General features: G+C 39.7%; 2 protein-coding genes across 2 annotated transcripts; both read left to right on the forward strand.

Moving 5' to 3' along the window:
• Window positions 1–62,153: 62,153 nt before the first annotated feature.
• HEPHL1 (hephaestin like 1) lies at window positions 62,154–141,171 on the forward strand (the record flags this gene model as incomplete). The annotated part of the gene is made up of 20 exons (XM_079101918.1): window positions 62,154–62,323; window positions 84,684–84,928; window positions 96,876–97,088; window positions 97,776–97,955; window positions 99,858–100,112; window positions 102,492–102,660; window positions 105,456–105,595; window positions 105,740–105,871; window positions 107,415–107,626; window positions 109,562–109,712; window positions 112,501–112,713; window positions 115,428–115,641; window positions 120,082–120,221; window positions 122,633–122,773; window positions 126,849–126,955; window positions 129,873–130,095; window positions 132,108–132,247; window positions 138,377–138,539; window positions 139,000–139,071; window positions 139,169–141,171. 20 exons carry the CDS (start codon window positions 62,154–62,156, stop codon window positions 139,369–139,371), a joined length of 3,483 nt encoding a protein of 1,160 aa, XP_078958044.1. The 3' UTR covers window positions 139,372–141,171.
• An 8,325-nt stretch (window positions 141,172–149,496) lies between these two features.
• On the forward strand, window positions 149,497–189,239 carry PANX1 (pannexin 1). Its single transcript, XM_079105202.1, has 5 exons — window positions 149,497–150,155; window positions 170,124–170,263; window positions 181,795–182,018; window positions 183,108–183,757; window positions 184,528–189,239. Exons 1-5 carry the CDS (start codon window positions 149,975–149,977, stop codon window positions 184,605–184,607), a joined length of 1,275 nt encoding a protein of 424 aa, XP_078961328.1. The 5' UTR covers window positions 149,497–149,974; the 3' UTR covers window positions 184,608–189,239.
• Window positions 189,240–288,358: the final 99,119 nt, after the last annotated feature.

Raw genomic sequence — 288,358 nt, forward strand, 5'->3', positions numbered from 1 at the left:
TTTCACAGATTTATAAAACTCTAAAGCCTTCTGCTCTTTTCCTATTATTTCTGTAAAGGGTCATAAATAATAGGTTTATTATTTCCACAAATAATAAAGTGAGTGTGTGAATGGATAATACTATCTATCATATACTGAGCAAAGAAAATGTGTCAGGTTCTTTACATAATCTATCTGCTCTCTTGTGATGAGTGCATTTGTTAATTCCCACCTAAGTGGTGGGTCAGCTCATGTTCAAGTGGCTTGCTGAGGTTAATGAACTTGACACATAGTAAAGCTTGGGTGGAGGCTTTCTTTCTTTCTTTCTTTCTTTCTTTCTTTCTTTCTTTCTTTCTTTCTTTCTTTCTTTCTTTCTTTCTTTCTTTCTTTCTTTCTTTCTTTCTTTCTTTCTTTCTTTCTTTCTTTCTTTCTTTCTTTCCCAGGGATTAAGCCCAGAGTTGCTTAAACACTAAGCTACATTCCCCAACCTTTTTTTAAATTTTATTTTGCGAGAGGGTCTCACTAAGTTGCTTAGGGTCTTACTAAGTTGCTGAGGCTGGCCATGAACTTGTGACTCTTCTGCTTCAGCCTCTAGAGCCACTGGGATTACAGGCTGCGCCACTGTGCCCAGTGGTGGAAGCTTTCTTTGCACTGTCATGTCCAGTTGTCCTTCTTGCCTGCAATTTAACAAGATCCGCAGGTGATTTGTATGCATATTAAAGTTTGGATGCAATAGTGTAGTCCATAGAGTTAAGAGTTTGCTTAGCTGGAATCACAGGTTTTCTAGGTGGAACTTCTGCATGTGGGACATACTGCATTGCTTCCCGGCTTAGGGAAATCTTGCTGAGCTCCCAGTGGGTGAATACATCTTGCTTTACCTCTTAAACTAAGGAGCTGGATTACTAGAACATGCTCTTGGTATTTCTAAAAGCAGAAAGAAGGAGGACGAGGGAGGAGGAGGAAATGAAAGAGAAGAAGAGAAGGAGGAGAAAAAGGAAGAAGGGGAAGAGGAGGAAGAGAAGGAAACAGAAAGACACACACACACACACACACACACACACACACACACACACACACACACACAGAAGGAGGCAGACAAGCAAGACACATTCGTCTAAATAAAGTGGACTCCAGGCCTGATATTTCCACACTGTCCAGGGGTGGAACTTCCTGGGTAGCTCCTCAATTTTGAGAGAAACCCTTCCTGTGAAACCAGGGTGGGTTCTAGGCTCTATGTATAAGGTAGTATGAGTAACTACCTAACTCTTGCTGTCAGATTTGGGTTGTGGGCAACAGGCTCGTTATTAGCAATCTCTGAAACACCCAAACTCTGATTTTTTATTTATTTCTGCCTTCTCTGCTTACATGCAAATTCCTATTTATTCTCAAGCTCAGCTCAAATGCAAACACTCTTGTGATTCCCTGAATCCAAAGCTTACCCCAGGCCTTCAGTACACTCCAAGGTCTGAAGCTCTGTAGCTCTTCCAATGTCTGCCTCCTCTGCACCCATCACAACCCACACTGGCCTCCTGTGTTCTTCCCTCTTTGCAGAGAGGAAAGTGCCATGTAGATCAGATTGACCTTACATGATACGGTTTGTGTGCATCAAGGGTAAAGAAGATCCCTAAAACTGTATCTCTCAACTTAGAGGATAGGGGTGATTGAAGCAGGTATGTCTTCCTAGTCTTATGGGCTCAAGCAAAAGGACTAGTGGGTTTATGTTTCTGAGAAAAATTCCTAGGTATTTCTAATCCATTTACCTGTTGAGAACTGCCTTAACATATCACAGAATCAGTTTCTCTCACATTCATTCATTCATTCATTCATTCATTCATTCATTCATTATCAAATAGAGTACAAAGTGCTGCAAATACAGAGATCATAAAACAGTTCTGACCCTGTAAATGCTTACAGTCCTGCTTGCTTCAGCCTCAACCATTTATGAATTGTCCAACTCTTGCCTGTCCTGCCTCTACCCTACTCCTACCCTGGAAGGATTCTGCAGTCTCCTCTTCTTTTTTTAAATTAATAGACTATTTATTTTAAAACAGTTTTAGAGTCACAGAAAAATTTAGCAGAAAGTACAAAGTTCCCACATATTCCCTCACTCCCCACCTGTTTTCCCCTATTTTTAACATCTTGCATTAGTGTGGAACATTTGTTATAAGTGATGAATCAACATTGATATATTATAATTAACTAAAGTCTGCAATTTTACATTAGGTTTCTCTGTGTTGTGTATTCTTTGGGTTTTGGTAAATATATAATGTAGCCACCATTAGGGTAGCATACAGAATGTTTCACTGCCCTAAAAATCTTCTGCTCATGCATCTTGCTCTTCTAGGACTCTGCCCTCATGTCTCCTATGTCCATGCAATAATAAACATCACACTCACTTGGATTGAAATCAAGGTGGGGCATATATTTAGGTTACCTTGCCGCACCCCAGTATCGTGGCCAATTTAGATACAACTAAATCATCACCAAACTTGACAAGAAATCCAAAACTGCTTACCCCCTGAAAAGATCCAAAAGATGACAGACTGTGTCTGTAGGTTCAGAAAGTTAGAAAGAATCCAGCCCACCAACAGATCAAGTTACTTTGATGCACAGCTGCCTCAGGGAATTTCCCAAGAAATGCCTGGGTTTTAGAAATAGCTTTTCTTTAATCTTCATGACTCATTTCTCCTGAACGAGCCAGAGCCCTTTAATGGAGCATTTTGGGGATATAATTTTAGTGGTGCTACAATGTGTCTAATGAAGTGATAATTTATGGATGCATAGGGTATATGAAGCAACAGTGGGGGCCAGTTTGGTGAGCTCCAAGGCAAAGCCAAAACGTCAACCTGATTTAGAAGTTGCCCATTTCTCAGACCCCACTTGCTGCTGTTTGATGATGCTAGGGACTCTATGGCTGGCAAGGATTTTAACAATATATTATATTTTACTTTTTTGTCTTTAAAATCATTGTTTTAAAATCAAGAAGACAGCAGGACAGACATCAGTTGAAATTTGCAAGATTGTATCTGAATTTGCTGACAAGTTCTACCCATGTCCAAGCTGGGAAATCCCTCCTTAGATGGGCCATGATTTTTGGAAGGCAGCGACAAAGTCCCCTGAATGTGTCTCCTTCATATCTGCCCTGGCAGCAGGTACCCCCGCACTGCCATTGTAGAGTTCATGCACTTGTCTTCTCATTTGTCCAAGGGCTCCACTGGACTTTAAGCTCCTTACATATTCACTGAGGACTCTCCAGCTCCTATAGCGCTAGGTACAGGGTACTAGTTAGGTGAATGGATGAATGAACGGAAGGATGGGGGTGACTCTTGGTCGCCACTAGTGGCGCCTCTATTTTAAAACAGAAACCTCAATAATAGTCTCTCTTCGGCATGTGCTCGCTCCATTTGGTTACTAAGTCCTATTAATTTTAATTCTAAAGTATGTCTGGAATCTCTTCATTTCTATGTCTGTACCTAGGTTGAGACTCTGAGTATCTCCTGTCAGAATTGCCAGATAAAATATAAGATGCACAGTTATACTGAATTTGAGGAAAGCAACAAATGTCTTTTTAAATTTAAGTCTGTCCAAATACTGAGTGGAATATACTTAAACTAAAATTATTATTTGTTGTTTTCCTGAAGTTCAGATGTACTTGCATGGTTCTGCATTTCCTCCCTCCCTCCCTTCCTTCCTTCCTTCCTTCCTTCCTTCCTTCCTTCTTCCCTCCCTTCCTTCCTTCCTTTTTTTCTTTTTCTAGTGCTAGAGATGTAACTCAGACCTTTGCATATGCTAAGTAGGTGCTGCACCCCTGAGCCACATACATCCCCAGCCAAAAATATTTTACTGTGATAGATTACATAAAACATAACATTTGTTGTTTTCAACCACTTTAAAGTGTACAACTCGATGACATTAAATTTGTTGTGCAACCATCACCACTATCCACTTCCAGAACTTTTCAATCCTCCCCAAAAGAAATTCTGTACCCATTAAAAAATAGTATGTCTCCTCCCTCCCTGCATTTCTCAGTAATAGTAGAATATCCTCTCTAGCAGTGGTCCTTAAAGTGTGGTCACTGGCTGAACATCACTAGCAATTTAGATTGTAGATAATCTGGCCTCACCTAGATATACTGAATCAGAAGCTCTGGGATGGAGCTCAGCAGTCTGTTTGAATGAACTCTCAGGTGTTCCTGATGCAGCAGAAATTTGGGAACTACTGCTCTATAGCAATCCTGATGATATATTTGCTTTCTTAGACATGCCAGGCATGACAGTTCATCATATTATTAGATTCTTCATTCCATTTTCATAAAATTTTAATTGTTGAAGAGTTACTGCTTATAATAACTAACCTCTTATCCATGGGGGATAACTTCCAAGACCCTTAGTGAATGGTTAGAGCAGAGAATAGTACTGAAATATATATATATATATATATATATATATATATATATATATATATATTTCCCCTATATACTCATGATAAAGTGTAATACATAAATCAGACATAGTAAAGAAATAACAATAATTAAAAAGAACAATTATAACAAATTATAACAGCTACTGTCATAAAAGTCATGTGAAAATGGTCTCTCTCCAAATATTGTACTGTAGTTACTTTTCTTGGAATGATGTGAGATGATACAATGTCCATGTGATGAAGTTCAATGAATGACAGGCATCATGTGAGGCTACTGTTGACCTGCTTACTTGAGTATAAGCACTGCGATATTGCAACGGTCCACTTGAGAGCCAAGTGGGCTCTTCATTGACCAGCAGGCAGGTAGGTTTTGTAGTGTTAGTACACTGGATAAAGGGATGACTCATGTTCTGGGCTCTATGGAGTGGGATGGTATGAGATTTTATTGTGCTACTTGGAATGACACACAATTTACAACCTAATGAATTTGTTTATTTCTGAAGAATTTCACTTAATATTTTCAAATCATGGTTGACCACCAGAAACTGAAATTGTACATAAGGAGAATGTGTCTTAGGCCAAAATCTGTAGCCATTCCTAGTCATTGGCCTATGTCTGAATTCTGGAGCTAGACAGAATAGAATTCTACTCTAGAATTCTCTATGTATAGATAAGAGAAGCTTTCTTTATGAATACACATGTCTGTGTATGTTTGCACATATATGTATACATTTGAGTATTTATGTATTTATACTTGAGTATTTAAAAAATGCATAAATGGCATAATCTTGCAATATTCTTTTATCTCTCTTTTGTTTTACTCAACATTGTGTTTTCAGACTTTTCCTTATTGATATACATAGTCCATTAATTTTAACTGCTATGTATGACTAAATTGGGCTTTAAATGTTCTGGAATTCTCTTTTAACTGACAAGTTTAACTTTTACCTTTATTTATTTTTATTATCGATTATATATGAATTTCTACTATCTTGTTTTGCAACTTCTATTTTCTGTGGGAGTTTCTTTTTTTGCTCCTTTCCTTCCTCTTAGATTAATCAAACTTTATTTCTGTTACCTTCCCCATGGTTCCTTCTAATTTTACTTGAATTATTTTGCAATTACCATTAAAATTGCCTATGCATTCAATGTCTCTTCACTTTAACAATATAAGGATATTAAGACACTTTACCTGACACTTCCTTTCCGTTTATACTAATATTTGCTGGAATTTTAGTTCTATATTAAAAATATACCCCCAAATTAGTCCCAGTATTATTATTTCATACTATTAATGCTTGTTCAGATTTGTCCTTGTTTTCATTTAAATTTTGATCATTAGGGGGTTTCAAGATGGTGGACTAGAGGGTGGCTGCATTTCATGTTGCTCCAGGACTCAGAATTCAAGAAGAGGAGATATTGAGAGACTTGGGACCAACTCAAAGCCACTGGGTGAGTCTCTCCCATTGGGGAGGCGTTCCGGATGGGGCAGTAGTCCTGGAACACAGGGAACTTTGTGAAGTAGAGCTGCCTGGCGAGACACCCCTTTCCCCGCTGGAGCAGTGAACTCGGACAACTGGGAGCATTGTAGAGGAGACCGCCCAGCACAAAGCTTGTACTCGGAGCAACCACTGGGGCTCCAGGCGGCTGCCCAGAGGAGGAGCGGCGAGGAGAGCTGTTTGGACTCAGAGTGACTACTCCTGAACACCGGGGGGCTGCCTGGAGGAGGAGGAGGAGTGCGGCGGGTTGTGTGGACTCAGAGTGATGCACTATGGGTGGCGACCCAGAGGAGAAGGCACATGGTGAGTTGTTTGGACTCAGAGCAACCGCTCCTGAACACCAGGGAGGGGCTGCCCAGAGGAGGGGGATGAGCACAGAGGGTCACTTGGACTCAGAGTGACTGTACCAGGGCTACGGGCGGTTGTCAGGAGGAGGAGGTGCGCAGTGAGTTGTTTGGACTCCTAGCGACTGCACTAGAACACTGGGTGGCTGCCCGGAGGGAGAGGAGTGCGGCGGGTCGCTGGGACGTGGAGTGACTGTACAGGGTTCCAGGTGGCTGCTCAGAGGAGGGGCCGCATAGCCAGGCGATTAGATGCAGAGCAGGGTCCCAGGACTTAGGCGGCTTTTTGATGGAAGAGCCACACAGAGACAAGCTGAGGGGTGAAGTGAAGTTTCCATGACTGCGGTCAGATTCTCTGAGGAGAGGCAGCCTAAGGAGACTCGTCTGTGAAGGGTGAGGCTCCCAGACCCAGGAGGTAGGTCGGGGCCCCTGGAAACGTTGCAGAGGAAGGCAGCCCAGCCCAGGCGGTAGTTGTAGATTGAGGGGAACCTCTAGGATGGAAACTGCCCAGCGAGACCTCTCCACCAGGTGAGTCTTTCTTGTTGGGTGAGGTTTTCCCACAAAGATGGTAAAACCAGAGACACAGGCCCAAACAGGCCTTGCCTCAGCCCGCAGCCTAGGTCCCCTTTGGAGGACCATTGGTCAACAAGTGGAGGCACCTCTGCCCACTAGCAGGGAATATACCCCACCTGAAGGCCACCACCCCTAGAGAGGCAGCTTCCTCTCTAGGAATAATAGCAGCACTGCATTATCAACTTCCTCCAAGACTTCAGGCTACTGAAGGCTAAGAGGGGATATATTAGAAATATTCAGGGACATTGTAAGTCAATAGAGGAAATCTGCAATATCTCAGTGGTCCACTGATACCTGAACAATATGAGAAAATAAGGGAAGAAAATACCCCAAACAAATCTAGATGATACATCAATAAAATCCAATGACAGCATGGCAGAGGAAATGACAGAAAAGGAGTTCAGAATGTACATAATTAAAATGATTAGGGAAGCAAATGATGAGACGAAAGAGCAAATGCAGGCATTGAATGATGAGATGAAAGAGCAAATGCAGGCATTGAATGATCACACCAATGCACAGTTAAAAGAGCAAATGCAGGAAGGAAAAGATCATTTCAATAAAGAGTTAGAGATATTAAAAAAAACAAAACAGAAATCCTTGAAATGAAGGATACAATAAACCAAATTAAGAACTCCATAGAAAGCATAACCAATAGGATAGAACACCTGGAAGACAGAACCTCAGATATTGAAGACAAAATATTTAACCTTGAAAACAAAGTTGAACAAACAGAGAAGATGGTAAGAAATCATGAACAGAATCTACAAGAACTATGGGATATCATGAAAAGGCCAAATTTAAGAATTATTGGGATTGAGGAAGGCTTAGAGAAACAAACCAAAGGAATGAACAATCTATTCAATGAAATAATATCAGAAAATTTCCCAAATCTGAAGAATGAGACAAAAAATCAAGTTCAAACGGTTTATAGGACTCCAAATACACAAAATTACAACAGACCCACACCAAGGCACATTATAATGAAAATACCTAACATACAAAATAAAGACAGAATTTTAAAGGCTGTGAGATAAAAGAACCAAATTACATTCAGGGGGAAACCAATACGGATATCAGCAGATTTTTCAATCCGGATCCTAAAAGCAAGAAGGGACTGGAACAACATTTTTCAAGCCCTGAAAGAAAATGGATGCCAACCAAGAATCTTATACCCAGCAAAACTTACCTTCAAATTTGATGATGAAATAAAATCCTTCCATGATAAACAAAAGCTAAAAGAATTTACAAAAAGAAAGCCAGCGTTACAGAACACTCCCAGCACAATATTCCATGAGGAAGAGATGAAAAACAAAGAAGTAAATCAGCAAAGGAAGGAATTACCCTAAAGGAATTGTCAAATAAAGGAGGAAACAAGTCATGTCAAATAAATAAATAAATAAATAAAATTTAAAAAATGAAAAAGGCACACTCATACAATGCTGGTGGGGCTGCAAATTAGTGTAGCCACTCTGGATAGCAGTGTGGAGATTCCTCAGAAATCTTGGAATGGAACTATCATTTGACCCAGCTATCCCACTCCTTGGCCTATACCCAAAGGACTTAAAATCAGCATACTACAGAGATACAGCCACATCAATGTTCATAGCTGTTCAATTCACAATAGCCAGACTGTGGAACCAACCTAGATGTCCTTCAGTTGATGAATGGATGAAGAAACTGTGATATATATATATATATATATATATATATATATACACACACACACACACACACACACACACACACACACACACACACACAATGGAATATTACTCAGCCATAAAGAATGATAAAATTATGCCATTTGCAGGTAAATGGATGAAATTGGAGAATATCATGCTAAGTGAGATAAGCCAATCTCAAAAAAACCAAAGGACGAATGATATCGCTGATAAGTGGATGATGACACATAATGGGGGGTGGGAGGGGTTGGTGTTAGGGTTAGAGTTAGGGTTAGGGAGGGTGGCAAGAATGGAGAAAGGAAGGACTGTATAGAGGGAAAAGAGGAGTGGGAGTGGTGGGGGGAAGGGAAAAATAACAGAATGAATCAAAGAACATTACCCTATGTAAATTTATGATTACACAAATGGTATGCCTTTACTTCATGTACAAACAGAAACAACATGTATCCCATTTGTTTACAATAAAAAATAAAATAAAAAAACAAAACAAACAAGAAAAATAATAAATTTTGATCATTATAAATTCCTTCCACTTGGATTCACTTTCTCTACTTCTTAAGTACATACAATAGAAGTTCTTTAAATTTTGCTCCCCATTCATCTGAAAATGTCTAAACTTTAATCTTCACGTGGTAATTCAGCTGGGACTAATATTCTATTTTAGCAGTTATTTTTTCTATATATTTTGTTTGTTTTGAGATGGGGTCTTGTTATGTTGCTCCGGCTGGCCTTGGACTAATTTTTCTGCCCCAGTCTCAAAAATAGCTGGGACTACAGGACTGCACCATTGTGCCTGGGTTCCCTGTGTATTTTGAAGATTATTTTTAGCTTCCGTTGTTGCTATTTGGAAGTGTACTGTCAGACTAATACCATTCCTTTTTAGTGATTTATTATTTCTGGTTTCTTTACTGTCAGACTAATACCATTCCTTTTTAGTGATTTATTATTTCTGGTTTCTTTAAGTATTTTCTTTACATCTTTGATGTTTCATAGTCTCAATACAATATTTTAAGGTATGAATTTTTAAAAATCTATTTGGAGATGTCATACTCTTTATGGATTTATGTCCATTTTTAGTTCTGGAAAATTTCAACCTTTATAATGCAAACATTTTTATTTCCTTCCTGCTGAAACTTCTATTAGATATATGTTAGACTTTGTGTTTCTGTCTCAACCACTCTTTCAGATTGCTAATTTTTAAAATCTCTTTTTGCTGCATTTTGTTAACTATTTTTTTCCAACTCTTTTATTACTCTGACATCTTTTAAAAAAGATTCTCAAGAACTTAAGGACCATTGATAAACATACAGTTTCTCATTATGCATGTATCACATGAGTACATGTAGCAATAATATTATAAACATTGCTATTTAAGAAACAAGATCAAGGTATGATGTCAATCACTGCCTCTTAAAAGTCAAAGGGTAATGGAGAGACTATAATATTCCAGTTCCCTGTGTTACTTGTTATGCTAAAATATAAACAATATAGGCACCTGAGAGGTTGGAAGACTTAATCATGAATTCAAAAACCTTGTTTTATGTTTGATCATATTTATTGTTTTCACATTTTTCTGCATTTAAACTTTCTTTGTAATTTTATTCATAGCTAAACATCATTTATTCTGTTGTTATTATAAGCAATCAAATATTAACCATGTGAATTGCTAATGTCCACAGTCTGGAAGTCAAACATAAAACTGTTAATTCAGACGGGGAGGCTTTCGACCGAGGGCGAGCGAGGGGAAGAGGGCTGCAGCAGGGCCGCGGACCCCTCATGCTCCTGCGGGTCCCAGAGGGCCATTGCGGCCAAGGTCCTTCAATAGCTTGGCCTGAAGGGTTAGTGCTCCAGAGGAACCATCGGACCAACTTGGTCAAGACGGTTGAGAAGGCTGTTGGAGCAGTGTTGGAATTTCCCACCAGGATGAGTATGACTGGCTGTGATTTTAGATCATAAAGCAAAAAATTGAAAACATGAAAGTAGACAGGACTAAACTGAAAAAGACACCTACTGAGGCTCCTGCAGACTGCAGAGCCTTAATAGACAAACTCGAAGTTTGTAATGATGAGCAACTCCTCTTGGAACTACAACAAATGAAAACATGGAACATTGGAAAGTGCGAGTTATATGACTGGGTGGACCTGTTGGACTGCTTTGATGGAATTCTGGCAGATGCTGGACAAACAGTGGAAAACATGTCATGGAAGCTTGTATGTGATAGGCAAGAAAGAGAGCAGCTAAGAAAGTTCACAAGGCTGTTGAACTTCACAGCCTTATTCATGTAGTACAGCTTTTCCCGGCATCTGTACAGGTCCGTAGAGCATTCGCCAACTTTATTGGCTTCCTCTGTTATGCAAGTGGTGCTGGAAGTCCTTAACCTTCTATATGTATTTAGCAAAAGATCAAACTACATTACATGTCTTGGATCTTGACCCCACTGCTGACAGGGTTGCAACATTGGCAGAATCAGCCTCCTGGATCCTAATACCTTGGTCATAGTGCTTTGTGCAGTACACATGCATTCACTTACACGTTGAGCAATCAAGACTTAATTCTGTCAGTAAATCAAATTACAATTGGTTTCTCTAGCTGTAAAGCGGAAATTATAATATCTATAATATTATCATGGAAAGCTGTAATATCTCGTGTTACTATGAATAGTACCCTAGAATAATCAACATTACGTAGATTCATCTTGCTGGCAAAACAAATTTTTCTTCTAATAAAAAAGTATCAATATTTTAAAAACGTAGAAATACACAGAAGACTATTTATAATCATGCTTTTATTATTTTGGTACTTTTTCACAGTCTTTATTATGTATATTTCATTAAATGAATCAGCGCATGTACATGTAGTTTTATATCTAGGTTCATTTACTAAATTTGTTAGCATCGGTGTTATCCCATATTAACTTTGTAAAAGTTTTTAAGAATTTGTTTTTTGTATTTAATACAATGGTACTATCTCATAAATGTAGCAATCACCTTTCATGAATCAAGTTTGGGTTGGCCTGTTTTTTTAGGGATATAAGCTTAAAACATTCAAATTAGAGTGGCTTAGTTTTTATTAGATCACAAAAGTTAGACATGTGGAAACAAATAGAAATATTCTAAAGTTGGGACAATGGAAGCAATAAAAGGAAAGTAATTGTGCAGATGAAGTCTTTTAAGCTTATTCTGCCTTGTAAGTTTACATCTTTAGTTTGACTTCCCTGTCTCTTCTATATTGTCTGAATCCTTTATACACCCTTATCCTGTGGTTTGCAGTGAATTACATGTCTTCGCTGGAAGTCTGGGAATAATCAAGAAAATACTGGGAATGTAATGAAGTACTTATTTATGGTAAAGATGACATTTCATATTATCAGAAGGAAAATATATTATTTGATGAATGTTATTTATTTATTTAGGTACCACCGATTGAACCCGGGAATGCTTAACCACTGAGCCACATCCATAGCCCTTTTTAAAATATTTTATATTTTAAAAATATTTAATATTTAATATTTAGGGACTTGGTTCACTAAGTTGCTTTGGGCCTTGCTAAATTGCTGAGGCTGACTTTGAACTCACAATCCTCCTACCTCAGCCTCCTGAGGCACTGGGATTACATTGTGTGCACCACTGCACCCAGCTGATGAATGGTATTTTAACAGCTTCCTCACTGTCCAGGGGCAATAAAGAGAAATCCTACCTCATCAGTGTAAAATTAGGGTATATTAAGGAGTTCAGTGTTTAAAATATGAATCTATAAAAGCATTGACAGATAGAAAGTATAACTGCACGCTTTTATGTTGTTCAGAATGGGGAAGATCTTTTTAGGAACGAGATTCATACCATGACAGAAGAAAATTTTTTTTCTATTACAGTATGACCCTCTTCTGTGTGTGAATATTTTAAATACTGTCAAATGATGTCAACAGTGGTTATCTCAGGTTTCTTCGTATTTCTCATTATTTGGGTAATTTCTAATACTTTTCTATTATGAATAATGCGATAGTGAATACCTTTAATGCATGAATAGTTGACCATATTTTATAATAGGTGTTTTTCATTAAGTTCTTAATAAATATTTGACCTGTTTAAAATAAAAAAAACTGTTAAACCAAAAGGTACAGGATATATATTTAAATCCACAAAATTTCTTAATGGTTTGTAATCTAAGTTTTATTTAAAGAATGGTGTCAATTCTTTACTTTTCATCCTCTGAACACTTGCTTTTTGGAACAGTATATGAAAAAATGACTGACAAAAATTGGAGTAATTGATATTTTGTAAATTAATTAAGAATCGACAAAAAATTTAAATTATAATTTTATTTGTGTTTAAAATACTTTGGAAATTCTACATATGCTCATGATCAAATTCATTTTTTCAACAGACATTACTTCCATTTTGATTATGTGGTTTGATCTAACACATACATTTTCAAGTTGGTCACCAAAATAGGAAATGCCCATAGATTTCCAAATAGCGTTTATACCAGTGATGCATTATTACTTCCTTGATAATAATGAGCGGTAGCTTTCCTCAACCTCTTTTCTCCCGCCCAGCGTTCTGAGCACAGTAGTACTTATATACTGATGCAGTATAAACACCTTGGTATCTGAAGATAAACACAGCCCACATAATTGAAAATCAGAGCTGCCAAAGAAATTGCCACCAAGATCAACTGACTTATGTTTACCTTGCTGACGAATGTTGGCTTTAATTTACTGGTGATAGAACGAGAATCAAAATACTTAGCACGTGTTCTTGGTGTTGGAAGAGTTCAGCTTTACATCTTTTGAAATTATCATATAAATAAGAAAATGTGGAATAAGATCTGTGTAAGTCAAGGTGATATATATGGTACTGATAGGTATTTTATTATCAAGTGGGTAAAGAACATTTCTCAAAGCTTATTTTTGATTGGCCTGATTCTGAGCAATAAAGCCATTCAATGAATCAGCTTACTCAGCTAAAGGAAAACTCACAGTGCAATAGTAAGATCTCTAATAATTAAATACCCCAAACTGGGGCCAAGACAATCCTACTCAAAGACAAGGTATTTGGGACTGTCCATGGGTTTTCATGCAGACTTGGTGGTACTCCCTGGTCCTCAGTAGGGGTGTGGGGACTACCTTCCCTGTGACTGGGTTGTGGTCCCTCCCAATTAAAATTTTAACTTTTTTTTTTTTTTTAAACCAGGGATTGAACCCAGGGGCACTTAATCACTGAGCCATATCCCCAGTCCTTTTTTATATTTATTAACTTTTGAGACAGGATCTCACTAAGTTGCTTAGGGCCTCACTAAGTTGCTGAGGCTAGCTTTGAAATTTGCAATCTTCCTGACTCAGCCTCCTGATATGCTGGGATTACAGGTGTGTGCCACAGCTAAAATTTTATGTTTTATCACACAGCTGATTTATTCTCTCTTCAGGTGTCTAATAAGCTATTTGACTCATCCACTGTTTGTAATTACAATGACTGTATTTATTTGTAGTAATCCTATTTAAAAAAAAAACTAACCATTGCTTTTTATAGTTACATTTTTCCCCTAATAAATTATCCATTAATTAATTTAAATATGCTCACCTCAAATGTTTTATATCATCATTCTGTTGTCTCAAGTTTTTCACATGCTAACCCTGTTGTTTGCTATGTTACTAACTAGTTCATCTGGTGAATTTTTTCCATGTGTGTTTTTAACATTTTGATTGACTCATTTATTCTTTTCTATAAGAAATCTTTGTGGCCCAAGTCGTGAGATTCTCCTGCCAGAAAGATTTTTTTTGGGGGGGGAGGCTTTTAATTCTAACTAAATCAAATCAATTTGTCATAGTTTGAGTTTAGCTTGAGTGTGTCCCCCCAGCATTTGTGAGATGGAAATTTGGTTCCCACCTTGGCAATACTGAAGTGGTGGGACCTTTAAGAGGTGGGGCCTAGTGGGAGGTCACTAGGTCATGTGAGCCTCATCCTTGGAAAAAATAAATAGAGTTCTCAGGGACCCCAGTCTATTCCTGCAAGAATGGTTTGATATGAAATGATCAGGGCTGGTCTCTGAATTTCTCTTTGGCCACTGTTTTACCATGTGATTGCTCTCACTCACACACCCACTGTTGTGATACCATCCACTATGAGACATTTGCCAGAGCTGAGCAGATGCTGGCACCATGTTCTCAATTTTCCAGAACTGTGAGCTAAATAAACTTCATTTCTTTATAAAGTACTGAGCCTCAGATATTTTGTTATAGCAACAGAAAATGGACTAATAAAGAATATCCCTGGCTTGGGATCAATTATTATGAGAATTGCTTGGTCTAGGAGTTCTGGAGCAATGAGAATAATAAAACAGAAATAACTAAGAAAAATATGAAACCCAAAGCCCCATAAAACAGCCTCAGAGCTCCAAATTCTTAACTAAGAGTATTTATTGTAATTTTTTCATCACTTGGTGTCCAGACAAACACAGTGAATTTTTTTGTGGTCACTCAGTGCTGGTGAATGGATTTTTTTTCTTTCATGTACACCTTTTTCATAAGTATTTGCTTATAGATGGTCCTGACTGCATGTGTGAGTTTATGTTCAATTTCTCGTCCTTGAAGTATACAAAATTTATCTCCAGTCCTCACAAGATGGTAAAACCCAAATCCCTCAGTTATGAGCTCCATCATCTTCCTGAGGGAAGCCCCAGGTTAGTTCTTGCTCCTCAATATCATAAGTCTTCTATGCTGCTCTCTTATCCCTGAAATCTGTGTATTTCTTATTTTTTCTTCTGAGTTTGACTAATCATTTAAAATAATATTTTTCCAGTTATCATTTCCAACATTTCCAGAGTATGAGTGGAGGACTTTCAGTACTTCCTCCATATTGCCAAAATTGAAAGCACTAGCAAATTCCTAATGCTCTGAACTTTAAGTCTCATCTTTAAAATAAGAATTATGATACCTATCTCACAGCCTTGCTCTGAGAGTTAAGCTGAAATTCTCACAGAAGTGCCTAGTCCAGAACTTGAGTTGTGGTAAGTAGTAAGTGGTCAAATAATATTCATTTTTTTATTTGCACTATAATGAGCTATGGCTACTTTATACCCTTATTAACTGAAGGAAGAATCCAGGGTAGTAAATATCATGATCCATGGAGGCATCCACTGGGCAACATATTAATTGATATTGCTGCTAAGGGAAGTGATTTGGAAAGGTGCATTTTTAGTTCACTCTGAAAAGTAAAAAGTAAACACTTAATGAAGAATTACAGAAAGTCATTCTAGTTGGCAGAGGTTAGCAGTTAAGAATAAACCGGGGGCTATTTAAAAGTAACTTTTTTTTTTTCTTTTTCTTTCTAAGAATTTCCTGGTTGATTTGATCCTTGAGCTGTCCCAGAAGGAGGTATTGCTGCATATTCTTTTTTAGCTTATCTCTTATGCCTTCCTTTATTCAAATTCTGCATTCGAGTGTGTGTGTGTGTGGGAGGGATGCACTTTCTAACTCTTTATTTTAAATGACATTGCAAAAATTATACCAACATTATTAGAATTCTAAATAAAATCAAGACTATATTCAAGCACAATCCCACAGTTCTAAAACATAATTTTAATTGTCCATGATCTTTGTTAATTCTTTTTCATTTCCATAAATTTTCCATCATTTAAAAATATAGTCTATATATAATACTCAACTATGCTTCTTTTTTATTTTTATTTTTACAGACTGCATCTTGATTCACTGTACACAAATGGGGTACAACTTCTCGTTTCTGTGGTTGTGCACAATGTAGATTCACACCATTCATGTAATCATACAGGTACATAGGGTAATGATGTCTGTCTCATTCCACCATCTTTCATACCCCCACCCCTTCCCCCTCTCATTTCCCTCTACATAATCTAAAGTTCCTCCATTCTTCTCTTACCGCCCACCTCCAACCCCCATTATGTATCATCATCCACTTAGAGAAAACATTCGGCTTTTGGGTTTTGGAGATTGGTTTATTTCACTTAGCATGATATTCTCTAATTCCATCCATTTACCCGCAAATGCCATAATTTTATTCTTCTTTATAACTGAATAATATTCTATTGTGTACATATACCACAGTTTCTTTTTCCATTCATCTATTAAAGGGCAACTAGGCTGGTTCCACAATCTAGCTATTGTGAATTGAGCTACTATAAACATTGATGAGGCTGCGTCACTATAGTATGCTGATTTTAAGTCTTTTGGGTATAAACCGAGGAGTGGGATAACTGGGTCAAAATGTGAGTCCATTCCAAGTTTTCTGAGGAATGTCCACATTTCTTTCCAGAGTGGCTGCACCTTTGCAACTCCACCAGCAATATACAAGTGTGCCTTTTCCCCCACATCCATGCAAACACCTATTATTGCTTGTGTTCTTAATAATAGCCATTCTAATTGGAGTAAGATGAAATCTTAGAGTTGTTTTAATTTGCATTTCTCTAATTACTAGAAATGTTGAACACTTTTCATATCTCCCATGTTCTTGGATAGGCAGAATTAACATTGTCAAAATAACCATACTACCAAAGGTGCTATACAGATTCAATGCAATTCCAATTAAAATTCCAATAACATTCCTCATAGAAATAGAGAAAGCAATCATGAAATTCATCTGGAAGAATAAGAGACCTTGAATAGCCAAAACAATCCTGAGTAGAAAAAGTGAAGCAGGAGGTATCACAATACCAGACCTTAAACTATACTACAGAGCAATAGTTCACATAAACAGCATGGTATTGGCACCAAATAGACAGAGAGACCAATGGTACAGAATAGAAGACACAGAGACAAACTCACATAGATACAGTCATCTCATACTAGACAAAGGAGCCAAAAACATACAATGGAGAAAAGATAACCTGTTCATCAAATGGTGCTGCAAAACTGGAAATCCATATGTAGTAAAATGAAATTAAACCTGTCTCTCATCCTGCTCAAAATTCAACTCAAAATGGATCAAGGACTTAGGAATTAGACCAGAGAGCCTGCACCAAATAGAGGAAAGAGTAGGCCTGAATCTTCATCATGTAAGTTTAGGACCAGACTTCCTTAACAAGACTCCCAAAGTGCAAGAAATCAAAGTAAAGATCAATAAATGGGATAGATTCAACTAAAGGCTTTTTCTCAGCAAAGAATACAATTAATAATGTGAAAAGAGAGTCTACAGAGTGGGAGAAAATCTTTTCCACACACACTTCAGGTAGAGCCCCTTATCTCCAAAATTTATAAAGAACTTATAAAACTTTACCCTATGCTTCTTTATATCAGGAATAGTTTTCATATTATATAAAAAAGAATATATGAGTGCTGGGGTTGTGGTTCAGTGGTACAGTGTTTGCCTAGAATATGTGAGGCACTGGGTTCAATTCTGCAGCACTGCATATAAATAAATAGGCTCTCTTTTCACATTATTAATTGTATCCTACTTTGGTGCCAATACCATGCCATTTTTGTTACTATTGCTCTGTAGTATAGTTTAAGGTCTGGCTGGCATTGTGATATCTCCTGCTTCACTTTTTCTACTCAGGATTATTTTGGCTATCAAGGTCTCTTGTTTTTTCAGAGGAATTTCATGATTGCTTTCTCTATTTCTATGAGGAATGTCATTGGGATTTTAATTGGAATTGCATTGAATTATATAGCATTTTTGATAGAATGGTCATTTTGACAATGTTAATTCTGCCTATCCAAGAACATGGGAGATCTTTCTATCTTCCAAGGTTTTCTTCAATATCTTTCTTTAGTGTTCTGTAGTTTTCATTGTAGAGGTCTTTCATCTCTTTTGTTAGATTAATTCCCAAGTATTTTATTTTTTGAGGCTATTGCGAATGGAGTGGTTTTTCCTAATTTCTCTTTCAGAGGATTTGTCACTTATGAATAGAAATGCATTAGATTTACATGTATTGATTTTTATCCTGCTACTTTGCTGAATTCATTTATTAGTTCTAGAAGTTTTCTAGTGGAGTTTTTTGGATCTTCTAAATATAGGATAATGTCATCAGCAAATAGTGACAGCTTACGTTCTTTTTTTCCTATTTGTATCCATTTAATTTCTTTGATCTATCTAATTGCTCTGGCAAGTGTTTCAAGGACTGATGTTGAATAGAAGTGGTGAAAGAGGGTATCCCTGTCTTGTTCCAGTTTTTAGAGGGAATGCTTTCAATTTTTTCTCCATTAAGAATGATATTGGTGTGGGCTTAGCGTAGATAGCTTTTATAATGTTGAGGTATGTTCCTACTATTCCTATTTTTCTAGTGTTTTAAGCATGAAGGGGTGCTGTATTTTATCAAATGCTTTCTCAGCATCTATTGAAAAAATCATATGATTCTGACTTTAAGTCTATTAATGTGATGAATTACATTTATTGATTTCCAGATGTTGAACCAATCTTGCATCCCTGGGATAAGCCCCACTTGATCATGGTGCACTATCTTTTTAATATATTTTTGTATGTGATTTGTCAGTATTTGTTAAAATTTTTGCATCTATGTTCATCAGGGATATGGTCTGAAGTTTTCTTTCCTTGATGTGTCTTTGTCTGGTTTTGGTGTCAGAGTGATACTAGCCTCATAGAATGAATTTGGAAGGGTTCCCTCCTTTTCTATTTTGTGGAATACTTGAGGAGTATTGGTATCAGTTCTTCTTTAAAGGTCTTGTAGAATTCGGCTGAGAATCCATCTGGTCCTGAACTTTTCTTGGTTGGTAGGCTTTTGATGGCTTCTTCTATATTGGTATTTGAAATTGATCTGTTTAAATCGTGTACGTCTTCCTGATTCAGTTTAGGAGGATCATATGTCTCTTTGAATTTTTTTTCAATGTCCACACATCCATGTAATCAGCTCTATAATGAAGAAACATAATTAGCCACAGCCCTGAAGAGTCCCTTGTGCTCATTTTTGATCGTTTCCCACCCCTGCCCACCCAGGGTAACCACCACCCTGTTCTCTAAAACTACAGATTTACTTTGCCTGTTCTTGAGAGATACCCAGTGGAAACTCACATTCTGTTTCATTTCTGCCTGTTCCCGCTCAACTTTAGGCTTGCTGTTTTATGTGTTCTCAGTTCTGTATCATATGCCACCGTAGGACTACCACAATCTTTTTATTCTTTGTATGGTCGAAGAGTATTTAAATTGTCTTTGGTCCTACTGTGAACATTCTTGCATAAGACTCTGGGGGCACATGGGTGTGCATTTCTGTAGGGTACATTTTGATTTTCTTCCCGATGCAAGAAATGGAGATTTGCTACCATTTAGTCCTCTCTCTTTGCTCTTGGATTTGGCACTTGAGAGTTTGTTTTAGTAAACTAATGGCAGCAACATTCTTCATTATTTGTAGAAAGTGATTCTTTCATGATTTGTGTCTTTTTTATTTTTGTTTAATGTTACTGACAGTTGTTTTTATGATACTTCATTAATAGGACAGGCAATAATGAGTTAGTCCAATTAGTATATTATAATGTAAATTTTAAATTCTTTTTCCTTTAAATAATATAAAGACTATTCTACATAGGTATTATTTGTTTGGCCTGAAACATTTCAGCAGCATTGCCTCAGGCTGTGAGGTAAATCCCAACATCTCAGCCTTCTCGAAATGAATATAGATGAGTAGAGTTTAACAGCTCTTGGTAATTCTAGTGACCTGGGTTTACCTGTAATTTAGAGAGCAAAGCCTTTTTATAAGTTAGATCCTTATCTGATGAAGAGTTCTATTTCAATGGGAAAGGCTGGCATTGGAGCTAGGAGTACTAAATACAGGAGTCTTTGTGAATTAAATCCTATTTAAGCAGAAACCAATTAACTGAGCTCATTTGCATGGTTAGCAATTCAACAGACTCAAAACAAACCCTTGATCAACGATAAGAAACCTGCCAGGACCGGGTCCAGCATTTGGGGGGTATGGTAAGCTGGAGTGTGGGCCCTATTAAAGTGGGGCCTAAGGGTCTCATGGGTATAACTGGACCTGGGCACTTGACATGCATGCCACCAGACTCCCAGCATTCTATTTTCTCTAACAATGTTTTTAAGACCATAAATTTGTAATGGTAATAGAAAATTACAGTACATTTCAGTCAATAATTAGAAACCTCTGCCTTGTACCAGGCCCTGTGCAGTGGGGTGGGAACAAAAAGATCAAAATAAGTGCCCATACCCTCAGAAAGCCTGAAGTGTCAAAGGCTTCTCTTGGGGACAATGGTTCCAGGTCACCTCATGTAGTCCTTCCAACAGTGTAATGAGATACTGTAGGACAAGCTGAGCATCTCTTATCCAGAGTGCTGGGGCAGAATTGTTTCAGATTTTAGAACACTTGCATATATGTAGTGAGATACCATAGGGATGAGCAACAAATCTAAACATGAAATTTATTTATGGTTCTTGTACTCCTAATACATGCAGTCTGAAGGTAATTTTATACAATATTTTTAGGTACTTACATTTTGACTATGACCGTTCTGTGGAATTTTGGGTATTTCATTCAGCATTCATGAGAGTTCCAGATTTTAGAGCATATCAGATTTCAGATTTCAGATTGGGGATGAACGACCTGTTTCCCAGTTTACAACTAAAGAACACCATGTTACACTCTGTGCCATGGGCTGCAAGTTCACATAGCTCCTGGTATCAAGCTGGTCATAAAACTGCGATAAGTAGGCCAGGCGTAAGACCACAGGAATTGATGAGCTTGTGGAAGGTGTGAGCATGCATGCTTTACCTGAAGATCACTACAGATCAAAGTAAAAGCAGGCCTTGTAGTACCAACAAAGTAAGACTGTAAATCGGATCAGGTGGCCAATTTCTAATGTTGCATCCAAATACTGAGATGGGAAAGAACATTAAGATTCCCTGGCCAGCGTAGCTCTCACTGTTCTCATGAGAAATGGGAACAAAAATATCAAAAATCATTTTAGATCTGTAATAATATTCTTACTCTAATAAGATGGTAACACATGTTATAAGTAAAAAAGATAAAAAACATATATCTTGTAAATTAAAATTCACTGATGCAATAGAACAGAACTTACAGAAATTCAAAATTGTATTAGAACTTTGTAGCATGCTAGAAACAACATTGCAATAGGAAAAGACATTATTCGATCAGCATTTTGAAGAAACTAGATATCAGTGAGATAGTAGGAAGAGAACTAGATTCTTGAATAGATTCTTGATGAGTTGAAGAATGAGCTGTTTAAAACAATCTGTCAAAAGGAAGTTTGAAGAAAATAGATTAACATAGTCAAATACTGCTTAAGACTGTCATAAGGCTGTTTAAACATCAGGATCTCTGTGTTGAGTGACTCCAGGGGTATCATTCATGTAGAGTAATCTGTGGTAGCAGAGAATGCTGTAAAATATGTATTAAAAAAAGGAATAGATTGTGAAATGTGGGAATTTTTTTTTGTTTGTTTGTTTGCGTATGTTACTGGAGCTCTAACCCAGGGCTTCACACATGATAGACAAGCACTCTACCACTGAACTATATCCCTAACCCTAATTGTGGAAATTTATATCTGAAAAAATGTTAAGACTGGGTAGAAATATATAACATTACTACTTGCTTTCTTCTTTGTAGTAAAAATGAATAGATGTTTTGTTCTCTGTGGAAAAATCATAGTATCTCATCATATGTTCATCTTTGCTAAAAATTAAAGACAGGTGAATGAATAAAAACAATTCAGAGGTAACATTATATATCCATTAAACAACAAAACCGATGACAAAATCCAATGATGACCAATCTTGTAGGACATGGATTCATGAGAAATTGTGTATTGACCCTGTTTTTTTGGAGAACAGTGGAACAGTCTCTCTCAAGGGTTGTAAAATTTATGTTTTGACCAAATAATTTCTGCATAAGGAGACACTTCTTTTTCAATTCAAAATGTTGTAATTTTTTAAGAAAATCAATTATAAAAGTATAAAGAAAATTCTAAACCTGCATATGTTTGTTAAAAATGACATAAACTGTGGATGATGTAAAGTGAAGATCAGAATGTACAAAAATGTTCCTGCTGACTTCTATGGCAGAAACTCATGTATGCACATTGATAGATAATAGAATTTTGAGCAATATAAAGAGTTAATTCAGTTTATAGAGACTTGCTAGTGACCAGAAAGTCTACTGGGTTCTTGGAAACAGAGAAAAAGTTGTAATCAAACTTACACAGGTCGGTGCCCAAGAATTTTTCAGTGGTAAGTGCTAACAAAATAAATTAATGGCTATAATGTAGGACATGATAATAGGCACTATTTAAGTAATATATCTATATACAGATATGGATCTATCTACATATCTTGAGAAGTTACCCTGGTATTCTGTGTGTATGAAACTGTCATCATTCTGCTTTAGAGAACACTAAGGTAAGAGAGGTCAGGTCCTGTGCTCAGGGTCATGTGACTGTGATAGACGTAGGTCTAGGTTCTGTGGGAGCTCCAAGGTGCAGCAACTAACCAAAGCTGGAAGGAATAGAGGTGTTTCCAGAGGAGGTCACACCTCATCTGAGTCTGGCAGAACAAGAAACAGGTAGAGGGGCCAGGGACTTCCCAGTGAACATATGGGATGATTAAAAGCAAAGACATATGAAGCAGCATATTACTGTGAATGCAGGGAACCAGACTGTACTGCTGGAATATATAAAGTCTCAAAGAGAGAGTGGCAAATTTCAGACCAGAGCAGAAACACTTAATAGGGACTTACGTACTAAGCTAAAAACACTGGACTTGTTAAAATTGACTTTCAAGGTAGAAGGCAGAAGAATTGGCATTTATTGTTCAAGCCCACATGATAGATCCTGTTGGAGGTACGCCACATGGATTATTTCAATAGATTTTCTTTTTCCTGTGAATTTTTCTCTATAATTAAGAATGTAGGGATCACAGGATATTTACTCAGGCAAGACTCTATGGACAACCTATCCTATTTCATGGTGACACTATTCAAGAGATGCTACCAAAAATATTCCTGTTTCCAATGCTAAAGTGATGAGAATAACATCCTTGCATTATTTATATAAGATAAAAACTTTAGTAGTATATTGTTAACCTCAAAGTGACAGAGTCAAATTCTACTCTTATCCCATTTTAAAGGAAAAATAAACAAAAGACCAAAAGCAGTGATTTTAAAACTCTTCTAAAAGAAAAACAACTTCTAGGTCAGCTCCTCAGATTAAGGAGCATTCATCCCAGGTCAGTGGCTCTGCCGAGCACGACAGCAATCCTCAGTGGTGTTCATTATGCTATACAAATAAAGCAGGGATATTTAATAGGCACCATAGAATTTTTTAAAATAAGGGATCCATTCATTTATTTAACAAACACTTATTGTATGCCGAACTCTGTTCCAGGTCTTTCCAGGAGCTGAGGTTTCCTCCTGAAGAAGGAAGCTCTTCACCGAGACAGTGTGTAGAGTTGTTAGGTAGGCAAGGGGAAGGGAATGCATTCCAGGCTGGGAGAACTTCAAACCTCTGCTGCAGGTCCTCTGAGCCCCACTGTGCAGACTGACTTTGGAGACACACCAGGAGCTCTCTGCATTGGAGGAGAAAATTGGAAAGAGGTGTGTGAGTCAGGGAGGTTGGATAGGTGTTCAGGGGATGGAGCACGAAGGGCCTTTTGTGCCACATCGTTGGGTGGGTCGAGTGGATCATGATGAGATTGCACAATAGAAAGATTACTCAGGGGACAGAGCGGAGCCACGAGAGAGGGCACAGGAGGGGCTGTGAGACCCCTGAAGACACGAGGATCCACTCCAAGTGTGAGATGACTGTCTCCATGAGGGCCTGTTTCAGGGAAGAGTGATGAGGAAAAGTGCCGGAGCTGCACCTCCAGTGCCACAGTGAACATGGCAGGAAGCAAATGGAGAGGGCATAAGAGGAACTGGGATTCTGGCCTGAGCTCCCGTGGTGATACCTATCACTGGACGGATGCAGGAGGAGCAGGTTTGGGAGTTGAAATGTAAACACAGATGACATCAGCCACAAGTCACTTTTGGATCACCACAGAGGATGAGTTCCTGCTCCCAGTCCTTTCTGGTGGACCACTCAAGTCCACCTCAGCATAATGTGAAGTTGTCACAGGGCCCTCCACACTTCCGGGACCACTTTCTCTTTCTTTCTAAGGAGCAAAAGTGGAGTCCATTTTCTTTTTTTAGTTATACAACTTATAGAAGACTATACAACTCATTGTTCAAGTAATATAATCTATCTTTTCTAGGTTTACTAGATCAGTAGTTCTCAAACCTTGCATTCAAGACCTCTCTATACTCTGAAAAGAGCTTTAGTTTATGTAAATCATGTCTAGATATTGTTTACGGAGTGTGTGAGAATTACAAACCACCATGCGTGACCAAATTGAAAGGGAAAACAAGGTCCCTTATGAGCATGCCAGGCAGCTGCTGGGAGCAACCTAACGCCTCAAACAGCTCCCAGCACCTGAATTTTTGGAAGTACAGAGTTTATAAAGGCAAAACCCACAAAAACCACAAGAACAATTGAGGTGCAGTAGGTCAGAAAGACCCTGCTGAGACAGCTAGTTTGATTGCATGTGAGAATTGTTTTGATTGTATATTTCAGAGTCATTTTTTATATATCAGGGCGATAGGAACGCAGGAAGGTCCTTACTGTACTGTCAACATAGATACAGCTGCCAGGAGACTGAAAAGAAAACATTTTAAGCAACCATTCATGGGGTCGGTTAGAGCAAATGAGTTACGTTGATTCTTTTCCATTTCATTATTTACCACAATTAGAAATTAAAGCTGAGAAATTTAAAAAACAATTCACTTAAAATAATGCAAAACATTAAACCATTAACATTGACCTCAATAGCACATACTTTTTAAATAAAAACATTCCCCACCCAAATATTTAAGTGTATAGTTATACAGTTACATTGATATGTTCATGAGAGGATTAGTTGTAACTGCTCTGCCTTTAATCTCTGGTGACATCCAATCACTTACTTCTGGAGAACTTCAGGTGATCTCTGGTGAGAGAATGAGAGTGAAAAGAAATAATAACTTTGTATCAGTATGAACATAATTTTAATCTCATAGATCCCTGGAGTGATCTTGGGGATCCCCGAGGTCCTCAGCCGAAGTTGGAGAGCCATTGAACTAGTTCTGTTAGAACAGTGACACAGTCACAGTGTAACAGAATTTGGATGAGGTGCTGGGCAGGCTCAAGTGAGTCCTTCACACCCGGCCACCTGGCTTCTCATTGACTGCAGTGGGCCTTGGAGCAGCTCTGTGGTGTCACACAAGTCATGCAGCTCTCTGAGCCTCAGTCACGCCACTGTGAAAAAGAGTGGCAGACTAGAACATGGCCAAGCGCTCTTGCTCCTCTCACATCTGGTTTATGTGTCTGTTCTGTTCGTTCTCATATGTACTTTAAAATAATTATGAATAAACAAATGAGTAAATATTTGCATTGATGGAAAACTCTTCTGGAATTCAGGGGGTCACTAATAAAATACCTGTAGGCCAAGTGTACAAAACAGGTGAAGCAAAACTGTGAGGAGAGATATTGGCCTAGGACTGGAGGAATCATGTCCTTCTTGAAGAAATCAAATTCAATTTTTATTAGACAGTATTTTAGACCAACGGAGAAGGCTGGAGTTGGCCGTGGGCTGTGGATTAGGACTTCTGAATTAGATGGTTATCTGGGTCCCTTTTGACTCGAAGCAGAGTCTTACTTGTACTGCTTCCTGGAATGCCAGGTGCCTCAAGCTTCCTCTGTCCTCCCTCTCAGTCTAAACCTAGTTAGGGAAAAGACCTAATAAACTCATCCATTGAAGACAACCGCAACCAGTGAGAATACTTATATTTTTACAGGGTAAGACTTAAGTCAAGAGTGAGGATGCTCTGATTGTGGAATTCAGGCATCAGTGATCAGGCCAGACAGGCAGCTCTGGCTGTGATCCAGAATCCATACCACATGTGTCTACCTGCCCAAACCTGGGAGACAGGAGCTGAAGCCATACCTACAAAGCCCTCTTTACAGAACTGCTGGGTGCTTTGATCATCTGGAGATGCTTCTCTTGGGAATCCATGTGCCTGGGAGGTCTCTGCTAAAACAGCTCCCACCTGGAACTAGGGACCTCCCTTTCTAACAGAAATTCACATCCTATAGCCACCCACACCTAGAAGTTGGCTCCAGGTAACCAGCATCTCTGATGCCACCCAACAGGTTCCCAAAGAATTCCTCTACTCAGTTGCCATTTTTTAGAAGTGCTGAGAAAAGTAGCCTGTTATGTTCCCAGAAAACAGGTGGAGGAGGAGTCTATAAGCCCCTTCCTGAATGTCCTGGCCAGCCCCTCTGCTTCACAGGCCTAGCTCAGGAGGTGTACTGAGAGCAACACTGTGAAGCCGTCACTGGAAGAACATGGCAAGGTGGGAGAAGGGAGAGCTCTTTCATTTCCTAAGAAGAGGAATCTAAATCTAGGTAGTGTTGACACCTTCATAGAGACATTTCTCTGAATTCTGGGACCTAAGACAACAGAGAACTCGCTCTAACTTTCTAATACTTCTTCTCTGTTCACTAATGATAAAGGGATTGAGATTTCTCCACTAGTATGAATTAGTGAGATTACAAGCAAGATCATTATACAACAAGCTCTGAGGATCCAGGAGGATCCATCTATTTTAAAAGGGTATTACATTCACACACAGACACCACACACACACACACACACACACACACACACACACACACAAATTTTAAGTCCAACAAAAAATTCCAAGCGTTCTTTCATAATGAAATCCAGGTAGTTGCCAGACTATTGCCTTTTTTTGTTTCTGAACTGTGAAAACATAGGAAACTTCAAGAGCTCTTGGTGACAGGGTTTAGGAGAAGGTATGACCACATGCCATGCACATGTGTTACAACAGCTGGTTGTGAGATTTGAGCTGAGAGGCTAGCAGGCATGTTAGGATATGCAGGAGATTGTGAAGAATAACCCTTCAGTCTTGGAAAGAGACTCTGGATCTTTCTAGTTCTTTATTGTGTTCTTTTTTATAAGAAGCATACAGTATAGTCCAAATGGGTCCAGAAGTGTCACCCATGAAATGCCATGGAAAACCTAGGTCTAGACCATAGGGACCAGGTTGGGCCTGCCGCCCCTGCCCTTTCATCTTCTCCAACAACAACTCCAAGACCTGGACTTGTGAGGACAGCTGGATGGCTAAATGCCTCAACCAGTCTTGCCACCAGGTCCGACAATGAAGTCTCTGTGCTGAGCTGTAGCCATTGGTAGATCTCTTCCTATGACTGCCTTTCTCAAAGGTTCTCTTCTGGTGTCTGGAGTTGTCTGAACCTGGAAAGGGTTACTCTCGCCCAGACAGGTCGTGGCATTGGCTTTGGTCTCCTCATTTTTTCCTTAGCAGCACTCTAATCCTTTAGCTTGTGCAGGGGCTCTGCAGCTGTATTATGGGTTTGTCTCAGGGTCTTCTAGCCAGCTGCAGTTTCCATAGGGTGGTTTTACAAGTGGATTGTTCTGATTAGTAGGAATGATGTTCCTTTATGGGGTTGTGCATGATTGGATTACCAGAGTGGTACCGATACTCAGATTATTTGTGTAAGGCTCCCTCTGGTTTAAGTAGATCAGAGGGGCCTTAAACCTACCAGGATCCACTTATCAGAGATCACTGGGGGCTGGGTACAGTCTCAGCCACTTGGAGACTGAAGCAGGAGGATTGCAAGTTTGAGGCCAGCCTGGGCAATTTGGGAGAGACCCCGCCTCAAAATAAAAACTAAAAAGGGCTGGGGGTGTAGCTCAGTAGTAGAGCATCCCTGGGTTCAATCTCTAGCACCACAAGACAAAAAAAAACAAGAACAAAACAACAGCAGCACCCTTCCTATGCATGCTGTGTTCGTTCATGTGGAAGGAGGGAAGATGAGGAGTTTGAGGTGGGAGTGAAAGGGGGCCAGTGCGTTCTGCTTTTCTCTTCACTGTACACGTAATTGAATATATTTGCTCTAAGTCTGTCCCTAGCACTTTCTTTCTCCTCCCCTCCTCCCTCTCCTGCTCCCTTCCTCTACTTCAAGGATCTTTCTGCGATTTACTAATAGTTTTTTTTCTTAATACAGAGTTTTGTGCATATACTTGATGTTGAAATCACTGTGTATATTCTTTTATGTATGTAGTGTTATGGGATCTGGTTCTCAACACATAGTGAGACCACCAGAGACTAAAGTAGGAAAAAAAAGAAAACAGATTGACATCTCAGGACCCCTACTCCAAGTAAGGGAAGCAATAGTGGGAGTGACTTCAGCAAGCTAGTTTTTAAAATGAAAGCAAAACAGGCAAATGGATGAAATTGGAGGATCACGCTAAGTGAGATAAGCCAATCTCAAAAAACTAAAGGACGAATGATCTCGCTGATAAGCGGATGAGGACATATAATGGGGGGTAGGAGGGGTTAGCATTAGGGTTAGAGTTAGGTTTAGGATTAGGGATAAGGAGGGTGGTAAGAATCGAGGAAGGAAGGACTGTATAGAGGGAAAAGAGGGGTGGGAGGTGGGGGGGAAGGGAAAAACAACAGAATGAATCAAACAACATTGCCCTATGTAAATTTATGATTTTTAATAAAAAAAATTTAAAAAAGTTATATCAGTTCAAGTTGTTAAACACCAACAATTGGACTCTTATCTTCCTGTTATTCAGGGATCAAAGAAAATGAGATTCACTTTCAAATAAATTCATAAGCATTAAAAAAAATGAAAGCAAAACAAAACAAAAAATCCTGACATGCTTACATGGGCCTTTGGGGCCTTTTTTCTTTCTTTCTTTCTTTCCTTTTTTTTTTTTTTTCCCAAAGGAATGTAAGCAGCCAACTTCAAGTTATCTCTTTCGGGCTGCACCCTGTGGGTTAGCAGGGCGAACTACATGGGGGGAGCCAGACTACCCATATCTGAAGCTGGCAGCTTCTGGGGCCTCCGAAGGGATGGGCTGCTTCACAGAAATGGTCACAATGTCCTTAACTCATGGTCACATTATTTTATCTCGGATATTGTTCTTGTATTTACCACAGTCAGCAAAGATTTTATTCACACTCATTTTAGTTTGGTCAATTAACTAGATATATTGTTTTATATCAGAGAGTCTCTACCTTTTTCTTTTATAAGGGAGTCTACTCTCGCAAATAGAAAAGTTTGGTTTATTCATCCCACTGTTCTTCCCTTATCCCATCCCTCTACCCAGAGGAGAAGGCACATGGTGAGTTGTTTGGACTCAGAGCAACCGCTCCTGAACACCAGGGAGGGGCTGCCCAGAGGAGGGGGATGAGCACAGAGGGTCACTTGGACTCAGAGTGACTGTACCAGGGCTACGGGCGGTTGTCAGGAGGAGGAGGTGCGCAGTGAGTTGTTTGGACTCCTAGCGACTGCACTAGAACACTGGGTGGCTGCCCGGAGGGAGAGGAGTGCGGCGGGTCGCTGGGACGTGGAGTGACTGTACAGGGTTCCAGGTGGCTGCTCAGAGGAGGGGCCGCATAGCCAGGCGATTAGATGCAGAGCAGGGTCCCAGGACTTAGGCGGCTTTTTGATGGAAGAGCCACACAGAGACAAGCTGAGGGGTGAAGCGAAGTTTCCATGACTGCGGTCAGATTCTCTGAGGAGAGGCAGCCTAAGGAGACTCGTCTGTGAAGGGTGAGGCTCCCAGACCCAGGAGGTAGGTCGGGGCCCCTGGAAACGTTGCAGAGGAAGGCAGCCCAGCCCAGGCAGTAGTTGTAGATTGAGGGGAACCTCTAGGATGGAAACTGCCCAGCGAGACCTCTCCACCAGGTGAGTCTTTCTTGTTGGGTGAGGTTTTCCCACAAAGATGGTAAAACCAGAGACACAGGCCCAAACAGGCCTTGCCTCAGCCCGCCTAGGTCCCCTTTGGAGGACCATTGGTCAACAAGTGGAGGCACCTCTGCCCACTAGCAGGGAATATACCCCACCTGAAGGCCACCACCCCTAGAGAGGCAGCTTCCTCTCTAGGAATAATAGCAGCACTGCATTATCAACTTCCTCCAAGACTTCAGGCTACTGAAGGCTAAGAGGGGATATATTAGAAATATTCAGGGACATTGTAAGTCAATAGAGGAAATCTGCAATATCTCAGTGGTCCACTGATACCTGAACAATATGAGAAAATAAGGGAAGAAAATACCCCAAACAAATCTAGATGATACATCAATAAAATCCAATGACAGCATGGCAGAGGAATGACAGAAAAGGAGTTCAGAATGTACATAATTAAAATGATTAGGGAAGCAAATGATGAGACGAAAGAGCAAATGCAGGCATTGAATGATGAGATGAAAGAGCAAATGCAGGCATTGAATGATCACACCAATGCACAGTTAAAAGAGCAAATGCAGGAAGGAAAAGATCATTTCAATAAAGAGTTAGAGATATTAAAAAAAACAAAACAGAAATCCTTGAAATGAAGGATACAATAAACCAAATTAAGAACTCCATAGAAAGCATAACCAATAGGATAGAACACCTGGAAGACAGAACCTCAGATATTGAAGACAAAATATTTAACCTTGAAAAAAAGTTGAACAAACAGAGAAGATGGTAAGAAATCATGAACAGAATCTACAAGAACTATGGGATATCATGAAAAGGCCAAATTTAAGAATTATTGGGATTGAGGAAGGCTTAGAGAAACAAACCAAAGGAATGAACAATCTATTCAATGAAATAATATCAGAAAATTTCCCAAATCTGAAGAATGAGACAAAAAATCAAGTTCAAACGGTTTATAGGACTCCAAATACACAAAATTACAACAGACCCACACCAAGGCACATTATAATGAAAATACCTAACATACAATAAAGACAGAATTTTAAAGGCTGTGAGATAAAAGAACCAAATTACATTCAGGGGGAAACCAATACGGATATCAGCAGATTTTTCAATCCGGATCCTAAAGCAAGAAGGGACTGGAACAACATTTTTCAAGCCCTGAAAGAAAATGGATGCCAACCAAGAATCTTATACCCAGCAAAACTTACCTTCAAATTTGATGATGAAATAAAATCCTTCCATGATAAACAAAAGCTAAAAGAATTTACAAAAAGAAAGCCAGCGTTACAGAACACTCCCAGCACAATATTCCATGAGGAAGAGATGAAAAACAAAGAAGTAAATCAGCAAAGGAAGGAATTACCCTAAAGGAATTGTCAAATAAAGGAGGAAACAAGTCATGTCAAATAAATAAATAAATAAATAAAATTTAAAAAATGAAAAAGGCACACTCATACAATGCTGGTGGGGCTGCAAATTAGTGTAGCCACTCTGGATAGCAGTGTGGAGATTCCTCAGAAATCTTGGAATGGAACTATCATTTGACCCAGCTATCCCACTCCTTGGCCTATACCCAAAGGACTTAAAATCAGCATACTACAGAGATACAGCCACATCAATGTTCATAGCTGTTCAATTCACAATAGCCAGACTGTGGAACCAACCTAGATGTCCTTCAGTTGATGAATGGATGAAGAAACTGTGATATATATATATATATACACACACACACACACACACACACACACACACACACAATGGAATATTACTCAGCCATAAAGAATGATAAAATTATGCCATTTGCAGGTAAATGGATGAAATTGGAGAATATCATGCTAAGTGAGATAAGCCAATCTCAAAAAAACCAAAGGACGAATATCGCTGATAAGTGGATGATGACACATAATGGGGGGTGGGAGGGGTTGGTGTTAGGGTTAGAGTTAGGGTTAGGGAGGGTGGCAAGAATGGAGAAAGGAAGGACTGTATAGAGGGAAAAGAGGAGTGGGAGTGGTGGGGGGAAGGGAAAAATAACAGAATGAATCAAAGAACATTACCCTATGTAAATTTATGATTACACAAATGGTATGCTTTACTTCATGTACAAACAGAAAACAACATGTAATCCCATTTGTTTACAATAAAAAATAAAATAAAAAAACAAAACAAACAAGAAAAATAATAAATTTTGATCATTATAAATTCCTTCCACTTGGATTTCACTTTTCTCTACTTCTTAAGTACATACAATAGAAGTTCTTTAAATTTTGCTCCCCATTCATCTGAAAATGTCTAAACTTTAATCTTCACGTGGTAATTCAGCTGGACTAATATTCTATTTAGCAGTTATTTTTTCTATATATTTTGTTTGTTTTGAGATGGGGTCTTGTTATGTTGCTCAGGCTGGCCTTGGACTAATTTTTCTGCCCCAGTCTCAAAAATAGCTGGGACTACAGGACTGCACCATTGTGCCTGGGTTCCCTGTGTATTTTGAAGATTATTTTTAGCTTCCGTTGTTGCTGTTTGGAAGTGTACTGTCAGACTAATACCATTCCTTTTTAGTGATTTATTATTTCTGGTTTCTTTACTGTCAGACTAATACCATTCCTTTTTAGTGATTTATTATTTCTGGTTTCTTTAAGTATTTTCTTTACATCTTTGATGTTTCATAGTCTCAATACAATATTTTAAGGTATGAATTTTTAAAAATCTATTTGGAGATGTCATACTCTTTATGGATTTATGTCCATTTTTAGTTCTGGAAAATTTCAACCTTTATAATGCAAACATTTTTATTTCCTTCCTGCTGAAACTTCTATTAGATATATGTTAGACTTTGTGTTTCTGTCTCAACCACTCTTTCAGATTGCTAATTTTTAAAATCTCTTTTTGCTGCATTTTGTTAACTATTTTTTTCCAACTCTTTTATTACTCTGACATCTTTTAAAAAAGATTCTCAAGAACTTAAGGACCATTGATAAACATACAGTTTCTCATTATGCATGTATCACATGAGTACATGTAGCAATAATATTATAAACATTGCTATTTAGGAAACGGGATCAAGGTATGATGTCAATCACTGCCTCTTAAAAGTCAAAGGGTAATGGAGAGACTTTAATATTCCAGTTCCCTGTGTTACTTGTTATGCTAAAATATAAACAATATAGGCACCTGAGAGGTTGGAAGACTTAATCATGAATTCAAAAACCTTGTTTTATGTTTGATCATATTTATTGTTTTCACATTTTTCTGCATTTAAACTTTCTTTGTAATTTTATTCATAGCTAAACATCTTTATTCTGTTGTTATTATAAGCAATCAAATATTAACCATGTGAATTGCTAATGTCCACAGTCTGGAAGTCAAACATAAAACTGTTAATTCAGGCGGGGAGGCTTTCGACCGAGGGCGAGCGAGGGGAAGAGGGCTGCAGCAGGGCCGCGGACCCCTCATGCTCCTGCGGGTCCCAGAGGGCCATTGCGGCCAAGGTCCTTCAATAGCTTGGCCTGAAGGGTTAGTGCTCCAGAGGAACCATCGGACCAACTTGGTCAAGACGGTTGAGAAGGCTGTTGGAGCAGTGTTGGAATTTCCCACCAGGATGAGTATGACTGGCTGTGATTTTAGATCATAAAGCAAAAAATTGAAAACATGAAAGTAGACAGGACTAAACTGAAAAAGACACCTACTGAGGCTCCTGCAGACTGCAGAGCCCTTAATAGACAAACTCGAAGTTTGTAATGATGAGCAACTCCTCTTGGAACTACAACAAATGAAAACATGGAACATTGGAAAGTGCGAGTTATATGACTGGGTGGACCTGTTGGACTGCTTTGATGGAATTCTGGCAGATGCTGGACAAACAGTGGAAAACATGTCATGGAAGCTTGTATGTGATAGGCAAGAAAGAGAGCAGCTAAGAAAGTTCACAAGGCTGTTGAACTTCACAGCCTTATTCATGTAGTACAGCTTTTCCCGGCATCTGTACAGGTCCGTAGAGCATTCGCCAACTTTATTGGCTTCCTCTGTTATGCAAGTGGTGCTGGAAGTCCTTAACCTTCTATATGTATTTAGCAAAAGATCAAACTACATTACATGTCTTGGATCTTGACCCCACTGCTGACAGGGTTGCAACATTGGCAGAATCAGCCTCCTGGATCCTAATACCTTGGTCATAGTGCTTTGTGCAGTACACATGCATTCACTTACATGTTGAGCAATCAAGACTTAATTCTGTCAGTAAATCAAATTACAATTGGTTTCTCTAGCTGTAAAGCGGAAATTATAATATCTATAATATTATCATGGAAAGCTGTAATATCTCGTGTTACTATGAATAGTACCCTAGAATAATCAACATTACGTAGATTCATCTTGCTGGCAAAACAAATTTTTCTTCTAATAAAAAAAGTGTCAATATTTTAAAAACGTAGAAATACACAGAAGACTATTTATAATCATGCTTTTATCATTTTGGTACTTTTTTACAGTCTTTATTATGTATATTTCATTAAATGAATCAGCGCATGTACATGTAGTTTTATATCTAGGTTCATTTACTAAATTTGTTAGCATCGGTGTTATCCCATATTAACTTTGTAAAAGTTTTTAAGAATTTGTTTTTTGTATTTAATACAATGGTACTATCTCATAAATGTAGCAATCACCTTTCATGAATCAAGTTTGGGTTGGCCTGTTTTTTTAGGATATAAGCTTAAAACATTCAAATTAGAGTGGCTTAGTTTTATTAGATCACAAAAGTTAGACATGTGGAAACAAATAGGAATATTCTAAAGTTGGACAATGGAAGCAATAAAAGGAAAGTAATTGTGCAGATGAAGTCTTTTAAGCTTATTCTGCCCTTGTAAGTTTTCATCTTTAGTTTGACTTTCCCTGTCTCTTCTATATTGTCTGAATCCTTTGTACACCCTTATCCTGTGGTTTGCAGTGAATTACATGTCTTCGCTGGAAGTCTGGGAATAATCAAGAAAATACTGGGAATGTAATGAAGTACTTATTTATGGTAAAGATGACATTTCATATTATCAGAAGGAAAATATATTATTTGATGAATGTTATTTATTTATTTAGGTACCACCGATTGAACCCGGGAATGCTTAACCACTGAGCCACATCCATAGCCCTTTTTAAAATATTTTATATTTAAAAATATTTAATATTTAATATTTAGGGACTTGGTTCACTAAGTTGCTTTGGGCCTTGCTAAATTGCTGAGGCTGACTTTGAACTCACAATCCTCCTACCTCAGCCTCCTGAGGCCACTGGGATTACATTGTGTGCACCACTGCACCCAGCTGATGAATGGTATTTTAACAGCTTCCTCACTGTCCAGGGGCAATAAAGAGAAATCCTACCTCATCAGTGTAAAATTAGGGTATATTAAGGAGTTCAGTGTTTTAAAATATGAATCTATAAAAGCATTGACAGATAGAAAGTATAACTGCACGCTTTTATGTTGTTCAGAATGGGGAAGATCTTTTTAGGAACGAGATTCATACCATGACAGAAGAAATTTTTTTTCTATTACAGTATGACCCTCTTCTGTGTGTGAAATATTTTAAATACTGTCAAATGATGTCAACAGTGGTTATCTCAGGTTTCTTCGTATTTCTCATTATTTGGGTATTTCTAATACTTTTCTATTATGGAATAATGCGATAGTGAATACCTTTAATGCATGAATAGTTGACCATATTTTATAATAGGTGTTTTTCATTAAGTTCTTAATAAATATTTGACCTGTTTAAAATAAAAAAAACTGTTAAACCAAAAGGTACAGGATATATATTTAAATCCACAAAATTTCTTAATGGTTTGTAATCTAAGTTTTATTTAAAGAATGGTGTCAATTCTTTACTTTTCATCCTCTGAACACTTGCTTTTTGGAACAGTATATGAAAAAATGACTGACAAAAATTGGAGTAATTGATATTTTGTAAATTAATTAAGAATCGACAAAAAATTTAAATTATAATTTTATTTGTGTTTAAAATACTTTGGAAATTCTACATATGCTCATGATCAAATTCATTTTTTCAACAGACATTACTTCCATTTGATTATGTTGGTTTGATCTAACACATACATTTTCAAGTTGGTCACCAAAATAGGAAATGCCCATAGATTTCCAAATAGCGTTTATACCAGTGATGCATTATTACTTCCTTGATAATAATGAGCGGTAGTTTTCCTCAACCTCTTTTCTCCCGCCCAGCATTCTGAGCACAGTAGTACTTATATACTGATGCAGTATAAACACCTTGGTATCTGAAGATAAACACTGCCCACATAATTGAAAATCAGAGCTGCCAAAGAAATTGCCACCAAGATCAACTGACTTATGTTTACCTTGCTGACGAATGTTGGCTTTAATTTACTGGTGATAGAACGAGAATCAAAATACTTAGCACGTGTTTCTTGGTGTTGGAAGAGTTCAGCCTTTACATCTTTTGAAATTATCATATAAATAAGAAAATGTGGAATAAGATCTGTGTAAGTCAAGGTGATATATGTGGTACTGATAGGTATTTTATTATCAAGTGGGTAAAGAACATTTCTCAAAGCTTATTTTTGATTGGCCTGATTCTGAGCAATAAAGCCATTCAATGAATCAGCTTACTCAGCTAAAGGAAAACTCACAGTGCAATAGTAAGATCTCTAATAATTAAATACCCCCAAACTGGGGCCAAGACAATCCTACTCAAAGACAAGGTATTTGGGACTGTCCATGGGTTTTCATGCAGACTTGGTGGTACTCCCTGGTCCTCAGTAGGGGTGTGGGGACTACCTTCCCTGTGACTGGGTTGTGGTCCCTCCCAATTAAAATTTTAACTTTTTTTTTTTTTTAAACCAGGGATTGAACCCAGGGGCACTTAATCACTGAGCCATATCCCCAGTCCTTTTTTATATTTATTAACTTTTGAGACAGGATCTCACTAAGTTGCTTAGGGCCTCACTAAGTTGCTGAGGCTAGCTTGGAAATTTGCAATCTTCCTGACTCAGCCTCCTGATATGCTGGGATTACAAGGTGTGTGCCACAGCTAAAATTTTATGTTTTATCACACAGCTGATTTATTCTCTCTTCAGGTGTCTAATAAGCTATTTGACTCATCCACTGTTTGTAATTACAATGACTGTATTTATTTGTAGTAATCCTATTTAAAAAAACTAACCATTGCTTTTTATAGTTACATTTTCCCCTAATAAATTATCCATTAATTAATTTAAATATACTCACCTCAAATGTTTTATATCATCATTCTGTTGTCTCAGTTTTTCACATGCTAACCCTGTTGTTTGCTATGTTACTAACTAGTTCATCTGGTGAATTTTTTCCATGTGTGTTTTTTAACATTTTGATTGACTCATTTATTCTTTTCTATGAGAAATCTTTGTGGCCCAAGTCGTGAGATTCTCCTGCCAGAAAGATTTTTTTGGGGGGGGAGGCTTTTAATTCTAACTAAATCAAATCAATTTGTCATAGTTTGAGTTTAGCTTGAGTGTGTCCCCCCAGCATTTGTGAGATGGAAATTTGGTTCCCACCTTGGCAATATTGAAGTGGTGGGACCTTTAAGAGGTGGGGCCTAGTGGGAGGTCACTAGGTCATGTGAGCCTCATCCTTGGAAAAAATAAATAGAGTTCTCAGGGACCCCAGTCTATTCCTGCAAGAATGGTTTGATATGAAATGATCAGGGCTGGTCTCTGAATTTGTCTTTGGCCACTGTTTTACCATGTGATTGCTCTCACTCACACACCCACTGTTGTGATACCATCCACTATGAGACATTTGCCAGAGCTGAGCAGATGCTGGCACCATGTTCTCAATTTTCCAGAACTGTGAGCTAAATAAACTTCATTTCTTTATAAAGTACCGAGCCTCAGATATTTTGTTATAGCAACAGAAAATGGACTAATAAAGAATATCCCTGGCTTGGGATCAATTATTATGAGAATTGCTTGGTCTAGGAGTTCTGGAGCAATGAGAATAATAAAACAGAAATAACTAAGAAAAATATGAAACCCAAAGCCCCATAAAACAGCCTCAGAGCTCCAAATTCTTAACTAAGAGTATTTATTGTAATTTTTTCATCACTTGGTGTCCAGACAAACACAGTGAATTTTTTTGTGGTCACTCAGTGCTGGTGAATGGATTTTTTTTCTTTCATGTACACCTTTTTCATAAGTATTGCTTATAGATGGTCCTGACTGCATGTGTGAGTTTATGTTCAATTTCTCGTCCTTGAAGTATACAAAATTTATCTCCAGTCCTCACAAGATGGTAAAACCCAAATCCCTCAGTTATGAGCTCCATCATCTTCCTGAGGGAAGCCCCAGGTTAGTTCTTGCTCCTCAATATCATAAGTCTTCTATGCTGCTCTCTTATCCCTGAAATCTGTGTATTTCTTATTTTTTTCTTCTGAGTTTGACTAATCATTTAAAATAATATTTTTCCAGTTATCATTTCCAACATTTCCAGAGTATGAGTGGAGGACTTTCAGTACTTCCTCCATATTGCCAAAATTGAAAGCACTAGCAAATTCCTAATGCTCTGAACTTTAAGTCTCATCTTTAAAATAAGAATTTATGATACCTATCTCACAGCCTTGCTCTGAGAGTTAAGCTGAAATTCTCACAGAAGTGCCTAGTCCAGAACTTGAGTTGTGGTAAGTAGTAAGTGGTCAAATAATATTCATTTTTTTATTTGCACTATAATGAGCTATGGCTACTTTATACCCTTATTAACTGAAGGAAGAATCCAGGGTAGTAAATATCATGATCCATGGAGGCATCCACTGGGCAACATATTAATTGATATTGCTGCTAAGGGAAGTGATTTGGAAAGGTGCATTTTTAGTTCACTCTGAAAAGTAAAAAGTAAACACTTAATGAAGAATTACAGAAAGTCATTCTAGTTGGCAGAGGTTAGCAGTTAAGAATAAACCGGGGGCTATTTAAAAGTGAACTTTTTTTTTTCTTTTTCTTTCTAAGAATTTCCTGGTTGATTTGATCCTTGAGCTGTCCCAGAAGGAGGTATTGCTGCATATTCTTTTTTAGCTTATCTCTTATGCCTTCCTTTATTCAAATTCTGCATTCGAGTGTGTGTGTGTGTGGGAGGGATGCACTTTCTAACTCTTTATTTTAAATGACATTGCAAAAATTATACCAACATTATTAGAATTCTAAATAAAATCAAGACTATATTCAAGCACAATTCCACAGTTCTAAAACATAATTTTAATTGTCCATGATCTTTGTTAATTCTTTTTCATTTCCATAAATTTTCCATCATTTAAAAATATAGTCTATATATAATACTCAACTATGCTTCTTTTTTATTTTTATTTTTACAGACTGCATCTTGATTCACTGTACACAAATGGGGTACAACTTCTCGTTTCTGTGGTTGTGCACAATGTAGATTCACACCATTCATGTAATCATACAGGTACATAGGGTAATGATGTCTGTCTCATTCCACCATCTTTCATACCCCCACCCCTTCCCCCCTCTCATTTCCCTCTACATAATCTAAAGTTCCTCCATTCTTCTCTTACCGCCCACCTCCAACCCCCATTATGTATCATCATCCACTTAGAGAAAACATTCGGCTTTTGGGTTTTGGGGATTGGTTTATTTCACTTAGCATGATATTCTCTAATTCCATCCATTTACCCACAAATGCCATAATTTTATTCTTCTTTATAACTGAATAATATTCTATTGTGTACATATACCACAGTTTCTTTTTCCATTCATCTATTAAAGGGCAACTAGGCTGGTTCCACAATCTAGCTATTGTGAATTGAGCTACTATAAACATTGATGAGGCTGCGTCACTATAGTATGCTGATTTTAAGTCTTTTGGGTATAAACCGAGGAGTGGGATAACTGGGTCAAAATGTGAGTCCATTCCAAGTTTTCTGAGGAATGTCCACATTTCTTTCCAGAGTGACTGCACCTTTGCAACTCCACCAGCAATATACAAGTGTGCCTTTTCCCCCACGTCCATGCAAACACCTATTATTGCTTGTGTTCTTAATAATAGCCATTCTAATTGGAGTAAGATGAAATCTTAGAGTTGTTTTAATTTGCATTTCTCTAATTACTAGAAATGTTGAACACTTTTCATATCTCCCATGTTCTTGGATAGGCAGAATTAACATTGTCAAAATAACCATACTACCAAAGGTGCTATACAGATTCAATGCAATTCCAATTAAAATTCCAATAACATTCCTCATAGAAATAGAGAAAGCAATCATGAAATTCATCTGGAAGAATAAGAGACCTTGAATAGCCAAAACAATCCTGAGTAGAAAAAGTGAAGCAGGAGGTATCACAATACCAGACCTTAAACTATACTACAGAGCAATAGTTCACATAAACAGCATGGTATTGGCACCAAATAGACAGAGAGACCAATGGTACAGAATAGAAGACGCAGAGACAAACTCACATAGATACAGTCATCTCATACTAGACAAAGGAGCCAAAAACATACAATGGAGAAAAGATAACCTGTTCATCAAATGGTGCTGGCAAAACTGGAAATCCATATGTAGTAAAATGAAATTAAACCTGTCTCTCATCCTGCTCAAAATTCAACTCAAAATGGATCAAGGACTTAGGAATTAGACCAGAGAGCCTGCACCAAATAGAGGAAAGAGTAGGCCTGAATCTTCATCATGTAAGTTTAGGACCAGACTTCCTTAACAAGACTCCCAAAGTGCAAGAAATCAAAGTAAAGATCAATAAATGGGATAGATTCAAACTAAAAGGCTTTTTCTCAGCAAAGAATACAATTAATAATGTGAAAAGAGAGTCTACAGAGTGGGAGAAAATCTTTTCCACACACACTTCAGGTAGAGCCCTTATCTCCAAAATTTATAAAGAACTTATAAAACTTTACCCTATGCTTCTTTATATCAGGAATAGTTTTCATATTATATAAAAAAGAATATATGAGTGCTGGGGTTGTGGTTCAGTGGTACAGTGTTTGCCTAGAATATGTGAGGCACTGGGTTCAATTCTGAGCACTGCATATAAATAAATAGGCTCTCTTTTCACATTATTAATTGTATCCTACTTTGGTGCCAATACCATGCCATTTTTGTTACTATTGCTCTGTAGTATAGTTTAAGGTCTGGCTGGCATTGTGATATCTCCTGCTTCACTTTTTCTACTCAGGATTATTTTGGCTATTCAAGGTCTCTTGTTTTTTCAGAGGAATTTCATGATTGCTTTCTCTATTTCTATGAGGAATGTCATTGGGATTTTAATTGGAATTGCATTGAATTTATATAGCATTTTTGATAGAATGGTCATTTTGACAATGTTAATTCTGCCTATCCAAGAACATGGGAGATCTTTCTATCTTCCAAGGTTTTCTTCAATATCTTTCTTTAGTGTTCTGTAGTTTTCATTGTAGAGGTATTTCATCTCTTTTGTTAGATTAATTCCCAAGTATTTTATTTTTTTGAGGCTATTGCGAATGGAGTGGTTTTTCCTAATTTCTCTTTCAGAGGATTTGTCACTTATGAATAGAAATGCATTAGATTTACATGTATTGATTTTTTATCCTGCTACTTTGCTGAATTCATTTATTAGTTCTAGAAGTTTTCTAGTGGAGTTTTTTGGATCTTCTAAATATAGGATAATGTCATCAGCAAATAGTGACAGCTTACGTTCTTTTTTTCCTATTTGTATCCATTTAATTTCTTTGATCTATCTAATTGCTCTGGCAAGTGTTTCAAGGATGATGTTGAATAGAAGTGGTGAAAGAGGGTATCCCTGTCTTGTTCCAGTTTTTAGAGGGAATGCTTTCAATTTTTTCTCCATTAAGAATGATATTGGTTGTGGGCTTAGCGTAGATAGCTTTTATAATGTTGAGGTATGTTCCTACTATTCCTATTTTTTCTAGTGTTTTAAGCATGAAGGGGTGCTGTATTTTATCAAATGCTTTCTCAGCATCTATTGAAAAAATCATATGATTCTTGACTTTAAGTCTATTAATGTGATGAATTACATTTATTGATTTCCAGATGTTGAACCAATCTTGCATCCCTGGGATAAGCCCCACTTGATCATGGTGCACTATCTTTTTAATATATTTTTGTATGTGATTTGTCAGTATTTTGTTAAAATTTTTGCATCTATGTTCATCAGGGATATTGGTCTGAAGTTTTCTTTCCTTGATGTGTCTTTGTCTGGTTTTGGTGTCAGAGTGATACTAGCCTCATAGAATGAATTTGGAAGGGTTCCCTCCTTTTCTATTTTGTGGAATACTTTGAGGAGTATTGGTATCAGTTCTTCTTTAAAGGTCTTGTAGAATTCGGCTGAGAGTCCATCTGGTCCTGAACTTTTCTTGGTTGGTAGGCTTTTGATGGCTTCTTCTATATTGGTATTTGAAATTGATCTGTTTAAATCGTGTACGTCTTCCTGATTCAGTTTAGGAGGATCATATGTCTCTTTGAATTTTTTTCAATGTCCACATATCCATGTAATCAGCTCTATAATGAAGAAACATAATTAGCCACAGCCCTGAAGAGTCCCTTGTGCTCATTTTTGATCGTTTCCCACCCCTGCCCACCCAGGGTAACCACCACCCTGTTCTCTAAAACTACAGATTTACTTTGCCTGTTCTTGAGAGATACCCAGTGGAAACTTACATTCTGTTTCATTTCTGCCTGTTCCCACTCAACTTTAGGCTTGCTGTTGTATGTGTTCTCAGTTCTGTATCATATGCCACCGTAGGACTACCACAATCTTTTTATTCTTTGTATGGTCGAAGAGTATTTAAATTGTCTTTGGTTCTACTGTGAACATTCTTGCATAAGACTCTGGGGGCACATGGGTGTGCATTTCTGTAGGGTACATTTTGATTTTCTTCCCGATGCAAGAAATGGAGATTTGCTACCATTTAGTCCTCTCTCTTTGCTCTTGGGTTTGGCACTTGAGAGTTTGTTTTAGTAAACTAATGGCAGCAACATTCTTCATTATTTGTAGAAAGTGATTCTTTCATGATTTATGTCTTTTTTATTTTTGTTTAATGTTTACTGACAGTTGTTTTTATGATACTTCATTAAATAGGACAGGCAATAATGAGTTAGTCCAATTTAGTATATTATAATGTAAATTTTTAAATTCTTTTTCCTTTAAATAATATAAAGACTATTCTACATAGGTATTATTTGTTTGGCCTGAAACATTTCAGCAGCATTGCCTCAGGCTGTGAGGTAAATCCCAACATCTCAGCCTTCTCGAAATGAATATAGATGAGTAGAGTTTAACAGCTCTTGGTAATTCTAGTGACCTGGGTTTACCTGTAATTTAGAGAGCAAAGCCTTTTTATAAGTTAGATCCTTATCTGATGAAGAGTTCTATTTCAATGGGAAAGGCTGGCATTGGAGCTAGGAGTACTAAATACAGGAGTCTTTGTGAATTAAATCCTATTTAAAGCAGAAACCAATTAACTGAGCTCATTTGCATGGTTAGCAATTCAACAGACTCAAAACAAACCCTTGATCAATGATAAGAAACCTGCCAGGACCGGGTCCAGCATTTGGGGGGTATGGTAAGCTGGAGTGTGGGCCCTATTAAAGTGGGGCCTAAGGGTCTCATGGGTATAACTTGGACCCTGGGCACTTGACATGCATGCCACCAGACTCCCAGCATTCTATTTTCTCTAACAATGTTTTTAAGACCATAAATTTGGTACTGGTAATAGAAATTACAGTACATTTCAGTCAATAATTAGAAACCTCTGCCTTGTACCAGGCCCTGTGCAGTGGGGTGGGAACAAAAAGATCAAAATAAGTGCCCATACCCTCAGAAAGCCTGAAGTGTCAAAGGCTTCTCTTGGGGACAATGGTTCCAGGTCACCTCATGTAGTCCTTCCAACAGTGTAATGAGATACTGTAGGACAAGCTGAGCATCTCTTATCCAGAGTGCTGGGGGCAGAATTGTTTCAGATTTTAGAACACTTGCATATATGTAGTGAGATACCATAGGGATGAGAACCAAATCTAAACATGAAATTTATTTATGGTTCTTGTACTCCTAATACATGCAGTCTGAAGGTAATTTTATACAATATTTTTAGGTACTTACATTTTGACTATGACCCGTCTGTGGAATTTTGGGTATTTCATGTCAGCATTCATGAGAGTTCCAGATTTTAGAGCATATCAGATTTCAGATTTTCAGATTGGGGATGAACGACCTGTTTCCCAGTTTACAACTAAAGAAACACCATGTTACACTCTGTGCCATGGGCTGCAAGTTCACATAGCTCCTGGTATCAAGCTGGTAATAAAACTGCGATAAGTAGGCCAGGCGTAAGACCACAGGAATTGATGAGCTTGTGGAAGGTGTGAGCATGCATGCTTTACCTGAAGATCACTACAGATCAAAGTAAAAGCAGGCTTGTAGTACCAACAAAGTAAGACTGTAAATCGGATCAGGTGGCCAATTTCTAATGTTGCATCCAAATACTGAGAATGGGAAAGAACATTAAGATTCCCTGGCCAGCGTAGCTCTCACTGTTCTCATGAGAAATGGGAACAAAAATATCAAAAATCATTTTAGATCTGTAATAATATTCTTACTCTAATAAGATGGTAACACATGTTATAAAGTAAAAAAGATAAAAAACATATATCTTGTAAATTAAAATTCACTGATGCAATAGAACAGAACTTACAGAAATTCAAAATTGTATTAGAACTTTGTAGCATGCTAGAAACAACATTGCAATAGGAAAAGATTCATTATTCGATCAGCATTTTGAAGAAACTAGATATCAATGAGATAGTAGGAAGAGAACTAGATTCTTGAATAGATTCTTGATGAGTTGAAGAATGAGCTGTTTAAAACAATCTGTCAAAAGGAAGTTTGAAGAAAATAGATTAACATAGTCAAATACTGCTTAAGACTGTCATAAGGCTGTTTAAACATCAGGATCTCTGTGTTGAGTGACTCCAGGGGTATCATTCATGTAGAGTAATCTGTGGTAGCAGAGAATGCTGTAAAATATGTATTAAAAAAAGGAATAGATTGTGAAATGTGGGAATTTTTTTTGTTTGTTTGTTTGCGTATGTTACTGGAGCTCTAACCCAGGGCTTCACACATGATAGACAAGCACTCTACCACTGAACTATATCCCTAACCCTAATTGTGGAAATTTATATCTGAAAAAATGTTAAGACTGGGTAGAAATATATAACATTACTACTTGCTTTCTTCTTTGTAGTAAAAATGAATAGATGTTTTGTTCTCTGTGGAAAAATCATAGTATCTCATCATATGTTCATCTTTGCTAAAAATTAAAGACAGGTGAATGAATAAAAACAATTCAGAGGTAACATTATATATCCATTAAACAACAAAACCGATGACAAAATCCAATGATGACCAATCTTGTAGGACATGGATTCATGAGAAATTGTGTATTGACCCTGTTTTTTTGGAGAACAGTGGAACAGTCTCTCTCAAGGGTTGTAAAATTTATGTTTTGACCAAATAATTTCTGCATAAGGAGACACTTCTTTTTCAATTCAAAATGTTGTAATTTTTTAAAGAAAATCAATTATAAAAGTATAAAGAAAATTCTATAAACCTGCATATGTTTGTTAAAAATGACATAAACTGTGGATGATGTAAAGTGAAGATCAGAATGTACAAAAATGTTCCTGCTGACTTCTATGGCAGAAACTCGTGTATGCACATTGATAGATAATAGAATTTTGAGCAATATAAAGAGTTAATTCAGTTTATAGAGACTTGCTAGTGACCAGAAAGTCTACTGGGTTCTTGGAAACAGAGAAAAAAGTTGTAATCAAACTTACACAGGTCAGTGCCCAAGAATTTTTCAGTGGTAAGTGCTAACAAAATAAATTAATGGCTATAATGTAGGACATGATAATAGGCACTATTTAAGTAATATATTTATATACAGATATGGATCTATCTACATATCTTGAGAAGTTACCCTGGTATTCTGTGTGTATGAAACTGTCATCATTCTGTTTTAGAGAACACTAAGGTAAGAGAGGTCAGGTCCTGTGCTCAGGGTCATGTGACTGTGATAGACGTAGGTCTAGGTTCTGTGGGAGCTCCAAGGTGCAGCAACTAACCAAAGCTGGAAGGAATAGAGGTGTTTCCAGAGGAGGTCACACCTCATCTGAGTCTGGCAGAACAAGAAACAGGTAGAGGGGCCAGGGACTTCCCAGTGAACATATGGGATGATTAAAAGCAAAGACATATGAAGCAGCATATTACTGTGAATACAGGGAACCAGACTGTACTGCTGGAATATATAAAGTCTCAAAGAGAGAGTGGCAAATTTCAGACCAGAGCAGAAACACTTAATAGGGACTTACGTACTAAGCTAAAAACACTGGACTTGTTAAAATTGACTTTCAAGGTAGAAGGCAGAAGAATTGGCATTTATTGTTCAAGCCCACATGATAGATCCTGTTGGAGGTACGCCACATGGATTATTTCAATAGATTTTCTTTTTCCTGTGAATTTTTCTCTATAATTAAGAATGTAGGGATCACAGGATATTTACTCAGGCAAGACTCTATGGACAACCTATCCTATTTCATGGTGACACTATTCAAGAGATGCTACCAAAATTAATATTCCTGTTTCCAATGCTAAAGTGATGAGAATAACATCCTTGCATTATTTATATAAGATAAAAACTTTAGTAGTATATTGTTAACCTCAAAGTGACAGAGTCAAATTCTACTCTTATCCCATTTTAAAGGAAAAATAAACAAAAGACCAAAAGCAGTTGATTTTAAAACTCTTCTAAAAGAAAAACAACTTCTAGGTCAGCTCCTCAGATTAAGGAGCATTCATCCCAGGTCAGTGGCTCTGCCGAGCAGGACAGCAATCTTCAGTGGTGTTCATTATGCTATACAAATAAAGCAGGGATATTTAATAGGCACCATAGAATGATTTTTTAAAATAAGGGATCCATTCATTTATTTAACAAACACTTATTGTATGCCGAACTCTGTTCCAGGTCTTTCCAGGAGCTGAGGTTTCCTCCTGAAGAAGGAAGCTCTTCACCGAGACAGTGTAGAGTTGTTAGGTAGGCAAGGGGAAGGGAACGCATTCCAGGCTGGGAGAACTCCAAACCTCTGCTGCAGGTCCTCTGAGCCCCACTGTGCAGACTGACTTTGGAGACACACCAGGAGCTCTCTGCATTGGAGGAGAAAATTGGAAAGAGGTGTGTGAGTCAGGGAGGTTGGATAGGTGTTCAGGGGATGGAGCACGAAGGGCCTTTTGTGCCACATCGTAGGGTGGGTCGAGTGGATCATGATGAGATTGCACAATAGAAAGATTACTCAGGGGACAGAGCGGAGCCACGAGAGAGGGCACAGGAGGGGCTGTGAGACCCCTGAAGACACGAGGATCCACTCCAAGTGTGAGATGACTGTCTCCATGAGGGCCTGTTTCAGGGAAGAGTGATGAGGAAAGGTGCCAGAGCTGCACCTCCAGTGCCACAGTGAACATGGCAGGAAGCAAATGGAGAGGGCGTAAGAGGAACTGGGATTCTGGCCTGAGCTCCCCGTGGTGGTACCTATCACTGGGACGGATGCAGGAGGAGCAGGTTTGGGAGTTGAAATGTAAACACAGATGACATCAGCCACAAAGTCACTTTTGGATCACCACAGAGGATGAGTTCCTGCTCCCAGTCCTTTCTGGTGGACCACTCAAGTCCACCTCAGCATAATGTGAAGTTGTCACAGGGCCCTCCACACTTCCGGGACCACTTTCTCTTTCTTTCTAAGGAGCAAAAGTGGAGTCCATTTTCTTTTCTTTTTAGTTATACAACTTATAGAAGACTATACAACTCATTGTTCAAGTAATATAATCTATCTTTTCTAGGTTTACTAGATCAGTAGTTCTCAAACCTTTGCATTCAAGACCTCTCTATACTCTGAAAAAGAGCTTTAGTTTATGTAAATCATGTCTATTGATATTGTTACGGAGTGTGTGAGAATTACAAACCACCATGCGTGACCAAATTGAAAGGGAAAACAAGGTCCCTTATGAGCATGCCAGGCAAGCTGCTGGGAGCAACCTAACGCCTCAAACAGCTCCCAGCACCTGAATTTTTGGAAGTACAGAGTTTATAAAGGCAAAACCCACAAAAACCACAAGAACAATTGAGGTGCATGTAGGTCAGAAAGACCCTGCTGAGACAGCTAGTTTGATTGCATGTGAGAATTGTTTTGATTGTATATTTCAGAGTCATTTTTTTATATATCAGGGCGATAGGAACGCAGGAAGGTCCTTACTGTACTGTCAACATAGATACAGCTGCCAGGAGACTGAAAAGAAAACATTTTAAGCAACCATTCAATGGGGTCAGGTTAGAGCAAAATGATGTTACGTTGATTCTTTTCCATTTCATTATTTACCACATTAGAAATTAAAGCTGAGAAATTTAAAAAACAATTCACTTAAAATAATGCAAACATTAAACCATTAAACATTGACCTCAATAGCACATACTTTTTAAATAAAACATTCCCCCACCCAAATATTTAAGTGTATAGTTATACAGTTACATTGATATGTTCAATGAGAGGATTAGTTGTAACTGCTTCTGCCTTTAATCTCTGGTGACATCACACATCACTTACTTCTGGAGAACTTCAGGTGATCTCTGGTGAGAGAATGAGAGTGAAAAGCAAATAATAACTTTGTATCAGTATGAACATAATTTTAATCTCATAGATCCCTGGAGTGATCTTGGGGATCCCCGAGGTCCTCAGGCCGAAGTTGGAGAGCCATTGAACTAGTTCTGTTAGAACAGTGACACAGTCACAGTGTAACAGAATTTGGATGAGGTGCTGGGCAGGCTCAAGTGAGTCCTTCACACCCGGCCACCTGGCTTCTCATTGACTGCAGTTGGGCCTTGGAGCAGCTCTGTGGTGTCACACAAGTCATGCAGCTCTCTGAGCCTCAGTCACGCCACCTGTGAAATGAAGTGGCAAGACTAGAACATGGCCAAGCGCTCTTGCTCCTCTCACATTCTGTGTTTATGTGTCTGTCTGTTAGTTCTCATATGTACTTTAAAAATAATGTATGAATAAACAAATGAGTAAATATTTGCATTGACTGGAAAACTCTTCTGGAATTCAGGGGTCACTAATACAAATACCTGTAGGCCAAGTGTACAAAACAGGTGAAGCAAAACTGTGAGGAGAGATATTGGCCTATGGACTGGAGGAATCATGTCCTTCTTGAAGAAATCAAATTCAAATTTTTATTAGACAGTATTTTAGACCAACGGAGAAGGCTGGAGTTGGCCCGTGGGCTGTGGATTAGGACTTCTGAATTAGATGGTTATCTGGGTCCCTTTTGACTCGAAGCAGAGTCTTACTTGTACTGCTTCCTGGAATGCCAGGTGCCTCAAGCTTCCTCTGTCCTCCCTCTCAGTCTAAACCTAGTTATGGGAAAAGACCTAATAAACTCATCCATTGAAGACAACCGCAACCAGTGAGAATACTTATATTTTTACAGGGTAAGACTTAAGTCAAAGTGAGGATGCTCTGATTGTGGAATTCAGGCATCAGTGATCAGGCCAGACAGGCAGCTCTGGCTGTGATCCAGAATCCATACCACATGTGTCTACCTGCCCAAACCTGGGAGACAGGAGCTGAAGCCATACCTACAAAGCCCTCTTTACAGAACTGCTGGGTGCTTTGATCATCTGGAGTGCTTCTCTTGGGAATCCATGTGCCTGGGAGGTCTCTGCTAAAACAGCTCCCACCTGGAACTAGGGACCTCCCTTTCTAACAGAAATTCACATCCTATAGCCACCCACACCTAGAAGTTGGCTCCAGGTAACCAGCATCTCTGATGCCACCCAACAGGTTTCCCAAAGAATTCCTCTACTCAGTTGCCATTTTTTAGAAGTGCTGAGAAAAGTAGCCTGTTATGTTCCCAGAAAACAGGTGGAGGAGGAGTCTATAAGCCCCTTCCTGAATGTCCTGGCCAGCCCCTGCTAGCCCTTCACAGGCCTAGCTCAGGAGGTGTACTGAGAGCAACACTGTGAAGCCGTCACTGGAAGAACATGGCAAGGTGGGAGAAGGGAGAGCTCTTTCATTTCCTAAGAAGAGGAATCTAAATCTAGGTAGTGTTGACACCTTCATAGAGACATTTCTCTGAATTCTGGGACCTAAGACAACAGAGAACTCGCTCTAACTTTCTAATACTTCTTCTCTGTTCACTAATGATAAAGGGATTGAGATTTCTCCACTAGTATGAATTAGTGAGATTACAAGCAAGATCATTATACAACAAGCTCTGAGGATCCAGGAGGATCCATCTATTTTAAAAGGGTATTACATTCACACACAGACACACACACACACACACACACACACACACACACACACACACACAAATTTTAAGTCCAACAAAAAATTCCAAGCGTTCTTTCATAATGAAATCCAGGTAGTTGCCAGACTATTGCCTTTTTTTGTTTCTGAACTGTGAAAACATAGGAAACTTCAAGAGCTCTTGGTGACAGGGTTTAGGAGAAGGTATGACCACATGCCATGCACATGTGTTACAACAGCTGGTTGTGAGATTTGAGTTGAGAGGCTAGCAGGGCATGTTAGGATATGCAGGAGATTGTGAAGAATAACCCTTCAGTCTTGGAAAGAGACTCTGGATCTTTCTAGTTCTTTATTGTGTTTTCTTTTTTATAAGAAGCATACAGTATAGTCCAAATGGGTCCAGAAGTGTCACCCATGAAATGCCATGGAAAACCTAGGTCTAGACCATAGGGACCAGGTTGGGCCTGCCGCCCCTGCCCTTTCATCTTCTCCAACAACAACTCCAAGACCTGGACTTGTGAGGACAGCTGGATGGCTAAATGCCTCAACCCAGTCTTGCCACCAGGTCCAGACAATGAAGTCTCTGTGCTGAGCTGTAGCCATTGGTAGATCTCTTCCTATGACTGCCTTTCTCAAAGGTTCTCTTCTGGTGTCTGGAGTTGTCTGAACCTGGAAAGGGTTACTCTCGCCCAGACAGGTCGTGGCATTGGCTTTGGTGGTCTCATTTTTTCCTTAGCAGCACTCTAATCCTTTAGCTTGTGCAGGGGCTCTGCAGCTGTATTATGGGTTTGTCTCAGGGTCTTCTAGCCAGCTGCAGTTTCCATAGGGTGGTTTTACAAGTGGATTGTTCTGATTAGTAGGCATGATGTTCCTTTTATGGGGTTGTGCATGATTGGATTACCAGAGTGGTACCGATACTCAGATTATTTGTGTAAGGCTCCCTCTGGGTTTAAGTAGATCAGAGGGGGCCTTAAACCTACCAGGATCCACTTATCAGAGATCACTGGGGGCTGGGTACAGTCTCAGCCACTTGGGAGACTGAAGCAGGAGGATTGCAAGTTTGAGGCCAGCCTGGGCAATTTGGGAGAGACCCCGCCTCAAAATAAAAACTAAAAAGGGCTGGGGGTGTAGCTCAGTAGTAGAGCATCCCTGGGTTCAATCTCTAGCACCACAAGACAAAAATAAAACAAGAACAAAACAACAGCAGCACCCTTCCTATGCATGCTGTGTTCGTTCATGTGGAAGGAGGGAAGATGAGGAGTTTGAGGTGGGAGTGAAAGGGGGCCAGTGAATTCTGCTTTTCTCTTCACTGTACACGTAATTGAATATATTTGCTCTAAGTCTGTCCCTAGCACTTTCTTTCTCCTCCCCTCCTCCCTCTCCTGCTCCCTTCCTCTACTTCAAGGATCTTTCTGCGATTTACTAATAGTTTTTTTTTCTTAATACAGAGTTTTGTGCATATACTTGATGTTGAGAATCACTGTGTGATATTCTTTTATGTATGTAGTGTTATGGGATCTGGTTCTCAACACATAGTGAGACCACCAGAGACTAAAGTAGGAAAAAAAAGAAAACAGATTGACATCTCAGGACCCCTACTCCAAGTAAGGGAAGCAATAGTGGGAGTGACTTCAGCAAGCTAGTTTTTAAAATGAAAGCAAAACAGGCAAATGGATGAAATTGGAGGATATCACGCTAAGTGAGATAAGCCAATCTCAAAAAACTAAAGGACGAATGATCTCGCTGATAAGCGGATGAGGACATATAATGGGGGGTAGGAGGGGTTAGCATTAGGGTTAGAGTTAGGTTTAGGATTAGGGATAAGGAGGGTGGTAAGAATCGAGGAAGGAAGGACTGTATAGAGGGAAAAGAGGGGTGGGAGGTGGGGGGGAAGGGAAAAAACAACAGAATGAATCAAACAACATTGCCCTATGTAAATTTATGATTTTTAATAAAAAAAATTTAAAAAAAGTTACATCAGTTCAAGTTGTTAAACACCAACAATTGGACTCTTATCTTCCTGTTATTCAGGGATCAAAGAAAATGAGATTCACTTTCAAATAAATTCATAAGCATTAAAAAAAAATGAAAGCAAAACAAAACAAAAAATCCTGACATGCTTACATGGGGCCTTTGGGGCCTTTTTTCTTTCTTTCTTTCTTTCCTTTTTTTTTTTTTTTTTCCCAAAGGAATGTAAGCAGCCAACTTCAAGTTATCTCTTTCGGGCTGCACCCTGTGGGTTAGCAGGGCGAACTACATGGGGGGAGCCAGACTACCCATATCTGAAGCTGGCAGCTTCTGGGGCCTCCGAAGGGATGGGCTGCTTCACAGAAATGGTCACAATGTCCTTAACTCATGGTCACATTATTTTATCTCGGATATTGTTCTTGTATTTACCACAGTCAGCAAAGATTTTATTCACACTCATTTTAGTTTGGTCAATCTTAACTAGATATATTTGTTTTATATCAGAGAGTCTCTACCTTTTTCTTTTTATAAGGGAGTCTACTCTTTCACAATAGAAAAGTTTGGTTGGATTCATCCCACTGTTCTTCCCTTATCCCATCCCTCTTTCCTCCCCCTTCTCCCCCTTCGTCTACTCTACTGATGTTTCCTCTATTTTGATGAAATTCCCTCCCCACTCTTCCCCCTTTTGTCCCCTTTCCTTCCTTCCTCCCTCCCTCCCTTTCTTACTTCCCCTCTCCCTCCCTCCCTCCCTCCCTTCCTTCCTTCCTTCCTTCCTTCCTTCCTTCCTTCCTTCCTTCCTTCCTTCCTTCCTCCACCCCCTTATTTTGGACTAACTTCTGTATATCAGAGAAAACATTTTACCTTTGACTTTCAGAGACTGTCTTATTGCACTTAGCATGATACTCTCCAGTTCCATACATTTACCGGCAAATGCCATAATTTCATTCTCTTTTATGATTAATATGCCATTTCTTTATTGATCCAACTATTGAAGGGCACCTAGGTTGATTCCGTAGCTTGACTATTGTGAATTGTACTGCTATAAACAATGATGTGGCTGCATCCCTGTAGTATGCTGATTTAAAATCTTTTGAATATATACCAAGGAGTGGGATAGCTGGGTCATATGGTGGTTCCATTCCTAGTTTTTTTTTTTTTTTTCCATTCCATATTGCTTTCCAGAGTGGTTGTACTAATTTGCAGTCCCACCAACAATGTATGAGTGTACCTTTTCTCTATATTCTTACCAATATTTATTATTATTTGTATTCTTGATAATTGCCATTCTGATTAGAGTGAGATGAAATCTCAATATAGTTTTGATTTGCATTTCTCTTATTGCTAGAGATGTTAAACATTTTTTTTTTCAAGTATTTTCTGGCCATTGTATTTCTTCTTTTGAGAAGTTACTTTCTAGTTCTTTCACCCTTTTGTTGATTGGGTTATTTGTTTTTTAGGTGTTACACATTTTTTGAGTTCTTTGTATATTATGGATATTAATGAATCATGTGGCAAAGATCTTTTCCTATTCTGAAGGCTCTTCAGGCTCATACTCTTGTTTCCTTTGCTGTGCAGAAACTTTTTAAATTTGATGCCATCCCACCTATTGATTTTTTATTTTATTTGTTGTGCTTTAGTAGTCTTCTTAAGGAAGTAGATTTCTGTGCTGATATGCTGGAGTATTGGGCCTACATTTTTTCTAGCAGTTGCAGAGTTTTTGGTCTAATTCCTAGGTCTTTGATCCTCTTTGAGTTGAGTTTTGTGCAGGGTGAGAGATAGGGGTCAAATTTCATTCTTCTACATATGGATTTCTAGTTTCACCAGCAACGTTTGTTCAAAAGGCTGTCTTTTTTCCAACATAAGTTTTTGGCACCTTTGTCTAATATCAGAAAGTCGTATTTAAAAGGTTTTGTCTTTGTGTCTTCTGTGCTATTTCACTGGTCTCCGTGTCTGTTTTGGTGTCAGTATCATGCTAATTTTGCCACTATAGCTCTGTAGTATAATTTGAGGTTCAGTATTATGAAGTCTCCAGCATCTTTTTTGTTGTTGTTGTTATTCAGGATTCCTTTGACTACTGGGTCTCTTATTTTTCCAAATATCTTTTAGAACTGCTTTTTCTAGTTCTGTGCAGAATGTCATTGGTATTTTGATGGGTATTGCATTGACTCTTTTGGTAGTGTGGTCATTTTGAAAATATTAATTCTGTCTATCCAAAAACATGGGTGGTTTTTCTATTTTCTAAGATCTTCTTCAGTTTCTTCCTTTAGTGTTCTATAGTTTTCATTGCAGAGGCACTTTCCCTCTTTTATTATGTTGATTCTCAAGTATTTTTTTTGAGATTATTATGAGTGGGATAGTTTTCCTAATTTCTGTTTCAGCAAATTTATTATTGGAGTATAGGAACTTGATTGATTTTTGTATGTTGATATTGTATCCTACTACTTTGCTGAATTTATTTATCTACTCTTCTGTGGAATTTTTTGGGTCTTCTAAATGTAGGATTGTGTCATCAGCAAACAGATAATTTGAGCTCTTCTTTTCCTCTTTATATCCCTTTAATTTCCTTCTCTTGCCTGATTGCTCTGGCTAGAGTTTCAGGATGATACTGCATAGGAGTGGTAAAGGTGAGTATCCTTGTCTTATTCCTGTTTTTAGAGGAGATGTTTTTCAGTTTTTGTCTGTTCAGTATAATGTTGACCTTGGGTCTGTCATACATAACCTTTACAATGTTGAGATAAGTTTCTCTATCTCTAGTTTTTCAAGTATTTTAAGCATGAATGGATGCTGTGCTTTGTCAAATGCTTTTTCTGCATCTATTGAGATTATCATGTGATTTGTTTGTCTTTATGTCTATTTATGTGATGAATTACATTTACTGATTTCTGTTTGTTGAACCAACCTTGCATCCCTGGGATGAAACCCACTTGAACATGGTGCACTATCTTTTAATGCATTTTTGTATGTGCTTTACAATATTTTATTAAGAATTTTCACATTTATGTTCACTAAGGATATTGGCCTGAAGTTTTCCTTCCTTGATATGTCTTTGTCTGGTTTTGGTATCAGGGTGATACTGACTTCAAGAATGAATTTGGGAGAGTTCTTTTCTTTTTTATGGAATAAGTTGAGTAATATTGGTATTAGTTTTTCTTTTAAGGTCTGGTAGAGCTCAGCTCAGTTTTCTATATTCTCTTGGTTCAATTTGGGTAGGTCATATGTCTCTAGGAATTTCTTCAAAATTTTCTAGCTTATTGGAGTATAAATTTTCAAAATAGCTTCTGATGATCCTTTGGATTTCAATAGTGCCTGTGATATTTCCCTTTTCATCTCTAATTTTGTTAATTTGAGAGTTCTCTTTCTTTTGGTTAGTTTGGCTCAGAATTTATCAATCTTGTGTATACTCTCAAAAAAAAAAACAACTTTTTTTTTGATCTTTTGTATTTTAAATTCTCAATTTCATTGATTTTGGCTCTGAGTTTAATTATTTCCTGTCTTCCACTTATTTTGTTGTTAGTTTGTTCTTTATCTAGGGCCTTGAGGTGTAATGTTAGGTTATTTGTTATATTTATATTTTCTGGATGTATGAACTCAATACTATATAGTCTTTCTTCTTAGAACTGTCTTGAAGGCTGGGTTTCTTATGTCTTGGATACCAGAGTTTGCCCTAGGTATGATATGAGACATCATCAGGCACTTCCCTAGTGAGGATCAAACCAGTGCTGAAAGTGGATGTTCCCACTGGGCAGGGATGTGGCCCATTAACTTTCCTCACATAATTCAACCAAACTGTTTCTCAGAACTGTCTTCCATTTCTTTCTTTCTTTCTTTCTTTCTTTCTTTCTTTCTTTCTTTCTTTCTTTCTTTCTTTCTTTCTTTCTTTCTTTCTTTCTTTCTTTCTTTCTTTCTCTCTCTCTCTCTCTCTCTCTCTCTCTCTCTGATGATGGCAGTGGGTAGGGATTTTAGGACTAAGACTTCTATACACTTTATTCAACCTTATAAAACATAAATGTGCTTTAGAACACTTTAGGCCACTTCCCCAAGCTCCTTGACACTCCCTGGGCAAGGTCCTACAACATTCACACTTGAACTTCAACTTCACTGAATGCATCACAACATTTAATTAACATTTAAAATTTGTTTATTGTTTATTATCTGTTTCATTCACTAGAAGGAAGGACTCTCTGAGGACAGGGCTGTCTGTCTCATTCCCAGATGAGACAGGTGTTTGGCACAAGGTGGACTCTCAGTTGAATGAGTTCAGCACAGAACTTTTATTTGGCGGAGTGTCTGCTTAGGTGCTATCTTTACTCTGTTACTTTAAGATTCGTAAGTCTTGTTTAGTTTGAGAAAATCTCTTGAATAATGCTAACATTTCTTTCCTTGAAAGGGTCTCCCCATCTGGCATTGGCTTTCAGTTCAACCCAGTTCCGCTAATGTCTATTGAGTGTGATGATCTGGAGTGTAGGCTTTGGGGTCAGATGGAAGATCTGAATTCTGAGCTCAGCCATTTTCAAGGCATGTGACCTTGGGCAAGTTATTGCCCTCCTCAAAACTGGAGTATAATAAATATCTCCCTTGCAGGGTATTATGGCTGCAAAGGGTAAAGGAGTTGACATATGTAAAATAGTTATACACTACCTGACACACACTAAATGCCACAGTCGTTAATTTCTTCAGGGTCTACTGCATACTTGGTTTCATGCTAACCACTGAAGATACAGAGCTGAACAACATGCCTTTTATATTTTTATTTTTATTTTTATTTTTTGTGGTACTGGGAATGGAACTCAGGGCCTTGCGCTTGCAAGGCAAGCACTCTACCAGCTGAGCTATCTCCCCACCCCACAACATGCCTTTTAAATCTCCTGATCAAGATAAGAAGTGGCCCAAGCACCAGCCCTGGGCATGAAGATGAAGTATGGTTGGCTCTCAGACCTCAGCTTGGAGTTGAGGCATGAAGGAAAGATAGCATTGTGGGATCAGGGGTGAGGCCAAACCCCCAAGCAGTCAAAAAAAGGTTGAGTAAAGATAAAACTCTTGGCAAGAGCAAGAATACAGAGACTGGGGACCTGGGGCTAAGAAAAGGCCACTGAAGCAGCCCCAGAGTTCCAGATTCTTTTAGTAAAACTGTGAGACCTCAGGTGAGGTAGGAAACAGGTAGGACGGGCTGGTGAGACACTGTTTTCAAGGATTTTACCATTTGTAAGGGAGAGTAACATGTAAGTCATCAATAATATAAATAGAATGAGCCCGTGCCAAGTACAGGGGAAGGAGTAATTAACTGCTGAGGGACAGGAGGGAGGGTGTGGTGGGTGTGGCATTAACCAAGGAGAGAAAGAGCCTAGGAGGTTTTGGGAGGATGAAAAGGAATTTGGTGGAGGTGGAGGGTGGGGTGAGTGGAGGGGAGGGACGTAAAGTGGAGGGTGGGACGTAAAGTCGAGGAATGAAACAGACGGGTTTTGCGATGATGAGGGTTTATCTGAATGGTCGTGGTGGGGCAGTGCGCTGGGCTTAAGGAGCATTTGGCTCCTCCTTCAATGGACTATGCTTAAACAGTCTGAGCCCATATTTCTTTATAGAGAGTGGGTCCCACTGAATGGTTTGAAGCAGGCAACCATAGTCCCTGGTGCCTAGGCCACTGAGTGGCCTGTTGGAATGCTAACTTTGGAGATGCACACAACTTCTTTATCAGTTTTGGGGCACTGAGAAAAATCAACCAAACTTTCCGAATCTCAGCTTCTTCATCCATAAAATAGGTAGCTACAGGGTGTTGTAATAAATAAATGAGATAACACCTGTGTGAAAGTCATCAGAATCAGAATGGAGTCACTTTTGTTACCGCCCCTCTCCCCAAATAAATAAAGCCAGGAGACTAAGAAGGGAAGGCCCTCATGCATATTTATTTATCTGATAACAAGAGCTATCACAAGAGGCTCTGCCAGAACCATAACTTAGCAAAAGGCTTTCATGACCACAGAGAATACTTCTACATATACAACTATCTTGGATTAGTGCCACCCTTGTGATTAAGCCTTATAGACAAGAATATCATTTCAAAGATTTATATAATCCTCATTTTTGTCTTCAAGAGCGTATCCTTAATAGTAGAGCCCATGTTCAGCTTAGATTTTGTCCCGAGAACATATCCCAGAAAAAGACAAAAAGTGTCCCTTGCCTCAATCTTAAACTCCTACAGGATATGCTTATGAACTGTCATAGCATGCATATCCCAAATTTGCAAATCCTTGGCTATTTCTGATTACATCCATTTTGATCAGAAAGCCTCTCTCTGTATTTGTTATTTAGGTTGACACATATAAAGAAAGGACTTGGTACAGAAACTGCTACCAAACATGCAGTCACTGCATATCTGTAAGCATCTAGTATTCATGTGTTCATTCATTCAGTCACTCATACATGCATTATTTTACCAGTGTGTATGTGTTAAACGAGTGCTATAAGAGGCCTGTGTGTGTGGGAGGGCAGTCAAATAAACAGGTGGTGACTGTGTTCCGTGATAAGCACATGTGAAGGCATGCACAGCACTGATGGGAGAGCAGATAAAGGACACTTCCATTGCCATGATGATAATGATGGCTGGAAGGTGGACTAACTATCAAGGAGATGCCCCCTGACCCCAGAAGCCAGTCAGGATCAGCCTTGAGAGTGAACTAAGTCTACCCACACTTACTCTGAAGGCCATGAGGAGCCACTGAAGAACCTCAAGCACAGAGATACCTGGTTCTCTCTGCATTCAGGAAGGTCACTCTGGCTCCAGGGAGAGCAGTTAGGGAGCTGCAGGTCTTTGGGTGAGAAGTAACGAGGTACCCTCAAGAACTGGGGTCCTTCATAATGAGGTTTGAAAACCATGATCTATTGGAGAAAGGAAGTGAGAGGGTTGGGCTAATGGAATTTTATAGTTAGAATTTGGGATGTCAAGAATCTTTTAAGGAATATTTAATGCATGTCTCAAGAAATGCAAAGTCTCAAGATGAGTCAATCAATTTTGCCACTCATATTTTCAATTGTTCTTTAAAATGAAAAAGAGGCTAAGGTTACCCAGAATATTATTTATCTGATTTGGCTTCTTCCATTGAAAGCTTTATTTAAATGACCTGCATTACATTTTACAGAAATATAATTTGATCCAGGTTTATCTTTCTTTTTTATTAATGCACGATATCATATTACCATAGCTCAAACTGGGTGAGCATATTTAGTAAATTATGGAGTGTCTGTGTAGGACTGGACACCTCAAAGAGTAGGTCCTCCATATATGTTGAGTTTCTCTGCTTTATTTCTGTCCAGATGATATGGAAGATTTCAGTGGAATTGAAATTATTCGATAACACCATTATTCACAGGTTTCCTAATCCACTTCTAGACATTCCCAATCACATCTTGCATTGTCAATCACACCGTGTTTTCAGATGAATGCTATTGGAACACTGCATTCTCTGAGATCTCTCTTTGCTTTGCTCTTGGAGCATTCAGGTGATCTTTGAGTAGCACCTCTACTGTCTAGACAAGGGAATACACTAAGAAGGTTTTCCAGAGATCCCATTTAATTGTTTATAATAAACACTTTCCCTGACTCTTTTGCCCTTCAGTAACTAATTTCTCTTCTAAAAATGGGTTTAAATGCATTGATTTCATCTCCTGATTTTTTTCTACTTGTTGTATGTTCCTGCAGATCAAGTTTTGAGTCAGAAGTTAGGTTATCCCTCTCCAATGGTGTCATGATATGCCTTCAGTATCCTGAGTAGGAAATTTAACTCTTGTCTTTTTGATCTGTACAATTTATGCTTCTTGTTTCTCCTATCAAAAAGAATTTGGGTGGAATATATCCTCATGAAATTTTTGATAGGCCCAAAGTAGCCTGCTCTCCTGGATTGTAAATCAAAAGTTATTTGGTTTGAGATGTTTCCAGATTCCAAGTGCCCCTAATTTTCTACTGCTTTGGAGGCCACACTCAAAGATCACTATGTGAATTCCCTATAGTGGCTGTTAATGTGCAAAACTCACGTCAAGTTTCCAAACTCAAAGACTGAAAATAGATTTGAGTTAAAGGAAAATGTGCTATGGCAACTATTCTACCTTGACAGAAAAACAAATCAATAAAGCAAAGGCATTACAAGCCTGGCAATGAAATAGGGTATTGAGAGTATACTTTATTTAGAGATATTACTTCAAATCTGTGCTATGGAACATCTATAGGTTATCTACAGTTTAAAGAAAATGAACTCCCTTGCCTGAAACTGGTTGAAGGCATGGTGGATGGGACTTTGGGAAACAGAAATGAAAAGAAAGCAGAAGGTAGGAGGAAAGATAAGTCAACAGATCCACAGGATATGTGGTCTTCCTCCTAGAGGGTGTGGGTGGAGATGAGGACTTAAACATCCACTGAGCCCCACTTTGTGCTTAGGGACTGTGCTTAGTGTTTTGCAGGCATCATCTTTCAGATCTTAAGAATCCCTCGATCTCAGAGAGATTGTGATTCCTCAGTAACACAAAATCAGTAAGTGGTTGGGCTTAGAATCAAACCTGAGTCTGCCCAACCTTAAGGCCCATGAGATGTTTCCATCACTCTGTAGCTGCTGCCTCAAGAACAATCTGCCTGGGGATTGGACTGGCTCTTGCCCAAGGTTGAACCAGGTCTCTTTCAACACTGAGATTCTAGGTCACACATCAGAACACACGGAAGCATGGCACACCCTTCACCTCTTTACCCAAGGACCTGCTGGTGCATCTTGTCTTCGTGTGCCCGAGGGGTGCTCCTCCTCTATCATATTCACTCATCCTGAGAAAGGCAGCTCATTATTTGGGGATGGTGGCTTCTAAGATTTTGGCTGAACTGGGCAGTTAAGCCCCTGTGTTTTGCTGGTGGGGTTGGAGAGGATTTGGGGGATATGGTGCATGAGCTAATGTAGCAGTAGTGGGGTTTTATGGTGTTGTTATGAACTTTATGATGTGGCTTGATGGTTTCATGTAGCCTCATAAAACAAGCTGCAGGATGAATACAACACTCCTTCTGCCTTCCTGACAGAGATGAGATCTTCGTTAGTGTTCAGAATATTTCCTGATGCTCCTACTCAGGTCAACCCACTTTTCAGATTGTAATAAGGTTCTGTAATAGGTGTGAGGAAAAATAGAAGAGGTGGGGGGAAATCCACCAGCTCAAGTCATTACACTGCCATTCCTGTCAGAGATGAATGACTCATGTCAGAGTGGAGTACCAAAACTCACAGAAACGGGCTTGTTTAGCTTGGGCAGTAAATAAATAAGTCAGTTACACATTGCTTGGATGGCTGGCAAAAATATTGTCATCGTAACAACTCTCCTTTCATGCTCACTCTGCTTATACAGGTTATCAGCCTCTGTCCCAACTCCAAACTACCTCAGGAGGAGGAGCTGGGCCAGGTTCATTCCTCATTTATAACAAGCTCTGAGTGAAGGGGAGGGACCAACAGTGTTGCCTCCTGTGCAGGCTGCTGCCTGAGTTACATCCACCAATGCCTCGGGAGCAGCCGGCTGGCTGCATCCTTCTCCTCACATTCCTCGGTCTGTCTGGGCTGGTTGGTGCAGTTACCAGAACGTACCACATTGGGATTCTGGAAGAATACTGGAACTATGTACCCCAAGGAAAGAACGTTATTACGGACACAAGTTTTTCAGAAGACAAGTGAGTGAACTTGGGGTCCTCACAGACCTAGGTTTGGCCTCTTTTTGACTCTAGATGGGGAAAGGTATATTCCTTGGGTAGTTACGATTGAGACCAATAGAAGGGTTTCAATTTTGCTTGAAGAACCCTAGTATGGGTGGACTTTCAATTTGTATGAGAATTTCTTAGCTCCACATATTTGTTGAGCCATCTATTAACCTTGTCTGTGAAGAAACATACTCTACCAGGTGTTTTGAATAATAGCTTACTCTCTAAAAGGATAATTTTCACTAGCAACTTCTAGGGGGTTCAGAACTCAGCTTGTTTTAAAAAAAGGCAAACTTGGAATGAAAATCTGAGAATTTTCATGAATTCTTTAGTGTTAAAACAGATAGTGCTCTCTTAGATTTTATTTTTAGGGTAAAGCATCATAATTGGAAATAACTATGCTATAAGTCATTATGTTCAGGTTTTATTTTGCAATGTTTAAAATAGAGGGGAGTTACAATAGATATGACTGGTATTTGAGTCTACTTGGAAATGGCTTTTTCTCTGGTGAAAGATTTGGTCCATTCTGGATTCATTCATTCGAAGGGCAATAACCTATCTCAGAGCCTACGGTATAGCTGGAGGAGATAGTGCCGGAGTATTCTATGTCCCCAATTTTTAATTTTTGTCGAAAGTTCCCTTCCTTCCCCCTACCTGAAGATTCCAGTGTCTTAAATGTCTTATTTGTTTCATGGATCTCCCTCTGAGGTCACCTCCTGCCTCCAGAAATCAGCATGTACATTTTCAGGTTTGTGTTTCTCAGAACATCTTCTGAAATGAGCCAGAACCACTGTTGGTAATTGAATGCTTTCTTTTTTCTTGATAGGCAGAGCCCATTACATCGACATTCATATTCTGTTTCCTAAAGATGAGCTTAGTTGATAAGATTCAGGAACAGGATAGGTTCTGCCAATAAGACTCTAAGAGCAGGACCCCCCTCCTCTGGAGGAAAGAGCTAAGATCCAGTTGGCTTGGATACACGATGTCTGGTTTTTCTAACAACACAATGGTGACCTAGTCATGTACATTTATAAAAGAACAATGATGCTCCTGTCAACCAGGGTGCCAAGAGCTTTTCCTTGAACTTTGTACTAGGAAATTTATGTCTGTAGGGTTATTTCTGAAGAAAGCTCTGAGTCCTTTCAACCTCACATCTGCTGACCTTTGGTGGTGGTCGTCATTACTGAAATAAATGGATATGGCACCAAAAAGGTATCCTAACTGCCAGCAGCTATCTCTAAAAATAAAACTTGGCTTCCTCACAGAGGGGTCACTAGAAAATGGTCAGTGTGAGCAGCTATAGGACAGAAGAGTGTTTAAAATGTGTACATTAAGTGCAGCAAATTCAGTTGTCAAGCTAAATGTGATGTTGGGCTGTCTTTCCATACAATTGAGTAAAAAGCAAAGACATTGCACCTGTCTACAAAAATGCCCAAGTCAGTATTGATATTGTGGTGATTTGTTCTGACCCAGGAATTCCACTAGGGACTTTTAGTATACTACTGCTGGTAGGTGTTATTATTTCCATTTCACAAACCAGGAATGAAGGCTTTAAAGTTAAATACTTGCAGAATTTACTGAGAAAATGGACACACCAAACTCACAGTGCTTTGGTTCCAAAGTTTATATTTTTCTTGCCATGCAACCTGTTTCTTGGTAAAGGTGACCCTTTCCCACTTAATTAAACCCAGGTTTGAGGGAAGTCAGAGAGTCCAGTAGTGAGAACTTTCTAGAAAGTTCCAGTTCTCACCAAAGGCAAATTTAGCCTCATTTGTCACTCTTCCCTGAGAGTTGTTGAAAATGATTACTAACCATCTATGACCAAACCAGCTACTTGGGTTTATTTAAAATTCCAAAGCACTTAAAAGACTCATATGCTAGAATACTATTTTCACAAATCTGGGTACAGGAAGAACTGAGGGCTCTCTGTTGATCATTTCAACTATAAGATGGTGATTTAAAGAAAGTACATCAAAATGTATGAAAATTCTTGGTGTAAAAAAGAAAATAGCCATGATGTAAACAATTAGGTATTCTATTAGAATGAACTGGCTTCCCGATTGCTTTGTTTCCGTATGACTGGGTCTCTGTCTTTGGGAGCAGCTGGCATGCTAAGATGTCACACCTATAGTGTTGGAGTCCCCAGATGTCTCCTCTTGGAGTGCAGATGGCTAGCATTTTGTGTGGGGCTGACCGTTGACTCTTCAAGAGGGAGCCTTGGTGAGCACACGATACTTGCTGGATTTTATCAGTGGCTACACCACGGGGATTCCAGTCCTTGTGGCAGTTGGTTCAGGGCAGGTCCCTCGAAGGTATGGTTGTAGTAGACTGCTGACCTTGCTTGTAGACCACAGGATACACATGCCAGATTCATGTGAAGATGCCCTGAGGAGGGATTCACATGGAGTTCAGCAAGTGTACTACGTACTGTGCTACTTTCCCTGAAGCAGGAAGGAGCCATCTTGGATGATTCATCGTCCTCAGCTTCCTGTAGGTTGAGAAGACTGCTCTGTGGCAGTCTGCTGTTTTGGATATTCAAACTCAGACAAATGCTTGATACACAGAGGCCTCAGAGAGCCCCAGGTGCCCAGTATTCCACTGAGAGTGAAAAGACCCTGAAATCTGGATCTGGAGGTCGGCCTTCTTGTTCTGACTCGGCTCCTACTTGCCATGTCATCTTGAACATGTCACATTATCTCCACGAATATCACTTACCCTAATCTGTGTAACAAAGGAACTGAACTATAACCACTAAAATCATTCAAGAAGTGTAATTTCAAATGCAGTTCTGGAACTGAATGAAAAAAAATCTTGTCTAATTAGAAATATTTTTGCAATGTTGAATGAAAGGAAAATGATTTACAAATGTTCAGTCCCTAGGAATTGAAGTTGGAGAAAGCCTGGATTGATAGTGGTGATATGTGACAATTTTGGAAGTAGTCTGTATTTTTCATTTTTTTTTTTTCTGTCCTTTAAGACCCCGACCCCCCACCCTATCTGTACATAAAACTGTTCTGCAACTCTGAACTATTTCCTGACATGATTTTTTTTTAATCATGCACTTGGTCTTTATCATTTTTCTTATCTCTGTGTTACTCTCTAGTTGATGTATATCTCTTGCCTCTGCGGCTGGAGTAAAAACACTGTTGTGATAGGGAAGAATATTCAAATACATCAAATAACTTCCTTTGTCACTGACAGTATCCTGTGGAGGACAGAGCAAAAAGCCAGGCATTTGCAATCTCAAAGACTAATCATTTTATCAATTTAGTTGTTCTGATTGCTTTATATTTGAAAATAAGGGAGTGAGTGCCAGAATTTCAATGATGTCAAAACATCTGGAAACAAAATTTCACAGTATCAAGAGCCTAAGAAATTCTGATGCATAAATGTGAAATGGGAAATAAATCAAAATCATTCCACCAAGACACTGTACCAAAGAGATGGTGAAATTCCACTTTCCAACTTGGTACCTTTGCTTGATCTCAGGGTTCAAAAATATAATACAGACAGTAATAAGTAATATTTCTCAGAGAGTCAGGATTTTTGAGTTATATGCTATTTAGAAGTGTTTTTCTCCACCTAAATATCATCGTCCTCCTCCTCCTCACTGGGCTTAATGGGCATACCAGGTTCCTTTTGATTTGCCTAGGGATGGTGTCAGCATTTTGATCCACTCATGCCAGTCCTGCTCCGGCTCATAAAGTACTTAATTAGGGTGTGACTGTGCTTCAGTAGTAAAGCCTGGTCTTTAATGGGACCAGAGTGGGGTCACCTTAGTTAAAGCCAGTTTTCACCATAGATCTCATTAAGCAACCAGCACACACACATATTATTTTTCCCCCTGGTGAAATGCAGGGTTTCCACAGATTTGAGCTGCTGGGCAGGACTGGTCTTGCACATAAGTGAGGCTGACCACTGCTCAAACCCAGATTTGTAGGATCTGTTAGAGTTTACCTAACCATATCACCACATCAGCCCGGTTGGTGGGAAGTGCTTTTTTGAGTACTACCTAGGAGCAGTCCCTGTGAGGAATGTGAGAGACCCATATGTCTCTCTGAAAGAAGGGTCATTGAGGGAAGCAGATTAGTGATATAGAGTGACTTTTGTAATCTTTGAAGTGGAGGGGAGAATATCATCTGACTAGCCCTTAGTCTTGACAAATGGTGACTTTCAAATCTCAACTTCTATCTTACCAGCATCAAAATCATGTGTGAGTCTAATGCTGTGTGACTCTCTAGGAGTGCAGTCATGCCCTATATCAGTAAGCAATTGCCTTTAGCTGACAGTAGGGTACGAAATGTAGCAACTTAAACAAATTAGGATTTTGTATTTGCTTGATAAGAAGCCCAGAAGTTGGTAGCCTACAGCTGGTGGATAGATGGTATGATAGGGAGGGCACTAGGGACTTTTGATGTCTCTAACTCAACCATCTTAGCCTGTGGTTTCCTTCCTCAGAGATATTCATAACCACAAGATGGCTTTTGGTACTCCAGCCATCATATCTGTGTTTCAGGAAGAAAGAGAAGAAAAGGTAGGAGGGGTATAATTCTTGCTGTTACATCCCTTTAAAGGGCTTTTGTGGAAACCCTGCCCAACCAATTGAGCACGTAGCTCACTGGATACTCAGTACAAAGTGGGCTTGAAAATCAGCCTTTCAGTTCTGTAGCTATGTGTTTTCCTATCCAAAAAAAAAAAAAAAAGTGGGGGATTCAATTTTGTCACTAAGAATAAAGGGGAGGGGATTCAATTTTGTCACTAAGAATAAAGGGGAGAGCGTGAGCATTGCAAGGTGGTTCTAGCCTTCTCCCACTTTATTCATTCTCTCCTGTTTGCATCAGTCATAAGCATTCTCTTAGTCCCCCTCTTCCTTTTTTCACCCCCACATAGAAGGAGCCCAAGGCCTGGTTGGTAGGGCCAGTGTCGCAGAGTCCTTACTATGCTCCACACATTGTTCTAAAAACTTTACATGCTGTACAGAAGGTGTCAGATCTATCCCCTGTCAAGGGGACCAGGAGGTGGGAACAGGGAGGGCTTCCTCTGTCAAGTGTGGTCCAGCAGTAGTCTAGCAGAGACACCAAGGCAGCCCAGTTGACTGATGAATTCTGGAGCTCTGGCATCAATTGAGAAGTTAGAATTCTTGCTCTACTTTCTAGAAAAATGACCAAATCTCTCTTTGCCTCAGTTTTCTCATCAGTAAAATGGAAATAGTGATATACTAGGTACAAAAGCGTATCAGTTTCCTGTGGCTGCTGTAGCAAATGGCTAAAAACTGTGGCTTAAAATAATAACGATTTATAAAATAGTAACATTTTATTCTCTCCTGGTTTGGGATGCCAAAGTCTGAAATGAGTCTGAGCACACTCTCTGGAGGCTCTGAGCAAGAAGCCGTTCCTTGCCTCTTGTGGCTGCTGATGGTTTCCAGCATTCCTGGGCCGCTCCACTCTCATTCATTTTCATGTATAATTCATTTGCATCATAAATGCCAGCTCTCCCACCTCAGAGGGTTCTAGAGAGCAGAAGCTCTGTGGGAAAGAGACCCCCAAGTGGTCACTTTCCTGCTAAGAGAGCTTCATCAGAAAAAATCGTGACTGGCATGGACTGAGCACCAGGCTCCCAGGCGCTGGGTGTGTGCTGCACACCTCCTCTCACTTAATCCCCACCACGTGGCTACTGGTTCGCAGGTGGGTAACTGGAGTTCAGAGAAGGCAATTCACTTGCCCAGGTAGGAAACTGATATTCAGGCTCATTTCTCTTCACAACTCTTGATACAAGTTACCTGTGTTCAGAGGGGAGACGGTGGAAATGAAGGGCAAGAGTAAAGGACCCAAGGCTTAGGCAGTGCCAAGGAATCAGGATGAAAGAACTGTATAGGAGCACATCACCAGGATGACTTGGAAAATTATTAATCTAATTAGGGAAGGTGTGGCTGCACTGAGTTATACTGTGTAATCTCTATCTCCACCCTTTTTGCCAAGTGGCATTTGTCCCGGATCTGGTCCTGTTTCCTTCTCGGTGAGCACTGGCTCCTCTCAAGCTCAGACAACGCCGCCACTTGCCCTTGCTGTGACTGTTATGTCGTCACGCATTTGTCCTGACCACACCTCCTGCTGATGTTTCTTCCTTCCTGGCTTCTCTTCACCCCACATTCCCCAACCCCAGACATTCAGGCTCTTCCTAGTGCAGTTGGCAATTAACATATAAAACTGTGTGTTGCTATTTATTCTCCAATGCATGTCTTGATTTCCCAAACAAATGAGAAAAAGTCTCTTGAGTTCAGGGACTGAGATTAGTATATCTTGGCCCCAGTTTCTATTTCATGTCGATAGTAGGTGTTAACAGTTGCCCCATGGTGAGCAATGGGGAAAATAATCCCGTTGAAAGATATGGGGAAAGGGATTGCTGGTAAGGTGCGCACCTCTTATTATCTAGGAACTCCTCAGGGTCTAGCCTAGAAGTACATCTGCACTGTTGGGATGATTCCTACAGGCCAGTTCTTTCTGACACTGTTTCATCTCACCTGTTTTTGGAAGGTGTCTGCCATCATGGGGTTGCCCCTTGGCAGTGTCAGTGTGGTGGTAAATCCCCACCTGCCTTTAAGGCTGTTGCTAGTGTGAAACTTCCCCACTCCGGTGGATTTCTTCATAGCAGAAAATAGATCCCTCCTCAGTTTGAGTCAATGTGAGACTATAGGTTGGGGATGTTCCTGAGGGGTACTGATTATTCAGTGCCTCACTACAGGGCCTTCTGTGGCTACTGGGTAACAAAGTTCACCAGGGCAGGCATTCTAGGAGTATATGCTATTTGATTGGAGGTTGCTTCTTATGGATGGCTCTTTTGAGGTGACCCCTCTGTCTGTTTCTTGGACAAGGTTTGAATCTTCTAGAAGATGAAGCTTCTGACCTACTATTTCAAATGTACTAAGTGTTAGAGGTAGTTTGCTTGCATAGACACTAAAAAACTACTTTTTCTTTCTTTTGACCTCCAATTTTTTATTTTGTATTATTTTATTAGTTCTTTTCAGTTATATACAGCATTAGGATTCATTTGAACATAATTATAAAAGCATGGAATATAATTTGTTCTAATTCAGTCCCCAATACTTTCCCATTCCCTTCCCTCCTTCCTCCCTTGTTCCCTTTTCACTGCTCTACTATTTTTCTGTTTTTTCTTATAGTTTTTTTTTAATTAGTACCTTGTGGATGTATATGGTGATGAGATTCACTGTGGTGTATTCATATATGTCCATAGTAAAGTTAGTTGACCCCCCCCCACTTTCTTTTTCAATTTCATCAGTTTTTTAAAAATCAAATAGTTAACTATATTATTTGTTTTGTGCTAAGTACTCTAGAAATGTGATCTCCAAATTTGGATAAACACCAGAATTGTGTTAATCAGAATAGGTCGTTACACGGGAGAAACAAACAACCACCAAATCTCAGGGGTTTAACATCAGAAAGGTTTATGTCTTTCCCACCGGAGTTCACAGAGGGAACTGTCTGCCCTGGGCACCCAGAAGTCCTGGCAGCTTTGGTCCTCAGGCTTCACCATCTCAACAGGAGGCTTCCATGCAGCAGAGGCACAGAGGGTCTTGCAGTGACAGTTAAATGCCCTGACCCACTACCACTCACAGCCCATCTGCAGGGAACCTCATGGTTCCAACTAACTGCAAGGGCAGGATATTTGGATTCTCCTTCTGCTGGGAAGAAAGAAGGATCAGAACTAGCAAGCTCTGGACAGCTCTATGGCAAGAATCACTTGGTGAGCTTAGAAAATATACAGATGCTAAGTCTTGACACCAAGAAATCTGATTCACTGACCCTGAAATGGGGCCTAGAAACCGAAACATTTGGCAAATATTCCTAATGATTCTGATGCAGGTGGCACTTGGGTGGACATTTGGAGACAACTACTTTTGGGGCAACTATTGGCTGTTGGGGCGATAAGATTGGCACATCTCCAGGAATGTGCAAAACAAGTTGGTGTTTAACTCAGAGATAAAATATGTAGCATGTATAATAAGTGCTGTGGGAAGTCAGCGAGTACTTCACCTCCCTCAGATGCTCCATTTCACCTCTTGTTTGGGTGGCTTTGCCAGACAAGTCATGGTAACACTTGGAGGTGATAGAGAAAATTCTCAGACAGGGGTGGGTTCAGGACTTTTTAGTAGTTTAAAAGTGGCAGTATGTGTGTGAGGGTGTGATCATGCATATGCATGTGTGTTCACGCGTGTGTACGTGTGTGTGTACATGCTTGCACATATGATGGGAGAATAGGGTAGAGAAGCACAGACGGTCTTCCCTGCAGAGGGAAGCTGGAGGGATGAGGACCTATAAATAATCTCATTATAGCTTTTGATTCATCAGGCTGAGCCCAGACAGCTCAGCAGGGGTTCTGAGTCTAATACTTGCTCTGCCTGTCACTACCTTACTGGGTGGCCCAGTGTCACTCATAAAACTAGGCAACTCCACCCGCGCTGGTGCTAATTAGGCAACTTGTGGATGATTCATTTCTTCCTCTGCTTTTTCCTCCTCCTCTTCCTTCTGAACAACCTGTTCAATCAGGAGTTGTACTATCTGCTAGTTAACTAACAGAAGCCTAAAGAAAAAATAGTTTAAATCCATTGGAGATGTTTATTTCTTCCTCTCTCCCTCCTTCCTTCCTTCCTTCTTCCTTCCTTCCTTCCTTCCTTCCTTCCTTCCTTCCTTCCTTCCTTCCTTCCTTCCTTCCTTCCTTCCTTCCTTCCTTCCTTCCTTCCTTCCTTCCTTTCTTTCTTTCTTTCTTTCTTTCTTTCTTTCTTTCTTTCTTTCTTCTTTCTCTTTCTTTTTCTATCTCTTTCTCTCCCTCCTTCCTTCCTTCTTTCTTTCTTTCTTTCTTTTTTTCTTTCTTTCTATTTCTTTCTTTCTTTTACCTTTCCTTATACAAAAAAGATCCAAATGCTGGCAGTCACCAGGTCCCAGATTCCTTTTGGCTTCTCACTTGACTATCCCAAGGGTGTGAACCTCTTCCTCATAATCTCAAAATGGTTACTGGAGCTCTAGTCATCATGACTTCATTTCAGGTATGAATAAGAGTAAAAGTAAAGGACAAAAAGTGTCTCTGCCAGCTACTTCTGGAGAACTACCATTGACGATGTCTGCTTTTATCTCACTGGCTATATGTTGCATAACTATCCTAAGCAGCAAGTGAGACTGATAAATACAACAGACTATTATAAAGTCCCAGGATCAGGCACCCAGACATTTTGTTGTTGTTGTTGAATTCACATTCTCTTGTACATGGAGATGTAAGCCTCTGTTCATGGAGCAGAAGAGAGCCAGCTCTTGCTGCTGGGCAGACCCCATGTAGGGTCAGCCAAGAGAACCCAGAGTGTACACAGATGGGCTCCAGACTTCAGTCCCAAAGCTTGAGAGAGGGGACTTGGCCAACAGGAAGTTGGGCAGAGATTCTCTTCCCTCCAAGTGAGTGAGCAGGTGCCAGGCTTCCTGCTACAAAGGTCAATCTCCTGGAAGAGGAGTATCGACTCCAACAACACACCTTATGGAGGAGCTTGGTCTTGGAGGTTAGAGGCATACAAGAACAGTGGTTCCTTGGAGGCCAATCAGCCTGGCTCTTCTTTAAACAAAATGTGAGCTTTCTTTATTATTATTATGAAAGTGAGTACAAGGTGAATATCCTATATTATAATAGGATGAAAAAGAGTAAACTCATTCCTCCTCACTCTGCCTGTGGCCTTGGTCTGGTGACCCAGAGGCTACACTTTTATGGCTTCTTGGTCACCTTTCAGATGTTTTCTTTGCATATGCTTATAAATATGCTGCTTTAAATCCCACACAATTGGGTCATACTTCACATGCTATTCTGCAATTTGCTTTTTCCAAATCATGCTGTATTGGTGCCTATGTGGCATGAATATGCTATTATTTATTTACCCAGATACCAGTCGAAAAACATTTCTGTCTTGCCAAACTTTTGCTATCACAACCATTCTTTGTCCCTTTTCACATGATTCCTGTCTTGTTTTATTGTCCAGGCAGAAGCTGGGAGAGGGAGGATCTTCACAGCCTCTGTGAAGTCTGGTCTTGCAATTCGCTGGGTTGCCAACCTTCTCCAGGCACACACATCCTTGGCAACTCCATGAGGAGCCTGAGCCCATAGCTTCCCCCTTCATCCCAGGAACCCCCACAGTGACCACATCACGAGGAGGTCAGGGTTGATGCATGGCAAATAGCTGGGCAAATTAATAATCTGGCGCTCCAGCACCTTAAGTGATACAGGGCTCATGCAGCTGATATGTGCAAAAATACTTCTTCAACTCATCCTTCGAGGAGGAGAGACTCATAACTGTGGAAAGGAGAAGGTGGTGACAGCTTTCAAACTTCTTTGGATGCAGTAGAAAAGAGTCCACCTTACAGTCCACCCAACCCACCCTCCTTGGAAAAGGTTTTAGAGACCACCTGCTATTACTGGAGCACAATTCTTGGGTCTCTCTACCTACCTCCTAAACCTCACAGCAGGAGGCTAATCCACATCTTTTTTCTAATTCCATATGATACTCACCCTGAAAAAGTTCTAGAAGTTGTCATTTTCTCCGCCTTCAAAGTCATTTCCAGTGAATTTTATCCACCCCCTGTTTGATGCTTCTGGCTGCTTCACACTTTCATGTGGCTCAGTCGAGGACTCCTGAAGGTTCTCCAGCCTCTGAGACCAAGACCAGCTTTGTTAAAGAGGGTTTGTTGCTGGTGAGTTTGACTGGCCAGTGATCAGATCAGGTTGTCTGGAGCATGCTGGATGGTTTAGCTGGTTAGAGAGGAAGTGATGATCACTTTTTAGCTTGACTTTAAAACTGTGCTATGCTCTGTTTAAATGCTTTTCTTTTTAAATTTTTAAATTTTATAAGCTTCCATTTATAAATTACAAAAAGGCAAGGTGGCTGTAAGCCCTTCTTGCCAGTGGGTCCCTGGGAAGAAGTGAACAGTCTTTGGAGGGCAAGTCCAGCAGAGCCAGGCTTATAAGGGCATATGTTGGAGTTCTGAGACATATTCACCACATTTTTTCTGATAGCTACAAACTATACCCTAGAGACACGCATCACTAGATAAATGCCTTGAGTAGATTTGTTACAAGTGGGGCCTAGTAAATGAACATGGGGGGGAGATCCAAGATGGCAGAATAGAGGGTGACTGCATCTCCCATCGCCTCAGAACCGAGGATTCAAGAAGGGGAGGCAATGAAAGACTCGGACTAACAAAGAGCCCCGGGGTGAGTCTCTCCCACCAGGTGAAGCTCGGCCCAGGCGGCAGACCCAGACAGGAGTGGCTTATCAGAGCAGGGCAGGGCAGCGAGAGTCTTCCCCAGGCAGGTCTGCTCTCTCTGGCAGCAGGCTCCTTCCACAGCCAACTTCTTGGAGCAGGCTGCCCAGTGGGAGCCTTTCTGCTCAGAGCCAGCTCCAAGCCCTGGACCCAGCGGCGGGCCCCAGCCCGCAGGCAGCTTCTGGGACCAGGGCAGGGCAGCCAGAGACTTCCCCAAGCAGCCCTGCTTCCTCCGGAGGCAGGCTCCTTCCACAGGCAGCTTCTTGGAGCAGGCCACCCAGTGACAGCCTTTCCACACAGAGCCAGCCCACAGCCCTGGAACCAGTAGCGGGCTAGGCGCAGCTTTCTTTGGAAGCACTGCATTATCAAGGTCCTCCAAGACTTCAGGCTACTGAAGGCTGGGGAGGTGATATACTGGAAATCTACAGGGACACTATAAGCCACAGAGGAAATCTGCAATATCTCAGAGTCCCACTGATATCTGACCAATATGAGAAAACAAGGGAAGAAAATATCTGAAACAAACCTAGATACTATATCAATAAAACCCAATGACAGCACAGCAGAAGAAATGTCACAAAGGGAGTTCAGAATGTACATAATTAAAACAATCAGGGAAGCAAACGAGGAGATGAAAGAGCAAATGCAGGCATTAAAGGAGGAGATGAAAGAGCAAATGCAGGCATTAAATGATCGCACCAATCAACAGTTAAAAGAGCAAATATGGGAAGCAAGAGATCATTTCAATAAAGAGGTAGAAATACTGGAAAAAAAAACCAAACAAACAAGAAATCCTTAAAATGAAGGAAACAATAAACCAAGTTAAAAACTCCATAGAAAGCATAACCAATAGGATAGAACACCTGGAAGACAGAACCTCAGACACTGAAGACAAAATATTTAATCTTGAAAACAAAGTTGACCAAACAGAGAAGATGGTAAGAAATAATGAAAAGAATCTACAGGAATTATGGGATATGATAAAAAGGCCAAATTTAAGAATTATTGGGATTGAGGAAGGCTTAGAGAAACAAACCAAAGGAATGAACAATCTATTCAATGAAATGATATCAGAAAATTTCCCAAATCTGAAGAATGAAATGGAAAACCAAGTACAAGAGCTAATAGGACTCCAAATATACAAAATTACAACAGACCCACACCAAGGCATATTATTATGAAAATACCTAACATACAAAATAAAGACAGAATTTTAAAGGCCGCGAGAGAAAAGAATCAAATTACATTCAGGGGGAAACCAACGGATATCAGCAGATTTTTCACTCTAAAAGCTAGAAGGGCCTGGAACAACATTTAACAAGCCCTGAAAGAAAACGGATGCCAACCAAAAATCTTATACCCAACAAAACTTACTTTCAGATTTGACGATGAAATAAGATCCTTCCGTGATAAACAAAAGCTAAAAGAATTTAAAAAAAGAAAGCCAGCATTACAGAACATTCTCAGCAAAATATTTCATGAGGAAGAGATGAAAAACAACGATGCAAATCAGCAACGGGAGGAACTAGCCTAAAGGAATAGCCAAATAAAGGAGAAACCAAATCATGTCAAAAAACAAAAATGAGTCCAATGACTGGGAATACAAATCATATCACAATAATAACTGTGAATGTTAATGCCCTGAACTCATCAATCAAAAGACATATACTGGCAGATTGGATTAAAAAGAAAAATCCAACAATATGCTGCCTGAAAGAGACTCATCTCATAGAAAGAGATACCCAGAGACTAAAGGTGAAAGGATGGGAAAAAACATACCATGCACACGGACACAGTAAAAAAGCTGGAGTATCCATCCTCATTTCAGATAATGTGGACTTCAAGCCAAAACTAGTCAGAAGGGATAAAGAAGGACATTATATACTGCTTAAGGGAAGCATAAACCAGCAAGACATAACAATCATAAATATCTATGCCCCGAACATTGGCTCATCTATGTACATCAAACAAATCCTTCTCAATTCCAGAAATCAAGTAGACCACAACACAATACTAGGCGATTTTAACACACCTCTCTCACCACTGAATAGATAGATCCTCCAAACAAAAATTGAATAAAGAAACCATAGATCTCAATAACACAATCAACAATTTAGACTTAACGGACATATATAGAATATACTATCCAACAAAAAACGAATACACTTTCTTCTCAGCAGCACATGGATCCTTCTCTAAAATAGACCATATTTTATGCCACCAAGCTACTGTTAGCAAACACAAGAAGATAGAAATACTACCTTGTATTCTACCAAATCATAATGGATTGAAATTAGAAATAAATGACAGAATAAAAAACAAAAACTTCTCCAATACCTAGAGATTAAATAATTTACTATTATATGATGAATGGATAACACAAGACATCAGGAGGGAAATTAAAAAATTCTTAGAAGTAAACGAGAACAAAGACACATCATATCAAAATCTCTGGGACACTATGAAAGCAGTACTTAGAGGAAGATTTATTTCATGGGGCGCATTCAACAAAAGAAGTAGAAATCACCAAATAAACGACTTAACACTACAGCTCAAAGCCTTAGAAAAAGAAGAGCAGACCAGCACCAAAAGTAGTAGAAGACAGGAAATAGTTAAAATCAGAGCCGAAATCAATGAAATTGAAACAAAAGAAACAATTGAAAAAATTAACAAAATAAAGAGTTGGTTCTTTGAAAAAATAAACAAAATCGATAAACCCTTAGCCACACTAACAAAGAGAAAGAGGGAGAAAACTCAAATTACTAAAATTCGGAATGAACAAGGAAATATCACAGCAGACACGATTGAAATACAAAACATAATTAGAAGCTATTTTGAAAATCTATACTCCAACAAAACAGAAAACCTCGAAGACATCAACAAGTTTCTAGAGACATGTGAATTACGTAAACTGAATAAGGAGGACATACACAACTTAAATAAATGAATTTCAAGCAATGAAATAGAAGAGGTCATCAAAAGCTTACCAACAAAGAAAAGTCCAGGACCAGATGGGTTCTCAGCCAAGTTCTACAAGACCTGAGTTCTCTTAAAGAAGAGCTCATTCCAATACTCCTCAAAGTATTCCATGAAATAGAAGAGGAGGGAACCCTCCCAAACTCATTCTATGAAGCCAATATTACCCTGATACCTAAACCAGACAGAGACACATAGAGGAAAGAAAATTTCAGACCAATATCCTTAATGAACATCGACACAAAAATTCTCAACAAAATTTTAGCAAATTGCATACAAAAATATATTAAAAAGATAGTGCACCACGATCAAGTGGGTTTTATCCCAGGGATGTAAGGTTGGTTCAACATCCGGAAATCAATAAATGTCTTTCACCATATCAACAGACTTAAAGTTAAGAATCACATGATTATTTTGATAGATGCAGAAAAAGCATTTGATAAAATACAGCATCTCTTCATGCTCAAAACACTAGAGAAAATTGGGATAATGGGAACATTCCTTAACATTGTAAAGGCCATCTACACTAAGCCCATGGCCAATATCATTCTAAATGGTGAAAAACTGAAAGCATTCCCCCTAAAAACTGGAACAAGGCAGGGATGCCCTCTTTCACCACTTCTATTCAACATCGTCCTTGAAACTCAAGCCAGAGCAATTAGACAAACCAAATAAATTAAAGGGATACGAATTGGAAAAGAAGAACTCAAACTATCCCTGTTTGCTGATGACATGATTATATATTTAGAGGAACCTGGAAATTCCACCAGAAAACTCTTAGAACTCATAAGTGAATTCCGTAAAGTAGCAGGTTACAAGATCAATGCTCATAAATTCAATGCATTTTTATACATAAGTGATGAATCTTCAGAAAGAGAAATTAGGAAAACTACCCCATTCACAATAGCCTCGAAAAAAATAAAATACTTGGGAATCAATCTCACAAAAGAGGTGAAAGACCTCTACAATGAGAACTACAGAACACTAAAGAAAGAAATTAAAGAAAACCTTAGAAGATGGAAAGATCTCCCATGTTCCTGGATAGGCAGAATTAATATTGTTAAAATGGCCATACTACCAAAAGTGCTATACAGATTCAATGCAATTCCAATTAAAATCCCAATGATGTACCTTACAGAAATAGAGCAAGCAGTTACGAAATTCATTTGGAAGAATAAGAAACCCAGAATAGCTAAAGCAATCCTCAGCAGAAAGAGCGAAGCAGAGGGTATCACAATACCAGATCTTCAACTCTACTAAAATAGACAGGTAGGTCAATAGTACAGAATAGAGGACATGGACACAAACCCAAATAAATACAATTTTCTCATACTAGACAAAGGGGCCAAAAATATGCAATGGAGAAAAGATAGCCTCTTCAATAAATGGTGCTGGGAAAACGGGAATACCATATGCAACAGAATAAAAATAAACCCCTATCTCTCACCCTGTACAAAAATCAACTCAAAATGGATCAAGGACCTCGGAATCAGACCAGAGACCCTGCACCTTATAGAAGAAAAAGTAGGTCCCAATCTTCAACATGTCAGCTTAGGATCAGATTTCCTTAACAGGACTTCCATAGCACAAGAAATAAAAGCAAGAATCAACTACTGGGATAGATTCAAACTAAATAGCTTTCTCTCAGCAAAGGAAACTATCAGCAATGTGAAGAGAGAGCCTACAGAGTGGGAGAATATCTTTGCCACTCATACTTCACATAGAGTGCTAATTTCCAGAATGTATAAAGAACTCAAAAAACTCTACACCAAGAATACAAATAATCCAATCAACAAATGGGCTAAGGAAATGAACAGACACTTCACAGAAGAAGATGTCCAAGCAATCAACAGATATATGAAAAAATGTTCAACATCTCTAGTAATAAGAGAAATGCAAATCAAAACTACTCTAAGATTCCATCTCACCCCAATTAGAATAACTAGTATCAAGAACACAAGCAACAATAGATTTTGGCGAGGATGTGGGGAAAAAGGTACACTCATACATTGCTGGTGGGACTGCAAATTAGTGCAGCCACTCTGGAAAGCAGTATGGAGATTCCTCAGAAAGCTTGGAATGGAACCACCATTTGACCCAGCTATCCCACTCCTTGGCCTATACCCAAAGACTTAAAATCAGCATACTACAGAGATACAGCCACATCAATGTTTATTGCTGCTCAATTCACCATAGCCAGATTGTGGAACCAACCTAGATGTCCTTCAGTTTTGAATGGATAAAGAAACTGTGGCATATATATATATGCCACATATAATGGAATATTACTCGGCCATAAAGAATGATAAAATTATGGCATTTGCAGGCAAATGGATGAAATTGTAGAATATCATGCTACGTGAGATAAGCCAATCTCAAAAAACCAAAGGATGAATGATCTGGCTGATAAGTAAATGATGACACATAATGGGGGGGGTGGGAGGTTTTAGCGTTAGGGTTAGGGTTAGGTTTATGGTTAGGGTTAGGTAGTAGGGGCAAGAATGGAGGAAAGAAGGACTGTACAGAGGGAAAAGAGGGGTTGGTGGGGTTGGGGGAAAGGCGGAAAAGTGGCAAAATGAGTCAAACAACATTGCCCTGTGTAAATTTATGATTATACAAATCATATGCCTTTACTCCATGTACAAAGAATCAAAATGTATCCCATTTTTTTACAATTAAAAAAAAGAAGTAAAAAAATGAACATGGGTGGATTATTCCCATGTGAGAAAAAGTATATGTTCTGCCAGTGCTAAGGTGTTATATCATCCAGCTGTGTCAAGGGTCACTTCCTAAGGCCCTGTGCTGCCTGACTGTCTTCATAGGGTGGGAGGAGCAGCTGGGTGTTGGGTGTGCTCAGTGCCACCTCTGCAGAAGATGGCCCCATCCATTTGAACTCACCTTGACTCCTTTTCCAAGTAGCCACTACCAGTCAATCAGACTTGGTACATAAAATAAAACCTATTTGCTATCTTAGACCTAGAGAATATTCAGTGGAGCATGGCAATATATGCTTTTCTGCAAATACAGTTTGCAAAATGATACCAGCTTTAACTCATCAATCTCGGGGCAAAGTCATAGCTTTTAAAATGTTTTTTTCTTTAGAGTCCAAAGCCATTGGGTTCCAAATTTTTCAGGCAATTGGAATAGGAAATCAGGCTCTAGGAAATCAGGAAGTTAAGTGAGGCATTAGGAATAGAAAAGACATTTGAAGGAATTTTGTCTTCACCAAGCTTCCAAACCAGAGATGTATACATCTCCCTTTAACACATCTTGGCAGGTGTGGTTGCTAGTGTATGAACAGAGCATCATGTGGGTAGAGAAGAGGAAAAGAGGGAGAGTTTGAACTGACCTTGAAAAATGCTTGGCCGGCGAACAGTGAGGAAGACAGCTGAGGCATGGGGGAAAGAATGTGTGGAAATCCTGGAAGGCTGACAGGACCTGGAGCTGGGACAAAGAGAAGGAAGATAAGTCTGGAAAGGAAAGCTAGGGCCGGTTGTTCTGAGGAGGACTTCTCTGCTTTAATACGAACTTCTGAATCCTTTCCCCCAGATTAACTCAGGTGCCCTGCCATGGGCCCAAATGGTTCTTTAATCTTCGAGGAGGCTTCTCATATTCTGTCCACTGCAGGATGGATTCTGGGTCATCTGACACACTGACCATCTTCAAAGTTTACCTAAACATTGGGCAGGGCGAGCATCATCCATGTTTGAGACTGCTGGGGAACTTCGTAGTAGGAACTGCTTAGGTGTCTGTGTTTGAGTTGCTTAGGTGCTTGTGTCTGAGTCACTGGTGTACCAACAGGTCTGTCTCTCATGCTTCTTCAAGGAAATGAAGATAAAGTCTTGAAAATATCTCTCTAGTTGTTGGATTTATAGTTCTTTCCCCAATCTTAATGATTGGGAAATGAAAACTTGCTAGTTAACACTAAGACTGTCAGACCTAGTGTGACTCCATCAACAAAGGAATGTTTCTGCTTGGATAAGAGCCAGAATTGGGAGTAGATGATATTGAAGTAAAGGGAGGTAGTGAAATTTGCCAAGTGGACAAAACCAAACCAATCCAAAAGCAAAACCAAACAAACAAAGAACAAAATAAAACAAAGCAAACCAAAAAACACCCAGACTAGATTAGGCAAAGTGGAAACCACATCTGGGCTACCGGGAATGGAAGAGTCAGTTGAATCAATTGCCAAGCAGTAGAATTCCCCAAATCAGGCATGAAGTTACATGGGGCTTTAGTCAGCCACACAGTCTTAGTGACTCAGCATTCAGAAGTGGAAGATTAGGAAAGGGCTTGACCTGGTGAACAGAAAGCAGATGGAAAAAAAAAATCATGAGGGCAGGTATGACGGATCCTGCCAAAATTTTCTTCCCCAAACACAGGTCTGGTCAAATTTCCCTGCTCATGAATCTTCAGAGACCCTTAATTTCAGGTATAGTTTTTATCTAAATTCCATAATGCAGCACTCAGATTTCTCCATAGTTCTGAGTTTTCTGGCCATATAAAGCTGCTTGTGATTCCTTCACTGACCTCCAATCCCCTCACCCTGGCACCTGTTCAAGCCGCTCCTTCCACTTGGAGTTCCCATTGTCTCTTCTTGACTCCAACATTTTCCAGAGCATTTATTCTGTTCTGACATACTTAACAGTCTTTTGGGTGTAAATATTATTGACTCTCTTCCTCTTGATCATACACATATTTATTCAGGGCCTGTATCTCATTCATTTTTGTGTCTGACACACCTATCCCACACCTTGACTACTATGAGCCCTCAATATGTACTTGCTGGAAGTCATCAGAATGGTTTTCAAGTTCATCCTAGGCCTGAAACAGGGAGATGGGTGTGGGATCTGCTGGGAGGATTCTCAGAGGAGTCACGTGTGCTGATGGAGGCAGATGGATCCTAGCACAAGGCAAGGCCCTCTGCTGGTCCCCATCCAGAGTGGTCAGGTGTCTTTACATTTGTCCCATTGTGGTGACACAGTCATACAGAAGTATAGACTTTATATATTTTGATCTTAGAAATAGGTCTATTTCAGGAGTGCTGTCCTTGGTTCTATCTTTGAGTAGAAGAGGAATGTGTCTGAGTCTAATTTCAAGGTCCACCTTTTAGTGTCCAAGTCCAGGGCCCACGATGGTAAGTGCTTGGGTCTGCTTAGGATTCTGACTCAGAGAGGAGAGAGAGGAGTCAAAGGGGAACATTGTGCCCTATGCTGAGAAAGATGAGGTGGGGGAGAACTGATGCAGGGGACTCTGGGAGACTTGGGTTATCTCATAACCTTCAAGCTGACATTCCATAAAGCAGAACTTTTAGGGTCTTCTAGATACAACTGGTCTGACCATTCTAGAATCACTTGGACACTCATTGCAGACTTGAAGTGAGCAGAGTTGCATGAAGTGCTCATTCTTGTCCAAAGTGAGCCACCTGGTTATTCCTTTAAAGACACTGTATCCTCTAGGAAAGGCTAGGACAGGTTTCATTAGAAAAAACTGGGGAAGGAAAAAATAAACCAGAAAGGGATTTGAGAAACAGAAGAACAGAAAAGAGAAATAAATTTCGGATGTCACCTGATAGGCACTTGTCACAGTTTTTTCAGTGAATTAGATGAATGATTGAATTCTTGGAATTGAGTAAAATAGAATAGGAGGTTTAAGCAATTAGATAAGAAATTGTGATAATATATTCAATGGAATATTACTCAGTCTTAAAGAAGAATGAAATTATGACATTTGTAGGTAAATGGATGGAACTAGAGAATATCATGCTAAGTGAAATAAGCCAATCCAAACAAACCAAAGGCCAAATGTTTTCTCTGATAAGCAGATGCTGATCCATATTGGTGGAGGTGGGGTGTAGGGAAGAATGAAGGAACTTTGGATTGTGCAGAGGGGAGCAAGTGGAAAGGTGTGGGGGGGATGGGAAGGACGGTAGAATGAGACTGACATTATTCCCCTATATACATGCATGATTACACTACTGGTGTGACTCAGAACAATGTACAGCCAGAGGAATGAGAACTTATGCTCCATTTGTGTATAATGCATCAAAATGCATTCTACTGTCACATATAACCAATTAGAACAAATTTTAAAAATGAAAAAAAATGGGAAAGATAAAAATGAAGAGTGTAGTCATGATGGTGAAAGCAATTGGAGGCGATTAGAAAGGAGAAATAAAGCAAATTTAAGTGATTAAAGAAACAAACACTTCTCAAGCAGATTTCCTTTGGGCCTGGCCAGTTGGTGCCCCAGGTTTTAGAGCCAATTCCTCAAGCATGCCATAAGGAGATCCTTCACAAGTTTCTAGATCCCCTTAGATTGGAACCAGCAGCTACTTTGTGCTGTCCCTCAGCTAATCAGTGTGGTCCAGGGTGGGCTGGTGGTGGGGTGCGGGTGGAGGGATGATGGCACCGATTGACCAGGTCAGGATCACAAGTCCTGCTCTGACCATGGTGCATTAGGGGAACAGGAGGAGCTAATGGGTTAGGCTGGGTCACCTGCTCCATCACTGTAGCCGGAGCTGGAGCTCCATCCAAAGCACATAGGATGAGAATGGGGAGGGTGTGTTCTTAGACCACAGAGTGGAGTGTAAGTCCTACATTTCCAGAACTCCATGATGCCTACTACTTCAGCCTTTTCCATGCTTTTTTACTTATTTAACCCATCTTTGTTCTTTGGGAGCACACTTAGGCATTGCTTCCTCTAGGAAACCTCCCCTGACCCATCTTTCATTCCAGAGTAGATGCTCCCAGAACATAATCTGTGCATCTACTCTGGAGCAGACTTATTACTCTTTCTTCCAGACTGGGAACTCCTTCAAGGCGAGGCTTTGCTTCTTTTCTCCAAATCCCTAGTACTGAGTACAGGGCTCAACATAATTAATGTTTTTCTAATGATCAAGAGTGAATGCATGCATGGATGATGCTTGCAGGAATGTAGCAGAGAGTGAACTTGGCCTCTTATCCCCAGAGTGGACACAGCTACACTGTGATGACCACACTGAGGAGCAGTGGATCTCTTGCTCAAGCAGAAGCTGGACTTCTAGGGTTGTAACCCCAGGCTAAGCATGGAGACTGAGTGAGGAAGGAGGTTCCCCACCCCCAGGAGAAGCTGTTATGGTCACTCTGAAGTGTGTTACCAGTGCTGCTGCTCTTGGGCTGTGAGACTCAGGAACTGAGTCTACTCCCACCCTGAGGCCTCAGGAGGGCATTTGGTTACATCAAACCTTAGAATTCTGTTTTTGTTTTTTCACAGCTGTTCCTTTCTTTCTATCGCACCACCCTCTTCTAGTCTCCTAACAGCCTCTCTGTGCTTCCTCTTTGCTCTCCTCTTTGTCTGACTTCTCTAAAATGTACACACTGCTGGCAGAAGAATGGTCATATTCATTCTAACATGCATGCACATGTCCTGCTCCTCCCCTTCTTGGCCTGTGCCCAGCCTCTCCCACCTCCTGCATGTCTGCCTCCATGCTGCTCATCCTCTGTCCCTGTGCAGTGTCCTCCCTTCCCCTTGTCGTTATCCAAGGCTACTCCTTCATACCTACATTTGTTATCAAGTATTTTCTGATCTCTTCTACTCAGATCAATATTTTCCTTCTTTGAACTCTTTTATTTCTAGAAAAGTTGAGCCCGTATCTGTTGTATCAATCTATCAATCATCAGTTCACACTTCATCATACACTTTGTACAGGTACTTTAATCTCTCCACTATTAGGTTAAAAACTCTTTTGTTTCCCTCCACAGCACCTAGCAAAGTGCTGGGAATTCAGTAAGTGCATAATAACTGTTCGTTAAATGAAAAACTACAGGGGAGCCTGTTGAATGAAAAGGAGCAAATGGTTAGAGTGACTTTAGAATTCTTTGATTTTAGTTTGGTTGTGAATTCTATTTGTACCTTTTGTCACTTAACTGGATAATCTTACCAGCTCTACAGAGGGTAGGTTATGTTGAACACCAGATGAGAAGTCATACATGCAAACTCTAAAGGTAAGCCCTTCGTGTTTCCTTTAAATCTTAATTTTGAAATATTTTTCTTCTTACTTTTAGACTTGCAACCTTGTTTCTCGAAAGAGGGCCCAACAGGATAGGCAATATTTACAAAAAGGCTGTTTACAGACACTTTACAGATGGGACCTATTCCACGGAGATCCCCAAACCCTCCTGGCTTGGGTTCCTGGGCCCCATCTTGAGGGCTGAAGTGGGCGATGTGATTGTTATTCATCTGAAGAACTTTGCTTCCCGACCTTACTCTTTGCATCCGCATGGTGTTTTCTACAATAAAGACTCAGAAGGTAAGTATCAGTTCTCTAGTATTGAGGTCTTGTTTCCATTTCAGAGGAAAAGTCACGGTCCATTACAAGTAAAGGGATTCTAAAAGCACAATGACTACACATGTAATTTGTCTTCCTCTCCCTCCCTCCATCTCTTCCTATCTCCATCCATCTGTTCCCCCTTCTCTTTTTTCCTTCTTTCCTTCCTCCCTTCTTGTTCTTCTTTATGTTGACACAGAGCAGGTGCTGGACTCCCTTGGCACATGCTCCACTATGCTCCCAGAAACACAGTAGCTTTGCTCTTTCTGTGCCCCTCAGCTGTACCTAAACAGCAGACAGAAAAGCAGCCAGCTGCTGTCACCAGTTGCAACTTTGACTGTACGGTTGTGTCTCAGTATGCTGATCTCCACTGCCCAGCTAGGCTGTTGTCTTTGGTGCTTTCTTTATGAAACTGTCCTGTTTCCTTGAGTTTTGATCTGGATTCTTCTCTAATTAAAAAAATTCTTTAATACTCTTATACTTTTGAGATAGAAGTATTAGACCTCAGAAGTATTTTTTGTACCTGTGTTATTTAGTTTTCCATCTCTATAACAAATACCTGCGATAAATAAACTTACGAAGAGAAAATATTTATTTTGGCTCACAGTTTTGAAGCTTTAGTCCATGATTAATTGAGCCTATTGCTTTTGGGGCCATGATGAGGCAGCACATCATGACAGGACTGTGTGACTGAGCAAAGACTGATAACAGGAAGAGAAGGAGACTGGACAGCTCTAAATAGACTGGGGAATAATTTTCTAACATTTGGGGGACATTTCAGATCTAAATTACAGCAGCTCCCCTTGGTATGTCTTGCTCATAACCAGGTGGAATGGGTTGAATGATGCTGCATCTGCTGGCTGACTGCCTCTGGGAATGTGTCAGCCCCAGTACGATTGACTGACACAACCCGCCTATCATCAAGGAGTTTGGGTGCTAACACATGTCCCGGGGCAGCCAAGCCTGCCCTCCAGGTCAGGCTGCTTTATACCCCACCAGGTTCAGAGAACTCTGACAGCGAACATGGCTTTGCCCTTTGTTCTCAGTCCTTTGCCAACAAATGAACTGCAGCAAGGACTTGGTAGTTCTTAAATGTTGAGGATAAAAACATTAAATTATGTGTTCAAAACTTTAACAAAGTTTTTGTATATTTACAAACTTTAATTTGTAAATATACAGGATAATTTTATAACTTTGGTTTAATTTTTAAAAGTATTATTTTTTGCTGCAAGTTGAAGGTAAGGATGTGTCAAGATAACTGTTGCTGTTTTTTTTTTTTTTTTTTTTTTAAATATGGAGGAAATAGGGCCATCTTTGAATCTTTAACTTTGTCTCCATCCCTCCATGTTTCGGGAAAACATACCTTTATAGAGCTGATGGTGTTCTGACGATCCACTAGTCCAGTGCAACAGAACTTTAAAAAGTTATGGTTAAGGTATACGTAAGAAACAATTTACTATTTAACCATTTTCATGTGTTCAGTTTGGTGGCACTAAATACATTTACAGTGTTGTTAACATTCACTACTATTCACTTCCAGAACTTTTTTCATTACTCTAAGCAGAAACTCTGTATCTATTAAGCAAGACCTCTTATTCCTTCCTCCCTGGTTCCTGGTAATTTCTATTCTACAGATATCTGTCCAAGAATTTCTAGGGACTTCCTATAAGTAGAATTATACAATATTTGTCCTTTGGTGTCTGGCTTATTTTGCTCAGCATATTACTTTCAAGGTTCATCTCTCCTGCAGCATGTCAGAATTTCATTCCTTTTTAAGGCAGAAAATATTGCTTTATATGTATATATGTCATCTTGTTCATTCTCTCATCTCCCGATGGATGCCTGGGCTGTTTCTACCTCTTGTCTGTTGTGAATAATGCTGCTACAAACACTGGTGTGCTACAGATCCTTATGAGCGTCTGTAGCCTTTGCATTGGAAAATATGTATGTGCACAAAATTTTGAACTCAATTTTAAGGGATTCTCGGAGACCCTGAAATCAGCCATGGGTCCCTAAATTAAGAACACTTTACATATTGTTTACCCCCAAAAACCTTCTCTACACCTTGTCTCAAGAACATTTCTCCCATGTTGAGGAGCCTGTCGGTTTATCCAATAGCACTTATCAAAACTGGCAGAGCAAAAGGGAACTTTTCTCTTTGCTTCTTTGTTGGTATCTGTCCCTACTCTAGACCATAGGTTTCTAGGGAGCAGAGACTATCCTGGAATGTGTTGGACACTGTCTCCAGCACCTGGCCTAGGGCTTGGCATGTGCTAAGTGCTCTCTCAACACTTCAGTACCTCCCAGATCTAGCCCAACATCATAAAGGTAAGAAGTCAAGACCCAGAGAGGGAAAGGGCCTTGACCAAGTTCATCCAGCTGGTTAGGAGGTGAGTTGTTAAAGACATAGGTTATCTGTCACTCATCCTGGGACTGTCTCTATCATTCCACACTGCTCTTTCACCCTCTCCTTCCTTTGTACAAATGTCAGTAGGCCACCATGAGGTCTTGGCCCTTAACCTTACCGAATCTGCCACGGGGTTATTATTAAACAGAGCAATGGCCATATGATGTAGGGGCTGTAGACTCACTTTTTTTTTTTTTTTTTTTTTTTTTTTTACCTCATGTGATGTAAAGGCTCTAGATTCACTTTTATTCACCACCAATAGCAATATATGTTTTAAAAAAGTTTTGCATTCAATCATAAATCTTCCATTAAATACCCAGTAGGTGTTAGAGACTGATAGTGGGTCTTGGGAATAAGAGATGAATGAATCATAGATTACTATATAAATTAATGATAAAGATAAGGGATTTATTATAAGTTCTCAGTTCTATCCTATTGATCTATATGTGTGCACTGATGCAACACTCTCTTGGTTAATGTGGGTTTATGATAAGTTTCCAAGTTGAGGAGTATAAGCCCTCCATCATTGTTCTTCTTTTTAGGACTTTTTCTCTTCTAGCCCCTCTGCATTTCCATATAAATTTTAGATCATCTTATTAATTTTTATCCCAAAACAAGAAACTTGTATCTTGATAGGGATTACATTGAATTTATTGATCAATTGTGGGAAAATTTCCATCTGCATTTAAAAAATGAATTGGCATCCTAACATTATTGAGTCTTCCAATCCATGAAATGAGCATGGAATTTGGATTTTTAATATTTCTCAACAATGTTTTATATTTTAGTGTCCATAATTTGCATTTCTTTTGTTAAATTTATTCCAAAGTACTTTATTCTTTCTGATTCTCTTATGAATGGAATAGTCTTCTTAATTTCATTTTGGGAGTGTTTATTACTAATGTATAAAAATACAGTTGATTTTTGTGTGTTGATATTATATCAACTTGTTAAACTTGTTTATTAGTACATGTTAGTAGGTTCCTTGGGATTTTCTCTATGTAGGTCATTGTGAATAAAGACTGTTTTGCTTTTTCCTTACCAATCCATACACCTTTAATTTTTTTTTTACCCTAATAGACTAGTACCTGTGGAACAATACTTAATGATAGTGACAAGAGTAGACATTCTTGCCTTTTTCTCTGTTTTAAGAAGAAAGCACTTAGCTTTTCCCTTATTGAGCATGATACCAACTGTGGATTTTTCCTGGTTACCTTTTATCAGGTTGAGGAAGTTGTCTTCTAGTCTTAGTTTGTTGAGAGTTTTTAACGTAAGTTCTGGATTTTGTTGAATGAGTTCTGCCTCCGTGATACTGATCAGGTGATATTTTTCCTTGATTCTATTCATTGATTTGCAACCTTGAAATCATGGAATAAATCTAACTTGGTCATGGCATAAGATCTTTTTAAAATGTTGCTGGATTTTGTTTGCTCATATTTTGTAGAGGATTTTCATGCCTGCCTTCATGTGGAGTACTGGTCTGTAGTCTTCTTGTGATGCCTTCATCTGCCTTTGGTATCATGGTAACACCTCAGAATGAATTAGGAAGATTTCCTTCTATTTTCTGAAAGCCTTTGTAAAGAATTTGCATTATTTCTTCTTTTTATTTTTTTGTGTCAGTGGCACTTAACACTGGACCACATCCCCAGTCCCTTTTTATTTTTTTATTTAGAGACAGGGTCTTGCTAAATTGCTGAGACTGACTTAGAACTTGTGATCCTACTGCCTCAGTGTCCTCAGCTACTGGGATTACAGGCATGCACCATGATACCTGGCTTCTTTTTCTAGTTTCCTAAGTTGAAAGCTTAGGTTATTGATTTGAGACTCTTCTTCTAACATAGGTGCTTAAAGATTTTTAAGCACTGACTTACCTGAATCCCATAAATTTTGATACGTTTTAGCTCCATTTTATTTCAGTTTCAAGTATTTTACAATTTCTTTTCTGATTTCTTCTTTGACTCATGAGTTGTTTAGATATGTATTGTTTTATCTCCAAATATTTGGGTGATTTCCAAGCTCTCTTTCTGTAGATGATATCTAATTCAATTCCATTATGATTGAAGGACCTATTTTGTGTGATATCAACTCTTTTAAATTTATCAAGACATCTTATGTCTGGAATATCATCTTTCTGGGAAAATGTACTAAGCAGCTATTGGGTAGAATGTTCTATAGATGTCAGATAGAGTTGGTTGATAGTGTTGTTTGGTCTTCTGTATACTGGCTGATTTTGTATCTAGTGGTTTTATAAATTATTGTGAGTAGAGTATTAAAATCTATAAAAACCATGCTTGAGTTGTGTGTTCATCTTTTCAGTTGTGTCAGTTTTTGCTTCTTATACTTTGGAACTGTTTTGTTAGGTGTAAATACATTTACAATTGTCATTTTTATCCTGAGACATTTATCTTTACAAAATAGCTATCACTGCTTTAATAATATATCTTGCATTAAAATATATTTTGTTTTTTATCAGTTTACTTTCTTATTTCCTTTTTGAATTTCTTTACCTTTGACATAATCATGTCTCTGAATCTAAGACACAAATATAGACAGCATACAGCTGAATCTTGCTTTTTCCTTCAGTTTGATAATTTCTGAAATTTGATTGAGGTGTTTAGACAATTCACATTTAATGTGATTATTGATTGATTTGATTTATATTTGTCATTTTGCTAATTGTTTTCTACGTATTTTGTCCTTTTTTGTTCTTCTGATTCTCCTTTAATGTCTTCTTTTGGGTTTAATGCATTTTAGAGAATATTATTTGAATTCTGCTGATTTTTATTTTTATTTGTTGTTTTTAACTATACATGAAAGGCGAGTGTATTTTGACATATTATGTAAACATGGAGTATAATCTTCTGCTGATTTTTAGAAGATCTATAGTATTAAATAATTTTCTTATTGGTTGGTCTGGGAATTGTAATATGCACTTTAGTTTACCAAAATGTATTTCATATTTTTACCAATTAAAATTTGGTAAAGTACATAAGATTTATCTCAATAAAGTTCTTTCTCTGTCCTGTGAGATATATATTTTTGTGATATATAATTTTGAGATATATATATATCTCCTGATATATATATAATATATATATATATTTATATATAATATAATGTATTGTACTTCATGCTTTGTATTATCTTTTAACTTTTAAGGAAGTGAAGAAATGGAAAATGTGTTATATAACCTTTTATATTAACTCTCATATTTCCCATTTGTAGTGTTTTTTAATTCTTCTTTTGAATTCAAATTATTCTGAAATGCTTTCTTTTTTTTCCTAGCAACAAATTCAGTCTTTGCTTTTTATAATTTTGCCTCTATTTTTGAGGAATGGATTTCTGGGTATAGCATTGTCTGCTGATCTCTTTCCCCAAGTACTTTGAGTATGCTAATCCACTGTTTACAGTCTCCAGGGCTCCACTGACAAATCAGCCACTGTGTTGATACTCTCCTGTGTTTGATGAATCTGGTTTCAATATTATCTCTTTGTTTTTTTTCTACAGTTTGATAGTGATGTATCTACTTTTGAATCTCTTTGTATTTATCAAATTGTGATTCATTAGGCTTCTTAAATGTGTAGATTAATGCTTTTTCATCAAATTTGGAAATTTTAGGCCATTAGTTACCCACATTTTTTCATTCCTTTTTTGCTGTAGTTTCTTTCTGTGGACAACTGTTACATGTTTTAGGACATGTCACCCCACAAGTCTCTGTTTCCTTCATTATTTTCCCCACCCTAGGATAATTTCCATTAATCTATCATCAGGTCACTGATTTTTTTGTCATTTTGAATTTGTTAGTAAGCTTCTTAATGAGTATTTTATTTCATTTATTGCACTTTTCAATGCCATAAATTCAGTACTTTTTTTTTTTTTATATAATTTCTGTGTCCTTACTGAGAGTCACCTTTTACTGAATCATTTGGTCTAACTTTGCTTTAATTCTTTAAATATAATTCCTTTTAGATGTTTTTATGTACTTTTAATAGTTGCTTTGAAGTCTTTATCTGCTGTATTCTACCTTTGTGGCAGTTAGAGATAGTTTCTTCTGACTTTTTTCTCCTGTGAGTCACATTTTTCTGTTTCTTGATGTCCCGCCAAATTCAACCTAGTATTTACTGTGAACCAGACACTACTGAAGAATAGGGCTGCAAAGATGAGTAAATACATCATTGCTGCCTCGAAGGTATTTGTCCAGGGAGGGGTAGAAAGTGGAACTTAGAAGTGAATGAGTGAGTGGAACTAATGCTGATTGAGCAGCTACTGTATGTCAGCACTTGCACTACAGTTCTTATAGACAGTCTTCCATTTAATGATACAAATACTATTTTCTTGATCTCCTTGTGAAATATGTTTAAGTATTAGAACTATTCTACTGTTTTAAAACAAATTTTATTTTTTTAAATATATAACACTATAAAGAGGCATTGAAACATAATCTGATTCTTCTTAATTAGTTCAAAATAAAAAAATTAAAGAAAAACTTGCATAAAATGATGGTTAAAAATTCTCAAGAGTATAGAGAGGTATAAAAAGAAAAGTCATTTCAACCAAAGATTGTGAGGTACAATCTTTGTATTTCAAGTATTTGTATCTTATTTCCCCTAAGGAGAGAGAATATCCTCACATTCTCGGAGGTTTGGTTCAAATTGGCCTGCAGTGAGTTTGACTTTTTTCAGTTTTCTATTGTGTATTTGAAGATCTTATAGATTTTGTACTCTGCATCATGCTGCTGTGTATGGATTGGTTTGAGTCTGTCACCCATGGTTTCATGTGAGGGAGGCTTGGGCCCATGTGGTGGTGTTAAGAGGTGGTTGGATCTTTAAGAGGTGGAGCCTAGGAGGAGGTTGCAAGACTGTCCCCTCCCCCTCACTTTGTCTTCCTGTCTTAACATGTGATCTCTCCCTCTCTCATATCCTCCAGTCATTATGGTGCCATCTGTCATGACATGCCACAGTAAAGGGTGCCCTTGCCAGAGACAGTGCTATGTTGTTTGGATTGTTAACCTCCATAATTATGAGATAAACAACTCTTTATAAAAAAAGAAAGAAAGAAAGAAAGAAAGAAAGAAAGAAAGAAAGAGAAAGAAAGAAAGAGAAAAGCCATCTCCAATCTCTCCCTCATATCCTATGCAAAAGTCAATCACCATTAACAAGTGCTTATAATTTTTTTCATGAAAAAATTTATATACATATTTTTGCATGTGTGTATGCCTATGCCGATGTATGATTATATCTTAATTTATACATAATGACTTAATCTATAATACTATGTACTTTCTGTTTTTTACTTTCTTAGAAATTTTCTCATATTAGTACATTTAATATTTGTGCAGTATTCCACTCTATGAATGTGTAATTATTTGGGATGCTTCTAGTTTATATAGTTTGAAAAACATTTTCAAGTGCATTTTTAGGATAATTCTTAGGAGTGAAATTTCTACTTATACTTATTTTTGGGGGGAATGGATAGGAATGGACAAGTTGTCCTCCAAGAAATTGCAATTTGTACTCTTCCACAATTTATGAACCAGTGTTTCTTCCCAAATCCCACTAAAACTCAGAATTCTCAAATCTCATGGGTGGAAAATTATGCTATAATTTTTAAAAGTCCACATATCCTAGAACATCTTTAACTAAATGTATAGTGCTTTATTCTCTTTTATTGTTAATGTTATCAAACTCTTTTTTGGGAAAGACTTTCAGAACAACTTAATAAATTATCCACCCCACGTCACTTTGCTACTATATATATATATATATATATTCACACTTTATTTTGGATCCCAAATGATATTCTTCATCTTGAAAAGTGTCACTGAGGATTTGTATGGAACTCTAGCTCTTCATTTCAATAACAGCCATCAGCAACTCTCAATAATAATAACAGTAATAAGAGTAATAAACAGAGCTCATTCAGTAAATTGTAAATAATTTATACAAAAATTGATGTTTGTATTGACTTGTGTCATACAATTAAAGCAAAATGAATGATCTCAATTGAAGTTTCAAGACAAGTCCTATATCCATCCAGTCTCCCCCAATTCTCTACCCTCAGCCTATCCATAAATAAATTCAGATGATTCCAAACCATAAATTTCAGTCATAGAATTTTTGAAAAAGAGAGTATAAGGTAATGCCACTCATTTATTATTTTATTCAACAGATATGTATTGAGCACCCACCATACTAGACACTGGGGTAGACTCTATGAATACAGTCATGATAAAAGGAAAGCTGGAACTTTCTTTCATGGAACTTGTTATGGTTTAGATATTAGGTGTCCTCCGAAAGCTTATATGTGAGACAATGCAAGAAAGTTTAGAGGTGAAATGACTGGGTTATGAGAGCCTTGATATAATTAGTGCATTAATTCCCTGGTAGGGATTAACTGAGTGTAATTGTAGGCGGGTAGGATATGGCTGGAGCTAGGTTGATGGCTATGTGCCTTTGGGGTATATATTTTGTCCTTGTTGAGTGGAGTCTTTCAGCTTCCTAAGCATCACATCCTGAGCCACTTTCCTCTATCACACACCTTTGTCATGATGTTCTGCCTCATCTCGGGCCCCAAGGAATGGAGTCAGTCATCTATGTACTGAGACCTCTGAAACTGTGAGCCCCCAAATAAGCCTTTCCTCCTCTAAAATTGTTCTTTTCTGGGCTTTGGACACAGCAGTGAAAAAGCTGAGTAAAATGCTTATAGTTTAACATGAGAATGGAAATTTATCAAGCAATTACACACATATACTATGTGTAATATATGTATAATAAGTACATGTATAATTTAAAACTTAAGCAAGTACTAGGAATAAATGATGAACAGTGTTTATTGAATGGGTGCTATATGCCAGGCACTTTGATAAGTGCTTTATAGATCTTGTATCATATGACCTCAACAACTCTATGAAGTAGGTGCTAGAATTATCATTGTCTTATAGATAAGAAGCCAAGACTCATGGAAAAGAAGTGAATTTTCAGGTCGCATAACTAACAAGTCATGGAGACTGGATTTGATTTTAGTCAATCTAACTAATTTCAGTGGCTGTGAGCTTAACCACTGGCTATCAGCTGCCCTCTGTCTATATGAAGGCACTTTAGAAAACTGACCTAGTCCAGAGAGTTCAGGATTGCTTGAGCCAGACCATTCTGGAACTTGAATCCATGGCAAACATATTTGACCTTCATCCCAGTACTGATGGGGAACCATGGAATGACTAAGCAGGGAACGATATAAATGGATTTGGGATTTGCAAGATCACTCTTGCTATAGCTTGGAGAATGGATCAATAAGCAAGAGCTGCATGGAAACTAGCAAAGAAGTTACTTCAGAAGCCCAGGTGAGAGATGGTGGCAGTTTGGGTGAGAGTTGTGATGGTGAAGATGGATAGAAATTGATGAATTTGAGAAGAAGCAGGGAAGAAGAAGGCCTGGTGGTGGTTTGGAAGTCAGGAGGGAGGAGGAGAAGGATGACTAGAACGTTCCCTTTGCCCTGACTTGTGGCCTTGAGTACTGATGAAGACTTCCACTGAGAGATGACCTAGGACCAGGTTTGGCAAAGGAGAAGTAATACTCTCAGGAAAAACCTATGTTTGAGATCTTTTGATATTTACAATTGGAGATGTCACATAAACAGGTATCAATGCAAAGCTCACAGATGATATCCAGGCTAGAGATAAAAGTGGAAGCCACACGTGTGTGACTGATTTGGTAGCACTGTGTGAAGAGGTGCCCCAGGGAGGGAGCACTGGGCAGGGAGAAGGAGCCAGCATTGTAGCTTGAGTATTTCTCATAGTGAACAGCAGATAGAGTGGATTGGAACACTGAAAAGAGAGGCCAGGAAGAGAACGGTTGAAGGAAGGAGAGCAGACAATGGCATCAAATACTGCCAAGAGTTCAGGTAACATGAATTTTTAAAAATATTATTTGGATTTAATGGATAGAGGACAGTCTCCTGGATTTTTCCTTTGTTTTATTCTTCTATCAGGGTAGACCATTTATTAAGCTAGAAACAGCAAATCATATTAGTTCAACTTTGAGTAAAAATGGTTTTGTCAAAATGTTAGTGTGATACTTTTACCTCATATTGAGAGACAATGTAAGAAATTATTTTAAAGAGTGTTTTTGTATCCTTTAGAAGCCATTCTTGAAAACATTGAAGACATATTCATTATATTATTCAATTACATATATTTTATATATAATTATGTTATATATAAAAATTATATATGATTAATATAATATATATTTAATATTTATATATAATATTAAAAATTAATATATAATATTATATATATTAGTGGATATAAATACCTACCAAATGGAGTTGCTTTGAAAAGTAAATAGTACATGGTACCCTCTCCAATCAGCACATAGTCGGGGCTAAACTGCTATTGTTTTCTTGGGGCATCCTTCTCCAAACAGCAAGTTATGTTTCCATGGTAGATAGAACGTGCTGACAGGTAACATTAGGCTTCTGTTGTTTCTTTTCTTGTACTTGGCTCAGCTACACTGGGGCTTGCTATCTTATTTGAATTTTTATTTCTGATACCTAGTACGTTCCTTAGCATGTGGTTTATAACCAATTCATGGTATGGAATGGTGAATTGGAAGAGTGAGTGAGAGGTGAACTGGCCTGAAGTGCATACAGCCCTCTCTGTTCCTCACCCTCAACTTTCTTTTTAATAACTAATAGTCCAGCTGCTCCTAGTCCTTCAAGGCCCCTCAAATGCCACCCCCTCACAATGAAGCTTCTGATAAAATTATAATGTGCACAGACTGTTCACCAGTCTTCTACCCAGGTAGTTTTACACTATTTTTAGCAGCGTACTTTCGTAATTGAAAAATCCTGCGTGATCCTAGTTTATAAGACAGAGCAAGGGTCTTCTCTGCCCCACCCACTCTGTGAAGACCCTCTACCTTGTCACAGGTCTCCTTCACCTTGCTACAGGTCCTCTCTGAGGTATTGTATAATTTGACCTAAAATTACATTCCACACATCAGCATGTTTTATTCTCCAGTTGTCCCATGTGTTCATCACATATTCTCTGGTCTGCTCTGAAGAACTGAAGATTCCTAGAAGCAGAAAGAGGTCTTACCCTTGCTTCCTATCCTTGTGAGAACTACACAGTTGCAAAATGCAAAATAAGTCCCTAAGATATGTTCATCATCTCTTCGGCTACTTCTTCCGTTCCCTAGTCAGTACCAAGTGAGGTAGATTGAAATCTTTCTGACTGCTGCAGTAGGCCTAGCAGAAAATCTTTATTAAGAAGTTTTATTAAGTTCTTCTTTCTGGGAGAAGTACTCTATACACATTGCATCATTTAGTTTCCTTCACTGTGGGGAAGATACTAACATTTCAGTTTCACTGAGGGACAAGAGAGGCATGGAGAATTGAAGTAACTTGCCTCAAGTCCCATAGAAATGCTTCTTAATTTGGTTATGTTTGATTCCAAAGCTCTGGTCCTCTCCACTATGGCATAGGAGCTCTGTGTTCTAACTAAGCTTGATCTTTTCTTGGAAGGAGCCTTATACCCAGATGGAACCTCTGGAAGGAACAAGGATGATGACATGGTTCCTCCTGGCAAAAACTACACCTATGTCTGGCCGGTGAGAGAAGAATACGCACCTACTTCTGCAGATGCCAACTGCCTGACCTGGGTGTACCATTCACACATTGATGCCCCTAAAGACATTTGTTCTGGGCTGATTGGCCCCCTACTGGTGTGTAAGGAAGGTAATGAACCCCCAACCCCAGGAGCCTGTGCCTACCTGGTGTGTTCAAAGAGTGAACAAGATACAGGCTTTGTTTTACCTGCCTTCCTTGCTTTACACAGAACGTGCCCCTTCTTCTGAACTTCCTTTAGAACTTGGACAATTATTCTAACATGGAAAATCAATCTGACACTGTAGCAAAGGGCAAACCTTCAGATTCTAAAAATCATCACAGCATTCTGAAGCATATGATTTTGTTTAAAAAAAAGAAAAATGAGCTAGGCCTTTTGGCACATGCCTGGAGTCCTAGCTTCTCGGGAGGGTGAGGCAGGCGGATCACAAGTTCAAGGCCAGCCTGGGTGGTTCAGTGAGGCCCTGTTTCAAAATAGAAAATTAAAAGGGTTTGGGATGTAGCCCAGTGATAGAGCATCCTTGGGTTTAATCCCCACTACCACAAAATGAAGTCTACTTTCTTGAGAGATAGCCATGTTCCCAGGACCATGGCTGTGAAGATTTCTGTTGTATGACTTTTCTCTTCTATGGTTCTATCATTTCCATCAAAGTCTTAGGTTACTTTATATTGTAGGTTATCATTAAGTATTTAGGTCTTCAGCAAGCTTCAGACCTAGCTGACACCACTGTCAGGAAAGAAAACTCACTTTGATTTCATTCACATTGAACTCTTTACTCTCTTGAATGTGCCCAATAGGTATCCTGAACAGGTACTCAGGGACGAGAACTGATGTGGATCGAGAGTTTGTTATAATGTTTACTCTGGTGGATGAGAACCAAAGCTGGTACCTTGATGAAAATATCCAGCGTTTCTGCACTGAACCCAGTTCAGTGGACAAAGGTGATGCTGTTTTCCAGAGGAGCAACAAAATGCATGGTGAGTATCTCCATAATCCGTTTTATTCCTGTTCTTCACAAATGGAAGTGAAGATATCAAATGTTGCTGGAAACTATTAGGTATCAGGATGGCTTTAGACTCAGTTGCTCATATGATGCCTCATACCCCATAGTGTTTATTCTTTTGAAGTTAAAATACCCCCACAAAAAGGAAAGAATTACATAAGCATATATAGACCACGTTTTAAAACAAGCCTATATGCAGAAGTGGTGTTGGAAAACAATTACTCCTCTTCGAGACTGGCCAAGGAGACTTGACCAAGTGTATTAAAAACAAAACAAAACAAAACAAAACCTAACCTATGAAAGATGTTCAATCAATACATGATCTATTGACCAATTTATTTAAATTTACTAAAGTCACCTAGAATTAATCATACAGCCTAAGCTATAATTATCTTAGAAACAATACTTTTTTATCTTAGTTGGAATTTAAGGAGTACAGTGAATTTTTGAAGACCGGAATTAAGTTCTTTACTGCACCTGGTCAAGTGCTGGCTGTCACATAGATATTTTAAAAACATTCAGTGCTGGACTCACAGCATAAGCTCAAGTGATAAGATTCTGCCCAGTAACATCTAGTAAAAGCTGCCTTTTCTCTCTGCTTTTTAAAGTAACAAAACATAAACATCTCTTAAGTGCCCTTTAATCATTTCCTTTCCTATTCATCTTAGCATGCTTCTGTCAATTAATTACTATCACAGAAAAGTAGGGGAGCTAAAATGCTAAACCTTGGTTCTTGTGTTCTAACAAAAGAATATTTAAAGTCAGACACTAAAAGCCACACAGGAGAACTTTCTTATAAGTGAAAGTAAAGTAAAAGCAAAGTGAGCCTTAAGCAGAGAGCACTCTCAAGGGAGAGAGTGGGCTGTCTCCCGCAGAGACATAGGAGATAATGCTGTCTCCAAATTTATTACTGTTTGATGTTTACCAGGAAAACAGGGGACAATTTGCTGTACTCTTTGCCAATCAGGTGTTCAGCTCCTCCTTCATATCGGATGGTGGAGTTTTTGATCTTAGTTGATCCTCTCCGGAACTATCATGGTGGCCATCCTTTTTAGGGGGACTTCACCTACAAGCCAATCCCAAGTTAATGTGGGCACTGGGGTCAGTAGCCAGTCAGAAGTTACCCTAGTGCACCTGTGCTACTAAAGGAATCTCCTTCCCAGACAAATGGAGATACCCATAGCCATAATTCCTAACTTTACACCAACCTCGATGGACCCTGTCAAGGGTAAGTCCCATTAATCCTTTTCTTTTGACATATTTTCCCATTATCTCCTTTGCTTCTGTTTATTTTCTACAAATTAATTAGCACCTTTGCTTTCTCAGCCACTTCGAAAGCAGTTCAACAAAGATCCTCACATAATTTAAAGAACACTTGTGACCTTGCCATGCATTTCACTCCTCATTGCTAGCTATATCTAACAACACTGTGTGCCAGTTTTTCTGTTCAGTTGCATTAGCCCTAAGATGAGTAAGACAGGTTTCTTCTTCCAAGGAACAAGAATCCAGTGTGGTTATCAAATAGGCTAATGGAGAATTAGCAAGGTAGTGACTGGGCCATCCTAGAAGTATGAGCAGTGCTGGATTTACTCCTGACCATGTGACTGTACTCCAACAGAAGCTCCAAGGCTGTTTTTAATGTATGCTGATTATCATTTTATCAGGTACTTTTCTCTCAAAAAAGGCCAATGCAAAGCTTTTCATTCCTTTCTAGGACATTTTTTTTTTTTTAAAGATCCAGAATTTCTGCATGAAAACATTAGAACCAATCATCTGCACTGATTGCCCAGCTGTGCTAGAGTATACATTACCAGCATTTCTGGTCCCGCTTGCCTCTGCAGGGAAGTCTCTTCCACTAGTGTGTTTCTGTTTTCAGCTCTCAATGGATACCTCTTTGGAAACTTCCCTGAGCCAGAAATGTGTGTTGGTGAATCAGTGTCCTGGCACCTATTTGGAATGGGGAATGAAATTGACATTCATTCTATCTACTTTTACGGAAACACCTTCATCAGCAGAGGGCATCGGACTGATACTGTCAACCTGTTCCCAGCCACCTTCCTTACAACAGAAATGATAGTCAAGAACCCTGGGAAATGGATGATAACCTGCCAAGTCAGTGATCACCTACAAGGTAACAAGTTCAAAGACCTGTATGGAGGTGCTTAGAATAGTGCAGTGGAAACACACAGTCACTGGTACCTGTCTAGGGCTTGCTGTTATATAGATTCCTATAGGTATTCTGTCTACGTGAAATGTGGGTAGAAACTGAATAGATAAGCAAGAAAAAAAAAAAAAAAAAAAAAAACTTTTCCAGGTAGAAGAAACATGAACTGAGAAGAGCACACATTCTCCTTCAGTGACCGTAAACAGAATAATATATATATATTTTTAGCCCTAGAAAGGCCTTTCTAGATAATCAGGCCCAATTCCCCATCCGATTCTTGAATTTTCTTCAGAACAATTCTTTTTAGTAATTGTAAGAGCTCATCTCATCTCCAGGCTACTCTACTAGCATGTTCTTCCTTAACAGAGACATTGACATGCAGCTTTCTCCATGGTCCACCACAAGTGGATGAAAAACATTTGTTGACTAAATTCCTATTGAAAGACTTGTTCCTGGTTCATTGGGACAACATAGAAGAGGTCCTTAGTTAACTGGACCATAAGGTCCACACTAGACAGAGAATCATGATTGGGCTCTGGTGGGAAGGGCATCGAATGGCCGGGTGAAGGAGGTGGCACTGTGTCTGGAAAGGCAATTGTGATCCTCTCAGATCCTCAGGTACATTACGCAACCTACTGTGATCAGTGCAGCAGTTTGGGAAGGTTAATATGATGTATGTGTGCAGAAAGGATTCCATGTGGAATTTTAGGCCACTAAAAGCTAATTAAGAAGCACCAGCAGCATTGGAGTTATGACATGAAGGGTCTGGCCTGAGGTGGTAAATATAGGAAGAGAAAAACATGCGTTAGCACACAAGTTATGTCTGATTAAATTTGGATACTGCTAACTACACACCTCACTAATAGATACAGAGATCCAACTGTTCAGGGCAGCTTAGATAGCACGTTCTTTTCCCTGTCAACTGTATGCAGTTATCTTAGCACTAGTCAGCTGGGTTATTCCAATGAAATTTAATTCAAGAGGTGATCAGTAGATGTGTACCAGCTACTGGTCTGAAGAGACAAGGATGAATAGGACAAGGTTTCTATTCTGAAAGGGTTCCGTGCTGCCAAATCTGGGAAGAAACTCTCTGAACTAAGAACTCAAAATTTAGATTTGACATCAAGAAAATACAGATGTTTGAGATTAGTGAGATTGCTAAATTGGGCTGGTAGTTGTGGACATAGCTGGTGTTCATGATATGTATTGCACTAAATTACCTTCAGAAAAAATTGTAAAAGCTTAGAAAACAAATACCATTTAGTTTTAAAAATAATCCTACCCAGTGATATTGATAAACTTGTCCCCTCACTATTTTCTATGCCCTTATATATAAACACACAGGTCATGCCAGTCATGGTGGGGTACACCTGTAACACCAGCAGCTCGGGAGGCTGAGGCAGGAGTATTGCAAATTCAAAGCCAGCCTCAGCAACCTAGAGAGTTCCTAAGCAACTCAGTGAGACCCTGCCTCTAAATAAAAAATAAAAAGCGCTGGGGATGTGGCCAGTGGTTAAGCACCTGGGTTCAATCCTTAGTACCAAAAAATTTTAAAAATTTAAATAAGTAAATAAATACATAGATCATTTAGAAAATAAAATCAGTCAGTTGGTACTGCTCTATAGCTTACTTTTTCTACTTATTAATATATCATAACAATATTTCCATGTCAGTGAATACAGAGCTACTTCATAATTGCTAATACTTCCAGTGTCCATAATGAGGAGATTGCAATCTACTTAACCAATGCTCTATTGCTCAACACTTGTATTTTTCTTCATTTTTTTTGCTATTATAAAAAATTTGCATGTATGTTTGCAATTCTGTCTAAAGATTTCCTTAGAAAAACATCCAGATTTGGAATACCTGCCTCAGAGTTTGATTTTTTAAAAAAGCTATAGACATATACTGCTGAACTCCCTTTATAAAATTGTCACTGTTCTACCCAGTGGGTTAACAGACCTTGCTTCCATCTGCCAACATTATGAATTATTAGTCTTTCTAATCTTTACCAATCTGATCAATGAACACTGGTGATGTTTGATTACTATTAAGGTTGAACTATTTTTCTTTTGTTTATTGATGATATTATTTCTTTAATGAATAATCTGTTTAAGCCCCTTGCTTACTTTCTATTGGAGATTTATTTTTTTCTTCTTTGTTATAGTAATCTTTTATCATATATATTACAAATATTTTCCTCCTTATCATTTACCCTTTGTTTTAAACTTTGTTCATAGTCCAATTTTCTATGTAAAATTTTTAATGTTCCTGAAGTCAAATTTATTAATCTCTTACTGTATGATTTCATCTGTACCTTAGCTGTGGTTTCCTTCTGTTCTGCAGCTGGTATGCTGGGACAATACAATGTTGGTAACTGCAAAAGTGATGTTTTTCACCCCAAGATGAAGGGTCAACAGAGGCTCTACTTTATAGCAGCTGAAAAAATTCTTTGGGATTATGGCCCTCTAGGCTATGACAAATTCAGCGGTCTCCAGCTAAATGCCTCTGGCAGGTAAGCACTCTTTGCTGGGGTTTCTAAGCTCCTTTCCATAGAGGCATGTTCTAGGCTTTCCCTGTGATCTCATTTGTATTCCAAATGCTGCTGTGATGACATACTACAGAGGTGGCATGATGTCACTGCTTAAGACGTTCTTATATTATACTGCTGAGAATGGGTGGAAGATTTGGTGCTTTGTGAAAGGCTGTCATTCTAACTTAGAGCATGAGATTCAGTCATTTGTCCATCAAACATTTCTTAAGTAGCTCCCATGTGTGAACTACAGCACGAAGTGCCACGAGAATTACTAAACTGGTGGAAAGAATAGTCTTTCCACAGATAGAGCAGGCCAGTCTCAAAGAGGGAATAATATAGGACTATTTTTCAATGGCGATGAGCTCCCTCCTTCCTGCTTTCTTTTTCTTTTCTTTCTTTTTTTTTCTAAGGTGAGCTCTTTGCTTTAGGGTGACCTACTAGAAGTTATGCCCCCTCTAGTAGGCTACCAATGCCCTTTTTCTTCCTGTCCAGTAAAATGCTATTTTTCCTTAAAGCCTAACTCTAATGTTGCCTCTTAAGTGAAGCTTCCCTGACTTCTAAGTCATAATTAATTGTTTGTTCTCTGGATGTCCATAGCACATACTATTTTTCAAAATGAATCTGGCAATTCATTAAGTGGATGTAGACTCCTGTGATTTACAGAATCATATGCAATGATGTCTGTAAAAGCATTAAAAATGTGCAATGTGATATTAAGAATGATTACTATTTCCCTATGATATAGTTTTCCATTCAAAGGAATGTTTAAAAAATTTTCTTTATGATCAATGATAAAACACCCCATGTTTTTGATTGCATATTTCATTCATTCATATGTATGCACATATATTCTTCCACCAAACTGAAGCACTTGAACCTTGCCTAAAGAATTGATGGGAACCATTTGTGAAAAATTCTTAATATCAATCTTCTCTATTGGCAAGAATTTCTTCAAACATAAAAATGAAAATTAGCATTAAAATTGTGTTTTAGAACCCTTCTAGAATCCAAAATATGAAAGATTAGATTATATTCAGTTGCTATTTAACACGATATATGAAAGCTCAATGTACTAGATGGCAAGAGGGATGCAAAGATGTCTAAGACAGTATTCTCACCTTATGTAGAGGAAGTAGCTATATGCACAGGGCAAGAGAAGTAACTTTTCAAGTTACAAATAAGAGTAAGTAGGTTCTCTGGGTGTTCAGAGAGAACAAAGATAGCCAGAGAACACTTCACAGAGGAAGTGGGATTTAAGCAGAATCTTCAAGAATGACAGAATTTATTTATGTGAATAGTGAAGAGGAGGGAATTTTAGATGCAAGGGTAAGTGCAAAGCACCTACTATACAGGAGAGTGTGAATAGATCAGAATAACAAGTGGATAGGGGAATGAGCATTTGCCTAGATCAATAGGGGGAGAATTGTAATGAGCTGGATATAAATTGCAGAGTCCCTTTAAGACTTTTGAACATTATTTGATTGGCAATTAACAGTAGTTGAAGATTTGTGGGCAGATATATGACACTTAAAATTACCATTTTGGAAATTAATGTTGCAGAAGTGTGTATGCTGAGAAAAAATGAACGAGCCAGTGTAAGATAGAGGATGTAGAGTGTGCAGTTAGGAGCTTCATATCATGTTCCAAACCCAAGATGATGAGGGTAGGAACTTGGAAAAAAGGCAAAGAGGAGATGCAAAATGAGTGTTGAAAAGAAAGGCTATAGGGCAAGTATAGAGGAAGGAACTACTGTATAGAGGGTAAAGAGGGGTGGGAGGGGTGGGGGGAAGGGAAAAATAACAGAATGAATCAAACAACATTGCTCTATGTAAATTTATGATTACACAAATGGTATGCCTTTACGCCATGTACAAACAGAGAAACAACATGTATCCCATTTGTTTACATTAAAAAAAAAAAAAACCTCAGTACCACATTAAAAAAAAAAAAAGTAAACAAAATAAAGGCATAAAAATAAATAATTTTTCAAATTTTAAAAATATAAATCCCATGTAAAAAATTAAGAACATGTAGAAAACTAACTATAAAGAATAAAATTTAAAAACCTTTAAAAAAAAAAAAAAAAAAAAAAAAGAAAGGCTATAAAAATTTTACAAAATAAGGATGCATGAGATAACGGGATGAGGTAGAAAAATAAGAGAGTTTTTATGAAGGGAGTTTTTATGACTGCAAGAATGATATTATTATTGATGGAAATAAGATAGTAGAAATGTAGTATTAATCAGAAGTTATATTGTTGTATTGCACAAATTCAAAATGTGTTATTTTATGTATGTAGTTTCTAAGATAACTCTCCATTAATTAAATGATTTGATTAATTAGGCATCCCATTCCTTAATCATGCCAGATATCAAAGAGCTTACAATATGCAGAGAGTATTCGCATTAACATCAGCAAGAGGTAGAGGGATGCTTATTCTGCAAAGAACCCAGTTAGCTCTTTATTAGTTTGTAGGACACCATTTTGGGGGACTCCAATACTGGTAAGTAAGGAGTTTACCTGTGATTTCCTTGGTTGCTGGACCATTGGGGAAGAAAGTGTAATGCGTAGGAGAGAAATGAGCATGAGCACCATGTAGCTTCTGAAGACTTTAAGGCTGGTCAACTCTTCCTAGGAATTTTGTTGAAACCTGTGCCATTATTTTCTGGGGAGATGGGTGGGTGAGAGGGCTGGGTAACAACATGAGCTCCATAATTAAGGCCTTTGGTGGATGTGTTGAGAACCTCAGCCAAGGTTCCTGTGTCTTTCCACAGTAATTCTGCACTCTACTTCACACAAGGGGAAAACAGAATAGGAGGAAAATATTGGAAGGTGCAATATACAGAATATGCTGATGCAACTTTTACTCAGAGAAAGAGACCCTCTGGGACGGATGACCATCTTGGAATTCTTGGTACAGTAAAACCATCCTCATGTTTTGAAGTGGGAGATGTTTCAGCTGGGAGTATACACCCACACAGAATGACCCTCCTGCTCCTATTTACTTCTTTATATTCCTTCTCCTCCTCTTCTCTTTCTTCCTCTTGATATTTCCCAGGCCCAGTCATCAAAGCAGAGGTGGGTGATACCCTGCTTGTGACCTTTGCTAACAAAGCTGACAAGGTCTACAGCATTTTGCCCCATGGATTGCTCTACGATAAAGCATCTGATGCAGCCCCAAATGTAGATGGTAAGTTTCAGCCAGCACTTAGGAAATAAATAGAATGAGTGAGGAAAGAACCAGCAGCTAGGCAGACCCGGTCCAGACCCTGGTCCCACCCCTTACCAGTCCTAAGAGTGTGGACAATTATTGAAATTTTTGGAACCGCAGTCTTCTCATCTATCAAATGTGGATAATAATTCACCTCATAGGGCTTTGGAAAGAAATGGAGAGAATGCAGGACAGGGTATAACCCACAGTAGATTCTTAGGAAATGTTAATTTCTTTCCTTTTCCCTCAATAATGCATTATATCCCCAGTGAGCCACTTTCACAATCACTTCCACTTCTCTGAAATGGAGAATGTTCCTGCTACCCATTGCATAGGATTCTTCCAGCAAAAGCTGAGGGGAAAGTCTGATTTCCAATGTTTTGTTAACATCAAAATCTTACACTTGGGCTTTGCTCTGTATCTGCCAGCAAATCTTTATTTTAAATCAGCATAATATGCTGACCATCACACATGGCCTCTCTCCCTCTGAGAGCAGGCAGCACAGGTTCCCTGCACATCAAAGGAGTGGCTTTTCCTTTGTATGCGGGAACTATCCTTCCACTCCTGGTGCTACTCTTGGGAACCTCCTGGTTTCTCCATAGCTGTCCCCATCACTGCACCTGACATCATGACTCCCTGGGATATTTCCTCATGCCTGAGTGTGAGGCCAGTTTCCATTGAGAGCAGACTTTGTGGTGATGGTGAGGAGATGAAGAAGGAAGGAATGGAGGTAGAATTTCCTCTCCCCGGATCCATCCTCACCCTCTCCTGCCTCAGAAGTATCTCCTGTGCCTGTACTCGCTTTCTTGATCAAAATGTTTAGAATGACTTTTTGTGTGTGGGTGCAGAAGTAACAGTGGAAACGACCAAAATGGTTTTATTTTCCATTTTTTAACTCAGCAAACATACTGGACATCTGTTTGAACAGCACAGGACAAGAGGAAAAATGAGTCCTGTCTTGCAAAAGATATTTGCTGTGTTCTTTGGCAATAGAATGGGAGAATCAAATCACAGGTTTTGGAATTAGACAGACCTTAGTGTGAATCCTGGATATTCCATTTATCCACTTAGTAACCTTGGACATTCACTTACTTCCTCTATCTTGTAGTTATTTGGGTTATTTCCTAGTTAAATCTCCCAAATATCAAACTCTTTGAAAATAGTTCTCATTTAACTTTTTTTGGGTATCTTCTGTAGTACCAACTATATTTTACATAGACCTGCATGGTATTTTATGGATTTGCATTTAATTGTTGAATAACCTATTATCACTCTTTTAGTATTTGCTAAACCTGGCATTTGAGTACAAAATAGAATACAGTCAACAAAGATGATAATTCTTGAATTTAAGCTTCTGTTTCATAAAATAGCAGAGGATGGCAGTGGTCTCTCCTGGTAGAGAAAAAATGGTCCTGCAAAGTAAATCATCACCAATGAGAAAAGCTTGGGGATGGAGACCCAATCTGAGGAGATTAATGTTCTTGGATGTTGCTTTGAGTAACTGTTTGATTTGTATCCTCAGGATTTCTGAAACCAGGGGCACATGTTAAGCCAGGTGAAACCTTCACATACAGGTGGACTGTGCCTGAAAGCGTAAGCCCAACAGTTGATGATCCCCCCTGCCTGACCTATCTATACTTCTCAGCAGTTGAACCAATCAAGGACACCAGCTCTGGCCTTGTAGGGCCTTTGCTAGTCTGTAAAAAGGGGGTTCTCAATGCTGATGGGACACAGGTAGGCCATCAAATGTCCCCAAGTTCTCAGGGTCATATGTGGGAAGAATCAGTGATACAGACAGAGATTAGTAGTGATGAAGAGTCAGTTGTGAAGACAATTTCTCTTGAAATTTATGTCTATATAATAAGGGTTTTATTTTAATTTTTTTTTTTTTTGTAAATTTAAGATCTAAATCTACAAAGTTACCAGTGCTCACCCAGGAAGCTAACACTTAGGCCTGTCGTAGTTGGAATTGGGTGGGCCTCACACTCTGTCTTGCTTCAATTTCGAAATCTTCCGAAATGTATCTGGAATGCAGCTGAGATCCTTCTTTGTGGACAAGGTTTCTCACGCTTGACCACACTTGCTGAACTTTTGAGCATCCAGTGTGCAAGCAACACTGAAAACACTGTAATTCCCTGCTGGAAACTAGAAGTTAATCACTGTGACTGAAAGAACAAAAAGTTTGTGGAAAACTTACTGCGAGTCCCAACTCAGAGACTTGGATGGTCTCACTGAATAGTGGGGTAAAGCACAACCCTTCAAGCTACATCTACATGCTATTAAACACATTCATGAAAAGAGGAAAATCTAGTCATTTCACCATTTACTTCACCAATTACATCACCATTCAGAAATTGCAAAGCAATGTTTTTAAACAGTATGTCTATAACATTGGGCATTGTGTGAAATTACTTCTGGACTCAAAGGAATTTCTAGGTATCTAAGTATCTTGCTCCACCTAAGATTTTAATTTCTCTGAATGAATGATCCTGGAAATGTCTATTGCATGTATAAATTGAGTCTTTGTATTGTACCTCAACAAGAATGATTATTCACATTTTAAAGCTGAACAATCTGAAACTAAGAGACATTGAGTGATACACCAGGAAACACATTGAGAAAGTAGTGAAGGTTGGCAGAATGCAGGACTTTGAGAAGATAACTGTCCTTTTCCCAGGACATCAACTTGCTTCCTACAAGTTAAATACTTGAGTCAATGAGATAAAGTGCCAGAAAATATTTGTAAGTTAATTCTGATTTTTTCCGTTGTATACATTCAATGATAATGCATTCAAGGTTTGCTAGAGGTACCTTATAGTCTGTGCAAGTTGTTGCTCAAGTCAAATACTATTTATGGTGAGACCACTTACACAAGATTCATGGGAGGGGGGGGAAGTAACCTGAAACATCCTAGAATTTGGTTGAGAGAGAAGTCCATTTGGTCAGAAAGAAAATTATGTTCAATGCAAGAAATACTTAAGAAACATAGCCAGGTGTGATGGAACAGCTTAAAAAACATAACCTCAGTGACTTGGGAGGCTGAGGCAGCAGGGTCACAAGTTTGAGGTCAACCTCAGCAACTTAGCAAGGACCTACGCAACTTAGCAAGATCTGGTCTCAAAATAAAAACTGAAAAGGACTGGGAATGTAGCCCTGGGCTCAATCCCCAGGACCAAAACAAAACAAAACAAAACTAAAGAAAGAAAAAAAAAGAAAGAAGGACCTACTATATGTCAGTCTCTCTAGGCAGGTGAAAAGACGATAATGGAAAGAGGTATTTGCATCTCTTTGCAGTGAATGTCATAAATTCTCCTAGTGGTGAATAGATGTCATAAAATAAGGTCAGGTGCTATAAGACCATATTTTAATAATCACAACAATAAGCCTGACAATGGGGGTACCAGTGCAGAAAGATTTCTGAGCAGGGACATAGTTCCTTGCAGGAATTTGCATCGAGAGGGGAGGATAAAATGAAACAGACACATTTTCTTGGTGTCAAGTGAATTCATCAGAGTCATGCCCAGGGTCCTGACTTACAAAATGATCTGGTGAATCCATGGCTAATGTTGATCAGCCCTACCCCACTTTGTGTGAACTTTGAAAGTGAATCAGTGCTATGAATTCCTGCAAACTGAACTTTTAATGTATTCATTTCTTTCTTTTCAATAGAAAGGAATAGACAAGGAATTTTATCTACTGTTCACAGTGTTTGATGAGAATCTGAGCAGGTATCTTGATGAAAACATTCAGAAATTTACTTGGCGTCCCTTCAGTGTTGACAAGGAAGACAAAGAGTTTGTGAAATCCAACCGAATGCATGGTATGATGAATGGTTTTCCCTCCTGTAAATGAGAGGTTTAATTGCATTTGAAGTGAATGTCTGGAATATTTTAACTATCTGAATTTTGGTTTCCAAAGTATTGCTCTTATTCACAAAGTGAATTATTTTATACCTTCAGCTTTGCAAGCTATCTTTTGGAGATATTCTGAAACTTAATTATCACTTCTAAAACACCTTATTAGTTTTAGAACAAGAAATACAGAATTTGAATTAGCAAAGATCACAGTACATCAGAAATGAAGAAAATTGCTGACAAAATTCCCTCGTGCTCACAATAACATCCAGTCTGATAACCCAAGATATAATAGGAGGTAATCTTAAACAGCAATGTGTCCTAATCAAGTAATATAAATGACTGCTGAAAGGGCTCATTTGTAAAAGACTAGCAGTTCCCATCCTAGACCGTCATTTGGGAGAAATGACTTAATTCTCTTTCCCTGTCTCTCTTTATATCAAGTATTATAATAGCAAACCACCTGGTAATTTGTTGTGACTAACACAGGATTATTAGTCTTGAGCATATTACCTAAGGTGACAGAGTAATGAGCCAGTCCAAACTCAGAGCGGGCAAGGGTGTGTAGCTGACAAAGTGCTAAAGTAAGTGCTATAAGATAACAGATGCTAATCTGTTCATTTTAAGACCAAGCATAACATCTAGGCTATAACATATTCTTTGAAAATATTATAAATTATCATAAATTAGAAATAGCTGCCAGCCTCCCTCCCAGCTAAGGAATCCCCAAAAGTCCAAGGTTATAAGTGGCAACCAGGTCACAGACTTCCAGGGTCCCTGGTGCTCAGTTCTGATAGAGTCCCCTCTTGGACCAGTGGAAAGCATGGAGCAATGTATTTTCAGGATCATCTCTGAAAACTTTTGCTATATCTAGATATAAAAATTTGTTTCTGAACTTCTTAGTCATAAAAGAGCAAACTGAAACATAGTAATTTCTAATGGGAAATTATATTTCTATTATATAGAAAATTTAAAAAAAACTGATGAGCCATATCAAATTCAGCTTCCAACATGGTTTGACAATACATAAAACTCATTTTCATATTTTAGAAATGCAGGATATGACATTCTTAAAGCAAAGTTTAAGAAAATAATATATCTCAATATAATCAATTACAAACCAATGACTAGTTCTAGTCTTGCTTGACTGCAGTGGGAGGAAGAAAGCAACAAAGCTAACATTGTCCTCACATGGGACAATGCTTTGAGTTGCGTCTATCATGTAGGCTGTATTCGAAAGGCATTTGCTGAACAAGTGAATGTCCTGGAAGGAAAGCTTTAAACAGAGTACTAAATCAAGAAAAGATTCTCTACCAAACCATCCAAGTACTAAATTTTGCTTATGGTTTACACAAATACTCTTTAACATTCTGAGGATAATTGCAAAAGCATTATCAAGGGGTTTTCCCCCCAGAATATGTGAGCTCAGAAGCCCTAGGTCTTCTTGAAATTTCTACTAATAATTCCAGATTTAAAGTATGATTACCAAGCACAACTGGTTCTGCAGACACAGGAAAGAAAAGTAATTTTTTAAATTTATTTGACAGCAAGATCATACCAGAAAGCCATTCATGGCCTTGTTGTTATTTACAACTTCAGGTATTAGTAGACAGTAGGAAGAGGACAGAATGTTTAGCTCTCTAAACAAGTGTGAGACATAAGTATGTGCACTCACCCATCAGACATTGCTATTAGATCATGACATTTATCCTTATAGAGTGAGAATATCATTTCTAATTTCTTCTCAAGACCTTGATCCAGATAGCTACTGTTCATGGATTGAGGTCGATGTAAAAGATAAAATCAATTTCCTACTCTGGAAGCATGAAGGGTCTTCATATCTAAAGAACTGTTAAATACCCTTCAGTTATTTTATTGGGGCAAGGAAGTAAAAGTTACCATAAAACAAGTTTATTTACTTATGAGCTAACTTTTTTTTAAAATTCATTTTTATTGTAAACAAATGGGATACATCTTGTTTCTCTATTTGTACATGAAGTAGAGGCATATCGTTTTATGAGCTAACTTTTTATGATGTTCCCTTACTGCCCCTCCAAAACCTCCTTTCCATTGATCAGTCATGCAAACCATGTCAATTCATTGAAAGTATTTTAGTTATGCAGAATCCATGAAAAAAGTATAGGGATATCTGATAACTTCTAGAATTGAAAGTAAAGTCATTGGAAATGAGGGTCTGTCAGAAGTGAAAGAATTTACAACCAAGAAAGAGACATTTAACAGAGAAGAAGACAGCATAAAAACCTCAAAAGAAAACTATTTTATGTAAGAGTTTTAGAGAAGAGTTTGGGGAGAACAGTGAAGTCAATAAGCATTTTTTGCTAAGAATGATCATCTCTATGGTTGATAAAAGAAACATGTAAAATGAAGAATATTATATCATACCATGAAACAATTTTGTCAGAAATATTATGTAAGAAAGAAACCTGATTTATTCCTTATTTTATTCTTATTGATTCTTGGAATTAGTGTCCTTGTATTTGTGTTGTTAAAATTTTACTAATTTCAGTGTATTGTTGATACTCATGGTTAATTTTGGTCTCCATTTTAAATTGATTCCACATGTGGCTCCTTCCCTAATAGTATTTATTCTCTGATAATGTGTGTCTTCTGCACACTTCACTAGCTTGAAACCTCCTGCCCCAAACATCCTGATAATTGTTCATTAAAGTGGTGTGGTTTCAGCATATGGACATAATTATGGTGAGCTCTGACTATCCTCTTCCTTCCATTTAGCTGTTAATGGCTATATGTATGGCAACCAGCCAGGCCTAAGCATGTGCAAAAAGGACAGAGTTTCCTGGCATTTGATTGGAATGGGCACTGATACCGACATGCATGGAGTTTATTTTCAAGGGAACACTATCCACCTACGAGGGACTCACCGTGATTCCCTCACTCTGTTTCCCCACGTGGCCACAACGGTATTCATGCAGCCAGACCATGCAGGTAAATCTGGCAGGTCCATCTCAGGTTACCAGATTCCTACTCAGCCTCAGCAATTCCTCCCTCAGAAGCAACCATAGACTTTAGGAACTTTGAAAGGTATAGAAACAGTTTTTATTCAAGAGAATACTGGTTATTTTAATCCAAACACATAATGTAAGGGCAGAAGGCATCCACAAAGAAGAAGTGGGTACCTTCTAAATGACTTTGCCACACAAATCCTGAGTGAATGCTCTTGATTCATATCTGTGAAAATTCATTCTTCAGAAAGGATATTTTTTGCTTTCATGAAGCATGAACATCATTCTAGGTACTCAGAAGCACCTCCAGGACTGGAAAGCCCAGTGGATGACTCCAGTCTCTGAAGCTATGGATATATCCATATTGTAACTTAGTATTCCTTCCCTAGTGGCCTTTGGATGAGTTATTTGGGGACCTCTCTATTTTTATTCATTTGTGCACTCTTGGTTTCCCCAGAGGGAAAGCTGCATTGTGTCTGTAGTCCAGGGAGGTCCCTGTAAAATGCCAGTGCATGGAACATCTTCCCTTAAAATCCCAAGCTAATTAGATAATTGGAGCGTTTTTACTAAAAATGTGGAGGAACACATGGGAGCATAAACTAGCTGCCACATGAAAGGTGAGGACAACAAGTGCTATGATATACTTTTTCCAACCCAACTTTTTCATCAATCTTAACAAGAGACCAATATGCTACCCAAGATGAGTACTTGCTGATCATCTCATTTCTTAATGGACCTCCCATTTCTTTACTCACACTGAAACTGCAGTTTAGATGCCTCTGTGTCATCAATTAATAACTTGAGTTATTAAACTCAAAACGTTTGCCCAAGGAGTGCCAGAGACTAGAAACACTATCATCTTCGCCTTGTAAACTTGTAGATTTCCTGTAGTATTCAACTTCTCTACATTACTATAGGTGATCACTTGGGAGTCACCTAAACCAAGGGATGCCTTAAACACAATGTGGTTTTGTTGAAACACACTTGTAGGATCAAGGAGGGGAGGGTACTGGGAACAACCAAATCATTTTAATCCATGGAAATAAGCACTCAAAGATGGAGCCGACTGGAATAATTTTAGAGATTAGGGTATTTGTTCCAGTGCTTTGATCATTACTCATATGCCCCACAGGCTTCTAAAAAGCTTCATAACAATGTTTTCTGGTTTACTTTGGTATTGAATGTAAATCTGTAACTCCCTAAAAGCTCAGTCATTTCACTAATTCCTGTTCCTCATCTATAAACTGAGAAGAGTGCTCAAAAAATGGAAGGAGCAGACAGTAGGCTGCTGAAATAATTTCTCTTTGTTCTTAGAGAAGATAAAACCTTGATTGTAGAAGAATCATGATGAACACATACCTCATGGGCTGCTAGGGAAAAGTACATGCAGAGGGAGGTCATTCCAAGTTTGCCTTCAGAGGTGTCTTCTCTGTGTTTTTGCAAAGACCCTTACCTATGAGGGTCCTGTCTAATGGGGGTGCTTGAGTACCCTTTGAAACAACTATTGTTGCTCATCTAGAAAGGATAATAATATAGCAATATTTGGAGTTACATGTATAGCAAGATTGAAGCTCTCCCTGTGTATTAAAGATGGTTAAGTATAGGTACTCTAATCACTCACCACTGAGAGCAGTCAGTTAAAGAAAGGGAAGATCTATTGATCCAATAATTTCTTTGAGAATTAATAATTTCAGTAATTTTAAATTACTTACCTTCCAGTCAAACATAATTGTTGATTTTATGTATTTTATTTTTTAATATATATATTTTTAGTTGACAATGGACCTTTATTTTATTTTATTTTTATGCATCACTGAGAATTGAACCCAGTGCCTCACGCATCTAAGCAAGTACTCTACCACTGAGCTATGACCTCAGCCCCATAATTATTGATTTTAAATAGAGAAATCTAGTTGATTTCTTTTTTTCTTCTTTTTATGCATCATAATGTAAACCCTACATTGGTCCTGAGAACCTCCTTTGCTCAAGGTCTTAATGAAGTAATACATTTGGCTTTAACAATAATACCTTATAATTTTATCGTGCTTTATAATTTGTGAAATCCTTTAGGGCAAAATTCATGACTTCAGAAATGTGGCCTAATTTGAGCTTGGTCTGGGATATTCATTTTATGGAAATTAGTTCTTTATAAACTGGGTTGGGCTAAGATAGTCATACCTGTCAGTGATTTTCCAGGAATGAAGGCTTGTGTAATAGGGAGGATTTAGAGAAGTCATTTCTTGGTAACATTGTAGATTTTATTTTTACATTAAAATTAATTTCAGATGGTATTTTTCCTCCATAAATAAATACCATCAAAACAGTTTATTCCCCTTGGGTCTGGTTTTAAAGTACTTTAGGGCTGATACTTTAAAAGTCTACCTTACTGCCAGGTGGTGCACACCTGTAATCCCAGTGGCTTGGTTGGCTGAGGCAGGAGGATCACGAGTTCAAAACCAGCCTCAGCAATTTAGTGAGGCCCTAAGTAACTTAGCGAGACCCTGTCTAAAATTAAAAAAATAATAATTATAAAATTTAAATTTAAAAAGGACTGAGGTTGTGGCTCAGTGATGAAGCACCCCTGGGTTCCATCTTACTGATTACTGATTTCAGAAAAATATACATAAGTTTGCTGAGAGTAGACCAATAATAACAGAACCAAGCACTGTGTGCAATGCCAAGCCCTTTCTCTTTCAGGTATTTTCAAGGTGTTTTGTTCCACCTTGCATCACTTCAACAGAGGCATGGGTCAGATATATGAGATCAACAGCTGTGGCAACAGGGAGCCTTCTGAGCAACCGTACGGGATGATAAGAACCTTTTACATCGCTGCTGAAGAGGTAGAATGGGATTATGCCCCTAACAAAAACTGGGAGTTCGAAAAGCAGCACTTGGACGCAGGAGGGGAAAGGTACCACGGGCGAAGCCGCCAAGTCTCTTCGGTGGGAATGCGCATGCTCTATAGGCGTTTATTACTGGTGGAACCCTAAAAAGGCCCGGGATTTTAGGAGCACAGTTTAGGGAAGCTACCTGCCTCCAGCCCTGGAAGGGAGCCCGAGGTTGTCCTGAGGGCATTCCCCAGCAGGCTCCCTACACCTTCCCAAGTGGTGACAGGTCTACTGTGACCCATGAGCAGATGCGCACGCAGATGGAAAAGGCTCAGGGGGAGGCGGTGGATCCCACAGCTAATAATGGGACTGGGAAGACAAAAGGGCACAAGGAGGCACAGAAGGTGTATAGATTCCAGGTGAGAGGCTGGGCTGCTGTAGATTGAGAAGTGCAGGGAAGGGTAAGAGAGGATAAGCCATTGTCTGAGCTGATCCAGGTGGAGGAAGCCAAGGAGGGGTAGGAGGCCTGCCCTGGGAGAGGTCCCTGAGTTAGGATCGGAAGAACAGACCTCTCTACTGGGCCATGTTCCCAGAATGTCTCCGTGATTGACCCTTCTTTATAAATGATGTCAGCCAGTGCTACGTGCCAAAGAATCAGCGATGCTCCAGCCACAAGCAGGCTCCTGAGTATTGGTCCTCTATTGCCCTCTTCCAAGAGTTCTGTGGCCCAGCTCCCCAGGGTATCCTGGCATGGAGTGCAACAAGGAAGAAGTCAGGCACAGACTGCAGACCTCCTCCCCCCAAATATCCTCCACATCGCAACAACCAGCTGCTTAGCTATTACTATCTCATATGCAGATGAAGAATCCTGGGAGCAGAGTGAAGTTGTCCAGCTGGTATTTGGTAGAGTTGTAATTGAACGTAGATCTTTTAAAAAGCAAAATTCATTCTCTGCAACGTACTATGTTCTTTTGCATCCCAGTTCCTCTTACCACCTACCCCCAACCCTTCCCCACCATAGTCCAAATACACACCTCATAATCCCTCCATGACTGTGATGCACACAAACAACTCTACACACTGCTGTTCCAAATCTTAACACATTTGTTTCCTGTCTTACCTGTTGGTCTTTGTTTTGAGGTTTCATATTCCTGGAGTATAACAGTGCCACCTTATGGATGAGTGAAAACAAAACAAAAAATGACTATTGAAGATCTACCTGGGGGACAGAAGGATTTAAAATCCATTCCATTATTCACTAACTCGTTTGTTAATCCAAACACCCATTTTCTGAGAAACTAGTGGTGCTAGTACATGCTAAGGACTGATGCTGGTGCAGTGGAAAATGAAATAAATACTAATGGTCTTTTTAAAATGATTATTTCATTAAGTAGCTGCCATAACTGAGGAAAAAAATGCATAAGTGTTTTGTTAATAGAGCCTTCATAATTTTCTTGGGACTCATTTAACTTCTGTTTGAAGCCCCCATCCCTCTGGACTACAGGAAGGTCTAGTTTCAGTCTCTTGGGCCCTTCCCTAAATCATATGGAAAAATAGAGGGTGTTGGGGGGAAGGAAGGATGAAAATAAATAACTGGACCCCTTCCTTGCCACTCTGGTTATTGCCTGTAGATGACAAGGCAAAGTAGGATAAGGCACATGTTCCACATGTTCACAGTACAAGGTCTATAGGTAAACACTTAGCAGAGAATTGAAATGATAGGTTCTCCTAGTGGCACATCTGTACCACCTCTGTAGGTAGGATCCCAGGGACATATGCTCCCTGTACTCCATTTCTATGCCTCTGCATTTTGCCCCAAGACCATGGTGGGGTCATATTTATTTTCTGAACCACCCCTTGATACAGTTTATCTCTGAGACATTTATCATCCTGACCAGTACAAACCCTCTTCCCCGCCTTGGGACCTGAAAGTCTTTCTTTGGGATTTTCCAAAAACACACTGGGAAGGCTTCAGGATCCCAGAAAGGCAATTAATGAACCCATCAGCACAATTCCAAGGAGCAAGTTTGTGAAGTGGGAGGGAATTTGAAAATAGAAATTAAATTGTTAGTGCTTCTGATCTTGTGGAATAAAGTGTGTACCATTTAGCTATACTCTGATTCACCACAATAATCATCAGCTATTAAGCACCTGCTATGAACCCAGAATTTTGCTAAGGTTTTTATAAACCATATATGATGGGATCCTTACAACACACTTGACCCATTTAATTGGCTTTTGCCCAGCATTCCATGAAACATCCTCATAAGATAATGATAAAGTGACTATATAGCACTTAATTTGTGTCCAATACAGTGCTTTACAGATACTAATTCACATGGTCATTGCATTAATCCAGTATGGTAGGTGCATCACTGCCACCCCACTCTGCAGGGGAGGAAAGCTGGGAACCTGTAGAGTATAGTTCCTGGGTGTGTGTAGGTCACCAGTACTAGGACTCATGGAAAATAAAACTAGGAGAAAAATTCTCTACGTTTTGCAAAGTATACAGTCTAGGGCAGAAGATGTATATGTATTTATTGCATACGTACCATGTGCTAGGCATTGTGCTACACTTTTGTAGGTGAAACAATGTGGAAGACAGACAGACAAGGTCCCTTCCTACATCGAATTCATGGTCCATGAGGAAGATACAGAGCAAACATCTAGAGTGAGGCAATCTTAAGGGATGTGCAGGGTGTAATGGGAGATGACAACACAGTCTGTTTGGGAGAAGGTGGGGAGAGGACAGGTGGTCAGGGAGTTTTCTGGAGGAAGTAGTCTTGAAGCTGGCATGTGAAGAGTGTGCCAGTTGAGGAGGTGGGAAGCATTTCTTGGTGAAGGATTAACATGTAAGAAGGCCTGGATGGAAAGATGGCACATCATGTTCAAGAGAGTGAATGTTTAGAATGAGCAGAGTAAGGAGGGGGCGGTGATGGGAAACGAGGATCAGGAGGCTGCAAAGGCAGATAGTGGAGGACTTGACAGCCAAACCAAGGAGTTTTGTAGTGGGAAGCCATAACACTGTTTTCCATGAGGAGTGACTTGGTCAAATTCATAGCTTAGGGTTACTATCCCTGCAGTGGAGAGACTAGAGGGAAGGGAGTTGCATAGAAGGCAGAGAGTGATGAAGAACGGTTCCAGTTAATGCAGGTAAGTGGCACAGGTGGCTCTGTTTAGAGTGCAGTTAGTTAAGGGGTTAGGGGTGGAGGATGAGACTTATCATATTTGGAGACAAATTTGATAGATTTTTCTTTTTCTCCCTCTCTCCGACCTTTCTTTTCTTCCTTCCTTCTCTCTTTCTCTTTTGAGACAAGGTTCTCACTCTGTTGCCCAGGTTGACCTCAAACTTCCATGCTTCTGCCTCAGCCGCCCTCCTAACTGGAATTACAGGTGTGAGCCACCACTCCCTGCTCTTTCAGATTTTTTGAATCGATCTTTAGTGCTGATCTATCTTGGTGATAGATTAAATACACATATAAATATACAGTTGATCCTCATCATGGATTCCATATTTGCACACTTGTCTACTTGCCAAAATTTATTTTTAACATCTCAACCAATTCTTGTGTCTTCTCTTCTGGTCATTCAAAAATATTCACAGGGTTGTGAAAAAATGCTGATGCACACATTCCCAGCAGAGATCAAACAGAACATCACTACTTTCTTGTTTAAGCTCTCTACTGTAAACAAGTGTCTTGTCTTTTCTTTCTTTTTTTTTTCCTCCTCCTCCTCCTCCTCCTCTTTGTCTATTTAGTGCCATATCTTCTGCATTTGTGTTCTTTATTTTGTGATTACACTGTTTAAAATGGTATCCCTTAAAAGTAGCACTGAAGCACTGTCTAGAATTTCCAAGATCAAGAAAACTGTGATGTGCCTTTTAGAGAAAATATATGTTAGTGAAGTTTCATTCAGGCATATGTTATAGTGCAGTTAACTATGAGCTCAATGTTAATGAATTACCAACATCTATTAAACACCGTGTCTTCAAACAGAAACATGAAACAAGATAATTTAGGGTTCACAGTGACTATCTGGAACATAACAGCTTTGAATAATAAGAATCAGCTGTAACTATATTTGCATATAGGTACATGACAAAATATAATTTGCAAAGGATCTTTCCAAGTGAAAAAGCATGAGGTATAGAATGATATATGTGAAACCTGGAGGAATTCAGGGTGGTAGAGGAAAATGTGAGTGCACATCTGTGTATATGTGTGAGGTTAGGTAGTGTCACAAAAGAGCCCCTAAGGTTGACCCCACTTAACACCCAGCAACAGTGGATAGCACCATTTCCAAGGGTGAATCATGGGCTGTGCTAGGCTGAACTTATCAGAACCCGAGGACCTTTGAAGTGCTAATTCCTGGCCCCATTCCCAGAGATGTAAAAGGCCAGTTCCCTGGAGAGACCCTGATCACGGCCAGGTTTGAGGACCTCTGATCCAGAGTACCCCTAAGTCACTCAGAAACACTCAAATGTTTTCCTGATAACCTTACTTTTTATTGCTTCTGATTTGCAGACATGGAGATATATTTATGAACCACACTGAAAATTGGATTGGCTCTCAGTACAAGAAAGTGGTTTACAGGGAATATACCAATGGAGAATTTGTGGAGATCAAAGCTCGACCACCGCGAGAGGAGCATTTAGAACTCCTGGGTATGGCACAGATTTCAGCCATGCACTGTCAGCCCCAGGCATGTGCACATGTCTGAAGACACACGCACACATACTGTCCTGTCAGGCTGAGAAGGGACAGAGTAACATGAATGCATTCATCGTAGTGCAATGTCTTCCATATCAGGGACTGTGCTGTGTGCTCAGCTGATACAAAGAATAGTCACAATAAGACAACCAGTTAACACTCAAACAGGAGCCCATATCATCAGGGCAGTCTACCCAGTGCCTAATAATCCTGAGCTTCTTTCCCATTCTTTAATGAGCCAGCGAATTTTAATTTGAAACAATTTGGTATCTTACAACACCAGGCAGTGTTTGTATGAGTTCTCCAAGGTCCTGGATTATCCATGCACAGTGCCATATAAACACGCCATACAAATATTTATGACAAAGAAGAACCTCCATGTGAGATGGATGCCAAGGGTGAAAGGTCTGGTTTCAGTTTGGGAGGCCCTGACCCATGACCTCAAAACAGATTGGGCCTACCTGCAGCCTCTGCACTACCTGATGCCCAGCTGCCTGGCCTGGTCATTAGATAAGCTCTCCCTGCTTTCCTTCCCCACATTTCCTCACCAGGGAGACTTGACCCCATCTCGAAGATAAGATTTTAAAACAGAGGGCTAGTCTAGAGGACTTTTTGAAATTCCTTGCTGCTTTAAAATGCACAAGGTAACATAACATAACAATCTGACTTTCTACAGTACCATGACTCCCAGCTTGATGAATTATTAAATGCTCCACCTACCCTCCCCCTCGCCTTCTTGGTCTATTAACATTGGCATGCAAGCTTGTTTGTCACATCAGATGAATGAGTCATTCCCAGTGGAATCATTCATTGGAGCCCCATGTGTCTAAGAACCTCTTAAGAAAAGGTGCTGGTCCTGAAGTATTTGGGTTATGCTTGTAAAGAGTCTCAGTTTGGTTTCACTTAGTAAAATGAAAGAAATGAGTGACTTCATCAAAGGCAAGACCAGTAGCCTTCAGCAAGGGGAGGGCGAGGCAAATCCACTTATTTTCTGTAGTTTGGGGAGAGTCCTAGGATTCTAAAATTGCTCAAAGGGCACATGGCAGGCATACCTGGGTCCAATCACACTGTAAATTGGAAGTCATCTGCACTTGCTCACCAATACAGCAAGGCATGTATACTCCCAGTGGTATACAAATAATAATTTTAATAAATGGACATGATCACTTCTCTCTGTAACTATGCTCTACTGTTTAAAAACAGTAGAATTTTCTTTTCTAGTTTTGTAGTTAGAAAAGAGTGTTTTTCAGAAACTTCTGGATTCATGCTAAATATTTTCTGAAGATATTTATAGTCCAAAAAATTTTAGATTTATTTACTCTTTTAGGAGCATTTCTCAGAAAAGCAACCAAAACCATTTAAACCTGTGAAGAATGAATGTGTTGCAAACCACTGACCCCAAGTGTATCCCCCCATGCACATAGAATGCACCAAATGCCCAAGAGAGAACCACAGGGGTCAGATCTGAGGCATTTCCTGAGGCAGTCTACTCACTTGTAAGCTGTGTCCCTTGAAGACATTTTTGAGTCCTACTCTGCCATTGTGGGGTGTGCATGTTCTGAGCACTTTGAGGTGAAAGGCATCTGGCATGGTGAGGGGCATCGCACATTCAGGCTGGCATAGCCTCTCTCTGGGGGTTGTGGGCTCATTTCCTTGGGCACTCAGGCTGGTTGCTTCCAACAGAAAAATGCACAACTGAGGGACCAAAGAGGACATGCCCCCTCAGGATATCCACACATCCAGAAACTGCATTAGACATGCATTAGAGGAATCACTGTGTTGATCATAAATCAATGCCTAACCTCTTATTCCACCCATCTTTCAAATCTTTTTAATATGCATTATTTCATGGGATTCTAATCATTATTCTTGTATTCATTAGCCAGATAACAAGTAGTTTCAGACTTGCCAAAGGTCACACATAGGGTGACAACTGAAAGTCACTATATCATGTGGATATGCCTTTTCTTAGAAATTATTTCTCAGTAGTAACACAAAATTAAGCATATAGATCCTTACCTATTTCAGTGCAGTAAAACAAGCACTTTACATATGTTATCTTATTTCATCCTTACTATAACCCTCTAAGGAAGGTACTATTAAGCCCATTTTATAGATGAAGATTTGAAATTCAGATTACATGACTAGCATAAGGTTCCTCTAGTAAGTGGAAGAATTTGAAACTAGGTTGGTCCCATTACTATACACTTTGTGATATTTAATTTTATACAATATTATCCTCTAAAGGAAATGCACTAATGAAGAAGCTAAGCTTTGTTTTATTCTCTAATACTACCTACATTTAAATTACTTTGATATTGGAAAGAACAATGATAATGCACACAGACCTGTGTTTTGCCTTTAGGTCCAATGATTCATGCTGAGGTGGGTGACTCCATCCTGATCATATTTAAGAATAAAGCCAGCCGGCCCTACTCCATCTCAGCCCAGGGAATAGAGGACATGGACAGTGGGAAGCGACTTGAAGTGCCCATCACAAAGCCAGGTATGGCATGCCAGAAGTCTGCTTCATCCTGATGAGGCCACAGACCTCACTCTTCTCAGATCTATGAAGGGTCTTAGAGAGCTCATCTTAATGTCAGTGCACTTTAGTCATCATCTGGTCTCTCCTGGTCCAATGACCCCAGTACTTAAGAACTGTCTGGGACCCATTATGTACTTTGAAGGCTAGTAAGAAATGATAATGGCTAATACATACTGAGTTAACCTTATCAGATGCTATGCTTTATGTTTAAGTCAAAAAAATAAACAAACAAACAAAAAATCCCTCATTTATTCTTACAACAACCTGGCAAGGTAAGTGCTAACATATTTAATCATTTCTGATACCATTATTTTCTATCATTATTTTATCTGTACTGAAAAAAGAAAATCATGCTGCCAATTAAACCTTAATGTGCCACAGATTGAATCACACATTTGGACTTCGGATAGGTTAAGATGAAATATGGTATTATGTCCATTTAAAAAATGACTAAAGCACAGAGGGGTCAAGAACTTGACCAGGTCCCTTGTTCGTTAATGGTGGAATCTCAGTGTGTTTGACTCTAGGACCTGAGCTATTAATCACATGTTTCTCTCAGGTGTTAAAAATGAATTTTGGGGGAAAAAAAGACAGGATGAATCATTTCAGCTGTAATGCAGATTATACATAATAAAGTTCTAAGTGGTGAAGAATTTCAGGGATATTCCTGAAAATATTTGTAAAAGTTTCAGAGTAGCAAAATTCATGAATTGATTAATTAGCAGAAATTAAGGAAAGAAATAATTGGGAAAACCTTTTAAAGGACAGAGAACTCTGGTTGGTTGTGTTTATTTAAAAAAGTTAATAAACATTATTTTGTAGGGAAGTCTTAGGTTCACATGAAAACTGAGCAGAAGGTACAGAGATTTCCCATATACCTCTTATCCTACACAGGCATAGACTCCCCAACTAACAACATTCCCCACCAGAGTGGTATGTGCACCGCAATTGCTGAGCCTGTACAGATACATCATTGTCATCCAAAGTCCATAATTTACATTAGGGTTCATGCCCAATATGTGAACTCTATGGGTTTTGAAAAAAGTACAATGGCATATATTCACCACTGTAGTACCACACAGAATAATTTCACCGTCCTAAAAATTCTCTGTGCTCTGTTTATCCTGCCTTTTCCCTGAACCTCCAGAAACCACTGATTTTGCACCTTCTCCATAACTTTGCACTTTCAAAAATGTCATATAGTTGAACATTCAGTATTTAACCTCTTCACTCATTGATGCGCATTTAAGCTTCCTCCATGTCTTTCCATGGTTTAATAGTTTGTTCCTTTTAGCACTCAATAAGATTCCATTGTGTGGTTGTACAGTTTATTCACTCACCCACCAAAGAACATCTTTGTTGATTTCATGTTTTGGCAATTGTGATTAGGGTTGCTATAAATATCAATGTACCTCTTTTTTGCCTGGATGTAATTTTCAGTTCCTTTGGGTAAATACTAAGGACCACGTTTACTGGGATCATATAGTAAAAGTATGTGATAGTAAGAGTATGTGTGGTTTTTAAAGAAAGTGCCAAATTGCCAAATCATCTTCCAAAATGTAATTGCATTCCCATAAGCAATGAATGAGAATTCTCATTGCTCCCCATCTTTGCCAGTACTGATGTTTTAGATTTTGGCCATTCTAATAGGTGCACAGTATTATGTAGTTATTTAAATTTGCAATTCCCTAGATGACCTATGATGCTGAACATCTTTTCATATATTTACTTTCCATCAAGTAAGTTATGGGGAAGTATCTCTTAGGTCTTTGCTTTTTTTTTTTTTTTAAAGTAGCTTTGTTTGCTTTCTTATTGTTGAGCTTTGACAGTTCTTTGTATGCTTTGGATGATGGGTCCATCATCAGATATGTCTTGCAAATATTTTTTCCCAGTTCATGGCTTTTGTCCTTATTCTCTTGACATTGTCTTTCACAGCAGAGGTTTCTGTTTTTAATGAAGTTTAGATTATCAATTGTTTCTTTCCTGTATTGTGACTCTGGTGTTGTATCTAAAAATCATCACTATACCAAGGTCATCTAGGGTTTTCCTTATATTATATTCTAGAAGTTTTATAGCTTTGCATTTTCATTTAGTTCTATGACCCATTTTGAGTTAATTTCTCTAAAGGATGCAAAGTCTTTTTATATTATTTTTGTAACTGGAATATGGATGTCCAGCTATTCAGTTCCATTTATTGAAAAGACAACCTTGTTGCCATTGCTTGACTTTGCTACTTTATCAAAGATCAGTTGATTATATTTATGTGGTTCTATTTCTGGGCTCTCTATTTTTTCTACTATCTGCCTTTTCTTTAACCAGTACCACACTATCCTCATTTCTGTGGCTTTCTAGCTTGTTTAGTTTTGATTGACAATAATTGAACATATGTATAAGGTACGATGTGATGTTTCAGTGCATGTATATATTGTATAATGGCCAAATCAGGGTAATTATATCTCTCACATTGAAATTTATTATTTCTTTATCCTGAGAACATTCAAAATCCTCTTTTCTGTTTTGAAATATACAATGCATTATTGTTAACTATTGTCACCCTACTGTGCAATGGAACACCAGAACTTCTTCCTTTCACCTGACTGTAATAGTGCACACCTTGACCAGCTCTCCCTGTCACCCTCATATCAATAAGCCCCAAAGTTGGGGAGTGCTGGTCCTCCCACTTTGTTCCTCTTTGGTATGGAGTTGACTGCTCTGGGACTTTTTATCTCTCTATATAAACTTTGGAATTGGTGGGTAGAGATTCACAAAATAACTTGCTTAGATTTTTTTTTTATTGGATTGTCTTGAATTTAGGGATGAATTTGAGAAGAACAGATTGCTTGACAACTTTGAACCTTCTTATCCATGGACACAGAACATATTTGTATAGTTTTCTGGTATCTTTGATCAGAGTTTTATAGTTTGTCTCATATCTTATGCTTTTGTTTAGATTTGTATTTACTTATTTTTTCAGTGCTAATATGTGACTTTTTATTTTAAATTTCCGCTTGTTCATTGTTGGTCTGCTGAAAAGTGATTGATTTTTGTATATTATCCTTGAACTATCATATATGATGGTTTATTAATTTCAGGAAGAATTTTTTGGTCAATTATTTCAGATTCTCTACATAGATGATCATGTCATCTTCAAACAAAGACAGTTTACTTTCTTCTCTCCCAATTATGTATAGCTCTTATTTCCTTTTCTTGTCTATTACTTTAGATGGGTCTTCCAGTAAGATGTTGAAAGTGCCTTATTCCTTTCCTGATGTTAGTGGGAAAACTTCAAGTTTCTCACTATTAAGTCATCAAGTAAAGTCACTAATTTGTAATGGTCAAAAGGCACCTACAGAGGGAGAAAGAGAGGTGCCCATGGGCACTGGTGGAGACTCTGGTAGGGCTGTGGGCTAGCTAACTATGATGGATGACTAACCCAGTTCACAGGCAAGGAAACTAAAGGTCCATGAGGTTAAGTAGCTTATCAAATGTTGGTTAAATAGAAATTCCCATAGGGTTGGGATTTGGAAGTGAGTCTCTCTGATTCTCTTTGGGTCTTAGGGGATCTCTCTACCCACCTGAAAAGTTTTTAAAACATACTGGTGCTTGAATCCTAGACTAAGATTTTCTGATTCCATTGGTCTGGGGTGAGGCCTGAGCCAAGAGAACTTACAAAGCTACCTGGTAATTCTCAAAAGGGGTGAAGACTGAGACCCTGACTAAGGTGTGCTCATGGATTGTTTTGGGGATGAGTACACAAAATTTGAGGAGGGAATGCAGTGCAATATAAAACAAATCTTCATTTCCTGAACACATTCTGGTTGATGATAGAAGGAGGCACACTGAAAGGGAAGTCTATAGTTGCCATTGCATTTTGAAACTGAAGAAACCAAGACGTAAGAATAATGAATGGGTACTACCTCCAGCAATAAATCATTACCCAAACATATAAACAGGGTCTGCTTGCATTTCTGCAGGTAAATCATCTGCAGCAGAAATAGTCTAATAATTTGTTTCCATTTCTTCTCATTCATTTCAGGAGAAGTAAAAACTTACAGATGGACTGTCCCAAAAAGATCAGGTCCAGGGCCCTCTGATCCCAATTGTATCCCGTGGGTTTACTATTCAACAGTAAACTTTGTGAAGGTAAGGTAGAGAGAGCAACCAAGATGCTTAATGTAACACGGCTACAAGTTGGCTCTTCGAGTCATTACAACTCTGGTGGGTATATGTGAAGGGGGTATGATTTACAGCAGGGGTCTCAAAATCCAGCCACTGCCGGGGTCCAGCCCTAGCAGGAGTCCATGGGTTCCACACTGGTAAACGGGGCACGGGGAGACAACGTCGGCGATGGATGGAGAATGAAAGACACAGACTCTAGTTCTGGTGCAATCAATCCCACTTTATTCTGGGAAAGGCTGGGTTTATATACATTTTTCTTCAGGCTTTGATAACAGGCTTGTGACTAATAAAATCAAAGAAGTTTCCAAAGCATAGGCAGAAATTGTTTTTACCAAAAGATTATGAGAAAACAGTAACCTTACAGATTATCCTTACTTAATCACAATCATTTTAAAAATATCTAACTATGTCAATGAGCTAATACAATGTTTATTTCTTTAATATCTAAACTCTATATGACCTAAGACTATTTTTATTATTTTTGCGGTAAAGTGATAGACAAATAATGTCATGTGACCATCTCTACTAGGTCCTTCTGGTTAATATCTAAATTGCTGAGTTAAGGGTTATAGGAGAGCAGCAGTCCCAATGGTTATTATGTACCAATGTTTATTATAGGGGTGACATATTCTTTGTAGGAAGGAAGGAATGTTGTGAAACCTTATTCTTTTACCTTACCACCACACATAAACAAAACCATCAGCTGGATTAAACCACCCTGTAGGAGACAGGGGGAGATCTATATCTACCTTCTCTAAGGGCTTGCCTTTAGGGGGGTACCAGGGCTTGCTATTGATAAAATAAGCTAGTCCATATCTAGTAGCTACTGTGGGAGGTGCTTTTTGCATACTCATGGTTGGAAAGACAGACGGTTCCGTGGCCAAATTTATGTACTGCATTACATGTTCATAACAAGCACCCCAGGAAGAAGACACATCACACAGTGGTAAAAGATTTTTTACTACTTGTGGCTGAGAAGGAGTTATAGTCCCTAATGTTTTATTAATATTCTTGGGAAATTCTGTAGTATTCACTTCACCCTCAGTGATTACTACCAAGGAATAGTATGAGTAATATAATATTAGAAACATAACTACTGTATAGAGGGTAAAGAGGGGTGGGAGGGGTGGGGGGAAGGGAAAAAATAACAGAATGAATCAAACAACATTACTCTATGTAAATTTATGATTACACAAATGGTATGCCTTTACGCCATGTACAAACAGAGAAACAACATGTTTCCCATTTGTTAAAAAAAAAAAAAAAAAAAAAAGAGAAAAAAAAAAAAAAAAGAAACATAATGCAGAAAAAGCACCAGAGCCTGGAGGCAAGCATCTGGCATCTCCCTGGACGATGAGTCTTTGCAAGCATCATTCCCCCAGTGGATCCTTGTCAAGCACTGGTTGGGTTGCCAGGTGCCCCCGCAAGCCACCATACACCCCCTCCCATTGACAATCTCTTATTGTGATGACAAAGATAGTAGGGGCCACATAGCAAAAAAAAAAAAAAAATATATATATATATATATAGATAGATAGATAGATAGATAGATAGATAGATAGATAGATATATGTTTACTCTCTGGTGCTTTCCCACAAAAAGGTTTGCTAACCCTTTATTAAGAGGGTTGATTTCTGGCTGGGGTTATGGTTCAGTGGTAGAGTGCTTGCCTGGAACATGTGAGTCATTGGGTTCGATCCTCAGCACCACATAAACATGTATAAATAAAAATAAAGGTGTCTACCTACAACAACAACAAAAAAGAGGGTTGATTTCAAGTAATAAATTTCAATTTCCAGTTTTAGAACTTACACAGTAACTTGAAACAAAAGAGAATATATCAGTAGATAACAAAAAATCTCACAATATACTTTACTTATGGTTTTGGCTGTGTAAAATCTATTAATTTTAAAGACCTTTCTGTGTCTATAAGGACTCAGGGAAAGAAAGCACATCTCAAACACAGTAACTGAAACTACAAAGCTATTTGAATATAAATAACTGAGAAATAAAAGTCAAAGATTCAATACTGACTTTGAGTCAGGTGCATGCAAAATGATTTCAGTCTTTAATTATATATCATAAACCAAAGTCCAAACTAAACTCATATCTCATATAAAACATAAGCATTGGCCTTTATTTTTTAAAAATGAGAAATTATCTTAACCTTCCTCTTAGATATTAGATGACTTGAATTGATACCCCGGAGATGTACAAGAATTCAGGAAATAGTCATAAAACACTTGAAAAAATAAATTTACAAATTAGAATTGTGGGAAACATGTTTGTTTATTCATGTATCCAAACATATTATTGAGTCCTTGTAATATGCAAATGATGCTACCCGAAACTATAACATATGCACGTATCCTTGTATTGAAGAAACTTATAACTTGGTGGTGAAAATATTACATGTCCACACTTATTATTATGTGACTCTGAATCTGGTGAATTCTATAACTATTAAAAGTATTATAGGAGATGTCAGAAAGAAGGGTTAGGGAGAAAGAACATTATGAACAAAGCTGAAGATAGGGAAGTGGAAGATGTGTGGGAGAAGTGTTGAGTCCCATTTGTGTATAATACAGGGTCCAAAAGAGAAGAGCAGGGGAACCTAAGCCAGAAAGTTCACTGGGGGAGCTTAAACACCTGTCAGGGATTTGTATTTTATTCTGAAGGCCGTGGAAGATCACTGAAGAATTTTAAGTAAGGAAGAGAGGAGATTAATCAGATGGTGGTCAATAGCATGAGCTGAAGGTGAGGTGAGACAGACCATAGAGGAACCAGTTTCAGGATCCTACACTAGAATGGCGGCAGATGGAATGGAATATTATTAAGTTATTTAATGGCTTCTCTTATATGTTTTTTTTTTCTCTTGCAGGATACATATAGTGGTCTGATGGGCCCTTTGATCACATGCCGAGAAGGAGTACTGAATGAAAAGGGAAGAAGAAGTGATGTTGATTATGAGTTTGCTCTGTTGTTTTTGGTATTTAATGAGAATGAATCCTGGTATCTGGATGACAATATCAAGAAGTATCTCAATAAAGATCCACGGGATGTTAAGCGCACTGATGATTTTGAAGAGAGCAACAAAATGCATGGTATATTAGAATTCAAAGAGAATGTTGTTGAGATAGGCTCATAGAAATTCCCATCACTGTAGGAGACCCCCAACCTCTTTCTCTGAACCTTTCCCTCTTCCCAGGGGGATCTGAACTTAAGATGATCCTCTAAAGCTTTTTTCAACATACCAGCCTATTAGTGACTGGTAGCAAAGTCATTGAGGCTTTGGACCAACTATTTAGGGTCATCTCTCTGAGTGCTGAGATCTTTAAAGAAGTAGTTTTTTTAAAAAAATGTTATCACTTATTAATATGTTTTTGTATGAATACCATAACTTCCCATTTGATCAATTAGGGATTTGTGTAATTCACTGTGGCATAAAACACCATCACTGAGTTTCTGTTTTAAGGGTTCTATGTTATTTAACTGTAATTTTAGGTAGTTTTTTTTGCTTGTTTGTTTTCATAGGAGTAGTGTTTGAAATATGTACATTCACACTCTCTAAGGTCTACCTTTTGGCATTAATTTTATTTTATTCTATTTTTTATTTGTTTTTTATTTATACAGACTGCATTTTGATTCATTGTGAAGATGGGCCTAGCCAAGGCCACAAAGTTCATCATTAATATGGATTAATATTGTGGCCTGATTCCCAGTTCAGCTGTTCTTTCCCTTACAAATTTTGCTCTCCTCTTTCAAAAGTTTCTTAGAGTGCTTTTTCTTTCTTTCTTTTCCTCTTTTTTTTTTTTTTTTTTGTTTTTTTTGTTTTTTTTGTTTGAGTACTTTCTCTTTAATGCACACAACTTTTTGGCTATTCAATGATGCACAAAGTAAAAAGTTAATAGAAAGTAGAGAAGAGTCACTGTCTCATAAACCCAGTGTGCCTTGGTCATTGTTGAGTCATTGGTTCAGCCCTAGAAAGCTCTCCTTTTGTAGAACCAGCCAGGCTTAAACTTGTTCTCAGAAAGTGAAATACTGAGGAAATAGCTTCTAATTCATTCAGTGTTTATATAAATAAATTTGATTTTTTTCATGGCTTAGGCCACTCATCTGTAGAAAGGTATAGATCTGGCTTCTCACCAATGAGCCTGTAATCTAACTCACAAATTAGATAAACAAATACTGCCACCCAAGATGCAGCTTTGAAAAACTATTTCTCTTTTCTACTCTCTTTGTATAAAGCTTCCTGGTACTCTGAATTTTGGATCTAGAATGGCAGGGTTGTTGGTAAGTGTGAGTGAGACTATTACCTGTTTCACAGGTAGACAAGAATACTGGTGACCCATTTTTGCATTGCTGGTGGAGTTGCAAATTGGTGCAACCACTCTGGAAAGCAATGTGGAGAATCCTTAGAAAACTTGGAATGGACCCATTTTTGACCCAGTTATCCCACTCCTCGGTTAATACCCAAAGGACTTAAAATTAGCATACTACAGTAACATAGCCACATCAATGTTAATAGCAGCTCAATTCACAATAGCTAGATTGTGGAACCAACCTAGATGCCCTTCAACAGATTAATAGATAAAGAAACTGTGGTATATATACATAATGGAATACTATTCAGTCATAAAGAATAATAATATTATGGCATTTGCAGATAAATAGATGGAATTGAAGAATATCATGCTAAGTGAAAGAAGCCAATCCCCAAAACCCAAAGGCCGAATGTTTTCCCTGATAAGTGGATGATGATATATAATGGGGGTGGGGAGGAGGGGGTGAGAGAAGAATGGAGGAACTTTAGATTATGTAGAAGGAAATGAGAGGGGGGTATGAAAGATAGTGGAATGAGACAGACATCATTACCCTATGTACATGTATGATTACATGAATGGTATGAATCTACATTGTGTACAACCACAGAAATGAAAAAATGTATCCCATTTGTGTACAGTGAATCAAAATACAGTCTGTAAAAAATAAATAAATAATTAATTAATTAAAAAAAAAAGAATACTGGTAACCTGAAGATTTTGAACCATTTCTAAAATCAGAATAAGTAGTGTCTTCTCACTGACCAGAGACTATTTTCTTTTTGCCTTCTTAGCCATTAATGGAAAGATTTTTGGAAATCTCCATGGCCTCATAATGAATGAAGATACAATGACAAACTGGTATTTGTTAGGAATAGGAAGTGAAGTGGACATACATACTATCCATTATCATGCAGAGAGCTATATTTTCAAAGTAAGTATAAGAAAAATGTTTGGGGGAAGATTTTTTTGAACTAATGGATCCAATGCATTTCCACTGAGAAATAAGGGAGTTTCTTGGCAACAGTGCTTGTGAGGGGTGGTGGTTCATGTAAGAGAATAAAGCAAAGAAATGTGATTGTACCCTTACTCTAGTAGATATTTCCAAACAGGTATGTGTGTATTACTGTGCTTGTAAAAGCTCTCCCAGTCTCAGAGAGCAGTTTTTCATCAGTTATTTGGCCATAGTTTAGCCAACGTGTATTATTCTGTTAATATTGCATATGGAAGCACCTGAGGGTTGGTCCTTTTTCCTTTCCTATCCTTTTCCATCCCATTTCCTTCCTGCCCCTCCCCTTTTCTTTGTGATTAGTTAACATTCTAGCCCTATCCAATAAAGATTTAGAGCTCTGGCTTGGTCCCCCCAACTTTACTTTGACTTTTGCCTTGAGGAGCTGGGCTGGACCATGTGTGGCCTCCTGCTCTCTGTCATCAAATTGAACCATATGGGTGGTGCTGTCTGAACAGCAGAATCACCTGAGGAACTATTTAAAGATCAGATTGCCTGATCTGCCCCACCTCAGACCTGCTGAATCAGGTCTCCAGGGATAAAGTCCAAATATTCTGTCATCTCAAGTTCTCAGTTGCCATCTACAAGGAAGCAGGGTAGTGCATGATAATGATTATCTAATCTGTAGGGTAAACTAGAATTGTTTCTAGTTTGTCAGAATTATATTCTAGCTTAACAGCAATAAACAGTAATTTAATAAAACAACTACTATCCACTCCCCTCTGTGTATGTCAAAGGACACCAAATATTAGCCTATGGTGATTAGCATTTCACATGTTAAATAGCTATGCTGTTTTAGAATTTGACTTTTTCAATACACATTTTTAAAATTAAATTAAAAATTTATAAGATTTTCAAAAGTTACACATACATATATGTTAAAAATTCCACCATTTTTCATATCCCTCCTCTCATTTCCCCCTATGTAAAGTTCCTCCATTCTTCTCTCATCCCCCTCCTCCCCACCCCCATTATATATCATCATCCACTTATCAGGGAAAACATTCAGCCTTTGGGTTTTGGGGATTGGCTTCTTTCACTTAGCATGATATTCTCCAATTCCATCTATTTATCTGCAAATGCCATAATATTATTATTCTTTATGACTGAATAGTATTCCATTATGTATATATACCACAGTTTCTTTATCTATTCATCTATTGAAGGGCATCTAGGTTGGTTCCACAATCTAGCTATTGTGAATTGAGCTGCTATAAACATTGATGTGGCTATGTTACTGTAGTATGCTAATTTTAAGTCCTTTGGGTATTAACCGAGGAGTGGGATAACTGGGTCAAAACTGGGTCCATTCCAAGTTTTCCAAGGATTCTCCACATGCTTTCCAGAGTGGTTGCACCAATTTGCAACTCCACGAGCAATGTAAAAGTGTGCCTTTTCCCCCACATCCACGCCAACATCTATTATTGTCTGTGTTCTTGATAACAACCATTCTAATTGGAGTAAGATGAAATCTTAGTATGAAAAATGGTGGAGTGAGACAGATATCATTACTCTCTGTACAAGTATGATTACATGAATGGTATGAATCTACATCATGCACAACCATAGAAACAAAAAGATGTACCCCATTTGTGTTCAATGAATCAAAATGCAGTCTGTAAAAATAAAAAAAGTTTTAAAAATAAATAAACTTTTCCTTTTCTAAAACAAATTGCTCAAAAAATTAAACATTTCAGTGTAAATCTAACAAAACACACTCAGGATGTATATGCTGAAAAGTATGCAATGTTGATGAAAGAAATCCAGGAAGATCTAAATAAATGTAGAGAATACCAAAAAAAATGTTTAGAATTAAAATGTCATTCACATTGCATACAAGTCACCCTATTTATTGTATAATTCTGTTTTGTAAGCACTGAGATGTAAACAACAACCAATAAAACACAAAATACAGAAAAAAAAAAACCAGAATACTTCCATCACCTCCCAAAGTTTCCTAATTGCACCCTCTAGTATTGATTACTTCCCTATACGTAACACTTAGCAACTGCTGATCTGTTTTCTGTCTCTGCTGTGATTTGAATGTGTCCCCCCAAATTGATGTGTTGGAGACTTAATCCCTCTTAATCCTAGGAGGTAGGGCCTAGTAGGGGCTGTTTAAGTCATGAGGACCCCTCCTTCACAAATGGATTCATGTTGATTATAAATGGGCTTGAGGCTGCAAATTTGATCTCTTGTTCTCTGGCTTGTGTGCTCTCTTGCTCTTCCACCTTTTTGCCATAGGATCATGCAGCAAGAAGGCCCTCACCAGTTGCAGGTCCCTTAACTTCCTAGCCTCCAAACTGCCAGAGAGAAATCTTCATTCTTTATTAATATCTAGTCACAGGTGTTCTGTTATAGCAGCATAAAACAGACTAAGATAGTCTTTATAGTTTTGTGGTATATTTTAGGGTTAGGGTTTATAGTTTTGCAGTCTATTTTGATGTCAGGTAGCATACTGTCTCCTACTTTATTATTGTTATTATCATTATTATTATTTTTCAAAATTGCTTGTTCTGGGTGTTTGGTGGTTTCCCAGAGATTTTAGAATTTTTTTCTAGTTCTGTGAAAAATGTAAAAGAGATGGCATTAAATCTGTAGAATATACTATGCCCATTTTAAAAATTGTATTGTTTATTTCCTTTCTGTAGAATTTGAGGGATTTATATATTTTGGACACAAAGTCTTTATCAGCTATGTGATTTGCAAATATTTGTTCCTACTTAATGGCCTCTCTTTTAATTCTCAACATTATATCAATGAACAAAATTTCTTAATTATGTTCAAAGTTCCATTTACCATTTTTTCTCTTTCATGGTTCAAGTTTTTAGTGTAATATATAATACATTTTTTTCCTCACTCAAGGTCTTGAAGATTTTCTTCTTTGTTTTAGAAGTTTTACAATTTGAGGTTTTATCTGTGAGGCTATCATTCATTTTAAATCAATTTTCAACTTTGCAGATCTCACTTGAGTTCCAGGAGATTTTAGGGGGGTTTTCTACATAGTTGATCATGTTGTCTATAAAACAGATTGTTAGCTGGGCAGGGAGGCTCATGCCTGTAATCCCAGAGGCTCTGGAGACTGAGGCAGGAAGATGGTGAGTTCAAAGTCAGCCTCAGCAAAAGTGAGGTGCTAAGTAACTCAGTGAGACCCTGTCTCTAAATAAATACAAAATAGGACTGGGGACATGACTCAGTGGTCGAGTCCCCCTGAGTTCAATCTCCAGTACCCCCCAAAAAAAAAACAAAAACAAAAACAAAAAAACAACCAGAGTGTTTTATTTCTTTATTTTCAAGTTGTATGCCACTGCTGCTACTACCATTCCTCCCCCATTGCCCTCCTCCTCCTCCTCCTCTTCCTCCTCCTCCTCCTCCTCCTCCTCCTCCTCCTCCTCTTCCTCCTCCTCCTCCTCCTCCTCCTCCTCCTTTCTGTCTTATTGCACTGGCTAGAACCTCCAGTATGATCTTGAAAGTGAGTAGGGAAAGTGGACATCCCTGGCTTTTTCTTAACCTTGTGGGGGAAGTATTCAGTTATTCACTATTGAATATAAAGAGAATTATAACTTTATGTAGATTCCAATACAGGTTGAGGAAATTTCCTTCAATTCTTTATTTGCTGAGAGTTGTTATCATGAACATGTAAATTAAATCACATTAAATAGTTGCTCATTTTTGAGGTGGTCATATGATTTTTTTCTTCTTTAGAAATTGATGATTTTCTTTAGCCCATTGATGAATTGTATTGATTGATTTTTTCAAACATTGAACCACCTTTTTATTCTCTGGATAAGTCATACTGGTCATGATGCTTTATCTGTTTTATTTATTGCTGGAGTTACTTTGCTAGACTTTTGTTGAGCATTTTTGCATCTATGGTCATGAGGAATGCTAGTTGTAACTTTATTTTCTATTATTTATTTGCTTTGATATCAGGCTAGTGCCAGCTTCAGAAAATGAATTGGAAGTGTTCTCCCCTCTTCTATTTCATGTTAGCTTTTATTTAGAAGTGGTATTAATTCTTCTTTAAATGTTTGGTACAACTTCCACATAGAAGAGAAAACATTTGACCCTTAACTTTCTGGGTGTGTCTTATTTTGCTTTGAATGATGTTCTCTAGTTCCATGCATTTACCAGCAAATGACATACTGTCATTTTTCCTTGTAGCTGAGAAAAACTCCATGATGTATATACACCACATTTTCTTTATCCAGGTGTCTGTTGATGGGCACCTGGGCTGGTTCCATAACTTGGCTATTGTGAATTGTGCTGCTATAAATATTGATGTGGCTGTATCCCTGCAGTATGCTGATTTTTAGATCTTTCAGGTATATACCAAGGAGTGGGATAGCTGAATCACATGGTGGCTCCATTTCTAATTTGAGAAATCTCCAAACTGCTTTCCAGAGTGTGGTTGTACTAATTTGCAGTCCTGTCAACAATACATGAGTGTAGTACCTTTTCCCCTACATTCTTGCCCACACTTATTATTATTTGTATTTTCAATAATTGCTATTCTGACTGGAGTGAGATGAAATCTTTGATTTGCATTTCCCTGATTGCTGAAGATTTTTATTATTTTTCATATATTTGTTGGCTTTTTGTATTTCTTCTTTTGATAAGAGTCTGTTTAGTTCTTTTGTCTATTTATTAATTGGATTTTTTTATGTTAAGTGTTTGAGTTCTTTATGTATTCTGGATATTTTTAAAAGGTGGTATGGGGGATCATATGAAAATAGAAGAAAGAAGAGTGGAGTAGAGGAAGGATATTGAGAGGGAGGGAGGAGAGATGGAAAAAAGGAGGAACAGTGGAGTGAAACTGACCAAACTTTCCTATGTATGTATATGAATATACCAGTGAATTTTACCTTTATGCATATCTATAATGCACTGATTTTAAGAACTATAAATAAAAGAAGACTGGTAGAATAGTGAAAGGGAACAGGGGGAGAGAAGAAGGGAGGAAAAGGGGAAGCACTGGGGACTGAATTAGAACAAATTATTTTTCATGCTTGTATAAATATGTAAAAATGAACTACAGTATTATATACAACTATAATGGACTAATAAAAATACTTAAAAATATTTCGTAGAATTTGCCAATGAAGCCATCTGGATCTGTTGGAAGGTTTTAATATAATTTTAGTTTATTAGATGTACTGCTATTCAGGTTATATATTTCTTATGTTCTTTCTCTCGGCAGTTAGTGTCTTTTCAAGAATTTGTTCCTATTATACAAATTGCAGAATTTATGGAGACAGAGCTATTGTACAATATTCCTTTATTATCCTCCTTAATGTCTATAAGGTCTTAGTGACTTCTTCCTTCCTTTTTCTTGGTCAGTCAGTCTAAAGATTTGCATTACTGATCTATTGCTGCCTAACAAGCGACTATAAAACTCAATGGACTAACACAACGAACACCTAATATCTAACAGTCTCTCTGGGTCAGAAAATTGGGAGTAGCTGGTTAGTTTAGATTTGGCATCTTTCATGAGACTGCAATCAAGATAACTTGAGGTGCAGTTGTCAAAGGTTTAACTGGATTCAGAGGATTCACTTTCAGGCTCACTCATGTGGCTGTTTACTGAATGCATCTGGTCATTATCTTACAGGTGTGGCATGGGAGTTGCTGGCTTTGCCCAGAGTGACTGATCCAAGAAGAGAGAGTACAAGAGGGTCTAAGGCAGATGTCATAGTCTTTTATAGCCTAGTGTAACAAGTGGAATGCCATTTCTTCAGCCATATGCTATTGGTGACACAGAACAACCCTCATGTAACATGGGCGGGAATTCCAAATGTTATGAGTATTAGGAAATGGGGATCACTAGGAACCATCATAGAAGTTGGCTGCTACCAGGTTTATCAGTTTTATTGATCTGTTGGAAAGAACCAGCTTTAGGTTTCTTTGATTTATCTCTATTGTTTCTATTCTTGGCTTTATTTGATTTCTGCTCTTTCACTCCTTCTGCTTACAGTGTGTTTATTTGCTCTTCTTTTCCTTCTTGTTGTGCTGAGAAAGAAAGTCACAAGCTGTTTTTGTTTTTAATTTCTGCAGATAGATAGATCTTACCGAGAAGATGTTTATGATCTCTTTCCTGGGACATTCCAAACCATTGAACTCTTTGCAGATCACCCAGGGACATGGCTGCTACACTGTCATGTGTCTGATCACATCCATGCTGGCATGGAGACAACCTACACCGTCCTCCGGAACATAGGTATTGTTATTTGTCAGTGAGGCCAGATGATGGCACCTAATTTCCTGTAGACCTGGAAAATAGGAGGTGTAAGGAAAACCCAGATAAGCCCCCAAAGAGCTTGAAGTCAAGTAAGAGAGACAGATATATAAATATATAACCATAATGGAGGACAGTGTGTCATAAATGAGTGCACAGTACAGGCATCAGTGGCAGAAATAGGAGAGCTAACAGTGTAAAGGTTAGAGCCCAGATTTCTGAGGCCATGATGCTCAAGATGGATGTCAATGGGTGAGTGGGAACTGGGAAGTGGGAAGAGTAGAATACATGTGTACTGGTATCAAGCTGCCCAGTGAGAATCCAAGAAAGATGGCAGATACTGATGGGGTAAAGTCCTTGCTGGTGAAATGATATGACTTGTATCATGAAAATAATCTCTTTCTTTTGTTTATAAAACAATCAACTTACCTTCTTTGTCCAGACAACAGGATTCCATACTCCACCAAGTCTCCTTCTGGAGGGGCATCCCACCCGGCCACAGTGCCCTCCGACGGTAATGATACTCTATCCTGCATCCTGCATGTGAATGCCTCACTGTTTCATTCCTCAGAAAGAGCAGTCACCTGACACCTCACTTTTCTTTTTCACAGAACTACCAAGTAGGGAGGACCTCTATTTCTTTGGCAAGAATCTGGGTCCCAGAGGAGCCAAGGCTACTTTGGTCATCCTTTTCATCATGGGACTTCTCTTCCTGGTTACCACCGTGATTCTCTCCCTCAAACTGTGCTCTGCAAGGAGACAGATGGCTTATCAGGAAGTTCAGTCCTGTGCACTCCCCACGGATGCTCTGTGAATCATTCCGTCTTCCTCAGCAGGAATAGATGAGGTTCCACAGCTGGCTGGGTGGCAGTCAACAGCGAAACTGGACCAAGGCATTGTTCACCAAGGAAGGTTGACACTGTGTCCTGTGTCAGGCTTCTGATCCTCTGGAACATTATCCAAAGCAATTTGCTTTTATTTATTTATTTCTAAATGGGCTGTGAATAATCCTCAGGTATAAAATGCCAAAAAAGGAGAATGTGCAGGACTAAGGAATGCCAACCCCTAGTCTGTTCTCTGAACAAATTTGCTGAAGTGGGAGACTCTCTGAAAGATATTTTCATATTCCATTTTTCATAATTTTTAGATTAAGCAGTGCTTCCCTAGTTAATTGCTAGAGTTTCTAGATGAATAACTTCTAGAAAGAGCCATAGTGCCTTAAACATTTTTCTAACTGGAATAGCACTGATTTTTCAACACTGTTACATAAGATGCTTCCCTTAGTTGTCCCAGGAAAAACAAGTTTCTAAGGAGTTCATGGAAATGTCTAAGTCAGTATCTGCTGAATTGAATTGGATTACATGATATTTTGGAGGCTTTAACCAGATCTCCTGGTGTTTCCCCCTTTAATATAAATAGCCTGTGCACTGTTTGCTAGACAAGGCAAAGTTATAAGGGTTTTTTTTTTTTTTTTAATTGCTGCTGTTTTTATGCAAACCTGTAGAAATACTTGAATGTTTACAATTCACTTCATTTTATATGTTTTTACAATATGTTTCCCTGGCAATGTCTACATTTTCAAAAATCAACTAGAGAATTTCTATTTCTGTTCCAGACTGCAGGAGGGCTGGAATCTGTGAAGCAACAGGCTAGGTTTTCCCACTGTGAGTCAGAGTTTAGTGTGAGCTTGCAGGAAGAAGGAGAACTTCAAGTCTGGGCTTGAATCTTCAATCTCATCTTCTCATTCAGTTAGGGGAACTCTTCCCAGGTCTCCATCATCTGTGAAATAAGAACAGCCTCAGCATTTGAGGAGCACCACGAGGAATTCATCAATGCAGCTTAGTGGTTGGGAAAAGGGATCTCTCGAAATCCTAGAGAGATTGCCTCTTCAACACATGGCCCTTGAGAGGAGGAGAAAAAAGGGAAAGGAAAGGTGAGAAAAAGAGAGTCTTGGTGGCAGTTTTTTAAACCAAAATTAGCTTTGAAGATAGTATTCAGTTTCCAAGGCTCACATGTAAAAATAAAATACGGAGAAACTAAACTCAACCCATTATGAGGCAATCCACCCTCTCTGAAGGCATGCCTAGACATTAGGTATAAGATTGATAAAAGCAACTTGTTTATTGCTAGGCTGTGAAATTGCCTTTAGCTCAGGGCAAGCTGCCCTGGGATGCCAATGCCAAATGAGTGATACGAGAACATCTGCCTTAGCAGTGGATCCTTTGAATATCCAGGTGAACCAGTAGAACCTAATAAATACTCTGGTGAAGGGACCTTTCATACTTTCTCAACTTCATCTTGGTGAGGGGAATTGGGTAATTTGATAGAAACTATAGTCTTACGTAAGACAGGATGCAAATGCTAAAAATTGTTTGTAGTTTACTTGAATGTCACATCAAACACAGTACCCAAAAGATTTTGAATTCCATTCTGCGAACCATTGACAATGTGATTTTGTAGTACATGCTGTACCGTTTTCATATATGTGTAGGCTCTATAATTATATAATAATAATTATGGTAAATGCCTTATTTATTGCTCACCTTTAGTAAAACAACAAATTATTTAGTTCTGTTTTTTTCCTTTTCACTTAGTTGATTTTTTAAACGAGTTTGCACCATTTCTCTTTTTAATAAAGTTTCACATATTATAAGATAGCTATTTGTGTGGGCTTTTTTTTTTCCCACTCAAAATTACCTTTCATTAAACTGGGGGAAGGAGAGTTTCAAATAAAATTATCCTCTAATCACCTTTGACTATGCCTGTTATACTTAAGGGAAACAAACCAAAACAATACATCTCCACAATTAATATGACTCCTCAACCTTGTCTGCTCCAATGCACCACACTCTTTCATTCTCTCTTGAGACAATCAACCTGGCCTGCTTCACACACACTTGTTCTTCCTCTTACAAGGGAAGATGCATTCCTACTCATAGCAGTGCCAGTCTCTCCATTTGACCTAGGACCTAACTTCTTATTGCTTTCCCAAAGTCTTAGTTCCCTCTGGTATCAGATTTTCCTCCCATGTCATTTTATGAAATCATCAGCAATGTCCACCATTAAAGACAGAAAACAAAGAGCTATCTTCCTTAACTCCATAATCACTTCCCAGTGTCTTTCTTCCCTTGAAAGCAGAATGTAAAGGGCTATATCCACACTGGGCATGGTAGCACATGCCTGTAATCCCAGCAGCTCTGAAAGATGAGGCAGGAAGATCATGAGTTGAAGGACTGCCTCAGCAATTTCATGAGAACCTGTCTCTAAATAAAAAATATAAAAAGGCAGGGATGTGGTTCAGTGGTTAACTGCCCCCTGGATTCAATCCCTGGTACAAAACAAAACAAAACAAAACAAAACAACAAAACAAAAAAACAAAAAACAAAACAAAAAAAAAACCTATATCAACAGCTGCTGCCTGTACCTCCTCATTCCCTACATTGCTCAGTCCATTTCAATGGCTCCCAATCCAGTGCAACCAACCCTACATTCCAACCTGCTGTTGTCAATATTATCAACCATGGTACTGTTTCCACTGACTTCTTTTCCATCTTTATCTTACGCAACCTCTCAGCAAAAACTGACATCCTCTTCCTTCCAAACACCACTCTAGTTCCTTGGTTCTGTAACATGTCTCCCTGCCAGCCTTCCTTCTTTCTCAGTTTCTATTCTGACTCAATCTGCTTTGCTACCTCCTTCTCCTCTGAACCTAAATGAAGATAAGGTTTCAAGGTTCTCATGCAAATATAAAATGTTGCTTCAGAATTTAATACTGGTTGCCTTTCTCTCCTTCATTTCTCATTGTAGGCTGAATAGCATCACCCAAAGATTCCATATCCCAATCCTTGAACCTGTGCATGTTACCTTATATCACAAAAGGGACTTTGTAGGTGTGATTACATGAAAGAGCAGGAGATGGAGAGTTTATCCTGGATTATCCAGTTTGGCCCTGAATGTAATCACAAGTACTCTTACAAAAGACAGGCAGATTATAGAAGAAAAAGTAGGTCCAGATCTTCAACATGTTGGCTTAGGATCAGACTTCCTTAACAGGACTCCCATAGCACAAGAAATAAAAGCAAGAATCAACAACTGGGATAGATTCAAACTAAAAAGCTTTCTCTCAGCAAAGGAAACGATCAGTATTGTGAAGAGAGAGCCTACAGAGTGGGAGAATATCTTTGCCATTCATACTTCAGATAGAGCACTAATTTCCAGAATCTATAAAGAACTCAAAAAACTCTACTCCAAGAATACAAATAATCCAATCAACAATTGGGCTAAGGTAATGAACAGACACTTCACAGAAGAAGATGTACAAGCAATCAACAGATATATGAAAAAATGTTCAACATCTCTAATAATAAGAGAAATGCAAATCAAAACTACCCTAAGATTTCATCTCACCCCAATTAGAATGGCGATTATCAAGAACACAAGCAACAATAGGTGTTGGCGAGGATGTGGGGGAAAAGGTACACTCATACATTGCTGGTGGGACTGCAAATTAGTGCAGCCACTCTGGAAAGCAGTATGGAGATTCCTCAGAAAGGTTGGAATGGAACCACCATTTGACCCAGCTATCCCACTCCTTGGCCTATACCCAAAGGACTTAAAATCAGCATACTACAGAGATACAGCCACATCAATGTTCATAGCTGCTCAATTCACCATAGCCAGATTGTGGAACCAAACTAGATGTCCTTCAATTGATGAATGGATAAAGAAACTGTGGCATATATATACAATGGAATATTACTCTGCCATAAAGAATGATAAAATTATGGCATTTGCAGGCAAATGGATGAAATTGGAGAATATCATGCTAAGGGAGATAAGCCAATCTCAAAAAACTAAAGGACGAATGATCTTGCTGATAAGCGGATGAGGAATATAATGGGGGGTAGGAGGGTTTAGCATTAGGGTTAGGGTTAGGTTTAGGGTTAGGGATAAGGAGGGTGGTAAGAATGGAGGAAGGAAGGACTGTATAGAGGGAAAAGAGGGGTGGGAGGGGTGGGGGAAGGGAAAAAATAACAGAATGAATCAAACAACATTACCCTATGTAAATTTATGATTACACAAATGGTATGCCTTGACTCCATGTACAAACAGAAAAACAACATGTATCCCATTTGTTTACAATTAAAATTAAAAAAAAAAAAAAAGACAGGCAGAGGGAAATTTGACTACAGGAGAAGAAACAGTGTGATAACTGAAGCAAGATACTATGCTTCTGGCTTTGAAGATGGAGGAAGGAGCCACAAGTCAAGGAACATAGCTCAAGAAACTGGAAAAGGCCAGGTAATGGATTCTCTTGCAGAGCCTCCAGGGGGATTTGGCCCTGCTGACACCTTGAAACTGATTTCAAACTTCAGAGTTCCAGAACTGTAAGGGAATAAATGTGTGTCACCCAGTTTGTCGTAACTTTTTACAGCCTTCTCCACAGTTTATTTAGTCTATTCTCATGGATCTGAACTACATATTTATGCTAGTAAGTTCAACATGTGTTTCTCCAACCCTGACTGAGGTTGAGCCTCAAAATCCCATTCAAGCAGGACCACTGCAGCAGTCCCTAACCAGCCTGTGGTTATGCCTGTCCCTTCCATCCACTGTCTGCACAACTGCCACAGTGTTCTTCCAAATTGGATCACAATACTTTTCTGGTTAATACTCTTTAATGTCTTTTCATTTGTTTTAATGACATCCAAACTGGTTTCCTTGGTCTATTAGGCCCAGAGTGATTAGGCCCATGTCCACCTCTCCAACTCCTTGGATTCTCCTCTGCTCCAGCTTTTACCAGTTCCTACATCCTGGTAGTTTCTTATCTTAGGGCCTCTGCATGTGCTCCTTTCCATACCTCAAATACTTTCCCTTTTCACCCTCTCCAGAACTCCCTTCCCCTTTCCCAGCTTTCTTAGCTCAGATGTGAGTTCCCCATTGCCCTCTCTAAAGTGGTCCCTCCCCCTATTATTTCCCTTATAATGCAAAGGGAATACCCTTGCAGCACTCATCATAGGACATAACCATCTGATGTCTCACCTTTGACTGGAATGTAAACTTTTGAATCAAAGACCCTTGACCTGTTTTGCTCACTGCTGCACCCTCAGCACAGACTATGGTGTATACACAGGGGTTGCTCAGCAAATATTTCTTGACTGACTGACCAAATGAATGAAGGCACAAACAGAACAGTAGGTCTAATGAGCTTGACTATTTTGAATTGGCCTATTTTGTTTGCAAAATATCTCATATTCAAAGATCAAGTATCTCAAACAAGAAAAACAGAATTTTGGGAGAGTGGCTGTGAGGCTCAAAACCCATCTTGACCTCCTTCTAACAATGACACTAGGCAATGACCCTGGGGCAAGTAATGGGGACAGGGCAGACAGGAGAAGAGAATGTGTAATTAATTCCACAAATGCACCTTATGAAAAAAACCCAATGATGTCATCAAAACAAAGAAAGTGGATGTGGCACTCATGCTTTTAATCCCACCAACTCAGGAGGATGAGGCCAGCCTTAGTAAATTAGTGAGGTCCTAAGCAACTCAGTGAGACCCTGTCACTAAATAAAATATAAAGAGCCTCTGGGTTCAACCTCTGGAACAAAAAACAAAAGCTGAAAAATGCACATAAAACAAACCAAACAGACCAAAAAAATAAAAAAGAAAGTCCGAGAAAGTGTCACAGACCAGAGAAGCTAAAGAGACATGACAATTAAACATAACATGTTATCCTAGATAGGATCCTGGAGCAGAATGATAGTTGAAGAAATCTGAATCAACTATAGACTTTGATTAATGTATTCGTAATGTTAATCATTGATTGTAACAAATGTGCAGTTCTCATGTAAGATGGTAATAACTGGAGAACTTGGATACAGGAGTAGGGGTTTATGGGAACTCTCTGTCTCTGCTCCATTTTTCTGTAAATCTAAAACTAATCCAAAATGAAAATTAAGTCAAAAATCTAGGAGTAAAATTTTTTTAAAGATGCAATATTACCTACACTTTCATTCTTTCGTTTGACAAGTTTAGAGTGTGAGATTGGTAAGGACAGCTATCAAATGCTAAACATCTATGATTCATCAGACATAAAATACAATATACCATTTAATCCTCAGAACAATCTGTTCAGGTAGGTAGTGTTCTGTCTTTTTTTTTTTTTTTCTGGTTTGTGTGTGTGTGTGTGTGTGTGTGTGTGTGTGTGTGTGTGTGTGTATGTGTGCACGCGCGCGCGGTTCTGGGGATTGAACCCAGGGCTTTATGCATGCCAGGTAGCACTCTACCAGTAACTTACATCCCCAGCTCCTGAGGTGGGTAGTGTTATCCCTATTTGACAAATAAGAAAATTGAGGCTTAGAGATTTCTAGTGACCAAACATTGGTCATAAGGCAGTTAAGTGGCAAACTGGCAAACTCAGGAGGTGAATCTGGTCTCTTGCCTCCTCATTTCCTCCCAAAGAATGTTGGCATGTATCACATTGTTTTTACAATGGGAAAAATGACTCCCTTAACTATCATGTCCTTAAATGCCACTTTTCTCTATTCTGGAAGTCACATAAACCATTTGCGCTCTTGTTACTTCTTGACAGTTTTTCAAAATCTTGACAGTTTTTCATTTCACCTCTCTACCCCCACTTTCTCATTCCAATCCATTTCATACATGGCTGACATATTAATCATTTTAAAACAGTTCTATTTAAACTCTATTTATATTACTTCCCTCCCCAAACTCCCTGATGTCTACTGAAAAAAAAAGTCCACTTTTTCTGGAAACTACTTTTTAAAAAAATTTTTTAAATCCGTTTATTTATTTCAATTATTTTTTTATTTTTATAGACTGCATTTTGATTCATTGTACACAAATGGGTACATCTTTTCGTTTCTATGGTTGTGCACGATGTAGATTCATACCATTCGTGTAAGCATACATGTACATAGGTGGAATGAGACAAACTTTATTACCCTATGGAAGCTACTTTTTAGTTTTGACTTTCTTCCCTCTATCTTCCCTGCTGCAGGGTCAGGTGTCTACTTCCCATTTCCTAGCAAGTTCTCTTTCTTGTGCCCATTTTGAATTCAATAAACACAGGCTGACTTCTGACTGAATGTACAGAACTGGCAGCATTGAGGGCAGTTTACAAGACTTACGAATTCAGCCCAGATCCTCAAAGGTTGATCAATAATAACCAGCAACCAACTATCCCATACAGCAGAATGAGCAAATACCAGCCCAGAAGAGCGAAGAGCTATGGGAAGAATGGTTCATTACAACTGGGGGATCCTGGGAGCTTCCTAAAGAGGGGCTGCTTGACCTGTAGGATGAGTTCATTAACTCACTCCTAGAAAGTTCCTGTCCCAGGTCTGCCTGCCCAAAACCAACTCATCCTTCCAGGCCCCACTCTTTCTCTGTAGCTGCTGCAAGCCCCATCTTTCACAATGATCATCCCCCCTTTCTAACTTGAATTATAGTCAATTGCATATATGTCTTACTCCTTTTAATCCATGAGGTGTTTAAGGAAATGGAGGGCAATCATTTCACCTTTGTGTCTTCATTCATTGAGCCAAGAAGAACTGGCCCCTTCCCAGCCTATAACATAAGCTTTGAATGTATGGATAAATGAATGTAAATTGAGCCACTTTAAAAATTTTTTTCAGGGTGAAACATCTTCAAATGGTATTTATTTAATAATATTAGTTAAAACACCTCCTACGTAACAGGCATCTATGCTAAGTATTGAGGATAAAAGTAGCGCACCTAGGCACAGACATCCCCTCATGAAGCTGTCCATATTTAGAGGGTGATAAACTAAATAAATGAACAGTTAAACGTTTGTTGAGTTGTGATTATTCTTTTTTTTTTTTTTTTTTTTTTTTTTTTGTACTGAGGATTTAATCCAGGTGCTCTTAACCACCAAGCCACATCCCCAGCCCTTTTTGATATTTTATTTAAAGACAGGGTCTTGCTAAGTTGCATAGGGCCTCATTAAGTTTCTGAGGCTGACTTGGAACTCAAGATCCTCCTGCCTCAACCTCCCAAGCCACTGGGATTCCAGGCATGTGCCACTGCGTCAGGCTGTAATTACTCTCAAGAAGGAAAAATAGAGAGCAATAAAAGCTTTTATACAGTGCTCATCAGCTGCAAGTCACCATGTTAGGCACTTTACATGCATTAACTCATTGGATTCTTGCCATAATCCTAAAAGGTATAACCATGTTACACATGAGAAAGCTGAGTCACAGGAGGGTCAAGTAACTTCCCCAAGACCCACAGCTAGGACAGCTAGTAACCTGTGGTGTCAGTATCCCAAAACTATTTAACAAAGGGACCTAACTTAGTGAAGTCTACTCAGAAAGTCTTTTCTGGGGAAGGGATACTGAGCTGAGAACAGGTGGGTGATTGTGAAACAAGCAAAGATGTCATGTGGGTAGTGTTTGGGGCAGGTGAAGGCCAGGCAAGGGGCCTAAATAACTTGAAGAACTGAAAGAGAAGTAGTAAAGATAGTGGTCATGCTAAAGAATTTGAAAATAATTTTTTTAAAGTACTGGGGATTGAACCCAGGGCCTCCCACATGCTCGTAAGTTCTCTACCATTGAGCTGTATCCTCAGGCTTTTATTTTTATTCATTTCTTTATTTATTTTTTGAGACTGGGACTTGCTTAGTTGCCCAAGCTGGCCTAGAACTTGGGATCCTCCTGTCTCAGTTTCTGGAGTAACGAGGATTCTAGGTATGAGTCACTACACCCGGCAGAAATTGGGATTTTACCCTAAAAAATGTACTTTTTAAGTACAGGAGTAATATGATCATATTAGAGCTTTAAAAAGCTCTCTATGACAGCCTTTGGGGAGAATGGCTTGGTGGGTCTGGGGACACATTTTTGTATGTAGTTAGGAGAGGACTGAATTGGGGTGTTTGGGTGCAGGTGGAGAGCTGTCAGATTTGCTATGTTTAGAGAAAGTGAAGCAAGCGAATTCGGAAATCAGTTGTGGTAGCTGGGAGAGGTGGATGAGTTAAAGATAGAGATCCAAGTTTCTGCTTGGGCACTTGAGTGGATGGTGGTGCATTTAGCAAGATGGGGAAGAAAAGTTCAGGTTTAAGGAGACATTACGATTTAAGTCTTCTAAGCAACCAATTGAAGGGTTGTGTAGGCCCTTGATTGTGTGTTTAGAGGGCAAATCAGGGTGGAGAGGGACACATGAGTTTTAAGGCTTACATCAAGCACCTGCGAGGGCACAAAGAGCAGAGAAGACAGACAAACTCATCCCAAGGATCCTTCTGGTTTAAAGGCCCTGCCTAGTCCCATGTTGGTGGTCAGAGTGTTTCTTTCCTTCTTTCTCATCTTCCACTTCCCATTAGGGGTTCAGAAGCAGCTTTCTGTAGCCACCACGCACCAGTAGACACCCCTCCGCTGGCTCCCAGAACGCCGCTTTGATTGGGAAGGCAAAGGACAGAGAAAACAGCCCAGCCGGGCTAATCCAGGTCTGAGACTCAGTCACCAGCACATACTCCCCCTCCCACGTCTCCCTCTTACGGAGAGCTCCTGGAAGGGTCCAGAGCCCGCTCTGCAACACACTCTAGGTCTACGCCTTACGATAGGCCTTATTTTGTCACCCGTTGTTCTATGTTACAGTCCCGTTTAACCTGATTTCATTGTGTACACATGTTGGGGGTGGAGCATAAAAGGGGGCTACCTGTGCACATAGGAAGGAGCAACTTGCAGAAATGATTTGAAAAAATCCCAAATGCCAGGAAATGAGGAGAATGAGGATGGGAGGGAGTGAGATTTTCCAGAGAGGCCACTAGGTGGAATGAACCCTTTGCTCGCGCGTTACCCGGGACGCGGGCAGGGCGCGGGATGCAGCCGCGCCCACCCCGCCTGGCGTCAGCGCGCCTTCCGGAAACTCCACGCCCCTGGGTACTCGGTTTCCCCCTAGGTTCCGGAAGAGCGCGGCGCCGGGACTGAGCGCGCTGGGCCTCCGGGAGGCAGCTTTGGCGCTGGGGCGCGCGGAGGGGCGGGGAAGTGAGGAAAGCGCTTTGTTCTCGGGTTGGATGTCGGGCCCGTAGGCGTGCGCGAGAGGCGTGGAGCCTGGGTGTCGCGCGCCCCCAGGGAGCGACTCAGGCTGAGCGTGCGGGGGCGGGACCTCTGCACCCGGGAGGGCCGGGGACCCAGCCCCGCGGGCTCCGAAGGTGCTTGGCCAGGCGCTGATCCGAGGCAACTGTGGCTCCAACTGGATCGCCGGGAGCCAGACTCACCAAGACACAAAGGCAGACGGGATGCGGGAGTCAGCAAAGGGAAAGCGAAAGCCTCCCACCAGGCCGGTGACGGGGTGAAGGCGTCGTGCTGTCCTTCAGACGCCGGCGGTACCCCAACCTGCCCCAGTTGGCCTGCTAGGACAAACCCGGAGCGCAGTAGCCATGGCTATTGCCCACCTAGCCACGGAGTACGTGTTCTCAGACTTCTTGCTGAAGGAGCCCACCGAGCCCAAGTTTAAAGGGCTGCGGCTGGAGCTGGCGGTGGACAAGATGGTCACATGCATCGCTGTGGGGCTGCCGCTGCTGCTTATCTCTTTGGCCTTCGCGCAGGAGATTTCGATCGGTAAGACCCCGGGACCGGAGAGGCGGCCCCAGGCTGGGCTGGCGTTATCGAGGTCTGCCTGGGTCTGGTGAGATGTGATTTTATTTCACAACAGACTGAATCTCCGCAGGCCCCTGGATGGACATGTAGCATCAGTGGACGTGAAAGTTGGGAATAAAGGTGGCCCCAGTTTTATGAACCGAAGCGTTCTTTGCCCAGAGTGCATTTTTATCCCCCTTGACCCCGTTTGCATCCCTACTTCTCTTTTGTGGTTCCTTGATCCCCACTGATTGGACGGTGGCATCCTTTTGACTTATGCCCTTGCCACCAGATTTGCCCCAGGAAAACTGTTTCCTCTTTTCACACCCTTCCCCTCAGTGTTTGTTAAGTCACCCGAAATTTTGTGCCAGAGAAGTTCCTGAGTGGCTAAAGGTATGATGTGAAAACAAGTGTTCCATGAAAAGCCTATTCTCCTTTTACTGTCTTTTTTATTGATACTTATCTTAGTTCTGTAGAGTTGTGAATGATGGAAAATACTGCACTTGGCCTGCGTTAGATCTTTCACTTGGAGGGCCTTATTATATATAGAGAGATGAACAGATCCCCTTTATGTAAATTCTCATTTTAATAGTCCTATGAGATTCAAAAGTCTGGTAATTTGGACACGGTCACCTGACTGATCTTCCTTGGCAGCAGTCTTAACTTTGAGCACAAAAGAGAGTGGGAGGTAGTTTAGAAGGGCTAAAGACAGTTGTGGGGTGAGCTGGAGGCCAGTAGGGCTAGACCTTGGAGAAAGTACATGTAAGAGGGTGGGTGAAATTTGGATAAGCAGAGTTTGAGACTTGCCAAAAATTTGAGATGGTAGAGCATATTACCTGTTCCTGGAAGGGAAGACAGCAACTGTCCTAGCCAAGGAAAGAGGGTTAGTCAGGGTTCCTGGAATCTGGGAGTGAGGCTGGGCTTGTGTCACATTGTAACAGAAGAGCAAAATTGACAGTCTCAGGAGTGAGAAGTACTGAGCAGAGGACAGACTGGTTGAAAACAGCACTTAATAAACCTGATGATGGCATGCAGGGTCTGGATGTGAAGAAAGGGAGAGGGTGGAGCTAGGAAGCCTGGGTGCCATATGTTGAAGCATTAGTTGAGGTCTTGTGCATGGATAGTGTGAAGAGTGGAGGGAAAGGAAGTGTTATTTCTGAGAGATCAAGGGGCAGTAAGAAACACTTGGGTACCTGTATTTTAATAGGCCATAAAGGGCAGAGACTTGTTAAACTTGTTGTAGGTCTGGATAAATGGAAAATGGAGGTGTTGTTCATGGAAGTAGTGAAGTTGAGGCAAGTGCTGGTTAGAAAAAAGGCAGTGATGAGTTTAATTTTGTGATCTGCAGCACTAAGTTGTTCGATTTGGCAAGAAGTTGCCAAATTCCATGTTGAAATTAAGTTCTCACTTTTCCTCATTTTTGGGCTGGACGTAGACCTCAGGGTTTCCTTTTGCCTTCTAGATGACAGGGAATTGAACCTAAAGGAAAATCACCAAGTTGCATGTGTTCTGGAGATAATTTCTCCCTTTAGTAAATGCTCCTTGAGTGTCAGCTGCATGCTGAACCAAATACCAGGCACCAAGGACCCAGGAATAAATGAGGCATGGTCCCAAAACTGAAGAAGCAAGTTTTGGGTCCCTTGTGGGGCACAGTCAGAAGGGAGATCTTGAGCACTCCCTGCTCGATCCAAAATCTCCTTTCAGCTCTAGTCCATCTACTAGAGGGACTCTTAAGACATCTGCACCAGAAGTGCATTAGATACTTCCAAATTTCAAATAGACAGCTTGTCTGAGAGGTGTTTGTGGGGAGGTTGGAAATGGGTTTACCCAGCAAGGGTCTAAACTCATGCTGTGTGAATAGCATTGCTGTGCTTTGAGGAGGATATGAAAGGTTTTTGAGACAGGGTCCTTTCCCTGTTTTGTGGGTATTGATCACCCAGAGGGGCACTAGAATGAAGCTGCTATGAGGTAACATCATTCAGCAGTGTGTGGTTTAGTAACAGACAGGTATTGAACTCAGGTCCCAAAGGGTGAAGGTTGGCAGGTAGTTTGGCATAGAACTGTCAAGCTTCAGGAGTTCAAGGGAAGGATGGACATGTGGGATACAGCCAACAGGACCAGGGGAGACCTATCAGGTAGAGTGTTCATGTAGATAAAATGATGAGGGCTTTAGGTACATAAATTAATATGTGAAGCTGGTACAGTGGGACATGTCATGCAACATTTAGTTTTGTGCAGTTTAGTTGTATGCTCTCAGAAACAAAAGAGAACAATAAGAACAACCCAGAGTGGAGTAATTTAAATGGAGCAAGCACTTTGCCCACCCCATTTGGTCCAGGAGCATAGGCCCAGAAGAAGCATGGGACAGCACCTGCAAACTCCAAACGTGGCTTTGCCTTTCCGGTCCTGATAATCACACCCTCCCTCCCTGGTGTCTGGGACTGCTCATTGACATACTTTACACATTGCATTATACCTCACCCTGTGGCTGTCTCACCTACAAGATACTTAATCTATTGATCCTTAGAACCTGGTGTCCTGCATTGTACATGGAAGCCACTTCACAAACTCTGGTGAGAGAGTGAGAGCTTTTTAGTACCATTAGCTGTTGATTGAAACAGGTGTGCATGGTTTCGTTCCTTGGCATGGGGTGGGTGGGGTCAGACACATAAGATATAGAATCTGCCTCTTGGAATCACAGTCTAGCAGAGAAGTTGGGCGTAGAACTCTTCTAATACAAGGTTCGGGGGATCTGGGAGGTGTCAGAGGTGTGTACTAAAGCCCGTGCAACGGGAAGGCAGAAGGAAGGGTTTCTTGTGACTCACAGGAATATGGGGGCATTCAGCAGAGAAGAGTTTGAGTTGAACTCTGAGGCTGGATTCCAAATATAAGGAGCAGTATGAGCTGAAGCAAGGAGGAGTGAGGTGGCCTGACTATGAGAGGCTTAGTCTTGCCTTAGGTGGGAGTTGAAGTCAGTGTATAGGGGCACTATGTGGAAGGGGGTGTAACACTGTTCCTTGTTTTCTTGTGTTGAGATGCGCATAAAATTAGAAACCAGAATATCATCTTCAGTGATTATGTCAGTTTTCCTTTTATATTGATAACCTACTATATATAGTAGTTAATTGTGATCAAAAATCACTGCTCCTCAGGGGCTCTACCCCTTCACCTCCACAGCTCACAGAGGCCCAGCATGGTAGGTGCTGGTTGGGGCTGCCTAGGATGGTGAGGATTACAGCAGGGATGGAAAGCAGAAGGGACTCTGACTTACTGTTAACTAAATCTTGCTCTGCCCATGAGTTGTGGGTCATCACAGAAGTGATGTGGTCCAGAAGGGCAGAGTGGAGTTGGTGCTACTGTCAAGGTGAAGGGAACTTCTGGTAGCCTTTGAAGCAGCCTGGGGCAAGGCCACTCATTGGTCCTGCTGTGTGCTGTGATTGAGAGAACTGGAAGTAGAGACGTTCTGGAGGAAGTGTCTTGACTTCTGAGTTAAGTGAACTACTAACTGTTGAGTTGCATTTAATAACGTAAGTGGGCACTTGTGCTGCTGCGGCCTGATGCTTCTTCTCAGCCTTTCTAAAATTCTGTGGGCAAGGTCCAGTTAGGGGTGTATGTGGCAGGGGGTAGGGGGAATCTCATCACATAAAACTGGCACACCACAGAAGACAATTTGAATATAATTGTGGCTCAGATGGAAAGACTGTGATGGGAGGGGAGAAAGGAGAGTCTGAATCTCCCAGCCCTCTCCTTTCCCTCCTCTCACCTTGAGTTGCATCATGCATACAGCATGTGCTCAGTAGAAACTTAGTGGGAGATGCCAGAGCACTTTAGAGACCTCTCCTGGGTCCTTCCTGGGCGAACGGCCGGGCTGAGGGAAAGGAGGGGATATTTTTCGTCCTAAGGGTCTCAGTTGCTTGAGAGTGCTCTCGTTTCACATCCTTTAGTAATGCCGATGCGGTCCTGTATCAGGCTAGGCATGCTTCCTCTCAGACATTTGCATCTGATAAGGGTCATAAAGGATGAATGTCATTATGGGAGGGAGGTAAGTTGCACCACTAGATCTAGAAGCTTAGGTTATATGGCAAGTACCACATATCCATTTTTGTGTATTATTTTTGTGAATTAGGAGGAATCCGTGTTCAAAATACTAGAGGATTACAATGTGGAAGAAAGAGGGGTATCATTCTGTGTGGCTCAGACACCACACACCTGACACACATCTGTCATTGTTGTGGAGGCTGTAGGAGGCCAAGTTATGCCCCATCAGAGGGCCCCTCATTTCTAAAACATCTGTTTTCAAATACCTCTAGAAGGTGTAGCACATTTTTTCCAGAGAGAATGGGGAAACAAAGTTTAGGAAATAGCTGGGTGACCACTTGTTTAGAATATGAACATGATTGTATACCATGGCCTTCAAGCTCTGAAATTCTAGGAGGATCTATCTAAATAATTAAAGAAAGTAACTCTCTTAAGTGTGCTACTGTTATGGCTTTAATGTTTGTTGATGCCCTAGTCCCCAGTGTGATGATATTTGGAGATGGGGCCCTTAGGAAGTAATTAAATTTAGAAGAGGTCATGAGAATGTGTCCCCCATGATGGGTTTAGTGCCCAAATAAGTAGAGAAGGTCAGATCTCTCCACAAGTGTGACTGATAGGCATATGAACACACAGCAAGAAGATGGCCCTCTGCAAACCAGATTCTGCTGGTACCTTGATCTGGCCCTTATTAGACTCCAGAACTGTGAGAAAATAAATGTGTGTTGTTTAAACCACCCAATCTGTGGTATTTTGCTATAGCAGGTGGAGCAGACTAAGACAACATTTTTAATAGACCAGACTCCAAATGGGATTTATGTTCTTGGGTCTTCTGACAATCAGAAGCTACGATGCCCTGGCTTAGGGCTGTGCAGAGCCCAGTGCCTTAGAGACTACTTTGATCCTTTGATGACCTATCCTGGCATGTAGTTCCAGGAGAGGAACACCCTGCCAGGATGTTTCTTCCCCTGAGCCAGGCTGTCTGGACTGGTTGGGGAAAGGGTATCTGTTCTGCTAGGGATCCTCTTCCCCTGTTGCCCTGACCCATTGCCTTCCTAGTGGGCAGCCATATTTCTGGGCAAAAGGGATATGGAATTTCAAAGTTAGCTCTGCTCTTTTGCTATCATTACAGGCATTGGGCCAGGCCCCAGTTAGCCAAAGGGCAGATAAAGTGGCAACTGCTTCCAGAACCATTTGTTATAGTTCTCCTTGTGCTTCCTGTAACTGAGTCAGCATCCAGGAAGTCATCCACTATCTTGTGGCTGAATTTATGCACATCTTTGGGAATATCTTCAGATTGCTTTTTAGCTTGTGCAACTGGCAAAGCTGGTTGAGGTTGATTCATTTTGGGGGTGTCTGTAAGAGTGGGCTAGTATTTAGGGTCTCATGGCCTAGATCCCATAAAAAAACACATGCATACTCATGCTCAGAACCAAAGAGCGAAGAGAAGGATGCATGCTGTCCAGGGAGGCTGCTGTTGCACAGATGTTTTGCCTTGCTAGTGTTTTGTAGAGTTTTTAGTGTACAAGTAATACATAAATATGTCCTCATGGTAAAGAGCTTCCTCCCTGTGCTAGTGGTAACCACACTGTATGCTTTGAATGGCCTTATGATTGCCTTTCTCTGCATACATATAACAAAGGTATATCTTATTTTAATTTTTAAACAAATTGAGTCATGCCATAATAGTTGTGTTTCCTGCTTAGTGTATTTTGAGGAGCTTTATGTGTCAGTGCATAGGTATCACCTTACAGTTTTTTTTTTTTTTTTTTTTTTTTTTGGTACAGATTGCATTTTGATTCATTGTACATAAATGGGGTACAACTTTTTGTCTCTATGGTTGTACACAATGTAGATTCACACCATTTGTGTAATCATACATGTACATAGGGTAATGATGTCTGTCTCATTCCACCATCTTTCATATCCCTGCCCCCTCCCCCCTCTCATTTCCCTACATAATCCAAAGTTTCTCCAGTCTTCTCTTACCCTCCCCACTACCCCTGACCCCATTATGTATCATCATCCACTTATGGAGAAAACATTCGGCTTTTGGTTTTTGGGATTGACTTATTTCACTTAGCATGATAGTCTCCAATTCCATCCGTTTACATGCAAATGCCATGATTTTATTTTTTCAGTTTTATAAAAGGCAGAACAGCATTCCATGGCACAGTGTATTCTTCTCATAACTTACCTAAGCAGTCCCCTAGTGGTGGATGGTTACATTCTTTTAAATTATTACTCTCACACATGAAGCTTGTTTGTGTAAAATATTTGCAAATGCTTCAGTACTCCTAACATTGAAGGGAAAGATGAGAACAGTATCAGTTTCCAGAAAGATGAAATCATTTTCCAGCATGGCTTCGCATTCCTGAGTTCCTCTTTCAAGTAAGTAGAGGGAGAAAAAAAAAACAAAACACACCACTGCCTCGTGCACTGTCCAGATGACTCCCTCTAAATGTGAAGTCTGGAAGGGGCATTTTGATGTGCCCTTGGTTTTAAGGAAGAAATTAACTGTTCTAGGGGTAAAATTACAATTTTAAGCTGAACCTTCTTTTTAACTTTATTTTATTTATTTATTTTTTAATGTGGTTCTAAGAATCAAATCCAGTGCCTCAGATGGGCTAGCAGGTTTTCTCCCACTGAACCACAACCCCAGCCTCCTAAGTTGAACTTCTTGTTATGGGTTCTCATTACATTCACCGCAGAAGTTTCCCTCCTATAATTAATTGTTAAGTTCTGTCTTCCCAACCTACAGTAAACTCATTGAGGGCAGGAGCCACCTGTAGGCATTCAGTAAAGTCTGTATAAACAACAAAATGAACAGAGATAGCAGTAGGATTTTAGCATTTTTAGATACTGAGTGTATTATAGTACCTCTAAAAGGAATTTTATGTGTCTTGATATAATCAGTATTATGAAAAAAGCTCCATTAAAATTACTTGAAAACTCTGCAGTATCCTTGAAGTTGACTAGAATAACAGTAATAGGGCAGGAAGTATGACAAGACAGACAATAAGCAAACATTTTAGTAATTGTGAGAGCAAGTAAAAACAGTACTAGAACCACTGAATAAAGAAAAATATCTGTAATACCAGAATTTAATTACTTGTAAATTTTGTTTCTGGTAAGTTTTTTGGTGGGGGGTCTGATATGTTTTGATGAGAAATTTGTGGGATTTTTGTCAAAACTGTGCATACATTAGTTTTTTTCAATTTCATTGAGGTTAAACATAGTCCATCCTTGAAGCAGATACATAGTCATTTATTTTTTCTGATTATCTTTATTAATTTTATTTAAATCTTTACCATTTTAGTCTGTCTCTTCTTTTGATGGAACATCAAAATTATAGCCAATAATTCCCCCATTTTTATTTATTAGAGACCCCAGTCTTAATCCATTGGTCTTCGATTTCCTCTTAGGAAAATAAGCCCATTTTAGGATTGTTTTTATTGTTCTTCATGTAGATCTGTTGATACAGATAGAAACATCTGATCATTCTAGTCAGAATGGCCTATATGGGTTTGTTTCCAGAAGTGAGAACATACCTAGTAAGTTAAATAAACTTTATCATTCAACATCAAATGTCTTTCTCTAGGGCAGTGGTTTCAAACTTTTTGGCCCCAGGAGCCTTTTACACTTAAAATTTCTGAAGGATTCCAAAAGGCTTTTGTTTGAGCATTATATCTGATTGTATCTGTTGGTACTTATCATATTAGAAATTAAAATTAAGACATTTAAACAATATTTTTAAATATAAAATAATAAGCCCATTGCATGTTGACATATGTAATATATATATATAGTGTATATATATATATATATTTTTTTTTTTTCTCTGTACTGATGATTGAACCAGAGAATGCTAAGCAAGCTACCACTGAGCTACATCCCCAACCCCATATTAAATTTTTATGGAAGGTAGATAACAGTATAATGTTATTGAATGTTATTGAGAATTAACGACATAGACCTCCTTCTGCAAAGTGGTTTCAGGTCTGAAGTTGCCATACAGCATTTTGAGAACCAAAGCTCTGGAGTCAAGATCCAGGGTGGAGTTCAAAGGCAGAGGGCCAGAAGGTGTGCACCATTTAAATTTAAAAGGTACTTCTAGAGGCCCTTCAGAATTCTGTCCACAGGTGGGAAGTGGGGAGCATCCCTTTCTCCACTTCCTTAACTGTCACTTAACATCTTCAGTTTTTAATTTGCCATTCTCACACTTGAACTGGCATGTAGAGGTCTTGGTTTGTAGTTCCTTATTTACACTGGGATTTCACAAGACATATTTCGGGGCTTTCACAGCCACCCTTAGCCGAGTCTGGAAGCTGCTTATTCTCTTTGGGCTATGTACTCTTTCCTCTTGGGTGTTCGATCCTGGAGAAATTGACAGTTCTCACTTTACTATCCTTGGCTTGTAAAGTCCTCCTTCTCACCCCTCTGAAATTCACTTTAACTACTTCTTTATAATATTTTTTAAGCTGAAAGTTTAAAAACATTTCACTTTTGAGCCCTGTTTCTTATTTAAATTTAGACAGAGCATAAAACTTTCAAATATCATTTATTAGGAAAGTGAAAATGCCTTTAAAAAGTCTTGCTTGTGTTAACATTCTTCGCACTTGAAGATCTAGCATAAGAGTTCTTGAAGTTCCCAGAAAGCCACTCCCCTGTGGAAAGGCTGCTTTTTAGAAGGAGAAGCTCTGACTCAGCTCTTCTGTTGCCTGGGGAAGATTCCCTGTCTCTCTGACAGCCCCAGATATTCCTTTGCAAGGCAGGCAGTACCCATTAAATGAGATAATGATACATGGTCGGTATTCAGTAAATGTTGGTTGACTCCATATCAAGGATGAATTAATCAAGGTGCTTTGCAAAATTGTGAGCCTTCTATAGACCTGAGATCATCTCAGGCTTGCCTCCAGCTCCCCCAAGATTCAGGGCCATTCAGCAGGCTCTGGAGGCTTAGCTGGGTTGAGTCTGAGGAGTGGGGACTGTGTGTTGCCTCCCTTCCTTTCCCCAGTGTCCTTGGCAGGAGGAGAACCTTGGGACTGATGGTCATCACATTCTTCTTCTTAATAAGGCCTCATTCCTTTTCTGAAAAAACACTCTTAAGCCCTGTGTTCTCAGCTTGTTTTCCTTATTGAGCTTTTGAAGTGAATAATGGAACAGAAAGATGATCCCTTTTTAAGAACTGGAGGAACACTAATGATATTATTTATTAACAGCAAGGAACAGCTGTGTGGTTCATGTGTGACCAGAAGGCATCTCCCCTGAGATCAGTCTCACCCTGTAACATGAGGGCACCAGACTAAAATTAGATATTGGATGCACTCCGTGGCCTTCTGATTCAGGAACTGTGGTTCATGCCTGTCTTAAGGTGCTGATTCTTTTTCTTCTTTTCTCTCCATTTATGTTCTCCTTTGTTGGACACATAATCATTGAGCACTGTCCCTCACACGAGGATCTATCAGTGAAGAGGCAGACATGGTCCCAGGAGCTTGCTACCTCCCAGTTATTTCAGAATTCTGGCTCATCGGTGCGTTGAAACAAGGGTGGTGGCAGGGAAACCTCATCTCGTATGGGACTCAGGAATGCTCTGCTGAGGAAGAAGAGGAAGAAGCACTGCAACCAAGTGACAGCATGGTTGAAGCCTCATAGGAAGAATTGATCATGGAGGGCCTTGTGGGATTTGGATTTAGGAGTTTAGATTTGGATTTAGGAGTTTATTTGGATCTCAGAGGGTGTTTAACTAGGAACATTTTTAAATCATACCTCAGATACTCTGGGGGAGACTAGTTAGGGGCATTGCAGGAAGTCTGAGCTTACTAACTCATGCACTTTAGGGACCAGCAGTGTCATATATGTCTTAGAATTGCCATGGTACATTATATGGGGTAACAGTGTATCAGGAGCCATTGCTGGAGCTCTGCAGGTATGCCTGGTGCCTCCCTGTTGTCCTGAGGATGCTGGAATTGATTTGGGAAGAACTCAAGTTTGTCACATTCAGTGAGTGTGTTTGGGGACTTTGTGATCACTTATGAAGCTCAGCCAGTACGGTGGACAGTGTGGAATAAGACTGTGGCTGGCAGTGGTGGGCCAGGTCTGGTGTGATGGGGTCCCACTTGGCTCCAGCACTTGGCTCTTGCTCTGTGGCAGAGCAGAAAGTCCTGTCTGCTGAGGGCCTGGCTAGGGCCCTGGGGGTGGGGTGACAGCTCAGTGTGGATGTCCCAGTGGGAAATACTGCCATGTTCCTCATGCCTTCCTCTGTCTTTATTACTAATATTAACAGCCACTGTATTTTGTCACCTCTGTGTGCCAGGTTCATCAGGCCTGATATTTTTCTCAGCAACAGTTCTTCAAAGCATTTATATTTTTCCACTTTTGAGAGACTTTGTGGAATATGGAGTGGTTAAGACTTGAGTTTTGAGCCAACCCTGTATGGGGTCCAGTCATGACACATCACACATTCAGTGTGAGAGGCCTTGGGCAGGTTATATATTTTCTCTGCACCCCAGCTTCCTCTTCCATGAGAGGAATCATAGTAGAAACTATCTCACGGGGTGGTGAGAACAAAGTGAATTAATACATGGAAAGCACCAGAACAGACTGTGAAGCATAGGAAGCATTCAGTGTAGGTTAGGTACTAAAATGCCCCTAACCCTGCTATGACCCATTGACAGAAGGTGGATGGGGTGACATGGATGGATGGTCAGGTAACATGCCCAGGGGCACACAGAGCAGGGCTGGAGTACAGCTCTTATTCCAAGGCCTGGGTTCTTGGCCAGTGCTGTGTACAATCTGCCCTTTTGTTGTACGTATCATGGGGCAGTGTTCTAAGTGGAGGGAGCTTGCTCCCAGCTCAGAGGCTGCTGATTTACACCAGGTCTTTTACTCTGCCCCTGTGGGATCCTCCTCCCTACTCTTTGGATTCCTGGGGAGGGCGCCTACTCAGAGTCCCAGCCAACCTTACTCCAGCTCAACACTGTAGCCTGAGCCGGTCACCGGAAATACTTGTGCGTGAATTAGACCACCTAAGATGCTAAGACAGTGTGTTCCTCCACTCCACACTGCCGAGCTCCTTGCCACTATTCAGAATCAAGGCTCTTCTTTCCAGCATGTGGTCCCAGCATGTCCTTGCCCTGATCCCAGCTGGACTTTGTTCTTCAGGCACAGTAGCCTGCTCCCTGTCCACCACACACTTTCAACTCTAAAGACTCAAGGTATTTTCTTGTGCTGTTTCCCCAGCCTGTGTTCCCTCCTCTCCTCGCTTGTAGTGTATCTGGTGAGTATCATGGTTCAGCCCTTACCCTCATGCGATGTTGTTTTTTCTTTCTTTCTTTCTTTCTTTTCTTTTTTTTTTTTTTTTTTTGGTCATCATTATTCTTGGCCTCCTCCACTGGACTAATAAGCCCTGGTAGTGTAGGGACTCTTTGAATCCTCAGCATCATGAATGTGGTACCTCATACATAGTAGGTGCCCCATGAATGCTTTTTGAGTTAAGCTCTGTACTACAGAGTATGAGTACCTTTGGAAGAACATCTGTGCTCTGTTGCCTCCTGTACAGATGGGAAGGATGGAGCCCTTGGGAGGCCTGAGTCCTTGGCTCTCAGTGGTTTGCTGCTGGCACAAAGGCCGTGGGGTAGTAAACACCCCACTCTAATGATCAGCTTGGAATTCCCTTTTCTGTTTTGATGTTCCTTGAAAAAAGAGCTTTTGTCACTTGGCATCTGCCTTTGTCACGTGAAACTCATAGTGGTCTATTTAGAACATCCTTGAGTTTGCAGAGAGGTCTCATGACCAGTTGTCTACATAATAGTAACAGTCATTATGAGTTCTCATTTTGTGTAGTCACTAATCTTTGATTCAGAACTGAATTTAGATGCCCAAGGCCTTTTGCTACACAAAAAGGTTTCTTTGTTTCAGGAGCTACAAAAGCTACTTTTTAAAAACCATCTTTGAGGGAGAGATGATACAAAAAGACTTGAAGTTCAATCTAGTTTCAGGCTGTGGACTTGATCCCAGTTCTGAGTAATTCAAGGTCAGCTTTTGTGGTATGTTTGTTTTAGAAGATAAAACAAATTTTAAAAACAGTAAGTAAATGAGAAATTAAAATAATTGTAAGTGCACAGAAGAAATGATCCATGACAAAGGAACTTTTCATCCATACAGCTCCTGTGCTTACCATGGCTGTCGCCCGACACAATAAACATCTTAACTACTGTTTATGGAGTTTTCACTGTGTTCCAGCATTGTGGCAGACATTTCCTTTGATATAGGAGTTTTATGAAGTTTTACAAATGAGAAAAATTAGGTTTAGAGAGACTAAGTAACTTACTAGGAAGTAAAAGAAAATCCAATGCCTATTGAATATAATGGGATCTTTTTTTTTTAAATTGCATTCAGATTAAAGGTTCTAGAATCTCTACTTATAGAAGACTTTCCTAATATTTCCCCCTTTAGGCTAAAGTTCCTCCCTGTAGCTAGGGGACTTGTTCTAGCACTTGTACCCATCATAGGCCTCTGTCAGATTTGCTCCTTGGCCTTAAATGTTCTTCTTTTCCTTTACCATGTTTCTTAAGCTGACCTCCTCCCATGGACCCTTGCTTTTTTTTTTCCTTTCTAACATCTGTTTCATCTCGCATGTTCACTTCTCCCATTGCCCTCTTAAGATGCAAGATCTCAGACCAAACACATTTCCTCCAGTACAAGTACGACTAGTCTAGGGTTGCAAGAATTTATTTCCTGATTCTCACATGACACTTTCCTGTTGTGTCACTTTTGATGAGTTGTTTATTCATGGCTGTCCCTTCCATGGGTCCAGCCTCTATGCCCGCCAGGTGGGATCTGTGCTGACAGTCCCCACATCCCTGCCATAGTCTTTCTGACTCCACACAAAGTTCTGGGTGCTCTGGGTAAGATACACACACCAGAGATCTTGCTGGCTTTGTGGTTTTCGATGACACTTTTTAGTGAACTCAATGTGGAGATTAGGATCAGGTTGCTGGGCGGTAGATGCTGGTGCCTCCCCCTGTGTTGGCCAGTCTTGTGTTCTTCAGTGTCCAGTCATCTTCATTCTGCCCAGCCCCAGGTCTGCCTCTACTTTCCTTCCAGGGGGGTCGTGTTGAGGGAAGAGTATGTCCCCAGACTTGGGGGTGAATCATAGTTTGGCCAAGTGTTGGTTGAGTCACTTAAACCTCCTGGCCTCTATTTCCTCATCTGTAAAATGGGTATAATGATAAGTAGCTGACAGGTTTCTTTTATTGAATTGAATGAGAGTGTCAAACTCATGTCTCAGTTGAGTTCAGTAAATACTGTCTCTCTTGAAGACGTGATTCTGTGTTGGGAAGGAACTCAGAGGTGATCAGTACATCAGAATGATGTGGGAGTCACTTTGGTTCACATGTGATTTCTTTTTCCATCATGTGAATGATTTGTGCCACCAAATAACATTGGATGAAGCATGCTCAAGAGGAATGTGGAGTACACACAATGAGATATTTACATGGTCTCCTAGGGTCTCCTCACACACCTCTTGTGTGACCCTTGTATAGTGAAGAGACCTGATGGATGGCACCTTAGCCACATGACCACCATAGATGAGACAGCAGTCATGGGGAAAACTCTTATCCACTCAGTGACTCCCAAGGTGATGTCCTGAGGAGGACCCACAGCCCTTCCTTGGGATTACTGCCATTCCAGAAAAGGTAACTAAAAAGACATGACAACTAAATGCAGTGTGTGGTCAGGATTGGATTCTGGTTGAAGAAAAATAAGTTTCTGTAAAGAGTAGTTCGGGAAATCTGAATATAGGTTGAGCATCTTTAATCTGAAATCTGAAATTCTTTGAGCACCAAGATGATGCTCAAAAAGTGTTAGTTTTAGCACATTTCAGATTTTGAATTATGATAATCAACCAATAAAGGCCATGCAAATATTCTAAAATCTGCAACACCTGATCTCAAGCATTTCAAATAAGAGATATTCAACCAGTACAGGTATCAAATTGTACCATATATGCTATTTTCATTTTGTCTTTGCATGGATTAAGAGAATGTCCTTGTTCTTAGAAGACCATTCTTAGAGGATTTTCCTTTCTGATAGTAAAGGGTCATGATGTCAGCAGCACTTTCAAGTGGTTTAAAAAAATAGAATGTATATATCATATATACATAGAGAGGATGTGTGGCAGAAAGTTAACATGGGTTAAATCTAAACCTGGAGTATACATGATGTTGTAATATCCTTGTATCATTTCTGTAGGTCTGAAAATTTTTCAAAATAAATGTTTAATTTTTAAAAAAAGATGAGGTAAACTGGGCCTGGGAATGTGCCTCTGTAGTCCCAACTACTCAGGGGGTGAGGTGGGAAGATCACTTGAGCCCAGGAGTTCTAGTCCAGCCTGGGTAACATAGTGAGACTCCATCTCAAAAGGAAAAAAAAAAAGTTAAAAAATAAAAAGATGAGGTAAATGCAGTGCAGTGTCAATAACAATATGACTTTAAACTCTTAGGTCTGTATTAATCTCAGATAGTAAAATTTTTAAAAAATTTAAATACATTTGATCTTTTGCATCTTTAATATATTGTTGGATCCTTCTATGCCCAACTGCACACCCTGGTAGTCATGGAAATGTTGCTTGTGAAACGGTTGTCAGGTTTTACTAGACTTATTCAAGTTCTTCTTTTGTGTGACTTAGACCTTCCTGGTGTGCTAAGGGACTGGACTTGTCTACCACAGGAAGAAATCCCTCAGACTAGCCCTTCGTTCCCCAGTCTGTCTGTTCCCTAGATCTGGTCTTGGGGTGGCTTGTGGCCATCTTCACAGTCTAATTTCCTCTTCTGCTTTGGCACTTAGCAAGCCATGCTATTCCACTGTTGTTCTTCATAGGATTGAAGGAGTCTGGTCAGCTCTTGGCTTATGGCTTCTTCTCTGGCTGTGGGGCCATGTGGTCATACATCCTGGACTGCATGGTTAGTAGGTACAGAGGGAGGCCATACTAACAGGGCCTTGTCTAATCCACAAGGGAAAACCTTCTATTCTAAGACAAGGAGCAGTTGTTTATTGCTCTGTACAATAGGTAATGGGTAGTGAAGTATCAGGACTCCTTGGAACTCTGTAGAAAATAGCATTGATTGTGTCCATCTTAGCACAGGGGCAGGTATTGGCTCTGGTGTGTTCTCTTGAAGTCAGCTCACTCTGGAAAAAGGGACCTGGTGAACCAGCTTGGTTTAAAGGGAAAGAAAATTATTTCAATTCTGTTTTTTTGTTTGGGCTGTGAAGAGTACTTGTGTTCCTCTCTATTTTGAAATACAACTGTGCCTTGGACTCATTTTATGCAGAGGAAAAGTGGAGGCAGTCATGGACAATTTGGGACTTTGAGGGCATATAAATTTTCTTGTGTTTGAAGCTGAAGATAGGTTCAGGTTGAAGTCTGCTGGAATGGTGTAAAGAGAGGAATTGGATTCTTTTTTTAGGAAGAGAAGTTATCATGAGATTCTTGTAGTTTTACTGTGCTTTGTGATGGTTGGAATCTATGAGTATTTGGCAGGAAAGAATCTTCTGGGGCAAAATGTCATTTGGTCTTCCTGTGTTGGGGTCAAAGGTACTTTAAACAGACTCAGGCCTCTTTGTCGTAAAACTTGTTCCTGTTCTGTTTATTTTTAAGAGCTAAGCATTACTCATCCCTTCTGTACACCACAAATTCATGGTCTTCTTTATGTGATTGTTCTCAGTGAACTTGAGAATTTATAGTAGAGCAGTTTTCAAATTTTTCTGGCAGCCTTTAAATATAGACAGTCCTTTCAAGTTCAGTGCTTTGTAGGTTTTATGATCTACGTGGATCCTGTATGTATGAGGGGGGTGTGTGTGTGTATTGCATAATTTACATTGAAGTGAACGGAATAGATTTGTCTTATAAAATGAAAATATTTTGTTAGGGCCTTAAAATATCATGTAGATACTAATGACTGTTATGGATATAATCATTATTATATTCTCTGTTTTCCCTCTGTGCCTCCCAGAACAGCAGCCCCAGGACTGATTTTCTTTCCCTCCAAGAAATTCCCTTGCTTTGTTTCTTCTCTTTTATCCTTGTCTGACCTAATTTTCTTCAATATGTGCCTTTTGCCACATCTTTCTTGGGTTTGGAAGTAAAGATGGAGGCTCAAGTTGATGTCCCAGCTCTCCCTTACCAGCCAGTAGCTCTCAGTGCCTCAGTTTCCTGTATCTCACATGAGGGTGAAAGTGCACAGAATGGGCCCATCCCCTTAGGAATCATCTGCAGCTCCCTGCAGTCTCATTAGCTTAGAATTGCTTCCATTTGCAAGTTCCTTTGACGTTCTCCCAGTTAATTAACTAGATCTCACTATTCCTGTTCATATAATGTTAGACCTGTGATTTTTTTGATGGTTTCATTAATTCCTTAGAGGCCTGATTCCTATGCTACCCCCCAGCACTCTCATATGGAAGCAACGCAGAAAACTTGCCACATGTCCTTCCTCAGGGTCCTGGGAGGCAGGGTGGACATGTTTGTCAGAGGGCAGCTGGGGTCTCACTCAGACCTCACAGACCTTAAGTGCCCTTCTGACCAGCCCAGTGTTAGTAATTCCTCAGAACTAAAAGAAGTCTTTTTATAAGAGAGTAAAAGTAGGCCAGAATCCCTCTTACTAACTGCCGAACAAGAGTGGAGAAGCCTTGTACTGGTGTTGGTGGCATTAAGAAGCCGCTGTCTGGCTCTCTGCTCTCTGCCCTGGCCCTGCTTCTCCTCAGGCTTTGCTGCTCTCTGCTTCTTCACCAGCTGCTGTAGAACAGCCACAGGTGCTGGTGTAGGCTATATGAAGGGCCGTCTGGGCTGCCAATCAAGAAGGTGGGAACACACCCCGGGTTACAGATGAAGGCACTTGGAGGATATTTGGGAGAGACCTGTGGTCCAGACCACTCAGCAGATATCATGACTACCTCCACAGGGCCAAGTGAATGCCCATTTCTATTGTATGGTCTTTTGTTATATTTGACCCGATGAATGAGTGTAAAGCCCACAACTGCCTCTACACTTCAGCCCATGAGCTGGGAGTGTTCTTTGTCCTTTAGGGTGTAAACTCAAAACTCACATCTTCTGTGCACTATGAAGAGCAGTGTGCATTTCACTGAAGTTGTTCCTGGAAACCCTAGAATGACTCCACCCCGTGGAGGGTCTCATAGGGCTGTTTCCCTACCTGCCCAGTGGGATGGTGAATAGTTGGATGTTAAGTGAGACATTACTTATGGTAGTACTTTGAAACTTTTAAAGTACCAGACAGATTTTGTTTGGCACAGTGTGGTGTGTGAAGTTGAGAGAGATGGGGATGTGTCCTGCCTTCGAAGACATCTGTGTTACTACAGGAGATAAGATACACATGGGTGTTTATAGAATATGGTTAAAGGTGATTTTCTGCACATTTCTGATGGCATCAAAGTTCTGAGGAAGGTCAGTGGGGAAGAAGTTTCATGGAGCAGGTGATGTCTGAGCTGGGATTGGAAAGATGGCCCATTGAGGTAGCCAGTGTGAATGGGGCATTGACCTTAATGATTTTGAAAGGCAAGCCCTTCAGGCAGAGGGAGTAGTGTGAGAAAAGGCACAGGTTTGGAAACGTGTCAGGCCTATGCATGCCATAGTCATTGAGCTGGATTAGAGTATTGGTTTGGATCTGTACCCTGGGTTGGGAGGACCTGTGGGCAATATTCTGCCAAGGGAGTGTCAAGGTCAGAATGGAGCTTTAGGATGAGTCATCCGGCAGCAGTTTAAATGGGTGGAGTTAAGAAAGACTGGAAGCTCTCTTTAATGGAAGACTACTAGAAAAATATATAAAAACCAAGTTTGTTTATCTTCCAATTATTATTTTAAGAGTAAATGAGATAGAGGATGTGGAAGTACATCTGGAGGCACCAGTCAGGGTGGTACAGGTCCCAGGCTTCCCAGCCCAGTAGCAGTGTCAGCCACCCTAAAACAATGCCTGCCAGTTAGGCAGACTGTCATGGCTGAAGGCATAGTGCTGCTCAGCCAGTGTGTGCAGGTCCCCTTGTACCCTCTGACTGTGTTCTCTCTTTGCTTCTGCTTTTCATTCTTCACTTGGATCCTGCCCCTGCCTGGACTTGACTTTCTTGATTTAGTTTCCCATTCAGTACCCACTATAGGGACTTGATCTGTTTCTTTTCTTGGCTTGCCCTTGACCCTCTCCAGGAAGCTCTCCCCTTCCTGGTGACTTGGAGGAACCACCTGCTGAGACCGCCCTATTCCCAAGACTAAGTCCAGGGCTCTCCTCCTCTGTGGCCTTGCTAGAAGGACCTGTCTAGAGACAAGTGTTGAGACAGGTGGAAGATTACTGCTTACTCTTGAGCTTTGGTCCCTTCCAAGGAGAAAGGGGGATAGGTTTCTCTCTCCCCGTTAGGCTAGGAAGCTTAAATGTGGTAAAAGGGTCTGGCTGGTATCCAGTGAATATTGGTTTCCTCCAGGTTTTTTTTTTTTTTTTTCCCCTCCTGACCTATTCCAGATGAGGAACATTTCCTGAGCAGTTCAACATGTCCTCAATATCTCTTCCTCTCTCTCTTATCTCAGTTATATTTTCCTTCTTCCTTCTTTGCAAAAACTTTAGTATAAAATGTTTAGCACTTTTATTTTTCTGCTCCAAGGGTTTGTACCACTGCCTTGAGAAAAGTCCCTGAGATCCTATGATAGAACTGGAAGCATTATTACCTTCACAAAGAATATTAATTAATTCACTATGAGGACTTTAGGAACTAAAGCTGGTCCCTTAGGAACATTTTGGTTTGAACAGGCTTTCAGGAAATTCAAACAGCAATGTTCATTTTCACAAATAAATATTTGAATAGATGTTCCCAAGCAGGCAGCTTACTAACAAATTTACCAGAAGCTATCCATTTGTAACCAGAAAACTGGTCCCCTGTTGTGTTACAGTTATACTCCTAAGCTTTGGTGGGTGATACATAGTCACACTGCTAAAAAGCAATGTGAGGTTAGTTCTGAGCCCTGTGCCTTCCTGACTACCAAAAATGCAGGATCTCAAGTTCTTGATGTCTATGGGCATAAAGTTCTCTGCTAAGGAAGAAGAGGTGCTCAGGGCCCTTCCCATGTACTCCCTCCTCCTGTAAGCATCTGCTCTCCTGATGATATCCCCTTCACTTCCCTCTTCTGCCACAAGTGTGCAGCCACACTTCCCCAGGGGAGGTGACCGTTTAAGACTTTTTATGTGCCAGCTTGGTGGACTGTCCCTGCCCTGCCATGGGGTGGGAAGACAGAATGGCAGGCATGTTCTAGTCTTTAAAGGCATATCAGAATCTGCTCATTACTATACCTAGAAGAGTTTGACACTTACCAAGCACCTAGGGGGAATCAGGCACTCTTAAAAGTGCTGTCACAACTACCCCCTTTTTTGGTCACCACAACAAATCTGTAATGTATAGATGTTAATGTCAGTCCCATTTTGTAGATTCAGACTTTGGAAGTCTAAGTGACTTATGGGCTATGAGTCACCCCATTACGAGTGGCAGAGTCAGGTTTAAATACAACTTATGTCAGAGCCCAGGTACTTGGCACTCTTCATGCTGCATAGGTTGTGGGAGAGACTATTCCTACGAGGTATCCAGCAGCTGGTCCCTATGCCTGTACGACACACCCACCCCATGCATGCTTTGATGGGGTCAGGGGAGCGTTCTGGACCCGTGGATGTCAGAAGAGGCTCAGTGCCAGCCCCTAGGCCTTCTGTGAACAGGGAGGACACAGCTGTGCCCTGGGCCCCAAGGTCCTATTGGCTAATTTCCTGCCGTCGTCTTGTAGAAAGGAGGGGAGTTTGGAGGGGAGTGTGGAGAGGGTCCAGGTTCCTGTGTTTTAATTCATTCAAAACAATCTGTTTTGCTTCTCAGGTACCCAAATAAGCTGTTTCTCCCCAAGTTCTTTCTCTTGGCGTCAGGCTTCTTTTGTGGATTCTTATTGCTGGGCTGCTGTTCAACAGAAGGAGTCCCTGCAGAGTGAGTCTGGAAACCTCCCATTGTGGCTGCATAAGGTAATGGAGAAACTTTCCAATCTCTCTTGCTAGTTTTATAGATGTGCATGTGGAAGCGCAGAGAGCCTGTGCCCATTCACAGCTTCGCAGATAGGTATGACCAACAGGACTGTTTCTCAGATCATAAAACCACAGCACTTTCAAGTTAAAAGGTGTCTCAGAGCCTCTTTGGTCCTGCACCTTCTCATAGCAGATGGGTGCTTTTTGGATTTTTAGCTCTATAATGGAAGTACCTTATAGGTCTCCATCATTTTCCATTAATGCTCAGCAGAATATTGGCCCCTACTGGGTTCTCAGTACATTCTGAATGTCTCAAAGAGCAGGGCTAATAGTGGCAGAGTCAGGATTTAGCATAACTCCTCCACCAGTGACTTTTCTATCACTCTAAGGACCAACATAGAGTTGGGTTGCTTCTAGCCAGTGTGTTATTGGAGCATACAGAACCCTAGTAGTGACTCCTTCTGGGGGTGCTAGGTGCAGCATGGCTTTTGGAGTAGATTCCTTTGCTTTCTGATGGGTTCAGGCACTGCAAGGAAGGAGAGATACTACACAAGAGACATCAATATTCAGATTCTATATCCTGTAGTGAAGAGTGGCAGGTCAGGAGCTCTGTAGCCAGGGAAATGCTGTGGAGCAGGATCACATAGAGATCGGAAACAAAGAACCTGGACTGGAGTTAGCAAGTTTGTGAAGAATTTTTCTGAGTAATGAAGTAACTATGTTAGGTCTTCTCTGTGCATAGGAAGGGAAGACGTGTTTCACCCTGTTGTTAGTTTCAACCCCTGGTTCTTCTGTCCTTCATGAAATGAAATGTTTATATATCTTCTGGTATTCTCATCTGTCAGGAAAGTGCAGAATTCTAGCTCTGAAAAGCTAAAGGCTAAAGTTCTGTTTTACTCTCTCTTTCTTTAAGCTACTGCTGGATTACCAGTAGGTATCCTTCCTTTTAAAAACAACAATTGAGGGGGTTGGGGTTGTGGCTGAGTGGTAGAGCACTCACCTAGCATGCATGAGGCACTGAGTTCAATCCTCAGCACCACATAAAAATTAAAAAAAAAAAAAAAAAAAAAAAAGAATAATACCAGTTTGCTGTAACTCAGGCTTGCTTCCATCTATTTGTTTATTGCATGCAGTTTGGCATTGTGGTGCCCTATAGTGACTCCCGTCTGTATTTGGGTTGGGCTTTTCTCTTTGATGTTCAGCCAAGCCATTGGGTGAATCCTTGCCAGCTTTGCCTAGCTTTGTAGCCAAGGCAACACATCTAGGCAAAGTTCCAGAAGATGGACAGCTTTGTAAATCTCAGTCCATGCTGTGGAAGTGTATGTCTGTGTATTATAAGCAGTTATGGAAATACAGAGTTTTAACTAGCTATTGGGCATTGATGCAGCCACAGAAGAAGATTGTATAACTGGGATTGTCTAGTTTAAGAACTTGCAACAATGTTCATGATTGTGAAACTTCTGGAACAAGAAGAAACTCAAAGATTTTTATCCAGATGCATTTCACGTAAGCATAAGGGAACCTTGAGAGATCAGGCCCAAGAGTCAGGACTAGTTGCCAGCTATACAGACAAGAACTCAGGTCTGCAGGCTTCCAGCCCACTTTCCCATCTTCAAGGAAGGGGGTTGTGGTAGCAGTCAGTGGGTAGTCAAGCTTTTGGTTACCTGACATCCCGGAGAGACTAAGAAGGTCATTCTGGTGGTAGGAGATTAGCTTGTTTGGATGGATGTGCACCTGAGCTTCTGAGCAGAGCCTTGCCAGATTCGCAGGACTGGGAACAGAAATTGAAGTCAGGATCTGCTGCATTTGGAGGTTGGGACCCTGAAATGCCATTTCTTGGGAGTAAGGGATAATCCAGAATTAAACCAGCCCTTACAGGAACTAGAGTCCTGGTTTGCACCGTTTTAGTGACATTGGAATGAAGGAGTTCTGGCATTGCCCATGTCTGTAGTCTGCCTGCCTGCCAGCAGCATAAACAAATCCTCTGTGGAGGAAGGTGTCACTGCCTATAGCCTCAGATTTGTGCTCTGGTTTTTCACATAAGGTGTTCAGAACTCAACTCAAAGATTCCAGGTATGTAGAAAAACCAAAGGAAAAATAGAATAGAAACAAACCCATAGGAAGTCCACCTCAGATACCTGTTTTAAGTCATTACTAATGGGTTCAAAGAGTTATGATAATGTGGAGAATTTCGTAGAACTGGAAACTTCATAAAAGAATCAAATAGAAATTATCAATCTGAAAACAGTAATTGCCATAGAGCTTTTTCATCTGTCGTCCATTGAAGGCCCTCCATAAGCTAGGATGGGCTTGATAGCAGAGAGCTGCCAAGAGACTTGGTTCCTTCCTCAGAGATCTCACTGTTTGGTGGCAAAGCAAACACAGAAGATGACACTGAGAAGTAGTAATCAGAAAGCTAGATAGAAAAGCAAGAATGTGGTTATTCTACAACCAAGAGAGGTGTTTCCAGACAGAGCAATAAGCTCTAGTACTCTCTGCCACTGTGAGCAGAGTGCACCAGAGCTTACTGGATTTAATTAAATCACTGGTGATCATGGTCGTGGATTTTAGTGCACAAGTAGGAGCCAGGTGGTTGTGGGTGAAGAGTGAATGGGAGGTGAGGAAAGGAAATGATGAAAATAGACAATTTCTTCAGTTTTTTTTTTTTTTTTTTTTTTTTTCCTTTCCAGAAAAATATCTCTTCCCAGTAAGTGGGAGAGTGAGTAATAATCTAGGTAACTGGAGGGAAGGTTAAAGTCCAGGGAGATTTTGGAATAGGACGGTTCTGAACAAATTCAAATGCCAATGAAGTAAGAAGTTAGAGAAGAGGCTAGAGCTGTGGGGTTCAGCCAGCTCAAAGGCACTGCCCGGGGAAGGTACAGCAGGTCCTGGGGGACGCCTGTCCTTTTGGGGAGTAGTGGAGCCTTGACCAACTGGAAAGTGGGCTAGGTTATAGAGGACTGTGAAAGCTAATGAACTGTGTAGACTGAATGCTGGAACCTGGGAACCAGTGCAGGTGCCTGATCAGAGTGAACCCCGGTGGTTCCAAGAGTTCATCCTTAGGGTGATGTGCAGGAGGGAGTAGAGGCAGGGAGAGAACCACTTGCTAGGCACAGAGAGAGAAGAGAAGGGAAGAGAAAATGGTATTCTGAGAAGGCTCTGAACAAATGAAAAGCAACCCTTGATATTTTATTGCTGATTAAAAGATTACTCGAAAGTTTGTATCGAGTGCTTAGGCCAGGGGTCAGCACACTTTCCTGTGGAGGGCTGGATGGCAGAGTCTTTCTGTCATCATAGGTTACATAGTCACTGTTGTAGCCGCCTATCTCTGCCAAGTTAAACAATATGTACCAGATGGGTTGGGAACAGACTTGGCTCAGGGGCAGCAGTTGGCCAACCTCTGGGCTAACACAGTGAGAGTGGAGGTGTTAGGAAGTGGATAAGTTCCTAGTGTCTTAGAAGGTGGAACCAACAAAATGTTCTGATTGGCTGTGGAAGAATGAAGGAAAGATTAGAATAGAGGATACAATCGAGGTTGCAAACAGTGGGTAGAGGTGAGGCCATGCACTGCTTTGATGAAGCCTGTTGAAGGAGCAGGTTTTGAATGACAACCAGATAGTCCTGCTCGACTGTGTTAAATCAGAGATGTTCTGTGGCTTACACAATGTGCCAGATATGTATGGGATATGGTATCTAAAGATTGCAGGGTGAGTTGGGGCTATAAATATGGTGGTCTTTCAGGAGATAGATGACATGGAAAGCTGCAGGACTGGAGGGGTTTCCAAGGCAGTGAGTTTAAGTGGGGCAAAGTCTAAGAGGGGACTTCAGCATGGAGAGTTGGTAGGGTAGAAGAGATAGAGAGCTGGGGGTAAACAGGAGAAGGGCGGGCTGTATGAATGAAAGAGCAGGGGATCCTGTAGAGCAGTCCTGGGTCAGTATGATAACCTGTGTTGAATGTTGCCAAGAGGGTAAGTGAGGTCAGCCAGGACTGAGACTTAGATAAACTCTACAGTTGGGATATCATTGGGTGAATTTTGTCCCCTAAAAGATATGTTGAACTCTTCACCCCCTGGACCCTAGAACATGACCTTATTTGGAGATAGAGTTGTTGAAGATGTAATAAGTTAGCATGAGACCATACTGGAGTAGCATGGGCCCCTGATCCAACGTGACTGGGTCCTCTTACAAAGAAAATATATGTGAACATAGACATGCACAGTGAGATGACAATGTGCAGACACTCAGGGAGAAGATGGTCATGTGGCCACAGAGGCTGAGCTTGGAGCTGTGCTGCCATAGGGAACTCTGGAAGAGGTGAAGAAGGGTCTGGGAGGGAGCAGGGCCCTGGAATCACCTTGATTTGGGAATTCTAGCCTCCAGAACTTGAGAGAAAAAAATTTCTCTTGTTTTAAGCCACCTAATTTGTGTAATTTGGTTGCCATGACCCTAAGACACTGATACAGGTGGATAGAGAGAGATCAAGATTCAGCCTAATTAGAAGAATAAACCTCTGCCAGATGTGAATATTAGCGTGGCTTTCTCAGCCAAGCCAGAGTGGTAATCACATCTCCTTTATTCCTACACTGATCTGTTTCCAAGTTTCACTTTTTCTGCTTGTAAAATATACATAACATAAAATGTTACCTTTTTAAACCACTTTTGGGCATATAGTTTTCTGTGACATTAAGTACATTAAGTTTATGTTGCTGTATAACCATCACCATTATCCATCTTCTGAACTCTTTCCTCTTCCCAAACTGAAACTCCGTACCCTGTGCCCATTAAACAACTGCTCCTTCCCCAGCTTCTGGAAACTGCCATTCTATTTCCTATCTCTTAAGAATGTGTCAACTCTAAGCCAGGTGCAATGGTGTGCAACTATAATCCCAGGTACTTGGGAGACTGAAGCAGGAGGATTGCAAGTTTAAAGCCAGCCTAGGCAACCTAAGTTGTGAGATCCTGTCGCAAAATTAAAAAAATAAAAAAGCGCTGGTGTTGTAGCTCAGTGGTAGAGCACCCCTGGGTTTAATCATCCCTAGTACCAAAAAAAAAAAAAAAAAGGCATTTTTCTACTCTGGGTACCTCATATAGGTAATCATACATTTGTCTTTTGTGTCTGACTTATTTCTTTTAGCATGATGTTTTCAAGGTCCATCCATGTTTCAAGATTTCATTCCTTTTTAAAGCTGAACGGCATTCTCTTGTAAGTTCACACCGCATTTTGTTTTTCTTTCCAACCATCAAGGGACACTTGGTTGGCTCTTGTGAATATTGCTGCTGTGAACATCTGTGCAAGTCCCTGCTTTCAGTCCTTCTGGGCTTATGCCTGGAAGTGGAATTTCTAGATTCTTTTTCAAGTTGAAAAAGGTTTTCCCTTTGCTCTGCTTTAGACCTCTCCACATTCAGCAGACTTAAAGGCTGTTGAGCTGGTTTGGGGTCCTCTCTCTTCAGGCTCTTCATTGCACAGAGGTGAGGCCAGAGCAGTGAATGTCTTGTCTGAGGTCTCACAGCCACATGGCAGAGGGCACAGTGTCTCCCTCAGATAGCAGATTTTTTCACATGTGAAAAGGTACAGGTTTAACGTCTGTGGCTTCAGAAGCCTGGATCCACCTGTGGGTGAAAGTTGCCAGTTGGTAGGCTTTAGCTATATCCAGGGAGGGAGCCCACAGTTGACCAGCAGGTCCTTAGTTCAGGGTGATCATGGAGGCTTGTATTTTCTTCCCATATCCTTGTTTCTTACCCTTATTGTTCTTCCTTCAATAGAAACCTAGCTCCTTAGATGTTCTTAACTGACTACACCTTCCTCTGTCCTCCTAATTACTGTCATCCTCCCAGTTACCCCCTCATCATTCATGTAGGACTTGGGTAGTGATGCATGCATGCTTCGCCACCCTGAGGTGATTCTGTGTCCTCCCACGTGGCACCCTGATGCCCGTTCTCTCTCTCATCTCCAAGGATTTCACCCCCTCTCCATTTCATCCATGTACTCCCACAGCCTCCTCCCTCCAAACTGGTTATCCAGAACTAAAGTCGATCAGCCCACTCCCTGCCTCTGCCTCCTGCCCTCTGAAGACCTTCCCCACCACTTTCAGAGAAAATGGAAGCTTGGCATGAGACTATTCTCGGCTTCCTGTTACCAGATCTACCAGATGTCACCGTGGCAGCACCAGCCTTTTCCCACTTCCCTTTCTACTTTGTGAATTGTTTATTTAGATCTCTGTAAATCCCGTGCAGACAGCCTATACCCAGGTCTTGTTCATCACGTGCCCTGGGTTAAAGCATAGCACATAGTGGGTGCTCAGGATGCATATGTGGAAAGGAGGAATGGGGTGACTTGTGTGTCCTTGCCCAGAACAAGGCTTAGTTCTCCAGGGCAGTCTGAGTAAGGACAGGGGATTGATTAAAGGCATAGTATTTATTTAAACACTCTTCAGTTCAGTTCTGATGTGGAAGTTAAAACCTGAACTTTCAAATTCTACCAAAGACAGTATTCAGTGTGAAATGGAAGTGAGAATCAGTGCAGAGAGCTTATGGCACTGGTATAATCAGTGGCACAATTATTCTCGCCTCCACCTCCACCTCTGATGTCTTTCTTTTCTCCTTTTCTGTTTCTCCTTCCTCTCTCCTTTCAGTGCTGATGGTCTCCAGTAGTGCTGGAGCGAGGTCTTTGCTGGAGATGTGAGTGCATTCAGAAACACCAGCAGGTGGTGCTCTGGGACTGCTTTATTACCGCCCCCCCAACCCCTTTTTAAATTTTCTGTTCTTTGTTCAAGTTAGAGTGTAGGCAACTGTTGGCAAGATTTCTGTCTGAAACAGAAAACCAAAAAACAAAACCAACAAGAATAAAAATTTTTTAACAAAATGGGCACATCTTCCTTTATTTCTAAGTAGTTTCACAGAAACTTAGTTGGAAGAGGCTTCCAGACAGGTTTCCAAACCTTAGCATTACCTGAGGGGCCTTGTGAAAATACAGGGTCCTGAGATCCATTGAAACCCTTAGGTTGGAATTTCTGGGAATTACATCAGCTTCTCAGGAGATTCTACTGCTGCCAGCCTGAATTGGAGTCCAACATGGGCACCACTGTTCTAGACTGGTGTTTCTCGAATTCTGTGTGCTTGCAAATCAGCTGGGCATCTTGTGGAAATGTAGACTCCAATTCAGTAGGCCTAATGGGGACCTTTAATTCTTCATTTCTAACAGTCTGCCGGAAGATAACTGAAGTTACTGGGTCTGTGGACTATACCAATCTTTGAAAAGCAGGAATCCAGAACCAGCGTTGGCAAACTATGATAACCATGCTCAGATCAAACCCGTTCTCTTTATGTAAATAAATCTTTATTGGACACAGCTTTCCCCATTTATTTACACTTTATCTGTGACTGCTTTTAGACCATAATAGCAGAGTTATATAGATGTAGCAGAAACCAGATGGCTCATAGAGCCTCTCATATTTACTCTTCAGTTCTTTCAAGGAAAACTTTTGCTGACCCCTGATCTAGAATCCTAAAGATTCTAGATCTAAAGATTCACCACCACCAGTTGACCAGACTCCACGAGGGGAACTCCCTGATCCAAATTGTTTTCATGCAGACCTGAGGGAAGTCTCTTCCTTGGCTGCCCTGGGAGAACCCACCCTTCCCTGCCCAGAAGACTTTCCTCTCCTCTGAATTCTCAGCCATCCAAGACACCAAAATAAAATGAATAAGCCTACAAGTGAGAAAGTAGAAAGAACTGAGACTGGAAGAGTGTTCTGAGTTGAATGATATTCCCTAAAAATTCATGCCCATCTGAAACCTCAGAATATGATACTACTTGGAAATAGGATCTTTGCAGATATAATAAGACAAAGTCACAGAAATTAGAATGGTTTCTAATCCAATGATGGAGTCTCAACACAGTAAGATTTTGTTTTGTTTAGTTTTTGTTTTTATTTTTATTACCTACCCATACTTTAAGACATAGTTCAGGTATTAGTTACCTTTTTTATGAAGTTTCTGTGACCTCCCCGGAAATTTTCTATTACATCAGTGTTTAGTATCTACATATTCTAGGGCCATTAGCTCTATGCTTTGGCTATTTAATTCTTCATCCTGTGTGATCTTGGAACAGATCATGCACTCAGTCTGAGGGGTCCTTGCATTCTGTCTGCTCCATGGCACAAAGCAAGTGCCCAGGAGGTGTTTTTTGAATAAATTCACCCATCTATGTTTAAATCCACAAGACAAGATCATGTTCATTCCAGGGAGGAGACATTCATCCTACTTAGATGGTTCTCTGCCTTTGATAGGGTGGCAGGAATTTGACCATGGAGGGAAAGTGTACTACATCACCTTTAAGTCTCTTTCTACCTGAGAGTCTGTTGTTCTAACTATAACCCCTTCCAGAAACAGCACCAATTTTTAAAGCAAATAGACTAAAATTTGCTGAAACAACTGCTTAGAAACTCACTGTCTTGGAAGAGCTCAGTACTAACTGAGATACATCATACAAAATAGTGCAATCATGGCTTTAAGAGATGCTGAGCATCTCCGACCTAACATGGAGTAGACAGAGCATATGAACAAAGACATTTTCATCCTGCAGATGCACTCTCAAAGCATTGCAGGTCACCTGTGTTTCTTCTTTGGACAAAAGGATTTAATACTTTCTGGATTTCTGTTTCAGTTAAATTGATGTTCAACTGATGTTTAACTACCTTGTTAAAAAACTCACTGAAAGTGACCTTCTTATTTTTGATGGATGGGGAAAAAGTTTAACTCTGGGGAAAATTAATAAATGGAGTATTCAACTACATTGCTGCAGAGGTGATCAGGTACAAGATAATTTAGAAAAAGGCAGCACTCAATATGTAATACTTTCAAATATTTGTTTTTCTAGTTACAGTGAATTTTGCTGAACTGCTCATTGTTACTAATCATTGCATAGCTTAGGCATGTTAGAAAAATTGCCACAGACTGTAAACAGTCACTTTTTAATTTAGGAGAACAGTTTGAGGTAAAATGCTATTATTCAAATAGCTTTGAAACAAAAGTGACTTACAAAACATTTCCCAAACCCTAGTTAGAAATAATTTTCCCCGTGGTTCCCAGAGGAAATGCCTGGCTCTCTTAGTCGTGTGAGCAGCACAGTCATGCAGTTCCATTTTTATACTAATGGACAACCATCAGAGTAGGCAGGGATTAAATGAGCATTGCATCTCTTTACAGCCAACTCTGAATTAAGCAGCCAAAATTAAACTAATCGTAGCCTGCTGCGTGTGACTTTGTGTACCAACTCTTTGCAAAGTGGGTTAATAATTTTGAGAAATCCTATTCTGTGTCAGAACCCCAAAGTAAAGCTGCATTGGTGAGAGGACTTTGTAAAGTTTCAGGGCCATTTTGTTCATTTCCCCCTGTTTAGGGTGGGAATTTTTAGGGCAGGGATTCCTAATGTGGGTCCTAATAGCATTGGGAGTTCATGATCTGGGGCAGGAAAATAGAGACAACTTTATTCTTCATTCACGTCTCACTAAAATTTAACACTAAAAAATTGTATGTAGGTAATAACCTATAATGGTATTGTCACCACAGAAATCACAGACACCCTGGAATATTGTTTCTTCTTCACTACTTATTTATAATAGTTATTAGACCATCTAGTGAATCCTACATGTTTTTAAAATGTTTTGATAACTTTACGTGAATGTGATCCCATTTTCTTTGTGAACATATATGTATTTATGCACTTAAAACATTTCGATTAACTTTTTAATTGATACCTTATAATTCTACATGATAGTGGAATTTATTCTGACATAAAATATGTATGTATATACATACCACATACTTTGGTCAATTTCATTCCTTGGCACTTCCCCTTTCCCTTCCCTCCTCTCTCCCCCAGGTCTTCTTCCTCTAATCTACTGATTTCCCTTCTGTTTAAAAAAGAAACTTGTTTCCATGAAAAACCAGGAATGACTGAGGAACTTTCATAAAGCCAAGGAGAACCAGGAGACGTGACAACTAACTACATTGGGTTCTGGGACTGAGTCTTGGAACAGAGAGAGGATGGTGATGGAAATCCAGATAAAAGTCAGGAGCATGGTTCACAGTGGTGTGCCAATATCAGTTTCTTGGCCCATGGAGAGATGAGGTGTTTACAGGGGGAAACAGTGATGGGGTCATGGGAACTGTATGGCCTTCTGTGCCTCTGCAGTTAGTGAGAGCCGTGGAGTGGACTCTGATGTCCCTCCCACAGATGCTGGGGTGCAGATTTTGCATCAGCTCAAGGCCATTTTGGCCTCTTCCAAGTACTACTCTAAATAACTGTGGAGACAGGCCACTCCAAAGGCATGAAGAGATTTTCCAAAGAAGTAAAGCAAGATAGAGTATATTGGTATGCAAAAGGCATGGGTCTAGGGTCAGAGGTGTCATATTGTGACTCTGGCTTACCAGCTTTGTGATCTGGGGCCAGAAACTGCTCTGAGCTTCCTTTCTTCCTTTGGGGAATGGAACAATCTGTATAGCCCTGCTAGGGTCATTGTGAGGGCTAAAGGTTAGCCCTTCCATTGGTTTTGGCATGTTTTAATACCTGTTACATGCCAGGTACCGTGCCAAGCATTTTTCATAAGTGATCTAATTTAATCTCCCCATACCCGTATTCATGCCCATTTCATGCGGAGTGACATTGAGGATTAGGGGCCTAGTGACCTCACTGTTTCTAAACACAAAGCTGAATTTAAATCAAGCTCAGTGCTTGCTGTGGTTGGTGGTCTTCCTTAGCCTTCCCTGGTGGGCCTGGCTCCAGGTTGCTCCTCACTCTCCTTGACTTCCAAATCCCCTCTCCTCTGCTTCCTGGGTACCACATATCCAAAAGCCCTCTTCATGATTCTGTTTCCCATGGTGTTTGGCTTTTCTGGACTTCAGGTTATTCAGCTGTAAAATGAGGGTGTTGTATTGTCTTCCTGCTTTGTTCTTCCACTAAAGGTTCCTTCCATTTCTGTGAATTTGCACTACTTTTTCCAGCTGTCTTATTGAAATAATCACTGAATTTGTTTTGGGTGAAGTTAGGTGTTTTTTTGACATTTTCTCAGATTCCAGAGATAAGAAAATCAGAGTTTTAATCCTTAGTTGTTTCTTAAACCTATAATAAATATTTTTAAGAAACCACAAAAAAACAGCAAAGTCTGTTGTGACATTTACTTGTTCTTTAATTGGAATTTTGTTCAGAGATTGCTCTACAGGACATGGAAGTGATTTTATTTTATTTTTTTTCTTCTCCTGTGATTAGAAAGAAAATACTGTGTCACTGTGTTGTTGCCAATATTTCAGATTAATATCTGTCAAATTAAGGTTTGTTTAAGTTTTGCCTGGACAGGTGCATTTAGCCATTAGCAATTGTCACTAAGTAATGAGCCCAGTTTCCCCAAGTGACATGGGCATGCACATTTGTCTCAAACTGAGAGGCAATGAGCCACACGTGGCAGATTAGGTGACAGTAACTACCAGGCAGGGGGCCCGTTAATCCCGTGTTTTGCGCTCTTGTTTTTCAGTTTTTCCCCTACATCCTGTTACTCTTTGCCATCCTCCTGTACCTGCCCACCCTGTTCTGGCGTTTCACAGCTGCTCCTCATCTTTGCTCAGACTTGAAGTTTATCATGGAAGAACTTGACAAAGTTTACAACCGAGCAATTAAGGCTGCAAGGAGTGCACGTGACCTGGACCTCAGAGATGGTGCCTGCCCGGTTCCAGGTGTTAATGAGAACATAGGGCAAAGGTAACTTAGCCCCTAGCAGGTAGCTCAACAGATCTGGTAGTATCCATTCTCTGCCCTTCTCCTGCCAGTCTGTGCCTAGAACGTGCACTGCTTGTAGATGGAAGGGGAGAGGCATCATCCACCAGTGACAGTCTGTGGGAGCCAGGAACACCCACTCTCCCCAAAGCATACCCACCCATATGTTCCCAACACCAAGCCTAAAGACACCATCCTTGTTGAGTAAAATGTCACTGTCTCCTTTTTATATGCAGTTCTCACACGGGCAGCAGCAGATGAAGGTACTGTAAACAGCTTTCTCAGTGGAAAAGCAGAGGATTTTGAAGCAGTCAAACTCAGAGAAAGAATTGTGAAAGAAATGGAAAACAAGTTGTTAGTGCCTTGCCTTCTTGTATTCTTCCTCTAGTTCTTATTAACAGTAGTGATAATAATATTAATAGCTACACTTGTTTTGAGTACTTAGTATATTCCAGACACTGTATTGTGGTCTTTGCATACATTATCTCATTTAGCATTTAACTCCCATAACAACATTTTTAACTAAGTGCATTTATTTACATCCCCCTGTTTTTCCCAGATAAAAGCACTGTCCAGTAGCTAAAAGTGAGACAGCTAGACTCTGAACCACATCATTTGAGCCCCAAGCTTTGTCTATGTCCACTGAGTGTCTCCACACCTTTGCTTGAGGCTTATGTGCTGTTACTGGGCTGAACATTTCTTTACCTTATTCTGCAGAATAAGGTGTCTGTGAAAAAAAAATTGTAGTTAAGAAAAGCAATAGTTTCTACTCAGAAACTGATTAATTAGCAGACACTTAACATTAAGTTCCAGGTATTCTAAGAATTTCTGAATATGAAATTTTCTGAATATTTAATTAACTGGACCTTCTTTAAAATAGTAAAGGGAAAGGTGTTCTGTTATTTCTTTTCTTCCTCCCCTTTTTCAACCTGATTTTATTTCTTACTACTCTAATAAAGTTATAGGTAGAGAAGTGTGGGTGTTTGGAATTTTTAGTGCGACACTGTTGGATGTTTTTATATCTTTAATATTTGAGGATCTAAATTATTTTCATTTGTTGCCTTTTCTTTTTAGTTTGTGGGAGATATCTGAAAGCCATTTCAAGTACCCAATTGTGGAGCAGTACTTGAAGACAAAGAAAAACTCCAGTAATTTGATTGTCAAGTACATTGGCTGCCGACTGATAACACTCACCGTCATACTGTTAGCATGCATCTACCTGGGATATTACTTCAGCCTGTCCTCACTCTCAGACGAGTTTGTGTGCAGCATCAAATCAGGGATCCTGAGGAATGACAGCACCGTCCCTGATCAGTTTCAGTGCAAGCTCATTGCAGTTGGCATCTTCCAGTTGCTCAGCTTCATTAACCTCATGGTGTATGTGCTGCTGGCCCCTGTGGTTGTCTACACGCTGTTTGTTCCATTGCGACAGAAGACAGATGTTCTCAAAGTGTACGAAATCCTGCCTACTTTTGATGTTCTGCATTTCAAGTCTGAAGGATACAATGACTTGAGCCTCTACAATCTTTTCTTGGAGGAGAATATAAGTGAACTCAAGTCATACAAGTGTCTTAAGGTACTGGAGAATATTAAAAGTAGTGGTCAGGGGATCGACCCAATGCTACTGCTGACTAACCTTGGCATGATCAAGATGGATATTATGGATGGCAAATTGCCCATGTCAGCAGAGACCAAGGGAGAAGCCCAGATGGCAGAGCTCAAAGGTAGGGTTGGCTCTCAGGGCAGAGGCTGTGGACCACAGCATACTCTGTAGCAGCCCATTATGAATATGGACCATCTTTACCCCATCTGTCATTCGAACCATTGTACTAGCATGGTCCCTCGGGGAACCCAGGACTGGAAGGGAGAAGGAATAAATTGGTGCCATCCCAAATTTCCAAAGATGAGAACTTTGTGCCTTTTCTGGTGGTTCTGTCTTCCTTCTCTGATTCTCTCTGAGTCTCATATTCTGCCTATTGCCCCTGCACCTCTCCTTATTGTCTTTCTTGCATTTATTTGTCTTGTCTTACCGGCTTTCCTCTCTATATCTCTGATCTCTTTGTCTGTTGTTCTCCAACTTTCTCTTTTGAAAGGGACCAAGAGTTATTGATTTAACCTCACTGACCTAACTAAAGTATACTGCTTTGAAATTAGGCTAAGGAGTAAAACACGGTAAAACAAAGTAGATAAGAAGGAACTTTTTATTTTTATTTATTTATTTTTTTCATACCAGGGACTGAACCCAGGGACACTTAACTACTGAGCCACAATCCCAGCCCTTTTTTATATTTTCTTTAGAGACACAGTCTCGCTAAGTTGCTGAGGCTGGCTATGAACTCAAGATCCTCCTGTTTCAGCCTCCCATGCCACTGGGATTACAGGTGTGTACCACCAAGCCCAGTGTGATAAGAAGGATCTTTTAGAAGAAAAATTACTTAGTATTGATACTTCTTGCTATCTGCCTTTCATAAATATTTGTTTTCAATTTTGACAGATGTGGACATACACAATGAAACTAAAACAAGTAATGGAGAGAAGAATGCTCGACAGAGACTTCTGAATTCTTCTTGCTGATGATTTTGTTCTTGAACTTTCAATCTGTGACTTCTGTGACGTGAATTCATTTTGGCTAAAGCACCCCAGTTGGGTTCACAACTGATCTGTGGTAAATGAATGGGCCTTGTAGAGAGATTGAGCTTGTCTTACTAAGGAACGTAATGGTCAACAAGATGTTATGAAGAATGGTTTTTGACCTTCTTACAAGAAGCAACATGGAGATTGTAAACGATAGCAAGTATACATGTGTTAAGTCCTCATCAATGAAAAGTGGAAGGACTAGTAAGAGCAGCAAAGAGCCATTCAGAGCCTTGGAGAAACACCTTTTAGTACCTGTGATGCCACGAGACGCTAAGCTACTAGAAAGCAAGGACATTGGGAGATTTACTTTGCTTTATGAAATGATAATAAACATGTCAGGATCTAAGTTAATACGAATCTCTTACATGCCCTTACTGAGTTGGGCAAAAAAAACCTTCAATGGCTAACTGAGGACCAGTAGGTTGACCTGAGCCTGGCAGGTCCTCAGCTGGGTGTAGGTCTGGTGTCTTGGCCCTCAACCACTTGATCCATCTACACAGTTCCTTGTCAGCCTTGGCCAGTTGCGGCCCTCTTACCCTATGTGTTACACTCTGCTCTCAAGGGTAACAGGCCCAAGTGCTCGTCTGACTGAAAACTTAATGAGACAGAACATAAAGGGTACTCAGTTAATACCACAGTGACCTCAGTAAGAAAAAAGGCTTCAGAAGAGAGCCCAATGGGGAAATCTGAGATTCCAGAAGAAGTTAATCAATCACTTTCAAAGAGGTTGTCTACAAGGTGTTTTCAAAGACATTTGAAACAGAATTCTACTCAAACGCATTATCACAACACAGGAATGTTTACAGTCAAGGACACTTGGCCTAATATGATCAGGGCACACAAATAACATTTGCCATATGGTGTTTTTGGAACCAGAACAACTTAGTGGTGTATTTTGTTTGTATTTAAGCACAGCTTCTAAAAATGCATTTTCATTCATACTATGTCTGAATTGAGAAGAATTGTCCTAGCATTGATGGAGAATTGTCACATAAATGTTAAAATGGTTGGATAAGACAGACACAAGTATTATTTCATAAATATTTAAGGCTAACTTAAAAATGTTAAAAATTTCACATTTCTGTCCTGTAAATGTGTATTGTCATTTTATACACAAAATCTGTAATCTTTGGTCCTTCCCATTTTCATTCTTAGAAATTTAACACATTGCTTACATGAGTAATCCTCAGGAAGCTCAGAGTTTACTTTTGGCCCTTGGGGAAAAGTTGTTTTCCTAATCTGGTGAAGAACTGAAGTTGTATAAGCTGCTGTCTGCCTTTCAGAATATACAGAAAAGCAGATTTTATTTGTACTTCTGTGACAGTTTCTAAAGAAGAAAGCTTATTGACAAAATATCAAGGATGCAATCAGTGCTTTAAATTATTCTCCTTTGCATGATATTTATTACTGTTGAATTACAGTGTGACTTCGAAATGGCAGTAACCTAAGTCACTGATTTTGCTACTTTTCTATTGCTACATCTGAGATGATCCACTACAATTCTCTACTGTTTTCTCTATTGAAAATTTGAAAAGATTTTTGAAACGTATTTTTCTGTAATATGATTTTTTTCAAAAACTTCATCTTCCCTGTGGACTATCCCTAATTTGTATTTTGAAATGTTAAAAATGGATATTTTAGGAGACCAGGAACTCACAAGCCCTACCACATATAATCCTTTTATCAGAGTTCGAATAATTGGGGGCCTTCACCTCTGCTTCACTTCATTTTCGCAGTCTCACATTCTGAACTGCAGTGGAAATCAACTAGGCACTTGGCCATGCAAATACAATTAGGCAGAGCCCATGGTGGAGGACTTGAGAGTCTAGTAAAAGGCAGCAGAGACATAGGCAGGTACTAAGAAGAGAAAGATTACCCACAATAAAAGCCTTGCTAGAAGGTTATCAAATGCCATGTTCTTGGGAGACACCATATTGTCCCCTCCCCTGCCACCTGTCCCCACATAGCTGATTTTAAGAATATAGTTATAATATTTCCTAGAGGCAGATGAACCTCTTAAAGTTCATTAGCTACAACTCTTCTAGGTTGACATTTGGGCAAAACAATATCACAGATAGTGATTTTGAACATTTGCCCTCTGTACCTTCCTTGAGGGGAATAGGGAGAACAGCCGTGCAGCAGATGCAATGGATGATGGGCAACAGCCTTAGCTCTGAAAGGTTGGTGTGGTTACCTGGTGACACAGCTTGGCCTTGAAATCTAATTCTTCCTTCCACTGAATTGTTGGCTTGGCGGACTGCTTTGGGGAGCTGTCTCTTAGGGTGAGGAGGAAGGCTTTCCTCAGCACTCATTGCTTTATGAGGGGCACACACAGACCCTTAGTGACCACTCCAGGGCTGCTGACTTGGTTTCTGGCTTATGTCTCCCTCGTGAACCACTGTGAAGCTGCCAAACCCGACACTACAATGGTGTGGAAGCTGGCAGAAGCACAGATACTTAGAAAACAATGTTCCGGCACACCTTTGATTTCACCAAGGAACAGGCGGAGGTTTCTAACGTAGAGTTTCTTAAACTTTGGGGGCTACCATTCTCCTTGCAAATATTTTTAAAAACTACGCTGTCATATAGACACCACAAAGTCCATGTAGAATTCTACACCATATTAAACATACTCCAGAGGACCTTATCTGTGTATCTGAGAAGTAGCTGTGCCCTAATGGAAGAGTCAGCCCCTTTCAGAGAACAGTGTCCCCCTGCCCTTGAGGACGCCACTTCTGACCCAGGCCTCAGACATGGATTTGCTTAATTAAATCTTATTCACATACTTTAAGTAACTGCCTTCATTTTCTAGTCTGAAAAAAGTCAAAAAAAGAATGAACCGAGCAACACCTGGGATGACCAGGCAGCCCTGTTGACGGCTGTTTTCTCCAAGTCATGAGGCTAATACCTTGTCTTCTTCCCAGTTCAAGTCATTGTCCCATCCAGCCTCACCTGAGTCTGGAAAGGGTGGACGCAGCACAAATAGAATGTGTCGTCCTTTAGAGATGTGCTGTGAGAAGGCTAGAAACTTCCATCTGTTCAGTGTATCTGATTTGCAATTTATGCTGTGTGTGGAAACGCCCTATTTATTACATACCCTCTCCCATCCAGAGGCAGCTGAGGTGGCCTTTGTTCCTGTGAAAATTAGTTCACCTGAGAGACAGATTGTTGCACACCTTTCCTTTCTGAAAGCATTTGACTTTGGTTTATTTTGTTTATGTCGGTGTAGGTTAAATAGGAGATCTATGGGGTAGGAAATTATCCACTGCTGTATCACCACTAGTTTCTGAAACAGTGACTCATACATACTAGGTATCCTGTAAATACACGTTGAGTGAATGAGCAAACTAACCGTGAGAACCAATCCTAGTTTGTTGACAACTGGGCACATGGTCCTCCGCAGGAGGCTTATTTAACCTCTTGGTAGAGAAAAATATTTCTGCAAATGACTAGCTCTCCACTGTAAGTGGTGATAGTTCTAGATTTTTTATTGTGGAGTGAGTCATGACCACTTTCCAAGTTCAGTACAAGTTTGATGTTGTCTTGCAGTGACTAGAGAAAGTGAATTTTTAAAAGTCCTGGTCTCAGTGATTCCCCAGAATAAATCTCTTAAAAGGAGATATGGATTGAAATGTGCAATTTTCAGTAATAGAGGTTTTATATGAGGACATTGAGATGAAGTGACTCCTTTTGGGCAATCACTGACATCTGACCCTCTTTCTCATAAGTACAGTGAACCCTTTTTAAAAGATTGACAAAGTTGTTATTATGTTGTGGAATGTGATAGATGTATATTCAGGATTGATTTTTCTGCCTGCTTTAAGTTAAATGTATTGTGTTTCTGGGTCCCTCTTTAGCTATAAAGATACTTTGTCACTGAAGCATGCAATTTGAGCAGTCATTATTCTTCAGGTTCCTTAAAGTTATAAAAGTTTCTCATGTCTTGAAGTGTTTGCTTTTTCCCCCTGCCCATCAGAGGAGAAAAATCCTTGTAAGAATCTACAGTGTTATTAATATCCCCTACACAAACTGAAACAATCAGTTCTGCTTTTACAAGTTGACTTCTTTAAAGCACCATAATTACGATTTAATGGCTTTCAGTAGAGTGATGCTGATTGTGCAAGTTAAATTCTTCTTAATGACTGAATTTCATCAGAACTTCTGAAGAAAAACATGTACTTTTGCTGTGTCATTTTGGTAAGAATGCTGCTGACAGATGAAGAACGACTTTAAAAATTAGGATCATGAATTTTATTCCACAGAGATCTGAAGATGAGAATAAACGGTGTGTTAGAAAATGGTCCTTTTTGAAAACACAGGAATTTTGAGAGTGATGCATTTTGATGCCTGTCCCTCTTATATTTCTTATCTCCATGTCAGTCACTCAGCCAGGCTCTGCATCTGACCACGCTGACTTCCACTGAAAGAGGGATGGAAGCCGGGAGTCTAGGCCGCTGTGTCAAGAGACCAAGGTGAAGCAATGTTTTAAGTCTGCACTGTAGTGTCCTAAATAAAACTCTAATAAAAAGTGTCTTAATATTTCTTGCCTTATCCCCCAAAACAAAAGGCCTAATATTCTCTCTTGATATGTAGATGCTAATACATAATAGAGGGTAGCAGGAATCTGGGGTGGAGGGGATAGAAGTTCATTGGATTAGACATGGGAATTAAGGAAAGGGAGGGGAGATGGGAAGAGGAAAGACAATAGGATGGATTGGACATAACTTTCCTGTGTTCATATTGGAATACGTGACGAGTGTAACTCCACATCGTGTACATTTAAAAAAAAAAATGAATAAACAAAATATTTCTTGCCTTCCCTTTAGGAGTCACTTCATGAAAGATAGAACAAGAGATAAGTTCTGAAATGTCTTGAAGCTCCCTTCTCCCTGATTGGATGCATAAAATTCAGTAGGCTCCTCGGAACTTGCTGAATTCCAGCTGGCAATAACTAAAAGAAGATAGTGCTTGATTAAGGGTTCATGGACTCTGGGATTTCTAAAGTAGAAATCACATGCTCTCTGAGAGTTCTTTGCCTGGACTCAGGAAGGAAGAGGGACCATATGCTGCTAAACATGAGTGATCCTACTTTTCTGTTATGGGTATTAAGTCAGAGCCATGGCACAGTCTTAGTACAGTGCTTTGCATATACTAAGCACTCCATAAATACTAGCTTCGGTTATCCTCACTGCTCCCCATCTGTTCCCCAGGGGACACCCCCAGGAACCTTGGATATTTATTCATTTCCTATTGCTCCATAACAAATTGCTACAAAGTTAGTACTTCAAAGCAACACATGTGTATTGTGTTTTTCTGGGTTGAGTTTGGACAAAGCCTATCTGGGTCTTCAGAGCTCAGGGTCTCAGCCACAATCAAAATGTGGGCAGTTTGTAGTCTTATCTGGATGTTCAACTTGGGAAGCTGCTGCTTGTAAGCTGCCTTGAGTTGTCAGCAGAATTCAGTTTGATTAACTCAAAATCAACTGATTTGGGACCTTAATATTACAGCTGCAAAATCTCTCCATTCTTGCCATAATCTGTTGGCTAAAAATAAATCTCAGGTCCTGCCCACACTGAGAGGGCAAGAACTTCAGGAGAAGCATGACCCATCAACCTACATGTTATGCCATCCCGTCACTGAGACTAGTTCCTTTACCTGCACATTATCTGAGGCTGCTCCGTTCCCAGTGCCTCAAATGCTCTTACAGTGTCTGACCCATCTTTTACATTCCTGTCATTGGGCTTGCTAGAAAGCAAACCTGATGGTGCCGGCCCTCCCTTCCACACCCTCCATCACCACTTTTAAAGCCCTCAGGACTTTTTTTAGGATAATGAGATTTTTTGTGGTCTAGGCTATATCAGGGTCTACCTCCCGCCCACCTCTTCAGAATCATCGCCTCCCTCCCTCCTATCCAATGCAGTCACACACGCTGGTCCTTACAGGCCTCTGCTTTCTCACTTTTTACTGTCTCCACCTTCTGTTCAAAAATCAGCACCAGCATCCCCTTCAAGAAGCTCTCAAACCCTCCTCTGGCCTGGCTTTGGGTAGCCCTCCTGGGCTCCCCGCTGCTCACTGCCTCAGTACTTAGAACTCTGATACACTGTGAAGCCTTCTCGTCTGGCCCTCCCCACTGAGTGGGAGGCCCTTAAGCAGACTTCCTCCTTCCTGTACTCCCAGCACCCAGCCATTAAGGAATTACTTCATGCCCCTGATCCCTGTGAGTGCCTTCTGACAATGCCCTGTGTTGGGGACAGCATCAGATTAGAAGTGAACTCTCCCCTGGGCCGATCATCCATCTCCCCACACTCCTTTCATTTTGTCTGGTTTGAGGTGGCCAAGTATACCTCATCCTCCAGTTCCTTCTCCCACTTTAGGACTTAACCAAGGGCCTTTCCGGAGCACTGTGAAGTAAATTTCCTTGGCAGTGTTTTCTCCCATGTACATCCACGCCAGCTGACCCTACGTAGCCAGCTCATTTCATTTTCAATGGTTTCTCACATACCAGTGGTTTGAGTGCAGCTGGGTGTACTGTTGACTGAAGGTACTGATGTCTTTATAGTGAGAACATCAATAGCTTTTTTGTTTGCAATTTGTGTCCAACTCGGAAAGAGGTTTACTCTGATTCCCCTACCAGGGCACAGAAGGAGAGAGATGTTAACCTGGAGGCTGTGGACCCTTGCAGATGAAACCAAGCTACAGTAACCAAACAGCAGAATTGAGAATTTGCAGATTCAAATCCTACCTTTCCCTCTCCAATAACATTGGTGTGCTGGGGTCCTTTCTGTGAAAACAGTGGAAAAAGAGAGAATCATGGTTCTTTGTGTTATAACAGAGCCAGGGCAAGTCCCTTAGGGAAAGAAACAAGAGGACCCTCTAAATGATGGGAACTAAGACTACATTTTCCAAGAAGCCTGTTTCAATGTGTCTTTTCTCAGACACAAGGAAATGAAAAACAAGGGAAACTAAAGTGTTATCAAAAATCACTTCCAAATCCCCAGAAAGGAAATTTGCATTACCAGAGGAAGCAAAGATTGTCCAACGGAACTTGAGCTTCCATGGAAACTTCAGGAAAATAAAAGGTAATGTTCTAACAGTAATTTCAGAGGTAAAGAGACTCAGAAGATTTTAACATTCATCTCATTTGTTCATTTTGAATATCAAGACTGCCTGCTAACAAAAGAAGCATTGTTAGTGCAGAGACCCTTGAGGCTCCTTACCATCTTGCTAAGTACTTTATAAATAATGTCCCCCCTTGAGAGAAGGGAAACTTCATTTCAGAAAGAACAAATTGCCCAAAATGATGGCTTCTGCAAAGAGGAGCAAAAGAAAGACTAATCTGTAGATAGAGTCAGAATGGTCTGGACAATCTGGCCAATAGACTATAATGCAAGACACATAAGTAATTTTTAAATTTTCTAGTCACATATAAAAAAGGGATGGGTGAAATTAATATTAATCATTATTCAACTAAATAATATCTAAAATATTCCATCATGTAATCAAATAAGAAATATTGAGATATTTTTATATTTTTCATACCAAATTTTATAATTATTTTTTACTTACAGCACATCTCACTTAAAATGCTCAGTAGCCAAGTTTGGTTAGTGGCTCTTGTACTGATGAATGTCTACTCCCACCTAATGATATGTACTTTAGTGTCACTGTGTCCTTACCAGTGCCTTTCCTTTGGTATGGGATTTTCTACCCATAAAGTATATCTTCTTTCTTTCTTTCTTTCTTTCTTTCTTTCTTTCTTTCTTTCTTTCTTTCTTTCTTTCTTTCTTTCTTTCTTTCTTTCTTTTTTGGTAATTCTATTTATTTATTGAGAAATAAGCATTCTGACTCTTATTGTTATGAAGCAGTCATTCCAACTTAGCTGAGGAATGTGCCACTGTAGGACAAGATCTGGAGCTGACTCTGTTGTTTGGATAACTATCTTTTCTCTCCCAGGAACAGACAACCACAGTCGGTAGACAAGGTATAGAATCCAGATAGAAAGTTTCATCTCTCTCACTTTGGGAGACTAAATTTAGGAAATGGGTCAGCTGAATAGTTAAGCAGTTCCAGATGGTTAAGGGAAACTTAGTCTTGGGGTTAACCATCCATGAAACATAGCAAGCATTCTTTTTTTTTTTTTTTTTTCTAAGAAATTTAGTATATCTCCTTTCTGAAAGATTACTTTCTTTCAGATTTCTGTGTGTCCTTCTACACAGACTTTATTGACTGGGTGCATATTCTCTGTTGCTTTGAAACTCAACAAATCTGCGAGTGCTTACCACCTGCTCACAGTGAGATGCACATTAAATCATTAAGTCCCAAGTTTTCAATTCTGTGAATATTTCAATGAAATTGACACAGATGCATTAAAATAGGTTGGAAATAACAATCTAGAGCTTTATTATATAATTTATTACCATTGATAATATAAAATAGATTAATATTTAAGGAAAATTATCATGAATCATTCCCCTATTGCTTTTATCAAAAACACAGAACTTTAAAAACATAACTATTTATTTCAAAGTTACAATTAGTGGTATGTTTGTTGCTCAATTTTAGTTTTTTAGGTGTTCCATAAATGGAATGATGGGCCAGAATAGGTTAAATACCTCCTACCTCGGAAGCAACTTTGATCTAGAGTTTGTTTGTTCATTTGCTACTTATCCTAATTCTCTTCAAACAGGAAGTGAGCTGTTAAATTGAGGCATCCTGTCTTAATGTCTTCTTAGTAGACATTTTTTAAAGAAAAGTTATTCAGTGACAATGGTTAAAGCATGGTAAAGCAAACTGTCCAAGACCTTCTCAATAGGTATAGGAGGCATTGCAATGGGATGATTGCAGTGGAAGACTGGGCTCAACTCCAAGTACAGAGTGACTGGAAATATGTAGACAAGAAGGAAGGGCGTCTGTGGTAGAAAATAACTAAAGCAAATCATCAGAGGTTAGGGGGATTCTGGGTCACTGGACCTGAGAGGATTCTTGCTAAAGACAGGCCAGGGAGATCACCTGGCAGGGAGAGTGGGGGATGAGAAACCTAATTAGATATGGAGAGTAATCAGGCATTGATGGTGGAGGGTTCTTGCTAAACTGATTTAGCAAGGTTCTGGCTAACAACTGTTTTTACAAGGAAGTTGAAAGATGGATGTAGGAGAAGACTCAGGAGGCTGACTGTAGTGTGTTCAAGTGAAGAATCTTTGTAAATCATACCACCCCAACCTCAGTCTACCACTTGCTAAGCACATGGCAAGCCGAAGAGGGAGGGGGCCTGGGGAAAATCAGCAAGTGGCTGATGAAATATGTTTCACTCCTTGAGAGCAAACTGCAGATGCTCAGTCACTCTTTATCCTTTAACCAGAGCTTTGATGGACAGGCCTGGGGTTAGAAATATAATGAGGACATGATAGAAGAGTCCCTCTGAAATGAGCTGGTTGTCATAGACTCCCACTGCCAAGGAGGGAATAAAGTCACACCCTATGTGCCTCTTGGGGAAGTGGAGATGATTTTGAGACTGTATAGTTTAGCTTCTGGAAATTCCTTTTCATATCCAAGACCCTGGGGTGGAGAAAGAAGCTTACGACTTTGGGGTCAGAGAAGTTAAATCAAATCCTTTCTCTCCTATTCAGAGCTATATAACCTTATAGGCCCTCTGTGATTTTCAGGTCTTTCATTCATAGAATGGGATAGCAATATCTCACAGACATGCTGTTTAAACTTGTAATAGTAATCATGGACAAATAAAAAGTTTTAAAAATAGCAAAAGAGGGACAGAAAGTTCCCCTCTATCCTATACTCAGTTTTCCTCAATGGTAACACCTCACATGATGATAGTACAATTGGTCCAAACTACACACTTTATTCAGATCTGACTAGTTTTACATGCACTCATGTGTGTGTACATGCTCACATGTATGCATAGTTCTATGCAATTTCACCACATGTATTGATTTGTGTGACCCCACAAAGAACATCATCATGGCAAAAAAAAAAAAAAAAAAACTTCCTCATACTGCTTCTTTATAGCCATGCCCACACCCGTAATTCATTCCTCATCCCTGGCAACCACTAACCTGTTCTCTATCTCTATAATTTTGCAATTTTGAAATGCTATAAAATGAAATCATAAAACATATAACTTGTGAGATTTATTCTCTCTTTTTTTTTTTACTTAGCATAATGTCCTTGAAATCTTTCCAAGCATACATCAGCAGTTTGTTCCTTTTTCTCACTGAATAGCATTCTATAAAGCTTGTTTGGGGGACCCCACAAGAGAGTATAAAGAGAAGTGACCAACACAATGCTCAGTAGATGTCAGATCTTCATTCCTGGCCTCTAATTCTGAGCTCTTGCTAAAGATGGAGAACAGTTTGGGCAGCAGTTCCCACTGGCTGTGAACCCACTGCTCCTACCCACATTGCTCTGTCTTTCCTATAGAGCCCTGTGGTGTCATCACAGTCCTGCCTCTTTCTTTTAGAGTCAAGGATAGGAAGGTCCAAAGAAGTGTGGTCAGAAGTATTGGACCGTGGGTCCCTCTCAGCCCAGACCCCTTTCCACTGCTTCCAGCCCACTGTCCGTGCCAGCTGGCTAATCCTGCACTTGGCCTGGGCAGTCTTTAGGTAGCATGTCAGCTGGGAAACTGGGCTCCTATCCAAGCTGGTGAGTTATCCCTGAGTACTGATCAAGTTGGTGAAGGGATCCAAGGATGCTCATTTTTTTTTTCCCCTAGATACAAAGTTCCTGCGCAGAAAAAGCCTTCAGGACTTCAAATTCCACCCAGTTGCAAGTGAGATTGGCATGCATCTCTCAAACAGGTTCTTCAAACCCCTCCTGTGCCAGGTGATGGCATGAGGAGAGAACATGCAGCAGGCTGCTCGGCGTGTGGAGTTTCTAGGGAATGATGGTGGCAAGAAGGGAGGGGAAGGTGAAGGAGAGGAAAGCTTTGTTTCCATCTACACATCACCTCTGACTCATTTGCCCAGTGAGGGCCTGGGACTAAATAACCTCCAAAGCCGAAAGGTCAGTACTTATGGGGTCTTCTTCTCCCAGGGTATCCCACACCAGTTTCCCAGAACCCAGACAGAAGGAAAAAAGGGAATTAATAATTCTTGAGCATTTAAATGCTGTTCACTTAAGAATACACCTCAGCTCACCAATATTCAAAACGCAGGAAGGACGTTCCCTTAGTTGTGGGGTGAGGAACACTAAAGGAATAGCTTCTCAAGACAAGCTGCTGGGTTCTGGTGTCAGGCTGCCCCCTGACTGACTCCTTGACTCCTGACTCCACTAGGCCTTGCTTTTCTGGCCTGTAACAGAAGACAGTTGTGGGGTGTGGGTGAATATTAAAGTTGATTAAAGGCACAAAGCACAGGGTCAGGACACGATATGCAGCCTTTATACTGTTTGTTTGTAAAATCTAGCAGTATTTTCTTTGCTCACAATGTAAACCATATTTGAAAAGTTAAGAATTCCAAACTATGGGAGCAGAAGAGAAAGGCAGTTGGGTATACTGAAAGAAAGGCTCAGTTTGGGTTTTGATATCAGAAAATCTGGTGTGGAGTCTTAGCTCTAATGCTCACATGGGGTGACCCCGGGAGTCACTGACAGTGTTTTTGTCTGTCCCAGTGTCTTCCTTTCAGGGTTATTGTTAAGATTCAATGAGATAATACATCTGGCACTCAATAGGTGCTCAGAAGATAGTAGTTATTTTTCTTACCTCAAATAGAAACACTCAATAGCTAAGTGAAAGTGAAGTCATGCAGCCTGCCTCTAGGAACTCAAAAGGTGAGAAACTCAGCCAGGGGAGCATCCTGAAAAGCGTAGTTGCTAAAATAGGAAAATCTCATGTTTTTCAAGGGCAACCCTCTGCCCTGCCCTTCATCCCCAGGTTTTGTCCTTGGGCCCCATGGAGTGGCATCAAAGATTGGGCAGAAGTGGGAGGGAAAGGAGGGTATTTTCAAAACTACTCAGGAATATCTTTGACTCAAGCCCCCAGACGATGAGCCAGATGGGCACTGTGGGCGTGAACCTCCCAAGCATGTGGCGCGGAGGCTGGAGAAGCCACCCCGGGAACCCCAGCTCCCAGGCCATTGTGCAAGCCTGCGTGGGCTCTGCAGGTGCACATATGCTCCCATAGCGTCCGCACTCCGTTTCTTTGCTGGGGGGACCAGCGCTCCTCCCTGGCCTGGCAGCTGCAGGTGGTGAATCCACAAAACAGGCTACAGTTCTTCTGTTTCTATTCTCCCTTTCTCTTTTGTCATATACTCATGCTATTTATAATCTTAGCAAAGAGATCCAAGATGGCAGACTAGAGGGTGACTGCATTTCCCATCATTCCAGAACTCAGGATTCAAGAAGGGGAGGCATTGAGACACTCGGACTGACATAGAACCATGGGGTGAGTCTCTCCCACCAGGTGAATCTTGGCCTGGGCAGGGCAGTGAGAATCTTTGCCAAGCAGCCCTGCTCTCTCTGGTGGCAGGCTCCATCCACAGCCAGCTTCTATGAGCTGGCCGACCAGTGAGAGCTTTTCCTCACAGAGCCAACCCCAAGCCCTGAAACCAGTGGCGGGCCCCAGACCCCAGGCAGCTTCTGGGACCAAGGCAGGATAGGGAAATGCTTTCCCTGGGCAGCCTGGCTCCCTCAGGCTGGGGCAGGCCCTCTCCATAGCCAGCTTCTAGGAGCAGGATCACCCAGTGAGATTTCCACGCAGAACCTGCCCCAAGCCCTGGACCAAGTAGCGGGCTACGGGCAGCTTTCTTCAGAAGCACTGCATTATCAAGTTCCTCCACGACTTCAGGCTACTGAAGGCTGAGAGGTGATACACCGGAAATCTACAGGGACACTATAAGCGAATAGAGGAAATCTGCAATATCTCAGCGAACCACTGATATCTGTCCATATGAGAAAACAAGGGAAGAAAATGTCCCAAACAAACCTAGATACTATGTCAATAAAACCCAATGACAGCACAACAGAAGAAATGTCAGAAAGGGAGTTCATAATGTACATAATTAAAACAATCAGGGAAGCAAACAAGGAGATGAAAGAGCAAATACAGGCATTGAAGGAAGAGATTAAAGAACAAATGCAGGCATTAAATGATTGCACCAATCAACAGTTAAAAGACCAAATACAGGAAGCAAAATATCATTTCAATAAAGAGTTAGAAATACTGGAAAAAAAAAAATCCTTGAAATGAAGGAAACAAAAAACCAAGTTAAAAACTCCATAGAAAGCATAACCAATAGGATGGATAGAACACCTGGAAAACAGAACCTCAGATATTGAAGACAAAATATTTAATCTTGAAAACAAAGTTGACCAAACAGAGAAGATGGTAAGAAATCATGAACAGAATGTACAAGAATTATGGGATATCATGAAAAGGCCAAATTTAAGAATTATTGGGATTGAGGAAGGCTTAGAGAAACAAACCAAAGGAATGAACAATCTATTCAATGAAATAATACCAGAAAATTTCCCAAATCTGAAGAATGAAATGGAAAACCAAGTACAAGAGGCTTATAGGACTCCAAATATACAAAATTACAACAGACCCACACCAAGGCACATTATTATGAAAATACCTAAGATTCAAAATAAAGACAGAATTTTAAAGGCTGCGAGAGAAAAAAATCAAATTACATTCAGGGGAAAACCAATAAGAATATCAGCAGATTTTTCAATCCAGACCCTAAAAGCTAGAAGGACCTGGTACAACATTTATCAAGCCCTGAAAGAAAATGGATGCCAACCAAGAATTTTATACCCAGCAAAACTTACTTTCAGATTTGACGATGAGATAAAATCCTTCCATGATAAACAAAAGCTAAAGGAATTTACAAAAAGAAAGCCGGCATTACAGAACATTCTCGGCAAAATATTCCATGAGGAAGAGATGGAAAACAATGATGCAAATCAGCAAGGGGAGGAACTAGCCTAAAGGAATAGCCAAATAAAGGAGAAACCAAAACATATCAAAAAACAAAAATGAGTCAAATGACTGGGAATACAAATCATATCACGATAATAACCCTGAATGTTAATGGCCTGAACTCATCAATCAAAAGACATAGAATGGCAGATTGGATTAAAAAGAAAAATCCAACAATATGCTGCCTGCAAGAGACCCATCTCATAGAAAGAGATAACCAGAGACTAAAGGTGAAAGGATGGGAAAAAACATACCATGCACATGGACATAGCAAAACAGCTGGAATATCCATCCTCATTTCAGATAATGTGGGCTTCAAGCCAAAACTAGTCAGAAGGGACAAAGAAGGACATTCCATACGGCTTAAGGGAAGCATAAATCAGCAAGACATAACAATCATAAATATCTATGCCGCGAACATTGGCTCATCTATGTACGTTAAACAAATCCTTCTCAATTCCAGAAATCAAATAGACCACAACACAATAATACTAGGTGATTTTAACATACCTCTCTCACTGCTGGATAGATCGTCTAAACAAAAATTGAATAAAGAAACCATAGATCTCAATAACACAATCAACAATTTAGACTTAACCGACTTATATAGAATATACCATCCAACAAAGAACGAATACACTCTCTACTCAGCAGCACATGGATGCTTCTCTAAAATAGACTATTTTTTATGCCACAAAGCTACTGTTAGCAAATACAAGAAGATAGAGATACTACCTTGTTCTATCAGATCATAATGGATTGAAATTAGAAATAAATGACAGAATAAAAAACAGAAACTTCTTCAATACTTGGAGATTAAATAATACACTATTATATGATGAATGGCTAACAGAAGACATCAGGAGGGAAATAAAAAAATTCTTAGAAGTAAACGAGAACAAAGACACATCATATCAAAATCTCTGGGACACTATGAAAGCAGTACTTAGAGGAAGATTTATTTCATGGGGCGCATTCAACAAAAGAAGTAGAAATCAACAAATAAATGACTTAACACTACAGCTCCAAGCCCTAGAAAAAGAAGAGCAGACCAACATCAAAAGTAGTAGAAGACAGGAAATAGTTAAAATCAGAGCCAAAATAAACGAAATTGAAACAAAAGAAACAATCGGAAAAATTAGCAAAATAAATAGTTGGTTCCTTGAAAAAATAAACAAAATTTATAAGCCCTTAGCCCCACTAACAAAGAGAAAGATGGAGAAAACTCATTAGTAAAATTTGGAATGAACAAGGAAATATCACTAGACACGAGTGAAATACAAAACATAATTAGAAGCTATTTTGAAAATCTATATTCCAAAAAACAAAAAACCTGAGGACATCAACAAGTTTCTAGAGACATATGAATTACCTAAACTGAATGAGGAGGACATACACAACTTAAATAAATCAATTTCAAGCAATGAAATAGAAGAGGTCATCAAAAGCCTACCAACAAAGAAAAGTGCGAGACCAGTTGGATTCTCAGCCGAGTTCTACAAAACCTTTAAAGAAGAGCTCATTCCAATACTTCTCAAAGTATTCCATAAAATAGGAGGGAACCCTCCCAAACTCATTCTATGAAGCCAATATCACCCTGATACCAAAACCAGACAGAGACACATCGAGGAAAGAAAATTTCAAACCAATATCCTTAATGAACAATGACGCAAAAATTCTCAACAAAATTTTAGCAAATCGCATACAAAAATATATTAAAAAGATAGTGCACCACGATCAAGTGGGTTTTATCCCAGGGATGCAAGGTTGGTTCAACATCCGGAAATCAATAAATGTCATTCACCATAATAACAGACTGAAAGTTAAGAATCACTTGATTATTTCAATAGATGCAGAAAAAGCATTTGATAAAATACAGCATCCCTTCATGCTCAAAACACTAGAAAAAATTGGGGTAGTGGGATCATTCCTTAACATTGTGAAGGCCATCTATGCTAAGCGCATGGCCAATATCATTCTAAATGGTGAAAAACTGAAAGCATTCCCCCTAAAAACTGGAACAAGGCAGGGATGCCCTCTTTCACCACTTCTATTCAACATTGTTCTTGAGACTCTAGCCAGAGCAATTAGACAAACCAAAGAAATTAAAGGGATATGAATTGGAAAAGAGGAACTCAAACTATCCCTGTTCACTGATGACATGATTATATATTTAGAAGAACCTGGAAATTCCACCAGAAAACTGTTGGAACTCATAAGAGAATTCAGTAAAGTAGCAGGTTACAAGATCAATGCTCATAAATCCAAAGCATTTCTATACGTAAGTGATGAATCTTCAGAAAGAGAAATTAGGAAAACTACCCCATTCACAATAGCCTCAAAAAAAATAAAATACTTGGGAATCAATCTCACAAAAGAGGTGAAAGACCTGTACAATGAGAACTACAGAACACTAAAGAAAGAAATTAAAGAAAACCTTAGAAGATGGAAAGATCTCCCATGTTCATGGATAGGAAGAATTAATTGTCAAAATGGCCATACTACCAAAAGTGCTATATAGATTCAATGCAATTCCAATTAAAATCCCAATGATGTACCTTACATTAATAGAGCAAGCAATTATGAAATTCATCTGGAAGAATAAGAAACCCAGAATAGCTAAAGCAATCCTCAGTAGAAAGAGCGAAGCAGGGGGTATCGCAATACCAGGTCTTCAACTCTATTACAAAGCAATAGTAACAAAAACAGCATGGTATTGGTACCAAAATAGACAGGTAGATCAATGGTACAGAATAGAGGACATGGACACAAACCCAAATAAATACAATTTTCTCATACTAGACAAAGGGGCCAAAAATATGCAACGGAGAAAAGATAGCCTCTTCAACAAATGGTGCTGGGAAAACTGGAAAATCATATGCAACAGAATGAAATTAAATCCCTATCTCTCACCCTGCACAGAAATCACCTCACCGTGGATCAAGGACCTTGGAATCAGACCAGAGACCCTGCATCTTATAGAAGAAAAAGTAGGTCCAAACCTTCAACTTGTTGGCTTAGGAGCAGACTTCCTTAACAGGACTCCCATAGCACAAGAAATAAAAGCAAGAATCAATAACTGGGATAGATTCAAATTAAAAAGCTTTCTCTCAGCAAAGGAAACTATCAGTAATGTGAAGAGAGAGCCTACAGAGTGGGAGAAAATCTTTGCACTCATACTTCAGATAGAGCGCTAATATCCTGAATCTATAAAGAACTCAAAAAACTCTACACGAAGAATACAAATAATCCAATCAACAAATGGGCTAAGGAAATGAACAGACACTTCACAGAAGAAGATGTACAAGCAATCAACAGATATATGAAAAAATGTTCAATATCTCTAGTAATAAGAGAAATGCAAATCAAAACTACCCTAAGATTTCATCTCACCCCAATTAGAATGGCGATTATCAAGAACGTAAGCAACAATAGGTGTTGGAGAGGATGTGGGGAAAAAGGTACACTCATACATTGCTGGTGGGGTTGCAAACTAGTGCAGCCACTCTGGAAAGCAGTATGGAGATTCCTTAGAAAGCTTGGAATGGAACCACCATTTGACCCAGCTATCCCACTCCTTGGCCTATACCCAAAGGACTTAAAATCAGCATACTACAGAGATACAGCCACATCAATGTTCATAGCTGCTCAATTCACTATAGCCAGATTGTGGAACCAACCCAGATGTCCTTCAGTTGATGAATGGATAAAGAAACTGTGGCATATATATACAATGGAATATTACTCCGCCATGAAGAATGACAAAATTATGGCATTTGCAGGCAAATGGATGAAATTGGAGAATATCATGCTAAGTGAGATAAGCCTATCTCAAAAAACTAAAGGTAGAATGATCTCGCTGATAAGCGGGTGAGGACATATGGGGGGGGTAGGAGGGGTTAGTGTTAGGGTTAGGGTTAGGTTTAGGGTTAGGGATAAGGAGGGTGGTAAGAATGGAGGAAGAAAGGAATGTATAGAGGGAAAAGAGGGGTAGGAGGGGAGGGGGAAAGGGAAAAAAATAACAGAATGAATCAAACAACATTGCTCTATGTAAATTTATGATTTTTAATTAAAATTTAAAAAATAAAATAAAAAAAAATTTAAAAATTTTATTGGTGCATCCCATAATGCTGGGATTCATAACATATTTGAACATGGACACAGTATAAAAATATAATTTGGCCAATATCACTTCCCAGGATTTCCCCTTTCCCTCCCCCCTCCTTCTTCCCCCTGGTCCCTTTCCATGAGATATGTCCCTTCCCCACCCAGCTCCACATTCTTTTCTTTTCCTTCTATGTAGCTATCACATACAGAAGAAACATGACCCTTGGCCTTCTGAATTTGGCTTATTTAATTTTAAATAATGATCTCAAGTTCCATCAAGTTTTCTACAAATGACATGATTTCATTTTTCTTGATGGTTCAATAAAACTCCGTTGTGTATATATACCACATTATCTGTGTCCACTCATCTGTCAATGGACAGCTAGGCTGGTTCCCTGGTTGGGCTGTTGTGACTTGTGCTGCTATAAACATAGGTGTGTGTGTATCACAGTAGTATGATGATTTTAATTCTTTTTTTGTGTGCATGAGTTGTTTTTTAATTGACTAGTTTCTAGATCTTAAGCCTCAGCAAATATCTAAAGCTCTCTAGGATAAATACTGAGGAGTGGTATAGCAGGGTCACATGGTGGTTACATTCCTAGTCTTTCTAGGAATCTCCATGCTGATTTTCATAATTATTGTCCTAGTTTACAACCTCATCAACAATGTAAAAGTGTTCCTTTTTCTCCATACCGTCTCCAGCATTTTTATTTCTCATATTCTTGATGTCTACCTTACTGACTGGAGTGAAATGAAATCTCTGTAGTTCTGATTTATATTTCCCCAATTGCTAATAATGTTGAACATTTTTCATATATTTGTTAGCCATTTGCATTTCTTCTTTTGAGAGGTGTCTGTTTAGTTCATTTGCCATCTATTAATAGTGTTGTTTGTTTTTTTAGTGTAAAACTTTTTGAGTTTCTTATGTATTCTAGATATTAATCCTCTGTCAGAAGAGTAGCTAGCATGGATTTTTCTCCCATTCTGTAGGTTATTTCTTTACCTTATTACTTGTTTCCTTTGCTGTTCAGAGGCTTTTTAATTTGATGCCATCATGTTTAACTCTTGGCATTATTTCCTGAGCTTTGGGGGGGGGGGGGGGTCCTTTTGAGAAAGTCTTTGCCTGTACCTATATGCTAGAGTGTTGACCTGTGTTCTTCTAGGAGTTGCATAGTTTCTGGTCTAATTTCTAGGTCTTTGACTGTACCTATATGCTAGAGTGTTGACCTGTGTTCTTCTAGGAGTTGCATAGTTTCTGGTCTAATTTCTAGGTCTTTGATCCATTTTGAGTTGATTTTTGTGCAGAGTGAGAGATAAGGGTCTGGTCTCATTCTTATATATATGGATAACCTGTTTTCGCAGCATCATTTATATAAAAGGCTGTGTTTTCTCCAGTGTATGTTTTTGGCACCTTTGTCAAGACTCAGATGACTCTATCTGTGTGGGCTGGCTTCTGTGTCTTCTATTTTGTACTGCTGGTCTATATATTTGGCATTATACCAGTACCATATAGTTCTTGTTACTATGGCTCTGTGGTATAATTGATTTAAACGCAAATACATTGGTTTGAGGGGAATCTGTAGATGAACTTACAGAGAGTTCAGAAGCTTTACAGTCTGGCTCCTGCTTATGATTTGACTGCATGACTTGAAGTTGCTCAGTTTTCATACAAATCAGCTGAAAATGGGGATAAGATCACTTACCTCAAAAGACTGCAAGTGAAGATTAAAGAAAGGGACAGACATGAAGAGTTAGAGTGAGTGGCCCAGGTGGAGCCTGCTGTCAGTTTTTATTTTATCAGAATCTGTTCTGTTTGCCTTGTAATTTTGCTCTTGGACAGTAATCTTTCAGTGCATTTTCAACTTCTTGCTGGTCACTCACAAAAGAAATTCATCTAAAAAGGAGCCCGGTGCCTTTAAGCTTCTGATGGCCTACAATTCAAGTCCAAGGCATCAGTTCTGCTGGGCAGAGATTAACAGCAAGTACATGCATATTTTCTGGGTTATTCTAGTCTGTTAGTTTTGTTGTTGTCGTCATTTGTTTGTTTTGTGGCTGTGGCAAATAACAGAGAAAAATAACCTAGAGGGGGAAAGTTTTATTTTGACTCACGGTTTCCCTCCATGGGACTGGTTCCAAGGTAGAAACATCATGACAGAAAAGCTTGGCAGAGGAAAGCTGCTCAGCTCATGGCAGCCAGGAAGGAGAGGGATAAAGGGAGACGGCCCAAGCACAAGCACAAGATATAGTACCCAAGGACATGCCCCTAGTGACCGCCTTCCTCTAACCATGCCCTACTTACCTACAGTGTCCACCACCCCCCATCAGTCCATTAATCTATCAATGGATTAATCCACTGATGCCGTCAGAGCCCTCATGATCTAATCACTTCTCCAAAACCCCGCCTCTGAACTCTGCTGCATTAGAAACCGAGCCTTCAAAGCAAGAGTCTTTCAGAGACACTTCATATGCAAAAACAAACAAACAAACAAACAAACAAACAACAACAACAAAAAACACAGATAATAATATACATTCATATGGGAGAATTTGGAAAGTACACACTGGAAAAAAATTAAATTTAATTTAAAAATTTCTGTAATGTATATGGCTTGACTACGGCTTGGCAAGTCACGCTGGGGAATTTTGGGGGATTTATTATGTATTAGACATGATGCCAAATACTTTATAGGCATTGATTCATTTGATAACAATATAAGATAAATACTTTCACTGAATGAGATGGATCCTATCAATCCCAATTGTACAAATGTATAAAGTAAAGCTTATAGAGATTAATTCACCCCAAATCAAGCAAATTTAATAGAAAAAGAAAAATCTGGATTATAAACCCTGTGCTTTTAACCCCTGTGTCAGGCTGATTCTCTTCTTTGAAAGGTGAGGACTGAGGTTCTTGCAACAGAATCAACTCATCATCATCCATTCATTTGTTCATTGAACAAATTGTTATATGCTTCTTCTTTGTAGCCAGTGCTGTGACAGACACTGGGGATGAATCAGACCCAATGACTGCCCTTGAGGACTTACAGTCTAGAAGTAAAGGGACAAAGGGAAAGGGAAATCCCAACACAATTTGTTGTCAAAGAGTATGTGTAAAACACCAGAGGAATATTGCTTTGGAACAGAGAAAGCAGAAACAAAGAAGAGGTCACATTTGAGTTGAACCTATAAATAAGCCTTCTAACTTACCAGATTAAGGAGCTGGTACAGTGGTGACGTTTTAGGAAGGGAACTACAAGAGCCAAGGCACATAAGTACCAAGGCTGAGAGATGCAGACTGTGATTCAGGGAAAGGTTAGAGGCCTTTGGTTGAAGAGAAATGAGGGGCAAGACAAGGCCAGGCTGGGGGCTTTCTTTCTCCTCAGTTTACCTCCACCCTAGAATCATTCCATTTCTCTCTTTCTGCAGCTCCCAGAACATGCCAGACCTGCCCTCAGAGAAACCCACCCCCGTCAGTTCATCAGAAGGGACATGAGCTCAGGTGGTGATGCACAGGCCTGGGAGATAGAAGGTAGACTTCTTGCTTGAGTAAAAGGGTTGCCCTCATTAAGCACCCGCTTAGTTGCTAAAGTTCTGCATTAGTCTGTTTTCCATTACTATAATAAAATACATGCAGCTGTGTAAGTTTATTGTGGAAAAAAGATTTACTTAGCTCACAGGTTCTAAGACATGGTGTTGGCATCTGCTCAGTTCTGGTGAGGACCTCATGGCAGGAATATGAGAAAGAGAGAGATCACATGGCAAGACAGGAAGACAAGGCAGAGAACAATCTAGGGGTCAGGCTCAGGCTTTATAACAACTTACTCTTGTGAGAACTAGCTCAGGGGTCCCTCAGGAAGTACCTAATTTCTTTAGAAGGCAGCACCCAATGACCCACATACCTCCCACTAAGCCCCACCTCTTAAGAATCCCACCACCTCTCACATCACTGTACTGGGGACCAGGTTTCTGGCACAAGAAGTCTTGGGGACAGACCATATCCAAACACAGCAAGCATTTAATCTAAGTTGTCTAGTTTATTCCTCACTACACACTAACATTCCAGCACCCTCCCCAGATGAGGCCATAGGCCTGCCCACACCATGCTGTCAAGCTCTCATCTTGGGGGTGCTGGGTCGTGGCTCAGTGGTATAGCGCTTGCCTAGCATGCATGAGGCTCTGGGTTCAAGCCTCAGCACCACGTAAAAAAAAAAATAAAATAAAATAAAGGTAATGTGTCCACCTACAACTAAAATAAAATATTGAAAACAAAAAGATCTCATCCTGGGCCAGCCAGAACCCAAAGCCCAGGGTAGGTCAGTATCAATTATGGCCTGAGCACCATCTCCAACAGAACACACAGATATACTTGTTAAAAGGCAGGTTCCTGGGCCTCTCCACAAATTCACTGAATCAGGACCCTAGGGTGGGGCCTGGGGATGTGCGTTTGTTACTCCTTTCTGGTGACTCAAGCATCCACTGCTTGAGAATCCCTGGCCTGTGCTGTAATGCTTCCTCTGCACTCGACCAAGAGGACAAGGGGAAGAAGGGGAAGCTATTCCAGCCAAGAGAGCACAATCTGGTGACACCAGCTGATAAGGAAGACCTTGGAACTTTTAGGAGCTGCAGGAATAATAAAGGTCCTGGAGAACACCTCCACTTCAGGCCTGGAGTCTTCCACGTTCCCTTCATGCAAACAGTCCCAACTTCCTTCACCAGTCCCAACTTCCTTCACCAGTCCCAAGGAAAGACAAATCTCCAGTGCTCTCCAGAGCCATTTGCATCCACAGAAGCAGCAAGGCAGCACCAGTTTTGGTCCACTGCGCATTCTCAGCTGCCCACCCTGACCCAAGGGACAAGCATCCCTGATGATCCTGGGCACCACAGTTGTACTTAGAGTAGCTTGCTCTGAACTCTAGCAAAATGCTGCCAGTGTGGTTGGTCATCCTTAGTAGAAGTGGACAAAAGGGTCAGAACATTCTTTTTGAGTAGGGGTCACTTGACAAAGTTGTCTAAGTCACTTTGTGCTGCTAAAGCAAAAACTCTGTGGTCTGGATAACTTAAACAACAGAAACATTTTCCTCATGGTATGAAGGGTAGGAAGTCCAAAATCAAGGTGTTGGTGATTCAGTTCTTGGTGAGGGCCCACTTCCTGGTTTGCAAAGGGACATCTCTTCCTAGTTTGTAGAAGGGTATCTTCTTGTACTGTGCTTACATGACCGAAAGAATGTTAACTCACTTTCTCACCTCTTCTTGAAAGGGCACTCATTCAACTCATGAGGGCTCCACCCTCATGACCTAATCCCCTCCCAAAGGCCCCACTCCTGAATGCCATCGTATTGGGGATTTGGGTCTCAACATATAAATTTGGGTAGAGGCATAAATATTCAATCCATAACACTGGTGTAACATCATTTTGCCCTTCAACATAAGAGAAATAGAAGATGAGAGCTGAGACAGGAAGTGGGGAGGTAGAGTGGGGAGTGAAGGGGCTGGGCAAAGGGAATCATATTTCTGGACTTGTCTTTTGATAGGGAGGAGGAGCCCTGGTAGCCATCACATAAGTGGCCACTGCATGAAAAAAGACCAGGGCCCACCTCCAGGAGTGCAGGTCTCAGAAGTACTAACAGAAGACCTGGTCCAGAGAAGGGACAGAACTTCATAAATTATACTCCTGTAATTATTTTCTGATCATCCTTTCGTTGGACATTTCTTGAGTACCTCCTCTGGGCTATACACAGCTCATATGTCCTTATGGCCATGACACCCCAACTTGGCCTCTGGAAGCTGGGGACCTGGAAAGGGGTCATGTGGCAACCTCTGGATGTCTTCTGGAGTAGAGGTGTAGCAGTGAAGCTGAGTGCAAGTCTGCTCTGCTACTTGAGAGCTGCAGGGCCACTTGGTGGCCACCTGGGAAGGTGCTCTCCTCTACACTTTAAAATTGAGAGGATGGGACTTGGGAGATGAAGCACAGACTTGCCTGACCACGGTGTACCCTAGTATTTTGCAGGGTGCCTTACCATCGGCTTCAGAATCTTCTGGAGTGTTTGGAGAATGCAGATTCCTGGCCCCACCTCCAATTCACAGTCTGACTCTCTGTAGTGAAGTCTTGGAAACTGAGTTCTTCACAAGCTCTGCAGTGGATGGAGAATCAGCTCTCCCCTCCCTCAGTGCCGGTCTTTAAACAGGCACACACACAGCAGCAGGAGCTGACACTCAGGCAATACAGTTGGCAAAGGCTCTGTCCCTTAAAGCTAATGGGGAGCAAGGTGCTTCCATGGCTGGTGTGATATCTGTGACCAACCACCAAGAACAACTATGTGTCAACCGGAGTGAGAGAACCAGCCTTTCCTGTTGAGGGTTTTGCTCTTGGCCTCATCAAGAGGAGCTGGAGGATGGCAGAAGAGCTGCCTTGCAGTTATTCTGGAATATTTCAATTTAACAATTTATATTGAGGTTATGAATGCATTAAATTCCCAATTTCTCAGAGTGTGTTCAATTGCCCTCACTCTTTGCCCTATTTATAAAATCCCCAGTGAATAAGCACAGTGATGTGTACTTTAAAAGTCTTTAATAATACTTGCTGTCAAGGGCAGGGTTGGTGGCTTACTCCCTCATAATTTTCATCAGATCCACTTTCCTCCAGGCCCAAATCATAATGCAATTTAAGAAAAAAACAGTATGCTTTCTATATAAAAGCTATTTCTCAACAAAACCGTTAACCCACGCCCAACTAACTCAATGACTACCCCTAAGTCCTCTTCTATAGACATTCAGGTGCAGCCAGGGTTTCTGTGAAAATGCCTGAATACAATGAACGGACCAGCAGTTGCTGCAGGGGACAGAGTGGTAAGCAAAGCTGAGAATGATGTCTGGCTGTCTGACTGTATGACAGCCAACTTCAGCCTCTCACTGCACAGATTTGGTGCAGAGAACCAACCACACCCACGGCACCCTGCTGTCATCCTCACTTCTGTATTGCTGCTCCCATGCCCTGCCTACTTTTCCACCTCTCAGGTGTAACACCAGGCTGGGTTTATAAGGAACACTCAATAAGGTCATGTTGACTGACTGATTGATTGATTCTGTTGCCATAGGAACCACCAGACTCTAGTGTATCTGTGGGAACTTTTCCTGACCTTATGCTTGACAAAAAATCTGATTCTCTGGGCTTGCTTCTCCATCTGAGGCAGGAGGAGCAATTGAAAGCAGAAGCTCCAAGAAAGGTGAGGATGATGGTAGACCACAGTGGGAAAAAAGCAAGGGAGGAAGGTATGAGTCTCCTGAGATATAGAGAATTCCACCAGAAGCAGCTTATACAGTGGTTATGGGTATTGAAACTTTAACTTGAAGCCCCACCTGGGTGCAAATCTCCTTTCCTTCACTTATTAGGCTTAAGTTTACTTCTCTGTAAAATGATGATAATACTACCTATGCCTTCAGGTTGCCATGAAGAAATAAATGAAATGATGCAAATAAGATAGAAAGCAGAGTGCCTAGGACATGTGGGAGCCTTAGCAAGGTCAGGAGGGACTCAGGTCATTCCATATTTTTAAGGATTTTAAGTAGAACATGAAAAACAAACAAAATTACATAATTTGGGGAACAGCTTAAATGTATGCATTAATGAATCATCACTTTTAGTATCAAAAATACAGTGAAAGGTGATTACAGGAATTCTAGAAAATATTAATTCAGATACCTCATGTACTTTGTCCAGAAGTCAGATGCAAGCATGTGTGATTAATATCCTCTTCTCAGGAAATCTCTGTGAATTTCTCTATCATCTTTTTGAACATGACACAACATCTAAATTCATGGTCCTTTGTAAATGAGCTACCCAGAGGACCCTTCTGTTCCCAAGTTTTCCTGGGCACAAAGAAGGTACTTAATAAACATCATCATAATGTCTCCCCTGAAGCTGCAGATACTAGCAAACCAAAACTGTTTACGTTCTGCAGGTGGAGTTATGCCACAATGTGGCTGCACAAGGGAGGGGACTCCTGGGGCACCTTCAGGCAGCACAAAGGTGACTGAGTCACCTGCTGACTGGCTTCCTAGCCTCTGGGCCTCAATGTGACTAGTGTTGTACTTTGTAACTCAGTTCGAGTGGCAGCTCCTTTGTGAACAGGCCTCCAGCTACCTGCTCAGGGTAATGCCCTTGTTGATGCTCCCAGTGTAATTCACGCATACCTCTCTGTGATACCACAATAGTGTTCACCAGATGTTTTGCATTCTCCCTCTGCCTGCTTGAAGTTAAATTACTCCCTGCCCCCTTAGAATTAGATACATTCAAGTTACTCTGATGTATCAAATGTGAGTAAAGTGACATTCCCCTAAAAAACGAATGAATAGTATGCCAGGCTCCCCTCTCCTACAGCAACCAACAACGGCTGCGTATGTCAGCCTGCTCCTTAGTGTCAGAACAGCATGAGTGGACATCAGGACATGTACATGAGCTTTGTCAATTAAAAACACTGAAAGTTGGGGATATTTGTTACTGCAGCATTAAGTGACTTATCTTGCTTGACACACTCCATTTTAAAATTCCTATATTGTAATAACTCTGTTTATACATTGTCTGCCTTCATAATCAGGAGAATTTTAAGGGATAAAACTATATTACTAATTTCTGATTCTGGAGATCCCCCAAATGCCAGAGTGTGTGTGTGTGTGTGTGTGTGTGTGTGTGTGTGTGTGTAAATGTGTATGTGTATGTGTAAGTGGGTCTATATGGGTCCTTATTAATATGTGTTGACTGGAGGTATAAACCCTGAGGGTGGTCTGTTTAAGGCATTGCTGAATCCATCAATAACTTCATGGCATCAGTACATCCATGTCTTTCCTGGAATAAGGTATTTATAGTCCATTTCTTTTTCTTTTCTCATGGTCCTTTGGATCAAGAAGTCATTCACTACCCCATTACAGATTATTCCTACAACTTCAGCAACTCTTCTGATTGTTTCACACACCCATCCATTCCTTCATTCATTTATACATATATTTACTTATTAATCAAATATTGTCCAAATGTCTACTGTGTGCTAGGTACTATGTTACAATGTAGGAAGATGAATGTGTATAAGACCTCTCTCTGTCTTTGTCTCTTTCTATTTCTCTCTCTTTCTCTTTTCCTGGTGAGATGACATAGCAAGAAAGTGGTTGTCTATAAGTTAGGGAGTGGGCCTTCATCATACACTAAACACTGGGTCTCTTGGTGCCTTGATTTTGGGCTTCCTAGCATGTAGAACTGTGAGAAATCATTCTTTATTGCTTAATCCATCATCTATGGCATTTTTGTTATAGCATCCCAAACTGATTAGGACGGAATGGGGGGAGAAAAGCAAAGAGATGTGAAAATGCATTAAGAAAATGTAATTACTAGGAGTGCAAATTTTTTTCTTATGAAAAATTTCTAAACTTGAAAAATATTTATCTTGTCTAATCCTCTTATTTTTTAGACTAAGAAACAGGACTTACTGGGCCAGAGAAGCAACCCTTGCCTAGCTCCCTGCTAGATGGTCTATATGCTTGAGGATCGTGAGGGTTTGACCTCATCCAAAAGAGACAAGCAGTAAGATTGAAATCTCTGCCTGAGCTTGTCTGTCTGGTTCTCCAAATCCCCTTCTCTGAGACAGCACAGAGGGTTTCTGTGGACATTAAAAGCAAGGACCAAGTTGATAACTGAGTAAGTTCACATCTATTAACAGACCACATGGGGTCTCTAATTAAACACTTCTGGGGACATGACGTTGTTCTCCCTCTGTGTGAATCAGCTAATAGGAACTATGTCGTAAGGCCAGAATTCATGTGACTGAGTGCCTTCACCTAGTGTGTGGGTGGCAGAGTGTATAAGGGCTGGACATGCTATAATCTTCTTTTCTTGGAGGAAATCAGAGTGGCCTAGTGGATAGAATTTGGGTTGGGCCTTCACTTGGATAGATTAAGATTCAAATTCAGGTTCAGTCACTTAAAAGGTGTGTGTTGAGTTTCCATCAGTAAAATGGGGTTAACAACAGAGAGTTGTTGAGAAGATTTATTGAATAATTGACATAAAACATGGAGGCTAGCCCATGAAATCCACATGCATAGCAGATGTTATTGTTCTCAACACCAGATAAAATACACAAAGTTCCCAGGCCAGAGGATGCTCAACAGAAGTTATCCAAAGTTATTTATTAGAATTTTCATTATTATTATGCATAGAGCATATATTCTTAAGAAGATAACTTTGGGATGTCAGGAATTGACAGAGTAGGGTTTCTTTTTTTTTTTAACTGTCACTCCTACTACATATACACACACACATACAGAAGTTTCAACTTAACAACTGCTCACAAAAAGGTCATCTTCTTGTGAGTCTCGGAGTCCAGTGAAGAAGCACACCATTGGAACAACAACAACAACAAAAATCCCCAAATCTGAGAATAGATACATTGTAGTGAGCAAGAAGAAGTTTCACTTGATCCACATCAGTCCTCCCCCGAGTGGCACAGCTCAGTACCAAGAGACAACCCCCCTCAACCTGCATTTTATGAGAGCTCAGTAGCACTCAGCTGCCTCAGTCATGCAGGGTGCTGCCCAAGAGACTTATTTCATTTTCACTTCACCTGATTACTGAAGTGATCAGTACAGTTGAGAGGTTGGGAAGGTCTGGGAGCAAGAAAGAGAAGGCATCTGTAGAGTCTTTTCCAAAGAAATGACCCACAGACACCAAAATACTCTGCACATTTCACCTTTCCTCCCCCAGGCCAGTGTCTCCTCAAATGTGGTATTGATCTCTCCTTCAAAGGAGAGGTAATGGAAAACTGGAAAACTGCAGGGTCATAATAACCTGCAGGGGGCAAACTTCAGTATCTCTGATCTTCACTGCTAGAGGGGAATATACAGAAACAATATGAAAAAACAGGGGAAGAAAGTGTCCCTAACAAACCAAGATGCTATTGTGATAGGCTCCAATGACAGCATGGCAGTAGAAATGACAGAAAAAGAGTTTAGAATATGCATGATTAAAATGATCCATGAAGCAAAAGACGAGATAAGAGAGCAAATGCAGGCAATGCAAGACCATTCCAGTAGACAGTTAAAAGAGAAAATGCAAGAAGCAAAAGAACACTTCAATAAAGAGATTGAGATTCTGAAAAAAAAACAAAAACAAAACAAAACAGAAATACTTGAAATGAAAGAAACGATAAACCAAATTAAAAACTCAATAGAAAGCATCACCAACAGAATAGACCTTGTGGAATACAGAACCTCAGACAATGAAGACAAAATATTTAATCTTGAAAATAAAGTTGACCAAACTGAGAAGATGTTAAGAAGTCATGAACAGAAACTCCAAGAATTATGGAATATCATAAAAGGACCAAATTTAAGAATTATTGGGATTGAGGAAGGCACAGAGATACAAACCAAAGGCATGAAAAACCTGTTCAATGAAATAATATCAGAAAATTTCCCAAACCTGTAAAATGAAATGGAAAATCAAATACAAGAGGCTTACAGAACACCAGGTGCATAAAACTACAACAGATCCACTCCAAGACACATTATAATGAAAATACCTCACATTCAAAATAGATAGGATTTTGAAGGCTGCTAGAGAAAAGCATCAGATTACATATAAGGGGAAACCAATAAGGATATCAGCAGATTTCTCACCCCAGACTCTAAAAAGCAAGAAGGGCCTGGAACAATATATTTCAAGCTCTGAAAGAACAAGGATGCCAACCAAGAATCCTATACCCAGCAAAACTAACCTTCAGATTTGAAGATGAACTAAAATACTTCCATGATAAACAAAAGTTAAAAGAATTTACAAATAGAAAGCCTGCCCTACAAAACATTCTCAGCAAAATATTTTGGGAGGAGGAAGTGAAAAACAACAATACAAGTCAGTAAAGGGAGGAACTACACTAAAGGAAAAGCATCAAACGACAAGTAAAAAATCAAAAATAAGCCAAAATGAGCAGGAATAAAAATCATATCTCAATAATAACCTTGAATGTCAATGACCTAAATTCAATAATCAAAAGACATAGACTAGCAGATTGGATTAAAAAGAAAGACCCAACAATATGCTGCCTTCAAGAGATCCATCTTATAGAAAAAGACATCCACAGACTAAAAGTGAAAGGGTGGGGAAAAACATACCATGCACATGGACCCAGTAAAAAAGCAGGGGTCTCTGTCCTCATATTAGATAAAGTGGACTTCAAACCTAAGTTAGTCAGAAGGAATAAAGAAGGACATTTCATACTGCTTAAGGGAAGCATAAAACAGCAAGATATAACACTTTTAAATATTTATGCCCCAAACTATGGAGTATCTACGTATATCAAACAAACCCTTCTCAATTTTAATAATCAAATAGACCAAAACACATTAATAGTGGGGGACTTTAACACACTGCTCTCACCACTGGATAGATCCTCCAAACAAAAACTGAACAAAGAAACTATAGAACTAAATAATACAATCAATGATATAGACTTAATGGATATTTACAGAGTATTTCATTCATCATCAAGCAAATATACTTTCTTCTCAGCAGCTCATGGATCCTTCTCCAAAACAGACCATATGCTATGCCACAAAAAAGCCATTAGTAAATACAAAAAAAGAGATCCTACCCTGTATCCTATCAGACCATAATGGAATGCAATTAGAAATGAACGATAAAATAACAAACAAAAACTACTCATATAACTGGAGACTAAATAATATGCTACTGAGTGATGCAATGATAACAGAAGGCATCAGGGAAGAAATAAAAAAAATTCTTAGAAGTAAATGAGAACAATGACACAACATATCAAAACCTCTGGGACACTATGAAAGCTGTACTAAGAGGAAAGTTCATTGCATTGAGCTCATACATTAAAACGATAAAAAGTCAACAACTAAATGGCCTAACATTACACCTCAAAGCCCTAGAAAAAGAAGAACAGATCAACACCAAAAATAGTAGAAGACAAAGCTAATATTTAGTTTTTTGAAATTATAAAAAAAAAAAAATAGTGTGAGACCCTGGGTTTGATCCTCAGTACCACATATAAAATAAATAAATAAATAAAATAAAAAGATCCATTGACAACTAAAAAGAAAAAACTAATACCAGTCCTTCTCAAACTCTTCCAAAAATATTGGAAAGGAGGGAATACTTTAAAACTGATTTTACAAGGCTAAGATTGCCCTGATACCAAAACCAGATAAGAACAGTAAAAAAAGACAAAATTATAGGCCAGAATCCTGAATAAAATACTAGTGAATAAAATCCAACAGCACATTAAACGCATCACACACCATGATCAAGTGGGATTTATTCCAGGGATGAAAGGATGGTTCAATTTATGTAAGTAAGTATGGTACATCACATTAGCAGAATGAAGGATTAAAGCATAAGATCCTTTAAAATCAATGCAGAAAAATCATATGAGAAAGTTAAGATTCTTTCAATATAAAAAATCTCAGTAAAAGGTATACAAGGAATGTATCTATATGAACACAACAAAGTCTATATATAACAATCCCACAGTTAATGTTATATTCAATGGTGAAAAGCTGAAAGTTTTTCCTCAAAGTTTACGAACAAAATAAGCATTCCTACTATCACCACTTTTATTCAACAGAGTTTTGGAAGTCCTAGCCAAAACAGTTGAGCAAGGGAAAGAAATAAATGTCAATAAAATGAGATAGGAAGAAATTTGGTTGCAGATAATAAGATCTCATATATAGAAACTTCTAAAGACTCCACCAAATATCTGTTAGAATTAATAAATGAATTTAGTAAATGACAAGTTACCAAATCAACCTATAAAAATCAGTTGCATTTCTACACACTAATAACAAACTGAAAAAGAAATCAAGGAAAAATCTTATTTACACTAAAATATAAAGGAAAAAATTCCTAGAAATAAGTTTAACCAAGGAAGTAAAATACATTATAATGTAAATTGTAAAACATTGATGATAGAATTTAAGATGACACAAATAAATGCATTATGGCTTAGATATGAAGTATCCCTCAAAAACTCATGTGTCAAAGAGCTGGTCCCTGATCAGCAATGTTCAGAGATGGAGCTTTGGGGAAGTTACTGTATCACAAGGGCACTAACTTTCTCAAAGGATTAATCTACCATTTCTGAATGATCTCCTGGGAGATGGTGGAAATTATAGAAAGCGATGCCTAGTTGGAGGAAGTGGGTCACTGAATACATTCCCTAAAAGAGTTTACCTTGAACCTGGCCCCATCCTCTCTTTTCATCTTTGCTTCCCAGATGTCATGAGCTGAGGAGCTTTCCTCTGCCGCACCCTTTCACCATGATGTTCTACTTCACCTCAGGCCCAGAGCAACAGAGTTGGCAACCATGAACTGAAACCTCTGATACAGTGAAACACAATAAATCTTTCTTCCTTTAAGTTGTTTTCTCAAGTACTTGTCAGCAACAAAAAAATTGAATAACACAAAATAGGAAAAAAAATTCCTGTGTTCATAGATTGGAAGAATTCATATTGCCAAAATATTCTTACCCAATGTGATCTATAGATTCAATATATTTTTTTATCAAAATTCCAATGATATTTTTAAGAAAGATAAAACATTATCCTAAAATTTATATGGAACCATAAAAGACCCCTTAGTAGTTAAATCAGTCTTGAACAAGAAAAAAAGCTATAGTCATCATACCATCTGACTTCAAAATATACTGTAAAATTTTAGTGATCAAAGCAATATGGCATTGGTATGAATACAAGCATCTAGATAGATAAACAGAATGGAAAGCCCAGAAATAAACCCATGAATTTATGGTCAGTTAGTTTTTCTACAAAGATGCCATGAACACACAATGGAAAAAGGACAATCTCTTTAACAAATAGTGTTAAGAAGGCAAATATCAACTCAAGGAAGATGAAATTAGACTCTCATCTCACAGGTATACAAAAAATCAATATAAAATGGATTAAAGACTTAACTGAAGACCTGAAACTTTAAAACTACTTAAGAAAACATGGGGGAAACACTCCATGACATTGGTTGGGGCAACTTTTTTGGATCAGACCCCAAAAGCCCAGGTACAAAATTAAAATAGACAAATGAGATTCAAGATAACTAAGAAATTTTTACACATCAAAGGAAACCATCAAGAGAATGAGGAGACAACATACAGAATGGGAGAAAACATTTGTCAACCATACCTCCTGTAAGTGGTTAATATCCAAAATAAATAAGTAACTCAGAAAATGAACAGCAAGAAACAATCTGATTTAAAGATACAAATAGACATTTCTCAAAAAAAAAAAAAAGATACAAATGGTCAACAGGTACATGAATGAAAAGATACTCAAAATCACTAATCATCAGGAAAGTACAAATTAAAACCACACTGAGATATCACCTATCACAGATGCTAGAAGTGTTTCTCAGTGTGTTAGTTTTCTATTACTGTGACAAAATACCCAAGATACATCAACTTAAAGGAGGAAAGATTTATTTTGGCTTATGGTTTCAGAGATTTCAGTCCATGGTTGGCCCAGTTGCTTTTAAGCTTATGGTGAGGCAGAACATCATGGCAGCAGGAGCATGTCAAAGAGAAGGCTGCTCACCTCATGGCAACTGGGAAGCTGGGAGAGAGATCAATTTCATAACAAAGCCCCTCCCCCACAAAGCCCATTAAAATATGAATCCATAAATGGATTTTTTCATTCTTGAGGTCATAGCCTCCCAAAGGCCCCACCTCTGAACACTTCTACTCTGGAGACCAAGACTTGAACATGTGAGTTTTTGGAGGACATTTCTGATCCAAACCGTAACAGCGAAGTTATGGAGAAAAGGGAACCCTTGTGCATTGCTGGTGGGAATGTAAATGGTGTAAGAATTGTGAAAAACAGTATAGTAGTTCCTGAAAAAGTTGAAAATAGAACTACCATGTCATCCAGTATTCCCACTACTGGGTATACACAGAAAGGAATGAAATCAGTGTATTGAAGAGATAACTACAGTCCAATGTTCATTGCAGCATTATTTACAATAGCAAAGAAATGGAAGCAATGAGGTGTCTATCCACAGATTAATAGGTACAGAAAATATGATACAGATACACAGTGGAACACTATTCAGCCTTAAAAAGGAAGGAATTCATGTCTTTTGTGACAATATGGGTGAACCTGGAAGACACAATACTTACAGAAATAAGCCATGCACAGAGGGATAAATTTTGCATTATTACACTTACACGTGGAGTCTAAAAATGTTGAACTCATAGAAACAGGAAGTAAAGTGGTGGGGACCAAGGGCTGAAAGGGGGAGGTGGTTGGGGAGATGTTAGACAAAAGATACAAAATTTCAGTTAGATAGGAATAATAAGTTTAACAGATATAGCATACAATATGGTAACTATAATTAATAATAACACATTATATTCTTGAAAATCATTAGAGGGATTTTAAATGTTCTCACTACAAAATGTAAGTATGTAAGGTTAACGTACATGTTAATTAGCTTGATTTAGCCATTCCACAATGTATAAAAACTTCAAAAGTCATAGATAAAAATATACAATTTTTATTAAAAATGGCAACTATATGAAGTGATGGATATTAAAGAGTTTGATTGTGGTATCATTTACACTGTATGTGTATATAAGAACATGGTTGCTATGATTTGAATATGTCCCCTTGAATTCAAGGATTGGAAACTTAATCCCCAAAGTCATATTAATGGTATTTGGAGGTAGTGCCTTTGGAAGATAATGAGGATTAGATGAGGTCAGGAGGGCAAGGCCTCCATAATGGTATTAGTGACTTTATAAGAAGTGGAAGAGAGACTAGAACTAGCACGCTTGTCCTGTCTTGTCATGTCATGCCCTCACACATATTCTCAAGCAGCAAGAAGACCCTCAGGAGATGCTAGTCCCATGCTCCTGGGCTTCACAGCCTCTAGAATCATAAGCTAAATAAACCTCTAGTCCTTACAGTTCCCAGTCTGTGATACTTTTAGCACAGAAAATAGACTAAGAGAGAAAATGTCATTCACACACACACTCACACACACACACACACACACATTTGCAGCATGCCCAAATAAATGGCCAAAGCAGTTTCTTTTGTGAACAGCTTTGTGTAAAATTCTTTCTTTGTATACAGTTGAAGCTACTAAGGACGTAGAGTAGTTGTCTCAAAGCTCATTGCAGATTCCAGCATATCTTGTATGGATGAACTGCTTGCCTTCAGAGACATGCATTGCAGTCACACACCCTTGGGCAAAGCTAACAGAACTCATTAAACCAGTGAAATACTAGAATCAAATATAAAAGGTCTGCTCTAGTTCACCCAGAGTTTTATGGAGCTCTTAAGCCCAAAATGCCTGCAGGCATGAAATCTTGCAGCCCCAATATGACCTATCCCAAGGAAGTGATGAAGATAAAGTTTTGGCAGAACAGGGGAGACTAGGTGGCAGAAGTTCTCTCTCAGTTTTTAAGACATATGCAGCCTAAAATTGATATAGCATCCAGACGCAATCTAGCTAGAACTCGGAAATTATCTCCAGGGGAAAAGAATTGGAAGTTGTTTGACAGGCAAAGACATTTTTAAATCTTCTTCATTCTTAGAACTGGAAAATTTCAGTTTTCATCTTATCAGGAGCAGGAGAGGTAGAAACTATTGGTGAAGGGGGAACTCAGTGAGAGTTCTAGTTATAGCCTAGATCCAGGGGTGCCCTTGATTGGAAAGTTGAGGGAAAGTTGAGAACTAGATGAGGCATGAAGATGGTAATCAGGAGAACCCCACTCACCAAAGGTAGTCAGAACAAAGACCCAACCAAGATGACATGGGCAATGTCTCACCTAGGCAGTTTACTACAGCCACTAATTTCCTCTCAATCTTTCTCAATGTTTCATGTTTCTCAAAGAAACGTGACCGTTCTTGCAAATATCCTGCTATGAGTTGAGATAGCTCCCATCTGTAGTACTAAAGGGCAGAGGTCTAGTGGAGTTATTAATTCTCATGATCTGAAAGCCATTGACCTCATGCATTAAGAAGGTGTAGGAATTACCCCATTCTAAGTCCTTTCAACAACTTCTAACTCGGTTTATACATTTAAGCATCATTCACTCATCACTAAATATGCATTGCCACTAAAATATTTGCTTCTTGAAATGTCACAAACCCATCTTTCATCCTATATATGACACATTCCTCTGCCATTCCTGCAATTCCTTCTCCTCTCCTGCCTAGTTATTGTCCTTAAGTCAAGCACTGTAGTCTGATTTGTGAAATGTCTATGCTGTGTCGTTATGTAATTTTATTTATATCTATAAGTTCTTTTATGTGATGTGATAAAAGAATATTATATGCAGAAAAAAAAGACCTGAATATGATGATTGGTGTTTCTGCTTGCTGCATACAATTAATCTATTCCCAGAGCCTAGATATGGGATTTTTCTTTTTTTATGGTGCTGGGGATTTGAACCCAGGACCTTCTGCTTGCGAGGTAAGCACTCTACCAACTGAGCTATAGCTCCAGCCCTAGATATTGGATTCTTAAAGCCAATAATTCATGCTTTTCTCTATCAACCACTTCCTCCACTCCCATCTTCCTCACTCACTCCCCAGTGGGTATCACCTTTCCTGCTACTAAATTCAATTCCTTGTCCACCTGGATTTCTTGGCCTTAAACATAAACCCTTAACATTTTTCTCATGTCTCTCTAGGGGAAGGAGGGAGAGGACTACCTCTAGAATAACCTTTCAACAATTTAATTCAGATCATGTGGCTTGCCCTCTTAAGATCTTTTGGTGGCTTCTCCTGGCTTGAGGAATAAATATAGGCTTCTTTGCTTGACACCAGAGAAGGTGGACCCTCCCTTGCTCCCCAGCATCCCTCTACTGATTGAGGCAAACTCTTTGTCTTTTCCCTCTTATTTTACTCATTCTGAAAACAAAGAGTGGAAAAATGTGAATAGTCAAAACAATGTTTCTCAAAGTATAGTCTGTGGACCAATAGCACAAGAACACCATTAACTGGGACCTTAAGTGTAAAGCCTCGGTCTCACTTACTGAATCAGAAATCTGGAGGAATGAGGCCAGCTATCTGATTTTTTATTTATTTATTTATTTTTTTCAGTGCTAAGGATTGAACCCAGAGCTTTGCAAATGGTAGACAAGTACTCTGCCTCTGAACTGTATTCCCAGTCCCTTGAACCAACTATTTTAACAACCATCTAGGTGATTCTGAAGCTGAAGAAAAACTATTCTGTGCTTTACATTACTGCACAGAACAGAAGGCACCAACTTTTGGTAATAACATAAATACATATATCAAATGCCTGTTTAGCCCAGTCTAAATTGGTAAAGACTAGAAAAGTGTAATTTCCCTGAGAGCTCTCCCAGCAAGTTATTGCTGCCTTTTTCTTGCATTTCATTTTTTCAGAGGTTGCAGAAGGGAGAAGGCCTTCACAGAAGAGAATATCAGTCCTATTGTTCATATTCTCTCCCTTCCCATTTCCCAGTGTCCTTAGAGACACCAATGGCCTGTGCTCTCTTCTCTCCCCACCTGCATGTGTTCCCATATCTGTGGGGAAAGGAAAGTAAATTGCTTTCCATAAAAAAAAATGAGGATGTTCTTTGCATTAAAAATAAAATCTGGTGTTTTCGTTACCTTTCCATTGCTGTGACCAAAATACCCAACAATAACGACTTATAGGAGAAAAAATTCAATTCTGGGCTCAAAGTTTCAGAGGTCTAGTCCATGATAACCACCTCTATAGTTCTGGGCATAAGGTGAACATCATGGTGGAGGGGCATGGCAGAGGAATGCTGCTCAGATCATAGCAGCTGGGAAGCAGAGGGAGAGTGTAAGGATTCCAGGACAGATTATATAATTCCCAAGGTATGTCCCTACTGACCCACTTCTTCAGCCATGGCCCACCTGCCTACAGTTACCAGCCAGTGAGCCATTCAAATTATTAATCCATCAAATGAATTAATCCATCGATTAGGTTACAGTTCTCCTAATCTAATCATTTTACCTCCTACATTAACTCATGACTTTTGGGGTGACACCTCATATCCAAACCATAATGTCTGCTTGTGAGCGCTTGCATCATAAATTAACTGAGAGGAAGGGAAAGGAAATTGGCACCATGATTCCTGCATGTAAATCAGGTAAAAAGTTTAATATACGTCCACCTGTGTCTGCAGAGTCCACCTCCTCTTGGAAGGAGATTTCAAAGATCAGTCAAGTTTCCCTTACATAGCTCTGCTTATCTAACTTTCTCCTGCATGTGATTTCAGAAGCATAACAGAGTCAGAAGCGAGGGCTGTGAGGTGTGTCTGACGAACAGTGACCATTGGAGAATTAACCAAAATGGCAAGCCTGGAAGTGATGTGAATCTCCCCTCTGCTGTAATGGAACCCATTCCCAAAGAAACAGGGGTCGTTTACCTCTCTTTCTTCCATTTAAATATTATAAAAATAGCACAGTGATTTTTAAATGTCAAAAGAGAAAGAAATCATCCATAATTTCAAAAACCTAACTTACTGTTTACTGTAGATTTTTCAGGAGCTTTTCAGATTTGGCCCATGTGCACGCTGTATAAATGTGGGTATTGTGTTTTACAGTTTGCCATTTCTTCAAAACCTTATCATTTGTACATTTCCCCTAGGTTGTTGTCAGAAAACCCTGCAATATAACCATAAGGCTGTCCTAGAATGACAGAATATCAAATCTATAAAGGATTTAGAGATAATCTTCTAAAGAAATTCTTTGGAGCTCTTCAGAGATGGGCCTTAGACAGTTCATGTCACCCCTGAAATTATTACTTAATCCTACTGTAAGCATATACAATGTCTAGACATAGAGATATCCCTGTATTTTCATTACATTTTCAAAGCAGTTCATGCCCTCAAAAATGCTACCCATTCTTTCTTTTGACAGACTACATTTTGATTCACTGTACGCAAATGGCATACAATTTTTCTTTCTATGGTTGTGCGCAATGTAGTTTCATACCAGTCATGTAATCATACATGCACATGGGGTAATGATGTCTGTCTCATTCCACCATCTTTACCCACTCTTTTTATACAGGATTGCTATGCACAATCATTTAAATGGTGCTTACTCAACTTGGTGGGTTGGGGAGTATGTTAATTGGGGCAGGAGTAACACACAGACTATAGCATCCTCTAAACTTGTGTAGTGCACAATCTATACAGCCATGCGTGGTGGGCCTACATTCTAATGTATACTCATTTTGACACACACATCTGCCCTTTCCCTGCTTCTGCAGCTCTCTGCAGACATTTATTTCATCACATTTACATTATGAAATGTAAATGATTTGAGGGAAATGATTTGAGGGACTGTATCTAATTCTAGGATTCAGTATTAAGAAATCCACTATTGTGCACACTAATGCCATGTTTTCCAGGATGCCAGTTTTATTACCAGCAAAATGGTATTCTCTTCTCCCTCTGCTTGGCTCATTTTAATTTTTCAGTTGGCTCCAAACTCAGGTAGAATAGAGGGATGCTATTTATTGTCCCTTAAGCCTTAAACATGTACTTGAAAGTCAATCAACAATTCATGAATGGATGAAGAATAAAAATAGAAGTACAAGGCACTGAAGATAATGGGGCAAATGAAACTTAATCCCTCCTCTAATCCTAGCAGCTAGAAATATTTCCCCTGAGGGTATTTTTGCACTTTGTTGTTTCTCTGTTTAGAAGCCTCAGCATCCTCTTGTACTAAATTTTGTAAGGATTTCTAATAATTCTAGCAATTAATAACTAATGCTTACAGTTCTCAAAACACTTGCAAGTACATTAGCTCATTTGAGTCTCAACAGGAAGAACAGATCTCTCCATTACACAAGGAGACCTGACTCAGGGAGACTGAGTATCTGGTCCTTGAGTGTGGCAGTGCTGGTACTCAGGGTGTGTCTGATCTTAATTCATTGCATCAAGTTGCTATGTCAGGCACTGTGTTAGATGATAAAATGGGTGCCAATATCTGATTCTCCTCTACTTACAGGTAAATGTAATGTGCTTTCCAGGTCCCTTGAAAGTGAACATGGTTGTGTGACCAGATGTGGCTAATAAAATGAGAATAAAAGGGATGTGTGCCACCGGAGCACTTAATTCTGGTGGTCACCTCGCCAGTTCACCCTCTTTCCTTGCCACAGCTTCCAATACATAGAAGCAATTTTGGATACCAAGGTGCTATAATGCAAAAGTAGCCTGGAATTGTGAGCCAATGCTTTAAAGATATTTACTCTGGGGATCCATCTGGTCTTGCAGCAGACTTTGCTTGGGGAAGAACTTACTAAGAAGATTTTACTGGTTATCACAGCATAACCTAAATTATCTTAGCTAATACTGGAAGATTCTATACATGCCTGGGCTTCTCTCCCTTAGAGCTCAAACTGAACTCCTTTAGTAATCAGAATCATATTTCACCATGACCAACTGATCTTCCCTCCCCCAAATGAACAATTTCTTTGGCTCTTTGTCCCTTAAATCTTTAGTTACCACAATTTTAGTCTTTCATTAATCTGTAGGAGATACAGTCCAGAGGAGGAGAGTTGGGGAGGAGCAGATCCTACATGACTGAGGCAGAGACATCCTCAGATGTGATGAATGTTGCCAGCCCAGTGAACATTCTGGACTTAGGTCACATATGAATTTGCCATGAATGGTTGCAATGGGATAATAAGATGAGGTCAAGTCCATCATTCCAAGACCAGTTTGAAAAAAAAGAAATATCAAAATAACACAGGTTGGGACCAAGTAAGAGGAGATGAGCTCAACCTGGCTGGGAGATGATTCAGTACCAGAAAGATCCCATCCCCTCATTTGCCCTCCTCCCACCTCCCCCAGCCTATGCTGATTATTTTTCTTGGGCAGCTCAATTTTCTCAGGTTAACTTTGTCACAGAAGTGTCCTTGCAGGCCTTCAAATGCTGAATGTCTTATAAATCAGTCCTCATGGTGGCTTAGGCCAGGGACCATCTCTTCGTTCATCCAGCACTTCCCAACTTCTTTTTCTCTACATTATGTCATGCATGAGGATAATTACCTGGCACCCTGGGATAAATACTTGATGCTGCTTCTGGCTGCAAGTAACAAACCTTGATTTCCAGCTATCCTGGGCTCCACCTGAAGGGCTAATGGAATCAATCCCACATACTTGTTACCTGCTCTTGAGAAGCTCTGATCCAGTGATCTTTTCATTACCCCTTCCTTGTCAGATCATAAGTCGTGACCTGGAAGCTAGACTGGGTCTGAGTCCTTCAAAAATTTATTCTGACTCCTTTGAAAGTTCTTCGCAAATCTTATGTAGGTAGCCAGGCCAAGGGTCTAGAAGATCAGGGGTGCTGACTCTCTCCCATACTCTTTCCTCTGACAAATATTCTGTGTCAAACCTACATATCTCTGGAAATGCATTGAGGACCAACACAAATATGGTCCCTGCCCTTATGGAGCTGACTTTCTTTGTTTTAAATTTTTTTTCTAGCTCTTTTAAATGGTATTGCTTTTTTTATTTTTTAATTTATTTTATTTTATTTTTTTACAGACTACATTTTGATACATTGTACACAAATGAGGTACATCATTTGTTTCTATGGTTGTGCACAATGTAGATTCATACCATTCATGTAATCATATATGTACATAGGGTAATGATGTCTGTCTCATTCCACCATCTTTCATACCCGCCCCCCTCATTTCCCTCTACGTAATCTAAAGTTCTTCTATTATTCTCTCACCCCCCCCCACCCCCATTATATATCATCATCCACTTACCAGAGAAAACATTCAGCCTTTGGTTTTGGGGGATTGACTTCTTTCACTTAGCATGACATTCTTTAGTTCCATCCATTTTTCTGCAAATGCCATAATATTTTTCTTCTTTATGGTTGAATAATATTCCATTGTGTATATATACCACAGTTTCTTTATCCATTCATCTGTTGAAGGGCATCTGGGTTGGTTCCACAATCTTTCAATCAGGAAAGCCAATGACATTTAACCAGCAATTAAAAGAAAGTGGGATTAGTGTTATGACAATATATTATAGGATGCTATGGGATTACCTAGTTGGAGAAATTAGTTTATTTAGGAGCTTGGGAATGAGTTCAGGGAAGACTTTTGATAGTATTTACCCCTTCTGAATGTTTTTTTTTTGTATATGTCTAACTATGTTTTTGAAGAATTGGGGATGGCACACAGTGTAAGTTTTCCAAGATTATAGAACCAGGCATCATGTTGAGTGTCTGTTCCTGCAGTACCTCCAATAGCTCTTGCTGTGATTCTAGGAGGTCCCACAGCTGGTGTGCAATGAACTCAAGTACTGTCTTCTTTTCCATGCCACACTGAACTGGGTGGGCACCCAATCTGTCTTTGTCCTTCTCCTGGATACATACCCTTCCAAATTCTGAGAACTCGAAGTTTGTTGCCTTTGAAGCCCTCTATGTAGAAGACTTGTACATGTTTAAGATAGCTGAAATTTACTCAGAATGCTTGGTGCTTCAGGGAAATGTTCAGTGCACATCTTGGCAACAGTGGGATCGCCTTCACTGCCTCCCTGTGTCAGAGGTGGCAAATGTCACTCTATGCCACTTCTGAAGACTTTCCTTCGGCCAGGTGATGGTATTCCATGGAAAAAAACATTGATACTCCAATCCTCAGACCATTCCAACCAGAGGGCAAGGCAATGCCTGAGGCTAGGGGAAGCTCTCAGGGACACACCCTATCCTGTCCTGTTGTGGAAAAGGCTTGACTGTACCTTAACATGAACAGCAGAGAATGGTGTGATTTTACTTCAGAGCTTGATGAGTCTGGCTGGGTTGCCCACTTCTTCTATGTTTCATTTTTTTTTTCTTTTTCCCCCCATAGATTTGTGGAGGTAAAATTGAAGTACAGTAAAATGAACATATTTGAATATGCAATTTAATCAGTTTTGACATGTATGTAACCAATACAATCAATATAAAAACATTTCTTTTATTTTTGAAAATTTGAAACCACGCAGACTATGTTTCCTGCATGATTTATTACATTAGAACTCAATCAGTTTAAGATATATAGAATCCCACCTCCACATGTCAACTATTTCAAAATCAGATGGCACACTTACAAATATCTCAAAGGTCAAGGAAGAAAGCACAAGAAAAGTAAATAAAAAGTGCTTTGAAATAAGTGATAATAAAAGCCTAAATTATCAGGATCTCTGGGATGAAACAGTTCTCAAATGAACATTTGTAACTTAAAATATTTGTATCAGAAAGAAGTTAGAACGACAATCAAATTATTTTCAAATTATGTAGTAGAAAGGAAAAAATAAGAATAGGAGCAGAAATATATGAAATAGAGGAGAAATAATACAGCTAAAATTTGATAAAAAATAAGTCTAATCAAGAAAAAAGCAAGAACACAAAAAGTAATATCAATGTAAAGGGAGCAATCAAAATAAACCTAGAGATGCTAAAAATATATGAAGGTGATATTATAATTATATGCCAACCTTTGTGATATGTTACATAACATGGTTTATATTAGAGAAGGATCCGTGTGCTACTGAGAGGAAAGCATATTTTCTTGTTGATGAATGAAATATTCTATATATGTCTGTTAAGTCGAAATTATCAATTGTATTTTCTTACTTTTGTAGCTTCTTTGGTTGGTTTTTGTTTGGAGGATCTATCCAGTGGTGACAGGCATGTTAAAGTCACCCATTATTATTGTGTTGTGGTCTATTTGATTTCTGAAATTGAGAAGGGTTGATTTGATGTACATAGATGCTCATTGTTTGGGGCATAAATATTTACAATTGTTACGTATTGTTGATGCATAATTCCCTTAAGCGATATGAAATGTCCTTCTTTGTCCCTTCTAATTAACTTTGGCTTGAAGTTCACTTTATCTGATACGAGGACAGAAACGCTGCTTGTTCATGTGATTCCCCAGGAGTGATGTTTTTTCTCATCCTTTCACTTTCAGTCCGTGAATATCTTTGCCTCTGAGGTGTCTCCTGGAGGCAGCATATCATTAGGTCTTGTTTTTTAATCCAATCTGCCAGTCTGTGTCTTTTGACTGATGAGTTTAGGCCATTTACATTCAAGGTTATTATTGAAATATGATTTTCATTCCCAGTCATTTGGGTTTATTTCTGGTTTTTAAGTTGAATTAGTTTCTCCTTTGATTGACTGTTCCTTTGTATATCCTTCTTTCTGGTTTTCACTTTTTTTTTTCCATTTCATCTTTATGGAGTGTTTTGTTGAGAATGTTCTATAGTACAGGCTTTCTGGTTGTGAATTCTTTCAAATTTTGTTTATCATGGAAGATTTATATTTCATCTTCAAATCTGAAGATTAATTTTGCTGCATACAGGATTCTCAGTCTGAATCCATTTTCTTACAGAGTTTGCCATATATTATTCCAGGACCTCCTAGCTTTGAGGGTCTGGGTTGAGAAATCAGCTGAGATCTGAACTGGTTTCCTCCTATATGTAATCTGATATTTTTCTCTCACAGCCTTTAAAATTCTATCCTTATTCTGTATGTTAGGCATTTTCATTATAATGTCTTGCTCATGTCCCAAGTGGGCAAGGGAAAGGGCTCCTGTGGCAGGGATGAGCTGGCTGCAAAATAAAAGCTTTAAAATATATATATCAAAAAATAAGACAAAAGGCAAAAATACATTTAAAGCAGGGGTGTGATTGGTTGAGTTGTCCAGAAGGGTCTGGCTCTAACAAAGGAAGGGGCCTGGTGCTTGCTTTACTTATGGTGGTATAGATCAAAAGGGATCGGTAGAACCTTTTCTTGAGAAAAACAGAATAGGGGTTTCGGGTTAGCAGGCCATTTGGCTCTAGCAGGTCACTCTCCTCTCCAGTGCTTGGCCTTGAACCTTGAGTGGTGAGCTAGAACAGATACCATATGACTCAGGCATTCTCAAGCAGTGGGTATCTGACTGTGAGTTCCTAAGACCAAGTTTCCCTGTCTGATGGCTCGAACTTCTCTTGGTTCATTGATGGCTTCCTGCAATAATGTGCATTGGTGTGGGTCTATTGTAATTTTGTATATTTGGGGTTCCTGTGAGCCTCTTGAATTTTTTTCATTTCATTCTTTTTTTTAAATTTATTTTTATTGTAAACAAATGGGATACAAGTTGTTTCTGTTTGTACATGGAGTAACAACATACCATTTGCATAATTATACATTTATATAGGGTAATGATGTTTGATTCATTCTGTTATATTTTCCTTCTCCCCAACCCTCCCACCCCTCTTTTCCCTCTATACAGTCCCTCCTTCCTCCATCCTGCCCCCCTCCCACCCCCAATTATGTGTCATCATCCGCTTATCAGCGAGATCATACCTGCTTTGGATTTTTGAGATTGGCTTATCTCACTTAGCATGATATTCTCCAATTTCATCCATTTGCCTGCAAATGCCATAATTTTATCATTCTTTATAGCTGAGTAATATTCCATGGTATATATATACCACAGTTTCTTTATCCATTCATCAATTGAAGGACATCTAGATTGGTTCCACAGTCTGGCTATTGTGAATTGAGCAGCTATGAACATTGATTTGGCTGTATCTCTGTAGTATGCTGATTTTAAGTCCTTTGGGTATAGGCTGAGGAGTGGGATAGCTCGGTCAAATGGTAGGTCCATTCCGAGTTTTTTTTTTTTTTATTGTAAACAAATGGGATACATGTTGTTTCTCTGTTTGTACATGGCGTAAAGGCATACCATTTGTGTAATCATAAATTTACATAGAGTAATGTTGTTTGATTAATTCTGTTATTTTTCCCCTTCCCCCCACCCCTCCCACCCCTAGTTCCCTCTATACAGTCCTTCCTTCCTCCATTCTTGCCCCCCTCCCTAACCCTAACTCTAACCCTAACATTAACCCCTCCCTCCCCCCATTATGTGTCATCATCCACTTATTAGCAATATCATTCGTCCTTTGGCTTTTTGAGATTGATTTATCTCACTTAGCATGATATTCTCCAATTTCATCCACTTGCCTGCAAATGCCATAATTTTATCATTCTTTATGGCTGAGTAATATTCCATTGTATATATATACCACAGTTTCGTTATCCACTCATCAATTGAAGGACATCTAGGTTGGTTCCATAGTCTGGCTATTGTGAATTGAGCAGCTATGAACATTGATGTGGCTGTATCTCTGTAGTATGCTGATTTTAAGTCCTTTGGGTATAGACCAAGGAGTGGGATAGCTGGGTCAAATGGTGGGTCCATTCCAAGTTTTCTAAGGAATCTCCACACTGCTTTCCAGAGTGGCTGTACTAAATTGCAGCCCCACCAGCAATGTATGAGTGTACCTTTTCCCCCACATCCTCGCCAACACCTATTGTTTCTTGTATTCTTGATAATTGCCATTCTAATTGGGGTGAGATGGAATCTTAGTGTAGTTTTGATTTGCATTTCTCTTATTACTAAAGATGGTGAACATTTTTTCATATGTTTGTTGATTGCTTGTAGATCTTCTTCTGTGAAGTGTCTGTTCATATCCTTAGCCCATTTGTTGATTGGATTATTTGTATTCTTCGTGTAGACTTTTTTGAGTGAGTTGATTTTTGTGCAGGGTGAGAGATAGGGGTTTAGTTTCATTCTATTGCATATGAATTTCCAGTTTTCCCAGCACCATTCGTTGAAGAGGCTATCTTTTCTCCATTGCATCTTTGTCTAGTATGAGAAAATTGTATTTATTTGGATTTGTGTCCGTGTCCTCTATTCTGTGCCATTGATCTGCCTGTCTATTTTGGTACCAATACCATGCCATTTTTGTTACTATTGCTTTGTAGTATAGTTGAAGATCTGGTATTGCGATACCCCCTGCTTCGCTCTTTCTACTGAGGATTGCTTTAGCTATTCTGGGTTTCTTATTCTTCCAGATAAATTTCATATTTGCTTGCTCTATTTCTGTAAGGTATGTCATTGGAATTTTAATTGGAATTGCATTGAATCTGTATAGCACTTTTAGTAGTATGGCCATTTTGAAAATACTAATTTTGCCTATCCAAGAACATGGGAGATCTTTCCATCTTCTAAGGTCTTCCTCAATTTCTTTCTTCAATGTTTTCTTTTTTTTTTTATTGTAAACAAATTGGATACATGATGTTTCTCTGTTTGTACATGGCGTAAAGGCATACCATTTGTGTAATCATAAATTTACATAGAGTAATGTTGTTTGATTCATTCTGTTATTTTGTCCCTTCCCCCCACCCCTCCCACCCCTCTTTACCCTTTATACAGTAGTTCCTTCCTCCATACTTGCCCCCCTCCCTAACCCTAACTCTAACCCTAACACTAACCCTTCCCTCCACCCCATTATGTGTCATCATCCACTTATTAGTGATATCATTCATCCTTTGGCTTTTTGAGATTGGCTTATCTCACTTAGCATGATATTCTCCAATTTCATCCATTTGCCTGCAAATGCCATAATTTTATCATTCTTTACGGCTGAGTAATATTCCATTGTATATATATACCACAGTTTCTTCATCCACTCATCAATTGAAGGGCATCTAGGTTGGTTCCACAGTCTGGCTATTGTGAATTGAGCAGCTATGAACATTGATGTGGCTGTATCTCTGTAGTATGCTGATTTTAAGTCCTTTGGGTATAGGCCAAGGAGTGGGATAGCTGGGTCAAATGGTGGGTCCATTCCAAGTTTTCTAAGGAATCTCCACACTGCTTTCCAGAGTGGCTGCACTAATTTGCAGCCCCACCAGCAATGTATGAGTGTACCTTTCTCCCCACATCCTCGCCAACACCTGTTGTTGCTCGTATTCTTGATAATCGCCATTCTAATTGGGGTGAGATGGAATCGTAGGGTGGTTTTGATTTGCATTTCTCTTATTACTAGAGATGTTGAACATTTTTCCATATGTTTGTTGATTGCTTGTAGATCTTCTTCTGTGAAGTGTCTATTCATTTCCTTAGCCCATTTGTCGACTGGATTATTTGAATTCTTGGAGTAGAGGTTTTTGAGTACTTTATAGATTCTGGAGATTAGTGCTCTATCTGAAGTATGATTGGCAAAGATATTCTCCCACTCTGTAGGCTCTTTCTTCGCATTGCTGATAGTTTCCTTTGCTGAGAGAAAGCTTTTTAGTTTGAATCTATCCCAGTGGTTGATTCTAGCTTTTATTTCTTGTGCTATGGGAGTCCTGTTAAGGAAGTCTGGTCCTAGACCAACAAGGTGAAGATTTGGACCTACTTTTTCTTCTATAAGATGCAGGGTCTCTGGTCTGATTCCGAGGTCCTTAATCCATTTTGAGTTTAGTTTCATGCATGGTGAGAGATATGGGTTTAGTTTCATTCTGTTGCATATGGATTTCCAATTCTCCCAGCACTATTTGTTGAAGAGGCTATCTTTTCTCCATTGCATATTTTTGGCCCCTTTGTCTAGTATGAGAAAATTGTATTTATTTGGGTTTGTGTCCGTGTCCTCTATTCTGTACCATTGATCTACCTTTCTATTTTGGTACCAATACCATGCCGTTTTTGTTACTACTGCTTTGTAGTAGAGTTGAAGATCTGGTATTGTAATACCCCCTGTTTCACTCTTCCAGCTAAGGATTGTTTTAGCTATTCTGGGTTTCTTATTCTTCCAGATGAATTTCATAATTGCTTGCTCTATTTCTGTAAGGTACGTCATTAGGATTTTAATTGGAATTGCATTGAATTTGTATAGCACTTTAGGTAGTATGGCCATTTTGACAATATTAATTCTTCCTATCCAAGAACATGGAAGATCTTTCCATCTTCTAAGGTGTTCTTTAATTTCTTTCTTTAGTGTTGTATAGTTCTCATTGTAGAGGTCTTTCACCTCTTTTATGAGATTGATTTCCAAGTATTTTATTTTTTTCGAGGCTATTTTGAATGGGGTAGTTTTCCTAATTTTTCTTTCTGAAGATTCATCACTTATGTATAAAAATGCGTTGGATTTATGGGCATTGATCTTGTAACCTGCTACTTTACTGAATTCACTTATGAGTTCTAAGAGTTTTCTGGTGGAATTTCCAGGTTCCTCTAAATATATAATCATGTCATCAGTGAACAGGGATAGTTTGAGTTCTTCTTTTCCAATTTGTATCCTTTTAATTTCTTTGGTTTGTCTAATTGCTCTGGCCAGAGTCTCAAGAACGATGTTGAATAGAAGTGGTGAAAGAGGGCATCCCTGCCTTGTTCCAGTTTTTAGGGGGAATGCTTTCAGTTTTTCACCATTTAGAATGATATCAGCCATGGGCTTAGCATAAATGGCCTTTACAATGATAAGGAATGTTCCCACTATCCCTATTTTTTCTAGTGTCTTGAGCATGAAGGGGTGCTGTATTTTATCAAATGCTTTTTCTGCATCTATTAAAATAATCATGTGATTCTTGACTTTAAGTCTATTAATATGGTGAATTACGTTTATTGATTTCCTGATGTTGAACCAACCTTGCATCCCTGGGTTGAAACCCACTTGATCATGGTGCACTATCTTTTTAATATGTTTTTGGATGCGATTTGCTAAAATTTTGTTGAGAATTTTTGCGTCGATGTTCATTAAGGATATTGGTCTGAAATTTTCTTTTCTTGATGAGTCTCTGTCTGGTTTAGGTATCAGTGTGATATTGTCTTCATAGAATGAGTTTGGGAGGGTTCCCTCCTCTTCTATTTTATGGAATACTTTGAGAAGTATTGGAATGAGCTCTTCTTTAAAGGTTTTGTAGAACTCGGCTGAGAACCCATCTGGTCCCGGACTTTTCTTTGTTGGTAGGCTTTTGATGACTTCTTCTATTTCAGTACTTGAAATTGGTCTATTTAAATTGTTTATGTCCTCCTCGTTCAGTTTAGGCAATTCATATGTCTCTAGAAACCTGTTGATGTCTTCGAAATTTTCTATTTTGTTGGAGTATAGATTTTCAAAATAGCTTCTAATTATGTTTTGTATTTCAATCCTGTCTGTTGTGATATTTCCTTGTTCATTCCGAATTTTAGTGTTTGGGGTTTCTCTCGTCTTCTCTTTGTTAGTGTGGCTAAAGGTTTATCAATTTTGTTTATTTTTTCGAAGAACCAACTATTTATTTTGTCAATTTTTTGTATTGTTTCTTTTGTTTCAATTTCATTGATTTCAGCTCTGAGTTTAACTATTTCCTGTCTTCTTCTACTTTTGGTGCTGTTCTGTTCTTCTTTTTCTAGGGCTTTGAGCTGTAGTGTTAGGTCGTTTATTTGTTGAGTTTTACTTCTTTTATTAAATGCGCTCCATGAAATAAATTTCCCTCTAAGTACTGCTTTCATAGTGTCCCAGAGATTTTGATATGATGTTTCTTTGTTCTCATTTACCTCTAAGAATTTTTAAATTTCCTTCCTAATATCTTCTGTTATCCATTCATCATATAATAGCATATTGTTTAATCTCTAGATGTTGGAATAGTTTCTGTGTTTTACTCTTTCATTTATTTCTAACTTCAATCCATTATGATCTGATAGAGTACATGCTAGTGTCTCTATCTTCTTGTATTTGCTAACATTAGCTTTGTGGCATAATATATGGTCTATTTTAGAGAAAGATCCATGTGCTGCTGAGAAGAAAGTGTATTCGCTCTTGGTTGGATGGTATATTCTATAAATGTCTGTTAAGTCTAAATTATTGATTGTGTTATTGAGAGCTATGGTTTCTTTGTTCAATTTTTGTCTGGAAGATCTGTCCAGTGGTGAGAGAGGCATGTTAAAATCACCTAGTATTATTGTGTTGTGGTCTATTTGGTTTCTGAAATTGAGAAGGATTTGTTTGACATACATAGATGAGCCACTGTTTGGGGCATAGATGTTTATGATTGTTATATCTTGCTGATTTATGCTTCCCTTAAGCAGTATGAAATGACCTTCTTTATCCCTTCTGACTAACTTTGGCTTGAAGTCCACATTATCGGAAATGAGGATGTATACTCCAGCTTTTTTGCTGAGTCCATGTGCATGGTATGTTTTTCCCCATCCTTTCACTTTTAATCTATGGGTATCTTTTTCTATGAGGTGAGTCTCTAGCAGGCAACATATTGTTGGATCTTTCTTTTTAATCCAATCTGCCAGTCTATGTCTTTTGATTGATGAATTCAGGCCATTAACATTCAGGGTTATTATAGAGATATGATTTGGTTTCCCGGTCATTTGGTTCATTTTAAAAATTTTGTTTATTTATTTGTTTGACACAACTTGTTTCCTCCTTTATTTGACAATTCCTTTAGGATAATTCCTCCCTTGCTGATTTGCTTCTTTGTTTTTCATCTCTTCCTCATGGAATATTTTGCTGAGATTGTTCTGTAATGCTGGCTTTCTTTTTGTAAATTCTTTTAGCTTTTGTTTATCATGGAAGGATTTTATTTCATCGTCAAATTTGAAGGTAAGTTTTGCTGGGTATAAGATTCTTGGTTGGCATCCATTTTCTTTCAGGGCTTGAAAAATGTTGTTCCAGGCCCTTCTAGCTTTTAGGGTCTGGATTGAAAAATCTGCTGATATGCGTATTGGTTTCCCCCTGAATGTAATTTGGTTCTTTTCTCTCACAGCCTTTAAAATTCTGTCTTTATTTTGTATGTTCGGTATTTTCATTATAATGTGCCTTGGTGTGGGTCTGTTGTAATTTTGTGTATTTGGAGTCCTATAAGCCTCTTGAACTTGATTTTCCATTTCATTCTTCAGATTTGGGAAATTTTCTGATATTACTTCATTGAATAAATTGTTCATTCCTTTGGCTTGTTTCTCTAGGCCTTCCTCAATCCCAATAATTCTTAAATTTGGCCTTTTCATGATATCGCATAGTTCTTGTAGATTCTGTTCATGATTTCTTACCATCTTCTCTGTTTGTTCAACTTTGTTTTCAAGGTTAAATATTTTGTCTTCAATGTCTGAGGTTCTGTCTTCCAGGTGTTCTATCCTATTGGATATGCTTTCTATGGAGTTCTTAATTTGGTTTATTGTTTCCTTCATGTCAAGGATTTCTGTTTGGTTTTTTTTCAATATCTCTAGCTCTTTATTGAAATGATCTTTTGCTTCCTTATTTGCTCTTTTGACTGTCGATTGGTGCGATCATTCAATGCCTGCATTTGCTCTTTCATCTCATCATTCAATGCTTGCATTTGCTCTTTCATCTCATCGTTTGCTTCTCTGATCATTTTAATTATGTACATTCTGAACTCCTTTTCTGTCATTTCTTCTGCCATGCTGTCATTGGGTTTTATTGATGTAACATCTAGATTTGTTTGCAGCATTTTCTTTCCTTGTTTTCTCATATTGTTCAGGTATCAGTGGACCGCTGACATATTGCAGATTTCCTCTATTGACTTACAATGTCCCTGAAGATTTCTATATATATCCCCCCTTAGCCTTCAGTAGGCTGAAGTCTTGGAGGAAGTTGATAATGCTGTGCTCCAAAAGGAAGCTGCCTCTCTAGGAGTGGTGGCCTTCAGGTGGGGTATAATCCCTGCTAGTGGGCAGAGGTGCCTCCACTTGTTAACCAATGGTCATCCAAAGGGGACCTAGGCTGCGGGCTGAGGCAAGGCCTGTTTGGGCCTGAGTCTCTGGTTTTACTGTCCTTGTGGGGAAACCTCACCCAGCAGGGAAGACTCACCTGGTGGGGAGGTCTCGCTGGTCAGTTCCCTCCTAGAGGTCCCCCTCAATTTACAGCTACCGCCTGGGCTGGGCTGCCTTCCTCTGCAAAGTTCCCAGGGGCCTGGCCCTACCTCCTAGGCCTGGGAGCCTCACCCTTTGCAGATGAATCTCCTTAGGCTGCCCCTCCTCAGAGAATCTGCCCGCAGGCCTGGAACCTTCGCTCCGCCCTAAGCCTGTCTCTGTGCGGCTCTTCCACCCAGAAGCCTCCTAGATCCTGGGACCCTGCTCTGCACCTAATCGCCTGGCTGTGCGGCCCCTCCTCTGAGCAGGCACCTGGGGCCCCGAACAATTGCTCTGAGTCCCAGAGACCCGCCACACGCCTCTTCCTCCAGACAGCCGCCCAGTATTCCGGTGCGGTCACTAGGAGTCCAAGAAACTCACTTCGTGCCTCCTCCTCCCACCAACCACCCGTAGCCCGGGGCAATCAATCACTCCGAGTCGAAGTGACCCTCCCCGTTCCTCCTCCTTCTCCAGATAACCCCCCGGGTGTTCAGGAGCAGTCCCTCTGAGTGGCTCTGAATCCACGTGACCTGCTGCACGGGTCCTCTGTGCAACCGCCCGGAGCTCTGGTGCGGCCACTCAAGACCAAGCGTCCCACCACGCTTCTCCTCCAGGCAGCCCCCCTGTGTTCAGGAGCTGTCACTTTAAGTCCAAACAACTCACCACTCGCCTTCTCCTCTGAGCAGCCGCCTGGAGCGCTAATGCAGTCACTGCAAGTCCAAACAACCCGCCACGCTCCTCCTCCTCCTCCTCCTCCTCCTCCTCCGGGCAGGCCCTGGTGTTCAGAAGTGGTCTGAGTCCAAACAGCTCGCCACGCAGTCCCTCCTCTGGCAACCGCCTGTAGCTCTGGTGTAATCACTCCGAATCCAAGCGGCCGCGCTCCTCTTCCTCCTCCTCGTCCTCAGGGCAGGCCCTGGGGTTCAGAAGCGTCGTTCTGAGTCCAAACAGCTCGCCGCGCGGCTTCTCCTCTGGCAACCGCCTGCAGCTCTGGTGCAATCACTACGAATCCAAGTGGCCACGTTCCTCCTCCTCCTCCTCAGGGCAGGCCCCGGTGTTCTGAGTCCACACAGCTCTCCTCGCCACTCCTCCCCTGAGTAGCTGCCGGAGCCCCAGTGGTGGCTCCAGTCCCAGCGCTGTGCCAAGCGGCTTCCTTTACGGCGCTCCCAGTTTTCCGAGTTCACTGCTCCAGCTGGGGGAGTGGCGTCTCGCCGGCAGCTCTACTTCACAAGTTCCCTGCGTTCCGGGACCACCGTCCCATCTGGGATGCCTTCCCAATGGGTGAGAGTCACCCGGCTGCTTTGAGTTTGTCCCAAGTGTCTCAATATCTCCTCTTTTGAATCCTGAGTCCTGGAGCAACATGAAATGCAGCCACCCTCTAGGCCGCCATCTTGAAACCTTCCTCTTCAATGTTTTCTAGTTTTCATTGTAGAGATCTTTTACCTCTTTGGTTAGATTTATTCCCAAGTATTTTATTTTTTTTGAGGCTATTGAAAATGGAGTTGTTTTCCTCATTCCCCTTTCAGCTGTTTCGCAGCTTGTGTCTAAAAATGCTTTAGATTAAAAAAAATAATAAAAAAATAAAAATAAAATGCTTTAGATTTATGTGTGTTGATTTTATAGCCTGCAATTTGGCTGAATTCATTGATGAGGTCTAGAAGATTTCTGGAAGAGTTTTTTGAATCCTCTAAATATAGAATCATGTGTTGCTCCCTGTCAGGCAACAAGGTCCGATGTACCCTCACAGGGCCTGCCTGAGGAGAATACGGGGCTGAGCAGGATGATGAGTGTCGGCGGCAAAGGAAACACACCAGAGCTGGGAGGTCAGTCAGCGCAGGAGTCACAGCAGGAACTCATTTATTGAGGAAATCACAGAGCTTTTATGTAGGGTGGAGGATAGGCGGGAACCAATCAGCTTAAAGGTCAGCAAGGCACAGGGGAGGGGTTTATGCCAACGAGAATTCCATAGGACTATATGAGAAGAACGAGCTGATCACGTTTGCAGAACTGTTGTTAACCAATCCCTGACTGTGGTCCGATTTATCGTCATTAACTATTGAAACCACCTTTGAGGCTTTGATCTTGCTCACTCACCAGGAAGTAAGGAGTCAATCTGAGTTAGTTAATGTGTCATTAGTCCCAACATATTCCCCTTTTTTGTTTTATATTAAGGGTGTGTCTTTCTTAGGTTGCCCCTGGGAGGGTCTTACCCATCATGGAACATCACCCTAGCAGTTTGGGGGTCCGCCTTACTTGAAGGGGTGCCTGTCTTAGGTTGTCCTCCTCTGAGGATCTTACCCGTCATTGACTATCACCTTAGCACTTCAGGTGGGCCCCTCAGGAGGAGCAGGGCTTAAGGGAGAGACACTTAGACCCCAGTGTCCTGATACAAGTGATCCATGATCCTATAGGGCTCCCAATCATCATTATGAAGGGCGGTATAATGCTGTTATACCGACAAGAGCTGCACAGACTTAGCCTGGCTTTTCAGGAAATGGATAAGCTTATTGATTATGCAAGGCTCAAAGGTGAACACAAGGATAATAGTGATTAGCGGTCCCATAAGTGGGAGGAGGTAGGGGAGCCACCCATGTAACCCAGTCCAGAGGAAATTAGAGTGGAGCTCGCTCCTATGATGTTCCAGATCTTCTTGTAGGTTTTTTATTTTATCTTATACAATGCCAGAGCAGATGGCATAGAAACAGCACTCTTCATCAAGGAACAGGAAAAGCCCTTCTTCCTACACCATTAGCAGATCCAAACCACGATGATTTTGCAGGATGACAGCAGCCAAGGAATCAAGTTGAGCCTGTAGATCTAAGATGGTAGAGCTGCAACGTGCAATGTTAGGAGCTCTATGTAGCTCTCAAGGAAGTCCACTGTCCAGAGTCATGAGATCAGAGACCCTAATCTTAATCAGTATTGTTCCATTTTTGCTACTGCACATTACACTCTTTCTTAAATGTCATAAAACATGAATTAAAGAAAGGCTGAGAGAGCTTTTAAGTTTCCTTTTGTGTGGCAAAGTGGTAAAATGCTTTCATGCTGAACCTTTAAACAAATCAGGCTCTCAATAACTTTTAGAAATACATTTACAAAGAATAATGTTTTTAAGTATGTTATTCCATGGAATAACTTTATAAATTAATCAAATGTCTCTAACAAACACATTTGAGTAATCCCATACATGTCAACTCTAATTCACTCATCTTATTGTTAAAAAACCAAGATATCAGACAAGTGTAAAAAAACCAAGATGTTAGACAAGTGTAAATAGTATTTGCCATCTCTTTCCTGTTGAAAAAAAGTCCTAGAAAAATTGATGTTAGACATTTTGTAAACATCAACATTTTATTAGTTTGACCACCTAGAGACTTGAGTTAATTTTAAAGACATTTTACTTCTATTAGTTTACCCAATTTAAACTGAACCTTTTTAAATCACGTGAATTAAAAGTATCTGGATCCATTTTTAACTTTTAATTTTAGGAGCACTCAGTTTTGATACAGACAACACATGAAATCAGACAGCACTACATACAAATAACACAAAATCAAAGGCCTTACAACTTTATAGGTGAATCTCCATTGCAATGTGATAAATGATCAAAAACTCTAGTTGAATAAAAAAATAGAACTGATCAAAAAGTCATGAGCTCAAAAAAAATGTAGAATTCAAAAAAAACCAAGAGTCCTGGAAAAATGATACGGCCATTAATTACTTTAGTAAAGCACCATAAAATTTACTTTTACTGGAGTTTAGGTAAGACTCTTTTTTGCTCTTTTTTTTTTTTTCCCCTTGAGTCTGAGACTGGTCTCCTACTGAATCTTCTGGCTTCCTCCATTTACATTTCAATGTAAACCTTGACTGAGATGTGGATCTGAAAGGGGCTTAAATGTTCTAGCAGAAACTTGATGCCTAGGGCATTTTAACCCTTTTTCCTGGTTCAATTCAGGTTTGGACACAGAAAATTGTGAAACAGTTATCTCCCACTATTTGTGGGGAATGGGGTTACTATATCATACTCCTTACTAGGACATGCCACCGATGGTTGGGCTGGTTACTCCCTCACCCCTGTGTATGTGGGACCTCTGGCAGGAGGACTAGGTGGGCTGGGCTGCGGAATGGACACAGAAACAGCTGAGTCGAAGTTGGAGGAGGAGGAGGGATTAAGAGGGGGAGAAGAAGGAGGTGTTCGATTTTGCAGGCAGAGCAGAAAAGTGCAAGAAAGAAGAGACTTGAAGATAAGAAACCCCTTTCCATCAGCCTGCTTGCTTGTGGAAGCTGTGTGCCAATATCTTTGGTAGCCACAATCCACCTTCCCATGGAGCCATCTTTCATCCCTGCACAGGCCAATTTATGATCGGTAGTCATTCCTTCCCAAACTAACATTTTAACATTTACCAGGAAGGCCATACAGGGAGGGAGAAGGTTAGATTCAGTGAGTTCTTGCCCAGTATCATAAAATAGCCACCAGGAAGATTTCTCGCCATCCGGAGTCAGCGGCTCTTTGGGGGAAACCTTGGAACCCCCTTTGGGAGGTCCTGGAGAGAAGAAGGCCTTAAGGGCGGATAATGTAGGATAGTCTCCCAATGGGGGACCCTCCCCTAAACTGATTTCCCTCTTCCATGATCCCATGTGGACCAAAGTTGTTCTACATGATCCCATGTGGACCAAACAAGTTTTCTTCAGGCGGCCAAGGGGCTGTCTTAGTGAGGGCCTTCCAGGTCTGAAACGCCTGGCTATCTGAGAGTTCCAATCCTTTGCTTCTAAGGAGAATCCTAAGGGAGTCAAGGGAGGGGTCAGACTTGGAATTGGACTGTCCCATATTTTATGGGAGTACACTCACCCTGAGTTCGATTGGCCTGTCGGTGACTTCGTCTTCCTCACATGGGGCACCAGTTGTTGCTCCTTGTCGGGCAACAAGGTCCAATATACCTCCTCAGGGCCCACCTGAGGAGAATATGGGGAGAAGCAGGATGATGAGCGTCGGCAGCAAAGGAAACACACCAGAGCCGGGAGGTCTGTCAGCACACCAGGCACAGCAGGAATCTTGTTTATTGAGGAAATCACACAATGTAGGAATTATGTAGGGTGGAGGCTAGGCGGGAACCAGTCAGCTTAAAGGTCAGCAAGGCATGGGGGGTTCACGAAGGTGAGAGTCCCATAGGACTATATGGCAAGCACGAGCTGATCACATTTGCGGAACTGTTAACAAATCCCTGACCGTGGTCCGATTTATCGTCATTAACTATTGAAACCGCCTTTGAGGCCTTGATCTTGCTCACTCACCAGGGAGTAAGGAGTCAGCCTGAGTTAGTTAATGTGTCATTAGTCCCAACAATCATGTCATCAGCAAATAGTGACAGCTTAAGTTCCTCTTTTCCTATTCGTATGTCTTTAATTTCTTTAGTCTGCCTAATTGCTCTAGCTAGAGTTTCGAGGACAATGTTGAATAGAAGTGGTGAAAGAGGACATCTCTGTCTTGTTCCGTTTTTAAAGGGAATGGTTTCAGTTTTTCTCCATTAAGAATGATGTCAGCCATGGGTTTAGCATAAATAGCCTTTACAATGTTCAGGTATGTTCCTACTATCCCTATTTTTTCTAGTGTTTTGAGCATGAAGGAGTGTTGTATTTTGTCAAACATTTTTTCTGCATCAATTGAAATAACCATATGATTCTTATCCTTAAGTCTATTGACATGATGGATTATGTTTATTGATTTACAGATGTTAAACCATCCTTGCTTTACAGGGATGAACCCCAGTTGATCGTGGTGCATGATTTTCTTAATATGTTTTTGGATATAGTTTGCCAATAATTTGTTAAGGATCTTTGCATCTATATTCATCAAGGATATTGGTCTAAAATTTTCTTTCCTTGACGTGTCTTTTCCTGGCTTGGGTATGAGAGTGATATTAGCTTCATAAAAAGAGTTTGGTCGGGTACTCTGTTTTTCTATTTCCTGGAATACTTTGAGAAATATTGGAATGAGATCTTCTTTGAAGGTCTTGTAGAACTCAGCTGAGAATCCATCTGGTCCTGGGCTTTTCTTGGATGGTGGGTTTTTAATGACTTCTTCTATTTCTTTGCTTGATATTGATCTGTTTAAAATGTGTATGTCCTCCTGGTTCAGTTTGGGAGGAGCATATGTCTCTAGAAATTTGTCAATGTCTTCAGTCGTTTCTATTTTGTTGGAATATAGATTTTCGAAGTAGTTTTGCATTATGTTATGTATCTCAGTGGTGTCTGTCGTTATATTTCCTTTTTCATCACGAATTTTAGTAATTTGAGTTTTCTCTCTCCTTGTCTTTGTTAGTGTGGCTAAGGGTTTGTCTTTTTTGTTTACTTTTTCAAAGAACCAACTTTTTGTTTTGTCAATTTTTTGAATTGTTTCTTTTGTTTCAATTTCACTGATTTCAGCTCTGATTTTAATTATTTCCTGCCTTCGACTACTTTTGGTGTTTTTCTGTTCTTCTTTTTCTAGGGCTTTGAGCTGTAATGTTAGGTCATTTAGTTGTTGACTTTTCAATCTTTTCTGGAATGTGCTCCATGCAATGAATTTTCCTCTTAGTACCACTTTCATAGTGTTCCAGAGATTTTGATATGTTGTATCATCATTCTCATTTACCTCTAAGAATTTTTTTATCTCCTTCTTGATATTTTCTGTTATCCATGTTTCATTTGATAGCATATTATTTAGTCTCCATGTGTTGGAGTAATTTCTGTTTTTTTATTTTGTCATTCATTTCTACTCGGTCCCTTATGATCTGATAGAACACAAGGCAGTATCTCTATTATTTTGCATTTCCTAAGGGCTGCTTTGTGGCATAACATATGGTCAGTTTTTTTTTTTTTTTTCATATAGTCTATTTTTGAGAAGGTCCCACGTGCTGTTGAGAAGAAAGTGAATCTGCTCGTTGATGGATGGACTATTCTATATATGTCTATTAAGTCTAGGTTATTAAGTCTGTGTTATTGAGTTCTATGGTTTCTTTGGTTTTTGTTTGGAAGATCTATCTAGTGGTGACAGCGGAGCATTAAAGTCACCCAGAATTATCGTGTTGTGGTCTATTTGATTCCTGAAATTGAGAAGGATTTGTTTGATGTACAGTGATACACCATTATTTGGGGCATAAATATTTACTATTGTTATGTCTTCCTGATTTATGGTTCTCTTAAGCAGAATGAATTGTCCTTCTTTATCCCTTCTAACTTTGGCTTGAAGTCCACTTTATCTGATATAAGGATGGAAATCCCTGCTTTTTTACTGAGTCCATGTGCTTGGTAGGTGTTTTCCCATCCTTTCACCTTTAGTCTGTGAATGTCTTTTTCTATGAGATGAGTCTCTTGCAGGCAGCATATTGTTGGGTCTTTCTTTTTAATCCATTCTGCCAGGCTATGTTTTTCAATTGATGAGTTTAGGCCACTAATGTTCAAAGCTATTATTGAGATATGATTTGTATTTCCAGTCATTTGGCTTATTTTTGGCTTTTAAGTTGGCTTGGTTTCTCCTTTGAGTGGTTTTTCTCTAAGGTAGTTCCTCCCTTTGCTGACCTACATTGTTGTTTTTCATTTCCTCCTCATGGAATATTTTGCTGAGAACATTCTGTAGTGCAGGCTTTCTATTTGTAAATTCTTTTAACTTTTGTTGATTATGGAAGGATTTGATTTCATCTTCAAATCTGAAGGTTAGTTTTGCTAGGTATAGGATTCTTGGTTGGCAACCATGTTCTTTCAGAGCTTGGAATATGTTGTTCCAGGCCCTTCTAGCTTTTAGAGTCTGGGTTGAGAAGTTAGATGCTATCCATATTGATGTCCCCCTATATGTAATCTGATGCTTTTCTCTTGTAGCCTTCAAAATCCTATCTTTATTTTGTATGTTAGGCATTTTGATTATAATGTGCCTTGGTGTGGATCTGTTGTGATTTTGTGCATTTGGTGTTCTGTAAGCCTCTTGTATTTGATTTTCCATTTCATTCTTCAGGCTTGGGAAATTTTCTGATAGTATTTCATTGAATAGGTTGTTCATTCCTTTGGTTTGTATCTCTGTGCTTTCCTCGTCCCAATAATTCTTAAATTTGGTCTTTTCATGATGTCCCATAGTTCTTGGAGATTCTGTTCATGATTTCTTACCATCTTCTCTGTTTGGGCAACTTTATTTTCAAGATTAAATATTTTGTCTTCATTGTCTGAGGTTCTGTCTTCCAAATGGTCTAGTCTGTTGGTGATGCTTTCCATTGAGTTTTTTATTTGGTTTATTGTTTCCTTCATTTCAAGGATTTCTGTTTGGTTTTTGTTTTTAGAATCTCTATCTCTTTGTTGAAATGATCTTTTGCTTCCTGCAGGTGCTCTTTCAGCTTATTTGTATTATCATTCACGGCCTGCATTTGCTCTCTTATCTCATCCTTTCCTTCGCAAATCATTTTAATCATGTATAATCTGAAGTCCTCTTCTGACATTTCTTCTAACATACTGTCCTTGGATTCTATTAATATAGACTCTAGATTTGTTTGGATCATTTTCTTCCCTTGTTTTTTCATGTTGTTCATGTATCTTCCCCTCTAGCAGTGCAGATCTGGGTATTGCAGATTCCCACCTATAGGCTTATAGTGGCTCTGTATGTTTCCAAAACCCTTTCTTTGAGGGGAAATCAATATTAGCAGTGCCCAAATCAGACACTTTGCAATCCTAGACCAAATAGCCCCTATGTGGATAATAACAAAATTGTCATAATAAACAGAATAGTTCAAATATTATCTTCAATAAAACAAACAGATTTGCAGTAAGGTCTACAGTTTCTAATGGAGGACAAAGAGGATGCAGACGGATTTAGAATGTGGAAGTTAATGGGATCAGAAAGAATATACAGAAGACTAGATAATAGAAAAGGTGAGAGTGTAATCAAAAGAAATTGGATGTTAGCATGCAAAAAAGAGAGAAAGAGACTCTGAGGGAACAGGTAAACAAAAAGAAAAGAAAGCAAGAAAAGTAAAGAAATAAAATCTTATATTTTTTCAAGAGAAAAAGAAAATCTACAGTATAACAGTCATATAGTAATGAAACATCCCAGTCTTCAGTAGCCTGATGCATGAGAGGTACCTGACGATGAGCTTCAAGCCTCCAGCAGGCGTCTCAGGATAGGATTTGGCCCACCTAAAGATCGGAGGTACGACTTCCAGAATTATCCAAGATGACCACTCTGGCTTTCAAATGTGTTGGCAAATTGGGAGCTGCAGCTCAGGGGGTGGACGTGGTCAACTGGAGGTCCTGGAGGCAGGATGTGGTTGGTCAGGCAGGGGTCCTCCAGATCGGGTGTGTTTGGTATGGTTGTGGGATCCTGGAGACCGGGTGCAATCAGTTGGTCTGGGGTCCCGGTGATAGGGCGCAGTCAGTTGGTTGGGGGTCCTGGCGGCAGGGAGCAGCCAGTCGATGTGAGGGCCCCAGAGGCAGGGAATGATCGGTAGGGCTGAGGTATCCTGGAGACGGGGCTCAGTCAGTCCAGCTAGGGGTCCTATGGGGCCTGGCTGTTGTCTCAAAATGGTGGCAGCCATGTGTAATCAAAAATGCATGTACTGTAACAGTGAACTTCCAGGCAACAGCAGGCAGCTGGTGCTCCACTGGTGGTCGGCGATCAGTTTGCTGACTGTTGTCAGACGATCGAGAGGTGAACTTTGTGCGTTGGGTGATGGATAGGTGTAAGGCAGGCAATGGACAGGTGAGAGGCAGGCAAATGGCAGATGATAGATGCCTGACAGTGAGCAATCTGCACTCAAAAAAGGCGTCGATATGCTGGCAGACTGCAGGCGATCACAGCAGACAAATGGGATAAACAGCAGGTTGATAAGCAGCAAAAACTGCCTCACCAAGAAACAGATATCCTCTGTTTGAAACCTGAGTTACAGCGTGACAAGGAATGCAGCCTCCCTCTAATCCGCCATCTTGGATCCTCTCATTTCATTCTTTAGATTTGGGAAATTTGCTGATATTATTTAATTGAAAAGATTGTGTATTTCTTTGGTTTGTATATGCATGCCTTTGTCTATCCCAATAAATCTTAAATTTGGTCTTTTCATGAGATATCATAGTTCTTGGAAGTTCTATTCATGGTTTCTTAACATCTTCTCTCCACAGTCAACTCTGTTTTCAAGATTATATATTTTGTCTTATTGTCTGAGATTCTGTCTTCTAAGTGGTCTAGGACACTGATGATGTTTTCTATTGAATTTTTAATTTGGCTTATTGTTTCCTTTGAGGATTTCTGTTTTTTTTTTTTTTCTCAGAATTTCTGCCTTTATTGAAGTGATCTTTTACTTCCTATATTTTCTCTCTGATTTCATTTCTTATGCTGTCCTTTACTTTGCAGATCACTTTAACTATGTACATTCTAAATTCCTTTGTTGACATTTCTTCCACTGTGTTATGGATGGATTCTGTTATTGGAGTATTTTTGTTTGTTTGGGGCAATTTATTCCCTTGATTTTTCATGTTGTTTGTATGTCTACCCATCTAACAGTATGGGACTGAGGCAGTAGAGTTTCTACCCTGTGGACTTGTAGTGTCCCTTAAGGTTTCCAGGACCTCACTGTTTAGAGGGAGACAAATAATAACAACAACCAATGCAAGCAATATATAGCATTAAACCAAATATTTCCTACTATGATGTCTATAATATTAATTATCACAATAAGCAGAAATTATATGATCAGTTATTCCCTATGATAAAAACAGCAAGTTTGCAAAGGGTTTACGATTTCGAATGGTGGACAGGGAGGGAACAGAAGTGATATAGGATGTGATGGTTATGAGGGAGAAGGAGAGAAGAATAAGTAAAAAATTTAAAGGAAGAATGAAAGAGAAAACAATAGAGATTGGCTGTTAGCAGAAGAAAAGAGAATCAAGAGAAACAGGTAGAAAAAAATATATATATGGTAAAATTTTTTTAAAAATTAAAAATAAAAATAAAAGAATATAAAACAAAACTAAAATATGCTAATCAAATATCCTAGTTCACAAAAAACTAACCCATGAAAAATAACTGGCTTCAAAAATGCTAGAAATAAAAAAAATGCTAGAAATGAGATAAAAACAAATATGAATACATATAAATGTCCATGTACTATTAAGGTCACAATTAAACAAAGAAAAAGAATTTTAAAAAAGATCTTGATGAGAAGTTAAAGAATTTTTTCTGTTGGAGTTCAAAAGATTCTGTTTCTCTTCTCAGCAGTTTTAGGTGGAGTCATCTGGAGTGTGGTGCTCCAGCCTCCGGATGGCTGGAGTGAGAGAGGTAATCCCCGAGGTGGAGTTTCTGGAGCAGGGTTTAGGCTTAGGTGGGCTCCAGGCTCTTCACTGAATGCCAGTTGGTCTGGAGATTTTAAATCAGCACACCTCCAGTGCCCAGTACTTGCTGGACCATGCTGAAACACCATACCCCAGGAATCTCCCCTGGGTTCCACTCATGTGCTGGGGGACCCAGTTATTAGCCCCCAACATCATCTGCGGACCCCATGTTTCCTGGTCTCAGGTTCAGTCTCCAAACAATCTTTCCAGATCCCACCCTTCCACGTCCCTGGCCAGATGCATTTCTCCCAGCAGGTCCTGCAGGCAGTTGGATTGGAAGGAAAGGGGTAGAGCTGGGTAAGTTTCCACAACCAGTTGTCCCCTGTATAAACCTCTCTCCGTGTTTGATTTTTCTCCTCGTCACTTAAGCACACTCTATGTCATGCAGTGTGTGTTTACTGGGCCAGTATTTTGGGTCAAACTCAGGTGTGTCAGAAATCAGCCCATTCAGCCGCTGGCTCCTCTGCAGAGGCTGCAGAATGGTTCCTTCCTTTGTCTTCTGCATGCCACCTGAAGAAATGTTGGCGTCTTTCCCTGCACACAGATATTGTGCAGTGCATCTTTCAGGTTTGCCGGGCAATGTCCTTGATCTCTAAACTCTCGGTACCTAGACACACCTCAGGCCTAGGCCAAAATGCTGGTTCGTTTAATTCCCTTATCCCTCCACTATATTCACAAAGGGACTGCTTTGGCTGGTGCTTCTGGCAGTGGCTGTACCACTGGGAATTTCTTCCTTATTTTAGTATATCCAACCACCTAAGTCCCTGAACTGCTTTGAATGTTCAGTTTTAAATTCCAGTAATGTCCCCCTGCTTTTTCTTGTTTACCTACCTTGCTGAGAAGCTGCCTGTCTGTTTCCTTGGTTCCACTCCATGGAGCAGCCAGGAAAGCGACCTCCTCTATTCTGCCATTTTAAAAACCCCTTCCTCTTTTTGTTTAAAAGCTGAGATGCCTTTTTGCTCTTTTCCTCTTTTTTTGGATTACTGAGAGGTAGTAGTTCTCAAGATAAAGTCAGGGACTTTTGTGTGGGCCTCCATTACTTTTATTGCTTTTACAGTAGTCCTCCTTATCCAAGGGATATAACCCTCAATGGGTACGGGAAATTGTGGGTAATACCAAACCCTATTTATACTATGCTTTTTTGTATACATGTATACCCACAGTAAAGTTTAATTTATAATTTAGGCACACTAAGAGGTTAAGAGCAACAGCTAGTAACAAAACAATTCTAACAACACAATGTAATGAAAGTTATGTGAATGTTTTCTCTCTCAAAATATACTTTCACATTTCCATTTAAAGAAGACACTTTGCAGTTTCTCTTTAGTATATCCTAGTTGGCAGCATTATTGCTTTAGTGTTTTGGGGTCATTATTAAGTAAAATAACTATTACTTGAATTCAAGCACTGCAGTAATGAATGACTACTCATTGACTAATGCAGGACAGGTAGTCATATACTGTGGACAAATGGATAAAGGGATGGCTTATGTTCCAGGTGGGACAGAGGGAGCCAGATTTCATCATGCTACTCTGAATGGCATACAATTAAAACTGTATGAATTGTTTATTTCTGAAATTTTCCATTTAATATTTTCTGACCACAGGTGACCTCATGAAACTGAAACTCTAGAAAGTGCAACTCCAGATTGGGGGATGGGTTACCATACTATGAAAACCTCTGTGCTTTTCTGGAAGGCAGATCTTTACTCAGTCTTCTTTCTCTTCTCACCTCAAGTAGTTCTGCTTCAGGCATTTGCTCTCATCATCTGCTTTCTCAGTGATGCCTTTCTGCTTGCTGACCACCTGGCCAACATCAGCACATTTTCCAAATCTCAATTTCACTTTCCTCATGAGGCCCTTCCTGACCATGTTCCTCTGTGAGCCAGAATTGGCCTTCTGACCATGCACACTTGTATGACAACATGTATCACACTCCACATCATCTCTCTCATGCCCCACAGGTGCAGGATGGAAACTCAGCAAATACTTGTTGAGTGAGCTCATTCATTTGGTGCTATGGAAAGAGCCCTGTGCTAGGAGCCAGGTGGCTTGGGTATTGGTCTCTTCCTTGTCATCAATAAATATGTGAACTTTGTTACCTCTTTCACACTCTGAGCCCATTTTTTCCATCGTCTAAAATGTGGAATCTAGAGTTGATAAGGCATAAGATAACTGTTCTAAATGTATATGTAGAATGCAAAGTGGAAAGAACTTTGTGACGAACTTTTGGTGTGTCAACTTGTTTCTGGTCCCATATATTTAATTGAACACTTATCTAGATGTTGCTGTGAAGGTACTTTGTGGATGTGATTAAATCTCTAACCAGTTGATTATTTTAGAAATCTGCATAGACCAGGTTCACTTAAAAGGTTTTAAAAGCACAGCTGAGGCTTCCCTGAAGAAGAAATTTTCTGCCTGTAACAGCAACATCAGCTCATGCCAAAGTGTCCCCTCACATTTCCAATGTGCCAGCCAGTCCCCACAACTGCATGAGCCAATTCCTTGCAATAAGTCTCTTATTATATGTCTCTTACTGGTTCTGTTTCCTTGGTCAAACTCATGGACACCTTGGTTAAAAAACCAGTTCCTATGACTCAGTAGCTATATGATCTTAGGAAAGCTATTAACCGGCTCCAATTCACTACTTTCTTATATATAAAAGCAGAGTAAAAACTGCTCTGGAGTTAATTATAAAAAATATTCTTATTTTCCTTATTTGTTTTAGAGTACTTTTGTTGTGTGTGTGTGTGTGTGTGTGTGTGTGTGTGTGTTATTTTCTATGTATCAACTTCTGTGCTAAGCATTTCACCTTCACATGTATTCTCTCTTTTATTCCTTTTAAACCATTATGGTATGAAATGTCAAAATGTATGTAAATAAGAATGAATACCATCATCCCTGGAATGGTAAAGATGTCTAACAAGAGTTAATTCTGACTTTTCCTTTTCTTCGTCTTGATATTTCTAAATGATGAGCTATTTAAGGCAAATTCATCCCAAGCAATGGTTTAAACTGTGTATGTGACTTAAGGAAAACATCTATCTTTTAGAAGACAACTAATTTAGTTTGCCCACCTTTATCTCCAGGTTGGTTTGCAGGTACATCCCTCTGAACACAATTCCCTGGAATCCCACTACCTTCTCTAGGAGGATTTATGGAAAGAGTCCATATGAAGTATGGAGAAACAGGAAGATGGAAAAAGTGAGACACTTGATGGAAAAAGTGAGGCAACAACAGATTTATGAGGTCAAATTAGAAAATATTAGTGCTGTAAATATAAGATTTATTTTGGAGTCAAATTTTTAAAAAGTGATAGATTAAATATAAACTGCAATGAATAGATAAGTGCTCAGAGCTGGGCTAGGACTCATACAGGAATATAGAAACAGAAGTCCCTACTTTCCAATAAGGGAAATACTGAGTTCTTGGAACTGAACACCATCTAAATACAATTGACCACACTTCCTCATTTTTGAACAGGCTTACCCACCACCTCATGACTTTGTACTCACAGAGAAGAGAAGGAGACTGAGTAAGTAGTGAATGGGGGTCTGATGAGGGGGAGTGGGAGGCAATTGTATATGTAACTTGGTGGGGGGGAGTTGGATTGGTAAGTAGGTGCACAGGAAGAAATGTGGACCAGAGAGGAGACAAGGGACCCCGGGATACAAGTTCCACACGTGGGACCCTAATCCCATATTGGCATGGCTCCTTCCCTAGGCTCATACCCTGTATAGCTGGCCTCACCAATACCACCCTCCTGCTGCCTCTCATGCCCTTTTATCCTAAGCCAGTTCTAACCAAGGTAGGAATAAAGAATAACTCTTTAACTCTTTCTTATCAAATTTTAAACATGTTCAAAAGTATGTACCCATTCCCCAGTTTTAATAATTTTTTATCTCGTGTCCAGTCTTACTTCAATTATGCTTCTTCTGTTATAGTTTGGATCTAAAGTGTCCCATAAAATCTCATGTGTTGAAGGCTTGGTTCCAAGTGCACAATGTTCAGAGGTGGGGGGCCTTTGGGAAGTGATTGAATCATTAGGGTTTTAGCCTCATTGACATATTAATCAGTTGATGGGTTCATAGCTTAACAGACAATTGGGAGGTGGTTGTAACTTCAGGAGGTAGGCCCTAATTGGAGGAAGTATGTCACTGGGTATGTGCCTTTGAAGGATATTTTGTCCCCAATACCTTCCTTCTTCTCTTTTTGCTTCCTGACTTCCATGAGATAGGCAACTTTCCTCCTCCATGTACTTCCACCACAATGGACTACCTCAATACAGCCCCAGAAAGAATAGAGCCAAGTGACCATGGACTGACTGAAACTGCTATGACAAATACTTTATTACAGTGGTGAAAATTGATTAATTAACTCCTATGTAAACTTTTTGTCACTGTGACCAAAATACCCTACAAGAACAACTTAGAGAAGGAAAATTTCATTTTGGTTCATGGTTTTGGAGGTCTAGTCCATTGTGTGTTGACTCCATTACTCTGAGCTCAAGGTGAACCAGACCATCATATAGAAGGGCATGGTGGAGGAAGGGGAAGGGCCTCAGGAAAGATGACCCCATCCAGAGCACACATCCAGTCACCCAACACCTCCAGCAGTGCCCCACTTGCCTACTGTCACACCAGTTAGTCCATTCATGCTAAGACAGACTGATTAGGTTGTCGCTTTCATCATCCAATAATTTCACCTCTGAATATTCCTGCATGAACACAGGAGCTTTGGGGAGACACCTCATGTTCAAACTATAACAACCCCCCTTCCATGGATTATTTTTGAAGAAATTTTCAGATATATAATATCATCCATCATTATTTCAGAATGTCTCTCCAAAAGAAAGAACTCTAAAACTGATTGTAGTACACTTATTATACTGAAGAATCATAATTTATTGACAATAAATATATTGCCCATGAATAATCTCTTTTAGAGAGATTGTTTGAACCAGGTTGAATTGGAATCCATTCATTGTCATTCATTGTTATATATCTTATGTCTTTTTTTGATCTAGTAGTACCCCCTATATCTGCTTTTATCACCTTAAAATTTTTGAGGAAAACAAGCTGTTATTCCTATAGGATTTCCCATAGTGTTGATTCTGCTGATTGCATCTTTATGATGTCATTTAATATGTCTCTCTGTTCTCTTTATTTCCAGCCAATATGTAGGTGTATTTAGAGACTTAGGTCTGTATTTGGTGTGTGTGTTTTGGGAAAACTATTTCACAGGTGGTGTTCAGCACTTCCTTCAAGAAGCACAAAGGTGCTGGCCTTCTTTCCTTCTGTGATGCCAACAGTTGCTACTGACCATTATCTATATCTATCGATTCTTCCTCAGGGGTTGCAAATGGCAATGCTCTAACTTTCTCATTCTTCCTTTGGTTATATAAAGAGAAACTTCCCCCCATTGACTATTTGTTACCCAAAAGAAAGGAAAAATGCTTGATGGTTTCCTTTGTCAGTTATTGAATATTGAGTTGGGTTTAGAGAATCTGAAGATGATCAATGGTCAATTTTGTATTGTATATAGTATATTATGAATTAAAGCATATTTTCATTCCAAACGTGGTAGTTGCACACCTGCAATCCCAGCAACTCAGGAGGCTGAAGCAGGAGGATCCAGTTTGAGGCCAGTGGGAGCCTCCTCAGCTTTGTGCCTGAGTTCTTTTGAAAAGTCCGTAGTTGCTTTTCATAACTCTTGCTGGTATGACAAGGTGCTCCAGATTGTATTAATTTTCTAACTGTCACAACATAGTACCACAAATTGGGTTACTAAAACAACAGAAATTTATTTCCTCTCAGTGAAGGTCAGAAGTACAAAATCAAGTAGCCAAGAGAGTCACACACAGAGCCTCTGAAGGCTCTGGGAGAGTCTTACCCTGCTCTTTCTAGCTTCTGCTGGTCGCTGGCAATCCTCAGCTTCCCTCTGCCTGTAGCAGTGTCTTGACCTGTTACCACATGGCTCTTTTCCCCACATCGGTCTCCATGTTTCCTTCTGGTAAGGATACCAGTCACTGAATTTGAGACCACCCTCACCTAGCATCACACTTTGGCTTAGTTAATTCTATCTGCAAAGACACTATTTTCAAATAAGTTCACATTCTAAGGTTCTGATTGGACATGACCTTTTCAGGGGCCAAGGGAGAGTTTTATGTTTTATACCTCAAATATCCCTCAAAAGGCACACATGTTAAAGAATTGCCCGCAACTGATGGCAGTATGGGGAGGTGGCAGAAACTATAGGAAGCGGGGTCTAGTAGAAGGAAATAAGGTCATCGCAGGCGTGCTGTCAAATGGGATACTGGAAGGCTGGTCCATTTCTCCCTCTCTCTCTCACTTCCCAGTTGCCATGAGGTCAGTGGCTGTGCTCCACCATGTACTCACTGTCATGAGTTCTTCTCCTCAGGCCCAAAGCAATGGAACCAACGGACCACAGCCTGAAATTTCTAAAACTGTGAGTCAACATAAATCTTTCTTAGATATTTGTCACAGTGACAGAAAACCAACCAACACAGGGAGAACATAGAAGTACATGGCTATAACATTCTCCAGTTCAGCTCTGTAGTAGCCAAAATATAGATAGAAAAAGATCCAGAAAAACTCCAGGACCAGATGGGTTCTCAGCCGAGTTCTACAAAATCTTTAAAGAAGAGCTCATTCCAATACTTCTCAAAGTATTCCATAAAATAGAAGAGGAGGGAACCCTCCCAAACTCATTCTATGAAGCCAATATCACACTGATACCTAAACCAGACAGAGACTCATCAAGAAAAGAAAATTTCAGACCAATATCCTTAATGAACATCGACGCAAAAATTCTCAACAAAATTTTAGCAAATCGCATCCAAAAACATATTAAAAAGATAGTGCACCATGATCAAGTGGGTTTCAACCCAGGGATGCAAGGTTGGTTCAACATCAGGAAATCAATAAACGTAATTCACCATATCAATAGACTTAAAATCAAGAATCATATGATTATTTCAAGATGCAGAAAAAGCATTTGATAAAATACAGCACCCCTTCATGCTGAAAACACTAGAAAAAATAGGGATAGTGGGAACATTCCTTAACATTGTAAAGGCCATTTATGCTAAGCCCATGGCTAATATCTTTCTAAATGGTGAAAAACTGAAAGCATTCCCCCTACAAACTGGAACAAGGCAGGGATGCCCTCTTTCACCACTTCTATTCAACATCGTTCTTGAGACTCTAGCCAGAGCAATTAGACAAACCAAAGAAATTAAAGGGATACGAATTGGAAAAGAAGAACTCAAACTATCCCTGTTTGCTGATGACATGATTATATATTTAGAGGAACCTGGAAATTCCACCAGAAAACTCTTAGAACTCATAAGAGAATTCAGTAAAGTAGCAGGTTACAAGATCAATGCTCATAAATCCAACGCATTTTTATATGTAAGTGATGAATCTTCAGAAAGAGAAATTAGGAAAACTACCCCATTCACAATAGCCTCAAAAAAAAATAAAATACTTGGGAATCAATCTCACAAAAGAGGTGAAAGACCTCTACAATGAGAACTATACAACACTAAAGAAAGAAATTAAAGAACACCTTAGAAGATGGAAAGATTTTCCATGTTCTTGGATAGGAAGAATTAATATTGTCAAAATGGCCATACTACCAAAAGTGCTATACAAATTCAATGCAGTTCCAATTAAAATCCCAATGACGTACCTTACAGAAATAGAGCAAGCAATTATGAAATTCATCTGGAAGAATAAGAAACCCAGAATAGCTAAAACAATCCTTAGCAGGAAGAGTGAAACAGGGGGTATTGCAATACCAGATCTTCAACTCTATTACAAAGCAATAGTAACAAAAACGGCATGGTATTGGTACCAAAATAGAAAGGTAGATCAATGGTACAGAATAGAGGACATGGACACAAACCCAAATAAATACAATTTTCTCATACTAGACAAAGGGGCCAAAAATATGCAATGGAGAAAAGATAGCCTCTTCAACAAATGGTGCTGGGAAAACTGGAAAACCATATGCAACAGAATGAAATTAAACCCTTATCTCTCACCCTGCACAAAATTCAACTCACAATGGATCAAGGAACTCGGAATCAGACCAGAGACCCTGCATCTTATAGAAGAAAAAGTAGGCCTGAACCTTCAACTTGTTGGCTTAGGAGCAGACTTCCTTAACAGGACTCCCATAGCCCAAGAAATAAAAGCAAGAATCAACCACTGCGATAGATTCAAACTAAAAAGCTTTCTCTCAGCAAAGGAAACAATCAGTAATGTGAAGAGAGAGCCTACAGAGTGGGAGAATATCTTTGCCAATCATACTTCAGATAGAGCACTAATCTCCAGAATCTATAAAGAACTCAAAAAACTCTACTCCAAGAATTCAAATAATCCAGTCGACAAATGGGCTAAGGAAATGAATAGATACTTCACAAAAGAAGATCTACAAGAAATCAACAAACATATGGAAAAATGTTCAACATCTCTAGTAATAAGAGAAATGCAAATCAAAACCACCCTAAGATTCCATCTCACCCCAATTAGAATGGCGATTATCAAGAATACGAGCAACAACAGGTGTTGGCGAGGATGTGGGGAGAAAGGTACACTCATACATTGCTGGTGGGGCTGCAAATTAGTGCAGCCACTCTGGAAAGCAGTGTGGAGATTCCTTAGAAAACTTGGAATGGACCCACCATTTGACCCAGCTATCCCACTCCTTGGCCTATACCCAAAGGACTTAAAATCAGCATACTACAGAGATACAGCCACATCAATGTTCATAGCTGCTCAATTCACAATAGCAGACTGTGGAACCAACCTAGATGCCCTTCAATTGATGAGTGGATGAAGAAACTGTGGTATATATATACAATGGAATATTACTCAGCCATAAAGAATGATAAAATTATGGCATTTGCAGGCAAATGGATGAAATTGGAGAATATCATGCTAAGTGAGATAAGCCAATCTCAAAAAGCCAAAGGAAGAATGATATCGCTAATAAGTGGATGATGACACATAATGGGGGGAGGGAAGGGTTAGTGTTAGGGTTTGAGTTAGGGTTAGGGAGGGGGGCAAGTATGGAGGAAGGAAGCTCTGTATAGAAGGAAAAGAGGGGTGGGAGGGGTGGGGGGAAGGGAAAAAATAACAGAATGAATCAAACAACATTACCCTATGTAAATTTATGATTACACAAATGGTATGCCTTTACGCCATGTACAAACAGAGAAACAACATGTATCCCATTTGTTTACAATTAAAAAAAAAAAAAGATCCAGAGAGAGCAGGAGCAGCAGGAGCCAGGCTGGGTCTGGCGTTGAGGTCTGAGAAGCATTTGTCTTAATGAGGGACCACAAGAGGGATGTCACACAGGGTAGTAGGCTGCATTGTCACCCCTGGTCCATCACCTTCTTGTCATTTCCCTATCACAAGGTCTGTCACAGCTAAGATCTTTCTCTTCCTTGTGACAGCCCTGGGTGGCCAGCAGAGTGTGGGTTATTTTCCTTTTTGTGCAACTGAGGCAACAGAGGAGAAAGAAAAGAGTAAACTGGTCTCAAGTATAGTTTAGCTTGTAAGAAAGAGAAGAGGAAGGTGGAGATAGATAAAGTGGAAAAGGATTGAGGGATGGCACTTTCTTGGGTAGGGAGATTAAGGAGTGAATCCTTCAGATTAGAACCGAATGAGCGTAGAAATTGTCAGAATGGCCCTCGGCTATTTACAAATTCTGCAGTTTTGGATAAGTTCCATAATCTCTTTGAGCTTCTTTAACTGAAAAGCAATAATAATAATATCAACTTTGAATATTCATGTTTATATTTACATGTAATTAGCATCTTCTATGTGCCAGGCACTATTGTAGGTGCCAGTGACATGGCAGTGCAGAAATTAGACAAAAATATCTGCTCATGGAACTCCAGTTTAGTTCAGGTAGTTGTGAGGTGCAAGTAAAATATCAAATGCAAGCACTTGGCAACTAGTAAGTACTCCAAAAAGGTTAACTTCTCTTCACCTGAGCTCTGAGCCAGAACCCACTCCACCCAGAGAGCCAGCATGCACTCAGAGAGTAGGACCAGGACAAAGCCACTTGGAATAAATCCCCGTGCTTGTTCTTTGAGAGGAGATGGGAAGTTTGTTTTAATCTTAGGAAACTGTTATTTGTTTTACTGTCCTATTGTTCTTTCTGAGAAGGAGGGATCTAGGAAGTTTTCCTGGTGAGATACTTTAGAAAATATGTCAATCACCTCTAAATTGGCTGTTGATAGCCACTGATGTGTTGACTCATTTTCTCCCTCCGAAGACTGCTGAAACTCTCAAATCCCTCACTGATGAGCATGCATTAGGAATTAGAGGATGGATTTTGCATTATGTACCCACATGGCTGATAGTTGAGTGATCACTGGGGTTGAAGTGGGCATTTCCTCTCTAAGATCTTGATATGTGAAAGGGTTTCTAGAAACTTTGGGCAGAGCTTCCAGGATTTCTCAGCAGACATTCTGGTCACAAAGCATCAGTTACAATTCTTTTTTTTTTTTTTTTTTTTTTTTTTTTTTTAGCCATTGACCAAGATTTGAAACCTTGCTTGTTTTTATTGTTTTAACCTACAATAAACTCCTCCTATGTTAAAAAAAAAATGTATTAGTTACAAAAAGAAGTCTTGGATTCAGAGAGGTGGGCAGGACCTGTAAAAAGAGACAAAGGCAGTCCTCATTACTGTTGATGACGTCTTTTTGGAACAGATGAGACTGTGGACTTCTCTCCAAGGCAGTGCTGTGGGAAGCCTTATGCTCACGTGGACCTGTGACACCTTCATACTGCTCTTAGTCTCCCAAAGACTGAACCCTTTGGATGTAGACTGAGGGAAAACAATAGGCCTTAGCCTCTTGCTTTCAGTTGGAAAGTCCCATTTCAGAAACCACAAAGTCTAGGGGAAGGTCCTAATGGGGATTTTGCTTCCCTGGAAGAATGAGTGATGACATAGAGTTGATTGCACATGTAGAAAAGGTGAAACCTTGTAGCACCAGGGCCTCACAAACTTGAAATTCATAATAAAGAGGATTCGTCAAACCTCTGAAGTAGCAGAAGGCACTTGGGCTGACTCTGGGAATAACCTTTGACTCTGAGGTCAAACTCCTAAGTTTGCAGTTACAGTAGACAATTGCTCTCTGTGTCTGCTTCGGCATGGTTTTATATTTGTACAATTGTAGCATAAAATTTGTGTCTAAAATCAAGTAAGTGAAGTAAGAGGCCCACTTATGAAACCACTGGGGAACCTAAGAATTTAATGGAAATGCTGCTCGTCTAGTGATTTTAAGGAATCTAATGGGAGGGAAAACTTCTAGTATGTTACCCTAGGCCACTTCTTGGAAAACCAATAACCAGAAAAACTCAATTACCAGGACTACAGATAGGTAGATATGTGTTGTGCTTTCAGTCTTTTTTCTTACCACTACCGTCTTATCCTCCTATTTCTGCCTTAAGAAAAAGAAAAAGTGAAGAGGTTGGCAGGGCAACCAAGGCCTTCTTTCTCTTGAAAACAATTAAGCTGGCAACTAAGACTTCTTCTTCTTCTTCTTTTAACCATAGTAAGAAACAAAATCACAGAATAATAAGATACAGACTGGAAACAGCTCCGAGTGTGCCCCCAAATTCTCTTTTAAAAAATTTATTATTCTTATTCTAATGAAAAGGTTCAGGGTGAGTTATAAGAACAAGTTCTGCTTGGCTTCAAAGAAAAAGCAGTGATTACATTAAATTAATGGGTATTGTATCAGTTGACATCCCATCATTTATATTTAATTCTTGCTCTAAACTTTGTACCACTTAACAATAGAGTAATTGTTCATGGTAGGTGTTTAGTAGACTTTCTCAACAAATATTTGTTTTATTATGTATCTGCTATGTGCTGCTCTGCTGTGTACTGGGATGACCATCGGGGTCCCTGCCCTCAGGGAACTTATAGCCAAGAACCTGTAATAATCTGATATTTTACCTGTCATGGAGGTCCCTGGGGAGGTGATCTTAGAACAAAGAGCTAAGACATGAGCAGAGGTTCACAGGGTTGAGAAGAAGGTAAAGGGTCACAGCAGAGAAAACAGTGTCTGCAAAAGTCCTGGGCAGGAGGTCAGGGAACCATCCTAGAGAGACTGAGAAGAGGCTGTTGTGATAGAAAACAGAAAGCAAAGAAGAGCTTGATTGGATGGTAGCAAGAGAGGGAGGAAGAGAGGGGATAATGCCAAGCGCTTAATCTCTCTGCCTCATTATCTCCATCCGAAAAATGGGGGTTAACAGTAATATCTTCATTTAGCATTGTTATGAGAATGAACTAGTGATGTCCACAGAGCACTCAGAACAGAGCTGCTGTGTGTCCTGCTCTAGTTGCTATTATCCCTTCTTACCCTCTACTTACTGAATTCTGCCTTGTGTTATGATTGCTACAGATCCTGATTTATCCCTCACTATATTATCAATTTCCTGAGGGAGGGACTTCTGCCCTGCTCATCTTTGGATTGCTGGAATCTTAAACACAGCAATGGCCAAAGAAGTCTATTTTGAAATATTTTTTTTCTGGAACTTTGAAATATTTTTTTTTCTGGAACTATGCTAGGCATAGTGTGACCTCAAGTTCCTTTGGGTTTTTGTGGTTTGATGATCCTCATTTCAAAAAAACCATTTTTTGTCAAAACAATATATACAGAGAAAAGAGCACAGTCATAATTTTGACTTAATAAGAGTTCACAAACACATCCCTGTAACCAGCTGTCTGATGCAGAAACAGCATTATCTGTACTCAGGAAACCTTTTGTCCCTGTTTCAGTCACTCTCTGCCTGGTAATCACTGTCCTGACTCTAATGTGACTGTTTTTGTCCTTTCTCAGACAATATGTACTCTTTGGTGTTTAACTTCTTGCACCCAACTTTTGGTTGTGAGACCCTTTGTGGTGCCCTGTGTAGCCATAGTCTGTTCATTTTCTTGCTGTAATCTAAACCATAATTTACTCATGGGCATTTGAGTAGTGTCCAGTTTTGGACTACTATAAATAGTAGTGCTTGCAACATTCTAGAATATGTCATGTGGTGAATAGATGTGTGCATTTCTATTGGATGTATGCCCAAGAGTTTCAGTGCTAGGTCATGGGCTCTGCATCTGTTCAGCTGTAGTAGATATGACTGAGTTGTTTCCAAAGAGATTGTGCCAGTTTGTACAGCCCCCAGCAGTCTGTGGGAGTTTAGTTCTTTCACAGCTTCCCCACTACTTGAAATTTTCTCTTTTTCATCTTTATTATATTTAAAATGCATGTTTGATCAGGTTGGGATGCAGGGATCAATGGCACCACCCCAAGACCATGAGGTCACAGCTGCGTCATTCATTCAAATGGTTCCTTGTCAGAGATCTTCATGCATTCAACAAGCAGTGACTAAGAGCCTACTCAGCTCTAGCCCCTGGGGATACCAGGTGAAAAAGAGCATGAACCTTCAAGACTCAAGTTGAGAAATAAGAGTGAGGAGTTAAATTCACAGACATGCAGACAAGTGAGATGAGCTGACTGACTGGGCACCTCAGAGAAAGCCCACAGAGGAGAGGCATTCGAGTCCTGAAGTACCACAGACTTGAGTGGAGTAGGGTCCTGAACTCCCACAGCTTCAGAGGCATGAAATGGCAGGTCACATAGAGCTCTATGTTCAGACGCCTAGGGGATCCATCTTCCTAACTAATGTACAAATCCTCTCTACATCTCTGCTCTAACTGCTTGGTTTCTTCCTGGAAACCTCAGAGATAGCCTGCTTCCCACTCCAAGATTACCTTCTTATTTTCATGGAGCATAGTCAATTAGACTAATAACAGTAAACCAGGCATGGTGGTGCATCCTTGGAATTCCAGAAACTCAGGAGGTTGAGGCCGGAGGGTCACAAGTTTGAGGCCAGCCTCAACAATCCTGTAATAATATCAAGACAAAAAAAAAAAAAAAAGAGGTGGCGATGTAGCTCAGTGGTGGAGCTCCCCTAGTACAAAATAAATCACTAATAATGATAGCAATCACTCCTACCAAACACTCATCATATACTAGATAGCATGAAATATTTTGTTTAAATTACCGCATTTGCTCCTCCAAAACGTTCCATGGAATAGGAACCATTGTTATCGCCATTTTATAGCTGAGGAAATTGAGGGAAAGAAACATGCCAAATTACGTTGTAGGGATTTGTAGAGACATGAATTGAACCTGGATTCTCCTGAGTTTTGGATTCATGCTCTTTTTTTCCCCTTTGCCTATTCTTCATAGTCTATAATCTCTTTTTCCCCACATCAACACTGCTAAAAAAATTTTTTCAGAAAAAAAATGTAAAACCTTGATTCTCATACAGATATAAAAATGAGCAGATGTGAAAGATTTGATTCTATTCATGTTCTAAGTGCTTCAAATAAGAATATGAAGAGCAGGCACACTTATAAATCAGGAATATTTAAATTAATGTACAAATGGAGGCAAACTGATAAAGGGAGGTGGGAAGTACACCAGGTCTTCAAAGCAGGGCAGAATTTGCATGTCTCTAGGAATTATTTTGCATAACTATTAGTTATCTACAACACAGAGTTGTAAAACAGCTCAAAGATGATTATAGACTAGAATTGGTACCCTGGAAGAGGTGTCTTTTAAATGACGAACAACTTCCAGTGATACATCTTGTTGTTATTTTTTTTTTTTTTTCAATCACAAATCTTCACACATTTCAAGATGGTTGTTGTGTTCCTTGGCATCTTTTCCCGGCACACAGTTGCAATTCCCTCTGATGGTCCTGTACAACATGTCGTTAAGTGTCCTCTCCATCATGGTTTCTCATAATCTTAGTTTATTCAGACTTCTAAAAAAGTAGCATAAACTGGATAATGGATGAACAACAGAAATTTATTGCTCCCAGTTCTGGAAGCTGAGTCCAAGGTCGTGACATCAGCAGATTCAGTGTCTGGTGAAGACTCACTTCCTAGTTCATAGACGGTACTTTCTTGCTGTATCCGCAAATGTAGAAGGGACAAAGGAGCCTAGAGATTTCACCCCAAAATATGGCACTTGGTCTGGTGATTATTTTAAATTAAATTCCCTTGAAGATCAATAGATGCTGGAAGAGGTTTTTCTCTGATATTCCTTTATTCCTGAAGACCCAATCCACCAGAGGAAACCAAATGTTTTTGGTCAACTCCCTGAGGACTCATTAACTAAACCCATGTCACAGGAACGGAGACTGAGGAATATCACCACTTATGGACAGACTGTTTTAGAAGCTATTTTTTTTGTCCCCAATTCATTCATTTTTAAAAATACATTAACTTACAGACTACTGTTTGTCCCCTTGGTCCATTCATTCCCCCTAAACATTATTTACTACCCCTTCAACATTGCCTCTCCCCTATGGAGCAGGGCACACAAGCATTCAGATCTCACTGGGTTAGCAGGTATCACTCCCCTGTGTTTTCTTTTGTGTGCATTAATACATTGATATGACTTTTCTCCTGACGAATCTGGCTACTATCAATTCATTCCAACAACCTTCAGAGGGTGAAGGAAAAGCTTTCCTCTTGCCCCTAAAATGGTAGCTGGTTCTCTGCAGCCTCTTTAATAAAGACATTAATCCTAGTCGTGAGGGTGAATCCCTTCCAAAAGTCCCATCTCTGAATGTCACATTAGTGATTAGGTTTCATCATACGAATTTGGGGAGAACACATTCAGACCATGGCACTCATTTTTGAGGTACACTCCAAAGTCTCAATGTCTTTACTGAAGTGTGACAACTTGAACTAAGCAAAGTACTTAAGGGCTTTCTTAATTAGTTTGAAGTGAATTGAGTCATCAGCATTAAAATTCTAAATACTTCATTTATATTGACATGTCTTTATTTCAGCCAGCTTTATATCTTTGGCTTGCTGTTTTGTTATATTAAGCCCGTTAAGCTGCTGGGCACACAGCTGGACCACAGTCCCCAAGTTTCTTGCAGTCAGGGGTGGCCATGTGACTGAACCAGAAGGGATATGTGTTATTTCTGGGCAGAAACAGGTGAATACACATTTTTCTTTGTCCAGGTCTCCATCTACCAGTTGTTTGGGGGAAATGGACCATCATAAGCATGTGGAGCCACAGTTGAAATGAGCCTGAGTCCCGGAATGCTGATGTGGAAGGCTGCCAGGCCATGTCACCCACACCAGTCTTTGTCAAAGGAAGAGATGAACCTGGGTTGTATTAAGCCTTCAAGACTGCAGGGGTTGGTGTATAGTCACCAGCATCATCTTAACTAAAATAGAGAGGATCATAGTGGCCTCATTTGTCTTGAATTTCTCTTCCACTCACTTTCCCTGAGGAAAACATTAACAAAGTGTTCACAATTTCATCTGCACACTTTCCCAGCATAATGAGAAATATTCTTTCAGGAGAGTTCAAGGTCATATAGGTAAATTATGAGCTCTCTTATGAACTTTGTTTCCCCTGGATCTCTATATCCTCTGGCTAAAATGACCCCACACTTTCTATCCTGACAACTGTTTGTTCTTCTAGAGACAGACTGAATTGAGGCAGGATTTGGGAAGTTCTGCCTTCTGTCTGGATTGATAACACTGCAACATCTGAGAATTTGTTTCCTCTGAGGAAAAAACACAAAGCATGTGTCCTTCTTCCCACTGAGTGGCAGAACAAGTTGCCCATGCCACATACTATCCAAAGCAGCAGGGCCTCACAGTCCTCTCAGAAAAGCCAGCAACATGAAGAGAGGAGGAGGGCCAGTTCCGGCCAGTTACGTCTTTTCTACCACAAGTGGAGCATTGGCCTGGCACAAAGTCCACAAGCCTGCTGACATGTCTGGCAGAGTCCTTGAGTTACGTCATTGGTACTCTGAATGACTCAGGTACCATTGTTTTCTGGTAGGTCATATTGACATAAAATTCTCATGATAACTGGCCTTATGAAACATGCTGGCCAAAACATTCATTTCCTAAGCAGAGGTTGCAATTAGTAGCCAGTCAATGAAGCCAATCACTCAGCACTCACACATAACAATTTTGAGAGTTCTGAGTCTTTTGGTCACTTTTGTCACTCCATAGAAGCAGGGTTGTAGTCCTAAGGCCTGGGTTTCAACTGATCCAACAATAGCTGCCATTTATGGGGCACTTGTTATTTGCCAGATCATTCTAGGTACTTTGTATACATCATCTTAATTTAGATCCTTCAAAATAGGATATAGATTTGCATGACTATAAATTTTATAGATGCCTCTATTTTTCAGAGGCACCTATTTTGGAGATAAAGATTCTGAGGTTCTATCTGCTGTATATTCAACAGTGAGTGTGCAGGTCCCTCCTAAAAATAGATTATGACCCTGTTATGTTTGGATCTGGAATGTCTTCCAGAGGCTCCTGTGTTGAAGGCTTCGTTCCCAGCATAGCAATGTTCAGAGGTGGGGCTTTTGGGAAGTGATTGAATTATGAGGGCTCTGACCTCATCATTCACTTAATCCATTGATAGCAACATAGACTACTGGGAGGTAGTGGAAACTGTAGGCATTTGGGGCATGTTTAGAAGAAGTGGGTCATTGGGGGGTATGCCCTGAAAGGGTTTATCTTCTCCCAGCCCCTTCCTTTCTCTCTCATCTTCTAGCTGCAGCTTTCCTCTACCACGCCTTTCTGCTATATTGTTTTGCCTCACCTCAGTCCCAAAGTAAAGGAGCCAGCAACCATGAAACCTCTGAAATCCTGAACCAAAATAAGATTTTTCCTCCTTTAAGTTGTTTGTGTCAACTCTTTTGTCACAGTGATGAAAAGCTGACTAACATAGACCCTGACTTTGATAAGTTTAAAATCTCCTTAAAGAAGTGAGAATTTCCTAAAATAATTTGAGAACTAAGTTCATACTAAGCTAGGTGAGTCTTTTTGCTGTTTAAAGCCAAATGGAGACTAAGGGTCCTGGCTTAAGTAGTGGAGATGAGAGTCATCTCCAGCCTAAGAGGCCAGGCTGGGGTGGCAGGGTAAAATCAACCCAGTTACTACGTAGCTAGACAAGTGAATAAACATCAGGGGCTGAGTGGGAATATGGCCACCTGAAGGTGTGCCTGGGGAGCTATGGAACAGGAGATGGGGTATTTGTAATGATGCTCAGGATGGCTTCACTTCATTCTGTTGAGAGCTAGACCAGCACTATGTGGAGCCGTGATTCTTAACCTTGGCTACACACGAAAGATGCCAAGAGGAACTTTCTTTTTTCTTTTTTTCTTTTCTTTTCTTTTTTTTTTTTTTTTTACCACAGTATTCACCAGTTTATTTTTTTATTTTTTTAATTCATTTTTATTGTAAACAAATGGGATACATCTTGTTTCTCTGTTTGTACATGAAGTAGAGGCATACCATTTGTGTAATCATACATTTACCTAGGGTAATAGTTTTTGATTCATTCTGTTATTTTTTTTTCTCCCCACCCACCCCTCCCACTCCTCTTATCCCTCTATAGAGTCCCTCCTTCCTCCATTCAAGGGGAACTTTCAAAAATGCTGATGCCAGAATATTGTCCACAAAGATTGATTTACTGAGTCTGAAGTTGGGTGTGGGCATCAGGATTTTTCAAGGCAGCCCAAGTGATTCTAATATGAATTCAAGATGTTACTACTATCAACCCCTGCCCAAAGGCACCACCACACACCTGCCCATCATCCCTGTGCTATCTTTAATGACTCCCCACTTACTGGTTGCCGATTCTATTCTCTTAAGGGTGCTTTACTAAGAATTTCAAAGGATTCTGGCTTTAGGAAAAACCAGTTTCCTGGAAGAGGTGTGATTCCAGCAAGGCCTTGAAGAACTGAAGTTTCTCTCAGGGCTCAAGAGGTGTGGAGTAGTAGAGAGTTGGGGTGCCCACAGACTCTCTTCTAGGTGAAATCCTGCTTCTATATAAAGAAGGGGAGCTGAAAAAACGTTTCAAAACTCAATTGGATTTGTTTTGCAATCTAGGCCTCCTTCAGGACTAACCTTTATATTTGTAGGTTGAACAAACATTTATGGAACTCTTTATGTGTTCCAGGCAGCGTGCTAGGTGCTTTGTCACGTTGTCCCATGTAATATAGGGGGTTTCTTGTAAAATCCCTTACCTTTCCTGCATAAGTTCCTAGAGCCTCAATTTAACACCTAAGTCAGCTGAATTATAAAAGAAAGATTAGACTTACTCTTTGGAGCTTCAAAAGATAATTAGAAATAATTGTTGTTATAATTAATTGAGAATTTACTAGACATTAGGCTAAGCACTTCAGGTTTATGCCATTTCAATTAATTCTAAGCCTAGGCATCTATTATTCACCTTTTATACATAAAAAAAACAGAGGTTTAGAGACTAAATGTCTAGCCCAAGGTCTTACTAGGACTAATACCCAGATCTAGTTGAGCCCAATCTGGCTAATTCCCTAAGACTGTAGTTTTCAACTTTGTGGGGGCATATCAGAACATTTGTAACACTTTTTTTAAATTAACTTCTTCTTTGAAGTAGTTTTAGATTTTCAGAAAGTTACAAAGATAGTAAAGAGCATCACCATGCACCCCTCACTTAGTCTCCCCATTTTTCACACCTTACATTTCCATGATACACTTGCTAGTGCCAAGAAATGAACCTTGGTATGTTACTACTATCAATTAAATGCCAGATTTTATGTAGATTTCACCAGTTTTTCCACTAGAGTCTTTTTTATGTTCCAACATCCAATCCAGAGTACATTGCATTTAATCCTCACATTTCCCCAGTCATCTCCAGTCTGCAACAGTTTCCTGTTGTTCCTGGTTTGCAAACACCTTGACAGACTTCAGGAGTAATAATGGTGGGGCATCCTGTACTATATTTTCCAAAGGGGGTTCGTCTGATGGTTTTCTCATGTTTAGACTGGGCACTAGTTTTGGAAAGAATGCCAAAGAGGTGAGGTGTCAGAGGGTACATGACCACCATGTGACATCACTAATGATGTCAAACTTCATCACTCAATGAAGGCAATACTTGCCAGGTTTCTATTTTTCTCTTTTCCTACTCTATTCTTTGAGAGTGAGTCACCAAGCTTACTGTGGTCCTTTTTCAAGATATGTATTCTGGAATGTATCCCAGACCGACTTTATTGAAACAATTTTAGTGGGTAGATGGATCAAGAATGCAACGTGTCATGAGACCTGATGGGTGTCCTAGGTGATATTATAGAGGATTTGATGTTCAAACCTCCTCCTGTTTAATGCAGTAGGCCACAGAGAAGACACTGCAGACATAAAGGGCTCAACTTCTTATGAGACAGGCCTTCCTTACTCATCAAGCTGTGCTAAGATAACAAGTTGGGCAGCTGTGAAGAAATCTGGGCAAGCACATGGCCAAGATGATGCAGGTCCATGCAGTGGACTGCATGATCACTAAGGTTCTTTTCACCTCACGGTAAATGAGATGCTATCCTTTGATTCCAGTTAGTTATTTTCTCCTTTCACAAATCTGGGAGAGAGAGAGAGGAGCAAGGGAGAAAACTAACATTTATTCTTGCCACAAAGATATACAGAATCCTCACTATGTGTCGTGTGGGGATTAGAAAAATAATGGGAAGCAGAGACAGCAAACAACTAATTGCAAGTTTTATTATCTAATTATGATTGGGTAAGAGCTATAAAAAATAAGCATAATGTATTGTAAGGGTGTTTATCAAAGAAACAGTACAAAAGAGACACATATGTGACTAGTCAGATGATTTTGGGTGTTTGAATAGAGATAGGAAAAACGGCTATAAAGAAATAATTTAATCCAACATTGGGCTTTTGGCTACAGATGGCTTCACAGACATTGTTGATAAGTCCTAAAGGAATGAATAGTGTTTCGGCAACAAAGTAAGAAGCAGAAAATGTGTTTTGGTATCAAGAATGTAATGAACAAAGGCAGAGTTGCCTGGCAATGTGCTGACCTCCTGGGTACAAGTCTTAAGTAAGAGTTCATGGTAGGAAGTAGTGGAGAGGTAGGTAGGGACCAGGAAGAGGGTCATAAAAATATTTAAGTAACATAAGCAGATGTGTACATCAGAATGAACATGTTGGGCTATGGGCAGGGTACAACGGAGGTGTGCCGGACTGTAATTCCTCAAACCTAATAGGTGAATGATTTCTCCAGCATTTCTCATCTTAGCTAACGCTGACCTACCATATCCCATCAACCTTCAAGTCTGTTGATCTTACCTTTTAAGGTATTTCGTGGGACCTTCTCACCATCCCCACTGCCACTGCCATAAATCAATCCCTTGTCTCCTGAGCTTACCACCAGCCTCCTCCATGCTCCCCTGCTCATGGACTCCCCTTTTTTCAATTCACTGCTTCCACTGCTGACAGTGATGTTCCTGGCAGGCAAAGTTGCTTTATGTTGCTCCTCCACTAAAAATCTTTCTTTAGCTCTCATCATCCATCCATACAATAAAAACTGAAATTCCATCACATAGCTATTTTTTTTTTTTTTTTTTTTGAGGTACTGGGGATCGAACCCAGGGCCTTGTGCTTGCAAGACAAGCACTCTACCAACTGAGCTATATCCCCAGCCCCCATCACATAGTTTATAGGAACTTTCACTTTAGGACTGATCCCTTTGTCCCACCTCCGGGAACCCATCTTGGTGCTCCATACTTGAGCAACATGGTGGGTGCCTCATTGCAAATGCCAAATTTTCTCAGTCTCTGTGGCTTTTCACATGCCATCACCTCGACCTTGGACACCATCTTTTCCTGCCCCTCTTATGCATCTAGAACTCTGTCTCAGCCTAGAGGGCACCTCTTCTGTGCAGCCTTCCCTGACCCTTTCAGGTACTCTTGGATAAGCTGACTTTGGGGACTTGTGTGGCATCCATTTAATTCCTTTGTTATCAAAATAATTTTCTTACTTCTTTTCTCACATGTTGGTGTACTCTCTGCATGCAATACCTATCATGGTGCTGGCATATCTTTGATGCTCCAGAAATATTTAAGAGAAAAAGGAGGGAAGGGTGGGAAGAGGGGAGAGGGAAAAATATAGGGAAGGGTAACAAGAGGGAAGGAAGGAAGGAGGAAAGGAGGGAAGTAAAGAAGGGAGGGAGAGTAGAGAAACGAAGTTGAAACTATAGGTGGTGAGCTGCATAAGGCTGGTGTGATCTGGGCCTCCATTTTCTCAGAGCAGCAGGACTGATCTCCATACAATCCCAGAGATTGAGTTTCAGAAGGAAAAGCAATAATTTGAAGTATAGTTCTGTAAAACAAACAAGAAGACAAAGAATACTGATACACAAAAGAATTTGGGGGTTTTAGATCATGACACAAATATCACTGAAGTGGACCATCTGTATAAAAAATGAAAAAGAAATTGCTTCATGAAAAACACTTGGTTTCTAGAGCAACCTATTGCTTAACAGAACAGTAATATCTCTGTTCTGGGCCATGTTCTTTCTTAGAGGACCAATGAAAGGAACTGAAAATATAACTGAGATTTTAAGTAGACTTTGGAAAAGAAAAGGAAAAACAAAAAAACCACAGAACGACACTAAAGGCAGACCTGAGTGAAGGGCCAGCAGACAGAAAACACAGGGGGAATAGCCTAGAAAAATGGTTGTGTGCCAACCCAGAAAATACCACAGAAGCTGAGTGAAATCCTGTGCTTTCTGTCAGAACTTGCAGGTTTCTCTGGTATTTATATTCACATGGCAGAATGAGGAATCACCCAGAAGTCCTTCTCTCCAATGTGCCCTACTGGCTGGCGTTTTGAAAAGCCACATTTGATGTTTCTTCTGTTGAACAGCCACCTCCACTTGGGATCTCTTCAGGGAAGCCCATTCTCTCAGGTCTCCATTCAGAGGGTCTGCTATGACCACTTTGATTCACTCAGTTGACCACCACAACTCTTTCCCTGGGAGGCCCTCTTCCAGAATAGCAGTTTTACCCTTAAAAATAAGAAAAGGACCTATTTATAGAAATCCTTCTCCACTCACAGGAAGAGAAATTCTCCACATTCTGGTATGGAATTCCAACATTCTGACACCTGGCAAGGCTCACAGAGGGACAGGGGTGGCAGGGAGTTATCAGTTCACTCAGATGGATCTGAGAGATGCAGCCTCCTTGGCCAGCATTGCTTTTGCTAGAGAGAAAATGCAGAGTGTGAACTTAGAACCACCACAGACCTGGGTTCAAATCCCATGTTCACTTTCATGTACAAAGTAGGCTTTGGTGTATCATAAATCCTCTCTAAGATCCTTAGTAACTCTTACCTTGAGGAACATTGTAAGAATTAGAGACACACATCAACATGGATGAGCCTCTGCTGTGGTTTGTATTAATGTCCCCCAAAGGCCCATGTGTTAAAGGCTTGGTCTCCAGATGATGGCACTATTGGGAGACAGTGGAACCTTTAAGAGACATGGTCTAGTTGGAAGTCACTTGGGGATGTGCCTTTAAAGGGAATATTAGGACCCTGATGCCTCTTATCTTTCTTTGCTTCTTAGCTGCCATGAGATGAACAGCTTTCTCCACCACATGCTCCTGCCATGATTTGCTGCTATCTCATAGACCCCAAAATCAATGAGATCAGCCAACCATTGAATAAAACCCCCAAAGCTGTGAGCCAGAATAATCCTATCCCTTTTAAGCTGGTTATCTCAGGCATTTCATTATAGTAACAGAAAGTTGAAGTGCATTATGTAAGGGGGAAAAGCCAGTTTCAAAAGATTACATTATATGACATTCTGGAAAAGAAAAAAACCACAGGGAGAGAAAACAAAGAAATGGATGGCAGAAGTGGGAGAGAGAGGGGTGGATCACAAAAGGTCCTGAGAGAATTTGGAGGGGGCGGTATAGAACTGTTCTGTATCTTAATTATAGTGGTGAATATGTGAGTGTATGTGTCAAAATTCACAGACCTACACTAAAAAGGATGAATTTTACTATATGTAAATTTGTACCTTAATAAAAGTGCTTTTGGAAATAATGGAAGGAATTCAAAGGTATAGACATGATGGCTCTCTTGTTTAACCCACCAAAATAGTCATACAGGTTATGATAGCTCCAAGCTTGCTGAAGTTAGTCCAAGTTCCATATAAGTCAACTTTATCTTTCCAAAACCCTTCTTTTTGGGACTAATGACACGTTAACTAACTTAGGCTGACTCCTTACTCCCTGCTGAGTGAGCAAGATCAAGGCTTCAAAGGCGGTTTCAATAGTTAATGAGGAAAATCGGACCACCGTCAGGGATTGGTTAACAACAGTTCTGGAACGTGATCAGCTCTTGCTTGCCATATAGTCCTATGGAACTCTCACCTGCATGAACCCCCCATGCCTTGCTGACCTTTAAGCTGATTGGTCCCCGCCTAGCCCCCACCCTACATAAAACTGTGTGATTTCCTCAATAAAGGAGTTCCGGCTGTGACTGGTCTCCCTGACGTGTCTGATTGTCCTCCGCACGGAGGGCTGGGCTGCGTGCGGGCAGTCAGTCAGTCCTACCTATCCCGGTCTGGCCTTGTTGGGGAGTTTCCCCTTCCCTTGTCGCTGGTCGAGAAGAGCAAGGCGGCTTAAGACCCCGACACCTTCTTCCAAGCCTCTAAGGCTGCCTGCCAACTCAGCTCTGCCTGGAGGGAACTGCAGCTTTGGGGTGCACAGATTTGTCTGAGTGTGACCAAGCGTAGGTCAGGGCCCTGCAGAGCCAGCATGGCTGTCTATACCTGTTGAAAGGAAGGTAAAGTCCTCTCCTGCTTCCAGGATCCCAACAACTAGCTAGGGAGCCTTGGGGCTCATCAATTACCAGCATCTATGCCAATACTTCTATCTTTTTTTCTATAAGCCACTAAGTATGATATCAACATGATTGCAGAGCAATGGCCCACAAATCAAACATGGGTGTTACGGGTAACCTACAACAAAGTGATGAACATCCCCTTCCTTGCACTGGGGATATAAGAAGCTAGCACAGCGAGTTTTTAATCAAACCAAAAAGTGAGAAATAAACAGAAAATGGGAAAGGTGTTAATCTCCTTAAAGTTGCCACAGGGATGGGCCCAGCCAGAAGCCTTCATTTCTATGGAAACTACAAAAGAGAGTTTGGACAAAAGGAAATGAAACCAGGGGAAGGAAAGGATTGACTATGTTCTGAACAAGACTGAATTCCAAGGTTGTTCAGCTGAAAGGCTCAGGAGTTTTCAAAGCTCGGGAGGCAAAGCCCTGTTACCCAGCACGGACATAGTCATCTCTCAGCCAAGGGTTGGGGGTGGGTTGCAGAGAAGGCCCTACGTCTTTAGTTCTGATGACTGCTAAGAAAACGGAATGAGGCCTGGGGGCACAGGGGAAGAGCCTAGCAGGAGAAAAGAAAAGAGGTAGGGCAACAATACGCTAACCCAGGATATAATTCCGGACACTTCATATTTGGGTTGGCACCCCTCCTCTGCAATCCCAAGGACACCCTGTGTTTGTTCCCACTATTATAATACCCTGCTTACATGCTTACAATACCCAACACTAGAGACTTCATTGCTTTATTAAGAATACGAAGACATGCAAGCACAAGGCCCTGGGTTCAAATCCCCAGTACCGCAAAAAAAAAAAAATGAGGATATAGAATTATGTATTAGCAAACTCTAGCTCAGGGCTTAGCCATATCACCACCACAACAGAATAGCTTATCCTTACCCAATACCAAACCAACACACCTGCAACTACAGTGTGTGGGGCTTGTGCTCAGTTCCTTACGTTTATAACCTATCTAAAGTCTCACTGTTAATAGCATTAGTATAGTCATTTTATAGATGAAGAAACTGAGGCAGAGAGAGTTCAAGATATTTTCTCAAGTGCCATATAATTGGCAGAGCTGGAACTTAAACCCAGTGTCCACTCTAGACTGTGTTCCTGAACCCATAATAATGTTTTCAGTAAAGATCTACTGAATGAACAGCTTGCCAAGGTTCTGTCTGGTTCTTTTCTCTCATACTCTCTTTTTTGCCACAGTCCCATCTATTTCCTCAGTTTGGACTATTATATATCCAAGAGTGAATCCTATATCCATCTATAGCCCTGATCACTCTATTGAGTGTCAATTTCCAATTGATGGAAAGCTATCCCTATCCCTATACATAATTAGATGACAGTGAATCAATTAACCTGCCACTTCCCTATTGTCCCACCTTCTCTCTCTCTCCCCCCCCACACATGCACTCTTATAGGCACACATGCATGTACATGCATACAAATCCCAGAAGCCCATGCTCAGATGCCTCTTGCCCTGCAGGACACAATTGATCAGGAATAATGTCCTCTCCCCTTATCTCTCCATCTCCCCCAAAGACTCCCTAGTATTCCTGCATTGAAAATGAAATCAGATTTGCAGAATGATTTCATATGAGAGATAGATTAGTAAAACATGGTTTTAATTTCCTCTGCCATATAAGACCACATCTCAATTAATTCAAAACAACCCCAATCCTGATCAGCATCTTACATTTTTTAAAAATTTGATGTCATTTCTGCCTCTGGACCCACAAGCTAAAGTGGTAAGCATTTCTAAATAAGATTCAAATTATTAATGCCTGATGGAAATGTTCCTTGATGTCTGAGCAGCCTTGTATCACTTTTCTCCATAGTTTCTTCTGGCAGGAGAAAATGCTCTTTGGAATAAGCACAGGGTGTTAAAGAATGCAGACAATCAATAGCAACATCCCATGCATTCGTGCCTAACAATCAGCTTCTTCCTAGCACTCCTTATCATGGAGATTCCTAAATTAGGCTCATGTAAAATTCATAAAGCATAAGCCCAAACTATACAAACTCAGATTCACATGTTAGTGACCAGCCTCTGCCTTTCTGGATGAAGAAAGGAGGCCTGCATTCAATGTGGTAAACATCTACCGTGAGCCCACAGCAAGCCATGAACAGGACAAGAAGTATGGGTAGAAAGATGTGACCCCAGATGCTTCCTAATATGTACGATTTAGTGAAGATAAAGAAACAAATCATAGTAAACCAGAGGGGAATGCAATATATGTTTAACAGTAAGGAAATAATTCTGCTCTTGGAAGTATATGGAAACAGGAGAAAGATGGGTAAATCTTTGTAGGGCTGAAATCCCCTGAACTGGGATCTCAAGAACAGGGATTAATGTCCAGAGATCATCAAAAGTTTTACCAGTAGGAGGGGTGGAAATACCATATGACTTTTTAATTTTTACTTCTCTGACTATTAACTAGTCACTGTCAACATCTTTTATTTATATCTTCATTTGGGTTTCCTCCGTGAATTGTCTGATATTTTATTTTATTGAATTCTTAGAAACAATTTATTTGAGTTTTCGAGTAAATGTGTTGAAAAATTTTCTAAGTCAGTCTTTGAACTCTCTTTTCTTTAGAGTACTATTTGCTACAGAGAAATTTCAACTTTAATGTAGTAAGATTTAACAATCCTTTCTTTTCTGGTAGAGACTGTGTCTTATCAAAATTCCATTCATACTCTGATATGATAAAGATTTTTTTCTTATGTGTTCTTTTTCTACTCTTTCTGGAAAACTCTACTTTATTAAATTTAGCAATGTTGTTGAGAACAGGGTGATATCTGTGCAGCTAACTGTCTTAATCACCAGGATGCAGGCAATTGCGACTGCACCCTCAAGAGCCAATACAGCACAAACAGGACTGCTGGGCCCCCGTGCTTATCAAGGTTGTTAAGAAATATTTGTCTGAGGAATGTGCAGCTGCCTAGAAACCTTAACTATCAAGGACAGGGGGGCCTAACTCCGACTCATCTCCTGCATAGTTCACCCCTTCCCTCCTCCCTTCTTCCTCTAGGACCGTTCAGTTCTTGTGGGACCCAATGAGAATCAAATAGATTGGCAGGACCCAACCAGAGGAGGACTAATGTTTAGCTGTTCAAATGTTAACCAATTAAAAAGAACACTGCAAAACTTTTTGCCTTTCATTATAAAAGCCTGCTGAACAAAGGCTCAGGGCCTCTTAGCGTCACTGGGTTACCGAGTGTGCAGAGGACCAGGCTCGAGCTTGCTAATAAATGACTCTTTGTTGCTTGCATTGATCATGGTCTCTGGTGGTCTTTGTGGGGTCTCCAGCCATGGGCAAAACAATGTTATTTGCATAGATATAAGATGAAGCATGATGTTGATCCTACTGCTACTCATTGTCCCTTGGACATACCCTCAAACCACTTGCTTGCTGTCTCCCTCTCCCTTAGCTAAATTAAAATCAGGTTCCATCTAAATTTTTGCTTCCACTGTTTCTCCACCTGCTGAGTTGACCAATGCTGAAGAAAACACTTAACCATGATAACCAGTGATGGTTAATCTCAATTGTCAACTTGATGGGATTAAGACATGCCTCCAAAATCAGTAAAACACTGTTATGGGTGTGTCTGTGACACTGTTTCCAGAGACGGTTGGCATATGGGACAGTAAACTAAGGGGGAAAACCCACCTTTGCATGAATGCACTGTCCAATAGGCCAGTGGCCCAGGAGGAATGTAAATGGAAGAATGTAAATGGAGGAAGCCCACCAGCAGGTGCAAGATGGAATCTTCTTGAATGGGTATGCCTTTTGCAGCAGTCATCACTGGAGAACATCAGACTCCAGCTTCTTCTGCCTTCAACGTGGACTCTCGCTAGTGACAGTAGGGAGCTTCCAGGCCTTCACCTCTGAGACTGTATCATTAATCCCTCTTGTTCTGAGACTTCCAATTTCTTGCACTGAGTAGCTATTGGTTTTTCAGTCTCTTCAGTGTGCAGACAGCACTGATTATGTAAGCCAATTGAATTGATTTATATACGTGTGTGTGTGTATATATGTATAGGTTTTTTTTCATTGGTTCTGTTTCTCTGGCAAACCCTAAAACAACTGATAATCCCTTTGAGGATTGCTGACTACAAGTGTTTCTACAATACTATCAGGTAATTATATCTTATGTCCCTCCTCTAGTCACTCATGATCTTTCAAAAGACTTCTCTATTTATGCAACTAGCACTGCCTCTTTTCACTTTAAAAATGTGATAAAGAACAGACAAGAAATTTACCATCTTAGACATTTCTAAGTGCATAGATTAATAGTATTAAGTATACTCAGATTGTTGTGCAATGGAAGCTTTTCATCTTGCAATTCCAAATCTCTATACCAAATAAATTCTAATTTCCCCTCCTTCTAACTCTTGGTGGTCACCTTTATACTTTCTGGTTCTATGATTTCACCTCTTCAGATACTTCATATACATGGGATCTTACAGAATCTGTTCAGTAGTGACTGGCTTATTTTGTTTAGTGTGTCCTTCAGGTTCATTTGTGTTGCAGCATGTGACAAGATTCCCTTTGTTTTTTAAGGCTACCCAATATTCCATTGTATTATACACTACATTTTCTTTATCTATTCATCTGTCAGTGGACATTGGGTTGCATCTACCACTTGGCTATTGTGAGTAATGCTACAATGAGCAGGGATGCTGTTTTGAATTCTTTAGGATATATACCCTCAAAGTGGAATTGCTGGCTTAAATGGAAATTCTGTTCTTAACTTTTGAGGAACCCCCGACCCAGTTTTCCATAGTGACTGCACTGTTGTACATTCCAAACAACAGAGCACAAGGGTTCCAATCTTTTCACATCTTCACCAGCACTTGTTATTCTCTGGCTTCTGATAGCAACCATTTTGATGGGTATGAGATGGTATCTCATGGTGGTTTTATGTGCAATTAGTGATGTTAGACATTTTTTTCATGTGATTACTGTCCATTTGTATATCTTCTTTGGAGAAATGCCTATTCAATTCCTTTGCCATATTTTAATCAGAATTTTTGTTTTTGTTCTTGTTTTGTGGTTGATTCATAGAAGGTCCTAACACTTTACCTGATATATGATTTTCAGTTGATTTCTTCCATTCTGTAGGTTGCCTTTTCACTCTGCTAATAGTTTTTTCTGACACTTAGAAGTTTTTAAGCTTGGCATTGTCCTTTTTGTCTATATTTTAATTTTGTTGCCTGGGCTTCTAGTGTCATATCCAAGAAATCATTACTAAATTAAATGTCCTAAAATTTTCCCCTGAAAGTTATAGTTTCAGGTCTAACATTTAGATCTTTAATCCATTTCTAGTTAATTTTTCTACATAGTATGAGAGTCAATTTTAATCTTCTCAATGTGGATATGTAGTTTTCCCAGCATCATTTGTTGAAGAGACTATTTCCCCATTGTTTTCCTATAATGTAATCTTGACTCCTTTGCCAAAAATCATTTGGTCATACATGCCATTTATGTAGGAGTGTAATTTTGGACTCTGCTACATTGGTCTGTATATTTACTTTTACACCAGTACAACACAATGTTAATTACTGTTGCTTCATAGTATGTTTTGAAATCAGGAAGTGTAAGACCTCCAACTTTGTTCTTTTTTATAAGAATGCTTTGGGCATGTAGTGTTGATGAAGATTTCTTAAGACTATAGCATATGAATATGCATTGAATCTGTAGTTAACTTTGGGTAGTATGGACATTTGAACAATATTAAGTCTTCCAATCCATGAACATGAAATGTTTTCCCATTTATTTAATGTCTTCTTTAATTTTTTCAACATTTTGTAGTTTTCTGTGTACAAGTGTTTTCTAGAAACTTTTGTTAAGTTTACACTTAAGTATTTTGTCTTTTTTGACCTGTAATAAATGTTTTTTAATTTTTTCCAGATTGATCATCATTAGTGTGTGTAGCCATGCAATTAATTTTTTCAGTGTTGATTTGCATTCTGAAATTTTGTTAAATTTATTAGTTCTAATTTTTTCCATATATGCACTCTTTTTAAGGTTTTATGTATATAAGATTATGTCACGTATATAAAGATAATTTTACTTCTTTATTTTCCAACGTTGTCTTTTATTTTTTATAGGGATGAATGCTAACTTTAGCCATATTGGTGTTATATATTAAATAATTAATTCTTTTTCAACCTATCGTATATCATCTCTGTCATATGCCATAGTCCTACTTAAGTGTGGGTCTGTTTCTAGGATCTCTATTTTCTCCCCCCAGCTTATTCATCCATTGTATCATTGCTATTTTTGTAGGTTTTTTTTTTTTTTTTTAAATATTTGTGAGAGATCTAACATGGCAGACTAGAGGGAGGCTGTGTTCCTTGTTGCTCCGTAACTTGGGTTTCAAGAAGAGGATATCTGTTTCTTGGTCAGGCAGTTTTCGCTGCTTATCAATCCCTTGCTGTTTACCCCTTTTGTCTACTGCTATCACCTGCAGTCTGCCAGCATATCAACTACTTTTTGAGTGCAGATTGCTCACTGTCAGGCACCTATCATCTGCCATTTGCCTTCCTCTTGCCTGTCCATCAAATGCCTTTCACCTACCCATCACCCGCCACCCAGGTTCACCTCCTGATCGGACGACAGCAGTCAGCGAACTGACCGCAAACTGCCAGTGGAGCACCAGCTGCCTGCTGTTGCCTGGAAGTTCACTGTCACAGTACCTGAAAGCTTTATTACACGTGGCTGCCGCCATCTTGAGACAATAGCCAGGCCCCAGAGGACCCCTAGCTGAACTGACTAAGCCCCATCTCCAGGATCCCTCAGCCCGACCAATCACTCCCTGTGTCCGTGACCCTCACATAGACTGACGGCTCCCCGCCACCAGGACCCCCAGACGGACTGACTGCGCCCTATCAACAGGACCCACAGACCGAGAGATTGTGCCTCGTCTCCAGGATCTGGCAACCAGACCGACACACCCCACTACCAGGACCCCTGCCTGGCCAACCGTACCTCACCTCCAAGACCTCAAGCTGACCTTGCCCACATCCCGAGCTGCAGCTCCCCATTTGCCAACACATTTAGAAGCCAGAGCATCCATCTTGGATAATCCTGGAAGCCATAGCTCCGAACTTCAGGTGGGGCAAAACTCATCCTGAGACGCCAGCTGGAGACTAGAAGCTCATTGTCAGGTACCTCTCATACATCAGGCTACTGAAGACTGGGAGGTTTGAATACTATATGACTGTTATAGTGTAGATTTTCTTTTTTCTCCTTCTTGAAAAATTTTAAGTTTTATTTCTTTACTTTCTTGCTCTATTTTCCCTTTGTTTGCCTGTTCCCTCAGATTCTCTTTCTCCCTTTTCTCATGCTAACAACCAACTTCTTTTGATTACACTCGCACTCTTTCTATAATCTAGAACTTCTGTATATTCTTTTCTTATCCCAACAGCTACATCCTACACCCCTCCATTGTCATCTTTGTCCTCCATTAGAAACTATCAGATCATAATGGAATGAAAGTAGAAATCGATAACAAAATAAAAAACAAATTACTCCAACACCTGGAGACTAAATAATATGCTATTGAATGAAACCTGGATAACAGAAAACATCAGGGAGGAGATAAATTTCTTAGAGGTAAATGAGAACAATGATACAACATATCAAAATCTCTGGGACACTATGAAAGCAGTACTAAAAGGAAAATTCATTGCATGGAACACATTCAAGAAAAAAGTGAAATTCAACAACTGAATGACCTAACATTACAACTCAAAGCCTTAAAAAAGAAGAACAGAACAACACCAAAAGTAGTAGAAGACAGGAAATAATTAAAATCAGAACTGAAATCAATGAAATTGAAACAAAAGAAACAATTCAAAAAATTGACAAAACAAAAAGTTGGTTCTTTGAAAAAGTAAACGAAATAGACAAACCCTTAGCCACACTAACAAAGAGAAGGAGAGAGAAAACTCAAATTACTAGAATTCGTGATGAAAAAGGAAATATCGGAGAGTGTGTGCTCAGGCACAAGCAATCAAGAGAAGCCTGGCGTTCTTTTGTAAGGAAGCCACTCCTGAGGGATTGAGCCAGGGCTGCTTTACCACTGAAATACATCCCCAGCCCTTCTTATTTTTTGAGACTGGCCTCAGACTTACCATCCTCCTGCTTCAGCCTCCCAAGTTGCTGCAGTCAGATGTGCACCATTGTGCCTGGATTGTATGTGTAGTTTTTCTTTTTTAAGATTTTCTGCTGGGGGATCCAAGATGGCGGACTAGAGGGAGGCTGCGTTCCTTGTCGCTCCGTAACTCAGGTTTCAAACAGAGGATATCTGTTTCTTGGTGAGGCAGTTTTTGCTTCTTAACAATACCCTGCTGTTTATCCCATTTGTCTGCTGTGATCACTTGCAGTCTGCCAGCATATCGACACCTTTTTTGAGTGCAGATTGCTCACTGTCAGGCATCTATCATCTGCCATTTGCCTGCCTCTCACCTGTCCATCGCCTGCCTTACACCTATCCATCACCCAACGCACAAGGTTCACCTCTCGATCGTCCGACAACAGTCAGCAAACTGATCGCCGACCACCAGTGGAGCACCAGCTGCCTGCTGTTGCCTGGAAGTTCACTGTTACAGTACCTGCATATTTGATTACATGTGGCTGCCACCATTTTGAGACAACAGCCAGGCCCCATAGGACCCCTAGCTGGACTGACTGAGCCCCGTCTCCAGGATACCTCAGCCCTACCGATCATTCCCTGCCTCTGGGGCCCTCACATCGACTGGCTGCTCCCTGCTGCCAGGACCCCCAAACAACTGACTGCGCCCTATCACTGGGACTCCAGACCAACTGATTGCACCCGGTCTCCAGGATCCCGCAACCATACCAAACACACCCGACCTCCAGGACCCCTGCCTGACCAACCACATCCGGCCTCCAGGACCTCCAGCTGGCCACGTCCACCCCCTGAGCTGCAGCTCCCAATTTTCCAACACATTTGAAAGCCAGAGTGGCCATCTTGGATAATTCTGGAAGTCGTACCTCCGATCTTTAGGTGGGGCAAATCCTATCCTGAGACGCCTGCTGGAGGCTTGAAGCTCATCGTCAGGTACCTCTCATGCATCAGGCTACTGAACACTGGGAGGTTTCATTAATATATGACTGTTATACAGTAGATTTTCTTTTTTCTCCTTATTGAAAAATTTTAAGTTTTTATTTCTTTACTTTTCTTGCTCTATTTTCCTTTTGTTTACCTGTTCCCTCAGAGTCTCTTTCTCCCTTTTTTGCATGCTAACATCCAATTTCTTTTGATTACACTCTCATCCTTTCTATTATCTAGAACTTCTGTATATTCTTTTCTTATCCCATTAACAGCTACATTCTACATCCCTCTGCATCTTCTTTGTCCTCCATTAGAAACTGCAGACCTTACTGCAAATCTGTTTGTTTTACTGAAGATAATATTTGAACTAATTCTGTTTATTATAATAATTTTGTTATTGTCCACATGGGAGCTATTTGTCTAGGATTGCATAGTGTCTGAATTGGGCACTGCTAATATTGATCTCCCCTTAAAGAAAGGGTTTTGGAAACCTATAGGGCCACTATATGCCTATAGGGGGAAATCTGCAATATCCAGATCCGCACTGCTAGAGGGGAAGATACATGAACAACATGAAAAAACAAGGAAAGAAAATGATCCAAACAAATCTAGATTCTATATTAATAGAACCTAGTGACAGCATAGTGGAAGAAATGTCAGAAAAGAACTTCAGATTATACATGATTAAGATGATTCATGAAGCAAAGGATGAGATAAGAGAGCAAATGCAGGCAATGAATGATCACTCCAATAAGCTGAAAGAACACCTGCAGGAAGCAAAAGATCATTTCAACAAAAAGATAGAGATTCTCAAAAAAACAAACAAACAGAAATCCTTGAAATGAAGGAAACAATAAACCAAATAAAAAACTCAATGGAAAGCATCACCAAAAGACTAGACCACTTGGAAGACAGAACCTCAGACAATGAAGACAATATATTTAATCTTGAAAATAAAGTTGACCAAACAGAGAAGATGGTAAGAAATCATGAACAGAATCTCCAAGAACTATGGGACATCATGAAAACACCAAATTTAAGAATTATTGGGATTGAGGAAGGCACAGAGATACAAACCAAAGGAATGAACAACCTATTCAATAAAATACTATCAGAAAATTTCCCAAACCTGAAGAATGACATGGAAAATCAAATACAAGATGCTTACAGAACACCAAATGCACAGAATCACAACAGATCCACACCAAGATACATTATAATGAAAATGCCTAACATACAAAGTGAAGATAGGATTTTGAAGGCCATGAGGGAAAAGCATCAGATTACATATAGGGGGAGACCAATACGATAGCAGCTGACTTCTCAACCCAGACTCTAAAAGCAAGAAGGGCCTGGAACAACGTATTTCAAGCTCTGAAAGAACATGGTTGCCAACCAAGAATCCTATACCTAGCAAAACTAACCTTCAGATTTGAAGATGAAATAAAATCCTTCCACAATCAAAAAAGTTAAAAGAATTTACAAATAGAAAGCCTGCACTACAGAATGTTCTCAACAAAATATTCCATGAGGAGGAAATGAAAAACAACAATGTAGGTCAGCAAAGGGAGGAACTACCTTAAAGAAAAATCCACTCAAAGGAGAAAGCAAGCCAAGTTAAAAAACAAAAATAAGCCCAAATGATTGGGAATACAAATCATATCTGAATAATAACCCTGAACATTAAAGATCTAAAATCATCAATCATAAAACATAGACTGGCAGAATGGATTAAAAAGAAAGACCCCCAACAATATGCTACCTACAAGAGACTCATCTCATAGAAAAAGACATCCACAGGCTAAAGGTGAAAGGATGGGAAAAAACCTACCACGCACACTGACTCAGTAAAAAAGCAGGGGTTTCCATCCTTATTTCAGATAAAGTGGACTTCAAGCCAAAGTTAGTCAGAAGGGATAAAGAAGGACATTTCATACTGCTTAAGGGAACCATAAATCAGGAAGACAGAACGATCATAAATATTTATGCCCCAAACAATGGTGCATCCATGTACATCAAACAAATCCTTCTCAATTCCAGGAATCAAATAGACCACAACACAATAATTCTGGGTGACTTTAACGCACCGCTGTCACCACTAGATAGATCTTCCAAACAAAAACCAACCAAAGAAACCATAGAACTCAATAACACAATCAATAACCTAGACTTAATAGACATATACAGAATATTCCATCCATCAACGAGCAGATTCACTTTCTTCTCAGCAGCACATGGAACATTCTCGAAGATAGACCATATGTTATGCCACAAAGCAGCCCTTAGGAAATGCAAAAAAATAGAGATACTGTCTTGTGTTCTATCAGATCATAATGGACTGAGAAGAGAAATCAATGACAAAATAAAAAACAGAAATTACTCCAACACATGGAGACTAAATAATATGCTATTGAATGAAACCTGGATAACAGAAAACATCAGAGAGGAGATTAAAAAAATCTTAGAGGCAAATGAGAATGACGATACAACATATCAAAATCTCTGGGACACTATGAAAGCAGTACTAAGAGGAAAATTCATTACATGGAGCACATTCCAGAAAAGAATGAAAAGTCAACAACTAAATGACCTAACATTACAGCTCAAAGCCCTAGAAAAAGAACAGAATAACAGCAAAAGTATTAGAAGACAGGAAATAATTAAAATCAGAGCTGAAATCAGTGAAATTGAAACAAAAGAAACAAGTCAAAAAATTGACAAAACAAAAAGTTGGTTCTTTGAAAAAGTAAACAAAATAGACAAACCCTTAGCCACACTAACAAAGAGAATGAGAGAGAAAACCCAAATTATTAAAATTCGTGATGAATAAGGAAGTATCACGACAGACACCATTGAGATACAGAACATAATGAGAAGCTACTTTGAAAATCTATATTCCAACAAAATAGAAACTACCGAAGACACTGACAAATTTCTAGAGACATATGCTCCTCCCAAACTGAACCACGAGGACATACACAATTTAAACAGATCAATATCAAGCAATGAAATAGAAGAAGCCATTAAAAACCTACCATCCAAGAAAAGCCTAGGACCAGATGGATTCTCAGCCGAGTTCTACAAGACCTTCAAAGAAGATCTCATTCTAATACTTCTCAAAGTATTTCACTTTATGAAGCTAATATCACCCTCATACCCAAACCAGGAAAAGACACATGAAGGAAAGAAAATTTTAGACCAATATCCTTGATGAATATAGATGCAAAGATCCTTAACAAAATATTGGCAAACCGTATCCAAAAACATATTAAGAAAATCGTGCATCATGATCAAGTGGGGTTCATCCCTGGAGCACAAGGATGGTTTAACATCTGTAAATTAATAAATGTAATCCATTATGTCAATAAACTTAAGGATAAGAATCATATGGTTATTTCAATTGATGCAGAAAAAGCGTTTGACAAAATACAACACTCCTTCATGCTCAAAACACTAGAAAAAATAGGCATAGTAGGAACATACCTGAACATTGTAAAGGCTATTTATGCTACGCCCATGGCCAACATCATTCTTAATGGAGAAAAACTAAAACCATTCCCTTTAAAAATGGAAACAAGACAGGGATGTCCTCTTTCACCACTTCTATTCAACATTGTCCTCGAAACTCTAGCCAGAGCAATTAGACAGACTAAAGAAATTAAAGGGATACGAATAGGAAAAGAGGAACTTAAACTGTCACTATTTGCGGATGACATGATTCTGCATTTAGAGGATCCAAAAAACTCCTGCAGAAAACTTCTAGACCTCATCAATGAATTCAGCAAAATCGCAGGCTATAAAATCAACACGCATAAATCTACAGCATTTTTATACGCAAGCGATGAAACAGCTGAAAGGGAAATGAGGAAAACAACTCCATTTGCAATAGCCTCAAAAAAAATAAAATACTTGGGAATAAATCTGACCAAAGAGGTAAAAGATCTCTACAATTAAAACAACATTGAAGAAAGAAATTGAGGAAGACCTTAGAAGATGGAAAGATCTCCCATGTTCTTGGATAGGCAGAATTAATATTGTCAAAATGGCCATACTACCAAAAGTGCTATACAGATTCAATGCAATTCCAATTAAATCCCAATGATGTACCTTACAGAAATAGAGCAAGCAATCATGAAATTCATCTGGAAGAATAAGAAACCCAGAATAGCTAAAGCTATCCTTAGCATGAAGAAAGAAACAGGGGGTATTGCAATACCAGAACTTCAACTATACTACAAAGCAATAGTAACAAAAACGGCATGGTATTGGCACCAAAATAGACAGGTAGATCAATGGTACAGAATAGAGGACATGGACACAAATCCAAATAAATACAATTTTCTCATACTAGACAAAGGGGCCAAAAATATGCAATGGAGAAAAGATAGCCTCTTCAACAAATGGTGCTGGGAAAACTGGAAATTCATATGCAACAGAATGAAACTAAACCCCTATCTCTCACCCTGCACAAAACTCAACTCAAAATGGATCAAGGACCTTGAAATCAGACCAGAGACCCTGCATCTTATAGAAGAAAAAGTAGGTCCAAATCTTCACCTTGTTGGCTTAGGATCAGACTTCCTTAACGGGACTCCCAAAGTACAAGAAATAAAAGCAAGAATCAATAACTGGGATAGATTCAAACTACATAGCTTTCTCTCAGCAAAGGAAACTATCAGCAATGCGAAGAGAGAGCCTACAGAGTGGGAGAATATCTTTGCCAATCATACTTCAGATAGAGCACTAATTTCCAGAATATATAAAGAACTCAAAAAACTTTACACCAAGAATACAAATAACCCAATCAACAAATGGGCTAAGGAAATGAACAGACACTTCACAGAAGAAGATGTACAAGCAATCAACAAACATATGAAAAAATGTTCACCAGCTTTAGTAATAAAAGAAATGCCAATCAAAACTACACTAAGATTCCATCTCACCCCAAGTAGAATGGTGATTATCAAGAATACTAGCAACAATAGGTGTTGGAGAGGATGTGGGGAAAAAGGTACACTCATACATTGCTAGTGGGGCTGCAAATTAGTACAGCCACTCTGGAAAGCAATGTGGAGATTCCTTAGAAAACTTGGAATGGACCCACCATTTGACCCAGCTATCCCACTCCTTGGCCTATACCCAAAGGACTTAAAATCAGCATACTACAGAGATACAGCCACATCAATGTTCATAGCTGCTCAATTCACAATAGCCAGACTGTGGAACCAACCTAGATGTCCTTCAATTGATGAATGGATAAAGAAACTGTGGTATATATATACCATGGAATATTACTCAGCTATAAAGAATAATAAAATTATGGCATTTGCAGGCAAATGGATGAAATTGGAGAATATCATGCTAAGTGAGATAAGCCAATCTCAAAAATCCAAAGGAGGAATGATCTCGCTGATAAGCGGATGATGACACATAATGGGGGGTGGGAGGGGAGCAACAATGGAGGAAGAAGGGACTGTATAGAGGGAAAAGAGGGTTGGGAGGGGTGGGGGGAAGGAAAAAAATAACAGAATGAATCAAACATCATTACCCTATGTAAATGTGTGATTACACAAATGGTATGCTCTTACTGCATGTACAAACAGAAACAATATGTATCCCATTTGTTTACAATAAAAAATTTAATAAATAAAAAAAAAAGATTTTCTGCTGAATAATGTCAGTTGTGAACACGGGTAATTTTGTTTCTTTCCAATCCTTTTTTGTTTGTTTGTTTTGTT

Source organism: Sciurus vulgaris (assembly GCF_902686455.1).
Source record: "Sciurus vulgaris genome assembly, chromosome: 11".
Classification (NCBI taxonomy): Eukaryota; Metazoa; Chordata; class Mammalia; order Rodentia; family Sciuridae; genus Sciurus; species Sciurus vulgaris.

Excerpts from the sequence above, each read along its gene's own strand:
- PANX1 (XM_079105202.1), top strand. The coding sequence starts at position 149,975 with ATGGCTATTGCCCACCTAGCCACGGAGTACGTGTTCTCAGACTTCTTG. Across the intron at positions 182,019-183,107 it reads AATGAGAACATAGGGCAAAG|TTTGTGGGAGATATCTGAAA; the intron begins GTAACTTAGCCC and ends TTTTCTTTTTAG. Across the intron at positions 183,758-184,527 it reads CCAGATGGCAGAGCTCAAAG|ATGTGGACATACACAATGAA; the intron begins GTAGGGTTGGCT and ends CAATTTTGACAG.